The sequence below is a fragment of the Corvus hawaiiensis genome, chromosome 3 (genome assembly GCF_020740725.1).
Source record: "Corvus hawaiiensis isolate bCorHaw1 chromosome 3, bCorHaw1.pri.cur, whole genome shotgun sequence".
In the NCBI taxonomy this organism is placed as follows: Eukaryota; Metazoa; Chordata; class Aves; order Passeriformes; family Corvidae; genus Corvus; species Corvus hawaiiensis.
The window spans coordinates 18,528,679-18,800,245 of NC_063215.1; the positions used below are offsets into that span (position 1 = coordinate 18,528,679).

The window sequence follows — 271,567 nt, forward strand, 5'->3', positions numbered from 1 at the left end:
TCTCTTAGCAGGTTTTTTTAAGCAGTGCGCTCACTTTATAGCAATGACTCAAAGCTATACCCCATTTGGCATGTGAGCATTAAGAATACAACCTCTCACTGCTTTTCTACATCTACCAGTCAAAGAAGCCAAATATATAAAGATGGATTTGACGTGATTTGCTCTTGACAAATCCACAATTATTATCTCCATCACCTTATGATCTACTTGGTGCTTTCACTTATTTGTTTAGACATTTTCTCTGATATCCTAGTTTATATGCCTGATGAGTTACTTTATATTTCTTTTTCTTTAAATACAGGCACTATCTGGAGGCTTCTCTAGGGCTCTGAGACCTCTTGGTCCTCCACAAACATCCGAAGACATTCACTAATAGTTCAGCAATTGCTTTGGCAACCTTCAACCAGATTTCACTTGACCCTGCTGACTAGAACATTCCTAATTCATCTAAATATTTTTTAACCTGCCCTTTCTCTCTTCTGACCTGTGATTCTCTTCCCCTGTTAAAATTAATTGCATCAAATATCTGATTGCAATTAACCTTGAGAGAGTGAATCTTTCAGCCTTTCCTATGTCATCACAGCAGACAAAAGCTTCTTCCGTCAAATTAAAAAGAAATATGTTGTCTATATAATACCAGCACCTCAGTAAAGCATTTTCATGACACATCACCAGACATTTGTCCTCTCAGTAGTTACAATACAGTTGCGCTCCCCAGTGATGCTGCTGGATTTGCAGGCCTGGCCCGCTCTCTGCTGATCAGCACTAACTGTTGTGGCAGGACCACAGGATGTCTCACGCTCTTCCACAATGGCATTTTACCCCAACACACACTTAAAAGGGCAGAGATACCACACACAGTGTATGATCGAGGAGATTCAAATGCTGTTCCCCAGATCAGGAACAATTGTTTGATTTTACATTTACAAGCAGGAAATCAGTGATCTTTTTAAAACATTCAATATGGCAATTCCTATCTGGGCTATGGAACACACACACCGTGCTTCTCTGTTGAGTTTTTGCTACTGAAACTAGTTAAATGAGAACCTCTGTGCATGGAAGTCACTGAAATGGTCTCTGCCATGTCTGTGCCTGTGGTTTCTTCTTTCTGGTGTCCATTGCCTCTCCTGGAGGTGCTATTTATTGCTTTGCAGCACAGACAAGGAAAGGCAAACATCACTGTTGGCAGGGAAGAAAGAAACAATGCCAGGCAACCATTATTGTCTCTGTCTCTCATGCGAAAAAGAGAAGTAAGAACAAATTCAGCTTGCCTCTCACAGTGATCATAACTGCCAGTTTGAGAAGGGAAGAAAGGAGCGTTATTTTCTGCAGGCAGAGCATTGATTTTTTCCTGAGTGTGACTCATGAGTCTGTACCACACTGGGCTGCGTGATAGAAGGGGCATCCAGATCCACTGTGTGACAAAAAGTCACCCATTGCAGGTCATGCTCTTCTAGTAGACGTCACACCTCCTTCAAAAACTCGTACAACCTCTCATAACCTTACATGATAAGCACCACTGGTCAGCAAAAGAAACATCTGAGTGGCAGTTCCACATAATGGGGATTTTGTGGTGGAAGCTCAAGAGATTTGATGGGTAGGATTCATCTGATCAGTCAAAAATGTCTGCATTTTAACTTGTCACCTTGGTCTCACCTCAGGGCAAATGAAAGAAATGAGGAGTCAGAACAAGGAACATTCCCATCCCGATTTAGACATCTAAAATAAGACAGATGACTCATATCCTGAATGCACTTATTTCTCCCTGCAGACTAGAGACAGTGTGACTAGCTCAGATGCATATATCAACAGTGCTGATGTTTAAAACTGGAGGAGACATCTCCCAGCCACCAGACCTCCGCCAAGGGTCCTGGCAATCCCACAAGGCTGAACTCATGATCATGATGGGCTCAATTCAGCTGCCTCATACAGAGGTGCCCAGTGCCCTGTTAGGCACCCTAGGACATCCAAGAAACTCAGCAAATTTATCCACTGGCCTCTGCCCAAGGGATGCAAAATTTGACCTCAGTTAAGCAAACTACCAGGTCAGGTTGCCCACTGCAGTGCTGCTCCCAGTACAGTAAACCCTACACACTGTCACAGCAGGTGAACATCCTCTGTCATGAGACTGGTAATGAAGCAGGGATAGAGATCATGCAAAGCAACCTGTAAGAATAAGCCAAGAAACAAGTACCTAGTTTGAAGAAACATTAAAAAAAAAACAGGTCCGGGTAATTAAAGATAAAATAGGCTCACCAAAATCCTCAATAGTAAGGAACAGCCCAGTTAATTACGCTCCATGATTGCTTCCCTTTAATCCTTTTTTAAATGTAATATTACTTTCTTATTTTCAAGACTAATTTCATACATAATACCTTAGTTAATATTGATGTCCACTGTGGGGTTTTTTGATTTCTTTTCATTTCCACTACATACCTAGCAATAAACCTAGTCTGCATAATCATTATCATATTCCTTACGACCTTCAAAAATTTCATAACAGGTTTAAATATTCCTCTCTGTAATCTTATGACAAATGATGTTTCCCCGCCTGATCACTATTAAAAATGGATTTCTGTGAATGCACTTATCTGTAGTCTCCAGTCACACATATACATTACTTGTTTAAACAGCAGAGAAGGCTTTTTTCCTTCCTATATCCCATCTCCATATAAACAGGTAAAGAGTAAGGGAAGCAAAATACAACCAGTGAGATAAGGCATTAAACATTGTGCAAATGCAAACATAAAGCATGCAGTACCCTTCCAGTGATGCCTTTTCCTGGTTTTAAAATCAAGAGTCAAACAAAGGGGAAAAGGGATTTTACCTTGGTATTTATTTTAAGGATCCTTAGGAGCACATGTCAAGGTCAAATGCACCAAAATGCCCACCGCAATCCCCACCCCCCAAAGATCTGGTATAACATTATAGGTTTTACTAATTAGCATACCTATCAAAAATTCCCCAATGAGAGGCTTGAATGAGCCCTTCCCTCCCCAAGGAGCCTTCCCCTGGATGGTTCTATCTTAGTTTACAGAATGTGTTCTGGAGAGGACCTTGGTGTCTGAGGCACATTGATCCCTAGTTACAAAGCTTCTAAAATGTTTAGTCTCCTAGCTGAACAAACAAGTCCAAGAATGTAGGCAAAAAGCACTAAGAATACAGAAGTTGTAAAAAGGTATAAAAGGGGTATAAAAGAAAAGGCAAAAAATCGTCATGGCATCATTTCCCCCCTTTTAGAGACTAACAGAACTCTACCTTGTCTAGTCTCTACTCTACTCTACATTACCTGCAGAAATGCATCATGGCATCACCAGCAGAAAAAATGGGATGCACAGGACTCTGTTTCCCAGCTCTGTCTTACCCTTTCTTGCTGCCAGAACAGCCAGGAAAATGCTGAGTAGTTTTGAAAATTCTTTCTTTATCCCTGGTTAGTGATCTCAACGAGGGAGGGGAAAGGCATAGGATCAGTGTGGGATTAAGTAAAAATATGATCGAATATCATTTGCACTCAAATCACAGGAAAACTGATTCAAAATGACATGGAGGAAAATGTTTCTTATAGGGTGAGAGGTGATCTAACTGTCCCTTTTCCCTGCAGCCAGCATAACATCAACTGGACATCACAGAGCAGGTGAGTTGTTCTGGGGGCAATCCATCAGAAATGATGGTTTCCTATAGTATCCATCAATATTATTTCAAGTCTTCAGTGCCCAGAAAGGACAATTTCTCATCAAGTCTTTTCCTGTGGTTAGGATTTTGTATAGTCTGTTTCCCAGGTGGCTCTCTAGTGTTTAACAAAGGGTGAGCTCCCACTGCAGCCATCTTCTGAGGAGGAAAACCTTTGGAAACCCATTCACATTTTTACATAAAGTGTTTAAAAATTGCAAATCCCAGAGACCTTATGTCAGACTTGGTTGACAATGGCTAAAAGGTTCAGAAGTTATTTGAAGGAAATACACCATGCAATCACATTAGCTCTGTTCTTCAAAAACCAGGTTAACACAGCTGACCAAAGGAGCAGCCAGCATCTGAGGTGGGCACTGCTTGATAATAATCTGCAAGTGGCACTAAAACCAGAGATTTGGGCCTATGCAAAACTGGCACACAAAGCATCAGACCAGGTGTCTCTGACTTCCCATCTGTTAGAAACCAGCCCATTTCAGTTTCACTTAAAATCATAAAGCAGATTTGTCTCGTAGGTTAGATTTGTGGATATTCTATTTATTCTAAATCAAAAAATATCGAGACTGAAAGGAGATTTGCCTTTTTTAACAATTTAAACCATATTTTCAAAGAATCCATTTTAAGTTTCTTATGACTCAAAACAACTGCACTGGCAAATTAATTCCCAAGAAACTACAGTATGGAATATATAATCAACGTACATAATTAACTTCACTTTGGGTCTGACCAGATGCAAGAGGAAGACAAGCTTTAAGAAGAAAACTGGGGGCACTGGTACAGTAGTCTCAAAGAATATTTTTTTAAGAAAGATGTAACCATTAAGTGTTAAGCACAATATCAACACATCAGCTATAGTGCATTTATACTTTTACAATGCAAGGTTAAGGGATATAGCATTTATCGTCCACTTTCAGAAGCTGTAGACAAGAAACAGGAATTCCTTACATCGACGTTAACTATAAGTTTCCTACTAATCTAGCTGGGGATATTTAGAAAAGGTAGTGAACTTTACCTAAATATGTCACAAGTTACCATATTAGATTTATTTATGTAGAACAGAAGGGTAGTAATGCTGGAGAAGAAGCAGGGAATTGGATCAAGTAAAACAAGATTACATGTATATGTGGAGGCCATTGTGTAATAAGGAAATTAGTATTTTGCACTTTTATACCTTCTTTTATTTCTTTGTTCTACAAACACAGTGGACTTAACATAGTGCGCACTTTCCCTCTTGCAGAATGTCCGTATCATTCCTTTCATACTAAAGAATAAAGCAGGAACAAAGTTGGATTTTCAGTTCTTTAGATATGCAACAAATCTTTTCTTCACTAGATGGCACCCTGTCTTCTATGGATAAATGTTGAACACGACAAAAAGCAAAGGTTTCATTTTCACGGAAGAATATAAAATGATAGAGGACTCATTCTTTGTGTTGAATGTTTTTACTGCTTCTTTTGTGTTCTACATCATACCCCTTGTGTACTTGCAAGGATAAAGTTCTGCACCATAGACCTACTTCAACTATTTTACATTCAATATTTGTCTCAAAACTGATTATTGTCCAGAAATCTTCATGGGAGATGCACCCATTACAGTGGCTCAGACTTTGAATAACATTCAAAGTGCTCAGAATAAATTATAAACATCAAAAATACTTCTCTCTCTTTCTTTCCAAAATAAGCATAGATCTAGAATTGATGATGATACTGTCTCAAATCCTCAGCAGGTATAAATCAATTTGGCTTCACTGGAGTTGATTGATGGCAGGTGAAGATCTGCACCTGCAATTTAGATGCTGGCCTGCAGAGCACTGCTTGATTTGTTTTCTATTTCTTCACTCCAAGGAATGATAATTGAGCTCATTTGGGCATGCTTCTCACTTCTTAGTCAAAACTCCCACTTGAGAATTGGACTTAAAATCAGTGCACGTCTCTTTGCAATAATTCAAAATAATCTTTTCACAAATTAAAAAAAAGAAGAAGAAATCTGACTAAAGACTTCAGAGCTGGGAAGTCAGTTGTTCAATACAGCATCAGTGATCGCAAAACAGCAACTGATGCAAGCAGAAACAAAATACCACTCAGCTCCTTCATTTTGCCTCTTACTGCCACTAGATGATAGTATGGTAACACCTGTATTGTTCAGCTGCACACCAGACCTTCTGTTGCTGAATTCCTGGCAGCATTCACACTTTTATATGTAAAGAATATCCAGAAGCTCATCAATACTACATAGCTAGCCTTTGAATAGCAGTGCTTAATTATATCCCCCGTGATTTCATGCATTAATACACCCAGAGTGTGGTGGATGCTATAATTTGTCCATAGACCCAAACTGGGCTTCATTTAGGCACAGATATTATGCTAAATTGGTCACCTCACTCTATTTTTGTGAGTTACCTATCCAGAGCTATAGTGAGACATTTTGATGGAAAGGGCAAGATAATTACATTTCCCTAGCAGGAAGCAGGAGAAGGGCTGGAGGTAACATTTACATTCCTCCTCATGGGCATCCCACTCACTGCCATTTCTGCACATCCACTTGCTGCTTCTTCCACCTTTTCCATTTCATGCTCACCCTCTTGAGAGGACTCCCCTCCTCATCCAATAGAAAAGCTCTGGGCTAGGAGGAGACTCGCATCCGGAAAAACACCTTGAGCACACAACTGCCGTCCTCTCCACAAACCCTTTCTCTCCCATTTCACACAGCTTTTACTATTCTATCACAGCAAAATTAAAACCAAACTGTTCTTTCTCACAGCTACTCTGTAAAGCAAATAGTCAAACGCCTTCACTGCACGTTTTTTCCCCTAGGTAAATCTTAAAACTCTGATTTGTTTTTACCCACAATAACAAGGTCAGTGTTTCTCTTGGTAGGCTGGACTGACTCTCCCTGACAAGGAATATGCACCCCAAGGAAGGGGTGAGTGGCCAGCTCCAGTTTTGCACAATACCTTTTCCATCACAGCCAGTTTTACAAGCATTTCCAGGTCCCCACTGTGGACAAAATCCCATTTCTTCGTCCATAATCTGTGGCAGACATGTAGAGTGATGAACCTGTTGGCACCACAGGCAAACCAAAAATTGAAAACCAGAATCTCCAGTGAAAGGACACTGACTCTTCGACCAATAAAGGCTAAGGGGAAGCACTTCAGAAAGTATAAAGTGGCACATCATTGCATTGTTGGCTAATTCTCTACTCAAGGATTTGATTCAGCCATGACCATCACAAGTCACTGAGTTTCCCACAAAAACCAGATCTGGATATAGACTAGGGGAAACCCTGTATTTTTGCTGTACTGTAAATTTGGTTACTTTGACAAATTTTTGTTTTAATGCAGGATGAAAGTATATTTGTAAGATTTTCAGGTTTCAAAAGGCTTGTGTTTATTTTATCTAATGATTGGTTTGGACATTTGGAATAGTGCATAAACTACTAGTTATATGGCATAATACTTACATGAATAATTTCCATAATCAGTAAGAATATCTTCTATGTAATATAGGTTGAACTATATATTGTTTTGTATTCAAAGCATTTACAGTGTCATAGCAGGCCCAGGAGGAAAAAACAATTCCAATGTCACACTCTTTCAGCACAGCAAACAGAAGTCTCAAAAAGATAACTTGTTCCCTTTGGAAATAAACACCTAAAGAATAAAGTAAAATATTTCAAGCCTTATACAGATCACTGTTACTGACATGGTGTAAAACATATTGACAATAATATAAAATCAAATCACTTTACGGGCCAAAATAAAGCTTTAGAACTTGGAAATTAAATTCTGAAAAATTCTAAAAGTCAACATCTGAAAAATATCTACTTCAAAAGTCTTCTTCCATTGTGAACCTTCATCATATTTTACAATTAAAATTATTTTAATAACATCTTCTTTCACTTTTCATCAAGAACTGTATCAAAAAAAAGTCCAACCAGCTGCTATTCTGTAAAGCGTATTTGAACTGGCATTTCCCAAGCTTATGAAAAATGAAGCACTCCATTTTACTTACATGAATAAGGATGCTCTATATCCCACATATGAATATTAATTTTTTTACAGTTCTTCTCTGTGATATAAGAATGTTTAAAACTCACAGTCAGGGAGAAGTTCTGCTGCTAACAAACCTGTAATAAACCCATATTTCCAGGGATAATCATGTCATCTGTCAGAGCACAGTGAGGAGCAGCTGGTTCACAAGGGATGGTGAGCCAGGAGCTGAGCAGATTAACAAGGCAAGTGGGGAGCAGCACCCTCTACCAAGGAGTGAGGTTGTGGAGTGGCAAATCTCGATGATGATCAGGATCAGACATTATCCAGTGCTCTCCCAAGATGTCCACAGCAAGTCAGAGCTCTCACAGGCAGTGGAGCTCCCATGGACTCAGCCAGTTACCTTTACCAAGTCCCCCTCCTAGAAGGGGGTGCATGTCTGGCCCTGACATCAAACCTACGACACACAGCCTTAGCAGCTAAAGGTGCAGAGTATAGTTGAATGAAATCCGTATTTTATGTGAAGAAGTCATTTAAGAACATGAATGGGTGACTTCAATAAAAAAAAAACCCTGATATTGTTGCCTTTTTAAATGCCACAAAATGCCCTTTATTAAAGAATGAAATAAATAAGGGCTATGGGTATATATTTATGAGGAAAAATTATCCATCAAAAATAGAGCATATAAGAATAGTCTGAGAAACACCTGTGCTTGCCAGACAGACATGTTCCAAAGGCTTCTGCAGAGCTACACAAAATGAGTAATTATATCACAATTGCAGGTTTTAATGCACATGGAAAACATCCCAAGTAAAACTAACATATCACTAATTCCACTTTTTAAGAAAACAATAGTTCCAAATTCCAGGGAGAGTAAATGGAAACCTTACCAAGCATGTCAGCAGGCTTCATGTAGGCTGAGCACTATGTGCAACATTGATTTCTGCCTCCAGCAAGGGTCTACCTACAGGCATCAGCAACTAGAGAGTGAAAGAAATTACGAAGGGCTCATTCATTTCCAATGCCTCCATCATTTCTCACCCAGTTCCTCGAAGGGGTAAATATCAGATGTGCTGTTGTTGCCTGTTGCAGGACAGCTAGAGACCTTACACACTAGCCTTGCTCCCTTTGCCCAAATGGTGTAATAAGGACTGCTGAAGCCAGTGTACAAGTACCTGACAATTTATTAGAAATTAAAAGAAGAAATTAATTTAGTTTCTACCTCACATATGCATTGAGCATTTGAGCATTGCAAAAAAAATATCCTGAAGAACATGAAACTAGGAACACTAATTTTTTTCCATTGCCTTTACTTTTTATCTTAAATTTTAATAGAAATGGAGACTGTCTATATGCTCCACACAACAAGGCAATCTTTGAAACATGGTGTGACTTCCAGCTAAAACAGGAGCATTTGGCATCTCAAAAAGCTTCCCATCTCCCTAAAAGGCCTCTTTTCATCTTTCTGAGGAAACTGAACAATACAATAGAGACTTTCAAAACCTAGGTGGAAAATAAACATCAACTTCAGCACACATAATGAGGAAGCTTCAGATAGCTGTATCTCAGGTTTGAACTGTTTTAATATAGCTACAATGATTTGACAAAAGTATGTTGGAGACTTAAACGGTTTCTGAGGATTTCTATAGCAGGCAGGAAACAATCATGATATCCAAAAGGAACTATTCTAAACAAATTGCTCTACTGGAATTGTTAGCTCCCTGCAAATTCTGCAGAGTCTTTGAATATTAGTGTAGAAACAGATTCACATTATTTAATATATTTCAATATGCAGTTGGAAGAATGACTACCACACAGGTATCATACCTATCTTTATTAAAAGAAAGTAAAGCCATCAAAGGACCCATTCATTTCGAGCGATTGCTCTGGAGCTGGGCTGATAAACAAATACTATAGGATACTATAGTACTGCTAGCAATCTTCAAAATTAATAGCTAACATATATATATATATATATATATATAAAGGATTGAGATTTACAGAGTAAATATAGCAAGCAAAATGGTTTGTTCTCTTAGGTATATAAATCAAATAATGTCAGAGTCTGTGGATATGAACAGCACTGTATGGCCATTGATTGTTTATATGCCACAGCACAGCAGATGTGATACGAGTTGGTTTTGCCTTGTTGTATGGAAATCTCGGGGACCACATGCCATATCCACTGTGGATATCCTATAGACCAATCTCCCATAATGATCAGATATCCATTTTGATCAGAATGTTACACAAGGATCATTTATCCTTAAAAATCATCTTAAAACACTGTGCAAGTGTGACGGCCTGTTGACCCCCTGATTCTGTATGTTCCCCTTGTTCCCTGCCCTAGCCCTGGCCACTCCCTCGGTTTCTCCCTATTTGCTCCTGTACCCCAACCCCGCCCAGGGACCTCCCCTGGGCCCCTGACAAAACCACCCCACACCCCACGTTGTCTCTCTACCTCTGAACATCGCAGGGACAAGATGTGATTAAAGCCATCTCAAACCCTCGTGAGAGACCCTTCTCTACCTTCTTTACCACCACTGCGTTGTAACGCTGCTGGCTGCCGGAGCCAGGTCGCGGGGCTGTCCAAAATGGACTCCAGGATGCGATCAATCGCATGGCCCTAGGAAATCCTCGCTGAGCTCTCAGGGAGCAGCAGCCTGCTAGGCAGAGTCCAGTGGTTACCACATGCAAGGTATTCCTAAAGAAATGCAGTCAGAGATTTTGCAAATTTTGTCAATTTTGCTATGTCTAACAGTGAGATGAGGTGGCATGCAACTGGCTCCTGTGAAGAGCTGATGTAATGCATCTTTTTTTTTTGTGAAATTATGCTGGGGTTTTTTTTAAATATACATCACATTTTCCATCACATGCAATTGTAAATTTGGTACATAAATTATTTGTGCAAAGTTATTTATTACTGCTATATACATAATCAGAAAAATTTCAGAAACTTTCCTGCTTTTCAGGGGATTACAATCTGTGCAAAACATGTAAGCTGTTTTCTTATCAAAAGGAACTGATAGCTAACATGTTTTCACGAGCTTAATTGCATATATATGAAGTCTGCCTTAAATTGTGGAGGGCTGGTATTTTGCTTGTTTTGTAACAAGATGCACTAAGATTATCTTATAAAAATGTGAAACGTTTACTTTAGGGAATTATTTGCGGTCTGAAATACTTCATGCACTGAATCATTTTCAACTAAGGAATGCAGAAAATCGAATTCTTACTTTTACTTCTAGCCAACCCCAAAACACTATCTGGATGGAAACTCTCTTTATGTACTAAAATATGAGAAATTTCCTATCATAGAATCATGGAATCATAGAGTAGTTTGGGTCGGAAGAGACCTTAAAGATTACTTAGTTCCAACCCCCTGCCATGGGCAGGGACACCTTTCACTCGACTTTGGCCTCCCTCACCATTAAAAATCAGTTTACTTTAATGCTTTTTGTTCATACATCTGTGAACAGTTTAATAAAGAAACATTACAAAATTGGTAGGCATCCTGATTTGTTGGTTTGCTTTGGCCTGTTTGTATTTTTTTTAAAAAAGGTGTAACATTCAAAAAACCTACAGTAATATTTGTACTTATTAACTGGAGTATGCAAAATATTTCTCTTGTTGCCAAAATATCCCTGTAGCACTACAAGTAATTAGCATTTATAACTACAAATTTTACTAAGCTAAAAGAATATCAGGAATCTAATTCTAATCATTCTAACAACAAGAGGCCAAATTCTGTCTTCCCTTACAGTCATGTAATCACATTTGTTAACTGTTGTAAGGGCAAAATTTAGCCCCAAAGCGCATTTTTATCTAAATAGATATATTTTCCTACATTAAAAAACCCCAACCAAGCTATGTCTTATTACTGCTCTTCCCTTCTGAAGGGTAAACACTGATACTTGAAATACCTAAACTGTATTTACAGCTGTACAACACCGATGCCGCATGCTTGCAAAATTCCACTTGTACTCTACAAACATGGAGTAACTTGTACAATTGTCTTAAACATTTTTCTTAAAATAAAGAGCAGAGTAGCTTAGACATTTTCTTTGTCAAATTCGCATACAAAATACATGGTAATGTGACAAGCTACATCATTCCAGCCTCCGGATGCTACCATCTCCACACAGTCCTCCTCGTCGTAAGCATTGTTGGGCTCCCCACTGCGCCATTTGTTGAAGGTCTGCATGGGTGACCGGTCAGAATAGACAAAATTCCCCTCTTTCTCCAGGTCGTTAATCCCAATGAAGACCCTGGTGAGCCCAGCTTGGTTGATGTACGAGGCAATCAGGTTGTTGGCAGTCTCATCCTTGGGCATGCTCAGCGTCCCTCCTCTTCCGTGGCAGTACAGCTGGGCTTCCTTGTACCTCTTCTCCTCCTTCACCAGCAGATAGATCTTATTATCTGTCTCACGCACGCCGGCGACAGCTGCGGGGGAGGGCAGTGCTGAAAAGTGAGCACTCGCATTTCTATAAACCAAGTCACTGCACACCCCAAAATAGCTTCACAAATCAGATCTGGAACGGTGACACTCTCTACGAGTGATTACACCGACAAAATGAGGCAACAAGAAAGGAAAACTGTTATACAAAATTAACCTACCATTTTTTATGAATTTTAGTTCTGTCGTCAGCTGGGCTACTTGAATATCCATTTCTCCAATAGCCTTCCTTAGCTGACTGCACTCACAAGGGATGCCTGTGAAATGATACAGATACACCCAAATCAAAAAGCTACTTAATTTCAACAATTATGTCAACAATTTTATGAAAAAGGTCCAGCATGGCAGCCCTGGAGAAAGCTGTCTTGCAAATAACAGACAGAAAATTAGAGCCTTCTCTATCCTGCACCATTATATGATTCTCAGGGGTGTCTGGGCCTGTGCAGAACAGCTCAGTGCACTTCCCACAAATCTTCAGCCCTGAATAATTAGCACTAACCTAAACAGAGATGGATATTCTCTGCAAAAAAACCACAATATTTTTTAACTAAAAACATTTACCAAAAATTTCCATTTTCAATAAAATTATTTTCTTTAGTTTTCTCAAAGACTTCTTTCACAGCAAAAAACTTGTGAGTTCTTCACAAGGAACATAACACAGCAGATCCAAAATTCCAACCACAAAATTACCTGCAAAATGCAGTTCTCTGTTTTTGAAATGACAGAATTTGCAATACTTCTGACAATAAAATTAAACAATAGAAAATCATCTAGTAACCCAAAATGGTAGAGGTTTGACAAAGATAATCTGAATGTGAATACTAAAAGGGTAATTGTTATATCTTTGACCACAAACCTCAAAATGAGGATCAATTACAGTTTGCATTTATTACAGCTTGCAGTTCTGTATGTAATTACTAAAATCTGCATTGGACTACCCAATTACTCAGCTCAGTTGTCTAAGCCAGTATAAGCACAGGGTACTTGCCCTGCAAAACTGTGCATGCTGGCCAGGTGCATGGCATGCTGGCTCAAGAATGAGAGTGACAAATTATGTTCTCATGAGAAATCTAATCCGTGCACCTCCAATGCACTCTGCCAGGAAAGAATGAATTCAGTCAACTCTGAACCTGCCACTCTTGCAAGGCTTACACTTCTTATGCTAGGCTGTTTCTCTAGAACATCTATATACCCCTGGAAGATCCATATACCTCCATATAAGAACCTAGAGAGAGGGGGTGACAGGAAGCTGGAGCCAGGCTGTGCTTGCTGGTGCCAAGCAACAAGACAGGAGGCAATGGGCAGAAACTGATGTGCAAGAAGTTCCACCTGAACATGAGGAAGAACTTTACTGTGCAGGTGACTGAGAAGTGGAACAAATTACCCAGAGAGGCTGTGGAGTCTTCCTCACTGGAGATATTCAAGAACTGCCAGGACACAATCCTGTGCAGTGTGCTGTAGGATGGCCCTGCTTGAGCAGAGGTTGGACCGGATGACCCACTGTGGTCCCTTCCAACCTGACCCATTCTGTGATTCTGTGATCTGTATTCTTGACAATCTGCTCCTATATCAGTAATTCATGGAGGGGCAGGAGCATCCAGCCTGCTCCTTTGTGTTGACTGGAAGACCGAGCGAGATATGCAGAGATGCTCCTTTGCCTTCAGTTCCCACTAGGCTTCTGGAGAGATTGCTCCTCTGAGAAGGTATGAGGTACTGTTTTAGCACATACACTACAAGTCCAGCAACTACTGCAACTTCAGTGATTTTAAGTCATTTGAAAATATCACAGTGAAATACTACAGTACCTATGCAAAAATAATTCATTATTTCCCCCAGTATGTAAACAGATGTATTTTTAGTGATGAAAAGTCTTTCACATAAACAAGGTGTGTTATGGATTACCTGGATCACCATTAGGACCTGGTGGTCCTATGTCACCATTATCTCCTTTTTCACCTGAAGACATGAAAAATAACATAGTGTTAATGCAGCCTTTTCTGTCAATAGTTCATTTAGCACTTACTTATTTTTTCTCTAGTAAAATTCAAATGTGGAAAGTAGAAATATGCCCAAGCAAAAATAAAGATTTTTCTGTCCTAGTCATTCCACAACAAAGGCTAGTCAAAGCTATGAAACTTGAACCCAAATAATACCTACCAACATCCACTTCTTGACATTCATAAACTTCACAGAACCAGTAAATTCAGATGCTCTAGAGGGAAAAGAGCTGGATATGCCTAAATTTCGAATCCTAATCTAGATGCTTAGGCAAACTGGACCAAACGACTTAACCAAAGTCACGTAGGAAGCCTATGGAGTAATCAACATAAGAAAACACATCTTCTGGCTCTTGAAAGTCTGCCAAAGTACAGCACATCTTCCCATCTGCTTTCTTAACTGTCCACACTTGTGTGACAATGCAAAGTTCTTTATTTACCCACAAACCATGATACTCATGGTGCTTTAAGACTACATATACTGCTGTCACAGCAAAAGGTAGCTGGTTGAGAGATCCCAGTGACCTGGCTGACTACAGCATGAGAAAATTCCTACTAAGGTAAACTCTGAGAGTTGTTAGCCATTTTTCAAGCCCCTAAATTTTTATTCAAACATAAATGATCACACATTTTTCACCTGAAACACAAATGGAGAAACAATTGAATTAAACATACCTTTTGAACCAATAGGACCAATTTTTCCATGCCGTCCTATGCTGCCTTTCTGTCCTTTGTCCCCCATTTCTCCTACACATAACAGAAAGATGAAAGGCACAAGGTAGCAATGTAGCCTGATTCATTCAGATTCTACTGTTTGCAGCATCAGTTTTTACAATGAACAAAACCATGCTAAATCCCAAATATTCATTGAACTCCTGAAGTCCAGCTCAATCCGTGTGAAGAACTTATGTATAGCAACCTAGACAGGGATTTTATCTTTGCTAAACAATTGACATTAACAAGGCATGAAGGTGTAATTGCCAACAGCCCTTGGCTGAAAACCACTGGGAAAGCTTTTGCAAACTTCTTTCAAGTGATCATGACAGAATTATATTGAAAATGCAGAAGAGGGGATGTTGCATTCAAACAAGGATCAGCAGATTAAAACTATCATGGAGTTGAGAAGACTTAAAGGATCCAAACACAATTGACATTTCATCTCAGACAGTGAATCCACTGTAACTGAGGGCCGGCTTTGGCCTAATGACTTACTTATACAATATAAATACTGTCATATGAGATAGGTTTCCCACTCTACCACACTATTAAAGGAGAGTGGGTATGGAGGGACTACAGGGACGAATGCCTTCTGAGGCTCCTGTCCTGCAGAAATCCAAGACCAAGACTGCTTTAGGAAATATTGACAACGTTGTTCTCAATGATTGTTGAAAAGATTGCTTCTTTGCTCAAAGCAACATCTGCCATGCACTGTTCGACTACACAGGTGCAAGGAAACAATGAGACAAGCTAGGAGGAAAATCTACCATAAGGATCCAGCAATTGGTCTTGTGCAAATTGTCATAGCTCAGCCTCAGTTTTGGATCTATGAAAACTGAAGATCTGTTGCCCCCTGTTGCTACTGCATCTGGACAGACGTACGTATTTTTGAAAGCTGGATAATTTCATGACCCATTTTGTCATTACCTTTAACTTAAAAGTGAAATCAACAACAAGTTTCAGGATATAAACCGACCACTGCTAGGCTAAGAGATGTCATCTCTATTACTTCATGAAGTCTCAAGCAACTCTTGTCACTTGATGGCGTGAGCCAGAAAGAAACAATTTCCTCTAAACTGAGAGAAGCCAGATGTGTGTGGTTTGTTGGTCTAATTAATTATTGGCAAATCCTACAACCAATGATTTTCCTTTGTTTCTAATAAGTATCAAATTCAGACACTACTGGACACTGGCTTTCACTAGAAACCAAAAATATTTTTCTCTTACCTACTCCTACTGGAAGTACCAGCGTGTAATCAGTCAATCAAGTTGCTCTGAAAATTATGTCTCTTGCTTTGTATATTAATGAATTGGGATTACCATTACAGATTATCAGGTGTTTGAATGCTTTCTCTTTTCAGGCTGAGACACCTTTCAGATTTCAGGCTGAAATTAAATAAACTCATAGATCTAATGCATAAATAAAATAAAATACAAATTTTTTTTCATTTTCTTTCTCACAAAAACTTCCAGAAAATGAACTGCTTCTCAGTCACAGCCAGTAAAACCTATGTGCTCTGCTCAGAAGTAAAGTGTGTTATCTCAAGCAATGAAGACATACATTAAACCTCCTTTGCTCATTAAAAGAACTGTTCACATTTGGGTTTCTCTTACAGTGACTAACCCCTGCTTCCACTCCAGGAGCTTGCTTATTCTGCTTCTTCTGCAAAATAAATCACAAAGTTCCAAGAGAGACCCATCTGCCTTCAGGGTTTCAGAAGTTTTAATACCTTTTGTAAAGCCCTTTTTAGGGGCCCTATGGTTGTCAAAAATGCAGTCTGAGGAGTCTTAATGAAATCAGGAAGTGATAGCTGGAAAGAAATGGGGATAATAAAAGAAATTAAGTCTCCATAGACCAAAAGTAGGAAATCAAACACAAAGTTTGAATAGAGAACTGAAGAAAGTCATTTGTCATCTCTCAGATGAAGGTGGTATACATTGGAACCAATTAAAGAAGATTTAAAGGATTTGGGAAGGAACTGAAGAGAAGGAAATTCTAAGTGATCTTCTTGGTGGCTTTTTCAGGCCCACAAGCAAGAGAAGAAATAAAATTCCAGAGATGAATGGTGGGCTGCAAAACAAGTGAAAAAATGAGGGGTTTGACTCTGTGCAGTACTATAAATGGAGGTCATACAGTATGGACAATCTCTTCAGGATTAGTTGTAACAGACGAGAAGATATAAAACTACCTAGAAAAAGAAAAAGGCATCAACAGGACAAATCTAGCAGAAACTCAAATTCACCATGTCACAAGACAAATTTAATTGAATCATGTTAAAAAGAAGAGAGTAGTAGTTTTCTTTCCAAACTTAAGGATTTTAAGACAAATCAAATCAAATTCATGATTTGACATAGAGGACATCACAGACACCTACCTAACAAGGAAAGTAGAAGTGTACCAAACCACACCAAAGGCCTCTTGAATCTAGTGCCATCTTTGACAGCAATCTGCAGATACTTAGAAAAAGAACATAAGAGACAGATGAAGATTAAAAAGTCTTTCCCCCTATGTACCTCGATAGTCTTGCAGCAGTCAGCATTCCCAATGCAACTAGCTAGCCTGACTTGAATGAGAATGATCTTTTTAAAGGATATAATGATGCTGTAGTAGTAATTTACATTCAGGACACTTCATTTTTAAAAAACTATTGGCAACTGGAAATCAGAAAATTCCAAATATGTCAACAGGCTACAGAACTGCTTTACTCTGAAAAATCTGAATTATCCACTCCAATGAAGGTCGGCGATTGGTGAGGGAACAGTGGCTACAGTAAGTTACATAGACCCTCTAGTACCAACCCCCTTCCATGGGCAGGGACACCTTCCACTACACAAGGTTATTCAGGGCCCCATCCAACGTGCCCTTGAACACTCTTTGAAGGATGGAGCATGCAAAGCTTCTCTGGGAAACTTGTTCCAGTGTTTCACCATCCTCATAGTAAAGAATTTCTAATATCTAATTTCTTATATCTAATCTAAACCTGACCTCTTTCAGTTTAAAGCCATTCTTCCCTGTCCTATTATTACATGCCCTTGTAAAATATCCCTTTCCAGCTGTCTTGTAGGTCCCTTTACTGGAAGGTGCTCTAAGGTCTCCCTGGAGCCTTCTCTTCTGCATGTTGAAGAAGCCCAACTCTCTCAGCCTGTCTTCAAGGCAGAGGTGCCCCATCCCTCTGATCATCTTTGTGGCCCTCCTCTGGACTTGCCCCAGCAGGTCCATGTCCATTTTATGTTGGGGGTCCCGGAGCTGGATGCAGCACACTAGCTGGGGTTCTCATGAGAGCAGAGTAAAGTGGGAGAATCACTTCCCTCAGTCTGCTATCCACACGGCTGTTGGTGCAGCCCAAGGTGTGGTTGGATTTCTGGGCTGCAAGGGCATATGGCTGGCTCATGTTAAGCTTCTCTTCAACCAACACCCCCAAGTCCTTCACCTCCAGGCTGCTCTCAATCCATTCTCTGCCCAGTCTGTATTTGTGCTTGAGATTGCCCCAACCCAGCTGCAGGACCTTGCACTTGGTCTTCTTGAACTTCATGGGCCCACCTCCAGCCTGTCCAGGTCCCTCTAGGTGGCATTCCTTCCCTCCAGCATGTTGACCATGCCACACAGCTTGGTAGCATTGGCAAACTCACTGAGGGTGTCCTCGATCCCACTGTCCGTGTCACCAACAATGTTAAACAGATATTCTTATATGAATGAACAGTGCATAATCACAGGTGGCATTTTATATAGTTGAGGGAAATCAATTTCACCCAGCATTAGCCATCTTAAAGTTAGGGTTTTTAGTCTAAGATATTTATCTGAACTCCCATGGTAGGCAATGGAAAAATAAGCACCTCTCAGTAGTGATCCATCCCACTCATGTTAGACAGGTATCATAATGACAAAGTGAAACTTTAAAAGCTTTACATAAAAAACAGGAGGAAAAAAAAGAGTAAACTATTATCAATCTATACTGACTAGAAATCAGAATAGTTAGAATATTTGCAAAGGAAACTAAAAATAGTGAGGAAAAAAAACAGTCTAGGAAGGCAGCAGAAAAGTTTAAAGGATTTAAAAGTACATTCAAAACAAAAATCAAAATAGTACGGTACGTTCCTGAATGGAGGCTTCTATTCAGAGGCAAACAAAGAGAAATAACTGCCCTCATGAAACACTGTCTTGCTAGAATTATGTTAACAACATAATACCAAGCTTCTTCAGACCAGTGGTCCCTCCAGGCCAAGACTTTGTTTCCTGTGGTGGCAGCAGAAGGGGCAGTACTGGAAGATCCCACAACCCCAGCCACTATCTGCAGTCCTTTGCAGATAGAATTGCAGGATCTGTCCCCAGCAGCTTCAGAGAGTCCCTCCTAGTTCAGGTGTGATGGGATCTGGTGATTCTGTAACCTTGATTATAACCTCCTCAGACTACTCTCAGAGAGTCTCAGCCTGTCCAGTTTTTCCTTATGAGGCAGCTCCTCTTTCTCACATTTTTGGTGCCCGTCTCTAACCTCTCAAGTCCTTCTTGAGAGACAGAGACCAGAAGCACATTCATTACTTGAGACAGAGCATGTCAGGCTTTTGTACAGAACAAAATCAGCTGCAAAAAGAAGCTTCCTGTTTTGTTCTTTGTTCTTTTGTCATCCTTTTGTGATGACGGGCAGTGTTCTGTTGGCCTTGGGACTCCTGCTAATGACTTCAGAGCAGTTCTTGAGTTTTAAGTGACAGTTTTGGGGTTTGGCATCATTTAAGTATGGATTAAATCATGCATCCCTAATGTCCCTAGGTAATATATTTATTTACACTGAAGCCCATCTGCCATCTTTTTGCCCACTCAGTTTAGCAGGATTTTCTCAAAATCCTATTGAGTTCAGGTGAAACTGAAAGACAGTTTTGAACCAGATACCCACTTTGTGAATTAACAACTGTCAATGTCAGGACTTTTACATGGAATACTGCCTGCAGCACTCCTTAGTGAGCAATAAATTCATGTAGAAATAGACTCAGAAATGCAAAGGATTGATTGATTACATATTAATGAGCAATCAGTAATAATAAAATATAAATTAAGATATTATTACATCTTTTTAGAATTTGATTATACAAATGACTGAGCGCTCTGGCTCCAATCCAATTAAACTAATGAGTCTTCTCTTCTACTTAAGAGGTTGTGCCTGTATTAGTAAACTAAATGCCTGGGACTGTTCCCTGGAACTGGGAACCAGGTGGCCAAGAATGGTACACTGCATGATACTAAATTGTTGTACTCTTCAAGCCAGAATAATCTCGCAAGCTGCTCATTTGTGTTAGCTCCCAAAATATGCCCAGGAATTGCCTGGGAAAGTGTTAGCTGGCAAAAGCCAAAATCACTGTGCTCACACTGCAAAGGTAGAGACAGTTGAGTTCCAAGCTCAAGAACAGTATGTGACTCTGCTTCACATACCATTATAGTTGTACATAAATTAAGTACAATGTATAAAGGCTGAAATTAAAATACTAAAATAATATCTATTTTAAATGGTTATGGCTCTAAGAAAATTGAAATATCTTGAAGAACATATTTTTAATGTTCCTTTGATGTCACATTCCAAGTGTAAATTCACCTTCCCCTCCTTATTTAGATTGCTGTAAAGTACTCTGGGAATATTCACAGGACTGTATTGTTACTGAGCTATCCGTGCAGAATTTGAATACATGGAAGTTACAGCCTCACAGACTGCACCATGACTTAGTTAAATAACTGAGTTTACTCCCAACATGGGAGAGCACAGCACAGCCATCAGAGCAAATGAAGAAAGTTAATTCTGTGAACTTCACACTCCAAAACTTGTGCTGCAGTACACACTGCTTTCATCTGAAACAGCCATTGTACTCGACCCATGCCCCAAACTTTACATAAGGCCAACACAGCTTCATATTCTGCTGACATGCTATGCATCATAATTGACCTATACAATTAATTAAAAGCAATGAGGAAAGTAAGTGGAATTTAACCTTAATCAACACCCAAAGACATCAGTATGTCTGATGTCACCCTGAAGCATCAGGACAGCCAGAATGAGATTTATTTCAGGTAAGCACCAGAAAGTTTTCATGTTTATCTGCTTCTGAATTACCCAAATCTGAAAATATCATGAGGAAAGGATATGATAAAAACATTCGCTGCACTTTCTTATCTTGAGCTGTTCATTTCGGGTCAAATACGCCATAAGAAGATAGTTTCTTTTGCAAGTTACCTTATGGTTATTATGTACCTATGGAATTCAAATAAACTAAACACATTTTCTTAGATGGACTTGCTAGAGAAATGAAACAAAGAAAGAGGAAAGAAAAAGAAGTAAAAGAAAAAAGATTAGTGTGATTCTGTAAAGTAAGACCAAAAGTAGAAAACTCTACAAATGTTGCAGAAGGATTACAGTTTCTCCCTCATGTATACCATCACTTACTCAAAGAGGAGAAAAATAAAATTAAATTTAGCAGCTTGCATCAACAGAAGGAGCCAAGTATTAGACCAGGACAAAAATCATCGGGCTTCAAGAGAAATACAAGTGGTCAAATACATGCTAACACTGACTGAAATTTAACAGACTACTGCATAGAAGCAGGGCTGCTGTGACTATCCATGGGTGTTTTTAGGGGCAAATGCAAAGTGAAGGAACAATGATTTTTGCCAAGCATATTGTTATATTTTATTTTTGCCTCAACATTCCATCTTCTGGATAAGAAATGGGAAAATCCTTGATCTGCTGGAAGAGAATACACTCAGTCTCATGCAGCTTGAGAGTCTAGAAAAGTATTTATGCATGAACTTACCTACAGGTCTGCACACTACATACAGTCTGTGGAGGTTAACCAGAGACTGAAAGGTCAGGAGACTGAAAGGTTTTTCCAGGTCAAAGTTGCATATTCTTCTGTGCCCTTTCTACAGACTAGAAATTACATCTGTGAAGTCTGTTTGCTTATTGAGTCAACACTGTGACATTCAAAGTATACTGAATATAGTACCATGATGAAATATGGTGCCATATAATCCAAATTTGTTTTAAGGTAACTATGTTTTTTTCTTTGATGAAGCATTTGTGGAAAGGAGTTGATGAAGACAAATATCTACAAAATGTACAGCATTAATGAAAAGAGTAGTTAGTTAGAATTTATTTTAAACAAGGTTTTTTGTAGAAATTTCTGGATGCAAAAAAAAAAGCAGAAAAAACATGTTGCTACAGAAGTAGTTAGAAATTTTGCCTGTATTTAGTTGAAAGTACTACCTGGCAAAATACCTATATAGTATGTATTAATATTCAATTTTATTTAATCTCTTTTCTGTTTCATGTATGTTTTCTTGCAGTGTGTTCCACTTCAGTGTTTCTTCTTTCAGTTTCATCAGAATTTTGGATTTTTGGAGGTATGGAAAACTAGAAAATTACCACTGTTATTAGCATTAATCAAGCATACCTTATGATAACTATATTTTAAACAAATGCAATTTTACAGAAAAAAATAAATAAATTAAATGCTACATCATGGATTGGCCTGAATGAAAAAGAGTACTTCCACATCTCACATGGTCCAAAGCATTTTGAAGTGACATGACAAAATGCCAAGATAGAGAAACATGCAAGACAGCGTGATGAGAGAGGTTCTCAAGAAGTTGTCAAGACAACCTCATGCCAAAGGACACAGAGAAGGCTGAGGCACTGAGTGCTCTCTTTGCCTTTGTCTCTGCTGGCAAGGTCTGCTCTCTGGTCTCCCAGTTCTGCATGTCTGGTAGCAAAGATCTGGGGAGGACAAGCTGCTCATGGCAGCAGACGATTGAATGAGGGACTACTTCACCTGGATCTACACAAGCCCTTGGTCCTGCCCACAGGGCATTCAAGGATGCTGAGAGCGCTGGCTGGTGCTGCTGCAAGGCTGCCAAAGTCTAAGCAGCAGCTGCTAATGAGTGACATTCCTCGAGAACCAGTCCTTCACCACCGAAAGGGAGCAAGAAGTAGAAAATGCTCCATGCTGGCAGGAATGGTTGGTGCACTGGAGGACAGCCCTGCCAGTCAGGAGGAGCTCAACAAGCTGCAGAAATGTGTTGACAGGAATATCATGGGTTCAGCCAGATCCTAAGTTCCTCACCTGTGATGCATTGATGAAGTCTGGCCAATGGGTAAAAAAACTCCTTTGCATAAAAGGACCCAGAGATTTTTGGGCCCTCATACATGAAAGGCAAATGGAAGTCCAGCTGAGGAAGATGGTTTTATTTAGCTTGGAATACAGAAAGGTAAGGGAGGAGTTAATTACAGTCTTCCACTACTTACAAGCAGTTTCCAGAAAAGATGCAGCGTTTTCTTGTCAGAGACACACAGAGAAAGGGCAAGATGCAATGATTACAAGCTACAACAGGTCTTTCACGATGACAACAGCGAAACAGACTGATTAAAAAAGTATGTGGAATCTCCATCCTTGGACATTTTCACAAGTCTACTGCACGAGGCCCTGAGCAACCTGCTCTGATATTGAAATCTGCCCTGTTTAAAGCAGAGATTGGACTAGATGAGCTCTTTACAACCTTTTAACCTAAATTATTCTGTCATAATTCACTTCATGCTGCATAGCCTTGCAAGAGCTGAAATTTTAGTTTCCAATTTTTTTTTTCTAAGAGTCGTCCTTGAAAGTATATCTACATAAGGGAAATACACTGACTGACCACACACACCTCATGGAAGTTATAATTTTTTCAATGCATTGTAAGAGGAAGAGCTCTAGCTATGGATTTTGGTCCCAGGATAATCAGTATCACACTTCCATAACTGCCTAAAAGAACAACATAACAGATCATGCATCATCAGAAGGAAGTATAAATTATCTCTATAATTCCTTTGAAAGAAAGACTGTAAACTCAGTTCAGTAAAAACTAACTCCAACCTTCTCATGACAGGAATGTCAATCTTTAATTTCAATATTGAGATTAAAGGGTTTGACTACTCCTAATTTGAACTTTTCAGAACACACACCTCCTGGAAAACTTATGAAGGTCAGATTTCCTCCTTGCTTCAGGAGGAAAACAAATGTGGAAAGACAGAATTTTCTGCAAGACAGAAATGCTACATTTCTCTCAGCTGTATAATTGAACACTGCTGAGCACCATTCCTTCCAAGAGCTCAAAATATTTTTGAACTACAATGCAAACAAATTTATCACCATTTTCACATATCCAAAAAATGTGGGAACACTCATGTTCATCTCTGCCTATTATGGTTTACTGCCTTCCCTCAATGGTTTTAATTAAGATGTTGTGAGTGTTCAAATTCACAGAAAAAAAGAAACAGGAAAATCGAGGCTTGTGATTTTTTTTCCTTTGATCTAATATGAGGTTTTCATTTGCAGAAGGCAAATTATGAAGAAGACATTATGATGCTTTTCTTCACAGAGACCTTTCTGAAAAAGCAAGATTTTTTTTATTTCCAAAATATATCTTTTTGACCAGAAAGTAATACTTAGTCTACAATTGAGTGCATTAAGTTGTACTGGTTTTGGCTAGGGTAAAGTTAATAAAGTTAGTTTTTATCATTGTAGCTCGGGGGGTGCTATATTTGGGATTTGTGACCAAAGCAATGTTGATAACACAGAAATATATTCATTATTGCTGAACAGTGGTTGCACAGGATTAAGGCATTTTCTGCTCATCACCCCACCCCACCAACAAGAATGCTGGGAGTGCACAAGAAGCTGGGAGGGGACACAGCCAGGACAGCTGACCCCAACTGACCCAAGGGAAATTCCCTACCATATGGCATTGTGCTCAGTATGTAAAGCTGGGGGAAGAAGAAGGAACAGAGGGATGTTTGGAGTGATGGCATTTGTCTTCCCAAGTCACTGTTACATATGATGGGGCCCTGCTCTCCTGGGGATGGCTGAACACCTGCCTGTCCATGGGAAGCACTGAATTAATTCCTTGTTATGCTTTGCTTGTGTGCATATGGCCTTTGCTTTACCTATTAAACTGTTTTTATCTCAACCCACTGGTTTTCTCACTTTTACCCTTCTGATTCTCTCCCCCATCCAAACCAGAAGTGAGTGAGTGGCTACATGGGGCTGAGCTGCTAGCTGGGGTTAAACCACAACAATAGTAAACAGAAATGGCCATGGGTGATTTAGTCACCCAGCAAAGGGAGAGAGGACTCCCATCATCATCATCATCTCACAAGAAAAAGCAGGATTTTCTTAGGAATCACTTTCAAAACATCTTCTTTAACAAAGTTACCTTTTTCTCCTGGAGGCCCAACTCTTCCTGGACGACCTGGAGCACCTTTCTCCCCCTTTTCTCCAGCCTCCCCTGTTGATACAAAAAGTAAACAAAAAGAAGAATCATATTAAAACAGGACTGTTTTCTGTTAGCAGCAGTGACAAGAATGCCATTCTCTCTAAGGAAAAAAATAGAAGCAGATGTGATCTGATTTAACAGCTTTACTTGATGGACGGAAAACAGATTTTTCTTCAATCTATGTAGACAATACATTACTGAAGTCTTATACAACAGGTCTAGTTTTGTGGAGGTTACTTACATCATTGACCTCCAAAAAGCCAACAGTACAATTCACTTAAGCAGAAGCTTCAGAGGTAGATCTCAACTTTGCACATAAACTTCTGTGTTCACCAAACTCTTTCTGAGCCTCTGCTGAGGACATGCTTAAGTCTCAAGTGAAAATGGCTTAACTATGACCTCAAATTAAAAGAAAAAAGTGCCATTTTTGAGACCTATAAGAAGGTATTGCTACATCCATCATTAGAGGACCATTTTTAAGCATGAAAGAGCTAACTCTCTACTCCATATCCTCAGTTATATACTGTGCCTTTTAATCTCTGAAGTATGAACCACTATGCAGTGTGCTTACACGCACATAGTTTATTGTGAATCATTATATTCAGCATATTTAAACACCATTTTCTGTAAACATTTGCTTCCCTGGTGCCTTTCATTGAAAATTTGGGGATGCTTAGCTTGTTTTGCCGCCTACTACTGTATTACTACTGTAGTTTGCCATTGACAAAATTAAAATCTCTTTCACAAACAGAAGTTTCAGGAATGATTTATACAGCCGCCTTGACAACACAGGATTTATATGATGAAGGAGAAGAAAGTTCTATGCCTTCCACAGAAAATAAAATGCTGGTATGTAAAATCCAGAGTTAGCACAGCACACGTGTTATCCCAACACTGTATTTCTGTGGAGGAGAGTGAGCATTACCTGCTCTCCAGGAAGCTGACAGGAGCACCACATTAGGAAAGTCAATGGTTATCATGCGCCCCACAAGCCCAGCTCTCTGGCATAGCTGGCAGCTGTGGTTAAGAGAGGCGTCACAGAGATGACATGTAAAAACATTTCAAATATGCAGCCTCCAGCTCTCTTTCCATCTCTCTCGTTATTGTAGACCTAGGTGGCTGTGAGCTGAACTCAGCCCTTCATCTGTTATATTTTCATTCTTCAGGCTGCTCCAGACCATCTTCCCTGCCTTCAGACATGCAAAAATAGGCCATTCTCTGACCTTAATGAGGACAAACTTCACATAATCCCCAGTGAATAATATTGTTAGTATGAAACAGGCTATCATTTGGCACATTTGGGAACGTCACATTTTTATTATCAGGTAACCAATAGGCTTTGTATGATTGCCTTTCACCCCTCAGGGCTGGTTATGAGTTCTTTGCTTCCCAAAGATAAATCCTGACAATGACTTTTCCTTGCTCTCTGGAGGCTGAGAGCAGGCTATTACAGCCTATTGCTTTACCCGTTCTTCAGAGCGAGAGCTGTGCATTAGGGATCAATACAATAGATCACTCTTGCTTCAGGCCATTACACTTGCCTGCATTTATTCCTATAATACGATGACACCGCATTCCTTAGTGTGGGTGTTTTAAAAACTTTCTCTAGGAGGAGATTACTCCATTACAGGCCCAGCTACAGACTAGTCTACGTTTTTTTTCTTATCAGCTGTTTTAAGGAGCAAGACCTTGGCCAAAAGGGACTGATCAGTGCCCCAGCTCAGCTTTGCCTTGTGTAAATCCCTGTTTTTGCTGTTTGTACCCTGAGCATCATGCAAATTGAGGAAGTAAAGCCTGTGCAGGTGTCATGGGCAACAAAACAGTTCTCTGTCAAGAAATTTCAATCAATTTAATTTTTCACCGATTAACAATACTGTTTAACTTCTTGATTAATGAATTAGACACCCCTGTGCCTCCTTTCTGATCTCCAGCCCCTTGGTCTACAACCAAGTTCTTTCAGAGCAGGCGGTTGGGATCTGTGCATCATGGTCCCTATTCGACTGATCTGTTGTGGCCTCTTCCACCAGCCACAGTCCCTTAGCAGTTGTACCTCTTGCTCAGACTCCTCTCCACCCCTTCCTGGATATTTGCTCCGGCCCCACTGCAGGAATTAGTACATTCTTTGTCAGCACCATGCAGCATTGCCTATGCAGCAGAGACAGGGCCAGATGTGGTTCGTAGTTTCTTTCCCAAAAGAAATTTAGCCCTGCCATTAGCCTGAGCTGCAGTAGGATCATGGGTATCAGGCCCTGACACTACTACAAGTTCTTCCTACATCATCTCTGGAAGAGATGTTCCTTAATTCATGTGACATATCTTACAATTGCTGTTGATTTGCCTCCTTTTGGGAGTTCTTTGGGACAGGATTTGTCTATGCTTATGTTTGTGACTTCCTACCATAAACTGTACCATCTACAATATGCAATGAAAATAGCACACCAAATATTAACTACGTGAGCTATTAAGTATTCCTGGCTGGTGATAACTTCCTTCCATTACTCGTATTCCCTGTGTGAGTAGATGCATCAAGTGTGAGTGTAAAAAAAAATTGAGTTTTTTAATGTAGCATCAACTTTTTTATGTATTGAACATCATTGAGAGTATTAAAACAATTCCTGCTTTAGATTCTAGAAGGGTGACAAAACAAGATGGCAAACTGAGAATTTAAGCTTTGAAGGATTGTTCTACATTACTTTTTTCTCCACAATAGTAGTAACTTCAATTTCATGTGCCTATCAAAAGAAACTGGACTTTAGGAAGAATATGAGTGAGCTGTGTAGTGAGGCTTCATCATCCATTACTTTTTCACACACAGCACACTTTCCTTATTATTAATATTGCTGGCTTTCTAAAATGTAGTTCAGTCTGCTTTCTGCATTCTCAGACCCATGGTTTTGTCCTTACACTTTTCATCTTACTCCTTTATACACTTGAGTTAAAAAAATAACCAATCCACCAACCCCGCCCCCCAAAAAACCCCCACCAAAACAACTACCAAAAAAACCAAAACAAACAAACAAAAAAACAAGTAAAAAAAAAAATCCACAAAAAAACAAACCAAACAAAAACAACCCCCAAACATACAGACATAAAAATCCCCCACAAACCACCAAAACCACTCCCTAAGACCTAAACTGCTGGCTTTAATCTCATTTGTGCTTTTTCTATTCTTGGTGTCTTTACTGGCTTTCTTCTTCATCCATTTCCACCTCCATTCTTATTTCATGCCCCTTCTGATTTCCTCTTTTATTCTGTGGGGTCTTAATTGATTTTGTGTCATTTTATGTTTATTTAGTTTCCCATCTCTCCACTCAGTCTCATTCTTTGAGCTCTTCTTTTTTTGTTTTTTCCCTTTTATCTCTTTCTGTTCTTCTAAAATTCCTCCATTACCCTCCCCCACTTTTGGGTACTTTTCCCTGATGAAAATGACTTTGTCCTTCACCGCCCCATTTGGGCTTCACTTTTTGCACCCCCTCTTAAGTGTCTATCCTCTGCCATTCACATATCCCATTGTCTCCCTAGTTTCTTCCATTTCTTCCCTGTGCCTGTTTTTCCCAAATTCTGACAGAGCTATGCCCAGCAGCAGTGTGGGACTCTATTCCTCCACCACTGGCGATGTTGCTGGCAGCTCAGCAGAAGAGGAGATGGTGCAGATCTAACAGCTGCAGTGAGCAAATCCCTCTTTATGGGAGCTGAAGTTTGGCCAGTGTGCTCAGTTTAAAGGAAGCCTTGGCCAGCAAAAAGGGTTGGAGTTGTGCCAGTGGGGGATGGCAGTATCTCATCGCCACTTCTCTGAGCCAGTCCCCCTGACAGCGTAGTTGGAGCATTGAAAGCTTTTTTGGGATTTCATATTAACTACATCTGTATCAGGTCATTTTGCGCTTCACTGAATTTGTACAACAATCTCTCTAAATTTTTCAAGGCTTACATTTTATGAAACAGAGTGAAATCATTAACACACGGTGGTTTTCAGGCCTTTCTCTAGTTTCCAGGCTCAGAATTGTCTTCTGCCAAAGGGTCTTGCACAGTTTACACATTTTAAAAAACCTCTGCTGCATATAATAATAATAGTAATGATCCTTGCATTAAAATAGTAATCAGAGATGCTAATTTTGACTGATTACAAAAATAAGGAAACCAAAGCAAAGAAGTGACAAAACTTGTCCTGTCAACTTCTTTGATATGAAAAGTATTTTCAAAGCTTAGGGCTGTGGAGTCCGACCCTTTGACTAATCTTTCATGCAAATTTGGACAACATATATTTAACTTGATTGTGTTCTCCTCTGTAAGCCACATTAACAGCACTATCTTATGCCTTTTACACAGTAAATATATCAAACGAATTAAACAACTTTACTCAAGCCTTAGTCAAGCCTCAGAAGGCCTAGATAAAATGTTGTTCTTTCTAACTAGAACATCTGCAGAAGGTCTAAACATCATTAAGATCAAAAGCCACTTATTGAGGTAAATAGAAAAAACCAGCTTTTGGTTGACTTCAGGCATCCAAAGCTGCATCTATAAAAATAATAGACAAAACAATAATAAATATTAAAAAAACCCATATTCTTAAAGCCAGTTGGCCATGCACAACCCGTATCCCTGTAGCCCAGTTCTCTTGCCTCAAGCACAGGGCAGCCACACACAAATTGGGCAATGTCTGGAGAGGGCAGTTTGCACCACAGCCAAACCTGTGGCCACACTGGGCTCACCATTTAGCTGTGCAAACAACTGCAGAACAGAACTGAGCTTTACCCTTCCCAATCAGTTAACCAGAACAGACAGTGCCTGCAGTCCATAATATGGCCCTCAGGCAACTGGGGAAAGCCCAGGTTTGTAAAGATAAGATTAATGGCACCGATTCTGGTTAGGTGGGTTTTGTGACACTACAAGGTGTAATTATAAGAAAAATGGAATGGTTTGTTGTTTGTTTCTTAAACAATGGGGTTTTTTTTATTGTTGATGATAAACTGGTGGTTTTCATGGGGGTTTTTTTGGTCCTTTTGTTACCAAGTATTTCCCCATGTTCAAAAGTGTTATATTTCAACAGGAATGTCATAGCCTCCACAAGGGGAATTATTATTGACTAAACAGGGCTGGGATTTCAACAACCGTAATGGATGCTGTTGCTTTAAAATGCTAATTATTCCCAGTGGTTGATTTCTTATGCAAGGTATATTTTTTTTTGCTATGAAAAGATCAATAATTTATTACGCTGTCTTCTTTGGGCAATAGTTTGGGGGCATATTCTGTAAAAATGTTGCCTTTTTCCACAAAAACTATAGAAATGCCAAAAATCTAACCAATGTTTTCTTTCTTCTAAGAGGTATTTGAGCTTTTAAAAAATCAAAACAAGACAAGCAAAAGACAAGAAAACACAAAATAATTCCTATTATATTGCAAAATGGGAATTAAAACCTCTCCAGGTATAAAGTAGGGTCTGATTTTACAGTCTTTGGGTATGTGTACCACTGCTCAGTATAAACACAGAGAGAGCAACCAGGCAATGTATAAGAATAACAAGCACTACTGATCAGGATTAAATCTGGGAAACTGGCATGCATACTCTGAACCATTTAATTTCATCTTATTGACCTTAAAACTCCATTTTTAAGGAGGCTACAAACAGGGGCAAGTAAGAGGACAATTGAGAGGCACCTTCTTTGTCTCTGTTAGAAACTGCCAGTGATGCAAATGAGCCTGATAGAACAAAAAGATTAATATTTGAATAATGGAGTAGGCTTTCACATTACCTTTGAGGCCTGGAACAAGAATCTGAACAGAGCAGGACTCCTCTGCAATGTGTTGAGGATATCCAGATCTTAGCAGTGACAGGAAGGCAAGGCTAATTAGAGTCACCAAGAAAACCAGATCTCTCTTCATAATGAGCCCTTACAGGTCACTGACTCCTAAACAAAAGAATGAATAAACAGTTATAAGAATTCCAAAGGCTTTCATCAGTTTCTGAACACATGCAGCATCCCACCACAAACACAATATATATTTGTGTGCCATAACCCACACAGCATGAGAAGCACATGTGCAGCTCCTCCAAGCAGGTTGTGTGTTCCTCAGACACACATGAAACAGGCAGCAGCATATTTAGCAGGTTTTTTTGCTGTTAAACTGGATGAGATAAAGCTCAGGAGAAATTTAATTAAACAAGAAGGAGATTAGCAAAGCCAATAATAGGCAATTCTGTGTTCATGATTTCTCATTGGAGGCAGCAATCTGGAAAGGTGAAAGGAGAAAACACAACATGCAGGCTTAGAATCACAGAATTCCTTGGGCTGGAAAAAACCTCTAAGATCATCAACCAACCATTAACCCAGGACTACCAAGTCCACCACTAAGCCATGTCCCCAAGTGCCACATCTACATATCTTTGAAATATGTCCAGCGATGGTGACTCAACCACTTCCCTGGACAGTCCGTTCCAGTGCTTGACAACCCTTTCCATGAAGTAATTTTTCCTAATATTCAATCTAAACTCCCTCTGGCACAACTTGAGGCCATTTCCTCTTGTCCTATTTCTTGTAACCTGGGAAAAAAAGACCATCTCTACCCTGGCTACAACCCCCTTTCAAGTAATTGTAAAGAGTGATAAGGTCTCCCCTGTGCCTCCTTTTCTCCAGGCTAAACCCCAGTTCACTCAGCCACTCCTCACAGGACTTGTAGTCCAGACTCTTCACCAACTCTGTTGCCCTTCTCTGGACATGGTTCAGCACCACCATGTCCTTCTTGCAGAGAGGGGCCCAGAACTGGGCACAGTATTTGAGGTGTAACCTTACCAGTGCCGAGTACAGGGGGACAATCACTGCCCTGGTCCTGCTGGCCACACCATTGCTGATACAGGCCAGGATGCCATTGGCCTTCTTGGCCACCTGGCCTTGCACTGGAAGTTGTTAGTACTAATTTTCCACTTAGAAAGAGTGGATACTGCTCTAAAGAGACAATTCAGCAACAGATGAGACCAACTCAAAGGCTTGAAACTTCACTTCCCATCTACCTGAGCGCTTGGAATTGTGCCCAGGCAAATTGTCTGATACAATTGCCCTCATGTAAGTCGAGGGTGGAAGGCAGGTAATATTTCACTGTATCATTCAATAAAGTTGCATCACAGTCTTCAATAACTCCTGAAGAGAATCACCTTTGAAATATATCCTAGTCTAAGCCAACAAGTGAGATGGTTTGCCTGAAATGAGGCTGTGAAGAGATGTCTCAGAAAACAACTGAACAGAAATGGAGTTTGTGTGAAAGGACTGTCAAAATGCAGTATTTAGGGGGCCTGTAAAAATACTTTGACAAAAGTGTTATGTATGTATTTCTGATATGTTTTTCCAGTCCATCTTTAACCAGAGCTCTGTACTACACAAATAAGCTGAAAGTCATAACAGGTTTTTTATCATCTTTTATAGCCATCATAAAGACTTGTATTTTACATCTAGAGCAAGAAGATAGGGCTATATTAATTTCCACTCCCTGAATCCCTTCAAAAATAAGCCAAGTAGGATTAGCCACAGGTGTAGGACCAGTATGTGGGTCGGTATGCCTCAATATATTGGGGATCTAGGAGAGTGGAACTGTTATTTTTGGGATGGCCTGAAGGTGTTAACTGGCATAACAGATGTCTTAGCAGAAAGGCCAAGGAGATGATTTTGGAGTTGGGGGAATAAACTGTCCATCTGAATTACTGTCCAGTTTGTGCTTCCATTATCCCCTAGGAACCACAGCAAGAGAATCGGATGGGAGCAGATTTTGTCTCCTTCCTCATGTGTGGAGGGCATTGCATGAGTTACAGGCCAGGGTGCTCTGCCTCACAACCGCCTTGCCACACCATCTGTTGCTACATCCACACTGCAGGACAGGGGGACCCCACAATCCACCTCTGAGTTCTTACTGATCATCCACATATGGTGCAAAGACTTGTATATGCTATGAGGCCCTTTTGACTCAAATCTTTTCCCCAGGTTTCTTTCCAAAGGAGAGAGACCTGCAGCTGGAGGACCACGCCTTAAAAGGTTGTGTGTATGCTTAGATCTGGGAAGAGTTCTTGGGTCAAGAGATCTCAATACAGTCATAGTCTAATGGGCTACAGTGGGGCAGGAAACCCTAGGGAAAAGGTAATCCTAGGTAATGCTGTGTTATCCTCCCATGGGGCAAGGGAGGAACAGGGATTTGAGGATTTTCACAATCTGCCATGAATTCCTATAATGAGTCAGGCATAAACTTCTTCACAGACAAGCTTTGCCAACCAGAAAGAATACCTAGGAGAATGTGGAACTGCTGCTCAAATATTTAGGCCATGATAAGTTTTGTCACAATTGCAGCAATTATCACTCGAGGCTTCTCAAGGGTACAGGGCAAAATTGACTTTTGTCACCCAAGGATGAGGAACAAGAGCTAGAGAAGGTACATCTAAAGCCATGCATGGACCTATTAGAATGTGTCCAGAGGAGGGTCACAAAGATGATCAGAGGGCTGGACCGCCTCTCCTACAAAGACAGGCTGAGAGTTGTGGCTGTTCAGTATGGAGAAAAGAAGTCTTAGGGGAAACATCATTGGGGCCTTCCGATACTTAAAAAACAGAGGGAGAGCGACTTTTACACAGACAGACAGTGACAGGATAAGGAGAATGGCTTTAAACTGAAAGAGGAGATATTTAGATTAGACAGAACAGGTTGCCCAGAGAAGTTATGGATGACCCACCCCTGGAAGTGTTCAAAGCAGATTACACAGGACCCGTAGCAATCTGGTCTAGTAGAAGACACCCTGTCCAAGGCAGGGGGGTTGGAATTAGAAGATCTTTAAGGTCCCTTCCAACTCAAGCCTTTCTATGATTCTGTGATAAAGGTGGACATCAAGAACTGCAATAGCCAGAGAGGAAAAGGAGAAGTAATGGAAATTTGCCATGGAGAAGCAAAACCAGGCCAGCTCCCCAGGGCTCTGACAGACAAAACCAGCAGGAAAACATTTGCTGTGTTGCTGAACTCTGCTTTTATGAGCTACGGACTCCCTTGCGTATGCACAGGGCCAGCCACAAGTACTAGAAACCAGGTCAAGTCACCGGCCACTTTACAGCTCTTTTCTAAGGTTGTGCAAATTATTTGACCATAGTCTTGAGATAGTTTTGAAGTATCGATCTCTGTGAGAGCACTTTTCTCCAAAATATCCTCTTGTGCATACTAAAATGACTTCAAAAACATTAAGTTTGAATCTGGCTACGTCTCCCCAGAAGGAGATTCCTAACCCCAGGGTACAAGGCTCCTGTCCAGTGGACAGTCCTGCCTCTTTTTCCTGTCTCTGATTCACAACACTCAGCAAGCAAGAGGCAGCAACAAAAACTAGCCAATAAGAAAGGTTGAGTAAAAGGGTGTTTTCCCCGATCTTCCAAGGTTTCTAAGGCCAGTCTTGGCATTCAAATAGTCAATGCTAGTTGACTGCAAAATGAAGGGGTCCCTGGCAGGAACTTGATTTGCAATGCCAAATGAGGGACCGGCGCTCCCTTATGGAGGAAAGCAGTAGGGATTGCCTCAGCCAGCCAGGAGGACTGTCAGATAGTTCATGCCTCAAACATTGATATAAAGTTTTTGCTCATTATAAAGAAGCTACAACCAAAGAAGCCTCCTCGAAGACTGGGACTTTGAACTGCTGATTAGATAAAGGGAAACCCATTGTTCAATCATCCCTGGCTGAGTTTGGGGTGGGGGAGAGCACAGCTCACAGAAGCCAGGTTTACACAGACTCCCCCCAACTGAGGGGGGAGGAGGAGGTTTTGGGTGCATGGTGCAACCTCTGGTGAGAGGCACTGAACACCCATCCTCTGATTACACAAACCGGCCCAGCTGTGGAACCCCCAACCCCACAGGCCACATCCACAGGATTTCCACGTGAGAGGCTCAGCCCCACAGGACTGCACGTGATGGAACAGACCCAGAGTCTGCTGTGAGAGACTGACCCCTACCCCAGGGGGACATGGCCAGACATTGCTACCTGGCTCGAGGCTATATAAACCCATCAGATTCTGTGCTTTTTGGGGGGGACCTGCCCCACCAAGAAGACCAGCTGGAGAGGATCAACAGAGCATTGCTGGAATCCACGGAGTGGTGGTATTTTCCTTATTCTGTCCCTGTCACCCTTTCTGTCCCCCACAACTATTTTCTACTTCTTTCCTTTTTTCCTCTCTCCCTCTCATCAAATAAAACCCTTACTATTGTCACTGGCATATGGTCTCGTTTGCACCCTAATTTGGGCAGAGGCATTTCTAAGAACCTTAATAACAGGATCCCAGCAAGGACATGCCTGGAAATCTCTTTCAGACATCCTCAGCAGCAGCCATCCTTGAGAGACAGGGTTTGCAGGCTGAGCAAAAGAGGATGTGGGTCCTACCTGCCTTTGCTTGCAGGACCTACCCTACAGCCCAGGAGAACACCTGGTCACCAGTCTGCAGGATATCACACCTTTTTTTTGCAGTGGGAACACTTCAGGATTCAGAAGATCAGAAAAAGAGGCTTTCAAGCCAAGTGGTTCAGATACACAGCTGAAAGCCTGGAAATTAGGCAGTTTTCAGCATGAGCACCTGGCAGACTGGTGATAAGAATTCTTGACGGGCAAATTGGAGAGCAGAATGAAATGGCTTGAGATGGAAGAAGAAATGGAAATTAGGAGGGTGCTCCAGTCTCTGCATTAATGAATAAAAGGCAGCATCATCTCCTCTGTCTGCATTTTATGAGGATTCAGATGTATCCAGACTCCAACTGAAAGATCAAAGACTCCAGGTATGTTAAATATTAATCGGCCTTTGCAAACTCCTACACAGCTCAGAGATGAGACAGACATTGAGCAGCAGAGAACTGTCAAGGCTGCTTCTTGGCTCTGCTCAGCAGCCACATATGAAGGATTTTCTGGGGAAAACAAAATCTCCAACAAAGCTTCAGCACATTGCCTGCTGTTGGGCTTACGTCTCAGAGACAGAGGGGATACAACCCCACCCTACTGCACGTTAGCTCAACTCACAGAGAAAATGGACTTGAAAAAGAAGCTTCTTTAATGTCATTCAGGTAACAATACCAGATCCATAAGAATACTCAGGGAAATTACCTTGGTCTGAGAAGAGCCACTAACAGAAGGAACCTCTGAAGAGGTTGCAGATTAAATACTCTATATAATCTGTGTCTGCAGTAAAGGGATACATTAGTAGTAGAAATCAAGCCACAAGCACTTTGGATATCACTTTCTCCATCTTTCCCTGCTTTTAAAAGAAACCTTTTCTGCATCTAAAATTGCTTTCTATGATTTAAAAAAGAATTTGATCTCCAGGTATGTGCTACAGCAGTACCTTTCACTTTAAAACCCTAGAAAACTTCTTGTCTTTCTGACCTACTTTCAAGCCCTTTCAGACCTAGATGCATAACGTCATTTAAGAAAACTAAATCCCACTGAAATTGGTCCGCAGATAAAGGTGCCAGCCTGTTTTTTCAAACACTACTTTGGCCCTGGTATTTGGAGTATCTTCAGCACTGGTGAAACCAATACCAAAGAGAAACCTAGAGATGTCCAGCACTTGTAAAAGTATGAATATCTTCTCACTGTCTGTGCAGGCGTAAAAAGTGAAATTTGTGGCCATTAACAGTGGTCATTAAATCAGTGAAAGCTGAAAGTATTGGAAAAAATGAGGAGAAGGAAAAGGCAGCACTTACTTAAAAAATAAAAATTAAGTGTAACATTTCTATTTCCATTAAAAATGAAAACATATCAATGCAACCAGCACAATAACTTCAAAACAACTTTTGAGACCTCTCAGCTTTAGGAAATCTGCCTCAGTTGCCAAGAGAGAAGAGGTTTCTCAAGCCAAGCTTCCTATGACGAGTCCTTCAGAGATCACTGGAGAATCCCAAAACGCCCCACAGGCTCGCTCAAAACCACTGCAGGATCAGCCAGGCCAGTTGGCACTCATTGAGTTCCCACACTTCCCCCAGCTCTGGATGGAAAGCTTGGAGATCACTTGAGGCAGCTAATGCCTTGTGCGTGAAGTCCCTCTATCTGCCAGTGGCTGTTCCACAAGTGCCAGTGGCTAATTCCATGCTGTTATTTTGGACCTGGAAGAAACAACACAGATGATCTGCCAAGCTGAAACCAAATGGATGAAAAACGCAGAAGACAAATGATACTCACTGGCATTGATGCTCAGGCAGCCAACAGCTACAGAGTAACTGTAATCCTCTGTATAATCCTGTAGGGCTCACCTTTGAGCTATTTTTATTTCACTGAGTAGTTTTCACGCTTACTACAATTTTTTTTTCTGTTATTTTTTTAAACTGTACTTCATTCTCAGGTATCTGAGCTGAATTATCTATATTCTGAACTGAGTAAGCTTCTGGTACAGACACACAAATCTGCAGAGCCACAGCCACATTTGGTGAGTGACTTTCCCAAGCCAGTTTGAGTCAGCACTACAGACACAGAAATAACTTTCAACAGTTTTCACTCCCCTTTCTTTTCAAGTCCTCATCATCCACATCTCAACATCTCCCTGGCACAACTCTCCAGCAGCTCATGTATCCTCAAGCACCCTGCAGGGCCAAAGCCAAATTCTAGGAGATGCAACACATGCCCACAAAATTGTGCGCACAAAACAGCAGGCTGTGACACAGACCTCATGCTATTTCAAATATTTTGAATAGATAAAAGACCAAAAAAAATTAAATTAAGTCCCAGAGTTACCACCAGTGCCCAGCACAGACCAGGGATAGGTTTTTGGGGGAAGCAGGGAGAGGCAGAAGGGACAAGCCTTCAGCACTGTTGACACAAGCTGCTTTTCATCCCTTGGCCCAAGGGATGTGGATTATTCCCTAGGGAAGATGCCTTTCATATTGGAGATGAAACCTGTGTCACTGACCTCATCTTTCTCCATTACAGCCTTACTAATCTTCCTAACCTACAGATGTTTTGTGTAGCTATGCTTTTACTTTATCTAAGCATTTTCTCATTTGTCCTCTCAGCTCCCTTGCACATTACCTTGGGTAATCAAACATTTGCCATTTAGCTAGACTATAAAAATCAGAATCAATTACAAAGCTGCTTAAACATTGGGTGATCATTATCATAACATTGTAATGCTCTCAAGTTAAATTCTATGTGTTGATTTAAAGGTTAAAGCAATGGACTTGAAAAACTGAAAAAAATCCCTCAATATTAATACTGTAGAATTGCAAAAATGAGGACCATAACTGCTGTGGTTACCAAGTCTCTGTGAAATCTATGGAGCATGGAGTAGCATAAAGCAGAGACATAATACATTTCAGCTCCTGATGATGCTGAAAAACAGTGAGGTTTGCTGTAGAGGACAAAAGAGTGAGTCTAAGCTGATGGGAAGCTAGCATTACCTAAAACCCAAACTGATAGGAAGTCCTTGGTTACTCCACAAAGTACACTTAATTATGGCATCAACAGAGCCATTTCCTCAGCCAATGTTTGTGAGGTGTAAGGTACTATTAGTTCATCAACATAGATGCCTTTGTCAGATGTAGGTGTAGTAGTCCCACTTTTCATCAAGAAGAATGTTTTTAAAAATTGGAACAAATTTCTTCCTGTTGTTGTTCTGCTGAAGTCAATGAGTTCATGTTAGAATTAACTTACTGTCACCTGTGCTGAAAATATAAAAACAAGGCTTCAGCAAGAGTGAGATGAAAGTAGTGCCAGAAAGAGACAAGTTTGTTTTTGAAACTTTTAACTAGAGGGAGATGGAAGTGCCAAATCTTTCACAATAGTTCTCCATGGATTTTTAGACAGTAGAAAATAACATTCAAGTAGATTTTTATCTTTATGTAAATTGGTGGTCAGAGGCAACTAGAAATACTAAACAGAATTTCTCGTCCTATGTTTTGATCAAAGTCCCTACTAGATTACAAGATCTCTTCTGCTTTCAGCTATATTTTACAAAAATAGTTTGTGATTTTGGGTGCCATCATTGTTATGACAATGACCATATGTCATATGTTAATGATCATATGTCATATGTCAATGATCTGACATTATATGTCAGACCAAATTTTCAGTGTTCTTAACCACCACCAAAAAAAAAAAAAAAAAAAAAAGAAAGTGTACAGGATTCCAATGTAGGTATCAGTTCTTTTAAAACCTGTGTCTAAAATGTCACAGTTCATTCCCACTCCTATAAAGCATTCACATGAGAGCCTCATGCTATCCCCACACAGCCATCTGTAGGAAATAAAAAACCAAGGATACCAAATAAAAAAGCAAGAATCAGTGAATGATGTGCAGAATGCTGCAGGGAACACTTCTTTACATGAATAAATACATAATATGAACATATGCATTTGTAATTTTATTTATGAACCTTTAAGGCATTGCTTTCAGCCCTTCCCATCCACAGAGGCTTAGGACTAGCTGCAGAAGCTGGGATATCTGTGCAATATTATGCCCACTCAACCAACTTACACTTTGCAACATGTTCTCTCACTCTTCAGGTGTTCGGAAGTTTTCCTAGATGGGCCTGGCAGTTGTCTTCTTGAGGGCACTGGACAGGCTCAAAAGGCAAACCACCCTGGGAGGGGGCTGTCCCAGTCCTGGGGCTACAATCTTAGAGGGGTAGAGAAGAGGCAGAAAAGTCTATCAAGGCCCCATCCAATCATCCCAGCCATGCCAGCAGTGGCACCTGCCTCTTGCACAACAGAAATGCCACTCAAGTATTGATCCAAAACGTGTGAAGTAACAACTATGGAACATCCTTAACTTAAAAGGATTGAAACCCACAGCTCCAGCTCCCCAAGAGAGTGTTTGTTCACATTGGATGGACACAACAGGTGAAATTAGACTACACTCAGGCATGCCACATTAAAGGATTAAAGGAAACAGAGAAGAAGCCTGATGATGAAGCCAGCTCAAGCCTAGTGGTAGGACACTAGACTAAAACTGGGTAAAAGTGTTCTCCCTTCCCTGCTTTCCATTTTTATGTCCCACAATTGAGTCATGTATAAACACAGGGACAGGTCAGGAATATCCAGACAGAAGACAAAAATCTAAGCAAGCAGTTTATGAGGTTAGAAGAAGAAGAAAGACAAGAGACAGGGTGTAGGATGCAGACTACTAGCGGACACAACACGAAAGTGAAAAACCAGAGGTCTGACTAGGGGACAGTAGCAGAGAAAGGACAGAGGAGCAATGGCACCATCCCAGAGGGCAAGTGGACAGGAAAAAGGTTTGCTTTTGGTTGCCACAGTATCCTTCTCCTCACTGAGGAGAAAAAACAAGAAAGAGCACAAACAGCTTTTGACCCCATTTTCTCACACATTAGATAAGTGACAGCTACATTTTAAGGAGGTTCTAAGAAAAAAAGGGAAGCCACTTGACAGATGCCCAGTTCTTCCCAATGCTGCAAATATGACACCTCAAAAAGTGAACCAAAAGACAGAGCACAGCTGCCATTAGTAGATGCCTATTTATCAGGACAACTCTGATTAGATCCAGACCTCAAGCTAGCAGAGGTTAGTCTTAAACAGACCCTTGAGTGGGATTTAACTGTTCTGGCTTAGGTGGTCAGTCTGAGAAAATCACCCTGAGCACCCTGTATAACCAAGTTAGAGAAAGGCACCTTGGCACAGGGATTTATTTCATCCCAATACAGAACAGAACAGGTAATTGACTCTGGAGGTACCTATTCATTGCCCAGTATCACTAGTTCAGCCTTGCAGGTATGTGAAGTTAGGTGAGGGGTGTCTACCATCACTAATTAGTTAAGTCAATCTACAGGAGGGCTAACAGCAGCCTGGCTTCCTGCTGCAGTCACACACTAGCCTCCCCTTCTCTGTACTGTCACCAATGTCCAGCTGATCCCAGCTAGCACAGGCCAGCAGTAAGCTACTCCTCTACTTGTAATGTTATTTTTCAGTTGATTTAGTTCCTTGGTTCCTGGCGAGGCTAAAATGGCCATAATTCCTGTGAAAAATTATGCCAGCCAAGGAAAGAAATGCCCTTGGCAGCAGCTGAGATGGCCTTCAGTGTGTTACAAAACTGTGTCCTTGCATGCCAGCAGCATACAAAAAACAGGAAGATGCATAAATGAAAGAATTCAAGGGACTAAATTCACCAGGGAAAAAAACCAAACCAAACCAAACCCAAACAAACAAAAAAACTCCAAACAAAAACCAACCACCCCCCCAAAAAAACCAAACAAAAAAAACCCAAAGAAAAACAAAAACAAAAGAAACAAAAACCAAATCAATCAAACAAACAAAAAACCCAAAAAACAACCCAGCACATAATTGGAGTGGGAACATTTTAAAAGACAAAAATATATGGCAAAATACCAGGCTGCCATGGAAAATAATAACCAGCAAAAGATACAGAGCATAGGAAATATAATGACATCAGGCACTTTGCAAGAACATGCAAGCCACCAAGAGTTATGGAAAGGATCCAAGAGTGTTATCCTCAAATGACAAGGACCTATTTCTTGGACTGATATCCTCAATACTGCAAAACACTGTGGTACATAAGCATGCATGATCAAAATCTTGCATTTGAACTGGGGCAGTATCAATGCTATTTCAATAAAAGATTATTTTTACTTTCAGGCTGAGAGACCAACTAACACTCTACATGAGATCCTACATGATTCTACATGTGATCCTACATCAGTGGACAAAGGAAGGGCTACAGACATCATTTATCTGGTCTTCTGTAAATCCTTTGACATGGTGCCCCACAACATCCTTTTCTCTAAATTGGAGAGAGATGGATTTGATGGGTGAAGTGTTAGATGGACAAGAAAGTGGTTGGACAATCACATCTTGAGGGTGGTGGTCAATAGCTCAGTGTCCTGATGGACATCAGTGACAAGTGGTGTCCCTCAGGAGTCCATATTGGAATGAGTGTAATTAATATAATCATTAATGATATAGACAAAGGGATCAGGTGCACCCTCAGCAAATTTGCAGATGACACCAAGCTGAGTGGTACAGTGACAGACCTGAAGGACAGGATGCCATCCAGAGGGACCTGGACAAGCTTGAGAAGTGGCTCATGGGAATCTCGTGAGGTTTAACACGATCAAGTGCTGGTGCTGCACCTGGGTCAGGGCAACCCCCAGTATCAATCCAGGCTGGGGGTGAACAGATCCAGAGCAGCCCTGCTGAGAAGGACTTGGGGGTGCTGGTGGGTGAGAAGCTGGACATGACCCAGCCGTGTGCCCTTGCAGCCTGGAGAGCCAAACATGCCCTGGGCTGCATCAAAGGCAGTGTGAGGAGCAGGTGAGGGAGGGGATTCTGCCCCTCTGCTCTGCTCTGGTGAGACCCCCCTGCAGTGCTGCATCCAGCTCTGGGGTTCCCAGCGCAGGAAGGACAGGGACCTGTTAGAGCCAGTCCAGAGGAGGCCACCAAGATGATCAGAGGGATGGAGCACCTCCCTCACAAGGAAAGGCTGAGATGATTGGGATTCCTGGAGAAGAGAAGGCTTCGGAGTCACCTAATTTCAGCCTTCCAGTACCTGAAGGGAACCTAAAAGAAAGATGTAGAAAGATTTTCTACAAGGGCATATAGTGACAGGACTATAGTGAATGGGTTCAAACTGAGAGTAGGTTTAGATTAGATACTGGGAAGAAATTCTTTACTGTGAGGATGGTGAGGCACTGGAACAAGGCTACCCAGAGAAATTGTGGATTGCCCCATCCCTGGAAGTGTCCACGGCCAGGTTGGATGAGGCTTTGAGCAACCTGGTCTAGTGGAAGATGTCCCTACCCATAGCAGGGGGGTTGGAACTAAATGATTGTAAAGATCCCTTCCAATCCAGACCATTCTGTGATTTTATATCTTCACTGAGAAGTGACAGGTGATCTTGATACCAACAGTACTACCCAATGTCCTTTTTTTCTTAGAGCCCTGATGCACCCTTCCAAATGCAGATAAGAGAAAGAAGGCAAAAGAAAGGGGAACTTATCAAAACAGCTGCCCACGTTAATAGAAAATATATGGTTGGTACATAGAAATGGTGTAGAAGCAAAGTGCAGTGGGATAATAAACAGATTTCTATGCGTCTGATGTGACTTAGTTGAAGCACACACACAGACACTCAATTCCTGCAGGTAACTAGACATTAACAAAGTTCTCAGAAGTCAAAGTATTCTTACACTAGTATGCTCCAGCAGACTTTCACTAATCAGTCTATATCACTGGCAATAGTCATGATCCAACCTGAAAGCTATGCCAAAAGGAACCCAGCTGAAAATATCTTTCAGTGGCAAAACCTCCCAGAGCACCTCTTACACATACCACAGCATATGCACTCAAAATCCTTTACCATGTACAATGCACTGGGTGACAAATATATTTAAAATTTGAGAAGGAGTACAAGGGATTTCATGCAGTTTGAGATGCTTTTGACAATCTCATTTTGAAAAAGAAATATCAATTCAGAAAGAAACAGATAGGATGTGTAGAACACAATTTGCAACCAAGGGTGTTTATCTCAATTAATATAAACTGAAAGTGTTACTTCCCTTAACTGTATACCGTGATGCTTCTGCTACCAAAAGATTCTCAAGGATGACAACCCCCTTTGAAATTTTTTCATTAAAGTCCTTCCATCTAACCAACTGCCCTGAGAGATTTCTGTACTTTAATGATGTGCATTTCTAGAGAGTAATATAACAAGCTCTGTTAAGTAAGCAATAACTACTGGCATTTCCACCTGCTTTGGTACTCAGCAAATTCTCTAATAATAGCAGCAAATGTACCTTTCACACAGCTAGAACATGACCAGAGGGCAGCTATGCACCAATTAAGAAGCTGCAGAACAGCTAAGCAGTGATCACTTGAACCTCTACATTTGCCTGCTCAGAATTTATAGGGCACTTACAGGAGCAAAAACTAATGCTACGGTCCTGATTGTGCAGTTACCAGTAAAATAAAAGGCTTCAGTGGTGTTAAAGAGTACACTGACCTGAAATCCCAGTATCTGCCAATTGACTTAAGAAAAGGAACAATGAACAACAAAACCAAGACTTGCTGTGGTTACTCAGTGCTGCCAAAAAATACAGAGGCATCAGTTCTATACATATCAGAAAGTCCTTGTACTCAACACCGTAATTGCAACGTTTAATGTCATCTTCCCTAAAATCAAGGAACAGGGGGAATGTAACCACTTTTACATTAAGTGTAAATAGGCAAATGCACGTTTAAACACAGAGTTGCTTAGGAGACAGTCTGTCAGATGGGGTGGGTTGGCCTTGGCTGGATGTCAACTGCCCACTAAGCCACTCTATGGGTTTTATATACCAGTCATAAAAAGTAGAGAACGACAATAGAGACTTTTTGATGCTCCACAATTACATAAAAGGCAGTTCTGACATATCATATCAAATCAAATCATAGATCATATCATGGCCTGGGTTGTAAGGGACATTAATGATCATCTGGTTACACCCCCTTGGCCGTGGGCAGGGACCTTCCACTAGACCAGGTTGCTCAGAGCTCCAACCTGGCCTTGAACACTTCCAGGGATGGGGCATCCACATCTTCTCTGGGCAGCCTGTTCCAGTGCCTCACAGTAAAGAATATTTTTCTAATATCTAATTTAAACCTGCTTTCTTTCAGTTTGAAACCCTTTCCCCCTGTCCTGTCACTACACACCCTTGTAAAAAGTCCCTCTCCACCTTTCCTGTAAGTTCCCTTCAGGTCCTGGAAGGCTGCAACTAGGTCACCCCAAAGCCTTCTCCTCTGCCTAAACAAACCCAATTCATGAAGATATTAAAAAGCAAGGGAAGATAATCTCCAATAAAGAGTTTTTTCAGCTGCAGCTTATAGCATGGCTCTCATTACATCATCTCACTTCATCTCTACATTAGCTTCAAACTGCAAGTTAATTGCACAGCTAGAGAGAAACACTGCAAATGCATCTATAGGTGCTGCTGACACCAGCAGCACCCTGGAGTCTCCTCAGCATGCACCATCAGTCCTTCTCTTGCTCTGCCACATGTTCTCAGTACCTGTTTCCTTAACATTTCTTGAGCACAACTCCAGTGAGCCATCAGAGACCTGTTTTCTCATTAACACCATTCTGACAAGAAAACTCATTGACACACATTTTTCTTTTCCTATGTAATAAGACTTTTTTTTCTGTTTCCTCTGCTAGGGCTTCATTACATTCTTGTTTGGTGTTTTTAACTTGATTGGCTATTATTACTGTGCCATCTAACAATGCTGGTTCTTTCATATCAATTTTTTAAAGTTCTTTGTTTTAATTCCCAAAAATTAGGTCTCTTGCAAACTTTTCTCTGAGGAAAATAAAAAATTCTACATATAAGTAGAATTAAAATTATACAATCACTTATATAATTTTGACCTTCCAAAGAGCAGACTGACCCTGGCATTCAGACCAGATGGAGATCAAATCAACATGTCATCCATGGGCTCTTGGAGACCCATAGACTATTTCTAAAGAGTCCACTAAAGATGAATAAATGCATAACTATTGTCAGCAAGTTTCAGTATCTGTTAAAATCATCAGCACTATCAGAGGAGATTTTGGGGTGATCCACAACTAAGCCTGAAAATCACTCAAATTGAACTGAAAATCTTAGAGTGCTGTCTGTAAGATTTGTTGTTGTTGTTGTTATTTATGCTTATTCCACAATTAGCAAACAGGACAAAAAGAAAATAATCACAGAGAGAGCCGTGCTTGAGACCAGACAAAGACAGGCACCAGGAACTTAAGTACATCTATGGATACATCTTCATTCTTCAAGGTCCCTATTCAAAAAACAGCCAAAGCTGAAGCAGTTTCTCTTTCCACTCTCCATCCTTTGCCCCCATTCTTCACCCCTAAACCTCCAAGTGAGAGCTGCTTAAGTTCAACACTGGCAACACTACCTCTGAATCTCTGTGACCTCATCCCAGGTTCAAACAAAGCATCCAAAACCATCTCCTAACAATTCAGTCACCTTAAGAGGTTGGAGGTTCCTGTGGTTTTACTGGAAAACTTGAGTGCCTAAGCTTTTCTTACTGCACAGACCAGAGACAGTCAACATCTTGCCAGAGGAGAATAACAAGACACTCTTCTCCCACCTAGCCCATTTCCATCAAGGAAACACATCCAAAATCATTCAGTCTCCTCCAAGCACACCAAATTACTATATTGGTTAGTTACAAGGGCACCTTCCAGCAAATGGGAGGTGGAGGTTGGGAGCAGTGCAATGAGGTGCATTTAGACCTCCTACTTCCCAGATAAGTGGTCCCAGACAGCAGGTTATCATGTGGCAGCTGAGTAGCAGCAATCTATTTTTCAAAGAGAACTTTTAGAGAGAACTTTTTAGAGAGAACTTTCAAAGTAGAAAACACTTTTCTCGGAGCCATTTTTCAAAATCTCCATGCTTGAAGGACAACTCAGCACACACATTCAAGGTAAGCTTCCATCTTTCAGAACTCTAGTTCCTGCAGGCACTTGGCACTAAAGATGGTGCATTGATCCACTTCCACATGCAGCAGAGAGAACTGTGGAGCATCTCTCACAAGCAATTTTCAGATGGCTGCTGTAGCCATCACACACTTGTCTGACTGTGGTGAGTCACTTTCTTCAGCACTCAGCTCTTCACTCGCTCCATGTTGCACATCAACATTGCCTGTTCTTGGTCTGGAGTCTGGTATCCAACTTGTAGCACTGTGAATCTACTTATTCATGTCTATGTTTTGTTCATGTGCTGTTGGACTAGATCTTTAAAAGTCCCTTCCAAACCAAACCATTCTATGATTCAGTGCAGAAAGAAACCAGTGTAAATCCTAAAACTCCTCACCATTTGTCTTACTGCTCTGTCCTGGTCTCCAGGACACCCTACGGACCTCCTAACCAGTCTTCTGATAAAGTTTTGAGGAAGCAGTGTCCAAATAGTCTCAGAAACTAAGTATCCTTGGATCCTAAGGAAAAATTAAGAGAGTGGTGCACTGCTGAAGAGCTCAAGCAGACCAACTTCTGCTCTTCTCTTGCCTACAGACATCTTATAAAACTATAGGCAAATGACGCAGGGGTAGATTTTTCAGAAGAGGCACTTAGATGGGTGAGATGACACATTATTGGATTCAAAACCACCTCTTTCTAAAGCTTCAGGCTCCTAGTAGGTTGTTTTCCTTTTGACTTAAGAGTTCTTAAAAGAGATTAAAATCCAGCCGTACTCCCTTGCATTTTTCATTTCCAAATATCTTAAATGGAACATGTTTAGCACAAAAGTTGGCAGAAGCATTAACAAAGCCTTAGAAATGTTAATAAATGTTCTCTCCCTTGCACAGGTGTTTGCATGGCCAAAAACATCAAAAGGCTTTAAACCTTCTTCTGACACTCTCTTGAAGGGTCCTACTCTCAGGATGGCCTGTGGCACATGTGCAAACCAGAAGGAAGCACTCGAATTTTAAGAAGCTGCCAACTAGTTATCAACCAGCTGATGCCTCATGAGCCCAGTCTGTGCCTCTTTCACGAGACTAACTTTTCCAAAATACATCCTATCACTCCTTTCATCAAGGGAAACTAAAATAGCAAGACCCTGACCACACAGCCTTACGGGAAGCGTGGTTCAGCTGTGAAGTTCAGCCAGTAGTGAAATGCAATGCAAAGCACAAACTACACTTCCCAAGAGACACCATGAGAATATTTTTGGCTAAACTCTCCTGGTTTTCAGCCAAAATAATTTGACAAAAGAACTAAACTATCCCAGAAAACTGACACTTTCTTTTAAAAGCTGCTCTGCCAAAAGTCGTCCTACTTCAAAAGGATTCTGGTTCAAGAATTTTTGGACAGCCCTAGAGATGACTAAAAAGAACTTTAGAAACAGTGTAAAATCACTCAAAATAATCAGAAAAAAATAGCCTTGAACATAACGTACAATTAGAAATTACACAGTAGATGTCTGCTGCTTACACAGTGCAATTCTCTGTTGACTGTAGGACTATGCCACGTTTAAAATGTTATTTTGACTATGAATTTAAGTTACACATTTTCTATGTATTAATTAAAACAATAATTTCATTTTAACAGATACATATAAGAATTTTATGAAACACATTCCAAACGTTTTTAAAAGGAATACTCAACTTGGAAGTCTTACTTCTTGTCTAGAACACTGGCACACCGTATTTATGCTGGATCAGTAGCACACTAAAATTTTAGGGATAGTATCAGTGTTGTAAGTGTGACCTTTAAATCAGTGTTTGTTTTATATTTTCTGATCACGATAATGCCTTAAATGTTCATGATCATGTAAACAATCACATACATATGAAATACAAAGATCTCAGCTACAGAGCAGAAAACATAGGGCAACAGTTTTTACATTTGCCGCATTTTAAAAATCTTTCAATACCCAAGAATCAAAACCATAGTATTTCCAGTCCAGTTGCTCTGTTTCATGTATGGCAAGTAAAGTCAGGTATTTCAGTTCTCCACAGTGATTTGATTTTGCTAGAAAACAATCCTGCTCCAAAATTTCACTCCCTATACTGAACACATATGCATGCACAGAGGTCAGAATGGAGACTTGCAAGTCCCTTATGAATCCTACTTTTCATAGCTCATGACTGAAAAGCAGGCATGTGCCCTTCTGCTTACTGAAGTATGGCTTAACACTCATATTCCTACTCACTTGGATCAAGATTTTGTATCATTATACCTCCTTATAGCTCACTAAGCATTTTTGCATAGTGCTACTCCCGGAATGATTTGGTTTACACTGAGATTGCTCTTAATTATCCAGTGGTGTAATTCCAGCCCTTACTGGTCCTTCTGTCATATGTTTCACTTCTGCAATGCCAGTCTTCATTCTTTGCTTTGCAGCTGTATTAAAAGATCACTTTTAAAAGTGGAAAACAGACAACTGCCTGTATCTGTTACCAGGAATTACAACTCAATAATGAACTAAAATTTCAGTTGTAGGAAAAGTTAAAATTCATATACTGTTTTCTCCTTCCCTGCTAAAAGGAAAGGGAGCTCTTCCAATGGCATTTGTGTATTTTAAATACAACCCCCCTACACTAAACTGGCATTCAGTGATCTAACCCACATGGGTGCTTCTCAACAGAAAGGTCCAATGTTATCCAATAGACTCGAGCAAGCTCTTTTTTCCTTTACCTTCCCCTACTATTTGGGGATTGTCAATCATATTTTGCCATATACAGAGCAGCCCCCTAACAAACCTCCAGACTTTTTCCTCTACATGTTTTTAGAGAGTGAAAGCATAAAAGTTTCTTACCTTATGGCTGCTGAGAGAATGGGAACTGCACAATGCTCTGTGCCTGCAGGGACACTGCACAGATGAACCTCATTGCTGCTGTTTACAGAAGTCTGACAGTTTTTAATTTGAAAAGAGGTTGTCTTTTGCTTTTCGACAGTTCAACAAATCAGACAAAACAGTTGCAAGTGTTATCTGTAAACAGCTTCCTGTTTGAAATAGATCAGCTGTCCTGCAGGACAATAATTAGGGAAGAAGTGTGGGAAAACTGAAGAGGTCCATGATGTAAGCTTTTTATTTTGGGAATGTACTTTTTTGGGAATGCACACTTACTTTCCCCTCCTCCTCTCTAGCAGAGAACCCCTTTTTAACCATTTACATCTATTCAGCTCTAAGCCATGCATGCACACTGCCCTAGCACGACACTTTCCTTGCTTTGCTTCAGCGGATATGAAAACACATGAAACACAGCACTGAATGTGAACATCTTGTGTGGATAATTAACACACTCTCCCCTTACTGAAATCCTCTCCATTCTTCCAGTTGGCTGCAGCATTCTTGACTTGAGTAAAACATGCAACTGTTTCAGAGCCATGTCTGAACACCCCACAACAATGTAAATGCTAAATTTACATATCTGCATGGCAGGCATCTTCACAAAATTTTGGGTTTTTTTTTTTAAAACATCTTTTGATAGGACTTTAGTGCTCTTTCACTATAGCTTCTAAATAGTTGCACAACTCTGGGTTTTACCTTAAACAGCTAAACTAATTTGAGGCCTGGATAAACCACAGTAGTCCACATGCATTTGAGCAGCAAAAAACTGGGGCCAGCTGATTCTGGGAAGTGGGATTTTGAGAACACCCCCCTCAGTCACAGCAGTTTATACTTCAACAGATAGAAACGGTTTCACTCTTAATTTTCAGGCCAAATATAGAGTACCACTTGTGACTATACCAATTAATACCCTCTGATGAAAAGCTGCTATATTTTTAAGACTGTAGCTCTGATAGCTACAAAAAAATCTTGTGAATCCTCTGTCTCCATCCATCTCATGCCACTGTTCCCTCCTCCCAGTTTCTCCAGGTAAGGTTTGAGGGGTTGTGCTATAAGCAAGCAACCTGTGGGCTAGCAGCCTGGGCAACCCCGAATATGCGACCTCTTACTGGAAAACCAGGACAGGAGCTAAGGGCAGTAGTGGGAGGTTCCTTTCCATCTTCCACAGTCCCAAGATCAGGAAAGAATCAGAACACAGAAAAGGTTTTAGACTGAGGGGCTAGAGAAAGCTGCAATAGAATCATCTGTGTGTTCACTTCTTTATCATTTTTCAGATCTCTTTTGATGTGTACGTCCACTCCACTGAGAATTTTGTGCTGTGGTGGGGCTTGCAGTACAAGCTGATGACATGTGTGATGCACTCTCTTCCTGCTTTGCTCTTGACTTTACATATCCTCTCTCCCAGCAAACCTCTCCCTAAGCCTGGGGTGTGCAGCCTTCTTTCCCACAACAGCTTGTATTTTGTTAGCCCACAGCACAGCACACGCTGACCAGCTTTGACGGCAAAGACAAAATCAGATACAATAAGAGGTAGTGATGCCTAATACTCAGGACTCCCTGTGGACTACCTTCATAAATGTTTCCCTGTTGGACTGGAACCTAGCTACCCTCCTCCGCTGCTATGGACTCCTGTATTTTAACACGCACCAAACGGTCATGAAAAGTTAAGAGCCAATGATAACTTCCAGATTACCTCAGTAAAGAAAGGGCAAAATGGTAGAACATGAACGTAACTGTATAAGGACCATGCAACTCTAATTTCAAAGTTCATTTTTTATGCATACAAGCCCCATCAGTTCAGTGGAAGCAGAAGGCAATTAGCAGGACTAGGCCCTTGCAGCACTCTGTTGGCAGCAACTCACCAAGACAAACATTTTATGTAAAGAATGCAGCAAAGTGACTGTAGTCCAAGCCTTTGAAGATCATATTATCATGGCAAAGACAACTCCATTTACATACATATCTACTCTCCCTGTAAACACAGGCAAATAACTTTAAGGCCAGAAACAGAATATAATGGAGAAATAGAGCCATTCAGGGAAAGTCCGTAGAAAAGGTAGGACTCAACACTGGGGGAGCAGAAATGAAAACATAAACATAAATGACCAGAGTTCAAAAGGAAAGGGCAAACACTATAAATGCAGTGAAAGTGTTTTCTCTAGGAAAAGGGAGAATAAGCAAGTTTCCTTTCACATGAGAGAGAGAAAGGCATAGTCCTCATACAGAAGGGCCTAAGTAACCTTTTCCCACTCCAAAAACCGACTGGAAACTGTGTAGCCATACTGGTGCACCATCTAAATCAAGCTATTATGTGCAAACTGGGGTACTGATGCATGGACCATGTGAGAGCAGCTTAGGTCATCACCAGGTCACAACAGCCATTGGTTATTAAGTTCTTTATTATATTAACATGCCTGTCCGGGACACTGTAGCACTTCAAGAGCTGATTCAGTCTTTCTGCCACCCTTTGCTGGATGGAAAGGGACAGCCTTCAGAGGCCATGGTATACCAGTACAGAGGAACAAGGACTGGACAAACTGAAACACAGAAAGGAAGCCTGAAGAGGGTGGAAGCAAGAACATGTAGCCTGGGAGGAATAGAGATTGTCTGAGCAACCAGGGATCATGTTAGGAAAGCTAACATGCCCTGGGAGAATTAAATCTGGCCAGGGACATCAAAGGCAACAAAAAAGGCTTCTTTAGGTACATCACTGATAAAAGGAAGACTAAGGAAAATGTGAGTCCTATCTGCAAGGAAACAGGAGATCTGTTTGACAGGCTTGAGATGGGCCTGTGCAAACCTCATGAAGTTCAACACCACCGAGTGCAATGGGCTGCACCTGGGTTGGGGCAATCCCAAGCATAAACACAGACTGGGCAGAGAATGGATCAGGAACAGCCCTGAGAAGAACAACTTGGGGGTGTTGGTTGATGAGAAGCTCAACATGACCTGGCAATGTGCACCTGCAGCCCAGAAATCCAATCACATCCTGGGCTGCATCAAAAGAAGTGTGGCTAGCAGGTTGAGGGAAGTGATTCTGTCCCTCTACTCCTCTCTCAGGAGAGCCTACCTGCAGTGCTGCATCCAGCTCTGAGACCCCCAACATAAAAAAATGTGGACCTATTGGAATGAGTCCAGAGGAGGGCTAACAAACACAATCAGAGCTGGGCTGGAGGACCTTTCTAATGAACATGGGCTGAAAGAGTCAGGCTTCTTCAGCCTGGAGAAGGCTCCTGAGAGACCTTAGAGCACCTTCCATTACCTAAAGGGGGGTAGGGCTAAAAGAAAGCTGGAGAGGGACTTTTTACAAGACACGTAGTGACAAGGCAGAAAGCCTTCAAATGGAAAGAGGGCAGGTTTATATTGGATACTATGAATTCTTCACAGTGAGGGTGGTGAGACACTGGAAGAGGCTTCCCAGAGTTATGGATGCCCCATCCCTGGAGGTGCTCAAGGCCGGGTTGGATGGAGCTTTAAACAACCTTATCTGGTGGAAGGTGTCCCTGCCCACAGCAGGGGGGACTTAGTAGATCATCCTTAAGGTCCCTTGAAACCCAAACCATTCTATGTTTCAATACAGCAAGACACCACTTAGGCCAGCTACCTCAGCTTGACCCACTACACAACTTTTCCTCAGTCTTTAAAGTCAGGTTAAATACCACATTGACCCAACTACAAGTAGAAGTCTTGGATTCAAACCAAACTAAAGCCAACCCATGCAGAGAAAATCCAACTGGTTGTAAAAGGACAATAAAAAGTTTTTAGAAAACAGGAAAAAATACACTAATACATTTTAGGAGCATCCAGGCAAATTTTTCTACTCTTTGCTTAGTGAGTTGGCATTATCTTTGCATCTGTAGGAGGATTAAACACAATACTTATTTTAAAATCTTAAGATATGATATGGCCCTGATTCTCCCTTTGGTTTAGCAAAGCATCCAATGGTATCAGCATTTCCCAATCAGATTTTTCCAAAGGATGATAATTTCCAATATCCAAACTCTCTAAGAAATCAGTATCTGAGCTCAATTGCTGGAGCTGTTTATTGCAGGCCATCACAAATGCTGTTCCAGCTCTTGAAAGTAAGAGCTGCCTCACTAACCAGCCCACATTAAGCCTCCCAGGGCATTACCAAAAAACTCCTGCAAGTAGCAAGAAGATGCAGCAGATGAGGGACTCCTCCATGGTACAGACATGTACACAAGCATGCCAAGTGCCACCCCTCCTCTGCTCTCAGGGCAGCACAATGATGTGTCCTATTCCCTTTGCTTCATGTAACAGTATCTCTTTAGCCAAGAAAATAGGAAACAACTTTATTAAGCATTAAGACAATCCTGCTAAAGCTCAGCCTGCAGATCTGTCCCTGTGAAGATATCCATCCATCTGCACCCCTTAGCACAGCCCCAGCACCTCTGCCCTCTGTGGACACAGACAGCAGAAGCTCTCCTTAGCACCTCTGCTGTGCAATACATGAGATGTATGGTGGGAAAGATCAGTGTGGCTACAGCAACACAGGATTAACTTTACCTGCAACTGTGTAAAATCTGGCCTTCAACTTCATTAGTGATGCTGCATTAATTTTCTTTTTGTATAAAATTTATAATCAGCATTCACTGCAGCAGTAGCGCTTTTTCTGTTACTCATCTCTAAAACTGGAATAATCTCCTCAGTGCTTGGATTTAATTCTATTTTTGCTGCTCCAGGGGCAGATCACAACTGAGCCACACGTTAACTTGATACGCAATAATTAAAAACATTAGCTATTAATCATTTAGCAACAGCAACTGCATGTTGCTAAGCTTAAGAATTACTTTCCTGGAAGAGTAACTGGAAGGCAGAAGAGGGGATACATGAACTCATAGACTTAACAAATCCAACACACTTTCTTCTCTTGATGGCAATACATAGATAAGGTCCTTTACTCGTATCTCTCTGTGAGGAACAGAGCACTAGTACAAAGACGTTCATGTGTTCATGTCAGCAGTGTTTTCACAGGAGCGCCCTCAAGACAGGCAGCAAGGGGCAGGGCAAAGGGACTTTGTTAAACAGCAGTGAATTACACTGATCAGTGCTGCAGTCAGCCCCTACTGGAGACAAGGAAACTCACACTCCCTCAGCCTGACCACCAGCCTTCATTTTATGAGGCTTCATAATTTTCTGTAATCAACATCTTTTTTTCTGTCTTTCTGATAAACGTCTAGTGGCCTAGATAGCACATCCCACAAACTGGAAAAGGTCTAGCTTTTTAGCATTGCTCTGACCTTCAGATGTAATTGAGAATCAAACTCAGGCCTCCCACTTGGAAAATTTAGGAAAAATGAAGAGGAAATAGATTATTTCAGCCCACAATGCAGGAGTGATAGGATTTCCATTAAATGTTGCTTGGCATCACTACACTGAAACTCACCAGTTGCCCCCACTTACACTCAAAAGGGGCTACTCAGACATGATGTTATCATAGATCGAGTTATCCTATTAATACAAGACAGGTAAAGCACTCACCACCCAAAACTTCAAGCAAGTTCTGCTACACTAGAATTGTGGCACAGCTACAGACCTTTTCGAAGAAAAATCACCAGGGATCAGTCTTACTCACATTCCTCACACAGGCAAAAATATTTGAAGACATAGTGAAAGGATTCATATGAAATAAACAAGTGAAGCTCTAGTATCAGGTGGAAGTCTCATGAGCACTTAACAGATGTAAACCCCTTGCTTCCCATTTGGAGCTACTACAGGAAAGAACTTCAGCATATGACTGTCTCTCTGCATGGATACTACCCAAATACTACTACTGCATAGTCTTGGTACAGAATGCCTCACCACTTTTTCACCCAGAGCAGCTGATGAAACCCGTGGTGAATCCCATGTTCAGAGTTCAACTGTGCCAGCATAGCAAAGGTATAGGAAAAGTCTAGCATGATCTCACATGGAATTTGCTTAGGTTAAGGTAACATTTGACACACCAGCATTCCAGCAGCCTCATTAGCACTTGACCAGATGGTATCAAACTGACTTTCCAGATTGCAGGCATGCACTTGGTATGCTTGTCAAGGGACAGAGGGAGTTGTCTGACTGTATCACTGACACAAACACACAAGGGAGTCTGTAAATAAAGGTAAACTAAGACTATAAAGTCTTTTGCAAACACACAGCCTTGTATTTTTACGCCACAAAAATTCACCTTTCCTTGTAGCTTAGTTTATGTAAAAACCATAAAGAGCTTTGACAGCATTATTCTTTCCCTCAAAGAATTTGCTTATGGGGCCATTGTGAGCCTTTGCATATCATATAGTTCAAGAGGGCTTGCAACAAGATCCAAGAAAAATCTATAGGCAGCTGGCAATGCCTGGGAACATTTGCAATCTTTATGTTCAGTTTACTGGATTTCTCCTCCCCCACTTAACCCCCCCCCCCCAGTGCTTCAAAAGAAACTTAAGTGACATTTTTAGTACTATGAAGAGATGAAACCTGAGTTACATTTCATTATAGAACAGGAAATGCTGTCTAGCAAAGCCTGCTGAGGATCACCTCTCCTTGCAGAGGTTACACAGCCCCAGCAGACTCACCAGCCTCTAACTAAAGGTAGTTAACATCTGGTAAGTCTCCACGTACTCCCCAAGCTGCTTCTTCCAGCCCACACCAGCCAAGGTCTGTTTGCACAGGCTGCCATCTGTGACTGTTTTAGTGGGAAGCTTGGTAACGTGTCTGACTCAAGATTAGATTTTTGGGGGACTAGACGAGGTGGCATTTCCAATCTGAGTAATATTAATTTTTGCAATGAAAACTTGAATTTAAAAGTTATGGCAACCCTACTGTAAGACCTTTTACAATTATCCTCCACAAAAGCAGCCAGGATTTGGGCTTGTTATATACCTACAACTCCTCTCATCTCATTGTAAGGGAAGCTGATGAATTCACTTCTGCTGAATCATCCAAGATGAACAATAGTCAAGGAATAAATAAGGAATTAAGTTATACTCCAGAGACAGAAGTTTGAAAAGGAAATAGGAAAAGGCCTTAAGGTAAACCAACTTCTTCAAAGATACAGCCTGCTTTTTGTGCAAATATTCAAGCCTTGTCAGCAAGTAACAGGAAATCAACTAATTGCAACAGGGCACGTTTTCCCTCTTTGCATTCTCAGCACCAAAAGTAACAGCAAGGGCTATCCATCTCACCCTACTAAGCCATGCTATAACTTTTAAAGTCTTCATTTTTTCAATGCAAAAGCAACGCAGAACTTGTTTTAACCTTTTAGCTCTCCATAGCTGAAGAAGAGGTGTCAAATAGGAAGCAATCAAAACTAAATAGAAAAAGGAAGTAAAGGTACAAAGACCCTTGGTGAGTGGCACTTCTCCATCTATTCTCAGGTAGGAAAATGCAAGTTATTAAGTGCTCCTGCCACACAACTTGTTCCCAACTTAGCTCTCCACTTAATAGTGACTCCAGAATTGTCTTTTACTGTGTTAAACACTCCTAATACTATGTTTAGCACAATTAAGTACTAAATCCATATAATTTGCTCAGAACTTTACATGACCAACTCCATGCTCCCCTCTGTGCTTGTGTAAGATGTTCTTTAACACAGATACTGAAGTAAAAAATGTAATGTTTCTGAGACATTATCAGCCTTCAGATGCTGATACATCTAGTCCTTCCCCACTTCTCCCTATATCACCAAGCATGTACAGAACCATGTTAAAACATCATCTAAAAAAAAATCCTAAACATTTCTGAAAGCAAGATCAATACCTAAAAAACCTGTAGTTTTTGTCCAGTGATGTAGTCAAGCACTCAAGATGTAAAAATTCCTTCCCATTTCAGTCTGATAAAGGTGAGAAACTACAGAGTCTGCTTTTAGGTAAGAACTGGTCAGAAATGCTGCCACTTAGAGCAAGTTACCTCAAAATCAACCTATGCCTCCCCCAACACATTTCCTAAGAATTCAAACCCCTAATTCAGGTGTCATTTCTACATATTTTGTAAGTCACACGCCACCTGCTAGTTGACTTCTTCCCGTGTCAGGAACATGTAGGTCTCCAACCGGTATCTCGTGTGCAAAACTCGGGAGTTCCACTGCTCTACAGTAATTCTCTGTATTTTCCCCAAAAGGTGAGATTTGGAATATTTAGGTTTTTCATTACAAATTCTTTTTGCAGACTCTGGACTCTTTTGTCCAGTTGTGTTGCAACAGTGCCAATAAATACCTAAGAGGGCTACCAATAAAATGCTGGGGACTTAATACTTTGATTCACAGGTGTCACTCTCCAGACAGTGGCAAAGTCCCATGAACCAGTTAATCCCCATCTGTGTTTATGGAATTCAAAATTTATATGAAATTACTCTGTTATATGAACAGTTGTTTATTCAGCCATTTTTTTGCATTTTACAGCTGGAATTCTGGAAATTCAAACACCACATCTTTGCCTGTGAGCTTCTTGTACACACCAGAAAATGTTTCCACCTGTGAAGACAAATAAATCTTGCTTATACATGCTGTGTAAACAAGTAACTCTCAGTTAACATACTTAAGGTACTATACTATTTGCCAGTGTATCTTCACTCTGAGGCCAGTTATTTTCTGCCAGATTAAGGTAGCTGAGGATTTACACAAAAGATACATTTCCTCTAGAGTATTGGACCTTCTTTGATTTGCAATAATATGAGACCCCAAGAGCTCAGCAGGCCCAAACACAAACCCCCCCCATTTCCCCACTCCAGAAAAAAACGAAGCAAAGTGCAGGCTTTACTGAACACATCTGTTCAAGGTTAAAACTAAGTGCTTCAATTGAAAAACAACAAAAAGAAAACCACAAACAAACAAACCAAGCAACCCAACCAACCCCTATACATACAAAAAACCCAATAGAACACTGTCTGGTCCCATGAGGGAACCAATATAGCTACGTTATAATCCAGGGGCTTTGGCAAGTTGAACTCGAGCTTTAGTTCAAAACCGTCTTGCCTCTATTTCAGCACTTACTCCACAAACAAACAGAAGCATCTTCACTGCCACAAGCCAAAAGGCAAGTCTTCTGCTGTATCCCTAAGCAGTCTCTTAGGGATGTCATAATGTCACCCTGACCTGCATGAGAAAGTAAGTTTTTTTATTTACCTTGTGTTCAACATTGTTCTGTTGTGCTTTGTCCAGATGGACTTTTATAAGCCTGCTGCCGTCCAGTTTTACACGGATTCTCTTGCCCACGATTTCACTTGGGAAGACCAGGTCCTCAAGAATAGCATCGTGCACTGCAGTAAGTGTACGGCTGAAATGCCACATTTATATCATTAAAACACATCCTCTTGAAAATTTTCCAGTTTGACAAGGTTTAAATCTTCCATAGCATGCTCTGACTGAAAATTCAGTGTTGCTTTTACTATTTAATGCCACAGTGTGACAATACAACACTATCACAGGTCATGAAAAAAGAAAAGCTAAATTCTACAGAGTGCAGAAACTTAATGACTGCACAACAAGAAAAAGTAGCCAGGCTTTTGATATTTTAGATTACATGTTGTTTTGTGGCAACAGCCCTGAAACATTCTTCTATTTCTACACATTTAATGAATATTTAAATCAAAACCAAACTGCTCCATCTGCCAACTCTGCCAGACACACTGACTGGAAGAGTTTAAGTGTGTGAGTATCCTCAGCTGCACAGAGTACATTCATAGGAGACCCAGTTTTGAAAACACTGGTTTTTTTATCTGCCTAAACCCAAGCAGCTTAGAAGACCAATGTAATACAGAAAAAGACTAGCTGGTAAATTGAGTCCATGCTTAGAAGACTGAAGTCTCCATGCGTGTTCTTGAACTGTCCATTAGTGAGCCAACACAAGAAAAGGTGGCCCAGGTTATTTTACATGAGTCTAAGGACTTCCAGCATCCCAAGCCACAGTTTCAGAGCAGTATCACTAGTAACTAACACCTGTGTCTACAGCAGCACTTCACACCTGACAAGACTGGCATAGCTAAGGGACACAGACATCCAAAGCAACACAGCAGCCTGATCTCATCTCAGGCTGAGACAGGGGCAGTCCCGCACACTTGCCTTCCTCTGTGCACAAAGTGGCAGCATGCTACTCAGACACAAATGCCAATTTCTCTAACCACTGTGCAGTGCTAGTTTTAATAGAACACAGTGGAGTCCTCCAAAGGCAGGACTGCCGCTAGATGAGTACTGTGAAACTGTACTTTTAAAATCCACGCCTGAAAACTACGAAATACAGTAACACATGACACAGGTATAATACTGGGGCAGGGAGGAGCCACAACACATGCCACATGTCATAAAGAAGACCCACTTTTAAGACACAGACTTACATAATGATATAGCAACACATATATGAGGCACTGACATCCAGAGAGATATAGCAGTGTTGCATGTCTAGCAATCCAGTGACTAGATGAGAGCAGGAAGGCCATTTAACACAAATGACTATACTATTGCTATCAAATTCACATCCAGAGGGACTAGTACTCGTACCTACACCCCTCCTCAGCCACTCTCTCCCTCACTGCATCCCGTTCAGTGTGCAAGCCTTGACTTATGCACAGTCTAATATGTGATGTGGAACAGGCTCTTCCTAAAACTTAAAAAAAAAATAGGTCTTGTCAGCACACTGTGGTAACAGAGACAGGAGGTTGGGGTTTATAAGCCAGCACTGCTAGCTAAAAATTTCCTATAGCTGTAGCTGGAAATACAAATCGAGTGCTAAGAAATGCAACACAGTGCCCAAAGGTGAACTTGCTACCACACACTTTAGCAGTCAAATGATGCTATTTCAAGCAGTAGGAGAAAGGACAAGACCACCCAATCACCTGAACAACTTCTCAAAAACTCAGCTAACCATTACTTGACTAAACTACCAGTTACAAAAGAAGGCTGTCATACTGAATCAGTACTATTTACTAACCTCCTTGGACGCTTTTGCTTGTTTTTTGTGCGGCTTTTTCTTGTTGGCTTGGGCAGAATCCTTCTCTGTTAAGGCAAAAGAAAAAAAAAGGCATTTCTCAGTATCTAGTGGTTACAATCAACTCAGAAACACCCCCAGCATGTGCACCTTCTCCCCCACACTAGAAACTGATGCATGAAAAGCCAAAAAGATAGACTTAAGTATCCTTAAAGATACACCAGCATTAGAAACTGGAGAACTAGAGTTGCCTGCAGAAGGTGAGGTGTTGTACAGCTATATTTCTCAATTACTACTGTATTCAGTGTACTGAAATAGAAGATTTGTACTTCATACCCCCTCCCCAGGAATACAACCACAGTAGTTTACTGTGTCTCATTAGCACTGCTAACACACTTCTTTGGGAACAGAAATCCCAGGATATTTTAAACTTCTGTTACACTGAGCCTCTGGTGCAAACTAGAGTAGTGAGCTCAGTTCCACAGTCAGCTTGGAACATCTTATTATTAAAACTAGCATTTAAGATGTATTGCACAATCCAGATCAAACCCTGGCTTAAATATAACCTGTTCCAAAATTAGGATCTAAATGAATTTATACTACTTTAGGTAAGTAAAACTTATTTTCTACTTCCCTGCTGCAAGGGTAGATGTTATAAAACATTCTGGATGCAGTTTTAGCCACCTGCATCACATCACACCACAGCTTCTCCATGACTGTATTCATGATGGGTTTACCATAATCCAAATTGCGTCATGTCATACTCAAAAGCACATATTCCCTTCTGAACTGATAAGGAATTCTCAGGGGATTACAGAATCACAGAATTTTACAGAATCACAGAATATGCTGAGTTGGAAGAGACCAACAAGGATCATTGAGTCCAACTCCCAGCCCTGCACAAAACATCCCCACAAGTCACACATTGTGCCCAAGAGTATTGCCCAAACGTTTCTTGAACCCTGTCAAACCACTTCCCTGGGGAGCCTGTTCCAGTGCCCAATCACCCTCTGGGTGAAGAACCTTTAGGTGAAGTGAGCCAGAGGCACTTTATTAAAATAAATCTTCTTGGCCCCATAAAGATTCAGAGTAAGGTGCTCTGTCTCTTAAATATATCATGAAAAATTTTCAGCTAGCTTCAGTCTAACTAGTTGTCCACTCTGCAGACAGATTCCTAGTTTGTCCAACCCTTAAGTATGGCCCAGAGATCCCTCCAACACCTTTTCAAGCCTTAGCTCCTATCATATATTTAGAACTTGGATGAGGTTTTTCCCTCCTTTCCTATTAACTTATATTTGAAGTGCTTAGTAAGCAATATATTAATATTTGCTCCCTTTTACTTTAAAGCTTTGCATCTCAAACTTCTGAAGGAGTAGAAGAGGCCAGAACAAGAAAGTTATATCCTCCATGAAAAACCTTTGCATCTCACCAAGTTTGCATAGCTGCCAGCTGAAATAGTTTTAGTTAACATCCACCAGACACTCACTACATTTCCTGCTGGTACAATGAATTACTATCACTATTATCTTGAACGGGTAATGCAACACCAGAACATGCATGAGCCTGGACTAGATCACTTCCAGAGATCCCTTCAAATCAACATTTTTGTGATTCTAAGGGGTTTTTTACCTGAGCGATGAACACCACATGTTTTCCACTAAATTTCTTCTCCAGCTCCCGAACTAACCGCACCTGAATCTTCTGGAAGGACTTCAGCTGAGGAACTGGTACGAAGATAATGATGGCTTTTCTGCCACCACCCACTTCAATTTCCTGAAACAGAAGTACAAAGTAAGCATTAGCTGGGGGTCAAGAAGTCATGTTTGGTTTGACCGTGAATCCCCTGAGCACAGGTATTGATAGTCTTGCTTCTGACTCTGTGGGGCGGGGAATGCATCACAGAGCAGTATCTGCCTTAATGCTCTACAGACAAAGCAGTGAATAGAAAAACCTCTATCAGAGCATTTGTTTTGCTGTGGAGGAGTGATTGGGCAGTAAATCCCACCACCCCTTTCAGAATAACATCCTCTGAACAGCAAAGCCCATTCCTTCTGCAGGATCAGACTCGGATGCTAGAATTGTAACTATACTGAATGCTTACTATCGCATCTGCAGTTGTGCTGATACACAGTTTCAAAAATTACTTGCCTCTAGTGCAGACTCCAGACAAACTTCAAGGGAACAAATATCTTACTTTTAATCTACTGCTTCATGGAAACCACGTTCTGTCCACCACTTGGCTAGGCCTGCATCACTACTCATTCAAACCATTTCTCACCCATCCAAATGCCAACAGGATTACAATACACTAAGACAGGCTACTTCTCCCCTGGTTTATCTCTCCAGTAGCTGACCAAACCCAAAGAAGTTTCCATAGCCTTACAAGGCACTTCTCCCATGAAATTGGCTGCAGAGACATCCTCATTCTCCAACAGAACGGAAGGATGGATTGTTTTTCACCAGCTATGCTTTCATATGAGCCAGCTAAGGTGCCCATGGGAGATCTCTCACAATAAAATCAAGCAGCGACAAACACGTTTCTAAAAACCCTTCAGAAAGGACAGCTGGCATTGCTCCACTTCCAGAGATGCTGTTTCTTCTGAAGGCCCCTCAGCTCACACACCAAGCTGCTTTCAGCATTCCCAGATTCTTTAACTGAACTCTAAGCAGTCAGACCCTGTGTCTGTACTGGTGGGCCTGGGCAAGAGCCAAAAGCAGCCCACGTAAGTTTCTGGTTGCAGTAACCAGCTTCATTGCTGCCATCCAGTCTCCCAGGCTGACAAATTCTAACACTAATTTTCTTCCTCCTTTTCCAGTAATTGTCTTCTTCCTTTTCTTTCTTGATGTTTCAGCTGTCTGCATGATCTAAAATTGAAATGTACAAGCAGGCTAAGCTACATGACCAAGTCAGTCTACTGCCTTAATCCACCTACCACCTATTACTTGTACATAAGAGACTCACAAAGAATTTTTTTACAAAGAGTATTAATAACAGTTTATGACAAAGTTTCTGAAACACCTACATTTCCAGCCAATATCTACAGCAAAAAGCCAGCGTCAGACCCTAAACTCAGTCTGCAGACATATAATGTAGATTCTTCGTTTTTAAACACTTTTATTTAACACACTAAACTGCTATTTGGGGTTTTACAGTGACTTTTCAGACTAGTTCCTAAGAAAAACACTATTACAAAATCCTACGTGCTAACAGCAAATACCAGAACAGAAGCCACAACAGCACACAACAAAACCATCACAGGCCGTAAGACATTAACATCCACAAAAATTAAACATACACAGAACAAGTCACCACCCAGTTCTTGATGGGGAAGGTCCAACCTACCTTAGCTGCTGTGATGTTCAACTCGCGCAGCTGAGCCTTTAAGTCGGAGTTCATTTCCAACTCCAGCAGAGCCTAGAAAAGTGAAGTTGTGGAATGATCCATTACATACACTTCAACTCATGAGAACCCTTGAGACCGAAGTGTGTACACAGTGCCAGAGAGCAGCTATACATACTTTTCACCACAGTCAATATCAAAGATTTAACTTCCTGTAATACACACCAACATCTAACAAGTTGGAAACACATGCTAAGTGACTCAGTTCCTAAGTAAAACTAGGAAGGAAAACACGTTTAGACAAGATGAACCTCGAAGTTTACGGTCTGGATAATTGTCTCTGTAAGCTGCAGTGAATTGCCAAAGAGCACAAGGAAAAGCCACCTACCTGGGATATACCAGACTCGAACTCATCTGGCTTCTCGCCATTAGGCTTCACAATCTTGGCGCTAGAGCTGAACATGGCCTTTCTGCAATGCAAAAGAACACTTCGGCTGTCACCACGCATATGTCACCTGTTCTAAACACAGCGAGGACTCCGCAACCCGGCTGCGCAGCCACCCGCTCCAAAACTAAGCCAGAGAACGCCCCACGGGCCAGGCCAGCCCCAGCACGTCGCTCCAGAGCGTGCCCACCAGGAGACAGGAAAAGCGTCCCGGGGAGCGCGGGGCCTGCCCACCTCGGGGCCCACTGCAAGGCCCCGGGAGCCCAGGGAAGGGGGACCGCCACTCACAAAGCCCCACGAGTCGCCCGAAGGGCGAGCGGCGCTCCTGGGCCCTGCTCCCGGTCCCCTTCTCCCGCCTTCCGCGGGGCACCGCCGGACGAGGGAGGAGGGAAACCCCGCCGGCTGGCCACCCCCGGCCCCGGGCGCCCCGGTGGCCATCGGGCGCCGGGCGGGCGGTAATCGGGCGCATCCCCACGCCGCGGTGCCGCGGGGGGCCCCGCTCCGAGCCCGGTCCCGTATCGCGGCGGCCCCAGCGGCGGAACGGCGGCCCCGGCCCGGGCACCCACCTCGCTCCGCGCCGGCCGGGAAAAGGGGGAGCTCTCGCGAGAGCAGGACAGATCGCGGGCTGGGAAGGCGCTCGCCCCGCCCACTGCGGGGTGAAGCCAGAGTAGGAAGAAGGGCAGGGCGGGCACTGCGGACACACAGCGGCTTCGCCACTGCGAGGCCCGAGCGGACATTTACAGTCCTGGAGTGGAGGGTGCGGGCTGCCACATGCGCAGTGTCGGGGAGCGAGGTGGGCGCTGGGAGCTGCCCTCCCGTCCCACTTTAGCCTTTGCCGAGGACGCGCTTCCTGCGGCGGGGAGCGAAGGAGACGGAAGGAGAGGTTGTACCATCCTGTCCCTCGCTGTTACGCCAGGCCTTCGCCGTGGTCCGCCCCCGCCGCTCCCCTCACAGGAGGAGTTCTCGGCCTCTGGTATCGAAATGCCGCTCCTGTGAAGAGCCAGCAGAGTCTCGGCCTTAGCACCGCGGTGCGCTCCGTTTGCGCAGCCCGCGGAGGAAGCGCGGCTCTGGCTGCCCCGCGGAGCTCCCCCCTCCCGCCAGGGCTGTGCAGGATGGCAGCAGCCACCGCTCGAACAGCAGTGGGAGAGTGGATGGTGTTTTTCCTGCCTTATCCGTTTCATCACTCCACGTTAATTTAGTGGTCTGGGAGTTTCACCCTGATGTTCAGCCCTTTCAAGGCGGAAGAGACGTGCTGGAGCAGCGCTGGCACAGTCACCCCAGGCCTGCAGCGAGGCGTTGTGCTGGAGGGACCATGGCCAAAACCATGCCAGGGAGGGTGCTGGCAACCCGGGAGTGAGGGCAATCACCTGCCAGCACAGGGCAGCCTGACTTTGGTTTTTGTTTGCCTCTGTAAACATGACCTCTCAGTTGCTTCTGCTAAGAGAGTGTCACAGTGATCACACTTACCAGAGTGTTACTAGACTAGAAATAACGCGGGAGTCTTCAGCTGTGTTCAGGTACTAACTCAAGATGAGAGTGCTGGGTTCAACGTACTCTGTCATCAGTAGAAGCACTTTTTATTACATACTGTGTTATTGTCTAACAAAGAAGGCTCTAATAACACTTGGGTTGCACACTGATAAATAGAACAGGCTGTACTCTTAATTTCAAAAGAAGTGACTTGCATGTTGATTCAGGTAAAAGTGCCTGGATGTATATATATCTGAAGTGGAGCTAAAACCTTGCCTAGACAAAAAATACCCATCTTGACACTTCCCTGTTGGCTGATTTAGGTTTCCTGCTCAAGGGAAAGTCCCACTTGGAGGCAGGCGTGCAGCTCTTGGCACATACTGTCCAGGGATGTTAGGCCTAGGAATGGGGTTCAGAGCACTGGTTCTGTGCTCAGATTCCCTGGATTACCCTAAGAGCAGCCAGTTTAAGCTTATACAAACACATTTGCTATTATGATGTAACGCTGTGTGTAGTCTGTTACTTTAAAAATGCAGTAGCGGAGTAATAAGCTCTTGTAAACAAAAAACTGACAAAGACACCAACACCCCAACCTAAACAACCGTAGCACCTGCAACAGGCAGGTCATCAAGTTTTCTAACATTTGTGGACTTTTGACTAAATTTATGATAGCCAGAAAAGCAGATTGCTCAGTGTCCATTTTTCTCCCAAGTCACTCCTTGTTCCTAGCATTAATTCAATGAATGGGAAAAACTGCTCAGCTCATACTGATGGCCAGGATTAGTACGTACAGAGATTTGGATTGGCTAAGTGTTACAATCCAGTTTAAATCCAGAAGAGCAAAGAAAATTAAGTCTCTGTGTATAAACTGGAAAGAACTTAGAAGGTTCAAAATATACCCAAAAGATGTGATTAAAACCAAACAACGTTAGATGTTGGTGCCAAAACATGGATATGTTTTATTTAATAGTAAAAGAGGCAAAGAGAAAAGAAAGAAAGAGATAGAGAAAGAAGTGTGTGTGGGGAGTGGGGGGACAGGGAGAGAGTGACAGGGATTAGGTGGAAGCATATCACCCATGCGAAGGTCCCAGTGATGTCTCGTGTCTCCCCTCCATCTGCTCTGCTGGTGGTGAGGGTCCCCCCTTGCTGCCGTGGCCACGCTGCCACACACCGCCACACACCAAAGAGTATAGAATCCCATGGATTAATATACATTTTGGGCAGGTGGGAATGCCCACATACCTCCCTTGCAGGGAGCCAGTGTGACACTGTTCCTTGCAACACTGGGGGTCTGTTGCATCATCTCTGGTGTAGGGTCTGAGCACCCCTTTTGGGGGGGGCATTGACGGGCCATGACACCCTCTCTACTGTCCTTCACATGGATGCGGCTTTTTCCCCGTGTGAAGGGCCTCTCAGCTGAGCTGGTCTGCACAGTGGAGGATGGGCGGTCACTGTGCTTCTGACCAGAGGTTTTTCCAACACACACCCATAGCCTCTCCTCCCTCCACCCTTTTGGTGCAAGGGTCTGTGTGAGCCTGGCAGCTGACAGCCCTGGGGCAGTGGCCTCCACTCCTGAGGTGTTATACTTGTGCTTTGTGAATGTCCCCAGCCCTGAGTTGTTACTTTATCTTATCTTCATCAACCAGCGGTGTTGGGCCTCTGTCATAGGTTAGCAAGCATAGTCCCGGAAGGGACGTCCTTGCTAAGGGGTGCTTACAGTTTCCTCTGGGAACTGATAGAACCTATCAGCTGGCCAGTTTGAATATGGACAATTCTCTAAGCCACTTAAAAGTTGTGATCACCTCTGTTATCCAGATTTAAGAATAGGCAAACTCCCCCTCCAAGCTCTCTCTCGTTTCCGGCGCTGGCACAGGTGGCTGCGGGCCCCGTGTGGGGGCCAGCGGGCCCGGCCAGGCCCTGCTTGGGCCAGGCCGGGCCGGGCCATGGCCATCCTGGAGCCGATGGACCTGTTCCAGCCGTGGAACCCCCCCCACTGCCTTGCCGTGGGCAGCCGGAGCGGCTCGGCTCCCCCCTCTCCACTGTGATAAGAAAAATTCAACATTCCAGCTGCAAAGCTGCAAGGCCGAGGTGAGATTAACCCTTTTTATTGCTGTGAAGAGCTGAAAACCTGAGGGAAGAGAGAGAGGAGATGCTTAAAGCTGGAATTCTGTTGTGAAGCTACGATATATCAGAGTATCCCGTTGTAATTCCATGAAGATATGGGGGGTGGAGTGTTCAACTCGTAAGCAAAAGCACCTGCGCTGAGATAGGCAGATGCTGACGCAGCTGTAATTTCATGAGAAGTTTGGACAGGGAGAGATGAACCAGATGAGGACTTTTGCTCCAAACGGGAAAGGAGAAAACCTCAGTCCCTAGAGATGCTCCCAGAGATAGTCCTAACGATGAAGATGATGAAGACGCTTTGCTCCCAGGGAAGGAGAAGGGCCTCTGTTTTTGTTTCTGAACGGCTCAACCTTAAAATTGTACCCCAAAAAACTTCAAGAGTGGACCCTCGAAAGCAGTTGCGGGAAAAGCTGCAAGTCGGGGGAAAGGACTCACACGCAGGCGGAGAGACTCCTCTTCCTAAATGGACTGAACAATATTTGGAAGTGGGTGGCTGTCTCGTTGTGATAATGTTTTCATAGCATGAGCAAGAAGAGACTTCTCTTTCTAAATGGACTGAACAAGGTTATTATGGAAGTGGTAAACAGACTGAACATCTTAAGGGTTGTCTTTTCACATTGTCAGTGGGAGAAGGGAGGAAGGTGGGGGGAGGAGGAGAGTTCTGAAGGTGGTATAATTTTTTTTTCTTCTTTTAGGTCTGTTAATAAACTTCTTTATATTCTTTCAAGTTTGGTGCCTGTTTTGCATTTCTCCTAATTCTTATCTCACAGCAGATAAACAGTAATGAGTATTTTGGACCAAACCACTACAGCCTCTCAGAGCCCCATTCAGGGTTCGGTAGTCTTCTCTGCAGCTTTTGTAATATAGTTTTAAAAGTCCTTCATGAAAATGTTTAAGTCATAAATGACAATATTTCAGTCTCTGACACTAAGCAACAGTGATCAGGACCTGATTAAAGAGTACCAAAAAGAAAGATAACAAGGAATCATCTCATCAGTCTAGTAGTCTGCACTCAGTTTATACTGTGAAGTCATTCATGAAAGGGAGAAAGAATAGGTGATGTGTGGATGGATCAAAACATGACTGTTAATGAATAAAGATGCAATGTGACTATCTGCAGCTTCCTATCTCCATGCTGTGAGTGCTACTGAACAGACCAGGATGCTGCATAACAGCAATGAGAAAAAAAGGTGTAGAGATATGTTTCCTTTTGGATACTGAATTTATGTTAGGGGAAGGATGCAGAGTGTCAAGATCGATGTGCCTGGTACCTAATAATGCCTGGTACTCAAAGTATCTGACAGGTTTTTAAAAATCACTGTGGACCTGTGATCTTTAAAAGAAGTTATGTCATTACAAAGTAATATAATTAATAAGGATCTTATGCCGTGCAGTCTCAGAATGGGCAGGGTGAAGAAGTGGAAAGAATAAATTAGTCAGATGTGTAACAAAAGTATCCCAGCAGCAATAGAATGCTATGAATGCCATGAATATATGATGTCATGATGTTACGAATATAGTAAGTAATATAATAAGTGGAAGAAACAGAGCAAGATGGCAAGTCTTGTCAGGGTTTTAGCTAACTCTAGAATTGGAAGCAAAACTAAATCTATTACTAGTTCACTTCTCTGAACAAGGCTGATACAACCACCTCACGGGTAGGCTGTTCTTCTAAGTGTAAACTGAAGGTTGTGATGATGCAGAGGGACTACTGCTTTGCAGCTTCACTGACACATAGTTTTACACTGAACGATAGGCAAGTATTTTGTTCTGCAAGATCTCAGTTCTGAGAAGGAAGATAAAAACACGTCCTTTTCATGTCTTATATTTTCAGTTGAGGAGATGAGATGGCAATATACATTTGCAGGGTATGCTAGATAAAGTGCCTACCTAGTGACCTACCCACCTAAAAGTTCAGTTTTAAATAGGAAACACTTGATTCAGGTCGCATCAGATTTTGCTTTAAAACCTTATGTGGGGAAGCACATAATGGTTAAATATGTTTCAAGCTAAAATACATTTATCAAAGAATATTAAAATACTTAGCTAATGTGTATATATTAGTCATTAATGTGGGAAAAGTAATCAGCTAACATTTACAGAGAGTTTAAGTAAAAACATCTTAAAGATGTGCCCTTACTTAAATGATGAGTATAGTTTTGAACACATATAAGTCCTCCTTTTTTTCCTACAGTCTGTTATAAATACAGAAATAGCTGCCACAAAAAAGGCAAATAAATGAATAAATAAGTTTTAGTTCTAATGTGGGGGAGAAATATAGGACCCCTTATAAAGTGTAAAACATGACTGCTGTGCATGGCTCAATGACCACTCATTCAACATGGTGCCACCATGTTTCTACCAAAACAGGGACTTGCTCTTGTCTTTTCTCCCTTAGTCACCCATCCCGAGCACCTCATCTGTGGTAGCACAAGTGCTTGTGCAAGTTTTGATTTGGCAAAAACTGGCTGGATTCGTGTATTTGATCAGTTTATTCTGTAGTGGCTATACAGGATTACCAATCCACATATATATTTACATTAATCTGTATTCAAGTGAGAGGTTTTTTTGACTGAATGCTTCAGCTTTGCATTGGGGGGATTAAATGGTTCACTTCTTGATAAATCTTCACACTCATTTCAAAAAAACTGAGTTACAGAGCCTGAAATGTCCTTTCTGCCCCAGGCTGATTGGAAAACCCCCAACTCCACTAATGCTACAGCAGCCAAAGAGCAAGTACCATGGAGCAAACACAGGTATCACATAGCCTAGCACTGCTAAATGACACCACAGTAAAAATGCCAGCCATCACAGGAGGAAAAGGATCCCTGTCTCCTGCCACTGCAGCACAACAGCATGGAAAAATCAGCAATGGAGATGCAGTGGTAAAAGTAGGGCTGGCATCATATACAGCCTCAGTTGTACCAACTGAGAGAAAAAGCAAAGGGTGTGCAGAGTACCCAGTGGACTTCAAAAATCTTTTTTTTTCTGGTTTGAATCTGAACTCTGCATGTTGGTCATGACAGCAGGAGAGTTATTGCTCAGTCCTTGCATGTAAATTTGATGTGTGAATCTGTTCAACCAGAGAATAGTGAGGGTAACAGAAGGTCTTTTCTTTCCCCATAGCTTACTGCATGTTGTTCCTGTAGTATGTGTTGACCAAAGGAGACTACAAGTAATAAAAATGTGCAAACCTGTAAGGAATAAGAAATCCTTCCACTATAGGAAATTATAATTAAAAGAAAAGTTAATCAAGAGCAATAAAATAAAAATATCACAGGCAGGAAGTAATGAAAAGTCTCAGTGGAAACCTTTAGAGAGATAATCAGTGTAAATAAATAATCTTGATCTGAGAAAAGCACACATAAGCATTTTGTAAGAGTATATGAGGTCTTATGAATATGTTGGAAGAAGCAAGAAAAATGCAGTAATTATATTCTCATATAACCCTCACCAAGTTGTTTCTCTGTTCCACCAAGGCCTGTCAAATACATAAGCTCTTCAGGTTTGGGGTTTTTTTAAAGAGAGGTGTTATCCAAGTGATACACATAGTAATATAAACCAGCCCATTTGCTGGTTTTGCAACAGAAAGCAAAATTAACGCCAGTGTTTTGCATTCTTGGCATTTTACTGGGCCACCCTTGTAAATCTGAACACAACACTGCAGCTCTGGCACCATGTGGTCAGCTTTGTTACAGGGATCTGTATTAGAGCGATCAGGGAAGTCCAACAGCTGAAAACGCAGCAGCTCGGATACCTTGAGCTGTTTCTGGAGGTGGCCACACCAGTGTGTCCATCTTTGCTACTTTGATCTTGTCAGAAGCTGAGGTGCTGAATTTGGCACATATCCAGAGCTCCAAGCTTTGGTCTCCCAGTACATGACAGTCCGGATACGAGGATACATGGCAGCAGCTTGCAGCTGGCAATGGTTTGAACTGCTTGGGCAAGGTATGTCATTAATGCATGTAAATATCTTGGAAGTGGCTGCTAAGAGGATGGTGTCAGACTCTTTTTGGTGGTGCTCAGCGACAGGACAAGGAGTAGTGGCCATAAACTAAAACATGAGCAGTTCCACCTCAACATGAGGAAGAACTTTTTCACAGAGGGTGGCAGCTGTTCAGGGAGATTGTGAAGTCTCCCTATCTCGAGACATTCAAAACCCACCAGGACATGCTCCTGTGTCACCTGCGCCAGGTGACCCTGCCTTGGCAGATGACCTGCAGAGGTCCCTCCCAACCCTAAGGATCCTGCGATTCTGTGAAGGTGTTTCTCCTCACTCCAGAGGCCACCTCGGCACAGGGCTCAGCTAGAACACAAGCACCCTTGATTTGCACAGCAGAATGAGAACCAGCTTAACGACCTCGTTCAGCTCCAGCCTTTTGGACGTGCTAAATGTGTCAACGCACCTGAGAGGTCTCATTTGCCTTTTAACAACTGGGGCTTCCAGAACGAGGTGGTTGATGCCAAACCGCTGCAACCTCACACACCTCGTGCCCCGCCCCCAAAACAACAGCTGATTTAGGTTTTTAAAATACCGTTATTGGCGGGGAGAGGGAACAAAACCAACCACACAAATAAGCCAACCCATACAAAGCCCCGCGCCGCAGGATTTTCCGGTACTTTGGCCTCTCTGGCGGCCTGTTGGACGCCCCGGCGCTCCCGTGAGCGCGGCGGCCGCGCAGGCGCAGCGGTGCCGGGGTGGGCGCAGAGCGGGGCGGGGGCGCGGATGGCGGCGGGGCCGTGCGATGCTACGCTGGCTCGTGGCCGTGCTCAGTCACTCCTGTTTTCTCCCCAGGGCCGGTTCTATGTTCTACGCGGTGCGCAAGGGCCGGCGGACCGGCGTCTACCGCACCTGGTGAGCAAGGGCCGTGGTGGAGAGGGGAACCCGCCCGGCCCGGCCTCACCGCGGCCCGCTCTGTTGCAGGGCGGAGTGCCAGGAGCAGGTGAACAAATTCCCCTTCGCTAGCTTCAAGAAGTTCGCCAGCGAGAAGGACGCCTGGACCTTCGTTCGCGCCGGCCTCCCGGGGCCGCAGCAGCCCGAGCCGGCAGGTAGCGCGTCCCGCCGCCCGGGCGGGAGGAAGGGAAGGAGGGCTGGCGGGCGTCCCGCCGGGGCTCGGGGCAGGCAGGAGGCGGCCCGCCTGCCCTGCACGGTGGCTGTGCCAGCGCTGCGGCCTCTGTCGGAAGGCGGGCACCAGCCCCCGTTCATTCCGCGTCACTGGCGCAGGGCCGTGGCGGCGGCCCCCGGACGCAGCGGTGGATGTGCCAGGGCAATGAGAGCGTTTCTGTGGGTCCTTGGAGAGCGTTGCTTGTTCTGTGTCTGTAATTAGGGTGTAAGGGCCCTTACATGTCTGTTTCTTCTTCGGTTTGATTTAGGATGAAGAATGACTTGTGTATTCTAGTCTTTTTGCGTAATAGTTTGGGGTGGTGTCAGATAAGACTAACATTGCTAATAGTTGATATCAACTGTTGACTTTAGAAGCAGTCATTTCGAATAAAATTTGATTTTGCTGAATTTGTTTTTTTTTTTTTTTAAGGGGCACTTTGTCCTCCAGCTGTAACTCAAGAAAGTGGTAGCCAGAGAGAGGAACCAGAATTCAGTACCGTTTGTTGTAGTACATGTAAAAGGCCATATGAACAGTCTACAAACGAAGAGCAGATTGCAAAGCGTGTAAAACATGATGAAGCACGCTCAGTGTGCTCAACATCAACAGTCAGTGAAGATAAGTTTTCATATATGGGTGAGGTCTTTGATAATTAATTTAATATTCTTTTTTTTACTCTCTGTGAAGTAACAAGTGTAACTATTAGAAAGCTTTTAGAGAGGTTTTTATATGGCAGCATTAGGCCCACTGTTGCTTTTTGAAATGAAAATGTGAGTCGTGATCTATTTGTTCACATTGTCCTTCAGTTTAATTTTGATTGGTTTTAACTGGTACCAACATATAGCTTAATCATATCATTCTAGGTGTGATTTTATGTGTGTCTGGGTTACAGACTATATTTAAGTGTATTGCTGTAGCTGGGAAGTTTTGAAGAAGACATGAAGTATACTGAGATGTATGGGACGTGGGGCAGAAGCTGTTCTTGAGGCTGGCTGGTTTGACAGCGAGCAGTGAGGGTGTCAAGCTGCAGTGGAACTTGTGGTGTTCTGTGCTGCTAATTCATGTGGCTTCTGCAGTTAAACTTTAGGAAGGGCTCTCTGGGGAGGGATGTTTTGGGGATTAAGATGCTGGCAAACATTTCTTTCAGTTTAAAGAGTCCATGTTCTTAAAGTGCTTGAACTTCTGATTTTGGTAATTTTTTTGTAGGTGACTTTGCAGTTGTTTATACAGATGGCTGTTGCACTGGTAATGGACGTAATAGGGCACGAGCTGGAATAGGTGTCTACTGGGGACCAGGCCACCCTTTGTAAGTAGCTGGCTGGAGTTTTTTTTTTATTAATATATTCTATTTGGTTTTTATGTGCTTTACAATACCAGCCTCCTTTTAAATATGAAACTCTGATGTTGAGACTCATAATGACAATGTTATGAGACAGAGGAGATACTGAGGGGAACAAAGAAAGCAGCTTCTCTGGGAAAGACAACTGGAAATATTTTGGAGGGCTGAAGCTAGAATTCAAGTAACCTGGAAAATTTTAAAATAGAAGTTGGTGTGCACAGAAGATGACAAATGGAATGTCATACTGATGTCAGGTCCTGATATGTGGGTTGCTCTATGCCGGTGAAAGCTAGAGCTAGAATATCCATTCATACTTTTTTATAAAAATAAAAGTAACTCTCTTGTCTTTAATTTTTAAATGTGTAGCCATTTTACACCAGTCTCAATACTTGGGATAACTAATCTACTATTTGTTCTTTGGACACAGAAATACCAGTGAAAGACTTCCTGGACGGCAGACTAATCAAAGAGCAGAAATCCATGTAAGTAGTCAATGTCCTGAATTCTCCATGTTAGCCTGTTTCAACTCTGGTTTCCAGAAACCAATATGGAGCTCTAAGGGAAGTATGTAAAATATCCAGAGTTACGACTTCAAACAGTTATCTTCAAGTTTTATTGGTCTTTATTGGCTTTGAAGAAGGTAATTCACCTTGAGAATTCCCAAATGTCACCAAGCACAGCTATTTAAACAGCCTTACATTAGGGAAGTCTGCTCTCAAATCTGCATAGATTCCCTTTCATTTTCAATGTGTATGTTTCAGACCTTGGAGTGAGGGCTGCTGAGTATTGGTTAAGAGGAGAGTCAGCTTCTTAGGATGGCAGAATCAGAGTATTCGTAATCCTTGGGTAAATCTAAGAAACAACTCTAGGCTCCTGACTAACTTCTGTTTGTGATAGCAGGTTTAGTCTTCCCTTTTCATCTCCTCTTAATTATGATACTGCTGCTATGCCATACTCTGTGTTTGGACATGAACTGAAATGGGCACTTGATCTGCTTGAAAACTGCAAAGTTTATTTTAGAGACAAGCAGAGGTGGGGTTGGTGTGCCAGTCGTCAAACTTGTCACTAAAGAGCTTTTCAGTTCTACATCCACAGCCAGCCACTTCTCCATGTTACATTTCAGAACCCGTTAAGGCTTCCAGACTGTTAGAACCGATATGAATCCTTCCTTCTCAAAGTTTTGGAGAAAATGCCTAAAACTTGTTGTGCAGTTGATAGAGGTTTTGGTAGTTAGAAAATGGTTCAGAGAGCTACTCCTTCAGCACAGAGTTGAAACTCAGAATGTTACGAGGTTTTGTTTGCCATTGAAACTTAGGTGCCTGCCTCTGCCTGAATCAAAAAGGCATTGTCTGCATACATAATTTTGGGATCCTCTACACTAAAATGTGTTGATAATCATTGGTGGAGAAGTTACAGTAATACTCTTTGCAGTTCTGTGTTAGCATCAGGTACTTTCTTGGTATTTTAATTCTGTGTGGTCAGAATCCTTTCTGAACTGTGATTGTGTTGAAATGTTCTTAAGGCAGCCTGCAAAGCAATAGAGCAAGCCAAGAGTCAAAACATCAAGAAGTTAATAATCTACACTGATAGCAAGTTTACTATTAATGGTAAGTTAACAATTTTAATTTTCCTGATACTTAAAAACACTGCATGCTATTTCATTATATTAAGACCCACAGAACATTCTGAGTCCTGGAGAGAGGAATGTAAGGAAGACAATGCATAACTCGTCACTCATGACCGCTTGGGGGAAAACTTTGGAGTATCAGACCTTGCCTGCTAACCACAGGAAATAAAAATAGCGTCAAAGTGTCTGTTACAGTAGTTGCTGACAGAAGTAACAACAGGATTTTTGTCTTGAGGTGCTTAGTGTGACGCAAGATCTAGAAAAATTGTTGCTTATGTATAGGCTGTGAACGGTGTACTCAGGAAATGACTTGGAAGTTGATGTGGTAACCTGTAGGTTTTTTGTTGGATTGGAGAGGCTGTCTTAAACACGTGTGAAATACATTCAAGTTTTCTTGCTTCCAAGCTTTTAGGCTACACTGAAAGACTAGCCAGAAATGATATGTGCTCAGAGTATGTATTAAAAGTTTCACCTTCATCCAAAGACTTTGAAAACTTAATTCTATTCTCTATAAATACCATATGAAGCAGCTGATAAGACTTAGTTTCTGAAAAAAACTTTCTTCCTCTTTCCCCAAGATCTTCAGATTTTGTTCCTGTGATAATCTTGAACTGCATAAGTATTTTTTTTTTCTTTCTTTTTTTTCCTCAGTTTTACAAAGGCAGTATATGTTTCCAGATTGCTTTGGAGATTTGATTTTGTGGGGTTTTTTTTGAAATGACCTTAAACAAAAACTTAGTGCTACTTATGGTTGAAAATTAAGTGTTGCTCTTTTACCTTGTTTTTATCTTAATCTCTTTGGTTTTGCTTGCAGTTTCATTTTGCATTTTGGGTCACCAAGATGCAGGTTCCAATTCTTGTTCAACCAAAGTTATTTTGTAGATGTGTCTAGGAGTTATTTAAAAATGCCAGAGAAGGAGGCCTGTAGTTACGTACAAATGGATGTAGTTTGGTTTTAAGGAGGTTTTGTGTGCAAGATTGGTGATTTCCTATTTGGTTCAGGTCATGAAAGCAGTAAGGATGTCTTACATTGTCCACACCAGCTAAGATACTAAAAAAAAAACAAAATCCTTACTTAAGCAGAACATAGACAATTTTCTGGCCAGCAGTAAACTTAGGTTACTAGACCATCAAGCAAATCCTTAGCTTCAGTTTATTGCAGTTAATGAGATCATTTGTGTATAATGCATATATAAGATTGTAGTATTTAAATTAAATATCTCTTTGGGAAAACATGGTTGGGTAATTCAGATAATAATGAAAAAATACAATCCTGAAAGACAGCAGCAGAGAACGAAACAAGAATTATCTTTTGTCTCCAGTGTCTTTGTCTGAGACTTTGTACAGGAGTTAATGTCTTGTTAAAGGCTGTTGGCTCCATCTAGATCCTTGTTGGCTCCTTTAATAGCACTGTTTACTGTTTGCACAGGTATTACGAGCTGGGTTGACAATTGGAAAACAAATGGCTGGAGAACAAGTTCAGGAGGAAGTGTAATAAATAAAGAAGATTTTGAAAGGCTTGATAATCTAGTAAAAGACATAGAAATTCAGTGGGTAAGTTCCTTGTTTCTTATTCTTAATGACATCTTAAACATGTTTCTGGTAGAAACTTACAAGTGTGGTCATAAGTGAGGATTTTGTAGACCATAAGACTCACATCCTTAAATAAAACTGTAAATACAGAGGAGCTGCTTGTTGTGTTTAAAGCAAATTAGCAACATAACAAAGATTCTTGGAACCAGTATTTCATTTAAATGAATATTTGTGTTTGTTTCCTGTCTCTTACTACTACTTAAAAAATGCCTGCAATAATTATTTTTAGTGTGTTAGTAGATGCAATTTCTGTTACTGGAAATCTAACCTTGGAATATAACTGTCTTTTTGTGTCATAGCTGAATTTCCGTATTTGCTTTTCAGAACTCATTAAGATGCTGGTTTGTTGGAGTAAATCACATGAGTGTCTTTAAACTGAAAAAACCGAGTGTGTGTAACCCCAAATAAGCTAACTCTAGTTTTCTATGCCTTAACTGTGTTTCTTCTGAGAAAAATTGGCAAAAAGATCTTTAAAATAACAATTCTTAAGTTGTTTTGCTCTCCAGTAAAGAAGTAACTGGATATATATATGGGTATTTCTGGTAAAATGTATTTTTCTGAAACCTTAATATCAGTGCTTAACACTTTAGGGAATATATTCCTTCCCCTCTTAAATTTTAGCCTGTGTTACAAGAGCACTGGATTGAGAAAATGTGTATACCATTGACTTTGCAGCTGCTAATGGCATGTTTACTCAGCTTCTGTCTTTCCTCTGTAGAAAACGGGGTCATGTAGATGTTTAATGTGCAATTTTTTAATGGGAATTTATTGCAGATACTCTGTTCATGTTGTTCTGTGTTAGAGTTGTTGACTCCAGTTTACAGGCTGACTTGATTTTCTATAGCTGCTCCTATCTTCTGTTGAGGAGAAACTAAAAATTCAAAGACCAACTAAGCTGTTCTTGGGAATATTTTACATAATTAAAAGATACTCCTTTATGCACACTTCTTAAACCTGAATCTCTTTTAAAAATTGGGAAGAATTTTGTTTCAGGAGGAGTGTTGTATGCATACAGAATCTTCCATGGGCTGCAGGTGAATCTCTGCTCCACCATGGACTTCCCTGGGCTGTAAGGAGGACAGGCTGACTGACCATGGTCTGCACCACAGACTGCAGGGGCATCTCTGCTCAGGTGCCTGGAGCACCTGCTCCTTCAGCAGTGACATTGGCATCTGCAGAGCTGTTCCTCTCATGTATTCTCAGTCTTTTCTCTGGCTGTTGTGCAGCATTTTTACCCTTTCTTAAACATGTTATCACAGAAGAGCCATCAGCTTTGCTGGTGGGCTTAGCTGTGTCTAACTGTGGGTCCCTTTTGGAGCTGTCTGTATCTGGTTCTGTCTGATGTAGGGGCACTGCTGGTGTCTTTTCACACCTGCAGCCCTTCACCTGGTACCAAACCCTTGCCATATAAATCTAGTATCATCTCACACACCTTCATGCTTGTCCCCTCTCAGATCTTGTCAAATAGCAAGCTTGATTTTTCTTCCTCACCTGCTTACTCCACCCTTACTTCTGACAAGGATGGGCTTAGAGTTGAAAGATTTTTCCATTCCTGATTGATGGATGGACAATTAAGACATCTAAAAATTGAGAGATTCTTTTAATATCCTGTGTCTGTATCCTAAGCAAGTGCTCTAACTACCAAGGCTTTTAGTGGAATAGAGGTCTTTTGCTTTTGGGGAAAGATTAACTCAGTCTAAGCACTGAATGCAGGGAGGTTTTTCTCTCTTCTCTGTAAGTGGGAATTTTGAGTTAGAGCTGTTGTCTGCATGTCTTAAAGGAGAGGTTAGGTGGTCCTTATGCTATTCACTAATTCCCATAAAGATGATTTTCACAGTTTGGCAAGACTTTCCCTAGAAGAAGAGAGACTATGAAAATCCCTGGGAAGGATGACTAAGGGCTAAATATTAGGTGAGGACCTCTGAGGAGGTGCTCCTGTACTATCAGTGACAGGGTGTTGTTTGATCAAATTTCATGTATCTACTTTCTTCCTGGTTTCTTTCAAATCTAACACTCTTATATTTTGCCCTGACAGATGCATATTCCCGGTCATGCTGGCTTCCGAGGAAATGAAGAAGCTGATAGACTAGCAAGAGAAGGAGCTTGTAAACAGAAGTGCTGATGTCCTGGGATTAGAGGCTGTTGTGCTGGGAGGAAAAGGCCTAACATGACAGCAACAGCTTGAACTGCTGTAATTGTTTTGGAGTTGAACTTTCAGCTGTACTTCTTTCTGGCCTGAAGCACTACATATAAACCAACTTCTGGGAAGGAAAACCCCACATTTTCTTCTATTGCATTTGTTTTATAATTGAGACAATATTTAGTTGATGATACTGAGAATTTGTTTTTTCTGCATCTATTGGAAGGGCTGTGGTCAGTGTTTTTAGCTGTCTTGTGTACTTATGAATTCACCATAAAGACAGGCTTCTGGAGAAGTAATATTAAATTGAAGTGTTCTGTATTTTTCTTAGTGAAATAAATTATTTTTTTTGTACAGAGGTGTATATTGCAGCCCAAAATAGCTGGGGCAGACTTTGGGGTTGGTTGATTTGGTAGGAGGTCATCTAAGACATGTCCATCCACAGATGGGTTTGTAACACTGACCTGTGTGTGCCTCACAGTGTCAGGTACAGCACCAGTAGCTTGCTTTTATCATGGTTTTTTGCAGGGTGGCATAAATAAAGAAGCCAGATCACAAGAAAACCTGAACAATGAATTTTTACTGTTCTGTACCTGCTTCATGTCCAAACTCTTTGTCTCTGGCTTCCTGTTTCCATTAAGTAGGTTTTTTTATGCATACTGGTTCTCATTAGCATTGTTAGTTCCTCTTCAGTGTTGTCCCAAAGGTAGTAATAGACCAGTTCGTCTGAAATGGGACTAGAAGATGATAAGCTTCTTCATATCTTCTGGATGTCAAATGTTTGACTTCATTTTTTCCAGTCAATTATGAGATTAATGGAATGGCTAATGTGCACTTGAATTGGAGAGTAATTACCAGTAATCAACATGGGTTTATTTTCTATGCAAGTATACTGGAAAAGCAAACAGGTTTGTTGTGTTATCTGTGTCATCTTCTCTATATGATACCTTTGTACCACTGAATAGTAGGGCTTAAGCTAGAAGTAACTGAAATGTTTTTGTATTTGTTAATTGCTGTACAGAATGGTTAGAACTGCAGAAGCTTGTTACTTAATAGTTCTCATGCATTATAATATCATATCCTGAGGCCAAGTATGAGGTTTTACATATTTAGTCGCATGGTTCTGGTAGGAGGAGGAAACTGGCTAGCCAATAGTTAATAGATCAGTGAGGGTTGGTTGGTTTTTTTTTTTTTTTCCTCCAAAGCTGTACATTAGAGTTCATCTAGGAGTCATGAGGGCACTGATTGGATTGCCCCCTCTGCTTCTTTTGTATATCTGCACACAGTTATCTGTTTAATTTGGAAGTTTGGCTGCAAGGATAAGATCCACCACCCCAATCAGATTTCTAATTACTTGCCTATGGTACATACTCAGTTAAACAAGTAAATCCTATTTGCTGTATGGAAAACAGTATTTTTTTGGAAGCAGAAGCTTTGGAAAAACTAAGCTAGTGGTGGGTAAATCATAAGAACTGTGTAATACTGAATTTAGGTCACTTGATTACCTGCATCTAATAGGTAGATTATAACAAAATCTAATAGGACAGTTTTATATTAATTTGATACAAATAGTCTGGAAATTTAGGACAGAAGAAAGCAAAGAGGAAGGTTATAAGAATAAGGCTGATTAAAGGATGAAAAAGAAATAGTACTTTTAACAAGGCCTTGAGGGCCTGCAGAGGATGTTGGATGTCCAAGTCCTCTTTTCAGCAAACTGCAAATTTAGGAGAATATTGGCAGTTACCAGCCATGACCTTCAGTGCTGGCTGTCGCAAATCATCTCCTTGTCCTCCATCTGCCTTAACACAGCTTCTGGAGTATCTGTTTGATGACCAGTGCCGCTCAAACATGAATACTATTAAAGATCTGGTACCTTTTTATAAAAATTGGAATAGTAGTGGTTGAGACGCTCTGGTAAGTATAAAGCTCTTTTTAGTAAGAAGAATGCTAAGGAGGGATTGTTTTAGTTGTCTGTCCATTCTTATATCGTGTTTTACTGGCTGTTGGTTTATTTGCCATATAGAATCATATAGACTGAGAAGTGTGGAGGCTGGAGGGGACACACCCCAGTGTGTCGTGTTCACTCCAGCTCGGGGAGGACGCTGAGGCTCCATCTCCATGGATGGAGACCATGCAAGCTTTTCTGCGCAGCATTTCTTACCACTAGGTTTTTTTCCTTCTAATGTCTTCTTTATTTTTCCATATTGTGGGGTTGCAATGCAGGCCTTTAAGCCTGAGACGTACCAGTAAGTTCTGTCAGCGCATTACAGCCAGGGCAGACACGATGCAAAGACCGTGGCCGGTCAGTCGCGTTACCCGAGGGGGCTGGTGCGGGCGAGAAGCCCCAAGCCCCGGCCGCTCTCTCGGGGAGACTCGGCTCTCAGCCTGGAGCTGTTCCCTCAAACGAAAGCGGCGCGCTCCGCACCGCACCCTGTTCAGCGAGTTCGGAGCTGCCCCTGGCGCCCGTAAAGGCTCTCCCCCAGGCCGCGGGGGGGGGCCGGGTCCCCGCTCGCTGCCGGGCGCTGGAGCCCCGCCGGGGCGGGACGCGCTCCAGCCCGGCCCCGCGGACGCTGCGGCGGCGCGATGGTGGAGGCCTGGTACATGGACGAGTCCCAGGAGGACCAGCGGGCCCCGCACCGGCAGCGGCCCAACCGCGCCGTCAGCCTGGAGCAGCTGCGCCGCCTCGGCGTGGTGTACCGCAGGGTACGGCGGGGTGTACGGCGGCGGTACGGCCGCGTACGGCGTGGTGTACCGGGGTGTACGGCGGGAGTACCGCAGCGTACGGCGGCGGTACGGCCGCGTACGGCGTGGTGTACCGGGGTGTACGGCGGGAGTACCGCAGCGTACGGCGGCGGTACGGCCGCGTACGGCGTGGTGTACCGGGGTGTACGGCGGGAGTACCGCAGGGTACGGCGGGGCGCCGCGGCGCCGGGCTGAGCCGCGCGGGGAGCCCGCGCCGGGCCGGGCCGGGCCGGGCCGCGGAGGGCGAGGCAGCCCGGGCAGGGGTCGGTGCACGCACCCCGTGTCCCTGGGGCAGCTCCCCCTGCGGACCGGCCCGCCCCGGCACTTCCGGCACCTCGAGATTCCCACGAGTTGCCTGAGTTCCGCCTTAAGCAATGGCGTACGAATGCTCTTTTCTTTCCCTCTCTGCCTATTTTTTTTTTTTTTTTTAGTTAGATGCTGATAACTATGAGACTGATCCATGCTTGAAAGAGATTCGGAGAGCAGAAAATTATTCTTGGATGGATATAGTGACCATACATAAGGACAAGCTTCCAAATTATGAGGAAAAGGTGCGCGAAACTTTGTTTTCATTGCGGGTTTCCGCTCCGTCTGCCGCTGGAGCGTGCGGCCAGCGTGTGACACCTGCACAGCCAGCAGGACACAGGGATGAGGCTTCCACGTCTAAAATACATCCTGTACCGAAGTCCTTAACATTAAAAAAGACCTTTTGATATTATTTTAAAGATAGCAGAGGTCTTTTGCTTCTGTAGATTGCTTTCAGAGGTTTTGAGGATCATTTCTATCACTGTCATTTCAAAACTAAGATTCCTACCAGGAGAGTTCTGCCAATGCTGACCTGTCCTCAGAGAGCCTCTCTGGCAAGTGGCTGCCAGCTGGGCCTGGGCTTTGAAGGCTAAAACGTCCTAATGGCTGCCTGCGTAATGTGCCTTTTTAAAGTGAGTGTTAACCCTACAGAATTGGAGGGATACATTCCTTGTACAAGAAGATTGTTACCTTGGGGAGTTGGAACCTTGACAATTTCATAACAGCTCAGTGCTGTTCAAGTGAGCCTCCTTGAAGGAGCTTTCTCATCCCAGCCTCCAGGTGCTGCTGGCTTGCTGCTCTGACTTGAGGACAGCAGCCCAATGACACTTTCGTATTTTTATTAAATTTCCATTTACCAGTTTGTTTTAAGCCCATTGTGTTCTAGTTGTTTTATCTTGGTGAAAAGGTGAATTAGGTAGTAACTCATTAGGTAGATATCCTGGGTAGGCTTTATCTGACAGAAACACATTCTTTACAAGATGTAGGGACTTTTGCTCATCCTGCTGTGCCAGATCACTTCTGGCTCAAGGACATTTGCACGAGTGTGGCTGAATATCATCCAGACCTGAGCAGGTAGTGATGGTACCTGGCACCGCACTGCTCACTGTGCACTAACCCTCTCAGTTCTTCGTTAATTGTACTTTTAAAATGTGTTTTATATTCTGTGCATGTAGAAGAAGAATTCACCATTCCAGAAAAAAAGAGAATGGTGCTGCCGCTGCCTTGGACGAGAGAGCCTGGAGCTGGGTCTCACTGTGTGTGGGCAGGCATGGCACACTTTATATCAGATTGCTGTAGATGGGCCATGTTTGGCAGTAACTGCATTTTCACAGACAGTAGTAGTACTCGGTGCAGCTAATTCAGCTCTACATCAGTGTAAAAGGGGGGGATAATCTATAGCTTTGTTTTGGTATTGCACGTTGGGGAAAAAAAAGGCACAAAATGATCAAACTGAGCACATGCAAGGACCAAATCCTGCAGTGGGAAGTTTTACCCATTTCTCTTTCAAATGGGTGTAAGCATTACTGTTATTCAGAGAATGGTTATGTACAGCTAGAGCTGCTTTTCTTGTCAGAGGAGTTCTGTCCTCCAAAGGAAATGTATGAGCCTGCTTAGATGTGTCCTGAGACAGGGACTGCCTGGCTGGCTTGGCCATCTTAACCATGTTGGTCTCCTCTGTTAGTTAAAACACAGTTACCCTTTGAAAGCCTTTCTCTGCTTTGCCACATGTTTCTACCAGATTTCTTTGCAGTTTTCCCATGTTCAGTAGTTTTAAGAAATATTTGCTATTCCTAGATAAAAACATTTTATGAAGAACATTTACACCTTGATGATGAAATTCGCTACATCTTAGAGGGATCTGGCTATTTTGATGTTCGAGACAAGGACGACAAATGGATTCGGATTTCCATGGAAAAAGGAGACATGATAACCCTCCCTGCCGGCATATATCACCGATTTACACTGGATGAGAACGTATGTTGTTGTAGATTACCGTAAATTTTGGTGACAAATCCATGTGAATATATATCACATTAGTAACTACATGCACTGAGACTTGCAGTTCATTAGCAAAATAGATATGAAGGAGGAGAATGAAAAATACTAAATAATTCACAGCATCTGAACCTTTCATCTCCAGGTCACAAATTCAGCTTCTCCTTGTCAGCTGTAAGTCATGGCCACATGATATCTGTGGCATATCAAGCCTTGGGCTGACCCTCCCACAATTGCCCCAGCTGTCGGTTGAGGCGGACAAGGTGTAGATGGATCCTTCTGTGTTGCCTTGTTGTGTATTTTTGTAGGGATAGAAGTGCATGTCTGTGTATAGCAGTGACATTTTTCACAAGTGTTAAATTCACCTTTGGGGAAAGAAGGATTTAAGGGTCCAGAGCCACTACTTGCAACTACTGTGTGCTAAGCTGGATGCTGGCTTCACAGGAGGTGACCTCTTTTGGAATGGTATTTTTGTCAGTGGGAGCATGAGATTTGCACTCAATGTCTTGATCTGTGTTTCTCTTCTTGTAGGCTTTTACAAATGTGTTTGTAACGGAATTACCCCTGCAAAATGGGGAAACGTGCTGTCTCCTGTGTGGCAAAATCACATCTCTGGTGAAGCCTTGAGAATGGTTTTGTTTTGAATCAGCTGTCCAGATAGCAGTGTTCATACATGTGAAAAAAGGAGATGCTGCTTTGGTGAAAAACCTGACTTTTCCCATCTGCATCTTGAGATCCACAGTGAATAAGCTGCATTTACTATTTTAAGACCTTTTCTTTACATAGACAAAGTGTCAGAGGTTATGGTTGAATCCCCAGGAAGTCTTAAATGTTTGTTTACTTCAGGAGCTTTAGTCCAGAAGCATCTTCAAAGTAAAATCTTTAGGTGCTTCTAGACCCTTGCATTTTGCAGCTAAGTTCTGTTGGTACCTAACTTTATTCTTACCATTGCTGAACGCCTGGGTGTAAGATAATAATCTATCTGTGTTTTATAGAATAGGTAGGGTCTAAATCTGTAGTGTAGTGGACAGAAGAGGAGAGTTCCCCATAGCCTCATGGTTTGGAGCACTTCTGCAGGATGTAAAATCCAATTTTCTGCTGCCACAGCTGTACCTTGCACCAGGCATACTTTTGGTTAGCTGGTGTGAGAGGCTGTTGCTTTTCCTGTTGGAATCTGGAGACTTTTCACTTCCTGTAAGCATTATTTTTTGGGCAGTTTATGCACTCCCCATTCAGTTTTTATGGCTCTGACTTCAAAGCTTCTGGTATTCCCCAAAAGCATTGTGTAAACATCTTGGGTACTCTGGTTGCTGCTGTTTAACTAAGCAAATAGGATTTAAATGCTGCACTGCTGATTATTGTGGATCCAGTGCAAAAGATTTGGATAAGACGGGATGGTTTTGGTTTCTTTGAAACAGGGAGAAGTACTGCCTCTGCCTGAACTGGAGGTTCTGATCATGACACAATGTATCACTGCATTATGCCAGAGTCTCCCACGGCAGGCACCAGGAGCAGGAACAGCAGTATAGTGCTATTATTTTCTGGATTGTGTGAAGCTTTCAGTCCATCATGAAATAGTTTCAAAAATTTCTGCAGAAGTGCAAATGAAACCCTAGCTTTGGAATGAAGATCCCTCGAAAAGGAGCTCTTAAATTGCTTGTCACTTCTTGTTCTTTGGCAGAATTACGTGAAGGCAATGAGGCTGTTTGTTGGAGAACCCGTCTGGACTGCGTACAACAGGCCGGCTGATGATTTTCCTGCTCGGAAACAATATATGAAGTTTTTGGCTGATGAAGCACAGTAATGGTGTCTGAGACCTGACCTGACAGGTGGAATGTCCTGAAGCCCCATCAGAATAAATGTGCCTTGTTGCTTTTCACTGATTAAACTTGTATTTACACAGGAAATTGGAATCACAGAATTATGGAAAAATTTAGATTGAAAGGTCATTTGGAGGTCATTTAGTCCAACCCTGTGAATTACTATGCCAGATTTAAAGCTAGACCAAATTGCTCAAGACCCTGAAGTTCGGAAACCTCTGTGGTGGAGGTCCCACAGCCTGTCTGGGTGCTGGTTCCAGCACTTAGCTGCTCCCATGGCCAAGCATTTGTTCTTCATGGCCAACTCCTTGGTTGCAGCTTGCAGTTGTTGTCTCTTGCCCTTTCACTGCATGTCTGAGGAGAGTCTGGCTCTGTCTTCTTCACAGTCCCTGTTCTAGCAGGAAACTGTAGTTGGGTCTCCTCTGAGCTTTCCCCTCTCCAGGCTGCACAAACCAGTGCCCTTGGCTGGGCTCCCTTCTGTTAAGTAAGATGTTCAGTATGTTTTGCCCTGGTTCTGGTGACTGAGGGCTGTCACTTGTAACCACCTGACAGTTAAGCTCAAAGCACTGACTGTTTTGAGCCCAATGGACCCGAAGTTCTTGGCTCCGTAGTTTACATCCTCAGGCTACGAGGCTGCTGTGGGACATGCTAGTGAAAGTCTTGCTGGAGTCAAGGTGAATGGTGCCTATGGTGTCCCCTCTGCCACAGAGCCAGTCCTTGCCCCTGGCAGTCGGCATCAAGCAGAATCTGCCCTTGAATTGGTGAATTGGCATTGACTGGTTGCTCCCCATCACCTGGTATTTCTTGTGCCTGGAACACCTTCCATAATGGCTTATTCTGTAACAGTCCTGGGGACTGAAGCGGGGCTGAGCAGCCTGAAGTTCCCCAGATCTTCTGTCTGCCTTTTTGAAGGTGGCAGTGTTATTTGCTTTTTTATGCTCAAAAAGGTTTTCCTGATCTCTGTGACCTTTCAAAGATGCCAGCAGCCTTGCAGTGACATTAGCTAGTTGCACTTACTGTTGCTCAGGAATCCATTTTCTAACCTTTTTTTCCTTGATATTTCTGGCAGGTGGAATTGGGAGAGGTGGGCTACATTAATATTCATTTTGCTCAGAATCCATGCTAATGAACTACGTAGGATTCTGGTTTTAATTAAAGAAAATAAACCCTGCTTCCTTCTTGTCTAAAAATGTTCATAAGGTAAATTTGCATAATCGGCATTTTAGTATGCAGCTTTCCAAGTTCTGCCCTGGTGCATAAACCTGTGGTTTTCTCAGTAAAATGTAGCAAATTGTTCTTGCAATTTATTAATAAAATTACTTTGACCTAGGTATGTTGATTTTTTTTGTGTGTTTTTTTTTTTTTAATTCCTTGTGCTGCCATTTAGGACACATTGAACAACAGTGTTACTGTAATTGTTAATCAGCTTTTATTCCTTGTGCTGGCACTGATTTGTTCTGTAACATGGGACAAATTACTGACAGTGTGCCTCAGTTTCTTGAGCTGTGAGAGGGAGAAGAGTAGGCTTAGGCACACCAGGCTGCTTTTGAGCAAATGCCTTGTGCTTATACAGGACGTGGAGCTCCCCAGCAAAGGGCACTGGAGCGTTTTGGGATGAATTTGCTCTTCTCGATGATGAATTATGTCAGCTGGGCAGATGTACTGCTTGCTCCAGCTCTCAGTGGATGATGAGCTGACTGCAGCCTGTGTGCTGATTTCAGCCAGATACAAGCTCCTGCCTCACAGTCTCCTAAATAAACAGCTCTAGAAAGAGGTTGAAATGGCCCTACCTGGCTCTTCCTAATGTGGCAGACGATGGATAATTGAACTTCCCACTGTTTTTCCCTATGAGTGTGTACACAGCCCTTCTTTAGTAGGAAACTGTTTTTCTCACTTTGTAGCAGCATTACTGTTAACCATTTCTAGGTGTTTTATTTCTCTAAGCATTTCTGAAAAGTGAAGTTGCAATTTTGAAATGAAATTGTACTAAACTTAAAAGTTGGAAGGGGGAAAGGGGTGAAAAGTCATGTTTCCTGGGGTTTGGGTTGCAAGCTAGATGAGATGTGGGGAGACAGCTGACCCTTCAGTCTGCCAGTGTGGGCTCAGTTTATGGGAGGGGGTGCAGGCACAACCCATGCTTGCCAAATGCAAACCCACCCAGATCTCCGTGCAGCCAGGACTGGCTTTTGTGCTGTGGTCCAAAAGCCTGTCTGAAAAATCAGTGTTATGAGCAAATAGGAAGTTTAGCTTCAGTCAGACTCACATGGGGGAGGCTGTGCTGTGACATGTGCCTTACCAGCTCAGGGATTTGTGTGCCACTTGTCTAGAGGGAGCACTTGAATGTCCTCTTGTACAGCACACTGGGGCTTCCTGCTCTCAGAACAAACTTTGGGGATTTTTCAAGGTACAACTACAGGAATAAATGACAGTTATTGCCTGCAGCAGATTTTATTCCTTTGATTTATATGCCACAGAAAATTGGGTTTCAGAATGTAAAGTAAAATGACTGCTTTCTCCTGGTGCTAGTATCCAATCTAATTCATCCCCCTTCTAAGCTTTTGGTTCCTTTTTTTTTTTTTTAACAGAAGCCAAGGTGAGACCTTTCATTCCTCCTTTGGGCCTTTCTGTTTTGATCTCTCTCTGCAAAAGGAGAGGTGGAGGCAGCAGCGTGCGCCCTCAGGAACCCCCACTTGCAGAACAGCCATCCCCTAACAGGCTGGGGGAGCGCCCAGGAAGACAGAGCAGGTAATGCATTCTCCTCAGGAGAGATTTACAGTTTGGAGTGGTGATGAGGGATGGACAGTAAAGCAGCTGCCCACAGCAATTGCTTTCAGCAGCTCGCTGATGTAGGATGTGACCTGGGAAGCAGGACTGAACCACCTTGTTTTGTTGCCTCTCTGGAGGAATATATACACCCGATACAGCTCCCATCTCCTGGCTGTCAAAATAACACACGATCACCCCACTGCAGATCGTTCATCATTTTCATAGCACGATGCATTCTGCTGCTGAGAGGTGGCAGGGGCTGCGGGGGTCTGACTGTCAACACTTAGGAGTCCATGCCCTTTAGTGCTGTAGGTGTCTTTGAAAGGGTGAAAGCATTGCACTCTGAAAGCGGTTTTTGTCAGCCAGGAAAAAAGCAATTTGGGACTGGTATAAAGATTCCACACCTGCAAAGAGGTTATGTGGGAGATAGCAGTGGGAGGAAACAGCTGGGCAGAAAAAAAATGTTAATATTAATAGAAAACATTCCAGAAAGTGGAGAGAGATGGGAAGGAGAACATGCCATTCCTTCCGATGAAAAATGCATGTTATTTTCATGGTGATTTTTGTAGTTTTTTTTCTTTTTTCTCCCCCACCCCCCTCTCCCCCCCACTCTTCCAAGTGCAAAGTGAAATCGATTTTTGGTCCAAAAACATGGTTCTGTTTTACCACAGATAGTGGAAAATCTTGGTATATTGATGTAGTATGAAAATTCATGTAAGTAGTTCCAGCAACATCGTATTGGCAGCATTAACTCAGGCACAGGAAATATTTCAGCTCCTCCAGGATAAGAGTTTAAAAAAAAAAATAGGAGAAATGGTACCGAATTGAGATGTTTAAATATAGCTTTTTTTGGTACCTATGTATTATTTTCTGCTTTAATCCAAACCTTCCCAAAGTGGCATATACCCCATTTTCTCATGAACATCTTGAGAGAGCTCTTCTGAAGGGGACTCAATGCAAACTGTGGATGGACAGTCTGATTTTTAATAATTTAGGTGGGCAAACTGGTGGCTGCACTCCCTTGTTATATGTCCTGGGGCAAGTTACTTTGGCTGGATTTTTTAACGAAAAGACACTTCACAGCCAGTTGGTCATTAACTAGTAACATCCACTGGGGGGGCCTAAAAATAGGTGAAGGGAAATGCTGTTGGTGGTGGGTGTCTCGCTCTGGGCTGCCTGAGAGTGGGGGCTGTGCTGCTACCTGCTGCTGTGGGAGCTGGTAGCTGCCTGGCCTGGCTGCTGAACTTGACAAGTACAAATCTTCATGTACTCAAAGCATCGGGTCCTACTGGCAGAACAGGCACTCTCCTGCCAGGTTTCTGGTTCCAGGATTTAGCTTGAACTAGGAATTTGTGAGAAGGGACAGTTTCCTGACAAAGGCAGTCATTTAATATCAGCTGGCAAACACCAGCACACATAAAGACTGAGATGAAAGCTGAGCACTGTTTTGAAGACTATTTCTTTGTGGCTAAATTGTGGATTTGGATATTTGGCCAAGCAGTAGACCTGACCTGTGCTATGCTTGAAAATTACATCATCTGTTTGTGAGTCTTTCCTGGGAAAATGATAGAAATTCTCAATTCCCTCCGCTCCCCCCAAAACAGGGGAAGAAGTCTGAGAATAGGGTCACTGCCTGTTGTCTTCTATTTCCTGAAGTCAAATAAACATATCAACTTATTGGGGGATGAATTAGTGTTACAATTTAAATATTCCTGGCTCAAAGATCCAGATTTGATCTGATTTGCTGCACTCATTGTGATTTTACAGCTTGATTCTCAAAACATTTTGTGTGGTGGCAAAAAGGTAATACTCTGCTATACCTGCAATTTGAGAAACCTGGTCTTGTGCAACTGAGTCACTAGCTCTCATTATTTATTAACTGTATAAATAGCCAGATAAGGTAAAGAAGCAAAATTCTACAAACTAAAATGCTTGGGGAAAGATTCAACAGTTAAAGGACTGTGTATCTCTTTCAATTCTGGCCTCCCCTGCTGCAGTTCTCTCTGGGATACCTGTATAAATTTTGTTTCATTCTCTGTGCTGCTTCTCAGGCTACCAATTAAAAACTGTTGTGCCTGTCAATATTGGCTGGTAGAAAATTGGGCTGTGTATGCTCTGGGACTGCCTTTGGTCACGGACACAGCCCAGAGCAGCCAAGCTGAGCTCTGGACTCTGGTTTCCCCTGTGATCACAGGCATTTGAGCTGGGAGAATTTGATTTGGGTCCACCCTCAGGCTTATTTTTTTCCCAAATGATTCAGGCAACTTAAAGCTGACCCGCTATTCATGGGAAAGAGGTGAGCTGTCCTTGGTGATGCTGCAACAAAACAAAGTGGTGGGGCACAAACAAAGTGGTGGCTGGGTTATGCACGAGCCTGCTGCCTGCCACTGGAGTGTGTCCCAGAATTTGAAGTACTTGCTCACATCTTGCATTGCAAAGAATGGGGTTTTTTTGGGGGGGATTGTTGTTGTTGGGGGGGAATTGTTCTAATAAACAGCTCTAGTTCTGCATCTCTTTACTTCAGTTTTTTCAGTTTAGTACTAACTGTTTTGACAGTTTTTCAAAGCCGAAGAGGAACCTTCTCCCCCCTTCCTTCCTTGCCTCAAAAAGTAACATCCAATTTTTTCACCTCTTTGGGGGAAAATTGTAAGCCATTATGGCTGCCTTTCAGGTGGATAATTTTAATGACTCTCATACATAATATACATCTGCAGATGACTGCCCAGATTTAGGTGTTGATCCAGAACACCTTGGAAAGGCAGCATCTTTCCCCATCCACAACTTTCTCTTCCTCCCTAAGACCAGGGTTGTGACCATCTCTCACACCTCTTGAAGATGAGAATCTTTGAATTTCTAATTCCCAAACTGGCTGGGAGAACTAAGTGGGAAAGCAGCTTTCTGCTACCATTTCCTGAAAGTTAGTGCTGGAGCTGGTTTGCATTCAGCACTACAGAACTGCTGTTCAAATGCCAGAAACTCTGTGCAGGTTCCTACATCGTAAGGTACCTCACTGGTAAGATAATTTCTTCCTCAATGTTCTATTAAGTGGGTAGAAAGCAGGGTCGAAGAGGTGGATGGCATCTTCCTTTGAGCTCTTATTATAGGTGTGAGCTACTGGATGAATTCACCTTGTTCTAACATCTTTAGTTTCGCCAGCCTCTGCTCAGGACAGCAGCAATATGGTTGCTACCTGAGCAACCTCAGAGAAGTTGACCCTGCCTGCTGGGTTCTGCCTGTCTGAAATACATTTACATCTGTATTTGATGCTTCAGTCCTGTTTTCCCATGTTGCTCGGTTGCAAGTTGAAGCAGCAAGGGAACGCGTGTTTCTCACTGCAGCCGGTGATGCAGTACCACAGATCCTGCACTTCTCTTTTAGACGGCTCCAGCGCATGTGGTTGATCAAGCACATCAGCTGACATACAAATGAGAGAGACGTAACTTAGCTGGGCACACAGATCACACCCTGCTTATCCCCCTCTCCAACTGGATTTGCAAAACACCTGCAGCAAAGGCTTCACAGAGGGGCTACCTCTTATTAGGCCTAGAGCACAGAAAACCCAGCAGCCTACCCAGGCAGCGCAGTAATTCCCAGCACATGCCTGTGTTGAAAGCCTCCAGATGAAGATGTATCTGAAGATGGTGTTTGCTGCCTGGGTGAGTTCTTCCACCACGTCAGTGAGCTCATCCAGCTTGTGCAGAGTGCTCCTGCTGACATGAAGGATGGGGTAGGTGAAGAAATAACCATCCTTTCCAGTACACTGGCTGAAGTCCATTGTGGAGTTCCAGGCGTGTCTGCACATACCTTTGGGGAACACTTAATGTGTCCAGTCTGAAAACTGAGGCACCAGGAAAACATCAATGACAGCTGGTGAGGGGATGCCATTATCACCGGAACTGCAGTTAGGTATTAGAAATGGCAGATAGGTGCTCAAGTTCTTTTGAGGACCAGAGTCTCTGTGCATAATGTAATTATCTGAATGTCTGAAGTACAGCTTCTTTTCTCCTCTTTTAATAAAAGTGGAAATTTAAATGCAAAACTTCTGTTAAGGTACATTAAGCCTCAAGATTTGAATACAACAATCAGCTCCTTCAGGCTCTGCTTTCCACAGCTTTTCTCACTTAGCCAGATGATATATGCAAGCTGTGTTTTAGAACTGAGCTCTGCCCTCCTTTACACCAGGAACCCTCATTAAATTCAGCTGAATTAATTGAATTTAACAGGATTGCCTGGTATAATTAATGTTTTGAGGACAGAGTTTGTCCTTAGCTTTAATGTTTTAACATCATATAGAGCATTCAGATGTGTAACAGGCAGAATATAGGGAAGTCAAACACTCAACTTGTATATATGCTAAATCCAAACCATAAAGTGACATTGACAGTCTTTCCTTGATTTCATAAACAGTTAACAATTTGCATACATCCAGCAGTGATAATATGCCTTTGCATTTAAATTTTAATTATTCTGCAAGTCTACCAGGATGTCACTTGTTTAATGGCTCACTGAGCTTAGAGGTCACCCAGTCCAAGTCTCCTCTAATGGCATTTTTATCTGAGTAAAAGCTTCTACGGATAAGAACACAGCAAACATGCTGAAGTGAGACCTATGTAGTAATACACATGAATTAGAATGTACAGAAATTTGGAGAACAGGGGATTATTGTTGCTGCCTGTTCCGAGCTTCCCTTCCCCCTCCCCAAGACACTTGCCTCTGCCATGTGCTCTGAACTCCTTTGTTCCAGGCCTGGGCAAAACCAAATGTAACTCAAACTCTTTAGCAGTGTCTGACTGGCTGGTCACCCCGGGTCTGCCCCCAGTCCTCCCCTTTCCCCTTCTCCGAATAAAAGAAAGGGCCCGAGAGGGGGCCCGCCCTCTTTGGCTTGCACCCTTTCTGCGAACATCTTGTCTCTGTCTCTATTTGAAAGCTTCTAATTGTAGGAATTGGCAACCAAAAGCTATATTGCTCCCTCTTTGCTTCTACTGGCGGTATTAGATTTGCAGCTACCATTTTGCTGCTTTTAGAGCTACTGAAATGCTGGATTGCCCGTGCTATCTCTCTAGGCTGCCCAAGGCTTTCTAAGGCATTGAACTACGAGCCTAGCCGGTAAAAGCTGTGAGTATCTCCACAGATTATGTTTTCAGTGTGTTTCTTTTTTAATGGTTATTTGACTCTGACTAGGATAATAAATTTTTATTCTCTGCCAGTCAGAATACAGACTGTCACTGACATGAGCAGTATCAGGCACTACTGAATCAAAAAGGAAGTTTACTCCAGTTGTAAAGAGGCAAGTGGCTTCAGCATGTTGGATGATGATGGATCATGCTACTTTCACTTAGCATTGGAACAGAAAAATGAAGCTTCCTGACACTTCAGCTAAATGTGTGTGAATCTCTCTTGTATTATTTTACATATTACTGTAAAAAATTTTAATGGGAATTACAGATAACTTAGGTTGGAAAGGACCTTTGAAGATCATCTAGTCCAATCCCCTCCCAAGGGCAGGGACACCTCCCACTAGAACAGGTTGCTCAAAACCCATCCAGCCTTTGTCTTGAACACATCCAAGGATGGGGAGTCTCTCTGGGTGAACTATTCCAGTGCTGCACCAAGAAGTAGTATATTTTCCTTATGTCCAATCAAAACCTATTCGCTTTTAATTTAAAACTGTTTCCCCTTGTCCTATCACTACATGTCCTGGTAAGTTGTTCAGTGCTTTCAATGTCTTTGAGAACAATGGTCATCACATACCAGAGTTCTTTTCATCTCCAAAGAAACCCCATGACTAAGAAAAGGGACCTATACTGGAGAAAATATACTACTAGAATATCAAAATGAGTACAGGGAGTAACATACCTGATCAGATTAACAGGTGTAACAAACTGAAAACTACAGTAACTTCAGCTATCAGCGTAAACTGAGAATCTGTCCAATTACTGTTAAACTGTTAATTCTCGTTTCTTTTGCCTCTGATTTGCGAGTTCTTTTACTCGGAGTTTGCATTCAAACACAGGAGGCGCCAGGCTTTTCTTCTAATCGATGTTTATTATTTTTTTATCTATGGTACAGCTGCATGGAATGTGCTTCTTAGTTAACAAGGTGGAAAATGGCCCTGAGTTCTACCTTGCAAGGCCATTTAAAGTCCAATCTATCCAATTACGGAATGCCAATCAATTTATTTTTACTTATAACCCAGTAACTATTCATTTATGATCCGCACTGCACGTTTTTTGACCCAAAAGTAAACCACACAGATTTGTGAAAAAGAAGGGGAAAAGAAGAACAAACCCACACCCAAAATCCTCCATCTTGTTACACACATATATGTATCACTGTATCCCATAAACCTAAATTTTCTACATCTCTACACATTCCACCCAGTGACATAACTTTAATTACACAGCAACAATCTCAGTGTTACCCCATAATTTGGGAAGCCTTTCCCAAGGCCTCAGGTCAAATGCAGTGTGCTTTTGAAGATCATTACCTGTCAGCACTGAAAGACTGAAATTCTCTAAAGCCAGGGGTTCCAACATTAAACCTTGTCTAAAATCCTAGCAGCATTTAAAACAAATGTAAAACCTCATAAAGAATGCTAATGTAACTACTTTTAATTTACTATTTTAATACTCACTAAAGTTACGTAAATGGTGTTTAAGCCCAGCTGAAGCAGGTGGTATGGAGTATTTAATTTTTGAGTTTAGTAGTGGTACCTTAGGACAAGTCTACTCAGGTGCTGCACCAGTTTAATTCAGATCCAGCTGTGCAACCTACAGGTCACGTCAGAAACAGAAATACCAACTGCTTTAATATTTTTTCAGTTGATTGGTACATAACTGTTGTTTCAGTGTACAAGTATGGCCTGTCAAACAGAAATATACTGTAAAAATGGAGCAAATTCTGTTTCTGTAGGCTTATGCCTTTTCAGGTGACTAGCAACTTTGAAGCATCCTTACCTCTTTTCATGTCTAGACTGCAGAAATTTTGAAACAACCTGATTTTTGAGGACAGCTGTTTGGCCCCTGTACAGTATCTCCAGATGGACAAGCATAAAAATGAGTTACTGGTTACCTAAAAATACAGGTGGGGCTATTTAAAGGGAGTGAGAATTAATTGATGGATATGGTATTAAAAAAATGGAACACACAAAATTGTCCCATGGCAGTGATTTATGACAAGAAACAATTGCTAAACATTAAACCTCAAACCAGTAAAACTGCCCTATGAACAGATGTATGTATTATGTTCCTATACGAGTGGGAGTATCTGCATTGAATCTTTACAATACAGATGAAGGGAAAAATGTGGGCAGAGATGTGAAATACACTGATATCACAGTGGTACTGTGATTCCAAAAATCTGTGTTCTGAGGGATGCGAAAATCAGTGTATGCTGATACTGCTGCATCACTGATAATTGCCTTGTGTCCTGAACCCCATTTGGTTCCACTTCATGTGGCCTAACCCTTAGATACCATTTTCCTTGGGAAATACTTCGTGCACAGTGTTTTCACTTGATAATGGGAAAGAAGAGGAACTGAGCTGAAATCCCTTGTGCTTCCACTCCAACTCCCAGTGCTCCTTTCTCTACCCAGCAGAATGCCAGAGTGCAGCAGCTTTTAATCTGAAAGATTTAACAGTAACACAAAATCAAGGAAGTACAGGGAGACCATTTAGTATAGTCCCTCATACTGTGGGAAACTGATACTGTGCAGGACTGTATGACTCCCTCACATGCTCTTGGACATGTCCCTGTGCTACTGGGACTTGGACCAGATGGCCTCCAGCAGTTCCTCCCAATCTTGGCCATGCTGTGATTCTGAATGGTGGTTTAGCAAGCAGCCTCCTCTGACGGCCATGGACACACAAAGGTGTAATACTCAGGAGTCTGACAGGGACAAAATGAGACACACATAGTAGAAGCAAATGAAGAGAGGTGCATTCAGAACTTCCTCTCCATAATACACATACTGATATTCTGTCAATAACTCTTAGCTGATGAAATAAGCTCATGTGGCTTGCTCATAGCTACTGAAAAATTACCAAGACAATATAAGGTTAAATTCAGTTTTTCTCATAAAAGAATCTGAGTAGTTGATTATATATATATATACATATATATATAACATAGTGCACTGTAATGAAGAGTAACTGGACAGTAACAGACCTGTAGGGATGAAGCTGGCTCTAGGTCAGCACAAAGTCTTTGCAATGACAGGCCTGTTAGAGGTGACAGGTTCTGTAATAATACCACTGAATATTCATAATTGAATAAATTTTATTTCACATTTACACATTAGCAAGAGTATATACAATTTAAAAAATCAGCCTTGCTGGGAAAAATTAGTTGGAAATCATCTATCCTAACTTGAGACACTGAGTATTAAAGCTATCACCCTCTTTGATAGCTACAGCCTCTAGAAGTGCCTGCTTCTTCTGCATACTGCGAGATGACTCCAGTTCATACATAGTAGTCAGGTTGAAGAGGACACTCTCGTGTAGGTAGTGTTGAGGGTCCTGCTGAACCATTCCTTCCAACTGCCGGAGGGAATCCTTCAGTTTTCCCAGGTAAAGAAGACAAACAGCAGCATTGTTGTTAGCCTAGTGAAAAACATATTGTAAATAAACAGTGTGCTTATAAATACATATATATATATGTATGTATTTACAAGTGATGAGAGAGAAGGAAAAGAAGTCTATCATCTGCAATTACAACATATTTACTGTATACTAAGAATTACTATTCTGCATGTGTGTGCAAAACTAAAATACATTACCAATTATACAGTGCTATCCTTTTCTTCTTAAAATTCTCAAGATTTACCCTCTGCCATTAAGACCTGCTGACTTCTAAGAGCTGAAACTCTAAAAGACAGAGTCTAAAATGAAATATAAATAGTATAGGACATTAGTCAATTATGAAAGCCAAGTGAAACAAATTTCAGAAACCACATGAGTCTCTACATGCAATCATTTTCATAGATTTTTTTTTTTCGTTACTTCACTATGTTTTCAGAAGTGTTTTTCTCTCTCTCTGGCTTACATGTCCACATAAGCAACAGGATGATATCTTCTTATTCCAAAAGCATTTACAAATGACTTCACGTAAATCCAGCACATAGGGCAGTCTAAATACATCATAAATTATCAAGTCAGGTTCCAGTTTCCTTACCACACAAATCAGGTTTTATGAGTTACTTCAAGATTCCAACAGTACAAAGTGATAGAACATGTTTAGCAGCAGAAACTTTCATATACTCTGAAAGTTGCAGATCAAGGAAGAACATGGCCTTTTAGAAAAAAACATTTTTCTGTCCATTCAGGAAAACTGACTGATCTCATGTGATTATAATACACACTATTTTACAGCCTGCAAAATGATGCCATTCATGTGTTCCTTAAACTCAGTGCCTTCAGTCTGTAAATGGCCTTGGATCAGATTACTAGGGGTAAGCTGTCTGACTTCTCGGGACCACTCTTACATGACCATGCACTGAAAACCAGGTCTAGAAAACCCGAAGGTAAATAAACAACTCTTTGATCTCAGTTTGTGACAGGAACCCAAGGCTCTGATACGCAATGTGTTAAAAATGTCACGTTTAAAACTACAATATCCCTTCAGTGTTGTGTGAAATCAAGTTAATTTTATACATGTTGGCACCTGCCGTTTCTTTTTCTGACATGCAAGTCTATGCTAAAAACAGTGAGTGCAAAAAAAAGTGCTTTTGCAAAGATCCTGTAAAAGAAGAGTGTCTCAGAATTTCTACATGCATGCGTAAGTATTCATGCCCTTCATACAGACTGGTTCTTAATTTCCCATCCCATTTTCCATCTTATCCTTATGTATACTGAAAACCTTTTGGCACACATGCCACATCCCATTTTTCTGTAAAGCTCTGAGCATACTCTGGGTACTAATTAAATCCATGCATGACATATTACAAGAATAATTTAGGTGTTCATTATATATGTAGCAATTTGAAAATTTACCACAGCATTTGATGAGTCGATCCTTAAAATTTCTGTGAAAAATCGATGAGCTTCTGCAAAATTATTCTGACCAAGGTGGAGAAATGCTCTAGAAAGTAAGTGACATGTAAATGAGTTCTCCTCAAAAACCCAAGGTAATACATTTAAAAATGAATGGACACCATTTTTTATTTTTCCTTTTACAGATGTAAGAGTTTCTGACATTTGTTCTTCACAGTGTGAAGGAGACGCTGATTTACAGACAAATGGAATGACAATTTGGATCACTCAGCTATTACATTTTCTGCCTATGGAAGCAACAGTCTTCATTGTGTTTTTATTAATTTAAATGCAAATACTCTCTTCCCAGAATTATTTCTCTTCATAAAATTAGCCATATAATTTTCAGAGCACTTTTGAATAGTATCTTCTAAATATTAAGCCAATGTGCTAACCATTGCAAAGTGAGTCCCCCATCACACAGTTCCATTTACTACAGTGTATTCAAGCATCCTTTGAAGGTACTGGGTGGTACTTTCCTGGCAGATCTGATTATAGGATGACTGCCCAAAATAACTTCTCCTCTCCTAAGAGTTATTTATGCAAACGTGTATTGAAAAAAAGCAGTGAAAATATGCAGTGCCTGAAAGAATGAGAAAAAGCTTTGTAAAATCAACGGAAGGATTGCAGTTTCAATGCAGAATAATATGACTGTACCAAGTTACAGAGATCTCCTGAGTCTGTATGCCATTCAGTCTCACTTATGACAGATGAAGTCAAATAAAAGAGAGAAAGAGAACAGGATTGTCTCAAGCGTAGTTTAAAGATCACATTGCATACTTTGTAAAACTACATTTTAAAAAGTTTTCTTTAGCTATTAAATGATCTACCTGTTCATTAAAACCATAATTTGGCTCTGTAGTCCATCCAATTTGTGAGTCACTTTCTCAACATCTTGAAAATATTTTTCTGCAGTTTTTATGTCTCCAATCTAGACAGAAAAGTCATAAGTAAGTTACGACAATAAGAAGAGATACATCCTGATTTTATCTTGTAACGACACAAAATCATATATAACATATCCATTAGCAATCTTTTTACACGAAGGTGACTGGGTAACACCTGTTGCAAAACAATGTATTTGAAGAGCCACGTTAAGGTCATGAAAAGCACCACAGAAGCATGTGCAGTTTGCCTAAGGCAGCTTCTCAGCTGGGGGCTCAAGAGCACTCACAGACTGTAGGGCAGGGAGGCCCCATATCCTCATTTGGCTCTTTTGTTGTAACTAACTGCACAGTTCAAAAAAGTAGGTGAAAATGAGAAAAGGTCAGAGTTACTTCCAAAGGGATGGGGTGTTACTCCATAGGAAGGGAAGACAGACACCAGTGGCCTTGTAGGTAGCACAGGACCCACACCAGGTTAACCCACAGCCTCTGGGTCATAGTCAGGGGCCACAGGATGACTTCAGTGCATCACACCACATGTCAGAAAACAACTACAGTGCAATGGGCCACTGAGGATATTGGGAAGATGGTCCATTTGCAGATTAAAAAAACACCAATGAGTGGCTCGAGCAGGATGAAGGAATGAGAGATTTTAAAACTGACATAAAGAAGTACAGATTTGATGGAGATGGAATGGCAAAGGGGATTTCTAAAAAGGAAGGGGTATTTCACCTAAAGGAATGTTACATACATTGCTCTTTGAGATGAAAAAAAAAAAATACTTGAAGAACGCCACTTATTTTGAAAATAAGTTAGCAGTGTATTTTTCAGGCTGGAGAGATGGAAGAAGATGAAAACTTACTACTTGGTAAAATAAATCAATCAGAATCAGAATCTATCAAAAGGAATAAAATGAAACCAGTTCAGAAACATAAAGCCATGGAAACCAGGCAGTCCTCAGGTGGGGAGATTCAAGGGGCCCTCAAGAGACCACCTGTTTGTTTAAGGACAGGACAAAATTATGAAAAATGTTTGTCACAAATGTGTTGAAGTCTCCTTAAAGCTCTCAGATGGTGGATATTACACATCTGAGTCTTACTAGGAAACTTAATCCAGAATTCTTAAATTGCCCTAGTATTAGAAAATACATTCTATCTTACTGCACTTTTTACCTCAGTTTTTTGTCCTGTCCATAGTGGTAGGGGAGAATGTGCAACTCCTCTTTTTTTACGGTCTTTTGCATACTCGAAAATTTTTTTCTTCCCCTTCTACAATGAGAATCAATTTGCAGGCAAATCAGTGTTTACCCCTTTCTCATAAGTAAATGCATTCTGGATTCTCTGAACTCTACCCTGTTACTTCACATCCTCCCTGAGTGCCCACGTAAGAGGTCTCAACAATCCAACTGATCTCTCACCAGCAGTGAGAAGAAGGAATCACTTTATATTTCACATGTGAATACGAATTTTGCTTTTATAGCAAATATCTGGAAGTCCAATTTGTTTACTTCTGTGTAGTTTTCTTACCCTCAGCCTATTTCCTTTCTACAGGGAATAGGCTTGTTGTTTCTTCCCATTTTGTATTTGTATATTGCTCCCAGTCTTTGGTAGCATTTTGCCTTTGCTGTTTGAATCACAGCCAATTTAACATTTCAGTTTCTTAACTTGTCAAGATTATTTTGCATTCTGATCCTGCTCTTCATAGTGTCTGTACCATTCCCAGCTTGGCATCATCTGTACATTTTACAAGCATTCTTCATATTTCATCATACAAGTACTACCTAACCAAAAATACGAACACTACAAACCCTAAAGAGATCCTTGTAGACAAGATCATCTAGCAAGTCCTTCTAGTCATCAGCAAATGACTTTCCAATTGCACTTTTCAGAGACAGCAAACATCCATCTGAAGGCTTCATTTAGATTTCTTCCCAATTTGCTTATGGGAGTATCACAGTGGCAGTACCCAAAGCCCTACTCACACCACTAATATAACAGATACTGCTTCACCTCTAACCACAAGACTTAGCCCTTGGCAATATAAAGAAATTATTCTTCTTTACGTTTAGGAGATGATCCAATTGAACACTGCAGTCAAAGATGCAACTGTCCATCTACCAAGCATTTCTGGAATACCCAATACTTTTCTAATGAAACAGATGCATTTCTCCCAGATGTTATGTAACTGGACTCAAAAAACCCGAATATTACTCATTCTAAAATACCATACATTCAGTTATAAAGACAAAGGATACAATTTCTCTCTATAAATACCACTAAAGATGTAAATCACCATGAAAATAATGTCATTTAACTAGAGGATAATGCTGGCAAAGTGTAAATGAATCTGTCCTTGAGTATTTTTAGCCTGGAAATTAGAAGGAATCCCTTAACCATGAGAACAATCAATTTCTAAAGCAAGCTACCAGTCTGCTCTCCTGGGAGCTTGATGCATCCAAATCTAATATGCTTTGATAATAATCAGACATTATTTGTGATCATGAATAGTTCTGATTTCTTAGCAGCATCTTGTATCTTCTCAGCAAACATGCCAAACTCTTAAATCTCATTTTTGCCACAGAGGGGAAACAGTTTACTTTTTAAAATTTTTTCGTGGAGAATACCATTTAAAAGAAATAATTAGTTTTAATTAGTCATTAAAGTAATTTAACCAATTTAAGTGGTCTTTATAACTTAATTTTATTTAACTTAGTTCAGAAAGTATGACTTCAGTATCTAATAATAATTAGCACATCAAACAAAAATGAAGATTCTACTGTTAACCTTAAATAATCCTATCCTCTAACAAGGACCCTCCAATATACTACGTGCTTAACTTTGTTGTTTGTCTGGAAACCAAGATTATTTTTCTTAAGTACTCCTAGAAATTTTTTATTGCTTTTTGACTCAGTTTTGCAGCAATCTATTGCAGAAGGTAAGGTCAGGCAGCTTTTAAAATTCTTTCTTAGTGTACTTACTCAAATGGCAACTTTGGATAGGTCGGCCAGTGAGCACTACACAATATAATCCTAGAGACTAAAATGTATTCACTATTTCTCCATTTCAGGTGAATTTCTGTTTTACACATCAGGTGACTGCTGAAAGAATTACAGTCCTTATGAAAATTTCTTTGTGATAGCCTCTGTCTTTTCCTCCATTCTGCACTTCTCTCATTCTCATTTCCCACTTTTTAAGGCAACAAAGGCCATACATCACATCTAGACCTCCTCATGCTCCATTTACATGTGAAGATAAAGATGCTTTAGACCAGTTAGCTCAATTTAATTAAGAAAAAAAAAAAAATCACCAATAAAGCGAAGTTTTGCATGTTGAAAAAGGTTGAGATTTTTTTCTATTAAACTCCTGAATTACACTTTATTCTACATTATGGCTTTGTTTCATATGTATGATGTCTATTGTCAAACAGTGTCTGTGACTGATAAGCAACTGGAATCAGGCTGCCTTAAAGCCTCTCTTGGTAAATGTTCAAAGTTAGCGGCATAGTCTAAGATTATTTGGGAATTACTACTTGTTTTTGAGAAGTTGTGACATTTGAATATGAGAAAACTGCTTTCCAATTTTACCTGCAAGATATTTTATTTTTTTTTCCAGGGAGTGCCTTGTCAACAGTGCACACATACCACAGAGTTATCTTACCAAAATGATGATGCCCAGGATTGCAACACATTTATCTTTCTTTAATTTGAACGTCTTGGTTTGGATTACCTGCACACTGCCTATTTCTCTTAATATATCAAAATCTTGCATCTGTTGCACCAGTGCCCCCCAGACAGAGCTGAAGATTTTGTCACAGAAAAAGACAACAAGCCAAGCAATAAAACCTTATCTCCTTAAGGTGCTAGAAGAAAGGAAAGCATTTGCATTTAGAAATTATTCCTTTTAACGTCTATCTTCTAGATATCTTCTAATATCAAGGATTCCTCACACCCCCTTTTGCTATGTCCAGATCTGACAATAAGACCCCTAAGAACTGAAGGCCTGTTGTCACATTGTGGAGGGCAGTGATTTCAAATGATTCTGCAAGTTAGGAGATGCTTTCCTCATGGGAGTGAAAATGTCTCCATAGCAAAGGAGTGACAAACAGACTTTGGGTGTGACATCAGGGCAGACACTCTTGTCAGCAAGGCAGTGCCAGTAACGTACCCAGTCATTTTCCCAGTAAGACCAGAACTATTAATAACTTGTATTTCCTTTAGTATTTTGCATATTCACAGTACCATTCTTTAATATGCATAATTACTATGTTCCCTGTTTAGGTAATAATTAATGCATGCAGCCAATATCATAAAATTGCTCCAAAGTGATGGAGATCCCCTTTAAACTAGACTTTCAAAGACAGGCATGTCTACCACACTGTGAAACCATGCTCCTGCTGAGAACTGAAAACCCATAATTGAATTTGAATGACATTCTATGATTTGAAGCAAACAATGTTAATAATTCTCTATTAAGAGTAAATTACTCAATTTCAATATAATTTTATTACAGGAATTCACAAATAAGATAATTCATAGATACTTGACAATCCAAAATTAGATTTATCATTAATAATAAAAGTAAGTAGATAAAAGAGGAAAAGTTTAAAATATCAGTATCAGAAATATGAAACTGCAAGGAACTTGTGAGATACTAAAAATTAAAAAAATCAGATAGCTATGTAGATGCATCTTTTTATGAAAAACAAAAAGACATCTATTTCTACTTATTAAATACAGTTCCATGGACATTTATTATACTTGTACTGTCTTTTTTTTTTTTTTTAAGGTGCCCTTCCCTGTCTTCTCAGGGATATCATCTGGATAACAGAAGGACACTCTTGATTTTTTTTCTAGATGAGTGTGACTGAGAGTTGCATGCAGTCTGAGGCAGTGAGACATGAAATTTTTAGTGAAATTCTGGTTCACTGCTGTCAATGGGAGCTTTACCATTAGTTTTAGGGAAAGCAGAATGTCACATTTTGACCAAAGTACTAGCGTAACTTTCTACAGCATATTCTTTATTTGCTAATGTACTTTTAATACTATAGGTGCTTCGTATTTCCTAATTTTATCTGACATGGTGGAAAGGTTTTTGTTTTGAGCACTGCCTCTGCAATTTGACATGCGCCCTACAAAAACAGCTACAGTTTTAAATGCAACAATTATTCTCTATGTAGCTATCAACAGCAGTATTACCTAACAAATTTAGAACAAAATGCGTACCTGAAGGAAAATCCTTCCAATTCCACTCAGCAACTGAGGTTCTTGCTGTGGGTAATATTTGATGACGGTGTGGTAAGCATCTACAGCCAGCACATAGTCCTAAGGGTGAAAAGCATACAATCAGGTATTTCAGCTCAGAATACTTCAGCCTTTGTCAGCTTCTTTGTAAAGACGTATTCCAATAGAATTAAAGCATTTGCAACTTGTCAGTGGGACAGAATTTCTATCAATCACTGTAGGCACTAGTAGCTGACTTACATTGGTCTTTTCTCAGTTATACTGGAACTGCATACACAGGAGATTTTTTTTTTTTTTAAACTGGATCATGCCACAAACTAAAACTCTAAACATTTACGCCTCAGATTATGATTTAGGATGGAAGTCAAGCACCTTCTGTGTGACTGGGAGTATACATACTTGAGAAATGTCTCATGTTTCAAATATGTATGTAATTTACATGGTTTAACAAACTATATTCCAAAAGCTTTGTGAAGTGCCTGTGCACATGCTCTTGTGAAAAGCATCATGTGACAGAAACTGCAATTCTTGCACATCTTCAGATGACAAACTAGCACTACTACCAAAGGAAACAAGACATTTTCTCTTCCTCCACCCAAACTGTTGGGCTTTTTAGTGCATAAAAGCAGGTAATCTAAATAGAAAATGGATTTGGGCTAAAACTAAGTGAGGGGAGGGCTAGTTGTGATCTCCAGAAAGCTTTGCAAGTGATACATCTGCACAAAGGCCGTGCTGGCAGGAGGCCACTCCGAGATCTGCCTGTTCAAGATGAAGTGCCAGTATACCCTCCAGCTAAGGACCAGTGACAGAAGATTAAACAAAACCATGGTCCCATTTCCCACTGGAAAGAAATGCCCATGTGACTGGTTCCTGCAGTTCAGCTGTTTCATGGTTGAACTGCAGTAATTCAGTGACCTGGGCAGGACATGACTTTCAGAGCCTGGCCACGTGGTTTGGCAGGCAGAGGTAAGAGGCACTGCCTGTGCTCTGTGCTGACTGAGACAGGCTGTAGCTGTAGGAACATCCACTGGCCCAGGACTGTGCCAGCCTCAGTTGCTGCAGCTTGGAGAAACGTGAGCAGAGGCAGAGAGCACCTGCCTTTGCTTACAAGGGGCAGGCCAAACAAAGGCTGAGTGCTGTAACACTTTGGTGCTTCCCAACAGTCCTGCCCTTCAACTTAATACAAGAATTGTGGTGGGCATTAGAAAGCAAAGGACAACAGAGAATAATCGTTCAGAACTACACAGACATCTTGGGATACTCTCTGCCCTTCCATTTTTCTTGGTCAAATTATAGTACTCAGTTAACTTGTCCCTAATGTGATCACAGCTACTAGTAAAGATTGTTTTTCTTCATCTCCTGCTTAGTTTGAGGAAGCAATGTTCCCCAGGTGTAACGAATTCCTTTTCCTGAGGATGCATTTAAAAGGATGTAAACCCTGCACCCAGCTCTGAAGTCCTCAGCACAGGAAACACATGAATGTGTTGGAGCAGGTCCAGATGAGGGCAACAAAAATGGTGAGGGCTGGAACACCTCTCAAGAAGGAAGGCTGAGAGAGCTGGGGTTGTTCAGCCTGGAGAAACCTCACTGCAGCCTTTCAGTACCTGAAATGGGCTTATATATCAGGGCCTATTGTGATAGGACAAGGCATAATGGTTTTAAACTAAAACAGGGTTGACTTAGACTAGATATAAGGAATAACCTGTTTACACTGAGGGCAATGAAACACTGGAACAAGTTGCCCAGAGCTATGGTGGATGCTCCATCCCTGGATGGAAAAATTCCAGGTCAGACTGGTTGGTGCTCTCAGCAACTCAATCCAGTTCAAGATGTCCCAGTGCATGGCAGGGGTAGGTTGGACTACATGACCTTTAAATGTCTGTTCTGACCCAAACCATTCTATTTGAAATATATTAATTGTTTCATACAAACAAAAAGTCAAGACGTATCTTTGGAGTCTGATCTGTATATAAGAGAAATTACATGTCCTGTAATTGTAGGAGGTGAGTTAAACAGCCCAGGAAAGCCCTCTGCAGGACCCTTCTTTTGCAAACAACTTGTATACTGTGGGTATAATGATTAATTCTGAACAATTAATTATTAACATTTAGAGGTTATTCCAATTCTAACATGCCATGACAAGTTCACACTTATTATTGGTAATAAAAAGACTTTAAGGAAAACCAACATGCCATATACACAAGCATATTTATTTAAATTCTGGTGTATTTATAATTCATGACTTAAATGTGATGAAATTAAAACAACCACAATTTTTCATGAATTTATGATTTAGGAAAAACTCAATTTTCATTGTAACAGCTCTCAGTAAAGGACTTAATTGATCATGGAGTACGACTGTCAGGCAGGCATAAAAAACTTGGAATAGGGACCCTTTGATCTAGCTCTTTAGAGGAACCCCAGCCATGCTTGTAGCACCTATTAATTCTTCCAAGAGTATAATCCACTAAATCTGAAGGATTGCCTGTGACTGTGATTTCAATCCCTTCAAGCATCAAATGTGGTCACTAGAGAAATAATTTTCTTGCATCAAATTCTGTGGTCTAAAGCTGCCCCTTACCCAGTGCTCACTCTTGTGCACACTCTAAGGCTCTGGCTACACAACAAAGATGCACAGCACAACCACGAGGGACTGGGGCTCTGCAGTCACATCCCCAAACTGATGCAGAAACAATTCCGAGGAGACCATGCAGCAAGTTGACAGGAAAGTGCTTCTGCCAGCTTAGTTTACAGGTTAGCATGAACTGACAGCAGAAGAGCCTCAGCCACAAGAAGCTGCATGAGTGGGCAGTGTTTGCACAATCACAGCAGCACAGGCTCTCTCGTGTACATAGCAGCCAGCCTTGGTAGGAATAAGCAGCCATGTCTTAGAGGCCCAAGCTGCAGGGGCTCAATGGATTTGGCCTAGTCAGGCAAAGAAACCCCCCTCCTTTTCTGCATTCCTTAATGTTATCTCCAACACCATATGCATTACAACTACGAGTACATAAACACTGACAGCTCCTAAAATGTGAGAGTAGAGGTGAACATTAAGAGTCTATGCACTGTGTTGGTGGACACTGCACCCTCTTTCCATGCAACAGGATAGCACATTGCATCTGTGCTTACCCACCCCATGCCTTGCAGTATGTGTCACAGAAATGGGACCCATTTCTTCCAGGAGATGGAAAGAGACTAAATTATTTATGTCCAAAGGCAAAAGCAAGGATGGCCCCAGGATGAAACTGTGAAACATCGTCATATCTAGGCTCACTTCTAAATACAACCTCATTCTGTAGTCACCTGTGGATCCCACAGTGAGTTTAATATGCATTTATTCTTCTCCCCACTCTATCATGAAAGCATTAGGAGATTTCTTGAATACCCTACATGTGATACAGAACAATACTATTCAGTGGTGAGTTATAGAGGCATCTTATCTGACAGTTCCTTCTGATGGAGCATATAGTAAAATAGATGATATTTGGTCTCACTTACTAAAGACTGTTTCATTCACAGTTTTGCTAATGTGACATAATACAACAAAGATTGTCTGATGGAATAATAAATACACACCACCTCTGAGGAGTGAAGTCTTGACTGATACAAGGTGTGGTTGTGAGGAGTAAAACATATTAAGTACCGCCAGTAAAAACCCCAATGACTACAGCCTGTGATATTAAGACTTAGAGATGGGGCTGACATATTGTCATGGTCTTTAATTTCAAAAGATTAAGAGCCTTCCAGTTTTCCACACCTTCGTAAAAAAATCCCAGAAGGAGGACTTAAGTTACACTATTCAGGATATGAATGAGAATTGGCCTATTGTTTTATAACTCAGTACCTCTTTTATTATGAAAATTTGGGGTTAACATTACAATATACTAATCCAAAATAGTTCTAGTAAGCCACTGGACCTACTCACTGGAGTATATTTTTCCTTTAATGCACCACAGTGTAACTGTACTTCCCTTCATGGTCACTGCATTACACATTTTCATGTTTCCCTCATCACCACCTTAAGTACTTAATTAGAAATAAGCATAAATGACCGTGATGTGTAGAATGCTGAGAATAAGTTCAAGAAACCTTATGACTAAAAATCTTAGTTATAGAAGTGGATAGTTCATAAATACTTTATTTTGGGGAGAAAGGACAGGGATAAGTTATCCTTCCTCTCTATCTAGTGCAGTTGTGGAAAGGTTATGAAAGCAGAGATTCACAGTGCTATGAATCTTGAGAGCTGTACTGCAGCACTCAGGCACAGGACATGATGATTCATGCAGTTTTTCTCCTTTAAATCATAGAGGAACCAAAGTCCTCAAGCATCAGTCTCTTGTGGCACTAGCACAAGCTGTTACCTCCTTTTTGGTACAGTTTTAGTTGTATTATATGTATGTATTAATGTGTGTGTGTACAGTTAGAATATGTTAGTTTGGACATTGAGCCAATGATATTGGATAAGGGGTGGAATGTCTTGGGGTGACTTTATGATGTGTATCCGCTGCCCTATGCCTAGACATGAATCCTGTGCCTTTTCCCTAGCTTTAAGGCAGACTTTTAAGATGGGAGGGAAGCCAGTGGAATTCCTTCGGCACTGTGTTCAAAACCAGAGATAAGCTTGCTGGCTTCTTCTGCCCGGCTGCTCCGCTTCTCCAGCAGAGAAGAGAGTTACATTCCTTTTGCTTTTCAGCTAGTTTCCTGTTCATTAGCTCAAGTACAGAGCCCTGGGACTTTGGCTTCTTCTTCTTCTCTTCCGGACTGTTCAGCAACACCAGAACACACCGGGAGGCAAGGTGCAGACCTTGGCCTGCAGGGGCCCACACCGAACCCCAGCTCCGGAGAGGAGAAAGCCACACCCACAAAGGACTCTGAAATCTACCCAGGTTCTCTCCACAGTGAGAGGTTTTATTATTTAGCATTACTCTTTTCCCATGCCGGCGTGCATTGTGTTTGTTAAAAAAATAACTTTTTGTCCTTCTTCACTTTCCTCTGAGGAATTTTCTTTCCAAACGTGGTGGGGGAGAGGCAGCTGAAACCTGCTTTCTTTGGAGGGGACATTCCTCCCAGAGCATCTCCTTTAATTTGTCTCAAACTGTGACAACCCAGATTAAAATCAATTCTAATGCCTTTGTGTTACGAAGGGCAAGTTCTACAAAAGCTAACACAACACTTAAGAAAACTAAAAAGCACAAAATGTGCCTTTAATTACAGGGCATTTATAATATATATGGAAAATACTTAAGTGTTTATTCCTTAGAGAGATGAAAGTCTGGTAAGATAATGTCAAAAGCGATTTTAGCTCAGATGAAAAGAACTTAAAAAGTTCTTAAGACACTTCCATGGCGATTTAGTAAAGTGATAGGCATTTTGCAGATAAGACTTTTGAAATGAAGCAATGCACATCATCATTTGCATGTTAAATTAATATTCCCCTCATGGAGCTATATTCAGGATATGCTTTCATAGTGACTTAAGCCCACAGTTCTTGTAAATGGAAGTCTACAGTGAGAGGTTACATGGTCTCCCTCTCCCCTTCCCCTCCTGCTGTGTTTCCACATCTTTCCTTAAGTTGCCCCTTGTTCACAGGAAATGGGAAAGCTGTTTGAGATCAGTTAATATGACTGAGATCCACCATTTCTTTGTCATTTGGTTAAGTCCAACAGTGGTGCACAGAAGGAAGGTAGAATCCATTTAAGAAAGGTTATATAAATTAAGGGAGATGAACAGGAAAGAAAGGTATATTAAGACTGCCTTAAACTGCTACCAAATTGTCACTGGTCACACAGATAAAGGGACACAACAGGCAGAATTCAGCACCTAGGAAAGATAGTCCCAGGGTGTAGGAAACATGACTGATTTCCTGTGTCTGGGTGAAACACTTTGCCTTCACTCGCTATCTCCAAATTAATATACCCCCCCCCGTCTCAATAATTTAAGGAGATGTTTAACTATGGAACCAATGAGGCATATTTAAAAAGGCAAAAATCTTTGTACTACATAAGCAGAATCCTTTGATTCAGGTAAGTAATGCTGAAAAGATATGACATGAAATAAACCTAACCAAGAGTTGAGGATTACTAAAGTAGCTTTAAATAGTTATACGGCCAATATATAATCAAAGTGGGTTTTTTTAATTTTCAACTGTCAATCCTGACAAGATTGTTCCCTGTTAGATACTACTGTAGTTTTTTTGGCCAAACAAAGCGGTCGGTAAAAGTGAGATAATAAGTTTGGGGTTTTTATTCAAACCAAAGTCACATTGTTTTACTTTAATAAATTATTATTATTATTATTATCATCTTCATCATCAACTACTTGCACACGTAACACGTAACAGTATCAGATCAAGCATAATGTTACAATACTGTAAATGGTCACTAGATGGCAATAGATGGCTCTGACTTGGAAAATGAAATAGTTTTTTCTTAAATTACACACACGTGAAACACCAGAATAAAAACAAATGCAGTTTTTAAAGTAGATGATACAGCAGCAAAAAAAGGTGGAACCATGTTAAATTAATATAATTGTTCATGGAAGAACTTACAAAAGTGTGTTTAAAACTTATTTGAATAGATTCATAATGAATACTCTGGAAGGTAGAGAAGATGACTACAGTACTGCTGCATGTTCGAATGGTCTGGGGATATTCCTGAAAACTGAAAGACCCACAACTAACCTACAGCCAGTGCACTGAAATGCAAATTTCAGATGGAAGTAATTATGCATTAACATGCAATTGTGGGTAACCTGGAAGCTATTGTGAACCATAAATTTATAAATTAACAGCTGGGAGATAGGTCCTAAATACAACTGGTCTTAAGAAGTATCTGAGCTGCAGAATTTCTGAAATATCATTTCCAAAAACATGGTAATTGGTATTCACAAATATATTTCTATTACTCAAAGAAAATAGCACTAACAAGACCAAACCAGAGGAAGGTGAGAACTGTGCATGGATGTAGATTTGTGTGTACACATGAAAAACAATACTACGTGAGTTAAAAAGAATTCACAGCAAAAAGTAAAGTGAATTTCTTGAAAATATACCAGCATTTTCTTATTTATATATTCTACTTTATTTGGAATGGCAACTCATTCTTTTCTTCACTTGTTTACTGAAAATTATTTAAAAAATGAACCTATATCATGTACCTACTTCAAAAGACAGATGCTTACTAACTCTTAAAAATACCCCATGTTTTAATGAACAATTATTTCTATTCAAGACAGAAATGTTCTTATTGCAATAAAATCATGAAAACAAATGGGTATTTCCCCTAATTCTCATAACAAGGATATTCCATTTTGTGTAAAGCTGTATAGCTGGCTTTTGTATTTAAAAAAAAAAAAAAGGAAGAAATCATACTTTTCTGAGGTATTGTAATATTAAGAATGGAGCCTTGTTTGGGAAGTAGCTCAGTAAACATCAGAGGATCAGGTTTGGCATGACCTTGGGCAATCGAAGCGCAGGGAGCCAGGAGTGCAAATCCTGGCCTGTGAAGATTCTACTGCTGACAGCCCTGCTCCGAGGCTGTTGCTGCTAATTGATTTGTAAAGCACAGCTAAGCTCAGGATAACAGCAGTTTGCTGCAAGAGTGGCAACACCCGTTTCCCTAACCAAAACACCATCAGCAGAAGTTGTTTTATTTCTACTTCCCGAATACAAGGAGAAGCTAAGAGTGTTGCACCAAATGGAGTACAATTGGTTAAAAAATGTAAGGAGGAATCAAGGGAAAAAAACCCTCAGTAGTGAAAGCTAGTCACTTCTGCTTTTATTCCTTTCTCTTCCACCCCTACCCACTAGTGAGGATTTAAACTTGAAAGAAGACATATTACAACTGAGATCGGTTGACAAGGGAGGATGTATTTAGATGTTCTGGATCTCCATCAGATACAAAAGCTACAGTGTTATTAATCCTCACAAACAGAGCAACATTCCTAGTGCACAATTTGTAAAAGGCAGAGCACATAATTACTTTCAATTAGAGCATTTAGTTAAGTGTTTGAAAAATTCAATTTAAAAATGCAAATTCTGTATTGTTATTGCATGTTCTCTAGGATGATTTGGGGAGAAGTAAGTACAGATATATTCTCAAAGAACATTAGTGCAAATAGCTATCTATTAAATAAGACATTATTAAGCCTAATTAATTCTTCACTAAGCAAAACCTTCATGTACTGTCAGGTAGTCTTCCCTTATCTCTGCACCAGTAATTCACTTGCATTTTCTCTGACATTCTATTCTGGAATATACGGTACCTCTGCAGTTCTGCCACCCACGTACCTTCATCATTAGCAGACAGTTTGCCATGGAGTACATCACCCGGCCCAGACGTGACCTCCACAGCTGAACAGAGGCTGCAAAGTAAGAGCAGCTTGTGAATTTGCAAAAATAAATTAGAGGTTCTTTCTTGCCATCAATTATTGGTCCTATGAATTACGATTTTGAAAGGTCTCCCTTGTTAACACCACTGGGTTTTAGCCTAGAATTTTTAATCCTCAGCCTTGCTGCAGCATCAGACAATTCTGCATCTCTCCAAGGGAATTGCTCAAGCAGCTCTGAGTCCCATACACAAGGCAACAACACAGAGCAATAGACAGTCGCTCAGCTCTCGGCTCAGGCCAAATATTAAACACCGAAATAAGCAACACGTTTTCCAACATCAGAACAAAAGGTGCATAAAAGGATTCGAGTGATAATAAGCATCAGTTTAAAAACACATAATCTACAGCATTAAATGTGATAAATTAAAAAATCAAACATAGATGTCATTTCAGAGCCAAAACATGCAGAGTGAGAAATGTCTGAGTCTGGGACTGTTTGTGCTTGCCTCTGGCTGAGAGATATGCTGAAAAAAATCTGCCAAGCTTGTCTGCTTTCCCTATGCTCCCGGAGCTTGCAAGCATTAAAAGCTGCAGCAGATTTCTCCTTCCTGCTTTGCAGACAGACTCCTGATGTTGTAAGAGAACAGTTCATACAGACCCTTATTTTCTCTCGTGTTAGAGTACCATAGATCAATGCTAGAAATATTCCTCTAATCCTCAAAAATAAACATTAGGACTATTCTAGTACATTTGAAAAATACATGTATCTCAGTCAATCAGCTGTCAAGGTCACTGTAATGATTTGAAAGAGAGTGGGGGGAAGGGGGAAGAGGCTATTTCAATAAAATTGTGATAACTGAGACCACTCATTTGTATCATTAATGTAGTCTCTGATGGAAGCACGGCAGATTACACAGATAATTCTTTCAGCACACAGTCATTACAAGTAAGAAGAGCTTGGTGAAATGTCTACTGCTTTTCCTAAAGAGGAAAACCCCAATCCATGAATATTCTCAAATTATCTTTGTCAAAAGAGGGTTATAATGTAGGGTCCAAGACTGAACCCAGTATTTCATCTACTGTACCTTACAATCATTCATTACTCCTAGCTTTTGTTTTAGAAATTCCCCCTTGACCACACATCCCTAGTGCTACCAATGGAGGCGATTCTGTAAACCATGAACAAGTACTTCATGACACATTTCCTTTTTTTCTTTCCTGTAAAATCTGAACATAATTAAATAACTCCCCTCCATTATTTCACTTAAGTAAATATCTCCTTTTTTGCCCGTCCTCATAGTTTGGTCATCACATTCAGTTTTTTAGGACTTAGGTGACAACAAATTAGATGTTGATTCCTACACCAGAGACATCCAGGTTTCATGTTAACAATCAGCACCAGCTGCAGCTCTCAAAAAAGGACTGCAAAGCAGGCAGACCAGATGTCTTCAGCCTGTGCTATAAACTGAACAGGAACCTGGTCTGGAAATTCTGTAGCTCTGTGGGATGAGGCTTCTTAACACTGGCAGAAATGGGTTAAAGAAAACCTGCAAAGCAGTAAACAAAACCAAAAACAAAACAGCAGATCACTGTGTTTTACTGAGATGCCTGAAATGCTCTCTGCAGGTCCATGCAGCCATGCTTCCACTCTAAACATTTGCTTTTTCTTGTTTTCATCAACGGCTCTGTACTCCACACTGCTATTCATTTCAACAGGCATTGTGAAGTTACAAAATTGGCATCTTATAGAACGTATTACCAGGCAAGTGGTGCAATGCTAAATCTCACTGCCTGCTGAAAAACTGGCAAATGAGGTGCTCTGTTCCAGGCTAGAGGAGATGTACATGCTAAATTGATTGGTGTTGCACCTTCTTACATCAGCAGCATGGAAATTACATGCTAAGCATAATCCCCATAATGAATTAGGGCTGCCATCACATAAAGTTAATAAGGTTTGCTTCAGCAAGTCTCAGATGAAAAAAAGCAAACCCATTATCAGCTTCCTGGAGCTCCAAATGCAAAGAAGAAGCAGAGAGGGAGCAGACCTGGCTGACCTCCACAGACAACAGCAGTCAACAGCCTCTACAAAGGTCCCGTGGGCTTTTTGGCAGTCTTAAACCTAGAGGCAGCTGCAGAGTAGACATGTAGAGATCTCTCCAAATTTTCTGCAGCCATGTCCCTTGGTAACTACTAGCTGCTGCTTTTCTAACTATGCCTTCTCCTGAGCCCATGTGAGCTCTGAAGCAGAAGCAGAGAGGAAAAGCAAGGAGCCAGTAACTCTTGAGTGAGGCAGACTGCAGGACGCAGGATTATGATACAGCTAGGAAGAAGTCCTTGTACCTTAAAGGGGGATCAACACTTTGGTTTTAAAAGTTGCAAAAAAGAAAAAGATATGGAGATAAGGATGAAAATTCTGGCAGAAAGTGCTAACAGGGAAAAGCAAGTAGGAGAACAGAGGCAAAAAGTGTATCAGATACAAGAGGAAAGAACATAAACTCATGAAGTGCTGTGTCTAAATCTTCAATGTAAAATTATTTCCCTTTTTCCTAAATCTTTTGTGAAGAGTAGTAAATGTATTCATTTGACTAAATGTGCAAATACCTTTCTGATATATGCTGCTCCCATGTGTTCACATTTTTAGGACATATTTAGATGGTGTATCAAGTCAGGTACACCGACACACTAAAGCAACTTTTACATCCAGTCAAATTGAAGACCAGGTAGAAGAACAGTTCAGATGGGTCTGCACCCTTCCATATAGACACAGTTTTAAGGAATTATTTATAATTTTTTTCTGCTACTAACTCTACCCAGCCTCTTCCTATCTCAGAGCCAGACTTATTTTTTCCACAGTCTCCATGTGAATGGTCTCCTAGAAAGAACTTGGTAACACTCCTTAGACTGGTAGCTAAAGCTGAAAGTTTTTTGTTTTCCTGATGTGTGATTCCTTGCTAGGCGTCATGAGGGGTCCACACAATTCATAGCAATGTCTAAAAAGTCACATCTTGTTCAATTTTCAAGTACACTCAAATGACCTCATTAGTATAAATTCTGTTAAAAAAAAAAAGCTTGTCCTGATCACCCTTTTTTGTGCAGTAAATTGCCCTATACTATTGAAGCAACATAACTAAGATAGAAAGGACAGGATAAAACATAATTGGACATAAAATCATGAAAATGAAAATCATGATAATTGGACATATAATCTAAATATTGTTCTAACGAGTGACTTAGATATTCCAGGAGTCTAAGTACCATGCAGCTACAGTGAGACTCAGCCACCTGTGCAGCAGCACCCTAAGCCAGAGTAGCCATTGTATGGTGGTAGTTCAATCTGAAAAAACTGAGTGATGTCAGACATGAGGTTTGAGGAGTCAGTCAGCCAAGGCTTAAGATGAAACATCTATCTACCTACAATACCAATACACTTATATATTCATTACAAAAAGATAACAGCCACGTTGCTTCTCCTAAGTAGGAAAAAGAATTTATTTATTGCATGAGTTTGATCAAGAGCAAAACTGTGAAATTAATTCCAGCAAAAAGCAGCACAAGGTGTATCATTTCAGGGGCTGAGTAGGCTACCAGACTACAAAACTACTGTTTCAGCCAGTCTGGGGCACTCTTGTGAAAACTTCTGGAATACTTAGGCTAGCAATAAAAACACACCATCTGTGAAAAAAATGTTTAAAGAATACCTACCTTGTCTGTTTTCCTGTGTAATGTTAGTCATACTTCCATCTTCAGCCAAGCCTTGTTCCAAATTTTCTAGTATCTGTAGTAATTTTTTTAAAGTAACCAACATGAGTTTAAACAGCACTATATAGTTAATGCAAATTATCTACAATTGACAGTTTCTATGTAAACCAATTCATGTAGGAATGCTTCACCTAGGTAGAGTTCAAAATTACTGGTTATTACCATAGCTAGATCAATTGCATAAAGTAAGAGAGCCATTGTATTGTAGAAGGATGTTAGAGTTCGGTTTATGATACTTACAGAACATTAAATGTCAGCACACTCTAGGGGTCATACACATTTTGCTAAGTAAAACAGGAAATATGCTTCACCAGAGAACGAACATTAATGACCACAGTGAAAGTCAAACTGATATTTTTCAGAGAAGGCCACGGCCTCCTGACTTCCTCACCCTAAGTATGGGCTTTAGTTTCTTTAGTTTCATGTTTTTGTCTTTAATGAGGTATTCATCTTAGTTCTTACTGCAATTTCCTTCTCAAACTTTGGGGTTTATTGCTTCTTTTTATTTATCATAGTATTAAATCATGTAAATTGTTGAGTGAATGAAACATTTGTTGTTTTGTTGGAAGAATGGAAATGTATACTGAATGAAGCTTGTGTCTCAAGCACTTTTAAAATATGCATGCAAGGCTCTATTTGAACTACACGACAACTTTCCTTTTCCTAATTCCATTACAGTTTCTCCAAGTTCATTTCCCGATTCCCACAGATGACTCCATGTTTCCTGCTACAGATGTGTAACTTTGGTTGTAGAATGCTGCCTGAGATTTCCTTCAAAAAACTATTAGGGCCACTTGCTGTTCTAATCAGCCACTGTGGTTACCCAATGAAGGAAATACGAGGCACTGCCTCTTCTGGGGACTGATTGCACTTCCAAATGAAGAGCTTTCAGTTTCTGACAGTATTGGAAGTAATTGTCTTTTCCTAAACCAACAAAGCATTCCAATTGTGCTCAGTGTTTCATAAAGGAACACTTCAAATCAACACAGGAAATCCTTGAAAAAGAAGACAGATAGAATTAATCCGGCCTTGCAAAGTGTATTGGTGTTTTCTAGAGCCAGTGAAGGTAGTCTGTACCTCCAGAAAGTCATTTCATGCCACCAATTTTACACATGTTAAACTGGAAGAAACTGCCCTGTGAGAAACCAAGCCCTTTTCATGCACTAGAGTGAAGTTTTGAAGTTAAGTTCATAAATTCAGCTACCAAGAACTTTAGAGCAAGGAGAGACATACAATGAATGTAGAACATTTACCACCTGCCAGCTGAGCCAGGCTAATTTTCCTGGTAAGAACTGTTAGGCCATGATAAATATAAGGTAATATGGCTTACTGTAAACTTTGGTCCCAGAGGGCTAGACTGAGCTGCTGTACCTCAGATTTTGAGAGGCTATGAGCATACGCCAGTAGATACTGCAGCTTAGCTGACAGGTGGCAATTTATGAGCTGACAGTGGCACGCCAGCAAGACTGACTCTCAGTCCCACTTTCAAAACCAGCACAGCCACCTAGAAATCACTTAGAAACCAAAGTGCCACCTTTCAATGTTAAATGCCTGGTGCGTAATAGGACAGAAAAAAACCCCCACATTCTTCTCTCTCACAAATCCAAACCACTTTATAATCGACTTTCTCTGGTCTAAAACCCCTGATCTTTCTCTTCCGCTACAAAATATCTAGTGATTTCTTCTCAAATTCAGTAAGGCCCAAAGCTCCTACTCTTGAAATGCTATGAACACAACAAGGGGCCTTCATCAAGGCGACATGCTGTCTTCTTTAAAAAGACAATGTATTTCTCTGAAAACATACTCACTAGCATAATCGAAAAAGGAAGAACTAGATATTAGCATAGAATTAGAGTATTACATTAACCATTCTGTGGCATTACTTGGGGATATCTAGCCATCACCTCAAACTCAACGTAATTAAAACAGAGCTTGGTGATGATTTGAAGCTAATTGTTTTATTCCCTAGGTTTATCTCTCTTTTGCCCTTCTTAAGTACAGAAACACCACCTGCAGGTTTCCAGTATTTGGGCACTTCCCCATTTTCCAAGAATTGTTTAATAGTAACATCAATGATTCTGACAGTTCCTCGGTATAAGTTATAGGGTTCAGTCAGTATGAAATATTTAGCTGGTAAACTGTTTATTCTAGCAATATCATATGACATAGCTCTAACCATCCATGTTCCTAATATGAAGGAAAATATGATTGAACACTTCTACCATTTAATTCATCAGTTTTACATATGACCTATGCTTTTTCTTGTTTTGAACACTTATAAATGCACACTTTCACTGAGTTAGTGAATTAGTTTCACTGGCTAGTATTACTTCACTGAGTCTTCTGTTTCATTCCCTATCTACTGCCTGAATGCTGGAATTACTACTATATGCATACCACAATTTAGCCTTTTCTGGTGCTTCTGGAACTGTGGCTTTTTGGGAACTCAGACTGGTACAGCGCCATCATAGTTTCTATAACTTAACAAACAAGGTGTCAAGACAAATACCTCCCAGACTGAAGTAACACATGAAAACCAGAAAACTTATGTCACCTTACCAACCAGAAGCTTATAATAATCAGACCTAAGAGACTGAAATTTCAAAGAGACTGGGAAGTTCACCAATTTGGAAGTAAAACAGAAGACCAGGAGATATGGAAGAGTGTGTATGAAAGGACCAGGAGGAACATAACTACTCATGAAGGAGAGTGGTGGAACTACAGAAGTTGTGGCTGATGTGCAAATGGCCCAAAAGTATTTTTGACAAGTTTTGCAGAGGTAACACTTGCAGAGGCCTTTTTAGGAAGCAAGACGGTTAACCCACTTGCCCCTGCTCCACCCACCAGGTAGAAGAGCCCAGTACAGCTCGGGCAGTTGAGGAACTGGGGTTTGAAAGTGAAATATACTATGAAATGTGTAAATTTCCAGGAGCTCTCCCTCAAACATCTAGAGAAGCATAGGTACAAAAAAGAGAGGAGTTTAGATTTAGCCTGGAAGTTGTTCTTTTCAGATTTTGGTCTCCAGTTAAGCATTTTATAGCATGTCCTCAGCATTATTAGCACTAAAGTGATCATGCTTATGTTTTTAAATAAACACGTGAAAAGAACAAACACTTGTGATTTAAGTTACTATTGTTACTCTTATTGCCTGGTTGTTCAGACACCATTTCATTAATTTCAAGGCAGACTTAGAGGTACAACAACTCATTGAAGCAGTTCATGTTGGGAAGACCAGCAATAACACAGAGACAGTAACAATTCCACTGGATTCCTCTCCCAGGCTATAAACACCCTTTTGGGACTATAGATAATTACTTTCCCAATGTTGTACATATAGAAATAGATGCAAAATATCTAACCAGATCTTGATTAGACACTTGCAGGAATACTGGAAAAGGGAAAAACATTACTGCAGGAAAAAATATATATGGAAAAATATATACAGGAAAAATGAAAATAACATTTTTGCACCCAACCTCCCATCCTGCTCCAGGTACCAGAAATATCTAAGTAGATGGAGGCTGTACATACCAACTAACCTAAATTAATACAGTTCCATCTTTAAGTGGAATGATTAATCTAAAGTTGACAAATGTCTGTAGAATATATACAACAAAAAGCAATAAAGAATTTAGCAGATTAAAAGCAAGTATTGGATAGGAAAAAAACCCACTGTTACATGAGGGAAGAGAAATGAAACAGAAAGACAAATTTTCTTATGATCAGAACGCATTACCATTAGCCTGGAATAACCTCCCAAGGGATGTGGCCTCAGCACCTTAGGCTGGCTCATTAAGAACTACAAAACAACCTTGCATTGCAGAGAGACAGACTAGGTGAGTTAATAGGTCTTTTCTTTCTTCTAGCTTTTATGACTCCGAGATCATCTAATTTACATAATGATGATTTGCATGCCCTTCTGTAAATACAGATGACCAAAGATTATTTTTCCACTTTTTAAAATAGGGAGGTAAAACACTAGAAGCTTTTGGTTGAAAGCTCCCCAATTAATTCTGTTACAACCCAAATGGTTCCCAAGTGTCACATACAAATATTAAGACTAATGAGTGTACATCCTTTATGTTATCTTCTTGGTTACGCCATGTGTTTTTATATGTATTAGAACCATATTCTTGAACATTCCAGATGTGATCGTTAGACAAACAGCATACAAAAATCAAAACATATGTAAACAATGTTTTTTATCAGCCAGCCCTGACTTCAAATGGTTAAATTACCAACAATTTACAACTGTCTTTTAAAAACAGTTATCTTTACATGCTGTCCTTTTCCACACTCTTGTTTCTACAGTTGTCTTTGAATTGCTCCAAAAATTAAGGTATTTAACTGAATGCAAACAAATGAAGTAATCTGCAAAGAGGTATCTAGAATAACTGATCAGAAATATTTCCAAGAAGGATGTTTTATTTGTAGTTATCTGTGTACTGTACTTTAAAAAGAAGCATCCACCAGCACAGACAATAGCTTGTCCTCACTACCATATCCTGGCTCTAATAGAATCTGTCAGAACAAAAGGGATATTGCTGTCTTTCTTGCTGCAATTGAACACAGTAACCCAGGGGAAGCCTTGCAAACTCAGACACAGGAAGGCAAAGAGGTGACAATCTCTGAACCAAGTGCAGAGAACAGGAGACTCCTCAGAAGAGCTCATGGAAGATGTAGAGCCAGCCTCAAAGCAGCTTTCTCCAAGGGTACAAGGAGTAACACAGAATTTGCAGTGAGCCAGGTCACTAGCAGTTGATGGACTGAGAACACAGGTAAAGAGACCTATTCTTCAAGAACTTAGGCAGGGAAACATGTATATAATAATTTGTGACTCTCCTTTATTTCTATTTCATCTTCTCCACCATATTCAGTTTCCCTTATTTAAACAAATAATTAGCCTAGTTCATGTTCAAACAAAATCTTGTATTATAGTTTAAAAGTGTCCTTGGTACAGCAGGTATGCTCTAAGGATATGCACTTCAGGTAAACAGCAGAGGCAGAGCCACCTCAAGGCTGTAGATGACCTGAAGGTCTTAAAAAGGAGTGTATGTGTGGGGGACAGAGTTAATTTCCTTTTACTTCATTCCTCTACTGACCAACAATCTTTAACTGGCAGAGAATCATGGCTGATCACACTGTAACTGAGATATGGCCATTTCAATCAAGTCTGCCAGATGGCTGATGAATGCCCTGCTCAGCAGTCACTCCCTTGTTCACATTCATGCAGTTTTCTCTCTTTACAAGATAAAGGAATGTAGAAATCAGTTCAGTTTTGGAACCTAGTGGCACCTTCATGACTGAGGGCAGACAGTGCAGCACTTAATACCAGATTGCATAAATCCAAGATATGAAACAGCCAATCTGCTGCAGACTGGGGCAGGCAAATGTCACTAGAAGCACCATGAAATCCTGCAGTAGAAATGTATGGCATTTCCTAGAAGAACAGAATTACTTCAAATTGAGGACTGTTTATAAAGAAGAGGGCCTGAGAGAACAGCTGGCCAGTGATATTATTAGAACAGCAATCATCAAGGGCTAAAAAGTAGCACTTCTTGGCCAAATTCGATACATCTCTCAACCATTTCCAAATCAATTCTTAACAACTTTATAGAAAATGCCACTTTCACATCTTATTACCTAAACCATTCATTTTTTCCCCTCACAATACAAAGAACTGGGCTTTTTACTGTAAACATTTGGTTTTCCTAGACATTACTGTGTTAGAAGAAAGTTGATTTCATACACCTAATGCCATTATAAATATACAATTGGCAATTATCAAAGCCCTCCACGTCCCTTATCCAAGTTATTTTAAGGAGTAAATATAGGAAACTTGCAAGGAATACTGAAAATGAAAAGTAATCACATGTATTTATCTTACGTACAGTTTTGAACTTTCAAGTGTCATAGATAAAGCAATACAGTTGCATTTCTTCTACAATTTACCACACTGTAAAATTCACCGTCACTGGTGCATTAGACTATTTGGGAAAGATTTCTGTAAAAAAAACATTTAAGGACGAATGCTTATGGTCAGGGTTGCTGGTTTTAGTGGAAAAAGTGCTCACAACACCATGACTCCGATTTCAGCACCAACAAATCCCACGTTATAATTTAAGCCATAATTTTATATTATAGTTTTTGATAAAACAAAAACCCCAACCAAACTCAGCAGGTTGTATTTATATTCCTAAATGACTGTTGTTCCTAAAACCAGCTATTTGGACTACTGCTGAAGGATCAAGGTCATTAACAGCTGTTTTCAGCAAGCTGGATGCAGTTGAGTGGAGGGAAGAAATCTTTCCTACTCACCCTTAAACACATCTGCTTACTGTGCTCCACATCTTTGTCTGGCAAAAGCATGAAATGTGTCCTCTGTTCTACTCAGTTGAGCCAGAGCTACCACAGAGGAGAGAAGGGTATCTCTTAAAATGGAAGTGGCACTTCATTACTTTTAATAGGAAATTTCTTATTTGCATCAAGATGGAGTAAAGAATGTCATAATTGAAGCTTAATGTTCTTTGTAAGGACAATAAAGTTTATTTCTTAAACATTAAGAAATGTTAGTGTCTAGAGATGCTGTTACCTTGGCGCAGATTGTCTTCATACTATGCAGTCTGTCAAGTGATTCCTGAGGATTTCCTAGGTACTGAGGAAGTTCAGCATGCAAAATTCGCATGGAGAAAGGAACCATGGAACCTAGAAACATAATTAATTTTGTTAAGTGTGTTTGCTATAATGATCAATTTGTGATTTGCCTACATTAAAAAAGGTATGCCTCACTAGTGTTTATATCACAAAGTCCATTTTGCCTTCATATCTTTTTCTTCTCCTGATGAAAAATGTGAAAGATGAGAAAATACCAAACTTTTTCTCAGCTGTATCATGTGACATGTTTAACATGTTTTAAATAGACAAACACAAGTAAACCATAGTCAAGAAGGTAAGAAGAAGGTGCACCTAACTCAAATATTCAAAAACAAGTTGTACTGGGAAGTACAATGTTTCACTGAAGATTTTTTTACACTAAATAAAATGAAGGATTTAAAGAAATGAAGTTTACTCAAGTTGCAGCTACAACATTACTGCTAGCATTTAAGAATTATGTATATTTTATAACCAGTGCAGAATAAATAAGATGAAATTACTGGCCTTCGAAGTATGCTTGTGAAAGAGATATAACTGGTGTGGGAACCCAGAGTGCCGAGAATATTTCTCTGCCTGTTTTTAAGGGCTCTTACCCCCCTGAACAACACTGTTTTAGCTTCAAACCTTGGAAAAAATTACCAACAGTCAAACAAGAACTAGAAAATACAGTGGTGTGAATTAGGTGATAGACTACTATGTAAGATTGTCACAGGGTGAAAAATTTAGAGGTGTTGGGCTTCTCTTTATAGTAAATAGATAAGAGTAAAAAACATCAAAATGGAGGACTGCTGTTGTTCTCTAAACCTTCTTCTCCTTCTTCTACTACTCCATATTCTGCAGTAAAAGTAGTTTGGATTGATTGGATAGAAAATTCCGCAGTTCCCAGTCGTGTTACTGAATAATTGGTAGGAAAGTGAAAATAATGTACGTTTTTAGTAACTATTGGTTAAAATATCTTTAAAAGCTGTGTAAATCTTGATAAAGAGTCAGAAGACGCTCTCACTCCTACTTTTCTTCCTTCTATGCTGTACCTGGGTCACGCTAGTGGCTCTGTTCCTCTGATAAGACTTAATAAACAACTATGTGGAAGCATTGAAACTAAAGGAAAAGTCTTGGTTTATCTCTCAAACTCCTTGCAAGGACTTTCAGCAAATTCTCTCCCATCCGGAGGGACTTGATTTATGGCATGGTATAGTGTCAGCTGGGGCATGCAAAACCTTTTGACATATTTTTGTGTAATTTCTGGTTCATTCAAAACGTCAAAAGATGGGGAATTTTAAGCAGTATTTCGGGAGAAAAAGAAATGTCTTCCTTTTCATACTAGTTTACTACTACCACTACTACTGTTGTTGTTATTACTATTATTATATTTGCCAAAGACCTCATTGTCTAAGTTTATGGGCATCCTGGCTGACTTCACATGCAGTTTTAGGAGCTTACCCAAACCCTGGTGTGTGCAACGTCTTGCTTTCAGGTAACTGTATAATCCTGATACATAGACACCAATACTGAACAGAAACTAAACACCACTACTGAAACCAAATCAGAGCTGGCATAATGGGGATATAGGCCCTGCAAAATACCATGCCATTTCTACATTTCTGATATTTTAATATGTACATTGGCCATACACATATTCTAAGGGGATTTGCCTCTCAAGTCACCTCTTGCCTCATCTTTTCTCAAAAACAGGACTCAGGAGCTTTCTAAATAGATTTTTGCACCTGTTCTTGACAGGCTTGTACGTCAAAAACGTAAATGCTATACAGAATGAGTCACTGCCTCTAGACACTTTTTTAAAGGTTGACAAAATTTTAATCACAAGACTCACTAATTATGACCTTCACAGCAAGCCACTTATATTGACATAAATTCTCTTTTGCTGATGCTAACTATTTATTCCCCATGGCTTCCCTGACTGCTGTGTTCCTGTAATGGACACACACATGAGTTTCATGCATCATCATATGTGGAAAAAACCATTAAGAAAATAAAACTGCCCTTGAAATTCTGTTAAGAGACACGCAGTAGTTGATTAAACCAGTAACAAAAGATGTGAAATATTTTATGTATGTATTCCGAATAGTGCCTAGCATGACAGAAGATACATGGTCAGTGTAGGTGGTGAACAACAACAAAAAGGAAGTTGAAAATAATTTAAGAGTAAATTCTGTGCCAAAACACCAGAGAAAAATGGCTTTGTAGACATGCTGCAAACTGCACTGCAAACCTATGGAAGCAAATCTGAACTCCGGCTGGTTCTATCTCTACCACCTCTCTGGTGACCAAGTTCTAACTCCACAATCCAATAGTAATCCTGCCAAAAAAATCAGTGTCTAGGACCAGCTAGTTTGGTAATGTTCTTTTGGAGAAAGTAGTCTTAAGTTACCGATGATGCACCTTCTGCTGCACTCAGTGGGATTTCTGAGGCAAAGATAAAAAATGGGAAATTTTGTACAACGGAAAGAGTACAAAGTTTCAGCAACATTTTGATTAATGACTGTGTTGCAGTATTGTCAATTCTGAACAAGTCTGTATCTTTACATCCTCTTGTAAGATGCAACAAGAGGTCAATTCAATAAACACTCATACAAAAAACCAGTACCAGAACATGTCAACATACAGACGTATTTAATGGAACACAGATGAAACAGCTCACATTACCAATTTTTACAAAATGTATATAATGTTTTGTGAAACAGTTTTTTGGAATTCTGTATTTTGTAAAGAACTGATCTTATGTATTGCTGAATGAAACTACTCTACTACAATCCCCGTGAGGGGAAAGAATAACCCACTACCAATCTACACCATTGGAAGTGGTGTCAGAGGACATTAGAATGATGAATATGACTCTAGGTCAACTTAGATTCCATAAGAATCTGATTTATTTCCTATTAAAATTAAGTCCTCAGTTGTAACAGGCATTCAGAACCATATTATTTCAAAATGTACTGTATGGATGTATTATTTCTCAACCACTTCATATTTCCTTCATAGCTTGGGACCAAAAAGCATTCCAGTGAGATCCTCAGTAGTACATCAAGTGTGGTGACAGATCTCTCAAACAAAACCAGAAGAAAGCTGTCCCAGGGTGTAAAGCTAGTTAATGTAAAGAATTTTCAAATCAGAATTTGTATTACAATTTCTCACAGGAGGATCTAAAACTCTAGCATCTGTTTCTTCTCTTTCTTTTGGAAACTCATTACATAAATAGAAGGTATTTTACTGTAAACATCCAGCAAATCCATCCAATGAATGTCTGTTACTTACTGCTTATTAAACAAGCTGCTAACTTTATTTAAAATACCAGAAACACTAGCTCCTTCTGCCCTCCTTTCCTCAGTTTCCTTGTAATCCTTCTGAATAGCAGGATTTTTTTTTTTTTTGGAAGAAAGCACAAAACTTGTACACATGCTCTCATACAAATGTGACAACTGGGGAAAGGAGAAGAGAAATGTCCTTTTACCACTGGTAAGGCTTTCTTACCAGTCCATGTAAACAGTATTGTGTAATTTCAGGTCAAATCAGATGAGCAAACTGCTCATAAAAAACCTGCAGCATTTATTCAAGCCACTCATCCAAATATAGACCTTAAATATGCTGCTTATAAATTATAAACTCTTGAGATTTTTGGCTAAATGCATTTTCCCAGATACGTTCCTGTCTACAAGTAAACTGCTCTTTAGTTAAATTACATGAAGTATGGATAATGTATCTAATTCAGTTCCTACATTAATAAACTGACTTTCTGGTTAAAAAAAAGGCCATAAATTACTTAGATTTGGTAAAGTTTTCAATGAGTGCTACTAATATAAGGTGCTAATACAATTTACATACACTTCTCAAAAAGAAATACATGGCAGTAATAGAAAATGCATGCGAAGAAATCTGTTCACCAATGCAATTCTGTGATTAACAGATGTGTTAGAACTGACAAGAGGTGAGACTTAAAAAAGGCAGAAGAGATTTTCAGAAAACACCGTAATTTTCATTTTACATTGTCTAGTTTAGCAAGAAAATAATTGGGAAGAAGTAAATGATGTCTGCTGATGACTCTGGTAGATCAATAATAATAGCGTTAGGAAGGTCTGAAAGCAGGTTGTAGAATTTGGAGTACAAAATTTAATGAAAAGAAGATTAGCGGGGGAAAAAACCTATACTTCCCTCAATGAACACACATTGGGGGAAAAAAAAAAAACAAAACAAGAAAGTAAGATTGACTGCACTAACACTCAGCTGTAACAGAAATAATACATGTGCTTGTTAGACTAAGGATTACATCATCTTGTCTGAAAAGTTTCACCTACTCACTTACTGTGATGCCACATACTTTAAGCACGCAGGGAGAGACATATTTCTTTGTAACAGGTTTCTATACAAGCATGCATACATATATATTCCTGTGGTATCCCACTAGGGATAAAAAAATTTTATATAAACACTGAATTTATCACAGACTGTCTTTTGCAAAACTACCTGGAGTCAAACCCATGTACTCTATTATATTTAATTCAGTACTGAATTTAACAGGGCAACATGTCAAAGAAGTATTTAAAACAAATAGCATATCCTGTAATTACGTTTAGTTAAGAAAATGATTTTGCTCTCTACTTCATGCTTCTGATTTCTACAGTAATGTCCTCTTACACAGTAAAACTATGCCATCTAAGCTTAATTTCCACAAAAGGCAATACCCTACAATTACTGCTATATATTGAAATTTTATTTTTAAGTTAAATAGGTCTTATTCTAGCTTGATATTTTACAGTTGACCTCTGTTGCTCTTCTTTAGGGGTTTCATAATAATATATAAAAAATTTATAATGGAAAATGGTTTAATTTTAGGACAATTTTCTTAGCAATCACTTTTAAATACACTGGAGATTTTTTTTTCAAAGAATGTGATTTTTGGTTGTTACTTCCACATGAATTAATTTCATTTGTACGTATATATATACGTATTATCAGCATACAAAAGGCAAAACTAAAAAGTAAAAAAAGGTCTGCTGAAAGGAAAATGAATACTCTGAAAGCATGGGAACAGATGGAATAAAGAGTAAGATCAGGTAGAATTTTCTAAGACCACAGATTTCAATTTCTATTTCTTTATGAACAGCTGCACATTTTCATAACTGTCAAAACATAAACATCACCTCATGTCAATCAAATTCGAACTGCAGCCCTCATCTGCAGCCCTTTTGGAGCAGAGAAGAGTATTCCAATGACCAACCATTTTATCTTTGTATTTTCTTGTTGCAAACCAGTAACCGGAAATACTTTCTGATCTGCCTTCTACAGCTTGTTCAACAAATCTTAAATGCCAAAAAAGCAACAGAAGAGCAGATTACCAATTACTAAAAGGATAAAGTAGGATCTTATAACAGTAAAAAAAACCCAAACCAAACCAAACCAATTCCTTCCTTCACTGGGTAAAAGAGAAATACACAAAATCCAGTTTCTGAAAAATATTCTGCTTTACACATATATATTCAAAGAGAGATGTATATCCTTGCCATACTTCTACCAACAGTGTATTTGTAAAAATTATAGGATTTTTCAGAGGGATAATGTAGTAAACTTCAAATCCTAGCTTTGCTGACTAGCAATTAAAAGTACACTTAAAAATCCCAGTTCAACAGACTAGTTTCCAAGTTTTTGTTTATTACCCTCAATCCAGAGAGACTGAAGATGAGATAGGAGCCTAAATGTTTGGAACCATTTAAAGAAAATGTTTTGAAAATTTTATCTGAAATTACATGCTTGCATATACTTCACAATTTAACTGCACATGACCTAGGAGCAGAAACTCTGAATCATGATCTGGTTTTAAAAGGTTTCAAAACTACTTTTTCAGTAATTTGGAGTTACTTGCACTGAAGAAAGGAAAATATAAGACAAAGAATGCAGGAAAACTCTACAACAATTGCCCTGCAGCAAAGAGATCACCCTAAATCTTACCTACTGATAACTGTATTAAGGCAGAATTTAGAAATGAATTACTTGCTCATAGTATTAAGAAATTCTGTGTAAAGCTGGTACTGTCTACAGTGAGACTATGTAGCCTTGGGAAAGAATGCACAATTAAGTATTTTAGCAGTACTCTACCCCCTTAGATTATATATACATTTCTTAACTAAAATATCTGTATCATTTCAGAAAAATTTCTATTTGCATGTCTGAGTAGTCTGAATAACCGAGTGGTATTTATTCAAGTTTTATTACCTGATTTTACAGGTAGAAGGTACCTCTGAAACAACAGAACAGTGAATTTAAAGAGGCAGTAGAGACGTACACAATAATGAAAACAAAATAATGGGCAAACCAGTTCTATGAGACCTTTTAATATGTTTTTTACTGCCAACATGAGCTTGAATGAAGAACCCTCCTGAGCAACTGCCAAGACTGAATCAGTCTGACATGGGAGTGTTAACTTCAGGCAGTATTTGTGGCAACACATGAGAAAAAAACCCAGTACCATGTGTAACAATGGAGTATTTTTTTTCTGCTTTCCTGCAAAATTCATTCATGAAGACAAGCACTCTCTATGACATAATTTCTCTAGCCTGTGCATTTCTTCTCTTATCTTTGTTTTTACATTGATTACTTCCTTTTGTCTCTCTACCTACCACAATCTTTTATTATTAATATTTTTATTATTATTTATTTTTTTTCCCCACACCACTTCATATTCTGCCAGTTATCCCACTAATCAAAATCTGATGAGGGTAAAAAAAAAGGATGTTTTATTTATAGCATCATCAGACCCCATAAATGAAAAAAAAAAAAAAAAAAGCTTCAGCCAGCCTGCCTCATACCAGCATAGACAAGTAGAAGAGGAAAAGAAAGGGAGACAGTAAATTCAAAATGGCCAAACACCACTACAGAGGCATCACATAAAGGAGATAATTTCCCCAATTCAAGTCTGTCCTTACTTATGGCACAGGCCGATATTCAGGACCAAGCTTCAGGTAGACCTTGGAGCTGTACATACTCCTCTGGACTACACACAGTCCAGACGCCTTTAAAATGTCTGTTGTGGGTATTAGAGAAATAGTCTGGATAAGTGTTTTCATAGGATCTCTGTATCAACAGGTACAAAACTAGTTTCTCATTACAAATTTTGCTATTTTATAAGCTTACAAAATGTAGTAACAATTATTACAGTTCACCTTACACATCAGCACTGAAAACTTGTTAGCACCATGAGTTAGAGTGACAGTTCCAGACCATTTATGATACGATTCCTTTACAATGACTGGAATTTCAAAACTGAATAAAAGAAACAAATTAAGACCACTGCTTGAGTAACTAAGGACACATTAAAAATGAAGTCTCACACAATTTTTTTCTATTAATTTTTTCATATATTTCTGATAAAAATTCTAACTGGAGTGAATATTGGTAATGTCATAGAAGTACCACTAGTGAAAAATGCTAGAGCAGTTGTGATAGACTCACACTATTTTGAGAAAAAAAAATATATTTTATATATATATTATTTATATTATTTTTTTAAACTATCACTATCCATCCTAGAGAGCCATCCTATCGCAGAACACACTAGTATATCCCTAGTCACAACACTGCCACACTTTTAAAAACCTTGTGTTGGTATTAAAACTAGAGCTCAAGGGAAGGTGTATAGTATGAAATAAGTTTCTAGAACACATACAACTAGATATTTAATGCCATGTTCCTTATTTAGGCCCTTCCCACCAGAGAACAGAAGATTGGTTTCATTTAGAGGAATACAGATGATGCTGCATCATCGCAAGGAGAATGATAAAAGGAAAAGGGAAAAAAAACCCCACCCCATGTTACATAAGCTTCTGGTCAGGGGAACAAAGTCAAATTTTTACTTATGCACAGCTTATTTTTTCCCCCTTTCTAATACAAAATAAATTATTCACAAGTTTTGTAGCTTTAGAAGACTGATTTTGGTAGCATTAACTTTTCTGTAACTTACTGCTCTATTAACCAGAAACAAGACCAAATTACCTCATAAAAGAATGAAACAGCATTTTAATGTTCCATTTTAACTGCTGGCTCTCACGGGTCCAGAAACACACAGGCACTACCAGTGGAAAGGCTGTCTTAGGTTAGGCAAGCTATCAAATGAGAGTTTATTACATATCACAAGGAACACAGACACAAATGGTATGAATAGAAGTGGGTCAGGCTGTGTAAGTATAAAGTTAAAACCCTTAAAAAAATCCTGAAATCCATCTGTCATGAGAACGATGACAAAAATTCAGCCTTATATATCCCACACAGTACAATAAAGATGTGCAGGAAGCAGTCTGAAACAGAGTTCCTGACCTAAGGACCTACCTATTATGAAAGAAAAAAAATATATATGTAGAAATAGGACTTTTTAGCTTCTTTATGCAGATGAATTTAAAAGAAGTGAATTTATAACTGAGGAATCTTAAGATTTTACTAGAAAATGAGAACAGTTTGTTCTCTGCTCCTTATCAATCAGGAATGACCCAAGAGTACCTTAACCAACTCCACTGGCCAACACAAGGATCCCAGGAGAATCAACGCCCTGTGAGGGAGGCTGCACTCCTACAGGCAATGCAGATGACTGAACAAAGAACCCACAGAAACCAGGAAAGGAAGATTCCAGAAGGACAACATCTTATAGCCATGATAAAGACAACAATAATGAGATCAGTGCATAGCATGGCTGCAAATGCCATACAAAATATGAAGATGAAATTGAGATTAGCAGTGCTACCAAAAGGGAAACAGCTCTAGGCGAGTTTCAGAGGGAAATTAAGAGGACCATGTTTGCCATGTTAAGTTAAATTAGTGGAAGAGCATCTTTCACTTTTCATACACTTACTTGCAACCTAAATTCTTTGAGATAATATTTATCAGAGATTAATGGATGAGGGGCTATTCTCACTCCTGTAAGAAGTTTCGAACTTTTCCTACTTCACGCATAAACCCCAGAAAACTTCCTAATGTATTACATTTTTTATTATGAATATTTTGAATACAAAGAAATTATGCAAAATATTATCTGTAATACAATTAATGGATACATTATTTATATCTATACTCTCATTTCTTAAATTGACTTTTAAGTGCTTACTCCATTTATATAACATGAATCAAAATTAAAATGTTGAAATAAAACCCTTTCTTTTATGCTTGTTACACCACAAAATGATACACAAAGTTGCCAAATAGTAGTGGATTGTGTATTGATACTAATATATTTCAACCAAAACACAGGAATGATTTATCTGTATTTTTCAATATTAAAAATAAGCTGTTTTGTCTAAGAAAAATCCTTACAGGTCAGTATTTGAGGCACTTGAGTCCTCTTGCCACAGGTGATGCAGGGAGCAGCAGTTCTGGACAGTCTGGCCAGGTGCACCTGTCCTGTGACTGAGCTTTGGGTCCTGGAGCAATCACTCAACAACTTGTGGCTATTTCATACAAGTTACACGGATATTGATGGTAAAAAAAGGTGATCTTAAGGAACATAGTCTATTTAATAATTATATGCCTCAGTTCATTTTTAACAGTTGAATTTAGCAACTGGGAGCATAATCTGATCATATGTAAGGAAAATAGGATCAAGGTTGGATGGAGCTGACCTGCTAGTTGTAGATATCTCATACACATACAAGGTGATTATGATGTTGGAACAGCTATCAGACATTCCTTACATAGAGAGAAATGCCATTTGCAGGGATGTAGGAGAACACAGGCAGTTCTTTTTTGTCTACCAATAAACTATGCTGTGCTGGATTACGGATAAGGAAATTTAGTATATGTGCATTGTTAAGCAGCTAATTTAAATAATAAAAGATGTGGAGACATACGTATGGCCTGTGGAAGACTACTATTGCTGTAGCATCATGTGCGCAGCTGCCCTAAGAACACCAGATCCAAAAAGCTGTCCAACCTGATGACCAGGACCTCTTTTCACTCTTCAAACTGACACAGTTCCTTCCCAGGGGATTGCCTGTGATTGCCTGAAGGACAACGAGTAATGTCAGAGGGAGTTTTCTAGGCAGTCTGCATTGGCCTTGCTGGGCTGCAACTGATCTTTTGCATCACTAAGCAAAATAATCTGCAAAAAATCATGAACTTTCTGACACCAACTTCCCTTCCTCAGTAACCTCAAAATCTTCTATCTTTCTAGGTTACCCCATCAAGACTACCAGCACCTCATGTAAAATGGACTGTAATTTTTCAGAGTGGCACTGCCTATAAGAACTGCTTCTTACAAATGTTTTATTACACACTGTGGTTCAAACATGAAAGCCAAAGAACATTAAGAACACTCAACAGTGTACTTGCATCAGAGAGTTATTCTTTTCTATATAACAGATTTAGAAAAAATAAAATTTCAAAATAGCCTGAACAAGAGCAAAATTACTCTTAAAAATAGCAATTTTTCAAACCCAGACTTCTGTAGGACTAGAATACTCTGAGAAATGGAACTATGTGGTTAACCTATGGGCTATCTGGAGCAGAGGGAAGTAGTATGTTTGTAACTTGAGACAAATTGCTTATAAAGAAATGAAGCTGGCGTTGTTTTTATTCTCTTCAATAATGAGATACACAGTAAACCTCTGATTTCTACTTACTTTCAGTTATCAAGAAAATATTATATTTAATCATGTTTCAATGAAGAAGAATTATTAGCTTAGTTCTAAATTTAGTGGTTTTTTTTCCTTTTAATCTAGAAACCAGGAAATAACACCTGCAATAGCCTATGGGCATGTGAGTGTTAAAAATAGCATAGTGGTAGTCCCCAGATGAACTGAAGAGGAAAAGCTTATAGAGTCTGTTTCCACAACCTCTCTCATCATCTGTCAAGCCTGCTTTTGGGTAAAATGAACTATTCAAGTTCGGTAGTTCTTAATTTCAATATCATAGGACTAAACGATTATATTTACTTGTTAAAAACATTCCTCTGCAGCAGCCTCACGAAATACACTGCCTACCTGTATTGCTCTACCAGTTGTTACTTCTTATCGCTACCTCCATAATGCGAGCAATACTTTAATGTACTAATCAATCATGTTTTTCTGGGGAAAAAAACAAACCGAAACCAACATAAGCCAAAGCTCTCCAATGCTTTAGGCTTAAAAACCCCCTGAATCCAACCAGTATTTTAAAATGACTGGTAAAAATGGCAAAAATAAAAAGCGTTTTATAAATCAAGTGTTTTACCTTTACGTCCAGGGTATACGTTAGGGTAATATTCATAATAAAGATCAGGCTGGTCTAAATTTCCAAATGGTTCAAATTCCATTTCTGCATTTTGGAACAGATTCAGTTTTACCAGCAGTGCTAGTCTCACAAACCACAGCTAAAAATTAATATACATAAGAAAAGGGAAAGACAAAGTCTGTTATTAGCTTGAATCAAAAGCCATATTCAATACAATTTCAACTTTTCAACTTTTTCTGATGAAAGCTGAGTAAAGAGTTTCCAAGTTACTGAAAAGAATCAGGATTTATATTAACCTGCTCTTTTACAAAGTACTTTTCATCAAATCATTAATACAAAACACAGAGGACTGATGTTTAATTGTTTGTAAAGGTACTAAGATTTTGAAGATGAAGCTTAAAAACTAGCCTGCTTCAAAATTGAAACATCTCTCTTCAAAATGAGTTAGCATGTACAAATTATCAATTTGGTATTTTAACTGTGTTTCCAACCTTATGGTATTCTTAAAATCTTTTGGTGAAACTCCATGAGCTTTATAATCACTAGGGTCAAAAACATGATTTCTCATCTGGTCACATCTGAATCACTTGCAATATTTTATTAATCTGGATTCTTATTTTCTAAGCAACATGTAATACATTTCTAACATTTGGAATCTTACTACAACATTCACAATCTAGATAGTTACATGAACTTCAGCAGAGTGAGTCTTTCAAAACAGAAAAACATACTCCATTTTACTAGAGTAAAAACCTTTAAAAAAATAGAATCAAGATTGGATTTTACTTAATAAAACTAAGTTTGTTTTAAATGAAGGCCTACTTTACATAAGAAAACAGAAAAAGTGACCTGCTAAAATACTTAAATAACCTCAGTTTCTATGTTACAATTAGGAAAAGGAGTTTGATCATGTTAAAAAAAAAGCCAATATGAATATTGTTGGAAGAAAGTGACAAGGGCATACCTTTAAACATACCTGTAAAGAATCTGTTGTATGGCTAGCAGGCAGCCCACTTTTTTTATAGCCTTGACCATGTGCAGTTAGAAGCCGCCCACACAAATCAACTGCTGCCCTCCAGTTTTTACTGCTCTGGGAAGAAGAAAAGAGTAAGTAGCAAAATCATAAAGTCCCTAAAGTGCACAACCGCTTATGTTGTCTGCAGCAGCGACATGTGCCCATCAGTAATAACAACAAGGTCAGGAGAGCCAGCCTGTAAGAAGCAGAACGTCATTTATCAAATCTGCACATCTAATTAGGCAAAAAGGGAAATCAAGCACTAATATTACCAGATCACTAAAACAAAAGAATACACAAAATCATAAGGAATTCTAAACTTAAAGCTGTATCATGTTTAATTATATAAATGAATATACTGTAATATTCACAACTTTGTTTTCTCCTAAAAAAGGAGAAAAAATTGCCAGCCATGTATTATCAATAATATCCAAATTACTCTACAGTCATGAAATATTCAATTCCCATTCTTATCTCACTGACTTCAGTATGTCAGATTATAACCCCTAGTACAGTTCTCTCAACAAAAATAAAGTTTTCTAACATTGTCCAGATACAAAATTCTTATTAATCAAAAACAAAGAACAAGGAAGAATACAATGCATAAATGATAAATTCAGAACAGTAACAACTGTTTCACCTATAAAATGTAAACATCTGAATTTTCACTGCATGACTAATTTCAAAATACTCTTAAATTTATTTTTTTATTCATAAAACAAAAACGTTCCTAGTTAGACAAATCAAACTGTACTGTCACACTGTTAATCAGTTTTTCAACAGAAATATCCTAAAAATGTCTCTGCCTTGTATAGCCTGATGCAACATACCGAAAACTTAAAACACAGATTAATGCTTCACAGGTTTTAAGCTATCATACTTTTCTATTATACAGAGGTTTTAAAGGGACATGTATCCAGCAGGTCATTCTAAAGAAAATACATCTTATTCCTGAAAGTAATATTTTTTTCAAATAGTTTCTTAATACAAAAAAAATATAAATGTAATAGAAAAGAGTCATGTTGTCTGATGAAATGTAAAGGAATAAAATACATTTATACTGGTGCTTGCAAAGTTCAGACACTAACCTTGAATTGGTATTTTATTAAATTCTCTCCAATATTTTAGAAAACATGTTGATACAGCAGTCAAAAATCAGTAATAACAACTGAAGACTTTCTGACCCCCACTTTGCAGCTACATAGGCTGCAAACAGGTCACTACAGAGACCATGCACTAACCACCTCTCCTCTGCATTGTCAAATGCCAGATAAAGTTGAGTTCCACTGGAAATGCAGAAGTTGGCTGACAGCAAGACCATGAAACAGCATGGCAGACTGAGCCATCTATGCTCTTTGGAAGAGCAGGAATTGATAATGCATTTATAACATCCTTCAACATCTATCTGTATCAACTTAGAGAAGCAGAAAGATACTGACATGGATTACCTGAAATTCATTCAGCTTCTCAAGAGACAAACTAAATTCTTATTATCCTGAGAACAGGAGCAAACACAGACTCTAAAACTGCTAAACTTTTCATCCCAAATGGGAGTTAGGATCCAAAAATAATAACGGATCATTTATGACCAATTTAGTTGTTACAATCTTTTAAATTCTATTTCAAGCATGGACAAAAAGTACTTTATAGAGCAAGACAGTCAAGAGAAGCAAGTCTGACAGTCATTGTGAAAAAAGTCCTTATTGGAAAATGAAACACAATATTTGCAATGATTTCAAAATTGGAGCTGCCTCCTGGTCATGGAGCATAATTCTATGTGGAAGCTTAATAAAAGGCTGCTGGCAGTACAGCTTCATTTCACATTAACTGGACACATTATTGTACCAGACTTAAGAGTTGCCAGTCCACCAGAAATCTTTATCCATTTTAAACATCCCTCAAAACCTTGCAGGTCACTTTCGTGCCTCCTATGGTCTACAATCCCACAGTTCTAAAAATCTGGGTCCCCTGTACCTCAATTTTGTTTGTAAGTTTTAAGTAGAGACCCAAGGCAAATACGGACACTACAGCTTCAGATATAGCATAAAAAATACTGAAGAACGTTCTCAAAGACAAAAATAATTATTCTGTGATGATCAGGACATGGTTGTCTAGATGTAATTGTGTGAAAACACTAATTTCTCTAAGTCAACCAAATATTATTACTAAATAGTTCACTACCACAGCAGCAGCCTGCAGAAGAGAACTTCTCTCCACACAACATTAGTATTATCTTTCCACTCCCCCCAAAAGCATGGAGCTGTTGTTGTTTTAACGAAAGCCAGCAGCTTGGATGATTTCTGTACTTTTTGAACACTATTAGACTAGATGTTTATCTTGTGAAAGGATTTTTTTTATCCATATACATAACCAAAAATTAAAACCCCAAAACATCTCAGTACTGATGACCGTACACACATCAAAGCTAGCCAAGCAGATCAGCCACCCAACACACAATGCATTATTCCTTGCAGAACTTCTCTGTTCTTCAAAAAACCCCGGAAGTCCTGGGGGAGGTTTACATACAGACAGCGAAACTGCATAGCAAAACAGATTTCAAATGTAATTCTTCTGTCAAGCAAAGAGAGGCACATGGACTGGAAATCTACAGAAAATGCGATCAATGATGAAAAGGGAATTCCTCTGATACACAATTTATAACATTATTCAGTGTCTCAGGAAAACCACTGAAATTTTATCCAACAAATAGATGCTTCTTAGTGAAGAAATGCAACGTCTTCCCAAAAGCACACATCTACAATTTGCGCTACTTGTGTCTCCCACCTTCTCTCAACTCAGCTACAAAAATGTAGGAAATTGCTCACTGATTTAGAAACAAAAGAACAATCCCATCCCCTATTTTTAAGAATAATTCATAACTTATTACAGTGAATATGTATGTCATACCACTGTATCCATGTTTGTTATATTTGAAAATACATGCAAAAGCACAACATTAATCATGTGCAAAAATAACAGTATATGACTTTTTTAAAATAGACTCAAAGGGAGTCATTAACTCTACATGTAACACCATTAAAGTGATTAAAATGTCCTCCTCCACTAGCTATGACATGCTTCTCCCCTGTAAATTACATTGGCAGGGCACTTACACATCAGTTAAGAAAATGTAGTTAGTAACCCTTTCCTGGTCTAGCAGCTTGAAGAAATTATTCCGTATTTAGAGCAAACATTACATATTTATAGTGGCAAGATACGGCAGTCTTTTTTCAAGTACAATTTTCAAGTAACCACAAGTGGTGTAAGTAACAAAAAATCCTACAGCTACAGATTGCCTCCTAGCTTTACTGCCTTGGGCCTAAAAGCTTTAGCATTACTCTTCTGAAGCTTAAGAGCATGCCCAAAGCAAAAACAGTATCAGCAGCAGCATTGTAATTAAGGTACAAGATGGTCTGCCACATAAAAGAACATCTTGCATAGACACTGCTAGCGGGCTAAATAGAAAAGCATTTCCCATACATCAAAAATTCTCTTCTGGAAGATGGAAAGTAAGTGTGAAAAAAAAGTTTTTCCTAGTTAAGACACTGGTGGGTACAAGACTTTTTCATAAGATTATTTCCCTCTCTCAAGTCAAGCAAAACTTCGAGATAAACAGAAAACACATGTCTAGGATGGAGATCACAATCTGTTTTTTCATGTTTAGGTTTTGAAATTACCTCTGAACTCCTTAAATAGTGCTTGCAGAGACCTCCTACAGTATTCCTAACATGACAAAAAAGTTGTCTCTTTTGGAGCTTCACATGTAAAGTCACATGATTAAATTAAAAGATGTTAAATACTAAATACAGCCTGTCCTGATAAATCCTCACTACTTTTCCTCAGCAATTTTTCATCCATTTTTTCAAAAATAAAGTAAGTGCAAAATACCTTGTTATGTCATCAGATAAAATAAGGCTCAGTCATGCAAAAGTAATGAGTTTTATACAGGAACACAATGGTTAAAGGAACAAGGCAATGTTTACAATGCTGCTAGATGCAACTATTTCCAGGACAGAAATCTTTACAATAATGAAAGGATTAAGTTAAGCTTTCCTTTGGAAGTAATTTGTTTTGGTTTTCTGCACTGAAGTAAAAAATTAAGCAGTTGAAATTATCGTATCAGTCTGGTTTGACATTTACAACTTTTATGTCTTTTTGTAAAACATTCAGATGAAAACATAAATATATACACAGATAAACAGAAACATTATTAAAATCTGTTTTGCAACCATCTGCATTACATAAAAACTCAGTCACTTAAAATAATTTTTTGTAACTTTTGCATATAAAGAAAGGTTTACGATGTGATTTAAAGGCAATTAATTAAACCCCAGTGTCATTTCCATTAAAAACTACTGTAGTTTGGCTAGTACTATTGAATGATAGTACTATCATGAATAGACTAATATACAGATTTTTTTTTTCCAGTTTCTCCTCAGTCAGTAGCTCCCAATTATCTTGAGAGAAACACAATATTAAATATATATGATGATTGTTACTTACAATTAGCTGTTTCAAGCCTACAAATGACTGCTCTACAGAGTTGGCATTTAAAACTTGTCTCTTCACTGCAGCCTGCTCCCCCAAGAAGCGAAGCATTAAGTCTTTTACCGCATCTCCCTTGGTGTTCATGGAACAGAAAAAGAAAACAGATAACAAGACTATTTAAAACATTATTTTGGAAAAAAAAAAAAAACCAGAATTAAAACTGAGCAAAAGAGTTCTTTCCTCTAAAGAAATACATATTCTCCAGTATGTTAGGTGTGAAATAAACATAACTGCACATGAATATACAGCATTGGAATGAAAACTTCTACATTTACTCCACATAATTTACTATATTTTTTCTCCATGTATAGGTTTCAGTTAGCACTGACACATTCAGGTTAATTTGCTTCTTATACTGCTATCGTTCACAGATCTTATAAAATACTCCTCAAAGATCTTATAAAAACCAGAAAGTTCTACAGGTTTTTGTAATGTATGTTAACATTGAAAGGTGCAATCTACTGATCTAAGATAAACATGCACATGATAAGCTAGCCTTAAATATCCAGAAAATAAACTTTGAGAGATCATAAACCAAAGTAAACAGCAACCCTTCAACAAGTGTTTTAAATTTCAAAAGAACTAGCTGCAGGCATCAGTCACAGAAACTGTGTTATCTGACCTCAATAGCTTTTTGCCCAAAAAGAGGGTGAACTGCATATAGTAACAGTAGAGTTTAGCTATGACAAAGAGAATTGACATTAAGTGTTTCAATTTTCCCCATGGACAGTGATAGGAAACATAGTTGTGTTTTCTGTCTAGTTTCTTAAGCAATGAGATTGCAACTGCTTTTTCACTACATGGAAATTTTTTACCTCTAATGATGTCACTTATTCTATGAATAAACAACATATCTGCCTCTCAGACAGAAGAGCCCGAAGAATTAAGAAACGACAGTGTGTGCAAAATGACATAAATACAGAAGAATTTTTAATCCCCCTGATAGTACTTTGGATCCAACAGTCCTCTGGTGTAGAAAAAAGTACAAATGAATGCAATGAAACAAAGGACAATGACAGAAGACAGCAACTCATGAAAAAAGGCATAATGGAAAGAGCATAAAAAGCAGCACTCAGATTTGTTCTGACACTTGGAGAACACTCGTACAATCTTCACCATACACAACCCAAGATAGTTTAAAAACTAATGGTTTTTAAATGATTGTCAAAAAGTAGCATACAGCTGAAACAAAAATCATTCAGTATTTTTCTTGGTGTGATTTATCCACACAAAACTCGTCTTACAATACATTTTCTGAGCAAGCAAGCCAAAATATAAAGTCCCAAGCTCTTTGACACGTCACATGAAATTTCAGTCCTTCCCTGAAGCACACCTAGAGTTCACTCATTGCAAATGCATTTTTCAACCAACTTCTGTCTCCACTGCATGTAGCTTGGTTTAACATCTTGCATTAACATTCGGGATTAGCAAACTATTCATAACAAAGCTATACAAACCTTGTCGGAAGCTGCTTTAACATTGAAAACATACCTCCCACAATGTTTCAGTTAACATTTCAAGTACTCTACAATTACAGTTTCATTAAATACACAATTTACAATACTATGGAACAATGATACCAAACTAGGGGATGTCAAGTCAGTCATGGCATGCACTCAGGCCACGGAAAAGCAGTAAGTGAAAGTGAAGAAAGTTTTCTAAACACAAAGCACTTCAAAACTTGTTCCTGTGGACATGTCTAGGAGACTCTTATAAATTATAAACAATGAAGAAACCAGTAGGAATGCCCTTTAATTCCACTGATGATTTTACATCAGGTCTTTTGTAGAAATACATCACATAGACATTGCCAAACATCTTCTTTTCAATTATGTACTAAATGGTAGATCTGCATATTTGCACGAGCACAGATTTAGGGAATCATCAGCAGAAACAAGCCTTTAATCCTTGACTGGACTGAGGAAGGTGAAAGAGAACTATTCTATAAAAGGAAGCTTGCAAAAAGGAGACCACCATCCTTGGAGATTGCAGAAGGGATTCATTCTGTCCAACCGATTAGCTGTCAGGAGAGAAAGTGCACACTGGAATAACTCATCAAGGTCTAAGTGATATTTTGGGCAGGACTGGAGGAGGAATAGCTTCCTCTTACAGTGTTTTCTTCCATGCTAATTATTTGGCTCTGCGATAACAAACACATGTTTTAAGATAAAGTTAACCCAAGAAGCAGCAGTAGCATTTCATATGTCTAAACTGGTATTTATTGCTTGTGAACAAAACCCAAGATTTTTCAGATAATGCATCTATAAATCTGGACCTGCTTCACTCCAGAAACTTTTCTGCTAGCTCCTGCAGATTGAGAAGTTACTGCAGACTGCTCTCTGCTTGTATTTGACTATTGACTGATGGTCCTTGTTATGCATAATTAAAGTATCCAAACCCTCAACACCATCTATCTAAACAACAATTCTATTATCCAGAGGCACAGATATCAAAGAGTAGGATTAGCCTGTTTCAAGAAAACCCAAAATATTATGATGGTTAGCCTGGCTGAGCAGCCAGGATAAAACAGCTTCATGAGAAATCCTGAGTAAATCCTGAGATCTGAGTAAAATTTCTCAAATTCTGAAAAAAATGCTTTATGGCTTCTCATCAGTTAGAAATTGATAGAAGACAAAAAATTACTATATTGTTTGCTTTACGATCTCCTCTAGAGTTTTTAATTTTGGGGTTATCCCTTCCCAGCAGCTTGCTGCAGCACTCAATCTTTCTTACAGGTTATACCTTTCCATTGCTTAGGGAAGATAGAAATGATGCAATTTCAGTCAGTGTTAACATTATTTAGACCACTGTGAACATGAGTGAAAAATGTTATTTCCCACTTGACCACAACAGTGAATTCCACAAACAAAGCTGTCTGCTATTAAGACTCTGTAGCACAGCTTAGAGGGTTTGTATATATTCCGAATGTGAGCACTAACTTGGAGAAAACTTGGAGAAAACTTGGAGAAATAAAGTACTTAAAATACAACCAGCTTCGGCTTCTACGGAAACTGTCAACACCGGTTTTCAATGTACCAAACAAACGTCACTATGAATAAACCAGATCTGGTTTTAGCCTCTTCCTGTACAAGGCAGCAGTGACACTGCATTTTCTAATTAGGACTGAAGTAATACACACAAGGTGACCATCAGCAACAACGTGAACCACTAGGATACACAGATTACTGGACAGCTCTTCTACAGTATTTCTAAAAATAATCATAGACAAAGATACAGTAATAGACTCTTACCTGGATATTATCGAATTTTAATCCAGGCATGGTGAGATTCTCTTTATCTATGAACACGGCACTGTACTGTTGTGTGGCAACTGAAATGAGAACATTTCTTGTTTCCTCACTAGGAATCCAAGCATCATTTCTTCTATCTAATTCACTCATATTTAAGGCTGTGGCAAACGGGTCATCACTCCCAGCAAAAACAGCTTGGATTTGTGAGAATGGCTTGGGGGATTGAGTTATTTCTAGAGATGATGGAGGACCATCTGCTTCAGGTCTCCCATTTTGCATGGGGAAGGTAGGGTTGGATGAAGAACCACCTCCACCATTAGAAAGAGAGGACATTTGCTCTGGAACTGAAGAGCTTGCATTGGGATTACTAACAGAAATAAAATTGGATGTGGTAAATGAATCAAAAAAATCAGAAGCTAAAGTATTAGTGTTAACGGTGTCGCCAAAGAACTTGCTTAGACTAGGACTTGGTTGAACCACCTGTGGATTAGACTTCACTGGAGTCTCTATTATACTACTAAAACTAGGAGATTTTACCATCTGAGGCTCAAAACCGTCAGGTAGGAATAACTGTGGCTGGGTACTAGGATTGTTTGCTTGGCTGAAGATTGTGCACACAGGAATGGGCTCAGCCTCAGAAGATGGTGTGGTAGTATTGGGTGACAATATTTGGTCCTCAGGTTTGCTTTCATGAATATTATTTGGTTTTGCTTCAACAGGAACGTTGTTTCCCAACTTTGGATTCTCCTTAACTGCTTCCTGAATTGAGTCTTCCTTTAAAGATGCCTGATCATCTGTTCCAATATCAGAAAAGTCTTTAGGAGTTTCTTCATGTTCAGTTTCACTCTCATTACTTAAAAACTCTTCTTTATCCACTTCTGCTTGTGTTTTTTTATTCTCTTTAGCTTCCATTTGGTCTACAATCTCCTGAAGACAACCCAGTTCACCTGTGTCATCTTCACTGTTGTTTGGAGAATCTGAAATAATGACACTCTCCATCATTTGCTCATTAAGTTTATCTGCAAAATTATTTGAATCCTCTGATACAGTTTCATTCCCTTCAGACTCAAATTCATCTCCAACAAGATCGATGGTTTCCTCATGAAAGAGAATTTCTTCCTGAGTTTTCTGCTGAACTACGTCTCTGCTGTCATCTTCATCTGAGGTGCTCTTCGCATCCTTAGCATTACTTTCATTATGTTCCATAGTAACTAAAGAAGAAGAAGCCCCCACCAGAACAAGAATTAGTTTTATTACTTGTATATCACTCAGGTGTCAAAGTGAAACTCCTAAGTATCATACAAATACCGAAATTTTTGCTTTAGAAACAAAGTAATTTCATTATTTCACATCTTCCCTTTGACATTTTTCATTTAACGTCTAACCGCAGAATTAATTCTGAAAATATTTTCCCTTTATCCTTTCTGCAAGTCATGAAACTATTTAGATTGAAGAGCAAATACCTGCCACTAAACACAGATGAAACAATATCATAGAATCACATCAGACAACGGTTTGGTTTGTAAAGAGACCTTACGAGATCATCTGATTCCAAGCCCCCTACCATGGGCAGGGACACCTTCCACTAGACCAGGTTGCTCAGAGCCCCATCCAACCTGGCTTTGAACTCCTTCAGGGTTGAGAGCTCTCGAACCTCCCCTGGCAACCTGTTCCAGTGACTCAGTATTTGCTCCCCTGGCCGCAAAAACCCGCTAGGTCCCGGTTTCAGCAAAGGGAAGCGTGGGTTCAGGGCTATCTCCAGCGCAAGCTACCGAGCACGGGCCAGCTAAGCAGGAGGAGCGCTCGGCGGCGGCAGCAGCGCCGCTTACGAACCCCCGCAGCCCCGGGCTGGGCTCGGCGCAGCCTCCGGCGCCACCGTGGCCTCCCCAGTCCGGAACACCCGCGGCGGGGGTGGGCCCGGCCCCCGCCGGCGCAGCCCCGAGGCCACCTCAGCGACCACCCACCCACCCGGAGGCCCGTCAGCTGCGCGGCCACGCCACGCCACGCCACGCCACGCCACGCCGTCCCGTCACCTCCGAGCCACCGCCGCTCCCCCCCGCACAGCGCCTGCGCACGGGCCGGACAGGGCGGGGCTGCGCGCGCGCAGCTCCCGGAAGCGGCCGACGACGGGCCGCGCCGAGGGCCAGAAAACATTGGAGGCGACTGGGGGTGTCTGACTGCGCTGGGGGGGTCGTGATGGAGGACGACGCGCCGGTGATTTACGGGCTGGAGTTCCAGGTGAGCGTGAGGCGAGATTAAGGGAGGGTTGGCAGGTGCCGGTCCTGCTTCTGAGAAGGCGGTGGCCGCGGGGTCGGGTGTGTGCAGAGAGGCAGGGGAGAGCCCGCCCGGGGGAGACCGGCGTCCTTCCCCGAGCCGGGACTGGGGGTACCACGGGCACCGCCGGGTTGTGGTGGCTTTTGGCAGCTGCGTTGGGGTGTTTAAGGGTGGCTGGACAGCGGCCGGGAGTCGGTCTCCCCTCCCAAACGCGTTGTTTGCAGGTGCGGGGCCCGGGCAGGGCTCCTTGTCCCCGTTGTGCCGGGGGTCTCCTGCCCGGGCACCGCTCCCTGCTCCGCCTCCGGAAAAGGCTTTGTCTGGCGCTGGAGTGGTACGAAAGTACTGTCAAAGACATCCTTGATTCTGCCTTGTCAGAAAAAAAAAATTAAAAATTGTTTTTCTGACAAGAGAGCATGAAACTGTTCCCAGTAAATTACGAGTTTTAGTTGGATATACCCAACCGTAAATCTGCATGAACTTTGTGGGATCTCCCTGTGAGGTCTATGTATGTGCCTTTGTCCCATGGGACAAATCTGTCCATCATATCAGTATTATGGCTGTAAGGAAATGGAACTGTCTAACTTAGAAACTTACTGATCATCTTCTTAGAGGAACACAGGTGGTGTGTTTAATGAGGTTTCTGTAAGTTCTGAGAAAGCAGAGTCAGAGGGACCCTAGTTCATTCTTCCTCCACTAAGGGCTTTACTCAGCTGTTGTGTGTTCTCTTTGGCAACAGCTGGCTTATCATCACTAGCCTTTATAGCAGTAATACCTGCAGAAGAAAACCAGCACCTCCTAACAAAGCAATTCATTCTACAGTAGATGTAGTAATATAAATATCTACACGTGCACTTTTTTTTTTGGCACCTTTGCTAAAGTGTTCTTGAAAATTAGTGTACAAAGGCTCTTTGTAACAAATGTTCTGCATACTGAGTAGTGTGCTCTGTAGTCCTGACTATACCAGTAGCTTTCATTAGCAAATATTGTACTTGTTTGGTTGTCCTCTTGTATAGGAGCTGCTCCGTAGTATACACCTGCCCTAAATGTTGAATCTGCTGAAGTCTGATAAAGTCTGATAGCATGCTGTCTGTATTGTATGGTAGTATTTTGTGATTGGCTAGACATGGCTGTAGCTCATACTTCAAAATTAATGGAACTTATACTTAAATCTCTTTTGCAGAACAGAATATATATTCTGTACTTAATAAAATTCATAGTGCCTTTCTAGAAGGTCACATATAATTCATCTTGCAAAAATTTGGGGAAGCTACTGTGTGTTGTCTGGGACCTTCATGGACCTGTGTACCCTGTCCCCCCCCCAAACCATATGTCTCCCACAGACTTCTTCTCTCCTTTGAAGTACGTAAGTTGTTGGAGTTGTCTGGCAGTAGGATAAAGCAAAAGGATGAGGTAAAGTAGCTGTAATGAAAGGAAATTACTGTTAATACAGATCACTTAGGGAGAGAGTGAGGAAAGAAGAGATGATTTATGGGTAAGTCAGAAAGGGAGCGTAGAGATGAAGGCTCTGTTTCTGATCTCCATTAACTCCCAGTGTGGCTTTAAAACAAATTGCCTCTCTGTGCTTTTTGAAAGTGGAGAGACACTAATAGAAACTTAAACCGAGAACTTATCTGGTTTTTCCAACTTGCATCTGTACGTCTTATAAGAAAGATTATTATTTTTTTAAGCATCATTTCTTCTGTGTTGCTAGATAAGAATGGTTAGTTGCATCATCACAATTACCTCTTTTTGTCTGAAGGCATCTCTTCAGACTAATTTTTCAGCCAAGTTTTAAAGATTTTGTCTTAGCTTCTTATGTTTGGGCTCCAGCAGTCAGTAAAAGTCCATCTTTGGCCACTGGTGGAAAAAGTATAGTTGTGTGGATGTGCTTTTCATCTGATCTAATGTGACCATATTTGTAGGAACATAAAGCTAATTCCTCCTAGGTGCTATCCACCAGCTACCTTAAAATTATTTCTGCAAGGTTTCTATTCGTTTCTGTGTGCAGAATGTGTTCTGATGTATTGGTATACGTAAGGTCACTCAGAGTAATGAATAAATACATTTTTCTCTTGTTTAATCTCTTAGGTTTGTCTGTGAGCTATATGAACATTGTACAGACAAGCAAATTACGTGTGACTTTTAGGGTGTATGACTCTTTTTGTGACTTTTAAAAAGACAGTCTCACCATAGTTGCTCTGTCTGACTGCACTGAGAAGATTACAGTGGATGGTGAATGAAAATGTGATATACTGCTTGAATTAAGGTACTGAGTGATGTGGCTGTGGCTCATGATGATGAATACAAAGCAACAGCAGCAGCTGCAGAACATTTCAATACCAAGGTGGTTCTTCTAAAGGGAACCTTGGTGGAATTCATCAATATCCTCAATTATAAGAATGCGATGAATGAGGTCCCAGGACTGTTGTTAAGTCCTGGTTTTTGTCAGTGAAATTATGTCTTTCTTGTCCTGTGTAGGGTTGACCTGGGCTTTACTGTCTAACCTGGAGTACCTGGTATGTTTACCCTGTGTTGAATTCAACACAGGCTTTCATTTTCAGGGAGTCACAATTTTCCCCATGTTTTTCTTGAGGGTTTAAACAGTGACATTTTGAGCAGGTGTAAAAGCACCCCTGAACATCTCAAAATACATTATTTGCCTGAGTTTAAGATTGACTGGATAATGTTTATAGCCCTGGAAATGAGCAGTGTGGAGTGGTGCTTTCTGGGATAGGTATTTGGTTCAAGCCTACAGCTTGCTTGTTTAAAAGTATGCAGAAGCCAGCCAACATCATGGGATGAGGGAAGAGGAACATGGCTTATGCCAGAGAGTGATCATTTTAGAGCGTGTGTTTGGCACATTTAATGGCTTTTGGAGATACCACAACACTGAGCTAAATTTCAGCATGCTGGATACTCCTACTAGAAGTTGCGTGTCAAAAGTACGTAGAATTGCGAGGGAAAAGGATAATGAGCAGGAGGCAAGAACAGCAGAAAGCCACCTGGCTGAGCACAGGGCTGTGCTGTGCCTGGGCAGCTCCAGCAGCACCCTGAGATAGGGTCTGGCTGAAGCAGGGTTGAAAAAAGTGCACTAATGCTTTGATAGAGTTAGTGTTCTGCATTGTGGTTGTCGTGCTTCTTGAATAAGCAGTACTTGGCTCATTTTGTGTTGTCTGTTAGTTGTTAACAGGTTTAATTAATCTGAACAGAGACTATTGATTTTTAGGACTTGCCTGCTTGCAAGAGTAAGATGAAACTTAATTTCTCTAAAACCAAATGTGTTTTCTTATAGTAAGAAACTTAAACAGTGCAAAATAGCAACTGAAATAGATTGTAGAAGACCTGTGACCAATGTGTGTATACCTATTGTCATCAGTATGTATTGAGAATAGCTCAACTGACTTACCTGTGATGGAGTAAAAGCCAGGTATAGATTTACTAGAAGTGGTAAAATGGGTCTTCCTAGGAAAATGTGTGTCATCTGTGAGCTACCCAGGGAAACCTGTGCTGACTTTCAGACTCGCTGTGTTCCTGGTATGGGAGTGCAGAGCCTATCGCTCCTATTGGCAGTGGTGTTCTCTTCCCTGGGGGAAGCTCTTGTGGTCTCCTGTGGGTTCAGAGAGACTGGCCTAAGCAGAATGTACATAATAATTTTGGTCCAGCTTTAGCAAAGTCTTTGGAAGATTTACTTTGAAAATTGAATCAGTTTAAGAAACTGCATAATAATGTCATACTAAAATTCCTAGCTTTTGTGTCAGTTCTCTTTCTTCTCTAAGATTACTTGCCTCATGAGTGCCAATCCTGTATATTTTAAACCCTTGTGCTTTAAAGTGTTAGTAGAGGAACAAAAGTTGCTAAGTGGCAAAGCTCTCTTCACTAATCCCCCAAAGATTTTCATAATGCATGAAGTAGAACAGTTGGAAAGTATTTTTTAGGACCCTCAAGCAATTAGTAGGATCTTCCTAATGTTAGGTATGGTACAGAGAAATGACAATATAAAGATACAGCTAGGTGAACTTGAAGGAACTTTTACATGATGATTGTTACCTTCACAACAAATGAATGGGTTTTCTGAGGATTGTGCTATGCAGGTCTTTGTATGCGGGTTACGTTTGTTGTTGTGAGGGTTTACAGAATCTGTCAGTCTTTGGAATAGGGTCAGTGCACTAAATACATCAGTGATGGGAATTCTTGTGCTGTGAGAGACTTGGGGAAAGCAGCTGTCTGAGAGCATTGAAGGTCACCTGGGCATGTGTGCTGCCAACCTTTTCACTGATAGTCACTGCAGCTTATTAGAGTCACTGAGAGGGTCTCCTACTGTGGTGGGAGAAACAAGGCTGTCTTACCTAAGGATAAATCAAAGTGTACTTACTTGAAAATTGAAATTGTGCCAGAAGGCAAAAATAACATTCATGACATTAGCAGCCTGGGGCTTGTCTGGGGAGGGCAGGGAACTTGTATTTTGCCTCCAGAATGAGGCATCAGCAAATCCAGCTCCCCACCGCAAGTTGCAGTACACTAGTTCTGGTTTTCAGCATAAGCAGATGGTCAAATAACTTTAAATTCAGATTTAGGGATTGCAAGCCAAATACTGTGTCCTCACATTTTGCATTGCAAGTTCACGGTTTGTTAGTACAGATTGATTGTATGAATTTCAAATGATCTCTGGTCTGCAGAATATTTTTTGTTTGTATTAAATGTAATACAAATATTCCAATGTTGGAGTCTGTTTGTTTTCTTGTTTGTTAATACCAAACCAGTGCAATGCATCAGCAGGACAACATATGTATTGAACAAGTACTTTTTTGTTTGTCTATTAATGCCATAACTAGTAACAGTCAAATTAACAAAGCAAACAAAAAAAACTCCAAACCAACCAAAAAAAAAAAAAAAACCAACAACAACAAAACAAAACCACCAAACAAACAACCAAAAAAAACCCCAGACAAACAAACAAAAAAAAAAAATCAAAACAAACAGCCCAAAACTCTGTGCATTTGGCTGGTATTTTAGATATTGAGTAGTGAAAGTTTTTCGGAAGAAATTATGAACAAAGTGTAGAGAATCAGTGCATTGCAGTTCCATAATGCCCTTAGTTTAAACCAACCTTCTTTATCCTTTTGAGGTTTGTCATTGTGTTCTTCTGGATCATCTCTTGCTGTTGTCAAGGACGATAGACTCTATTCTATTTCTTTTTCTCAGAGGTTTTTATTATTCTGCAGGTGGCCTAAATTGTCAAGGACACGGTAGAAGGTGATCTTTGCCCAGCATCACACTGAGCATAGTGTAGGCATAGACACAATGCCCAGTCTCCAAGTTCGTCTTACCTGCATCCTGCTACAATGATTGTTGTTTCTTTTGCTTTATCTTGATACTTCTGTCTGTCGCACTTGTGTGCTAGAGTTTTGCATGTCTATTTTTTTTGGTGGATTTGCAGTTCAATTGTTCTGTTTTGTAAAACTGCTTGCTTTAAACTGTGCACGTTCCCTCATAGGGCTGTTAGTAAATATGGAATTTGGACATGTAGCCAAAAAGTTTTGTGGTTCACAATGTTTTAAACTTTGCTTGCTAATATTTTTTTCCTATAGTTAGGCCTTCTTTAAAAACAAAATGATGTGATTTTAAGTTGTTGCATTGTCTAGCACTATCAGGTGGGACATGACTTGTTTTCTTGCTGCTTGTGTGTTTCAGATGTGTATTCTGGGTATTTTCTAAGCATTATGGCAATTTTTTTAGTAAGTAAGTAACTTTAGTAAGTTTAATATCTTGGGTAGAATCATTAAATGATTTGGGTTGGAACAGACTTTACAGATCATCCAGTTCCAACCCCTCCCTGCCATGGGCAGGGACACCTTCCACCGGACCAGGTTATTCAGCCTGGTCTTGAACTCCAGGGATGGGGAGTCCGCGACCTCTCTGGGCAACCTGTTCAGTGCCTCACCACCCTCACAGTAAAGAATTTTTTAAAAATATCCAAACTAAACCTGCCTTCCTTCAGTTTAAGGCCATTCTCCCTTGTCCTGTCACTATGTGCCTTTGTGAAAAGTCCCTTTCCAGGTAAGCCCAGTAGTAAAGTCTTCTTGGGCTATATACAGTTTTGTGTTCTGTGGGTGCAGACATAGAAAAATAATAATTTCCATTTAGATTAATCAATATTCATTTTACTATGCTTTTTTACTTATTTCCTATCTATGAGCTGCATTCATAATGCAGGATGCTTGATGAAAGATTTAATTTGCAACCTGCTCTGACAGGTTACAGTACAAGATGACAAACTTAAGGGATTTTCCATGATCTTGACAGTGCTCCAGTTTCAGTTGTATTGTTTGTTACAAGGATTACTTGGTGTCTTCATCTGTTGAAAGAACTTATTTTTCTCTCAGAGTAACTCAAGAGTAGACAAAATTACACATATCTTTGTGCAAGAGGCGACTGAAAGTCTGTTGTGCTGATACAGATACTATGAATCAGAATCTTCCTGATTTATGAGTGGTTGATGAGTTTGAACTTTGTATCCTAGGTATAGATGTTGCAGGGGTTTTTTGTCAGGGGATAAACAATAGTGTATTTGTTCTTTTGAAATGCGTTAAAATATTTTTTTTATCATGCCTTTGATTTTTTTTTTTTCTGCAAAATGGAAAATTATTTTAAGTAAGAGCTAGAGAAGCTGATGATATAAATGTTACTATGTATTTACACAATTTTATGTTGGGCACCTTGTGTCCAACTTTATGAATTTTTGAAAGCAGCATGATGAGACCTAGTTGAAAAGCTTTAAAAGGGCTGGAAACCCCTTTTATTTATTTATTTTATTAAAGATCCTAGCGATCTCTACTTCTCTTTTTTGTATAGAGACAACAGAAGCTTCTTTGATTGAAGGAGTTATGTAGCTGTGGAGTTATTTCTAGTGTTTTCTCAAAATAATTGAGAGCAGGTCTTTTGAATGGAAAGAAATGCTTGCAAAGATCTGCAAATGTAAATTCTTTTAAAGACAAAAGCTTTTCTCCAATCATCTTGGTGGACTTAAGTTGTGTCTGTCAATCAGGAACACTCTAGGCTTCTTGTAGATGAGTGCTGCATAAATAAGAAAGTAAAGCAGATTGGTATGGATTCACGCTGATCTTTGATCTGCATTTGAGTATTTTGAACACAAACTGTTTGTATGTTCTCTCGTTCTTCTTTTTTCCCTACATAGATATTATAAATGTACGTATAGGATATTAGCCTATACCTTACTAAGCTTGTTGCATCTTTCAACTTTTTATGCTCCATCTTACACAAAACATTACACTGTTTAAATCACACATTTCAGATACCAGAAAAGAAGTATCTGCTCTATACAAGTCCAGAGATGATTCTGAAAAATCAGTTTTTTCTTAGTGCTGTTGCCAGACAATGGCTTGCATGGCTTTGCTTTATTTAAGAAAAGTCAAATATCTTCAAGTTGCTTTTCTGGAATTAAATTGCTCTAAATTTGGGTATTGGGATATAATATATTCCAAATACTCCCTTCCAAGCTTCTAGGCATCTTTTTTATATCAATTTAAAAAGAAGTTTCAAATGGAATGATATTGAAGTGTTCCTGAATCCAGAAGGTAACAAGCTGCATGACAGGATGGCAGTAAGAAGGGCCATTCAGCAGTTACCCGAATCCTATAGGCCTTAGTGCCTGGAGAGAGCTGAGCTATTTTATGCCAAATAGGATGGGAATTGGAAAGATTTATTTTTAGATTTAAAATAGTAATTTTGAACAATATTATTAAGGGTGTCTTTTGCATGGAGAAATAGCAGCTATTCCTCACGATTTATAGTTGCTAAAAATGCCTTTGAATATTAGTTTACCTTCTATTTACTCAAAATTATCTGAGAGTCTCTACTAATGACTAGTGCAAACTAGTGATTGTGGTTTTAGTTCAAGCTGTGCTTTATTTATCCCATGGCCCTTCACTGCTTTGTTTCACTTCTTCCAAGACTGTGGTTGGTACAAGTTGAAGAAGAAAGGCAGAGACTCTCCAATCCCATTAACATAATACAACAAAGAAATAACATTATGACAAAAGTTTTATGGATAAGTAACAAATTGCTTCTCCCACCATTCAGACAATTCTTATCTCTAGTGGACTGCAGTGGAAAAGAAGAGGCTTGGATTTTAATTTGCTTCTAAACTTGGTGGCTAATGGTGAGAAAAAGTTATTTTTTACACAGGCATATTCAACCTGAATGGTGTGAAAACTTCTATAAGAACAGCCTTTCTTGGATATCATATTGTTTTTTAACGATAGTTAAAAATTGTTCACTGTTCTATGGAATAAGATAAAGGAAAATTAGTTTGGAGGAGATGCTGTATTTAATCTTTTCACTGTTATAATGGAGATCAGGTAATGTATTTAGCACCTGTGTGTTCCCCAATCCTCACAAGGTATGACAAATTGCACAAAAAATGTGTTAAGCAAAATGGACATAAAGGACAGGAAAGTTTGCAGTTTGTAAGAATGTAATGCTTAAAATGATAATTGATATATAAGCTTCAAGATTTTTGCTGAAATTAATGTATTTTATTAATTGTACTTTTCTAATGGGTTTCTTCTTCCCTAGGCACGAGCTTTAACACCTCAGACAGCAGAAACAGATGCAATTAGATTTTTGGTTGGAACACAGTCCCTTAGATATGATAATCAGGTAATTTTTCTGTCAAATGTCAGTTGTAATTTTTACCTCTTTTTGTAACATTGTTCCAATATCATCCCTCTTTCTTTCTCCCCCCTGTTGAATGTGAACATTGACTGATAGTTAACGACTTCTGTGGGTAGAATGTAAAGATATTGGTAAGAAATGTAGGTGAATGAAAGCTGTGTGTATTTTCTGAAAATCATACCGCTCCTCCAAATTGTATGACTAAATCAGATTGGCTTAGTAAAGAAACTGCCGTATTTTTGTTAATTTGAATCTATAGATGCTCTGGAACCATGAAGAGAAGTAAAGCAAAACAAAAGTCTTTAAGCCTTAATTGCTTCTAATGGGACTCCTGGTACATGCACAGTATGTGAAGCTTCATAAACTGGATTTTTCAATATTCATTATTGGCAATCATCTGTGTCCTTTCTGATCATGAGTTTAACAATTCAAACTAAAATCTGAGTGACTTTCATGCCTCAATTTCTATTGGGGTGTTTCTTCTGCAGTTAGGAGTATGAGTTGTAATTTAATTTTTGTGATGAAATTTCAGTAAAAGTTATACCGAAGCAAGTTCTTGAGGCTGAAAGGGTTAGAAGGCTGTATTGAGTGCAGGTGGCAAGGCTTGGGTAGCAGGAGAGCTGTAGTGGTGGCCTCTGAGAAGAGGCCAGGGGTTGCCTATGCCAGACATGGCTGGTTCCACTGAGTCCACTCCAGTACACAGGTGAGTCAGTTTCCCATGAAGGCCCTGTGCTGAAGCAGAGGAGAAGAGTGAGATGCAAAGAGCATCAGGGAGAAAACACCCATAACCACCATATCCCCCTGCCCCACTTGAAAGGGTCAGAGGAGTCTGGGGTGAAGTTCAGCCTGGAAAGTAGGGGAGAGAAGGTACTTGTTTATTTTAACTGCCAATAAACTAATTCAGTCACCCAAGTCAAGTCTCTTTTGCCCAGAATATTAGTTAGTAAGTGACCTCCCTGTCTGTAGCTGGGCACATAAACTATCTCATTCCTGTTGTTCCCGGTTTCTCCCCCTGTCTTTTTGGGGAGAGCCAGTGTCTGGGTGGGGTCTCTTAGCCAAGGCTAACACCCACCATGGAAGTCCCTGGGACTGAATAGAGTGACCGACTCTTTTGAAAATGGGCTGCACAAAATGGCTTGGAACCATAGCTTTGGGCATGTGAGCTGTCAATTCCCGGTGAGGTTTTGAGTTCTTTACTCAGTGATAGTGCTGGATGAGACTCAAGAAAAGTTATTCCAAGGCATAAGGGGGACGGAATATTCAGTTTATTTACATTTCAAGTAATACTTGGGGGTAGAGTAACAAAAGAAGTGGCAGACAAACTTAGTTAAAAGTTCAATGCACATGATTATATTTTTGATTGCGCTGTTTCTTGCTCTTCAAATATTTGGTTATAATGTGGGGGGTTTTTGTTGGGTTTTTTTTTGCTTTTTTTTTTTTAAAACTGTGATTTCTGTGATGGCTTTACTACTTGGTCAACTAATTAAATCCTGATACAAAATTGTTGAAGAGTGGTTCTCACTTATCAGTTGATAGCCAACAGATCTTTAATAATTTAGATTTTCTGATTGTGGTAAGTTTTTTTGGGTATATACTATGTATTTTGGAAATGTTTGCATATGCTTCAATTTTGAGTATGCTTTTCTTTTCCCAATGAATAACATTAACAATAGAAATGCAGGACAATTCTTAGTGTATTAACAAATGTTTGGAGGTTATTGGCCTGTAGCTGTGCCTCAGGCCATTATTTCTTCTCAGCTAGTTCCTCAATCCCCAAGAAGTGCCCTAGGCCTCAGCTCATTATAACTTAATTCAGCACTAGGTTCTCTACATTTGCTTAAAAACTTTTTTAGTTACCTGACCAAACTTATGAGCTAGCTTGCAACACTTAGTACTTTACCAAGTCCTGCACATTGACAGGTTTTATCATGTGCAGATTATTTCTTCCCTTCTGGTCATGGGCAGGTGCAGTGCAAATGAAAGAGCAATAATTTTACAGCTGACATGATAACTTTTGCCTCATTGAGGTTTATTGCTGTATGAAACAATTTTAGGTATTCATAGGAGAATATGTTTTAGGTGAAAATATTTTCCTATTAATACTAGTATTTCAAAAGAAAGGAAAGTGTTTATAAGATTTTATATTCTGTTAATATTTGACATATTAATAGTGTATAGTACTTGGCATTTGGTCCTCATAACGTGCTGGGAATGGTTTAAGTAGTAGCACTGTGTTCTACATGGTGTAGTTTTGGAACTTTTGTCCTCAGTACTTTCATTGTTGCTAAACTTAGTGCATTTATTGTACGCATTGGAAATATTCAAGTATGTAATTTATTCTTTTCTCATCTCATTCTCAGAACTCTGCAAGTTAATTTTTAGTCATGTGTCTTAGAACTTAAAATACTAATTTTCATGATTTATGTAATGCACTGCATCCCCTGTACTCAGCATCTCAAACTTTGTGCTCAGTTCTGGGCTCCTCAGTGCAAGGAAGACTTTGAGGTGCTGTGGTGCGTCCAGAGAAGGGTGATGGAGCTGGTGGCAGGTCTGGAGCACAGCTGTTTTGAGGAGGAGCTGAGGGAGCTGAGGTTGTTTAGTCTGGAGGAAAGGAGGCTGGGGGGTGGGGTGTCTTATCACTGTCTACAGCTACCTGGAAGGAGGTTTTAGCCAGGTGGGAATTAGTCTCTTCTCCCAGGCAACCAGTGACAGGACAGGAAATAGAGAGAGGAAATAGCCTTAAGTTACACCAGGAGAAGTTTAAGCTGGATATTAGGAAAAATATTTTCATGGAAAGGGTTGTAAAGGATTGGAAGAGACTGCCCAGAGAAGTGGTGGAGTCATCATCCCCAGAAGAGTTCAAAAAACCCGTGAATATGGCACTTGAGGACATGGTTTAATGGTGGACATGGTGGTGTGCAGTATTTGGTATTAGAGTATTTTTCTATGAAATTTCTGTTGTCCTTAGTATTTAGTGAAGTCACTATTCTATATATCATGTATTCAAATCAAGTTGAGTGGAAAGATCCTTAGCAAAAAACCATTGGGGGAACTTTTGCAGTTCTTTCTGTTATGCTGATTGACTTTTTCTGGTAGATGGTGTTGACTGGCATAGCTGTGAAAGATGTAATTTTTCAACTCACAACATGCAAACAATACTGTTGCATAAGAATTAAATTTCGTATTTCCTAAAGATCTCAGTCTGGGCATTTCAATAGCTACCTGTGTGTTCCGCCAGTTTACAGCTGTCCATGTTGTCAGCTGAATCTGAGACATAACGACAGAGAGAAGTTTGTTACCTGTGCCTTCAAAGGGCTTCACATGGGATAAAGAGTACTCCCTTATGTGCCAAGTGACTCTTTTAACCTGGTTAGTGTGGGAAGAATCTGTGTGGCTGTAGTAAATGGGACTTAGATTTGTGATTCACTTTCTCGGATAAGAGACTTGGCCTGAGCTGCCAAAAGAGACTCCAAACAAAAACAAGGTATGAGGTTAAACTAATCTTTCTTGAAAGGCAGAAGTGTCACTCTTTAAGATGGATATGCAGTTGTTGGGGTAGATGTACAGTGTCCTGATTCCTGAGTAGATTCATAGGTTCAAGGCAGCAAATGACGTCTCAAAAGACAGCTTGATAATCAAGTGCAGAGGTGGTTCTATGCCTTGGATGACAAAATGGAAGAATAATACAAGTGATGAGGTCCAGAATTATATTTCAAGGAGGAGTTGCTGATGACTGTTTGGGCAATAAACAAAAAGGTAACATGTAAGCTCAGCCCCTTAAAAATAATATAGTGTTCAGTTGAAGTTAAGACGTATATTGCAGCCTCTGTATTTTAAGAAAATCTTCTGTATTTCTGCATAACTAAGATTTTTGCAGTGATTCAGTAGTTAATTCAGTAGACTTAATTCAGTCATGATGATAGGATGTCTCTTGGCTTCTTTTTCTTCTTCATTGTTCACCCAACTTTGAAACTTAATTTTTAATCAGGATACAATTGTTTAAAATTTGTGAGTCTTCTAAATTTATTTTTCCACTGTTGAGCTTAGGGGAATTAGTCCCATGAGTAAAGTTCCTTCTGTATGTTATGCCAGACAAGAATCTTGCTAAATTTCTTGTATTTCTGTGGCAAGTATAGAAAAACAACTGACTAAAAGAAGGGGAGGGAAAAATGATAGTAATGTGGGCCTATCAAAAAACCAAACTCATAGCAAAGAAACCTGCAACAAACAAAAATTAAAATAATAAAATGCAAACTTAGTTCTAGCTTTTAAAAATATTATCTATTTAAATACTATTTTTTTTTCTTCATCTTTCAGTATTTTATATTTCGATACAGTATAAAAAGATTTGGTTTGTATCTTGGTAAAGATATGTGACTGCTAAAGTGAACTCTCAAAAAGTTTCTTACTGAGTGTAAAGTATTTGCTTCAAAGAAGAGTCCTTTCCCTCTCTCTTCTTCTTCCTTTGTAGATGGTTTGAATTAGATGATTTGGATACAGAATTGGTGCAGACATTTAGAATAAGGATTGTAATGTTGTTATTTTTGTTTATTGCTGTAAGAAGTGTTGAATTGTAATACGTGGCTTATTTACTATTAGCCATTAAATGAAAAATCACCTTCAAGCTTTAAGTTGAAAATTGAGAATAAGCATGGTATTTCCTCAAACAGGGAAATTGCTTGTGTTTTCCTAGAAAAGTTAATCCTGCATGAAATCAATGATATAGTAAATTGTTAGTATAACAATTAATTAAAGTAGGTATCGGTTATAAAAATCTCATTAAATTGTTCCATGTAGTCATCATGTATAATTAAGACCCACAGGAAAACATCTGAAACTCTAATGTTCTATTTTATTGTATTTGCAGATTCACATCATAGATTTTGATGATGAAAATAACATTATAAACAAAAATGTTCTCCTTCATCAAGTGGGTGAAATTTGGCACATCAGTACCAGTCCTGCAGATAAAGGTGTACTAGCAACCTGCTACAATAAAAGTAAGTCCTTTTTAATGTGCTCAACTTGAACACGTGTTTTGATATTTTGAATGTGCAAAGTTTGAACCTGTAGCTATGCGTAGACACTTTCAGTTAGAATTATCAACACAAGGATTTCTAAAAAAATCTGCTACACTTTTACCTCTACCGCATTTGTGTCATATCCTTAGGTTATCTTGGTTAGAAGTCAACTTCTGCATTCATGTTAAGAAAAGCCACAAAATAAACCTTATGCTTGGCTGATGAATGCAAAGCATGGCAAATAAAATATATTCCTGTTACTTTATGCATCATTTTTATTGGTTTATATGTTTGCTTTTGAAAGTGGAAGTAAATGTCTTTCAAAATATGCCAGCATCAAGCTTTACTTAAAACTGCAGAAAAAGTTTGTGTATAATGTTATTTTTCATATGTGAAATTCAGGTATGCCCACAGAGAGCTATAGCTTCTTATCTAAATATCTCCTGAGTAGGAATGCTCCTCGTCTAACCTTACACTGAGTGCACAACAGTTGAGGTTAAGGATCTCTGTGCAATTCCTGAGTGAGGCAGGTGTGAAGATTTTCTGGCACGAGGCTTGAAAAATCCACTTGCATCACTTGGGGAAGGGGGTGATTTTTCTCTCTGACACATAAGAAATCTGAGGTGTCAATTGAAATAAATATTTCTTCTAATAAGTATTAGTCTGTTCTTTCATGGAAATACGGTCCAAGAGTATAACAAAAAAGGAATGAGTTTCAGGCTCCATACATCCGTGAAGAGTTGTAGAGATGTGTGTTCCTGCTGTTCAGCCTTCTGGTTGTATTAGGGAGAGGATTCCAGGATTGCCTAGTTCTCCTAATTCTTTTGAATTGAAATAAAACTGCTAAAATTTGAATTTCTTTCACAAATCTTAGGGTTTTTTTTAAAACCAATGATAGAAGATAAGTAGATTTTTCCATTGAAATGATTGTGGGCATTTTGATTGAGAGCATTTCTGTGAGATTTCCAATTTCCTTTATTAGACCTATTAAATCATATGAATGTTTTCTATTCTAGATTCTTTGTGTTCTAGATTTAGTTTATCTGATTTCTTAATACTAAGCTCTCTTGTTTATACTTCATGCATCTTACTTCAGAATTCTCATCCATTAACATTCTGCAGAACACAAGATCTCATTCTCAAATGGCAGTTACTGACTCTAAATAGCAGTGTATAGAACTGAAAGCACACAGTGTGGGGTTTTGTAATAAGGAATACAGAGTTCAGCAGACAACTTATTTCAAGTAGTAATGCAACCAAATTAAGCAATTGAAACCTTTACAACAATTTAATGTATTGCATTTCTTTGTTATTTTAAAAAGACTCTTAATGCATTTTCTCATTGAACTACAAGTCAAATGAGATGATGCTGTCAGGAACAGCTGTAAGTATTGTGCCCATCCCTTGTGTCTGAGACCAGCTCTTCTGTCAAGACTTGAATGTTGTTGAAACTGGGAGATTGAGGAAATGTGATGTGTGTCCGTTATTAATAGCTGTTTCTTGAAGTCACTTGAAGAAGTGGTGAAATGTGGCATTGAAGAGAAGTGGAATCATGTACATTTTCTGTTTCGTAGCTCACTGGATAAGCTAATGGAATAGGGTGAAATTTCCTCCTTTATATTGGGAAACATACTGAGTTTTCTTTTACTCTCACACATTTGCAGAGAGTAACCATAACTGAGGTATGAAAAAAAGATGTAGTAGGTGCAAACAGAAGAGCACTTTTTCACAGCTCTCGTGATCTTTGATTTTTGTTAAGAGGAATTTGCCTTTTATATAGGAAGTTTAAGAAATATAAATTTCTTTTTTCAAACGCAGTGAAAAATCTTTCCATAGTGTCCAGTTATCATCCCCATTATGTTATTGAGAACGTTATTTGGGAACTATGTTCTCTGAACAGTCAGTAAAGTTAAATGGTGCTCTGTATTTTTTGTTCAAGATATTTTAATAGAGTATCAATGTACAATTAGGTTTTAAAAAGGAAAATACCTTCCTGACTCTGAAGTCAAAATGAAGGAAACCTCCTGTTATTGTTAGCATCAGTATTTACTACTTTGTCTAATTTTGACATTGAAAAAATACAAGGCTTTGTTAATGATGCATTCTCAACTATGACATTAACTAGAATAATAATGGTTCCAGTATTATTGGAACAACTGTGTCTTTGGATATTAACCAGAAATTCCATTTTCTGGGACATTTTGTCTTAAAGAAAAAATTGTGAAACTCTTTTACCATCCCTCCTCATGCACACACTTTAAAAATACTGGTTTAATCACATAATTACAAAAGGAGAACTTATTAGACTTAGTTCCTGCCCCAATTATAGTGGTCTCCCCCCCCTTCACCAATCATTAATATATCACTTAGGAAATTTTATACTGTTACGACTGATATTATAGGAAGATGATTTTATTCTCAAGTGATAGGCTTACTAGTTGTGTATAATCTTGTCTAACCTCCAGAAAAGATCGGGAATTTACTATGCTCGAGGCACAGCACTTGCCTGTGCTCCACATTTCTAGCTAACTCACCAGTATTGTGTGCTAGAAATGTATTAATGCCTTCCCAGTGTAACTGAAATTGCTAATAGACAAGATGTGTCTTGAGGAGACACTGAGAAGTAGCTTCTCTTTTTGCAAACCTGTTTGGCAATTGTTTGATGTTGTGAGAATTAGGAATGTTGTATTTTATCACAGATTCCCTAACTGAAGAGAGAAAGTGCATAAATATGTGAAAGAAGCTGGGTATAAGAAGAGAAAAGAAGGATTATAGTCTAAATATCTCGGGGACAAGGGAAGAAGGCTTTGTAAAATTAGTATCTGAGGTATCCAGATGAACACATGCACTATTAGTCAGTTTAGTGACATGTTGCTGTATCGTTTTTCTCTTCTACTGCAACAAATCAACTGAATTAAAACAGGGGTATGTGGTGGTTTTTTTTTCCCCTCTTGAAGAGAGCAAGATTGTTACTGACAGCTTTAAAGTAGGTAAAAGTCAAGGGGAGAAATGTTTGGTAGTCTTCTAGCTTTAGAAGTTAAATTAGATTGTTAAAGTTCAGTATGAGATAGATTAGGTTTAAAAAAAACCTAAAAGGTTGGATTCTTGAGAGAACAACACTATTTAGAGATGGTTTGGGGTGATGGTAATAAAAGTGGCAATAAGCTAGAGTGCTACAGTTGCATTTTAATGGTTTAATACCTAATCTCTGAAAATTTACATGTGCTTATTTGCCTGATACTTACTAATATCCTAAACTTATGTTCAGCAAAGTAGAAATCAAATAATTTGCTTTACAGTAGCCCAGAATTAAAATGGAGGATGCTGCATTTAGTGGAAAATCCCTGTGAGAACAATTCTAGGAACTTTACACCTTTTTTCTTTTTTTGCTGTTCTGACTAGCTGTAGTAAGTTGGCTATTCTCTTTTTTATTACTTTTGTTAAATTAAAATGTGACAGCAGTGACACTTCCAAAAAGTGAGTAAGAAAGGTGACAAAATAATTAGGAGATCATAGCATTTCTTAGTAGAAATGCACATTTAAATATCAGAAAAGAGGAATTGTGGGGTGGGTTGAGGGTCAAAAATGTACCCTCCAAATAATGATATGAACCAGTGAGAATAATGGTGCACTAAATATAATAATAAGTTTAAAAATGAAGATAAATTAGCCTTCAAGAAGTTTGTAGCTATCTAAGCACTCTCTTCAACTGCTAAAGGGAAAATCATTTCACATGTGCATTCCTACTGCAAGTTTCAAAAAAGCTTGCTTCATTATTCAGATGAGCATCCTAGCCTACTCTAGGATAATTTTTCATTGTGAAAAAGTGAGATGCCAAAACCCTGTAAATCACACTAAAGGGGAGTCACTTGAGAACTAGAACAGTGGAGACCTGACGAAGTGCTAGCCTCCATTGGAAAATGATCTGTATACAGTCTCAGTATTGCTCAAGTTTCAGGCTATAGGAGGGGAATTCAGAAAACCGTTTGAATGGACTTTTAATTGCATTCTGAGGCAACAAGAAATACTAACAGGCAATGGACTAGGGTGTGTCTAATAATTTTTGTATGTAAAGTAGGTGATGGGAGCCTCAGCTCTAGAAATGGCCAAAAAAATTGGGATCCCTCCATTGATACGATGATTAATATGATGTTGGGTAATACTTGGAAATATGTTGATGATGCCCTTTTTGTCATTCCAGCTTATCATACACTGTTATGTGGTGTTTGAAAAATTTCCGAGTTAGGTGGATGCACAGTGATAGGATAGGTGTAGGCTGTATATGGGTTTGGGGGGGTTGAGTCATGCCTTGCATGTGCTTTGTTTCATACAGAACTTCTTTTTAATCTGTTGCCTTGTTTATACATCCCTCTGCGTCTCTCACCTGCTTTTTTAGGATGCGGTTAAAATGGAGGCAGACTATTTCCTGTGGACTTATAAAGTAAACTTCAGCTACATCATTAAAGAAATGGGGAATTCAGGGGCATTTTTCTGCAAGCTATTTAAATGAGTTCTGCAGTCACTTGCCAGTTTGCCAGCAATGGATGGCTTCTTTCTGAGTGGCTCTTGGGTCTGGTCTCTGTGGACCAGAATAATAAGTAAAGAGGTTGAAATTAATGATCATGGTGATGAATTTGGGAAAAGCTGTCATTCTAAAATAATTATTTTATAAATATAATTATAGTTTATACAGCATTATTTGCAAAACCTGGATATAGCTTTCATTATATCCTATAAGCTAGAATTAACCCCCAGATTTATGCATTGCTCTTAGATACAAATGAATCTATTTAGCATGTCAGCAGAAACTAGTGGTTTGTTTGAATTTTGATACTGTGTAATGGCCAGATGCTTGGGAAGTTACTGTGTTCTGTTACGTGTTCTCCAGATACTTAGAGATGGTGAAAGTCAAGGGTTAAGGCAAACTGCTGGTGGGTTTGCATGATGTGATGGGGAGATAAAGGGGAGGAAATAGAAGAACGATCCAGACTGAAACTGAAAAGTTTGCATAGGTGGAAAATAGTTTGCCTGCTGAACCTCCAGTTGGATCAAGGTAGTGGTATCCATTACTGCAAAGGTGAATTTTCAGGATGTGATTGTATGCAGCTACTTCAGTGTGTCTCCTGGGTGCAGAGGTAAGATATGCTTGGAGGGGCAAAAATAAAGGACCATGTCTCACAACATAATTGTAGACAATTGTGTTGTTGCCTGTCACAGGTCTAAATAGGGGAAATGCTTGCTGAAAGACAAAGTGAGGAAATAAAGGCAATGGTTGAGTGGGAGAAATAAAGAGATCCTGAGGAAGGAGATCCCAGAAACGACTATGGGATATGTCACTTAAGCGGTGACCCTATGGCTGCAACCACTTGTGAGAACACAAGAAGGTATGAGATGGTAAAAAAGCTTTTGGGCAATCAGTTCTGGGGGAGGCTGGAGAAATGTTAGAGATAAGATATAGACCTTAAGTGTTAGCAGATGTTTAGTGTCTGTCAATACACAAGTCTATTATTGTGGTTAAATGTCTGCATGTTTTGGTTTTTGATTAGCATTTTTTGTTTTGCATTTTGTTTCTTCTTTATCTGTGGCAACTTCTGCTATTTTCCTGAGACCTTGTTTTTCTTCCTGTGGCATTTGCTGAAAGGATCAGTGAAATAATTTGCCAAGTCTTAAATTGTTGAATCTAACTTTTAGTTTTGATTTTGCTGTAAGATGAACAGTGGTCTGGAGACTTCAACTTCTCTTTTAGCTGTTTTAAACTGTGCCAGCAAACTAAACAGAATGATTATTCTGATCGTTTATGCAATTGTGAATTGGGTTGCAAGGCTATTTTCACAACCACAAGAGTACCTTTATGTAATTGAAAACCTGAAAATTAGTATGTGACAATGTAGGCGATAAAAATAACAGCGTTAACGTCTGATGTTTGGAGTGATTTACTCTAATGATGTCAGGTAGGGTGGGAGCAGATGTGGAAAGTGTGTGTGTGAGCTGTATCAACACTGCAACAATTTAGGAAGAAAACAACCCTTAACTGCTAGTTTGTGAGGGATAGAACCTGCTGGCTGTGAAAGTCTTGACGTTGAATAATCAGCTTTTGGCATCAGTCAGCTGACTGCTTGTTTGTTGGGGGCTTTTTTTGTTTGTTTGGTTGGTTTTTTACAGCAATATTGCTGTAATGATCATTTTTTTCTGGAAACTGTAACCTGTAGAGTAAAATAAATAGTCTCAGGATATTAGACTATTATTTTAAGGTTATGTATGTATTCTAGTAACTTGAACAGGGCCATGGCATTGACTTAGAAACTGCCTTGCAGTAAAGCCTATTGTTAAACTGTGAGGGTACTCCCTGAGCAGTTTTGGTGTGTGCCAAGTTACACAGTGTACTTTCAGACAATGATGCCCAGTCATAGTCCAAGAAGTTCATGAATAGTTGGAGTGTAGCCTCCTTTTAACTTATCCTGCAAAAAAAAAATCAGCTTGATTGTGCTTTCTGGCCTCAGGGCTAGAGATCTGTACCTGACATGTTTTAAGTAACTTGCCAAAAGAAAAAAATCTGTCATGGTTCTCCGTTGCACATTTCTGTAAAATACACAGGTCGTTTGTTTTGGAGAATTACTGAAGGGAAACATGCAAGTACTTCAGAAATTAGATGAAAGATATTATAAAGATGTATATGAAATAAATTAAGATATGAAGATCTGTTCAAGAATTTCTGTTCTGCTGATCTTAATATGGTGGTTCTGTTGTGTGGCTTATTCGACAAAATTAAGAGTAATCATTTTAGAGATAATTTCATCCTTCTACAGAAGAAGATATTTTGAAACAGTTATCCTTTTTTGTATAGCACTTTTACAATGTCTAATGCTATGGGGTGGTTTTGTTGTGATAAGGATTAGTACGTGTTTGGTTGGTTCGTCTCAAAGAGTCTTGATGAATTAAAGTGAAAACTTCATGCTGCTCAGCTTGAAGAGAATGTTTAATTACTAGGTATTAGGTGCATGCATTCATTGAGGCAAAATTAAGTTTCTAGCAATGATAATTGTCTTAATTCGTACTAGTTCTTGCTTCTGAGGAATGTACTTCTTTCTAGCTGCTTTCAGATACCAAATGCTGAATCAGATCATGAACTGGAGTTGTTTGCCAGGTTGGTGATTTCTGAGTTCATAGAAAGGCTTAGCAGGTTTTCATGGGGCTGTGAAACAATCACTTCTGTTTTATTTTCAGTGCCTTTTGTAAGGATGCCGATGTTTTGCTGACTTCCTCATCTACTGCTGCACATAAGGCACAGAAAACTGTCAGTCTTGATACAAAGAACTGTTCCTGAACTGCAACTACCACGTTATAGTACACCATCATGTTTGGATGGCTTAAACTATTTTTCTCTATGTGCGTTAACTAACTTTTGTAAGGAGAGGAGCTCATCTTTTGAGTCCTTCCATTCTCACTTTTTGCATGGCATGAAATTACCTAAAAGTGTCAGCTCTGCAAGACTAGGTAGTTGACACTGTTACACTAATAATGCTGTTTCAGGAGCTCACAGTGGAATGCCTCCTCTGGTTTTAACTTTAGCCTTTCAGATAAATCATTGTTTTAAATACATGAGATAAAGCTAGATGAATTGCTTTCACTAGGAAGGGGAAAAACTAAATTTAAAAGCAGAATCTTTGTCTAATCTAAATTTAAAAGCATAATTAGTAAGTTTCTATGTTGCTGTCATGTTTTGTATTTGTTCTTGCCCCTGCTTCTCCTAAGAATTCAAATTCTTATTCAAATCCGTGGAAATATATGTGGAAACTCATTTGTTGTCCCAGTTCAAATGTATTTTTAAACTCCTACAAAAATAGGTTCTGCACTTGTTTCATGTAGGGACGTAGGAAGCCACCAGAGGGCAAAAGGAAGTGTGACTGGACAAAGCTGTTACCTGCAATTTTCCACAGGCAGACAGGCATGTGTGTGCACACATCCTGGTTTTCACTTGGATTTTTCCAAACAAGATAGGCGCCCTGGTGCGGTGCTTATGAAGACTTCATACAAATAGCTTGCCTTTGTAGATCCAGAGCATACAAACACAAAACTGGTGTTTAATTTTGTTGAAAATAGTTTGCCTTTAAAATCCATTATTTCAAAACATTAAATCTGCCATAAGTTATGGCTGTCTGGTGCATTGCACTTACCACACAGTGAACTTGTGTGTTAAAAAAACTTTCTGCAGAGAAATTCATCAGTAAGGATACCGGATATAATGCTGCTGGTGATGCTTCATCTGCTTAGTATTGAAGACAGCAGGTGACACTTTTGCTTTCTGTAATGAAAACACTCTGCATAGGGAAATCATTGGTACAGCCAAGGGATATACGACAGTCATTCGTATGGGCACGGAATTGGAATGTGTCTTTAAATATTCCCTCTTCTCAGCAGTAGCGGTGGGATGTACAGAAGAAAATTTATTCCCGTAGTTTGAAGGAAGAAATAAATGTGCTTAGGTGTTCTCCTAATGTTCTTTTCAGTTTGTACCTGTTTTTTTTTTTTCCTAGGAATTCTAGCTCTTGCATGTAATTTGAGTGTTCCTTTAAAAGTACCATGCAAAAAGGGTTTTAAGTGAAATGGTTGACTATCTGATCCATGTGATAAAAAAATACTACACAAGTGTTGAACAGCTTGAGAAATTGTTCCTTGCTTGTTGTTAATTGCTATTCAAATTTGAAGGCCTCTATGCATAGAGGTATATTGAGTTCTGTCCAAACGAGAGGTAACATAGCTGTCATATCATAGTCTGTGCTATAATCTTACTTACGTGTAAGACTGCTGTAGGAGTCAAGCTCTGTTGTGTCTAAGACAGTTTGTAAGAGCAGATACACAGTGAAAAGTCTAAGAACTGGGGGACCATGGACCACGTATAATATAATTAACTTGAAGCACAGGTTCTTGTTATCCCTTGATTTAGGATTTCATCTTTATTTTGACAGTGATTATCAGGATAATTGTAATGTTTTTGGCATGAAGCAAAAGAGAATGAATGTCAGAAGAGGGAGGAGAGAAAATTACTGAAATTCAAGTATTACAGAATGGTCATGATATTGAAAAGAGTGCTTTAAATGCAGAAAGTGGATAAAATGCTTCTGAATTAGTGCTGTCACTGGGGGATAATCTCTTGAATTGTCAGGCTGATCTCTCTTTCACTGTTAGAAGGTTTCATTCTCCTCCACCTTTTTGTTTTGTTTTGTTTTTTAAAGCTTAGAACAGAAGAAGTGTTTTTCTGTCTCTAATACCATGCAGTTTTTTAACTCTTTTCAAATATTTATCTGAACTAATATAAAAAACTGCAAGAGAATGTGTTCTTTTGCCACTTCCAGTCAATGCTATTGTTGTAAATATTGTTTTGCAGAAACACATACATTCTTACAATATGTGTTTAGGCATTCTTGTCCAACCAGTGTGTTAAATAAGTGAAAGGCTTGCTTTTCTCTGTGTTAGATTAGTTTTGTGTTGGACTTCAGAGTTATTCCCAAATAATGCAAGTGAAGCCAAGTATAACTATGCAAGTTCCTTCCAGTAAATGTTAAGACATTTTGCAACCACACTCTCTTGCATTCCATATTTCATGACCTTCTTTCTACCATGGGAAGTAGCCTGCTTTTTTTTTCCATTATCCCATCTTTCTTGAAAAGCTGGGGAGACCAAAGGAATGTCACTTGCTTTCATACTCTTAAGAGAATGATAAAGATTTTTTTTCTTATTTCTTCTTCTTTTTTTTATTCCCTCTTGCTGGCTTATATCAACATCACAATTCAAGTACTAGCCATATCTTAAATATTTTAGCTAAATGATATTTTTTTTATAAAGTAGCAAATCTGGAGTCAATCTGGTTATCTGATGACATCGATTCTGTAGCATATTCTATTGCATGTCCTCATATTGAAACCATGTTAAAATGTTTTGAGGACTGTTATAATTTGAGATTTTTCTCCTAATTCTAGGCAATAGTTTGAAACCTTAATTCTCTTGTGTGAGGTTTTTTTTTATTTCATGTGTCATCAAACAAGCATCAATGTTTCTGACCATTAGACATAAAACTTACGACATTTCTCCTACTGCAGCTATTTAAGTGACAGAGCTACAGGAAATATGAGAGTTTGAAGGTAATGTTCATGTGCCTTTTTTGATATTTTGAAGACTGTTTTGCAGCTCAGCATAGTTTTATGATATCCATTGTGGGTGCATGTGCCATCTAGTAGACTAACAGCATTTCTCCATTGTTTCACATGCTCAAATTGCTGTCACCATGACCTTCAGGGCCCTTTCTGCAGAGCATTGTTAAACTTCAGAGTTCCTGTTGGTCTGTTTCTCCAGCCTGTTTCTGTCCCTCCGATGTTCCCTGAGGTCATTAATGAAGACGCTGAACAGTGCTGGCCACACTGTCAGCCCCTGGGGTACACCAGTAGTGACTGGCTGCAGATGACTTCTATGCCACTGATCACAAGCCTTTGAGAATGGCAGTTCAACCAGTTTTGAACCCAGCCTTCCAATTCTTCAGTTTGTCTGTGAGGATGTTACGGACCAAAGGCTTGTTAAAGGTAAATAACATCAACTACTCTCCCCATTTTTACCAAGCCTATTTTTAATTTGATTTTCACTGCAGAATGCAATCATATTTGTCAGACATGATGTCTCCTTCATAAATCTGTACTGAGTAGTCCCAGTCAGGTTATGTTTGGAAATGTTTTTCAGATTCTCTTAATCTGTCACCTTCCTGGGGACTAAGGGGAGAGTGATTAGTGTGTAGATCCTTCTTGCCCATCTTAAATATAGGAATGTCATTTACTTTCTCAGAGTCCTCAGGAACCTCTCTCCATCACCATGACCTTTTAGAGTTATTTGAAACTGGCCTCATAAATACATTGGCCATTCCTCAGTTCTTGGGGATGCATTACTAGGATCTAATTTCTTTAAATATTCCCTAACTTGATGCTCCTTTGTGAAGGGTAAGTCTGCATTGCACCAGACTTTCCCACTGGTCTTTGCAGCCTGGGATCCCTCAATCCTGAGGATAGCAAAGACCCCTCTGCTAGACACTGAGGTTATTAAAGTCGTACACAAGGACCAAGACTATAAATATGAAACTCCTTCTCATTGTTAGGTGGTTGTGTTATCCTTTCATCTTTCTAGCAGACACCAACTGCATGTTGCAGCATTGGTCTACCTTCTAATCCTAAACCATAATCTCTCATTTGAGCTGAGAGCTCCATGCACTCTAGTTGCTGATGTTTATAAAGGGTGATTCTCCCTTCTCACCTTCCTTTTCCATCCATCCTAAAGATCCATACCTCTAATCCCAGCGAGACTGTACACACCAGTAAGAGTCTGCATTTGAAATAAACGTAAATTGTACTTGGTCAGTACTAGCAAAGGAATTGTATCCCATCTCTGAGCTGAAGATTTGACCACCAAAATGTTTCTATTTGGTTATGTTTTCATAATTTCTTTTCTTGTATTATAAGCCTTTTAGGGAAGAGCTATATATCTTTCTCCACTTGAGTTCAATAAAAAAAAATGTGGTGGGGTTTCTCTCTTGTGAGTGTTTCTGAGGTGTAAACAAGTGAGAACTGCATAGTTATTAGCTGCCAACTAACAACATGATGTATTGTTTGAATGCCCCAATTTGAGAAAACTACTGACTAGCATAGAGCAATATTCAGTCTTTTTCTTTCTTTAGACTGTTTGGATATGCTAGTTGTTGATACCTTGAACTAAGAAAAAGCTCAACCACAACTTATTTTCCTTGTATTAGTAAAAATACCTTTCTTATTGTAGCATTTTGTAATTGGCTGAATGAACAGAAAACTGAGTATATCTCAAAATAGTGTATCTAGCTAGTAGTTGTTTATAATTCTTTTCTTCCATTACTTACTTTTGCGTGATGTGTGAGCACATCTGGAAGTGAGCTACCCAAATTGTCCAGTTAATGTAAAGATACAAGCAGATTATGATTCTGAGATCTAAGCTTTGAATCCCAATTTATTGCTGGAATAAACTTTGTGTGTGTTGGTTGTGGCCACACGTCTGGATTTCTATTGAGGGGAAGTACCAAGTGGAGACCGTGGAAGGCTGCTGTAAGGGGTAGTGAACCTACCTTTTTGAATTGAGCTAGTGGTTAGAACTTGGTTCGTCAAGCTTGAGGCAGCCACGTAAGCTGCTCATGTTGGATGGAGTGGCATTTGTCCTGCTTGAGGTAGATTTCTATGAACTGTAATTATATTTGTCTTTGGAACTCCTGTGGAGTAGAATGGGAATGCTTGAGGTTATTTAGATATACGATTGAATATGCAACTGTCTATTAAGGTGCCTGATTCAATGGGGGGATAAATGGTCTGCAGTTCCCATCAACTTGTTGAGGAACACAATTTTTAATACTTACGAAATATCAAGTGGGAACTTAAGTGCATTGGTTTCATCTCACCTTACTTCATTAACAGCTGCCATGGCTTTGTTGGTGATGAAAGTGAGTTACCTCCATGAGACAACTTCTGTGTGTGTAAAAGCAGCAATGTGGACAATGCTGTTCAGCTCCACTCGCCTTTGTGATGATGGAAGCCAACATGTAAATATGCCTCATTAAGTTTTATTGGTGTACTGTGCAGCTCTCCTCAGCACAGAGTTAAATCTCACAAATTGTTTTTATATGGCAAGCCAATACCTTTCTGCTTGTGTGGCTCTCACTGTTGTTGCAGCTTTTACATTATTGCGGTCAAATTCTGCCTGAAGAGCAGAGTTCAGCTCACCAGTATAGCAATGGTTGCACTTCTTTGCTTGGGCTGTCCCCATATGGCAGACTTCCAGAAGTGCAATCAGTTAATTTTGACCTCCCTCAAACAGATGTATATCTGCAGACTATATAATCAAAAAAAGGTCTGTGCTGAAACATTGTCTGAAATCACCTTGGGATAACGTAAGAAGCATCAGACTATAAAAAAGTGCAATTTATACCTTTTCCAATTTGACTGTCTGCTTTCTGCACAGGCTCCTGTTCTTTGATAGAAAATGATGGGTTTACCTGTCTCTCCATGTCATACCCAACCCCTTTGCACGCTCTTAGATCATTCTAGCTGCATTAGTATGCAGCAGGTGAGGTTTTTAAAACCTCCTTAGACATCTGTATATACAATGCAATCATATACTTCTATTAGGATAAAGAGTGAGATGTTTTGTGGGGATTTTGTTTGTTTTGTTTTGGGTTTTTTTGAAAATCAATGTCTGGTTTTTGGTAGCTAAAAAGTGAATTTAAGTAATGGAAAGAAAAATTTAACTGCCTGTTTATTCCTACATATATCTCACCCTGTGTATTTCAGAAAAAATGTAAAATCAAAAACTACACAGGCTTTTAGGACAAAAGATGAAGTTATTAACCCAGAAAACAAATGATCTGTTTTCCTCCTCTTTTTTTGCCTGTGAAGGGCATGATGTTGAATAAATGGAATACAGTTTATTTTTTTATTGATTTGAAAGACTGAAAGGCATATTCTTTTTTTAAACAAAATATGCGTACCTGTGTAATTTTGTTTTTATTTCTTAATTTTATTAAACTTGAGGAAGGACGTTTGCATTGATTTATAAGGAAGAGTGCTGTTTGTCAGTGGAAGGGAGGAGGGTTCTGAACACTAGCTGCTTGTTCCTGTCATACCGAGAGCACTAATGGGCACCAGCTGGGCTGTAGCTATAGCAGCTTCGCCACTTCAGCCTCGCACAGCACGAGCTGCTGTGGCAATGCTGCAGAAGGGCCTCCTGTGCAGATTTAGGAAGTACACACTTCAGTTGTTGTTCCCTGGGCAACAGAATAACTGCAGGCAGCTGGCTTTGCACCACCTGCGCTGATCAAAGAGCAAACCCTGTCAGGCACTGATACTTCAGCTCCTCCAGCTTCAGTGTGAATGTCTGCAGGCAGTGATGTAGGAAACATGGTCATTCAGGTTTCAAGGTTAAACACAGGGGAATGAGGTAGAATGACAGCAAAAAGTAATATGAAAACATGGTTCCTGTAGATAGTACAGACAGGTGCATATAGCTATTGATGATCAAGAATTAACTTTAAAATACTGAATTACTGAGGTACATATAAAAGGTCTTTTGGTATTGTTCAAAAAGAGACTGGGAGGCTGGCAATAATTGGCTTGAATTTTGGGAGAAGGAAGAACAATCAAGGGTGATATATCATGTGTTTAATTAAGAAAGACCATAAAGAGTGATTGAACACAAAGATTAAAGTGGTATGTAAAATGATATGATTGAGGACTAAGCAGACCTATATCTGGTCTGCTGGAAGCTTCTGACAGATCAGGACTGCAGCAGCATGGTGGGTTTTATTCAGCAAGTGACACCAGAAGCATGAAGGCAGACAATTGAACAATAGTGAACTGTAATGTTGGCTGATGTGGACCTGTATAACTGGGATTAAGATCCACTTGAATATGTTGGATGAGAGTGGAGGGGTGGGAGGGGCAGGTGGTAGTGTTTCATAAATGTCAATTTAACTCTTTTCTTATACTTCTTTTATATTATTGTAATATCTACTTAACACTTTGCTTAAGAGGGGTGCTAACTTCTTAAAATATTGTTTTAAACTTTGTTGTGAAATAATAAAGATTATTTTTAATTGCTCCTCTTAAAATAAGTCTCTGCTTTATTTTTTTCTAATATATCTGAATTTACTTCAAAAGGTAGTAGCTTCCCTTTTGCAGAAGCGGCTCCAGTCAGTGAACATGGGTGAGCAATAATACTGACTTTTCACGAGTCCTAGATGTGCATCATTCCACACCTGAATGACAAAGGCAAACAGAGTTGGTGTGTTTCTGAATGTACTAAGTCCTCATTTTCTGAAATTGCAGAGTATTGATTAGTATCCACACTTCCATTGAGGGTTTGGGTTTTATATTCCATATATTCTTTGGATTTTTTCTATTTCATATTTGGTTTTGAAATATTTGATAAAAGTCTCTCTAAAGTAGTTTCAGGTGAGGTTTTTTGCCTTTTGCTCTATTGGGGATTCTTTTGTTCTGCCATGGGGATTTTTGTTTTGGTTTTTTTTGTTGTTTTTTTTTTTGGTTAAAACTCAAACTGTTAAACTTTTAAGTAGAAGAGTTTCTTTCTCTAGCTGCCTTACAAAAAACATTTGAGGAGCGAGAATTTCAGTAAAGGGATTCAGCATGAGAAAATAATGAAATTACCAGATTGTTTTCAATTGGAGAATCACAGGTCTAACATAGCAAGTATGACATTTTGTTCTTAACAATATAAAAACTAACATAGGTCTAGGTAAGAGCCCTTACTCTCTATGGTGACAAATTAGACTGTATTTCTTGTTTGGATATTCTGATTTACTGCATCAATGGTTCAGATATCAGTTGGTTTCTTAGTATGTTTACTGAGGTTGCATGTTAAGTCCTTTTTAAAGCTGCTGTTTATTAAAGAGAATAAATTAAAGAGATTGTATAAACAGATTTTTATGATATCTGATGTTCAGTTGCATTCTTTGTAGTTTTGCAGCCAGTGGCATTTTCTGAAGGAATCTTTATAATAATTCTGAATTACTTAAAATTTTAGGTTCTTCTGTCTAAGTCTGGAAATGTGACAAAGCTCACTTCTTTCATTTATGAGTCTTCAACTGTAGGCGTTGCTGATGCAAAATCAAAAGCAGGATGAAGTGTATAGGCCATCCCTTCTAGCTTAGAAAACTGCCAATTCATAAAAAAGTAATAATTTTCTACAACAGCAGGAATGACTTTCAGTGTCCTGAACAACTGTGTTGCATCTGGAATCAGCAGTGTTCTTACACCCACAGGATTTTCTTTTTGCATCTAGTCCAGAAATTATTGTGTAGTTCTTAAGGAATGTCTGCTGGCTACTCTGTTCCAGCAGCAGTAGTGCAGTGAATTGATTGGTTGTGCATAGAGGAACTCTATAAAGGAGTAACAGGTACTTGTAGTTAACCTTACAGATGTGTTTCTTTTTGAGCTCCAGTTAGTAACTTCCTGTTACGTTTAAATTTCAGGCAGATATTTTTTTCCCCAGGCTTATTTCTTTCTCTTAATTTAAGTTGGAGCAATGCTCCAAGGGGAACAGTGTTTGGAGGAGGATAAATGGGATGTCCCACCAGTTGGCAGCTTTTACCTTTTTTTCTGTGTTGGAACCAGCTGGTAGTATAAAGCCAAAAATTGTCATGGAAATAGCCGTCATTGAGAGGTCGTTTTGAGTGCTGCAGGGAAAATTGATACTGATTGACCATGTTGTGACCCTTTGCAAATTGTATGGTCTGCATGCAGAGGGCTTTCTCACTTGCTCAGCTTGTAAAGTAGTCACCAAAGATGGCCTCATGTTCTATAGTCATGATTATGTGTTAGACTTTGGCTGAATGCAACAAAGTTTGAACTCACCAAAGTTTGTTTCTACATTTAACTACTGTACCCTTATTGCTACCAGCATCATGTGTAGTTGCTTCCTAATTCAGTGCTGTCAAAGTATGGGATTAGTTGTTTTTTCCTTGAATTCTGTTTTGCTTGTTTGCGAGCCTGGATCATTTCAACAGAACTAGGTAGATTAAACTATGTGCAGTCACTGTAGCAGATATTGTCCTCTGGAGGACAATATTATCCAGGAGATAATATTGGTGGTCTTGGGGAAATGGTGCTTAACCCGTGGTTGTTGCAGTTGGAACAGTACATTTAGTTTTCCATCCTTAGCTATACCTAGGAAAAGATATACTGAAGATGTATGATGAATTAGATGAGGGATGATGAGGAACAAATATTTCCCCCTCTTGAATGAGGAAGAACAAATATGGCAAAAATTCAATAGTTCATTGTCTCATTCCTGGATCATTTTATGTGAACAGTGTGTGAGGAATACACTGGGGCATCCTTCTTCAAACCTTTGACTTATTCTTTATGAAAGTTCAGTAGTGCTTAGTAAACCCTGTAACATTTTTCTTGATACACTCAGTGATAAAACTGCAACACAGCCTTATCTGTTCTCTTCCTCACTGATGCTGTGACATAAATAAAAATTCTTGTTTCAATATGAAGTAGGGATGCAAAAATGTTTTCCAACCATATAAAGAGTTTTAAGGAAGGCATACAAGCACGACATAGACACACTATGTGTTTAGCTTGTTTTTCTTTCTTTTACAGAATAACTGGTATTGTCATTTAAATATTGGTTTCATACTTTTAACATTTTAAAGAGATAATATGAGAGCTGGTAGATAAAAACATTGTCATTTTGTATGCGTATGTGCAGTAATGTGATGTGAAGATAGTAAAAGATGAGAAAACCTGGAGTTTCTCTTTGGCTGTAGGCATTCTAGATAAGCAATGGCACTACAGAGGTGGTAGTGAAATTACCTAGTAACACTGGATTTTTAAATTTTAATATTATCGCTTGGGAAATAAGGCTATATGGGTAATGCCACAAATACGGTATACTGTTAGTGAGCTTTTCATGTGGCCATGGGAAGCTTGTTATGGGATTTTGATTTCTATGTAGTGAGAGTTCCTGTTTGTGTTTATGGATTTCTGTAGGTTTGTAGCTAGTTGTTATTTGATTAAGAAGAATTGTGACCCAGAAAAAGCTCCACTTCATCTATCAGAAGAGTGACACTTTCACTCAGCACTTAGATTTGCCCTCTCTTTTACAAAGGTGAAAATGGTGTCTTTTAAAAAGTTCCTTATATAAAGGGAAATTAAGCCTTCCTTAAGGCCAGACATATCTAAAATTACTTCTATGGCTAGCTGTGGAAATTCTATTTTTGTTTCTCATATCTGGGAATTAACAAAGTGTCAAACTGTCCAAGGAGAAATTAGTAGTGCTCTGAATAAAGTCTTTATTCTACAGATTTCAGCCATGTATCTAATTCCAGAATTTCTCCGAAGTTTAAAATTAGAATCAGAATATTTGCAATGCACATACAGTTGTTCAAGATGGATGGACGTTCAGCAGCTGGAAAGTGATCTCACACTTTCCCTGAGCATCATCAAACCCAACTGAAAGCAGAGGATAATGTCTGTGCTAAGTGTCAAAGTTTTGTGCTTGTTGGCTTTTAGTGTTACCCTTTCTGATGTGCAGTTAATTTTATCCTTCACCACTAGTCCCAGTGAAGTAAAACAGGCGTGAAACTGCATAAAATTCTGCATATGAAATTCTGCACCAACCTGGACTTCAGTTTTCAAACCACCAGTGTTGTAGGAGCCTGGGTCACATCAAGTTTCAGGGGCATTTCTCTCTATGTATACACACATATATATATGCATATGCTTTGGCCTCCTTCAATCTTCAAAATAATGCTGGTTTAATTGTTTTAGGGTTTTCAGTCTGGAAATCTGATTGTGCAAGGAACTAATACTCCAGTTTTAAGAAGTTAAAATGTCATTTCAAGGCTGTCTTAAGATTGTGGTGCTGTAGTAAGAGGAAAGATGTCTTGAGAACGTGTTTCTCCCCACCTCCCCTCATATAAAACCTTTGCTGCACAAAGCAGCAGTACTTGGAATTTCAATCTTTTTATGGAATATAAATTTGATGTTGCACTTCAGTCTTTGGTTTTCAGTCTTCCCTCAACTGATTTGGCCTATGCGGAAGTAATTTATTGTTTGTTAAGGACGAGAATTCATATTATGTGACGCCTGTATAACTACTCATTTCATTTGTTTAAGACAAGCCAAGGAGAGTTCAGTACTGCATAGTTTATTACAGGGATTTGTTTCCTTTTCCTTTCTGGTATTCAGAAGAAAGTTAAATTTGTCCATTGTGTATTTGCAAGTTTGTTGCTTTATGGGTGTGTGTATATGACATGTTCTCACTGCTTCCTGAACAGATGCAGGGCATAGACATGTTAATACACTTGCTCCATGTTTTATCAACCACAGTTTGACATAATTTTGGGACCACCTAACCATCTACTAGCAAGAAAAGTTGAAACCATAAGAATGCAGTCTGCTATAACTTTTCAGAAAAATACAGTGTGGGAGGTGATCATGCAAGTTTTACAGGCTGCTTCACAATTATCAGAGAATTTTAAGAAAAGTGGAATAACAGAGCAGATTGTTGTAAATGAAATGAGAAGTCTGGATTGAAACTGAACCAGGATAATGAAACATCAGTGTTGGATATTGCTGTACATGTCGTACATGAGAGTGGAAAGGGCCTCTTTGGTTTCTGTATTCAGACACCTGCTATGTAAAATAGCCTTCATAATCTCATTATACTTACATATATTCTAATAGGAGTAATTTTAAATTTATCAAAAGTGAACAATACTTAAAATCAGTCTCGATGCTTTTCAAAATCTGGCTGCATAAAAATTTATGTTTGTTAGCTAGTTTGTAAAAAAACCCCAAAATCCCCCCCAAAAACATTAAAAAAAAACCAAAAAAACCCCCCACAAAAAGACAACAACAGCAAAAGAACCCAAGCCAAGCAAACCAAAAATACCCCCCTCCCTCCCAAAAAGACTTCAGAAGTGATAGTTGAGTCTTCATTTTTAATTGTGTCATAGTTTGTATCATAGATTTTAAGAATTTATCTCACCACTGATTACTAGTTGAAGCCTTGTAGGTTAAATTTCAACTAAAAAGAAAAAGGTAATATTTATTAGATAATTCTTGGGGAAGATAGGACTGGTGTCTTGGGGTGACCTTATGATGTGTATCCCATCAGTGCATTGAAAAGTCTTTTGTGTAGGGCACTTTCTCTAAAAATCTGTTTCTTGATTATTACATTTCTTTGTGACATTTTCAAGTTCTCTTAAGACTTGTTGTGCTGTACTGAGAGGAAAGATGGCTTGAGGAACATGTAGTTTGTTTTCTGTGATTTGATGTTGTGGTTCTCTGTCGTGATCTTGATGACAGTGGAAAAGCTAATGCTTTATATGCATAGTACAGACCTTTTAGTAGTTAAAATCTACCAGAAGCTGTTCATTACTGTTCTGTCACATTGAAGTGAAGCGTTTGATAAATCTCCCCTTCTTTAGCTTTATTGCACTTTAAGTTATTTATTACTTGCATGGTATACAATGCACACTGTGTGTGGGTTTGCCCTTTGCTAAGGAAAGGTAGCCATCCCCTTCTCTTTCTTCTCTTCCTCAGTGGCATGTGGATCTAGAGTAAACAATTTGCCTGAAATGATTTGGAAATAGCTTTTTAGTTAGCATGCTCTGCAATTAGCAAAAGTTCAATTAAGTGTTAATAAATAGGGGATTTTCTATCATCTTTAGATGTATGGTCTCTTTTTACTGTATTCAACTTGTATATCCAAATTACTGTAGAACAGTTATGTGCATCATACATATAATTTATACTCAGCGCAATCTATCAAATACCCAGTGATTGTGTGTTCTGAATTCATATAAAGCCCTCTTCCTATCCCTGTTTCCTGTCACAGAAAGGGCCTTTTTTTCCTACAGGTTTGACCTACCTACCTTTTTTTTCCTTTTATTTCATATGACTGCATTTTAAACATGTCTGCATTCTTGTATTCAGGACTTATTACGTATCAGTTACTTTTTGTCCTATTCAGTGTTGTTTGGGTGCCTCTTTTTCCATAAGAGTATCCAGATTAGTGACCTTTATAATGCATGTTTTTTCCCACATTAGTACCATTTTAGCCTGAGAAGGCCTTTTCAGTGTCCTTCCTTCCTCTTGAAAACACTCTAATTACAGTTGCTGCCGTTTTCCTTTCCACTGATGGAAGTTGGTCACATTTGCTCACAGCTCTGTAATCAGATGCCCTTGACTAAAATCAGCTAAAATGTAGTTGGAGATAGAGGCATCTGAAATGACCTCAGAACAGAAAATGTATCACTCATTGCTGCTTATCCTCTGGACTTCTCATTTAGCTCATCCTTCAGCTGGCAGTCACTCCCCCTGCTTTTGCTCAAGGTAGCTGTGGCTGGTTCCTTTGTTCCCGCTGGAGTGGATCACACCAACCTGTTCATCCTCGGTGAACCCCGGACCAGTGGCTGGAACAGCGTGAACATATGCACTGCTGCCCTGGTCTCCTCCCATTCTGCACTGCTACAAATTGCTGTATTGGGTGATGGGCAATGCCATATGTGCACAGACCATATGGTATTTTCTCCTCAATCTACAGTTGCCTTGTTCTTCACACATTGTAATACTTTGCTGTATGTGTGTAAGTTCAGTTTGTCTTTTGGAAGCTGCTTTTATTTGTTGGGGTTAGAGGCACGTACTTACATGGAAAACCTAATTTTGCAATAAACAGTTACTGGTAGTAAAGGATATGAGATAACGTTCTGGATTGAACCGAAGATAGCCCTTAAAAGAGAAGTGTTTGTCCCAGTTTGAGACAAGTTTGGAGGAACGTCCAAAATTAACATCCTCTGATAGAAGGCAGGTTTCAGCTGCCCCTCCACCACCAGGCTCAGGAAAAAATTCCTCCGAGGAAAGTGAAAGAAAAAAGCCTATTTATTTGACAGACAATGGGAAAAGAATAATGCTAAATAATAAAACCTCTCTCTGTGGAGAGAACCTGGTAAATTTCCAGAGTCCTTTGTGAATGTGGCTTTCTCCTCTTCGGAGCTGGGCCAAGGTGTAAGATCTCCCAGTGTGTTCTGGCATTGTTGAACAGTCCAGAAGAGAAGAAGAGGAAGCTGGAGTCTCAGGAAAACAAATGAATTTAACTCTCTGTCTCTCCCTTCCAAGAAAAGGAGCCAAGAACTGGGAAAAGCTGGAAGGTGCTTTTCCTCTGCTCTACAGCGCCAGTAGCAGCTATCTCTGTGTCCTTGGAGCACAAACTGCTTTGAAAAGTTTGTCTGGCTTTTTTTTTTTTTCCTTCTCTTGCCCCCGGTTTTAGAGACACGGGCACAGAGCGGCAATAGGGGATACACATCATAAAGTCACCCCAAGACAGTGTTTAAGTGATGTCTGTATCTTTACTATTAAGGAATCAAGCAAGGTAGCTTGTGGGTCATTTTCATTAACATCAGTATGGGGAATGAAACTTGGAAAACATGCCTCCCGAAGAGTTTTCATGAGCACTTAATTTTGCTTTTGTTCAGGGAGACACATATTAAATGCGTGCTAATTATGAGTTTTGCAGCAACTTGACTGCTAACTTGAGGTCTGTGTCTGTAGCCACGTTCTGCATTCTTTGAATTCATCTTGGTATAATATTTTTAAATATTTCAAACAGCAGATGTGCATTGCTTATAGATTTGTATAAATGTTGGTGCAGTGTATACACAATACGTCTCCCATACAATGATCTGTTGACATTATTCTCTGTTGCTTAGCTTCAGACACTAAAGTCATGACATGTGCTGCTGTTTGGAGGATGCCGAAGGAATTGGAATCAGGCAGTCATGAATCCCCTGATGATTCATCAAGCAACACTCAAACCCTGGAGCTACTCTGTCACCTTGACAACACAGCCCATGGCAATATGGCCTGGTAGGATTCTGCATATTTTATACTCCTAGAAAAAACCTAAAGGATAGACCCATGCTGTTAGTTTTGTGCAGATTTATATTGTAGAAGCTATGCTATGCACTTTAAAACTATTCCATCTTTTAAAAAAAAAAAGTATAAATTGGATTTTTAGTCCCAGATGTTTCATAGATTAAAAACATTTATTATCGTCCTGCAAACACATATGGAGTAACAGCCTGTGTACTGTTTTAATGTGTTTTTCCCCACCTGCCCCCATCTAAAACCTTTGCTGCACAGAGATATAATACTTAGAATTTCAGTCTTTTTATCGAATATAAATTTGATGTTGCACTTATGTTTTTCTTTTTTAGTCTTCCCTCAACTGATTTAGCATGAGTGTGAGTAATTTATTGTTTGATAAGGATAAGAATTCATTATGTTATATGGTGCCTGTGTAACTATTCTTTATCTGTTGTCTAAGTCAAGACAAGGAGAGCTGCAATACTGCAGATGTTATTACAGAAGCTTGTTTCCCTTTCCTTTCTGTTATTTAAAAGAAAGTTAAATTTGTCCGTTGTGTATTTGCAAGTTTGTTGCTTTATGGATGTGTGTATATGACATGTTCCCACTGCTTCCTGACCAGATGCAGGGCATATCATAAGTTTTAAGCATCCATTTCTAGCCACAGATTTCTAGTTTCAGCCTTGCAGGTTAAATTTTAACCAAAAAAAGGGGTAAATTGAAGGTAATATTTATTAGGCGGTTCTTGGACAAGATGGGACATATCAGTGCATTCAAAAACGTATAGATTACTTTTTTCTAAGATACACATTTTCTGAATGTTAAATTTCTTCATGGTAGTATCCTTTAATTCTTTGCTACACATTTTAAAATGAGTGCTCCTCTTTGTAATTCTTTTATTATTTTAATTCAATTTTTATTGTTGAAACCTTTTGATAACTAATATTCCCAATTATATTGGAAAGGTTTTTTTGTTTGTTTTATCTTTACTTTTTACCCTTTTAAGCTTTGTGCCTTTTGTCTTGCAGCTTCCCATAAACAGTTTCTGTCTGATGCTGGAATGCCAGAACTTTGTATGGTAGCTGGATCACGAAAGGAAGAATAGGAGGCGTATCACTGCTTTTTATCAGGATGTGAATTATGCGAATGCCCAGAATAATTCTTTTCCTCTAATAACAGCTTATAACAAGTTCATGTGCAGTTTTCAGTCATCTGCTATCTGATTTTATCCAGTACTTAGTGCTTACAAATTTCTGCTACAATTTAATGCCCATTATCTATGTGCATGTGTATATATATGCACAGAGATTTGAAAATGTCCAGTGTTACAGAGAGATAAAAGATGTAAACAGAGTACTTGGCATTAGTACTCCTCACAGCATCTCAGGCAAGCACAGCTGAGTTAGAGGATCTTGTTCTAGAGCAGGCTTTTCTATTTGTGTCTCAATCATATTGGACACAGCTCATAAATGAGTAAATTAGGCCTTTTGTGCTAAATGTGTCACTTAACATGCCATGCCTCAGTGAGTGGTGTGTTGGCTACAAATAGCAACGTAAATATTCTTTGTATTACACTTCTCAGGTGTTTAGAGAAACATGAAGCTATTTAGACACTAAGGGTTCAATTGTTGTTAGAACCAAACATAAATCAGAAAAGCAATTTTCCTCAATGCGAAGTGTAAACACTTTTCAAACCACAATGTAAGCCAGTGTTCTGGTGTACACAATCACTGAGATCCGTGGTGGTCTGGCACCATACACTTGCAGTAAGAAGGCTCTGTCATTTGCCTTGCCATTAGAGCATACTCTTTACATTTTGCCCAGAAAACCACAGGCTGAGCACTGGACCTGGGTTCAGTGTGACCATGTACACTTCAAGGAGGTTGCTTAATCCACAGTGTGCAGTACAGCAGTGTACCAGAGCCACAAATTGGACACAGGCTTCATTTTTTAAGTTAATTTTGAATATTATTAGTCAAAATGCATGCTAAAAAAAATTAAACAAAAAACGGCATTTCTATCACATCTTTATATGCTGGGCCCGCAAGAGTGTGGCAGAGTTGCCAGCACAGTTTAAAGATGCAGCATGTAATGTTGGTGTCAGCCTTTGTGACACTGACTCCAGATAGCAGCTCATAGGAAGGTATTTTTTGTGTGTCTTGGTATCTGTAGCGCACAGATGCTTCATGATATTCATGAATCTGGTTGCAGATCATAAGTAATTGAGACTTGATTGTAAATCAGGAAAAAAAGCAAAACTATCTTGAACATGCAACTGGTTATGTACTCTGGCATCTATCACCCACCTCAGGGCTTTACTTGTAGTTTTGTTCATGTTTACCTTCCTCTGCTTTATTCCTTTTCATGCCTTTTTTAAGGTTTATTGTCTTATATTGTTTTTCTCTTCTATTAAGAAAGCCTGCTAGTTGAAAAATTACCTCACAGATTTTTCTGTTTCTAGTATCATGCACTAGGAAACACAAGGTGGGATTTTTTCCTGGTCTGATGTGTCAGGTATTGGTTTTGTTCAACTCTGTACTTATGTTAAGAACTGATTCTTCATTTTTTTACTTTTATCTCATCTCCTTTATGGAATGCTGTGCTCACATGTCTCTGAAATTTCTTATTAAAAACCAGCAGAGACATATTTAATACCAGTTCTCTTTTGTGAACCAAAACCAAAAGAGTGTTTTCAGTCGATTGTGACTAAAATCTTAAACTTTGCTGGTGTGTGACTCAACACTGTGCTCCTCCTGCTCAAGATCTATTGAAATAATTTTCTAATCTTGACAAAACCTTTGGCAAAATCGAATCTCCAAGACATTACAGGCAAATGAAAAAGAAGTTTGCTTTTCTACAGTTCCACTTTATCTGGATTGCATGAGTTACTGTGTTTAAAAATTAAGCATAACCATTCATTTTTAGTTACTGAGATTGTTTACTGCTTTGAATTTGGGACTCATCAGCATTTTTACTCAAACTCTTGTATGACATAAAGAGAGTTCAGAAGATTAAACAGATGCTTAAATTAGGCCACCAAATAGGCCTGTTAATTGTTCTGTTTGGTTCTAGCCTAAGATTTTTTTTTTCATCCTCTGCCTGCTGTTCCTCATGTAAGCCAAAATGCAAAGATTTCAAATGCAGAAATACTGAGTGAATTATTACAGAGTGGAAAACCCCAGATACACATGGAAATTTGTGTGTGTGTGTTTTAAAAAAAAAAAGTCTCTTCAATAAATTCAATTGGTAGATAAATATATGTATTCATGCAGAGTGAAACACACATAACAATAAGTATGTTGCTCTATGCAATGTTGTAAGATTCAATTAAAGGAACTTACCATTGGGTATCTTGCAAGAAGCAGTCCAAAGTACTGTCTGCATAGGAGAGGCCAAGGAAACAGGACAGCAGTTAATGAGATTTTGATTATTCCTCTGAATGCAGCTAGGAGGAATCCCCAGAACTCTTGTCTGTTAAACCCCAAAAGACTTACGTTTTAGCAGTAACCTACTGTTCTACTTCCCTCTCAGTTTTGCTGCAGACTTTTTGGTAGTAGACTTGACAAGATAGTCCTCGGAGAAGAAGGATACTACAGGACATAAGAGAAAATACAATCTGTGAGATCTTGAATTTGTAACACAGCAGGGAGTTTCTCTTGCATCTGCTGGAAGCAGGCTCGCCTCTATATACTTAAAATCCTACTTTTTCCCTTCCAAGTGTGGCAGGTATAAAATAGGATAGATCCTGCTTGGTACTAGGCTGTGTACTTTAAAAGAGAGGGGAACAAGTGAAGTAAGTTGGATTGTGGTCTGTGTAGTAAATGGGGAATAAAATGAAAATAAATAAGGGGAAAGTGTTAGATGAACAGTGAAATACAACTGTAAAGGGAAAATGAATGGGGGTTACAGAGACAATGTAAGTGGAAGCTCAATTCTGAGAAGTCTGAAAGGTGAGGAATGAAGAATTTGTATTTTAAATAGAAAACAAGAGCTGCTAAAAATTTTTTGAAAGGGACGAATATATTACAAATAATGATAGATCACTTCATTAGGCTTCTCTACTAGCTCAAGTTGATTTTTTTGTTTTGGTGTATCCCACTCAATCAATCCTAGATATGAACATGCAAATATTACCATATCTAAGAGAACATAGAGAGGGAGACAAATTATAAATTTTTTAGAGTCACAGATGTTTCAAGAACTCCAGGATGTTTATCACTAAAATATTAAATTAGAACTTTGAATTCACAAAGGAGGAAGTTATAAATGAGCTATTCCCACAGATTTTAAGTACTTAGATTTTATTTGGTATTTCATTGAAGGTCTTCAGATAGAGTACAGAGAAGTACCATCTCTTCCATGGCCATACACAGTACAAATCAACCTCATTAAGGTTGGTTTTTTACAGAAGTGCAAATTCTCTCTAACAGTTCTTTCAACTTGAGTAGAGATTTAATTCATTTAAGATAAAGAAGATGCTATACATAACATTGCTTCAGTTTCATCATGTTCATTCCATTAATGCACACAGTCACCTGATCGAAGTTAGGCACACTGATAATTGATGCCCTGAAGACAGATGAATGAAATCCAGTAGGGTTTTACTTATCTTTTTGGCCTTTAAATTTATTAAAAAAAAAAACCAACAAAAAACACAAAAACCAAGCCACCCCAAAACATTTTCAAGTAAAAAAACCAAGAAGTAAGAGAATCTGAAACTCAAAAGAAAAGTGAAAACAGTGTTTATAATAGCTCTAACACTTCCATGTGATATTCAAGTATCACTTCTCTTTCCTGTCATAGTGTTGGTAATGTTACTTCTTCTATAGTACCCCTCTATTAAGCTTCAGGATATGTATGTTAAAGTTCTAGCTTAAGGTTTCATTCAAAAAAAAGTTTAAAATAATTTAATAGTCTATACCTAATGAATATAAACCTGAAAGTAACAATAATTTTAGAAGGATTGTATGGTCTTGAATATGTGGTACAGTTAACTGTTAGATATGTTTTATAGGAAAGACATGTAATAAATGCAGTTTTTAACCTTATTTTAACACTTCATATGTCCCAGTACCAGAAATATAATTGTGAGGACAGAACTCCCTCTGATATTTATATAGAGAGTTTCAGGACTGTCAGTTGCATATTCTGGTGTATAAACTGAACTCTGTATTTTCAGGGGGGAGGTGATTTGTAACAGCTGCCCAGCAGATATTAATTGTATCTTCACACGATACACAAAATTTCAGAGCTATCTGAAATTGTCAGCATTTAAGAATAATTCTTCTGCACTTGATTCATTCCACATATTTGTATTCTCCATCAGCCTCTTCTGATATTACAACAATAAGTATAGAGACAATTTTTTTGGACTAGCTTACTACATGACAAGTGTAGTTTCACTGAGAATGTATCTTAACAGCTGCTTATTGGTACTGATAATGCCCTTTATATTCTGATCCTTTCTAAATTGGTAAAAGTTTAAACTATTTATGTCCCTGCTCTCTTCATAATTCCATGTGATCCTGAATTCTTCACAGGATTTTGCTCTCTTGAATCTTTGATTCTTCTTTACTGTAAATAAAACCATCTATTGTATATAAGTCCAAATATTCAGTGTTCAACCATTAGATGTCTTTCTCACATTTTCTCTCTCCTTTTCCACTTTTTTCATCCTTTAAAATAAATCTGGAACCAGCAGAGTAATTTAGAACTCTCATCTTCTCTTTTTCATTCCCTTGAATGTTTGTGGTAATTTTGAGTGGTTAGTGTTGTGCAATTTTAAAACTTTGAGCTCTTCAATGTAATCACATTTACTAGGCAATAAATGCAATTCATTAATTGGATACTGAACTAATAGAACTTTGTATTGTATGCCCAGTTTATTATGTTAGCTTTTAATCAGCATTTATTTGACTCTACTAATATACAGCAGAGGGAAACTTAGTCAAACTAAAATCTGACACTGAAGCAAATACTGAAGGGGAAAATATTTATTTATTTATTCCTTTATGTGAACTTACTGTATGCATTCAGTTAACTTATCACTTCTGATAAGTTCAATAGATTCCATATGCTTGAATGAAAATTAGTTTTGATGAAGTCTTTGCAGTTTTTTGTGTTTAGTTTGGATTCATAAGTCACGATACAGAAAACAGTGCAGAAATCGTATTACTCTACAGGTAACAAAAAAATGGGTTTGTAGAGTACTTTTTCACTCTCTGTCCCAACTTGAACATAATTTCATTTCATTTCTCACCATGCTGTTATATTCCCCAGTTTTACTGCCAAATTAGTTGAGATTTTTCCCCACTGAAAGAAAATTGAGCTACTTTTCAAAGGGGGTTTCTTCCTTTTTGTGATGTCACTTAAGCTATTCTTACCACTGAAAAAGTGATGGTTGAAGTCTGCCTCAAGTGATTTTGCAGGTGAAATAGATACTTCTGTTTATTATAATACTACTCTATTTATTCTAATAATTTTATTTTCAGTCTTACTGAATTGCTTAAAATAGTGGGAAATGTTAAAGAAAAATGGTGTTGTAGAACTGTGAAAAAAATTAGTTAAGCAGGAGGAATTTAAATATTCATGAGGAACTAACTGAACAGGTGCCCCTGTTTCCTTGGTGTCAGACTCCAGTTTACTCTCCAAAACCCCATTAAGCACTTATTATTTAGAATATTTATCCCTTAGAGTAGAATTCTTTCCTAGCACAATATTCTGGGATGACTGTAGATGTAGCGATGTTGCTGTTGACACTTGCTTACACGGTAGTTAAAAATTCAGGGTTTTGAAATGTCTTTTGGATGTCTATTGGGTGAAAAAAATTGATCCTTGTACATTTTTGGTTAAGTGTATCTATTTGGTAAAATGTTTGTGAGATCTGAAGGTGTGCCCTGCAGCCTCCCACAGTCCATCCATCCCAGTGCTCAGTCTTGGGCAGTGGTGTTGGAGAGGCAGGTTAGGGGGAGACCACATCAGTTACAGTCCCAGCTGCTTCTGGAATTCTCTTCGCCTCAAATTCTCCCAGAATCCACAGTTGCTGGATTAGAGGTGTTAGAGGGTACATCTATGTCTGTGTAAACCTTTAGCATTCTTGCGTTTGCTCTTCTTCTGAACAGAAGGAGCAGTGATTTTCTTCAGCTATCAGTGCAGATCCAGGCAATCATAATTTTCTTCTTACACACACGTTTCAAATCACTGGGGAAATATACTCAGAGGGATATTCTGTTTTGTTAGGTTTTATTCCCCTGACCAACCATGCAGTTTGTTACTAACAGCAATAAATTAGTAAGGATATGCTATATCCCTATTTCCATCTTTGAAAAATCCCATATGAAAATACTCAAATTGTCCCTCTCAAAAGTAGATACGTGTTTCCTCTAAAATGAGTCTGCAGCGATTGCTTTTGCCCACACCAGCTGTTTTGCACAGAAGTTTGTTTCAGCCCTTAATTTTTGCCTTAGTACATGGAAAAAGCTATTGTCATCCTGAGGCCTCCAGAAGCTGGGCAGGAGTTTTACCTGGCAGCACTCTGTGTGCTTTCCTGATAGACACTGATAATACAAAATGTTTTTCTTAGGCTGACCACCTTACTGATCTTTGACAGACAAGCCAGTTATATGTTTCTTTCCTAATGTGTCAAATATCCATAATATTCACTTCGGGGGGTTTTTAAGCCCTGTTCAGGCAACAGAATAGAAATGGTGTCTGGCAATGGCTACTCCATGAGGAGTGTGTTGTAGAGGCCTACACAATGATAATTTAAGGAAAAATAAACATTTTAGAGGTAAGTGATTTTTCTGTGGCACCTCCTTATTGGAATACTTTTGTATTTGTTTGTAAAGCAGTTTAATTTTTCTCAATGTAAAAGTAATGTAAGAGTCAGAATAAAGCCCAGCTGTCTTTGGGGTTCTTGTCCAAAATAATCCTTAACTTCATTTCTTAATTCTCATTTCTCAGGAGCTTTTTAGCTAAAAAGTTCGCCTTACCTTTTAAGTTTTTTTAGGAAGCTGTGATTCTTGTTTTACTGCATCTTGAGGAGTTGGACTCCAAATTAGATCTCACTGTCTGAGAATTTTGAGATTACGTGTAACTTGTGTTCTGTGCAGCAGACTTCAATAAACTGTAAAATGGCCAGAACTGATTTCATTCAGAAATGTGGCTGCTTTGTAGAGCACTTGGGAAGGGAACAAGAATTGTGGGTTCCAGGTTGTACTTGGTCTGATCTCCTTTCTCATATAATTAATGTCCTGATTACCTGGTAAGCAAGAGTCATCTTTAAATTGGAATCATTGTAATGCAAAGAAGGCAGGATATTTGAGTCCTTAATATGTGAATTTTTCGTGGGCTATACTGAAGCTGCAGGATGGTCTGCTGAGTTACCAAATGTATGGATGTATTTTCCATTTTTCAGTGCATGAGAGTTTTCAGTTTAGCAAAATTTTTCCATTTATAGAAATAAATGGTTGTCACTTCTGTAATTACAGTTAATCAGTAGTTAATGCTTGCTTTGTCCAACACTTGTGGCTTAACTGCAGTTCATGTTGATGAAAAGTGTTTGCATGTTGCTTTTTTCTTCCTTAGTCTATAATGGAGGACTTTGAATTGTTCATTTGTAAAAACTCAGTACATTTATTGATAGAGGTGTTAACTATCTTTTCAGCATAGAACAAGATAACAGAGTCCTTTCATGTGTGCATTTGAGTGAATATTTTAAATACTCTTATTTTTTGCTAAGGTAGTGTTCTCTGTAGGATTTAATTTTTTTTTTTTGGTACCAAAAACTACTAGCTACAAGCTTAATTAAAGCATCCTGAGTCAGATGATAACAAAGTAGGGTAAAATGCAACATAAATAATTGCTTGTCTGCTGTTTATAGTTTATTTAAAGAGCAGCCCAGAAATTGACACTCAGTTTCTGAGTGGCAACTGTGAATTTGACTACTGTCTTGTCAATTTCTGAAAACTGTATCAGCAACTGTTGGCACACTCAGGAAAATGGTACTGCCTGGTTTATCTGTTTTCCTTTTTAGACATTATTGCCATCTCTGCTGTGCTGAAAACTGTTCTAAATGAAACTTCAGTTTTTCTAAAATTTGTATCTTACTTTGAAAACAATTCTTTCTTTTCACTCACCAGTATTTCCTGCCCCCCTCTTTCTCCCTAGTATTTCATGTTTAACGTTCAGTCATGAGTACAGAACGTAGCTGAACATGTTACAAAGGGTGACTTGAGTAATTTCTGTTTAAGATTATAAAATCTGAATGAATGATCACTACAACCACACCCATAAATGAAAATTGAAATAGAAGTAAAATGGGCATCTCACAAGGATAGAGTGAATGTGGAGAGACCTCTTCATTGAAAGGCATGTCACCTTGGTTATATTTGGCTCTAATTAGCACACTATATTCAGCTGTAAAAATTCTTTCACCTTGAAGTTCAGTGGCTCTCAAAAATGTGGAATTTCTTCCTACTTTTGAACAATCAAAGAAATTGTTTTCAATCTAGCTTTTACAACTGAAAGTTGAGTGATTAGTGTACGAAAGGTGCAGATACACCAACAAGCATAAAAAATACTGATCTCTGGCTGAAAGGGCTCCTAAAGAATTAAGTGGTCAAACTAGATTTCATTGCCTGTAATTAAAAATATATCTACATAGATCCATATGAAATGCCAGTTATATTTTCAGCAAAATGTAAGTAAAGTGATGGACTTAAATAAATGTTATCAGAATCAACTTGAAGATTTCTTAGTTACCTATTCAGCCATGTGATGGTCCTGATGTTTTTCAGTTTCACTTTGGAAAACTGGATTGTGGAAGGTTAGTTGTGATCACATGCAAGGTTATAGTGCACTAATTTTCTTTATCCTGTTACATGTTTTCATAAAATATTTTCATCTATTTGAAGGATCTAATCGATGTATCCGTGCAGCACAACTACATGAAATTCTGAAATATGCATGGCAGTGCCAGTTGGGTTCTTCACATTATTATGGGCAAAATGTAGTTGAACATGTAATTGAAACTGCGTGCCATCATTTTTATTATCAACACTTATTTTCAATTGCTTGTAAATTTTTTCCAAGTTGTACCATACAACTTTTCAAAAGTGTTTATTGTTAAATTAGATTGGCAATACTACAGACAATACAGCCAAATTTAAAGTAAATCATAGAATCATTCTGATACCATGTTCTTGTTAAAACACATTTAAAAGCATGATGGTAGCTTAATGTGCTAAATGTAGTGATTTTGTCCTAATACAAGAAAGCTCACTACAAATGGACTTTTATAAGTCGGTAATTTCCATGGATTGACAGCACAGTAAGGATGCAGGCCATGCTTCCAGCAGACAATGCAGAAGCTACTCCTTTATTCTGCTGCATTGCCTTAGGGAAAAGCTCAGAGGGTGAGGAGTCAGCCAATGCATGCTTTTAGTTAGAGTTCCAGATTTTTCTTTACAAAACAGCAAACAGGTGCAGTCATCTGCCTTGCCTATCTGATGATTGTTTTACCGAAAGAACAGAGTAAAAACTGATGAAACTGTTCACACAAGGAGCAAGAGTAATTTGAGAGAAAGGTATCAGCTGAGAATAACTGAGTTTTGTTGTATGTATGGAGTAAAAAAAGACACTGTGTCGCTTCTTTCTGTTAGTTGCAACTTCCTATTTTCTTTTCCTTGTGTTCTATAGCATAAGATTAGATGAACTTCCATCACTTGGATCTGGGGCCAGCCAGGTTATATCCAGTGTATTAGGAATATAGGAGTAATGCAAAATCTGGGATAAAATAGAAGCATGCATAGTGCGCAGTGCAGGGTTAGGAAGGTTGCCAGTGTCTGCCTAATGTTGGGCTCACTTGCCCAAGGCTGCATCTATTTGTGCAACCTTCTTTCACTTATTCCATCTAATTACTGAATTGGTTGATGCAAAAGGCAAAACAGACTAGAAAACTTGTGTCTAGTTGTGGATTTCTGGTAAACTTCAGGTGGTGGTAAAAAGTGCCTCAAAAAGGCACTGAAGATGAAAACAGCATATCAAATACTTTTAAATAGCTGAAGTTTCAGTTTTAAAATGGAAAGAAGTTTCTCCATTAACCTATTAATACTAAAGCTGTGATCTCTACCTTCAGGTGTATTGTTGCTGTATGCTTTTTGAGAGGTTGCAAAACTTCGTTACAAAAGTGTTATAAAATTACAAAAATAGTAGCCTATTCTCATAAAATGACAAGTATTATTCTTTCAATCTTACTGTTACCTCCAGCAAGTTTATTAGGTTTAGAGTGCACATACTTAGCTGAGCTGCCCATACTGACTGGCTTAAATATGCTGCTTCTCATAGAATGAGAAGAGGACTGATATTCTCGAGTTCCTTCCTGTATAGCATGATGTGAATCACAGGTTAAAAGTATATGTTGATTAAGTCATGATAACAGCTGCAGAACTGGAAGAAGTTTGCATCAAAACTAAGGCTTATGATTTTTGGTGCACCTTCAGAAAGGATGCATGACACTACATATGAACACCTCTGAGGTTTCAAACTAAAGCCTTCTAAAGTTAGTGTACATCAAGGTCTCTGGTTGTGTTTCTGTGTGTGTATGCAGAATGACTGCTACAAATTGCTAGTTAATGGCAGATTTTGCACTTAAAATATGTGGTGGATTTAATCTAAAGTAAACCAGAAGGAGTATGGTTTAATATGTTTTGGAATAGATTAGATCCACAGAATTAAAATGGCTTTCTAGTTCAAATTCTGATTGATTTTAATGTAGGGTTGTTGGTTTTGTTTTTCTGTTTCTGTTTTGCAGTGTTATGTGGGAACCAATGGGAGATGGTAAAAAAATTATTTCACTGGCTGATAACAACATATTATTGTGGGATTTGCAGGAAAGTTCAGACAAAGCTGTGGTAAGAAATTTTCTTTTAACGAAATATGCTATACTTGAATTTAGTGCAAAAAACAACATTCCCTAGCCTAGAATTTGCTCATCTTTTAACTATCCCTTCAAAGATATCTCATTGCCTTTAATATAGGTGGAGGAAATGAATACTCTACCATTGTCTTGAATATGAGTGTTTAAGTGTAGTATTTCTGTATCTGTTGTTAGTGGGTAAATGTTTTCTTTGTTCCAGAGTTCCCTTTACTGTCCTACAGGTTTATAGTGAATAATCTAGAATAAAGCAGTGCTGATTTGGTGATTGTGTTCAAGTGAAAAATTGATGGTCAGTAAAGGCAAAGGTTACTGAATTCAGATAATGGTGTATGAACTCATGTTGGTTAATGCCATATAGCCTTCTATTTAATTTTCAACTCTTGACTGTATAAGCATATTATAAGTTTCTCTATTTGCTATGTGCTGCTTTGAATTCTCAGTGTTAGTTTAATTTAGTACTATACAGTTCATTCAGATTACTTCAGTTATTGTTAAAAACATCTTATTCAGAAACATATATAAAAAAGTGTCATTGGCATAGATTTTTGTCTGATTAAGCCGTATCATAGATTGTATATAGAAAACTTTGAATGATTCCATATAGTCATTTAGGTCAGTGTCTGTGCTTAAAAATGGAAACTTGTTATGTCAAGGACATTACTATTCAGTTGATCTGTTGTCACTTTTAGATTTAGCTCCTCAGGTCAGGGTTAATTTCTTTTCCTGGATGCTGCAGAATCAGTTTTTTCAACTTAGTAAAGACATTGTGTCCATAAACTCTTCCTTGTTGGTACCGTCTGACTGTGCAAATAGATGATGTCTTGAGTTATTAGTATTTTGCTAGATATCACATAGTATCAATGTAATGTTATATAGTTTAATACTTTACGTTTATAATTAAGCCCTTTGGGTTCCTTGTCTAGATGAGAAAACTTCAGCTTTTTTTTCACCTGCAACTTCAATTGGTGTTATGTTGCCTTCCAAGGCTTCAAATCAGTGTTTGTTTTTATCAAATTGATGTTGAGAATTTCTGACAGCTTGCCTTCAGGAGCTTGTCTGTGGCATTGTAGCCACTGGATTTGCATTATACCTGCATTAGTCAGTATTTCTTTCCTAATGTCTGCATAATACACAAACCTTTCTGCAATATTGAAAAACTGCTTTGGGGTTGGTACTGTTTCCATGCTACTGGTCTTCATGTATCTTTGAAATACTGAGACTGCTAGACAACTTAGCATTTTCCCTTTCTCCTACTTCCACTCTTGGTGCGGTTCTGTCCTCACTTGCTGAAATTCTTTTGAATGTTAATTAGTATTTGCACTGTTCAACCACTTTCTCATAACTCTCTCAAATTTTTTCTAAATCCTAACCTCTCTGAAATGTCTCTGCCCTTGGCAGGGGATTGGCACTAGATGATCTTTGAGGCCCCTTCAAACCCAAACTGTTCTATGATTCTGTGATTTCCTTTAGGATGCTGTCTGGTATATTATCAGTTTCTCTGTGCAGGAATCTTGTAATGAATGCCAAATTTTATGGGGTTTTTATTCCTCATTTTATACTGCTTGGGAATTATTTACTAGAAGTTTATATGTTGTGTCTTCCATATACTATTCCTTTTCTCAAAACTAAACCCCCCCTCCATCACACAAATATTTGTGCAGATAACTATGATTTCCGTTTTCTTTTCCTTCCATGGCTAGAATTATGATCTGCATAATTTTGGAGAGGAGTAGACTCTACCAAATTTTTTGATTTCAGCATGATTTGGCGAATCAGTATTTTTGTCCTCAGTGCAATATTCAGCTTGCTGATCGTTTCAGTATTTCAAGTAGCGCTCCTTATGTAGAACATTTTTTAAATTGATACTTCTAAAATATGCTTGTACTGCATCAAATGTTGATGGCAGAAAAGGACTCTAGAAGTCAAAGTAAGTGATAAAGGAATTAAAGCAATTTAACCTGTGACATTTGTTATATGCTTATATTTGATAAAAGAAAATTAATAAAACCAAATGTGAAATTCTTTATCAAAAATCTGCTTCATCTAATGAAGTAGATATATCAACCCTTGACTGACATCTTCAGATAGGAGCATTTTAAAATGTTTGTTAAAAACCTTTGTTTGCAGAAGTTAAGAATGTTGTTCGTATTTTACAGTCAGGCTCTCAGGAGGCTTGATGTAGAATTTGACTGATCCTCTATATTTCCATCTAAAAGAATGTAGTATCTCATGCAATTACACTGTAAACGAGAATTATTTGTGATTAAAATATTACCTGAGAATAACTGTTTACCATAATCAATCTTCTGCTCCAGCAATTTTGAGTTGTTATTAGATGATACTTACTTCAATACCAAGTCAGGGACTGCTTTTAAAGTGAGGTTTGATAGAGAAAGTTCATTGGAACTTGACTCTCAGAAAAACATATCTCCATGCATCAAAATCTTTAGCCTAGTGAATCTCTTCTGAGATGACTGGAATTCTTGCAATTTTTGAATGTTGAATTTTTGTCGGCAACAAATTTGTCTCAAACAAGTCTGTGGATTCCTGAGCTAACTGGAGTCCAGCTGAACAAGACTGAAGAAAGCATAAACATCTCTTTAAAAGGCCTGCTATAGACTTTCTAGTAATGAAAATTACGACATGCTGAAGTCCAGTATCATAGGCTTTTTCAGGACTAGAATTAACTGTGGTGCATTTCTGAAATCTTTGATGATTACCTCCTTACTAAGAGATTAACTTGCTGTTAAATTCTATATATGGATGAAAAATAATAACTTGGATGAAAAGTAATAACTTATTCGGTAGCAATTTTACATTTGCAAAAAATATGTAGGACTGACAGTTACAAAGAGCAATAAAGAAAAACAAGCAATGTTTTGTTACACAGTTGACTTTCTCTTTAAAAAAAAAAAATACCCAAACAAGTAAAACCCTCCTCCATAAATCAACAGTCTACCCCAAATTTTGCTGCTATAGTATTTAGAATGCGAGAGAAATCTGTGAGAACAGGTTGGTTATAAAACAGATAGCATTGGTAGGGGTAAGCAGCAAATATATTTTCTATTTCGTTATCACCATTTACAAGGAGTGTTTGTAGGCTAATGAGCTGTTGGTGAAACAGTGGTTTCTTTCTGTGAATATCCTGTTTATAAGGGATTGCTGTATGCATAATATATCATAATTCTAAAAAGCACGTGATTTGTATTTTAATGCTTTTTGATCAGAGTGTAAAGAGACGCTTTCCTGAGATATTAATAAAAAGTGCTTTTTTTTGCCTAGAAAACAGATACAGAACAGCCTAAAGCAAAGAAATCAGATCTTGCCACATTAAAAAAAGGGGCATGTTAAATTAAATTTAAAAAAAAACCAAACCACAACATTTACTTTATATACAGATACACAGAGATTATGTGAATGACAAGAAAAGTTGTCTTTATTGTTTGCTAAGGTGAAAGGTTGTCCATTTTTGGAATCTCTTAGCCACTGATGTCTTATCATCTAACATGCTGTTTGGTCCAGGCAGGCGGTGACTAAGCAGGACATAGCTGGTGTTGAGGAAACTTCCCTGTCTGACCATTCAGGAGTCACTCTGGCAGTCCCACTTCCATGGTCAGAGACTTTGAGCAGCTCCAGTGGGCCAGCAGGTCCCTGCTTGACTCCCTGCACGCCACACTCTCACTCAGACAGACCAGATTTCCCATAGCAGAGTCTCAGTCCTCTCCATCCTTCAAGTCATGGTGCAACAGCAAAACAACAGCCTGGGCTGGTTCCTCTTATGAGGGACCCTGAATAAAGAAAACCCTGGGGTTTTACACCCTCCCAGTCTATGCAGCAAAAGTCTGGGGTCTTCCTTCTCAGTCCTCTGCTCCTCCTGTGTCTCTTGAGTGTCCAGTCACCCGGCTGGTGACACAGGTCCCTGTGCCTTTTGTTGAGCAAATGATCAGCACCTCTTCCCAGCCTCTTGCCTCATTTCTCTGCACCACCCGCAGCTCAATCTGCAGCTGGCACTACAGCTGCACACCGAGCTACCTCCACTGAATGTTCTCCTTGACACTAGTAAACTTATATGTTCTGTAGGGATTGCTAAGGGGAGAATGTCTTTACAAAATACACATATTGCTATAGACTTACAAGTAAAATAACCATGTGCTTCTGTGTGTTTATATGCATTATAACTGATTAAATCAAGAGCCTAGGATTAAAGTAATAGAAATGTCAGCGTGTTTGAATTGTTTTCTCTTCTTGTAAAAAACACGTGATGGTGTTCAAGTTGAATAATATCATTATCATTAACGAAAAGTAAGATCAGATCCACTGTATCTGTAGCAGGTAACAGAGGTAAGGAGGTATTCATTACGCTGGTGCATCACTGGTCTTCCTGTTTTTACAACACATTTCAATTGCTTCCTTTTTTTTTCCTCATAGGTCCATATTATAGGCCATTTTAATGGCAAGAGGTAAACCAAATGCTACTCTATGGACTTTTCATGTTTATGAAAATTTTTTTCTAAAATTCAGGTATAATATAGATGAAAACCTGAAAATATCTGTCTTTAAAATTTTGCGTAGGCCAAAATTTCTGCTTTTCTACAGTGATCAAAACTTCAGAGTCTTATCTGGTTCCTTTTCTGTATCTGCCTGCAATTTACAAGCCACATTGTTTCATTAAAAGTAGCCTGAAGAATTTTAGAGTTCCCAATACATTCAGAGCTTCTTGGTAATAAAATTATTGATGTGCTCATTCTCTGAATTATCTGGTCAGCTTGGGATGGGAAACATTTTGTAACTGTAATTTACTGTACAGTTCAGTGGGTTTGTTTGGGTTCATTTTGGTTTTGGTTTGGGGTTTTGTTTTTTATTTTCTCTCAAGGTTTCTTGCTAACTTGTTTCCTCCTTACAGTATTTAATTTGCCTGTATTTACATTAAGGCAAGCTTCTGTCCTTTTGATCACTCCCTTTATTATTGTTTTGAGGACATTACCTTCTGGGGTGAAACTAATCTTATGCTCACTGCATCATTACCTTTTGCAATTAAATTAGCTATTCTTTGCCATTTATAATCATTAGCTGGACCCAAGAGAAGCCCAGACAATCCACCAGGTCTGGGTAGAGTCTGCTGAGAAGATGACAGTTAATATTTCTGTGTACAGATTTGAGGTCAGATGTTGACAAATCGCTAGAACTCTTCCTCGGATTAATGCAGTGGGTTTGGCATGGCAGATGAGTGAACAGAAAGAAATGGAGATATTAAAATCTAGATATTTTTCTGGTTTTCATATGTTTTCACAAAGGGGATAAATAGAGGTGTGGTTTTGATCATTTTAGTCCAAATTATTAATTAGATTCCTTCTAGATTGCTTGTCCCTTCTGGATTATTTAGCAGCATTCATGTGGTCTTGGTTCACAACAACAGATAATACCAGGCAGTGGCATTCCAGGCAAGGCAGAATATATTTTGGGGAAGATTTCACAGGCTATCTGGATAAAAGTGACATATCCAAATATAGAGGATGTTAAGAATAAGCATGAGATGCTTTCTTGGAAAGATAGCTGCTGTTTCTCAAGACAGGAAATACCTTGTGGAATTTAGTGGAGAATTTTTTAGTGCCCCGTTATTACTGCAACTAGAATAAACATAGATTAGCTATAGGAGGGAAGAAAACTGTCTGAAGAAAAATAAAAGGGAAATTACTGGATCAGAATGAGAATAGAAACCAGTTCTTAGAGTTGGAATCAATTTTATTTAATGGCATCCTTAACAATAGAATAGAAGTCGGAATGAAATAATAAAAATTTTTGTTGACAGAACTTGGAATGCATCATCAGCATATAGGAATAACAACATATTTCAGAGGATGAACTTGATGTTTAGTGTAATTTTTGTAAAATAAAGCAGAAAAGTTGTGTTTGAGGAATAAAAATATTTTCTTAGTGTAATGCAGAAACTCAGCACTTAAAAATATGTGGATTCTGTTACTTAGCTATTCTGAGAATAACTGAGGCTATTTGAAAAGGCAAATAGTTTTAAGATGGTTCAGGAGTCAAGAGCAGTTATGAAAGGACTATGTGGCATGGTTGCCTGCAGTTGGAGGAATTCAAGTCAATTTACAATCCTCATCAACATTTCTGTTTCTGTCAATATCAAGTCAGAAAAACACTCATGCCTTTTTAATGTCAATCTCAAAATAGTCTGCTTGGTTTTGTCTACTAAATGTAGCCCTTAATGTATCATTCTTCCAAGTACCTTCCTGTTCTGTTCTTGGTCACATTCAAGCTTTATGTATCCGTGTATTGGTCACATTCAAGCTTTATGTATCCGTGTATCTTTTGTCAAGGAGTTCACTGAGTAAAGAATCACTTTCTTTTGTTTCCTGTTTAATCTTCTGCAGGTTTCCATCGGTGGCCCATAGCTCTTTTCTTGGAGGAGAACGTGAACAGTTGGTTCACTGTCTCCATGCTGCTTGTGGTTTTTCTAGATAATTTCTGTACCCTTTAACATATATTATATATTGGCTTCTGGTGTTTTTTTTTGAAGGATACTGCGTGTCCTTTCCTCTTTCCCAGTCAGCCCTTATATAATCAAATTTTGAAGCAGAAAAATCAACCTCAGTCCTTAATATTTTGACTAAAATAAGTTGGAGTAATTGATATTTTCATTTGAATACACAGAAATCAGTCCTTCCTAGGACTGGTATCTAGGATATCCTAGGACAGACATTTTTTCATGTTTTGTTATTTTGTTTTTGTAAAACCCCTTCCTTCATTGAGGATAACATAAACAGTTCTATTCTGATCATTTTACATTGCTTAATTTTTTTCAGAGCATTTTATTCTTATTTCAAAGTGTTGCTCTTATGCAACTGTACTATAATATCATGCTGCCCTTTTATTTTTGTTCTTGTGTCACTAGATTTAGGCATTGTTCCAGCTAAGCATTTAGGAATAGTGTTAAATCCATCCATACTCTGATAACCATTTTACACTGTTCAAGATTTCATTTTCTCTAGAGTTCTTTTCTGAAATCAGTGTGATCCTCGTGCATTGCAAGAGTAATTCCTAATTTTGTTGTCTAAAAGTAGACTCTATTCCTTTCCTTCTTCCTTAATGTAAGTCCCATTTTGTGTTTATAAAATAATACCATGAATTGTTTACCTTCAGTATCCAGTGTGGCCCTCACACCTTCATGTCTTCATCTTCAGGGCAGCACAGATCCTAATCCTCATGCAAGAATAATGTTTAAAATACACCTATGTAATGTTTTCCTCCCTTTTTGTAGTCAGTTTTCCTGCATTTAAAGAAATGGAGGAAAGAGTTCAAGATAAAGAGTCCTTGCTTACCTGTCCATATATTAGAGTATGAATTAAACTTACAGCTAAGGTTTTTTTGAACCTGCATTTGTGATTCTGAACTACCAACTTTGTTTCCTTTCTTTCTTGGATTTCCAGGGAGGAAACTTGCAGACTTCCTTCTGTTACATAAGGATTCCTTTTTATTCATGAAAATTTCTCTTCTTTATCTCCAAATGGTCCTTTAAATCCTTGCAGTTGCTTTCAGGTTCATAGACAGCATGGAAAAGAAGATTGAGTTGATTAAGAACTTGGCTGCATACATAGCTGGACATCTGTATATAAGGAAAGATGTCATTTAATTTCTGCAAGTATTTATTAATTGCTTGTGAAGGCAAGGATGAATTGGCCCATATATGTGATTTTTTTTTTTTTATATGTTGGTAAGAAATAGCACAATATGTGTGTGCTGGCCTCAACCCTAAACTTTTGACTGCAAAGAAGAAAAATTTGATCATTTTATAGTAGTTTACATTATAAAAGTTGAAATGAGTAAATATATGTCTGGAATGCTGGAGAAAGTATTGTCTACTGCTGACAAAGATCCTCTGCCCTGAGTCATGTTTTGAGTATGTGATGTTTTCCATCTCAAGAGCAGATTTTTGAAATACCTGATAAAATATACTCTCTTTTGGTACTGTCTTACTGTCAGTGTTAACATTTGCTTCCTTCCCCCTCGTCTGAGCTTTGAATGGCCAAGTCTGCTTACTAAAGAAACTTAGTTTAATTTTTGAAGTGACCTACACAAGCTATGAATATTCTTTTGTGCCTGGAATCTAGTATGTGTCAAAAAATAAAAAGTGAATTATATTATCCTGTGTCCAGTGTCCTATGCAGTGTTTTTTAATTTCTATTAATGACCTGCAAGTTGTAGAAAGGCTTTCAGACAGTATTTGTTCTAAAGGAGGAATGGTGTTAGAGGAGTAGGTTTGGCCACAGTGTTACATTATTCATTAACACATGAGCAATATATGATCTTACATGCTGGGAATTCCACGTTCTTTTTTTAAAAAAAATCTGTTTGTAATTTCTAGATTGTTAATCATAATGCTAAAGAAATTTGATATTCTTGGTGGAGTGGTAGTAATAAAAATTCAGCAAAATACATGCATGAACATTTATACAATATACAAATAGATTTAAGCAGTGTTGTGTGAACAGCATATTTTTCTGTTGATGTCAGTTAAAGTTTATGTAAACAGTTTGTATGTTTTAGTCTTTTTCATCTATCAAAGCATAATATTTATACTGAGAAATCTACTATTAAATAGAATATTTATGTTGCATTAGGATCCAATAGGATCCAGTGCAGTAATCTGCTTTTGTGAAATACAAAATGTTTCACAATGAAACATTTTGAAATATGAAAATTGTGTGAAAGATGACCAATACGTCTGCTGTTTGTGTAGCTGCTTGAAATTTGTGTAAATTTTATATCTGATTAAATGCACATATTTTGGTTTCCCTCCTTCTCTTTAGATATTAAGCAGTTTCAGTAAGTGATTGGAAGTAAAAGTAATTTGCAGTGTCCGCAGCTTCGATTTCCCCCATGTTCACGTGAAATTGGGGGACAACTTGCTATACAACTTCAAAGACAAAGTTGATTACTTTGGACCTTCTTTTCATTAACTGTGGAGATGCAGACCTACCTACTCCACGACATGCAAGCCTGGTTTTGGAACTGAAACTTTTATATCTCACAGATTGTAGATTTGTTATCTAGTATCTACTATTATTTTAACAGGCATGTATGTGATAACGTGGGCACCTGGGCCTTGATTTATTTATTTTTAAAAGCTACTATACATTTATGGAAAAGAGTCTTTTGACACCGTAATTGTTACTACAGCTAAAAGCTGGCATTTTGACATGGAAAAAGTCTTGTAAGACTGTTAATGAAGCTAAATGTGTGTGTGTGTGGCAGCTGCAAATCTGTGCAATGTGCCCATATTATCTTTCTACTCTTTCAACAATGATCTGAAACTGTTTTATAGAAAGCACAGTACTTATAATATTTTTGCATACATTACACTACATACACCTTTTTAAAAATTACTGGTGGAAAATCAGCTCTAGCTTTTATTTGTTGGGGGTTTTTTGCCTTTTTTTTTTTCTTTTTTTTATTTCTTTCTTGAATCTTCGGATTTGGTAGTCTGCCTTGGAGCAATAGGCTATTGAACGGCTTTGTCTTCATTGTAACTGGTTTCATTTTAGTGTTACATTTAGAAACATTGCCAGCTTTGTTTCATTATTCTAGCTCTCTAGTTCCACAGCCTTGGAAGGGAAAGGACAATTAAAATTTACTTCGGGAAGATGGAGTCCACACCACAACTGTACCCAGATTGCCACAGCCAATGATACCACTGTCCGAGGGTGGGACACGCGAAGCATGAGGTAATGAGAGCTTGCAGTCATGTTCTCTTATCTCCTTTGGAGAGAGATTTTTGCATTGTTCCTAGCACTTTCTTTTTTTTAAAATGATAAGAAAAATGGCAAACCTTATAAAAAGAATAGAAAAGCTTGCATACCTCATATAGTTACAATTTAGCAAAGAGTTTTCTCTGGTATTCCCCCTCAGCTTCAATTCTAACTTGTATATTGAGTTTTATTGAACTATATACTAGTCTCACAAGGATTTGTTCAATACATAGGGATTGCCTGAATGAAGCTGTTTTGTAATTCAGCCTGAAAATGGTTTAACAACAGTCCTGACTATGCTATGAACTGTCTTCATAGCATTTAAAGATGACTTTAATCTTTGAAGGCAATTCACAGGTCAAGTTTCCTCTTCGCTTCTGATTTTAACAAAGTGTTCTATACTAAAGATTGTAGCTTACTAGTTATAAGAAATCACTGAATCTATCAAAATCATAACCAAATAAAAGCTTTGAATATACCTAATAAGGCGTTTTCCTCCCTGCTTAGTTGTGATTTTGATAAGCAAAGGAGTGATGTTGTGCACATCTGTTGCCATGACTACTAAAGCCTCTGCAAGCTTTTTTAAAATACACTTTATCCCCTTAGCACATAGTAATTTATCACTAAACCGAGAAGACTGATGTCCTGTAATAACTTTCATTGCCTTAAAGGGCGATGACTTTAAATTTAGTTCAGTAGTTCCTGCCAGCTCAGAGTTGTAGCAATAAATCCCTTGTTTGCTAGTCTTGTGTGTTTTTGCCAAAAAGATTTATTTAATTAAGGAAAGCTAAAAATACAATAATTAAAAGTCACTTCCTATATGCTTATCATGAAGTTTGAAGGTCCTGTTCTTTGCCTTGTAAAGTGATACATAAAAATCTAACTTTATGTAGATGTGTATACTTAGATTTATAAAGACACTTTTAAATGAAGTGTACAAGAGTGGAAAGAGAGGACAAAGGAGAATGGGTTTTATTATTTTTGTAATGTTTTTGTAATCCTCCTGTTTCTAACACATAGCATGCAGATCTTGAAACTAAAGCCTGTTTTTTGAAGTGAAAATATTAAATATTGTAAACTCTGCTTCATGCTCTGTCTTATTAGAAAAAGCATCTCTATCTTGCATTAAAGGAATTCTCTGAGTAACTTCTATAGTCTGGGTATTATAGTCTGGATCCACAGTGAAAGGGGTACCTTGGTTAACAGAAACAAACCCCACAATTCTATTTACTTCAAGTGGGGCTCAGAGTAGATAGTCCTTAAACCAGTTTGATTACTAGGCCGTGCCAAAAGGCTGTTTGCAATATACTCAAAAAGTATGTGCAAGAGTAAGTCTCATCTTCCATTACTCTGTAATATGTCTATATGTAAATATTTCATAATAATTAGTTAGGCTAGGAGTTTAAAATCAGGGCAATATAAACTCTGGCAGTATAAGAAGCATGAAATGATGGGGGAGGGAGGAATCAAGGGCAGAAAACTGGTCTACCAGCAAAGTGAAGAGAGATACTCGAAGAAGCTAGAATAGCTGCTCCTGCAGAGTGTGGTTATGATAGCTGCAAGATAGAGGGAGTATATTCTTTTGGACATAGCAAACAAAGAAGGGGAGAAGAAAAAAAAGATTGGTAGGAAGAGTCCTAGACTAGACTAAGAAGCAGTCTTAATCAGAGAAGAGCTTGTGAAGCAGAGGAGACAGACACTAGGCTGATTGGATTTAGAGAGAGAATTTTATCAGGAAAATTCAGACTCCAAGGCTAAACTCTAAATAATATGTAAGAAGAATAATATGAGGAGGTGGAGTCAATAGCTGGAGAAAATGTTCATGTGGTCTGGCATAAATCTTATGATGTAAGTGGGAAATTTAGTGTATGTATTATTGCTGTAGGTAGGGTGAAAAGTGAAGAAATAAATATTCATATTTTGGGAGGAAAGGGATCAAATGGTCGGAATAATAGTTAAGTTGGGATAAAGTCTTTCATGGTGAGTAGTGTTGAATATACAGTGGACAGTGGTATTTTTAAGCCCTTACACACATCTCTATGAGCAATGCAAGAAAAAAGTGAAAGGTGCAATAAAGAAGGAAAGAAGTGTTTTACTGCAGCAAACATGCTTGAGACTTAAAATTTTTGCCATATACATATCCTAAGAAAATAAGTGGAAGTTTGAATTCCACTCCTACAATACCTGGTAGAAAGGCATACCTGAATGATATCCTTAGCCTCTCAAACTCTGAGAAGAGTGTTGATGCTAGATACCTTAGTAATTTCACTGGTGACTGCCACAGCTGTCAGGATAGGGCTTGTTATAGGCCTGATACACTTTGAATCTCTCCTTATGGAGCTATTTCACTTTGTATTAGGAGTTAGGAATTAACAGCAAGAGACTATCTGATTGTGACAGAAGACCATAAAAATATGTAGTCTTCACAAGAAATAGGAAATTTTGGTCAGTATGTTTACTGCAGGGAAACATTTTTCATTTAAAGAAAAACAAAAAGCTCATGAAGTGTTGAAAAGTTCTAGTGAAGATTGTAGGAGACGGTCAAGTCTAAGCAGAACTTTAGATGATGTATTGGTGGCTTTGAGAAAACTGGTGACACAATAGTGGAAACAAGAAAAGCCCAGACAAACCCCAACTTTAAGAGGCAAGGTAGGGAAACAAACTGATGGCGCATGATGTTTTGAATAGATGTGCTAGGCTGTTAGCAGTACTGCAGATGTTTTCTGAAGTGGTCCAGATGGATGAGTATGCGTCTGGCTGAGGAGTTTAAGGGCCACAGGTAAATTAGTGATAAATGCAAGAGCTCAAGAAGGTAAATTCAATACGGAGCAGTAATAAAAAGCTGTTGTTGATATCTGTTGCAACCTTTGCATCTCAGCTTTTTCTGAGGGAGAAGTAGATTTCATATACAGGGAATTAGTATAACTGCTTAGGGGCAGAGAAGTTCTTATCTGAAACTAATGTGGTTTAGTAGCAGACATTTATAACAGTTTTTACAGAGTTGTGCTAGAATCATCTGAAACTACTGTTTCCTTTTAACTCCAGATGATCCTAATGGAAACAAACATGGAAGGAGCAAAGCTTCAAGGCAAGCTGAGAAATCTGTACGAGTCACTATTGTTAGCAGCTGGAATGGGAGCTCTAGGTCTGTGGGTGCTAAGGGGATTATGCAAGTTTCCAGGGAAACAGATTCCTGTAGGTGGAGTGCTTTTTATAGACCACATAATTTTTTTAATGTTTTATAGGCAGATATATTGTATAGAAAATGCACATGGACAGCTGGTACGAGACCTGGACTTTAATCCCAATAAGCAGTACTACCTGGCTAGCTGTGGAGATGACTGCAAGGTGAAATTCTGGGACACAAGAAATGTCACTGAACCAGTGAAGACACTAGAGGAGCATTCCCACTGGTAGAACAAATTATCTGCATGCTGTTTTGCGGGTGGATGGTTTATATAATTTATTCAGCTAATTATTTTATCGTTTAGGAACAATGCAAACTGACTATGTTTGTGCTATTGTACATAATTTTTTTGCACAGAGGAAAAATTTTAACATGCCAATGTTCCTTGTGTAATTGTAAATTAAGAGTTTAGACAACGTTAGTCTAATTGGCAAGAAACTGTTGCTAACGTTGTTGGGAGGTGGGGTAGACCTTTGAGACGCACAGCACAGAATTTGGCCCATGGGCCCCTGCTGGGACACAGGTGTGCCTTCCCAAATGGAGCCTGATGTACTGCACCTGATGTGCAGTAAAGCAGCTGCTATCCATCCTTCTGTTGTCAGATGGTTGAAATGTTCAGTAATGCAGCTCCATTTTTTTGATGCTCTTCACAGTCCTTAACTCAAAAATATGCAAGTGAGTAATTTTATTCTCTGAGATTTAGAGCCTGTATCTACTGCACTGGCCTGTGGCTGGAGTAAAGAGAGAATCTTGTCTGATGGCTGCAAATTTCAGTGCTTAAGAAAAGATGAATTATTTATATTTTATAAAATTTGGATTGGAGTAATTCTTGCAAAATAAATCCAGACCCTAAAGCTATTTTAAGGGGAATGAAGATGGGAATTAACAAAAACATTATTTTTAATTTTTTTCTTCAGAATATTCAAAGAAAAAGAAGAAAACAAGAACAATAAGACATTTGGTATTAACTTAATACGTAAAATGTAAAACTTGAAGAGAAATATAATCCTGCATTTGTTTTAGGATCTATTTTAAACTTCATTGTAAGAATGTTGTGAGATTTTTGCTTAACAGGCTATTTTTAATCCATATTTTGCTTTGGGGAAATTTTTATATTTAGGACTTAAGTCAACAATGAATTGGCATGTACCCTCAAGGAATGATACCACTGAATGGTGTGATTTATTTTATTTTTTTTTAAACTTACTTGTTGAATTTTTAAAGACACCTCATAGAAAACAGATTACATGGAAGCTTAAAAGCCAAATGAAGATGGCAAAAAATGTCTTTGGAATGAGGCATGTTACTTCTGTGCATATTTAAAACATTGAAAAGATGAATTTTTAGTGCTGCCCTTAAAAAAAAAATTGTTTAACAGTGATGTACTACCTACTATGAATAGTTTCTTGTTCTCTCTGCTTTAACGTTTTTAGGGTCTGGAATGTCAGATACAATCATTCTCATGATCAGCTGATCCTTACAGGAAGCAGTGATAGCAGAGTTATCCTGTCTAATATGGTATCAATTTCTTCTGAACCATTTGGGCATATGGTAGATGATGATGAACTCAGTGACCAAGAGGACCAGCATCAAGAAGAGAAGTATGAAGTTTCCTGAGTTTTATGCAGATGCTTATAATTTGTCTTTTCATTGTGATGGTTTACATGTTATTTTTTTTGCTGACTAGGATTTTTGTATACATGCCTTTGAGGTAAGTAGTTTGAATTCCCACTTTATTCAGACTTGGGTAGAATACACTCTTTAAATCTGATTGGCATGGTCACTCCATGTTCACTGGTAGGAAGGGAATGGTGATGCTGAGGATCACTTCTAAAGTCCACTGGATTGGTGAAAAGATTCACTTTAAGGGAGCTTGGGTTCAAGTCAAGCATGTAGAACAATCTGGGTTGAGAATTTGAAAATATGCTTTTGTATTTTCTGTGTATGTGTTGTAACCCTTAGGAAGTGTTACCAGTCTAATGATGAGCTTCTGCACAGGCAGAAGAAAGGAAGTATAAACACTTTTTTTTTTTTTTTTTTTTGCTCTTAATATCTCTGACTGCTCTGGAACCCAGTAACTCATCAGACCTAGTTCAAGCGAACCAGAAGCTTGGTTTCAACACTCTTGGTAGAGAGTAGTGCATGCTATTGGCAAACATTTGTAAACCCATCCATTTGGTTTGTGTGGAATCACATATTTTCCTTGTGAATTTTGAAGGGATGGGGTTTTAGTGAAGAATTAACTGAAATGCTAAAATAATAATTTTTATATTCAATTTTTATGTGCTTTCATCTTTTTTATTGTGCAGTATATTATGCTTGTTTCCCTTTTTACATGTCTTTACAAGTGTATATATGTGTATATAGGGAGTTCTGTAGATTGAGGTTGGGCTGAGGCTTTCTAATTTTGTGACTAGCTTTCATGGTGATCTTCAGCAAACTCTTCCTTTACAAAGTGAACCACAGAATTACAGAATGAATTAGGTTGGAAAAGACCTCTGAGATCAGAGTCCAACCTATGACTGAACATTACCATGTCGACTAGACCATGGCGATGACTGCCACATCCAGTCTTTCCTTGAACACCCCCAGGGATGGTGATTCCATCACTTTTCTGGGCAGCCCATTCCAATTTCTAATCACCCTTTCTGTGAAGAGATCTGTCCAACCTAAACCTACCCTGGCATAGCTTGAGGCTGTGTCATCTCCTGTCACTTGTTGCATGGGAGAAGAGACCAATCCCCAGCTGGCTACAATATCCTGTTAGGCAGTTGTAGAGAGCAGTAGGGTCACCCATGAGCCTCCTCTTCTCCAGACTAAACAACCCCAGCTCCCTCAACCACTCCTTATGTGACTTACTCACTAGACCTTTCACCAGCTCCATTGCCCTTCTCTGGACAGCTCTGCAAAGCTGTCTGCAATGATATAGGCAGATTAATTCCTGAATGAGCTTTTAAAATGAAGAATAGTCGGATGTGATAAGGAACAAGGAAATTACAAAAAACATCCCCTAGTTGCTCAGCTGTGCTGGCTAGATGTTTCAGCTAAAATTTTAAATACAGTTTAGGTTACTTCTCTAATTGCATTTTTAAGGTTGCTCTTGAACCTTATTTTATTATTAAAGATGTAGTTTTGCTCCATATAATTTTGGTGTTTTGGCTTCATTTAAAGGACCTGGGAACTATTCTTTTTTTAATATTAAATAAGAAAGTTATTCCATATATAGAAATGGCTAATTTTAAATGTATAGGATTTCTTGAAAAGATTTTCTCTACATGTTTTAAGTGCCTTAAAAATCAAGGAGTATCAAATTAAGTACCTAAAAATTTGCTCACATCAACAGTATGTACTTACTTTCTAGAACGTAACTGAGTTACAGTGTTTTAAATATAGAATCAGAAAATGGTTTGTGTTGGAAGGGGTCTTAAAGATCACCTAGTTTCAACCCCCCTGCCACAGTCAGGGACATCTTCTGCTTCCTTATCTTTGGCTGGAGATTGCAATTTATTCTGTTCAGGATGGAAGATAAATAGCATTAGTGGAAATGAGAAAGAGACCACATTTGTTTTTTATATGGTGGGAATGCATTAAAAATAACACAAGTAAATAACATTCTGACAGACACTGTGTAGTAGGTTATCTGGAATTCTGAATTTCTGTGGATTGTAGACTGTGTAGGTTGCCTCACTGAAACACAAGTCATTATAGAATGGGAATTTTTGAATCCAAGGTCATCCAATGCAATACAACAAATATAATGCATCTTTTCCTATGGCTATGGGTTGGATGTAAACCCCATCATGAATGACTTGTATAGCAGTGATGTAGAGCCCTTGCCTGTTCCCAGAGGCTACAAGAGTATCAATTCTGCATTTGCGTTTTAAATATGTGCTTTACAGCTACTCATCTGTTTTCTGTAAAACCTGGGAAAGCACATCAGCTTTTGTAACCTCTGCTTGGTACTGTGAAAGTCTTGTTTTAGGCTCCCCCTTCCGCCCTCTTGTTACAAGTTGAGTCCAAAGGATGTTTGCAAGCTGCTCACCAGCCTTGAACTGTTGCCAAATCAATGTCTCTTTAGTTCTGAGTGCACAAATGAAGAGGGCGTAACAGCTGTTGGGAATACTTCTTGTTAGTCAACCACTAGTACCAAATATTTTGACTATGATGCCCTCCTGGAGACCTCTATGAAGAGTCTATTGCACCATTCCATGGGTACTGTCTGTTTTATAAAATACAGGTTTTCACTGTATGGCTTGGTGCAGCAGGGGTGTGGGGTTTTTTGGTTTTTTTTTTTTTTGCTTGGGTATGTTCTAGACTTTCAAGAAGGTGTTATATTCTCACAAGGTTCATTTTTATCTGATTTGTTATTAAACAGCACACAAATACTAATAAAGAGAATGTCTGTTTCAGGTGTATCTTGAAATACACCAGGAAGAGCATGTATTTGGACAACTAGAGTATCTGGCCAGTCACCTTCAGACTGAGTGCCATACCTCTCTCAGAAAGTTGAAATATCAGTTGTAAAGAAAGGAAAAGACTCTTTCTGCATTTTATTTGTCCTGAATACAATAACTTGTAAAAATACTCCTTTGATTAAATATAAAAATGATGAAGGTTTTAAAAGGTTTGTTGTTTGTTCTACTTAGTAAAGTCCCCATATTTTGAAAACATTGACTTCTAATACTGTTTTACACAGTTAAGACTCCTTCCTGAAATCTTTAAGTCTTGTTAATTTTTAATATCTTTCAGAGTAAATTTCCTAATTTTTACTGTATTTCTTGGTTGGGCACAAACCGAAAATAGTATGTCAGTTTAACCCTTCCTTGTTCAACTATGTAGAACTATGCATGAGTCTACCCACTCAATTATTCTTGCCAGATTTGCTGCAGTAGATGTCTAGTTTTTAAGGTTCCCAACTGAAAATAAGTATTTGGAGATAATTTTTTTCAAAAGAAAAGAATTCAACTTCATTGCATAATGAATAGACAAACTAAAAACTGCTGAATTCCATTCTTACTAAGAATTTCTTGTTAGTGGTTTCTTCTTTCAGTGTTTGTCTATGTATGTGTTGACATCTTGGGCCTATGCTGCCATCTTAGAGACCAGAACATGCTTGCGTAAGCAGTGTTCTAGGACTGTTGCATGAGGATCTGTCTCTTGTTGAAATCAAGTGACTGCCAGTTCCTCTTAATTGCTGGTTTAGATCAGAGCAACTAGTTTGCTGTCTTTTCCCTACTTTTTAACTGCTGCTGTTGTTTCTCCCATCCATTATAAAAATGGAAGAGCAGGCAGCTTCCCTGTATCATGTTAGAGGTCTCCCTAGCCTGTGTCATATATCTCATAGTAGTAAGGAGGAAAAAGTATAGCAACAGGAAAAGGAGATGTATTTCCCCTGGGTATATGCTCCTATCCCCTGACTATTCACAGTTCAGGGACATTTACTGCCTTCTGAATAATCTTTGGAGACTTCTGATTCTTCCATGTAGGGTTTTCGTTTGTTATCAGCCATATTCTTGAGTTTATCTGTTCTCACTAACTGTGTTTTTGTTTGTTCCAAAACATGCCAGATGTGCATGCACAGCTTTTGTGAAACGTGTCTAGGAGAAACACGCCAACTGTGTTTGTTTTCTTGCACTGAATTAAGAAAGGCTTCAGTGCTTTCTGCATGGGAAGCTGTAACGATCCGGTTTAAACCCAGAAAAGCAAAGCAGGCTAAGTCTCTGTACATAAACTGGAAAGAACTTAGAAGGTTCAAAATATTCCCAGAAACGAGATTAAAACCAAACGAGGTTAGATGTTGATGCCAAAAAATGGATGTATTTTATTTAATGGTAAAAGAGGCAAAGAGAAGGAAAGAGAAGAGTAGAGGAAAGTTAGAAAAAGCCAAGGTTACTTAAAAAGAAAAGCATAGAATAGGTCACCACCACACTGTGCTACCTTTAGTGCTGCCGAGATGGGGTGGGGGGAGCGAAGCAGTTTGAAGCGTCTGATCTGCCTTCTCTGATCTTGGGAGCAGTTTGGCTGGAAAGCAGCCGCCCGCAGCTGAGCCTTGGTCCACTCACAGTGCTCTCCCCACGGGACACAGGAGCAGGGCAGGGGTTCCACAACTCACTCGTGATTCTGGTCCAGGGGTGCAGGTTTGGGGGGGTCTCCTCAGGAGGCCTCAGAAAGTCTCGCAGCAGGCGATGGTGGTGGTGGGGGGGAAAGGCAAAGGTCAGGGACTCTGCCCCTCACTTTTCCATTCGACTTGCACCAGTTCCACCTTCCTTTTTATGGGCCTCAAGGTGGGCTACCCACGGTCCAAATTGCCTGTATAATGATAAGCAGACAGAATGATGAGGCATTTTCTGGAGTTTTTCAGGTTTAGAGCAGTCATAATGAAAAAGCACTTTTGAAGCCTTTCAGGTGTTGAGCAGTCATAATGATGAAGCACTCTTTGGAGCCTTTCTCTTATTATTAGGCTCTTACAGAAGCCCAAAGCCACTATTGAAAATAGGTAGTCTAAGAAGAGGATGGAGCTGTTCACAGAGAAGAGGTGTAGGCATGTGGCCATATAGCTATGTTGTATTCTGGTCAAGTTCTCAGTCTAGGTTATTTAATGGACAGTTCAAATGTGGAAAAAAAAAACCATCTGAGAAATGGTGAATGAAATGCTCTGCTACTTCTGTTTCAAGCACCTTGATCCAGAGGTAGAAAAAAGTGTACAAAATAAAGGAAAATAGAACAGATGAGGGTGAGTACTTGGGGTTCATTTAGGTTTCATCCCCAGAACAAAGCTAATGTGCATGGATAAGAACATGAGAAGTGCTTTTCAATGCCTAAGTTTGAACAAAACTTTTAAAACATGGGATAATTCCACATCTGTGGATGCAATCACTTGTCAGGCTTCTTGACCTCTTTCTTTAGTGGCTTTGCACCCTGTTGTTGCAAGAACATTCTCCCTGCAACACTGAACTTGCCTGAATACTAAATCTCCTGAAGGTGACTGTCAGCTCCCTGCAAGGTATTAGGAGAGCAATGGGAACTGTCTTCCTCCTAAGGGAGGTGGTGACTGTCTTATATCCTTTCTTTAGTCTTTGGTTATCCAAAATCCTGATGTTAGTGAGTGACTCTAGATGTTACTGTATTAAATTATTCTGGTAGTCATTTTAATTCTACATTTCTCTTTCTAACAATAAAAGAAAGCTACTAGCTTCTTACAGTTTAGTGTGGCCATCTTTACTTGCCAATCAGGATTCCTTTTCTTCTGTCATTCCAATTCATATTGTTTGCCTTATAGGTTTAAATTTTGGACTGTGTAGGTCTCTGTTTGGTATGCTGGTGATACACAGCATGAGAAGACTATTTGCTATCATAGGAGTACCAGCAGCAAGGTACATGCTGCATCTACAGCAATGTTTTCATTCTTCATGACTTCTGTGGCCAGAACTTTGTGACAAGGCTCAACTGATAATGAAGGACTTGTTCTTTAAGAGAAAGAGCCTATTCTGTATCCATAACAATTGAATGATTTATATAGTCAATAACATTTTGAGCTTATACATCGGTCCTGGAAAGGAAGCCATCCTTGAACTTTAATTTTGTAGTATAAGCTCCCAGCTCCCTTAGCTTTCTTTGGGGTTTGTGGGCTTAAGATGTTTGCTGTTTTCACTCACTGGTAGAACTTGTTCCTAAGGTAAGTATGCTGCCTTCTCCCTTATGCTACATTTCTTGGTGATATCTTCAAAGATTATCATTATCTTTGTTTTCCTTTGAAGATTGTACCAGAAATTCCTATTCGAAAATACTGGTTTAGTGTTTTTCCTGAATGCTTAGTTTCCATCTTTTTTGTCATAGATGTTAGCCATAATGTCCTTTGATACAAACAGATGATCTAACACAAGCACTTCTCAACATTTTATATTTAAAGCTGAGAGATGTGATTAGTCCTTCCAGTAGAGAGAATCTCACTTGAGATCGTGAAGTTTTTAATGAGCTGTTTACATGTAGAAACATCTTCAGCCATCAGAATGGACCAGAGAGAAAATGGTGGCTGCCCTCTCTGTAGAAAGACACTTTCTTCAAAATTCTGTCTAAAGAAGTTGGTGGTTTCTACTTTTTGTAGTAGAAATGTTGTTTAGAGTTTTTTGAATAATAAATCATGTGTTTCACAATATTACATATGAACTGTACAATCTAACATAACACCTTTGTATATGCCTCTGTGACTTCAGAGGAGAGATTTGTCAGCGCTGATATTTTGAAAAGTATTTGCCAAACATGCTGAGGCAGGCTTTCAGGATATTTTCACATAGCTGTCACTAGTGTTAATTTTGATGCTATTTTGCTTTTGGTATTAATGTCTTGGAGAAACCTAGGAGTCATAGAATTATGGTATGGAATCAACCAAGAGACCTAATTAATTAAAACAAGTTTAATAGTTACTGTTTTGGGCAATGCCAGGATTCTGGACTTTACTTTTTGGATGTGTAAGAAGCTGGGCAAAATGTAGTACAGCAGAACTTTTCAGTTCCAGGACTATTTTCTTTAAAAGCTTCTGGTTTTCTTGTACTATTTCTTTCTTTAACCCTCATCAGCAAGTATACCTTCCTTAATTTATTTTTCATATTAGGACATCTATGAAACCTGTTATGTAAAAGTATGCCTTTCTTGGTTTCCTGTAGAAGCAGTTCAGAAAGCTCTTTTTTGAATAAAAAATAGTATGTTTGGAATAGTATGAATGGCCAATTATTACGTATAAAAATTGTGTTCAAGAATAAACATACTTGAATTCAGGCTTTTTAAGAGAGTGAAAAAGCAAATAGTATGTTGTCTAATATTACCAGAAACAATTTTCTCTTGAAGTCAAAAGGAAAGTGCATCCATGGGCTATTCCAGAATCCAGTGCTATGGTTTTCAGGATTCATTTTTGGATGCTGCAGTACATGTTGCTGCTTTATTGATTCACTTCTATTTCATAGTGATTTTTAGATTAAAGAGGGTTTAATTTTGACTGTGATAAGGAATTAATTATTTTTGCTGACTGAAAACCATATTTTATTGAACACTGTGGTGACAAAACAGAATTGCAAGCACTGCAAACTTAAGTGGTTGTTAGCATGAGAAGTAATTGGAAATAACAGCTTTCTACATGAAAACAATTATCCAAGGCTGAACAGGCTTCTTTCTCAAATCTGTAACACAATTAACCTCAGTTATCTAGTAAAATAAAAGGTTCTCTCCTTTCTTAGAAGCTGGTTGGGGTCGTGTTATTTGAATAAGACTACAGAGAAAACACAGTCCATTTTCAGCTCAGTGTGGCGCAGGTCTGAAATTTATGCATGATGTTGGTAGAAACGTCACATTTCATACTGTGAATTCTTGGTGGCAAAGGAATGTGATGCATTGTCAGTTGATGCAGTGCAAGAACATGTATAAGAAAAGGTATTTTAGTCTGGTCAGAATAAAATCTTCAAAATAGATAGGAAAGCAAGAAACTAAAGAAGCAAGGGTCAAGAAGATCTGAGGTGAAGAAGAAAAGAGCTTACTAAGCTTGCTAGGCATAACAAGTGATTATCAAGTATGCTATCAAATACAGTCACAGAATCACAGAGTAAGCTGAGTTGGAAGGGACCCAGAAGGATCATGGAGTCCAACTGCTGGGCTTGCACAGCACCATCTCTCTATTATGGGATCAATAGGCCAAGGCATCTGTGGTACACTGAACTAGCTATATAGCATAGCTATTCATGCTATACATAGCTGTTTTGTACACATATGTGCATGCTATATATATAGCTATACATGGCTATTTTTATATACATAACCTGCAGCTTTTATATAAAAAGAGGCATCTCTGTGTTCTGGCAACAACATGAATTATACATACTAATGTACTGTAGAAGAAAGTTTACTTCATATCCAGCTCTGTACAGCTACTCTTCTTGTTAATCTGAGATGGTTCTTTAATAAATAAATATGTGTAAAAGATGTGTAAAATTTCATTGGGACTACATAACTCGTTGTGTGACTCAGGAACAGAACAATCCTAAGTACCCTAGATTGATATAGATTCAAAAACAGTGTCCTCAGCCTATTCTTGGATTACCAAAAAAAGCAAACATGTAGCCAAAACACAGAGAAATCTGAGGTGTTTTCTTGGAAATCTCTTAGCATCGGGTAAGGTAGTCTGCCTCTAAGAGATTACTGTTGTGAGGCAAAAAAACTCATCACAAACACCTCTGCTCCTTATGTTGAATTTTTTTTAATGTTTTAGAACAGTCTTTCACATACATGAAATGAATTCTGCTTTTTATTCCACTAGCAGAATCCTTCTGGGCCCATTACCCATTGCATAATTTAAAGGCTAATCTGTTTTCATTCATCATGTTTGTAAAGGGTGCTCACAGACAGTTTCTTTTGGGTCTTCTGTATTGTTCCTGAGACACATGTCATTTTGAGATGATTTTTTTTCCATCCTGATTGTCTTGTATAGTATCTAGCTCTTCTATACCAAGTGATCACCTCCATAAGGATTTTCTCTGATTCTCAATAACTGTTTCAAGGCTGTGTCGTTCGCCTGAAGAACCAAGTGGAATAGCATGCTTTCTTTTTCTAGGAAGGCACAAAATTTACTTTCATACCTAAGAGGAAATTCAGTGTATAGATAATAATAAAACACAGTTAAAACTGTAGTAATAAATGGGAATGCCAAACAGAAATTCATCTACAGGCTTGTTTCCTGAACACTCATTCCCCTGACTCCTGTAAATTAAATTAGATGAGCTGTGTTATTTAAATGAAACACTGAAACAGCTCTGAGCATACAGAAAATAGTGTAATCTAGAAGCTTATTTGTCCCTGTTTATCCAACCTTCGGTTAACTGAGACTCGTGGTTAACTGGAAGTCAGTCGTGTCCCCTGACAGCCGTGTGCACTGTGCATTACTCCCCTGCCTATCCAGAGAGACATCTCAAACCTTCAGAATAATGGAGTTGTGGGTAAGTGGGTGAGCACTGCATGAAGCACATTGCTGTCTGGGGACATGACCAACTTTCACTTAACCAGGCATGTCATTCAGCAGGAAGTTAGACAAACATGTTACAGGAGATGAAGTACCTGTATGTGTGTGTTAGCTCTCTGCTGTTAGATGGTTTGTATCAAAGTTCATATTCAGGAGAACTGAAAAACAAGCTTGTTCTTTGCAGTTAACCAGTGGCTGGGTGTTGGTTGTGCTGTGCCCTTTTTTTGGTTAGTTAACCTGTAATGTAGCGCAAATAAATGGTAAAAATCCTGGAAAATACATATCTGAAGCTATTCTGCAGTATGAGTCTGCTTTTGGTTTCTTCATTAAACTCAATTTAATTTTAATTGCAGTGTTAGATTCACAGCTGGCTCAGCTGGCTAGGTGGGGCAGCAATACCCTGCAAGATACCCTACTGTGCTTCCATCCAGGCTTTGTGATTGCAGAGCGGCATGCTTTCAGAGAGCAGCAGGAAAGGGCAAAGACAGCCAATAACAACACTTCATTTCTGTAGTAGCAGCATCTGTTTAAATGATTGAGTGGCATTCACAAGGCTCTTTGGCTTTGCTTTCTGTGAGGAGGGTTGCAGCTGTAGTACAAGGCTGTTTCTAGGAGGCGGACGGAAGCCTTTGAAGGGCGGACTGATTCTTGTCAGACAGAGATGATTCTCTGTGGCTGAAGGAGCACTAAGGTCATCCTCTGAAAACTCCCCTACCCTGTAGCTACAAAATAATGTGCTGTACTGGCATTCTGAGAGGAGGGACTATCTTTAGGAATGCAGGGAAGAAGGGCTGTGCTCAGTTAACAGAGTACAACCAATGACTCTTGAGTGGTTTGGACTTCAGAGAATTGCCTGCATCTCTTGAATATTTGCAATGCAGAAGGGAACCTGTGTCTCTCCTATGATGTAGGTGACCAGGAGCTCGGGTGTTGCAGTGAGAGGTGGGGTATGCAATAGATGAGAATCTGGTACTGATACAACTCTAGCAATGGGAGATAAAAATCGCAGTGTTCAGAGGGGCACCATCCCCCTTCCATAACTCTAGAGAGAATGAGTCCAGAATAGCAGCACAGGAGAGACTGATGTTAGGGACTGCCACTTCTTACCCATCTACGTATCTCTAACACTGTATATTATTTTAAGAATTCATTGAACAGTGAGGGGGGAGAGGAAGGGATGTAGCATGATGAGAGAAAAGATGTTGGTAAAAAGTTGTACATTTAGATCATGCCATGTAGTTTACCTAGCTTTAGAGAGTGAGAGAGATGCTTAGTGTAGGTTCTGAGAGACAGAAAATGCACTGAAGTGTAGAGTAAGAGTTACTTTGTCCCTGTAAGTGGGGTCTTTTGCACTGACTTGACTCTACTGTCATCTAAAACATAAGTACATGCAAACATAAGGTATCAAATATTTCCTTAGAACCTACTACTGCATTCTTATACTTTAAATGGGATTTTATGTATCTAGATGTTAGTGACACTTAATACTGTCTTTAAAATTGAGTGTGTTCACAAATCCTTACCCTTTTTCTTGGTGTTTTTTTTCAATTTTAGGATTAAAGAGCCCCTTCAGGACAGTGTAATAGCTACCTATGAAGAACATGAAGATAGCGTATATGCAGTTGAATGGTCCTCAGCAGACCCGTGGCTATTTGCCTCTTTAAGTTATGATGGGAGACTGGTTATTAACAGGGTTCCCAGAGCCCTTAAATATCATATACTGTTATAATTTGTTTATATACTGTTATTATTTGTTTATTGGATTATGTTAGAGTTGTTATCTTGATGTACACAACCGGTAGGTATTGTTACGGGGTTTTTTTCAGGATCTATTTTTTTTAAGTATAAATGTTAAAATTTTGTTAAGAACATCTGTACTGATGTAGACTTGTATTTTGTCTTTAGTATTTGAGAAACTATGATGCATTTTCTGAAGGCTGTGCTACCTAGATGGTTTGGGTTTTTTTAGAGGCTAATCACTTTGTGAGCTATAAAGTTTTTGGAGATAGTGGGTACTTTCCATACTATTGCTTTATTACATCAGCTTTATGCAAATATAATGAATTACAGAAATGTTATGCTGATACGAAACTGGAACAATATAGGGTGCATGTAGCAGAAGTGATCTACTTGTTTTCAAGAATAATATTTTATATTTCTTGCATAAGCAGCCTTCTACTCTTAGCTAGGACCACATTCAGCTAACTGTTCTGGCCACAAATACAGTTGGGAGTGATCTTAAAAGGCTTTCTTAATACTGTCTAACATTTTAAACACTTTTTCTCAAGTTTTTGCATGTCTTCAGAAGAAATGTTTTTTGTGAAAGTGAAAACTTCAAAATATGTTTTTCATTTGAGCCTTATGGTAGAATCAACAAAGTAACATCCCGCAATTTGTGAACTAAATGCAGTTCTCAGCTATGTATTGTTACTGGAAACTATATTAGTCTTTACCAAAATCTCTGATATACTCATGTAATGTGTTATCCCATATTTATAGGTTAAGTTGTGCTGTGAGGGACTCTGGAGCTATACCACTGTTAACCTGAAAAATCTCTTTAATATTTGTCTACTTAGACTTTCTTATCCTTCTGGCTCTGTGCCAATCTGCAGTATGCTGGCACAATGTAAAAAGGCTTGCAGCTAAGCACAAAATATCCTTTGCTATATCCTACTTTTTGCAATAGGTGGCCTAGACATTGGTTACTGTGTTGTTTCAAATGCTGAGAACAGGCAGATGCTGTGCTGTAGGAGAATGCACAGGAAATTTCAAACGTAGGTGGAAGGCATGGTGAAACATTCCTGTACATACTGACATCCTATCTTCCCCTGGCATAGCTTGCACTAAGATGAAGATTTGCTGCTTGCTCTTTGAAAACCCAGGCTCACTGCAGCATTAATTATTCCCTGCTCCCTTTTCAACACTATTATTTCTCTTTTACTTCAGAACTTGGGTACCTGTGATGGTGTTGGTTGTGGTAGCATTGTGTAGAGCACTCTGAAGAAATGGCAATGAAGATGGGATGGAAAGATCAATACCAACCTCTTCCAGTGATGCCTTGTGTTGCTATGGCAACTGTTGGTGTTAGTGTTGAGGGACAGCCTGCTGCTCACCTCTGTTTGTCCTTACCCGCTCTTGGATCGAAACATGTCCAAATGTGATTTGTTGTGTACACACAGCTGCTTCGGTGAGATCACATTTGGAGAGCATGACTGACTGCTGTAGGCCAAAATATCCAGAAAAGATGACAGCTGAATTCCATCTATGGCTTTCTTAAAGAGCTTATTTGGAAAAATTCATAGGAGTGAAGTAATCCAATTAAATCATCCCTACTATTGTTTGTATTTGTGTTAATGATGTTGCCTGTCTGCTCCAGAATGAATACTTAGTTGGAAATTCTAATTACCTGATTTTCTGCATTTATATTTTAAATTTATGCTATTTCAAATTGTTTCAATCTGTAATTAGGCATGAGCTATTCACCTGTATATTGTAAGAAAAACTACATTTTCAAATCAGTAGTGCTTCAGTTGTCTGAACGTCAAAATCCTTGGCTGGGCTGCTGCTTTATATGTGGAGCTTTTCATCTTCAGACACAAAATCTTGTTGGGTATCATGTCTGTCCCACCTGTGCACCACAATCCCCACCCACCCCTCTGGAAAAAAAATGAAAAACCTCTGCAGTATATCTTTGGTATACTCCTTAAAACTTTCTTCACATTAGCAACAAACATCTAATGAAACTTTGTCTGGCAGTGTATCTGGCTGGCAGTGTGAAGGTGATGGGGAAATTGCATAACTGTGTGTGGGACTTGACTTGATTTTTAACATGTAATAAATGCAGGATAGATTTCAGACTAATTTTTATGTGGCTGTATTTCCTTTAATATTTTAAGCTTATATGAGCTGGAAAGCTCTGTAAACAAGTAGTATCAAGAAATGTTTTCTTTTGTTTTAGTCTTGTTAAATGCATGTATCACTCAATAGGAAAGAAGAGAGTGGATTGGTACTGGAAAGGAAGGGATTTGCAGGTCAAATTTGAATGAAAATGCATTACAGTAGAATCAGGAGAGCACAAAGGGTCAAATTTTAATCATTTTTGGCTGGCTGTAAAGTGGGATCTGGGCTACATGTACAGCACCGGCAGCAATGTGGAAATGACCTTCTGAAAGGGAAGACATTTGAAAAGAATTCCTCCCAGGCTGTTGGAGCAAGCAAGCTGCTGTAGGATGAAAGGAAGGGTTCTAAGATGGTTAAATAACTGATTAAAAGGAAATAGGAAGGAAGAATAAAGTGTCACATTTAGTAGCAAAAAAATAAATTACCAGTGAAGTCCACAAGGATCTGTGCTTAGGCATGTGCTTCACAGTATACTCGTGACCTTTTGGAAAAAGGGCTGCAGAAAAATATGGCAAAGTTTGCAGAGAGTGTTCAGAGTAGTAAAGATGACCGAAGAATTATGAAAGGGCCTTATCTCATGCATGATAAAATGGCAGATGAAATTCAGTGCAGGAAATGTTAAGTAACTAATATGGGAGAAAGCAGTTGTTTTACATACAGTGGACCACCAATATGGCTATTACTTGGAAGTAAGATCTTGGGGGTTTTAAAGATCTTTAAAGACATCATCTTAATAGAGATTAAAATTTTAATTAAAACACTGGGAATTACTAGAAAGCAAGTAAAGAAAATAAAGTATTGTTAATCCCCCCAAATAATATATATTTATAAATCACTGGTGTATGTGTATCCTTAGTACTGTGTGTAGCTGTGGTTTCTTCCCTCTCCAGCCCAATGTAGTAAAGCAGAAAGATTTTAGAGGAGTGACAGGAATGGTGAATGGAATTGAGACGGAATGATAAAAGTCCATAAAATCACAAGTGGCAGAGGGAGAGGATGAATACGGAGTGGTTGTTCACTGTCTCTCCTGATACCAGAACTAGAGGTTATTGAATGTGATCTGCATATGGTGGCTCAAAGCATACGAAATAAAGTGGTCTTCACAGGCATGAAGGTGAGCTATGGCACTCCCCTTTAACAATCCCTTCGCCCAGAAAAAAAACCAAAACTGCACAAAGAAAAAAATCTCATTAATGTTAAAATTTACATGACTTGAAAGTAACTGAAACAGTACTTGAACGATGAATCCATTAAAGGTTGCTAAATATAAAGTCAGCATCTCTGGCTTAGAAAAATCCTTTTGAACCATCAATTGGTGGACACTACAAAGAGTACTGGCAGAGAATCCCCATGTGATTGTCCAGTCTCTTTAATTACCTCCCTGGACATGTGCTATTGTGTTGGGTTGACCCTGAGTTGATGGACAGTCTTTAAGACCAATTACGCTTCTCACAATTTACATATTTAAACGGCACGGAAAGGCGGGACTTCCCCTTTTTGGTCGGAGCTCGCCTGCTGGAAGGTGGGGGGGCTCCGAGCCTCCCGGCCCCGCTGGGCCGGGCCGGGGCCACTGCCCCTTTCCCCCTTTCCCATCGCTGCGGCACGGACCCTGGGTCACTGAGAGGGACTGTCCCAGAGCCGCAGGCAGCTAAAACCAGCCATGGACTGCTCACAGCTAAACCCATCCAGCGCGGCTTCTGGGGACAGGCGGGTCCCTCTCCCCTCCATGCGGAGCCGGCGGAGCCAGCGGGAGCCGGCAGAGCCTCCTGTCTGCAGCCAGCACACTCCGTGCTGAACTGAAGAGGACACCACGCAGCCAGCAGCACAGAGGGAGCGAGGCTTTCCCCACCGTAAAGCCTGAACAAGAACACCCTTCAACATGGCGGCTTCAGAGTCAGAGAGAAAGAGAAGTGAGTCCCGTGGGACGGAGCTGAGCATGGCGACAGGAGAAAAGAGGGCGGTGCCGCGATTCTGGCGCGCAGCTTAAAAGAAACCTTCTTGCATGCCGTGGTAAGAAACTGTAATACCACAAACTGTTTGTCTCTTTAATCCATTTGAAGAACATGGGGGGGGGGGGTGGAGAATCAACGTGTGCCTATGAAGTTTGTGAAGAGTGCCTATGCCAGGCTATATAGAAGCAGTGAGAGGCTGTTAGAGACTTGTAGTGAAGAAAAGCCTCTGTGTGCAGGCCAAAATAACTTATCCTTAAAAAGATGAATAACCCCATGTGATGGCCCATGTTCTGTAGTGTGAAAGAACTGTGAAATTCTTCATGGGAGAGATGTTCTACACATAGCAGACTGTTTGTTTCCGGGCGGGTCTGCTATTGGTGGCAGTTTGGGAACCACGTGCAACTGAAGGAAAACCCTTTTTTCCTTAAGCATAAGAGAGAGACTTTTCAAGAACTGCAACACTGACTAACATCCCATGTTCTGTTATCCCTTGTGTGAGCTGGATAAAAGGAGAGAAGTGCTGGAAAGAAGGGGGGGGGGGGGGGGGGAATTTACTTTAATTTTGTTTTGTTGTTTTTCTCTTTACTTTTAATTCTGTTAGTAATAAAGCTCTTTCATTGTACTGCAACTGTTTAAGGTTTGTGCCTGCTTTGCTTTTCTCCTAATTCTTATCTCACAGAAGGAAAATAAGTAAATAATGAATATTTTGAATCAAAACCACTGCATTTAGTTGGTGTTTCTGCCCGGTTTCAAACTCAACCCGCTACAGCTATTTACCAGAAAAGGTAGGAAATGGAAATTTAAAATAATAACTTAGTCTCTAAAGTTTTGTTTCTAGAGCTAAGATAGCACATTGCTGCTGCGTTTTTCTTTGCATGTTTCTCTCTGCATGTTTACTTTTGTTGTGAGCTGTGTTTTAGGGGATTTCAAAAAACTCTCATTTCTCAGGTAAATTTCTAACAGAATCCTCATATTGTGTTTGGAAACAATATTGTTGCAAAATACTACTTTGCAATAAGACTGCAAAGGCAAGTAGATTTCTGTACAGCAAGGAGTCCATCACTGCTTTGGAAGTTCAGATCATGGTCTGACCTCACAGCTCTGGGTGGTTTTCAGTGTCTCAGAGAATTCTCTTTATACAGTCATATAGCAGCATTGGTAAGCACAAAATTGCTCTGTTTTCAAACACCTCTTAAATTATTTTTCTTTCTTTGCAGATTGTGTCCAGGTAAGAAACTTTAGTAGGTTTTGATTTTGAAAAAGTAAGTTACATTATTCCTTTAAAATGTCATATTGTCAGCCTTGCTGTCTAAAAATTTGTTTCTTTCTAGGTTTCGTGCTGAAAATCTTTTTCTTTTCCCAATTATGTATTAATATGTCTCTGGTGTGGAGCTACAAAAATGTTATGTGGTATTTTTACTCCACAGAAAATGAATTATTGAAGAAGAAAGGAATTTATAATATTTTATAATGGTTTTGAGCATGATCTAAGTGAAACTGATCAAAGTCAATACAAATCTTGGCCATTTAATGAGAAGCTTGAAATAACAATCTGTTTAACTTGAACTAAAATGGTGCTAACTTAGTATTAAGAAAAGACCAAAAACCCAACCCACCACCAAACACCAAAAAGCAAAACCTCTCAGTACTGACCTGGACTTTTCCTGTGGTGTTAGTGCTGAAATTAGCTTGATCTATCATGAAGCCCACAAAGTTAATGAATAGCTTGTCAACATCAGAATGAATGAAGAACATACATCAGATGGCTTAGGTAGACTGTGTGTTTGCTCTAGGCCTATAGTCCATACCCTGTACCTTTTCAGTTCTTGAAGTTGAGTTGAAAGAAGAAGCTATATGATCTGGATTATGTGCAGCACTAAAATTAGTTTAAAACAGTGCTTTGTAAAGAATTAAGCTTTCAGAACACAGAATTTTCCAGCAGGGAACAGAAAACATTAATTCTGGATTTGCCTCTGCATTTGGATTTTCTTAATCTTTCAGCCTGGTACCTTTGGCAGTATTTGAGACTGAAATTCTGCAGCTGATGTAAGATGGACTTCAACAATGTCATCTGACTGTAGTCTGCTATGGTAGGACACCATGTGGTATCTTACATGCTTTTGATTTAATTGGAGCAGTGAAAAGTAGGTAATCATCATTAAGATCAGCATTTGGATGCAAGTTTGTAGTGCTACAGAGCTTCCATTTGGCTTCACAGAGGATGTCCAGGGTATTTTTTCTTTTTCTAGAGGATACAAATAAAGTGCTTAAAATTCTTGTGATGCCTGCGATATGAATGTTGTTCTGAAGCTGAAGAAAGCCTATGATTTCTGGAATAGTATGTGAAGTGACTGAGAGAAAACTGCAAATCAGTTTTTCATGAAGCCTGGCCTTCCCATAAAGGGAGCTGCAAGGTGTGAAGCCATGGATACTTCCCAGAACAGTTTGCACATTGCTTCTGCTCGTTCCACCTGCCACTTTGGTCAGTGAGAATCTAGCAAAGTGAGAAGAAAATGACATAAACAGGTTTGGAGTAAGAGACATGGGAAGAAAAAGTGAAAAGGAAGACTGGCAAATGCAGAATGAAAAGTGAATTGAAAAGGACAAGATCAGGGAAATTTGGATCACTTGGAAAAGAGAAATAGGAAAGATGAAAGAAATTGACAGTAAGTGAAGAAAAGGATACAGGCGTAAGGAGTAGAAAAACCCCAACAATATTATTTGCTTCTTTTGGCCATGATATTAAAGGTCGCTAAATTTCTACCATGTTAATCTTCCTGTGTTAACTGATTTTAGTGTTAGAGAATTGCCATTTATGTTGCAGCATTTTAGTTCTGATGTTGAAGATGGTTCATGTACGTTAGTTACCGATCCATAAGTTATTAGTCCAAACGTACATTCTAGGGGTGTGGGATTTTTAGCTGTTCGTTATTCTTTCCCTTTCAGTGCAAAATGATCAGATGGGGTAATTAACCCAAGCCAGCAGTAACCAGAGAGGCAGGAAGAAAATTTCAAGTGGGCTGTTAATCTTGAGTCACACTAGTTAAATCTGCAGAAATACCTGTTTATGACAGACACTGTTAATACCCCTGTTAATGACTTCAAGGGAGTGCCAGAGTCAGAACATCTCAAGATACTAGAGGTGAAAGTATCTGAGTCCCACTCTTCCACACTAACTTGCCTTGCAGCAAAAGAATTCTGAGCTATTCTTGAGAAAACTTGTTTGATGCTACAGTTTTTGGTGCTATGGCAGCTCCAGCTTCCTAAGGGAGTCCTACTGCCCCAGCACAGAAGATAGCTTTGGGGAAAAAGAGATGAATGAGTCTTATTAAATCTGGGAGTCAAGCTCCCAGTGTGAAGATGCCTGGCAAACGGTTGCCATTGTCCTGGAGCTAAAGCACAGCTGCCAAGCAGCTGGGCTGAGCAGGGAAGACCCTCTAATGTACCTTCTCAGCAAATTGTACATTTATTTTGATGCTGCGCTGAGTTCAGGATTTTGGCAAGAGGGACTGTAGAAAAGCTCCTAAACAGAATGAATTGAGGAGAATATGGGAAACCTTGGAAAACCCAAAGATACCACATACTAATCGGCAAGTCTAGATGAGCTGAATCCTGGGGTGGCAATAGACTTGGCAGACAAACTCACTGAGCCACTGCCAGCTTCTAAAAATTTGTAGAGGACTGAGAAGACAAGAAAGACTGGCAAATAGCAGAAATGGTATCGATATTTGAGCTATGTGGAACAGCAGTGCACAGAGGTGGATAAGGAAATGTGTTTCAAAATGAGGAAGTTTTAGCCAAATTATCAATGTTTGTTTTTAACTGAGGTTTTTCTTACAAATGCCAGTCAAAATACTGGCAAATATCAGAACTTAAGAGATCGCTTTCATGCAACAAAGTGGGGATTATGCATTTTGTTACAGAGAAGAGCCAGAATTCTAGCCTGACAGCTTATATTATTTCCTTACATCACTCTGTTTTCCAAGGAGGATGGGTGAAACATAGTATATAATGGAAAATTGAATTTGTCTTCAAACACACTTGAAGGGAAAAAAACCCTGCAAGTGTTAGTTTTTCATCATTGGAAAGAGTTTCTGCTAAGGCAAGTAATGAACCAATTTTAACTCTGCCTGGAAAGTAGTGGGTGGGGAGAATGCCTGAAACTTGAATTTGCAAAGGTCATGAATAGGAATGGTCTGTTTTCCAGCATGCAGTTTGTGGGGTGAACCACTCACTTGAGGACTTCAGCCATGTCTCAATATACACATACAATATTTTGAGAAGTTCCCTCAAAGCTGCTTCCAAACAAAGGATTATGCTACTCAGGATAATGATATGCACAAACAGGAAAGCATCTTCTTAAGAACATTTCTTTATCATCATGAGAGTGGCCGCATTACACATTTATTTTCAGAGTTAGGCTTGGGTGGATACATGCCTGCCAATGGCAGCTGGTAGGTGGATAGAGCCATAGATGCTTTGATATTGCTTTTTTTTTCTGGAAGTCAGTCTGGGTGACGTGGAAGAAATCTGGTGCATATTAATATTGGAAAGTCTGTTAGGGAAGGCACAAATGAAAGCTTCATCACAATGGAAGCTGTTTAATCCATCACAAAGCAAATGCCAATGAACTTCAACAACTTCTGACCATCCTGTCAGTTGTGAGGGACGGTTACTTGAAATCACTTTCCTGGATGGATGCATATTTCTGGTCTATGTTTTAATCATGTTTTTCCAGCATTAATACAACTTGAATATCTTCCATCTGTTTTTTGAATGACTAAGAAAAATGCTCTCTGTTTTTTCTATTGCAGTTCACAGGCACTTCTCATAAGGCAGAGGAAAAAGCTTTTAAGTCTTCATGCTACTTTATTGAGAGGTAGTCTGGTTTCTGTTTCTGTGTCCTACACCTCAAGGCTCAAATCACAATTCTGCAGGTTTTGGACTGGTCATTGCTGAGGGCTGAGAAGGGATGAAGGCTGAGTATGACTGACATGTTCATATTCATCAGAAAACAGAGTCAGCTGGAGAGAACGAGGGAGTAATTGTTGCAGTGCTCCCTCCCTCGCTGCTTGCGCAGAAAGGCTGTGGGGAGGAAGCTACCTGAGGTTATTAAGATTAATACTGCTAGAAATTTCAATCAACTCACACAAGGCTGCTCCTCAAGGCTGTCAGATGCCTACCGCCTCCTCTGATTCAGGCGGGGCCACATCAATTTTGAATTTCCCAACAGAGATTGCTATGATTTATGACTTCAGGAGGCTGATAAATATGGTTAGTTGAAATAATTGAATCAGAATAATTTCAGTCAGCTATGCTCCATTTATTTTGTGTGATAACCACAGGAGGGTGCAATTTTGGATAGGGAGTTTCATTTCAAAGACTCCTGTCACAGGAAAGACATTGTTGAACCTGGAATAAGAGCAACTTAATTCTGCTGCCAGACCTGTATGACAGCCTTATGACCTGACTTAAGACCTGTCAGAACTGAAGAGTAAGTACCTAGAGTTCTTCTGGTATTGCCCGTGACAGAGGTTGAGCCAGGTCTACTTTATGCATTGTGGGATAATTTCTGCTGGGAAGGGTAGTGAGAGTTTTACTACTTAGTGTTCGAAAACCACTTTAGTATTCAGTTGAGAGTGTGTTGTTCTTTACACTTGTTTTTAAAAAATTACTTTCATTTTTATTAAATGTTTCACTTCTGGGTTTTGTGAATTTTTCTGGAGTAGTGATGAGCATCAATTTTATCCTTTTAGTGAAGAGAGCACTCATGCATCCCTGAAAAGTGCTTTATGAAACTTTCAAAAATAAATTTGTCCCTACAAGTTTATTACTTGTATGTTGTAACTTTCCCATATAGGTGAAAAAAAAATGGCCTTTTAGGTGGATTGTCCTAGGAAGAGTATTGAATATAAAGGGCACTGTAAAATCAGAAGGTGGGCAGTGTTGTGATGACTGAGGTCAGCAGAGAGTGGGCAAACCTAGCAAGCAGAGCAAGGGAACAGGTGAAGTGTGTTGCAGACAGGTATTTTCTTGTTGCCATGGACAAGATATTGATGATAATCTGGGAGCTGCTGGCAGGGTGTGTAGGAAAAGGCAGTGGCTTGTGCCTGTCTCAGCCAAAAATCTAACAGGCTTCTGGGTCTAGCACTAGTTTATTCCTCACGTCTGGAATACACCTGAAGTGAATTTTCCTTGCTAGGAAGGTGTTGTCCTCTCTGCTGCTTGGAACAGAGTCGTAGAGTGGCCATCTTCCAGCTCTGTTTGTCCCATTAGGATTTTAGACCTTTGCATTTTGGTGTCTTTTCCCTATTGAACCCCGCAGCTGCTAATGTTTCCCACTACAAAGAGGATTACCTCTGTCTGCAGTTTCATGTTTGTCTTGTGTGGCTTTTCCCCACAGACTTTCATACTGCCTTTTCTAACAACCCGTCAGCTTTCTCAGAAGTCATAACCATAGCCAGGTAGCACGCCAGAGCTGACAGATTTCTGAGGGAGCAGCTTTCCCAAGAGTTATAATCTGTGTAAGATAAAAATGGACAGGTGTATTCTATGGTTAGCCAGGAACGTAGGCGGCTGCTAGATATAAGTGTTACCCCAGATGGTTTGTATCAGCATGGATATACCAATGGCCATGTGACATAACCTGGCCTGCACATCAACTACTCTCTGGTCACCCATGGCTGAAGAGCTCTAGGATAGGTCCCTTAACAGTGTGGTGAGGAAAAGCCGCAATTGCACAGGAAGAAATATCTCTCTTGCCTTAGTTCCCTTGCCTTAGAATTTAAACATTTTTGGATTTTTCATAAAATTAAACTTTATTATCTTTTTTTTTTTTCTGGACATGGTCATCAGTTTGGGGGACGGGGGTGTCCAAATATTGGGGAACCAGTAGGAGTTGGAGGTGAGGTATTCTGATCGTATAGAAAGATTTGTGACCCTAGAGGTAGTACATGCTTTAGGGTCCATTTTGGCAATTGAAATCTGTCAACATCAGACTTCAGTGTTTCAGATACACTGAGCTGCTGTATTGAAGAAGAAGCTGTTGCAGTCAGTTTGCATTGGAAAACGGTAACAAAGAAATTTTTTTAATAACAAAGTCCTCGTAAAATTCAGCTACCCAACTTTGGTGTATGTCTTAATTCCTGCAATTCATTCATGGTGGTTCTTTTGACTCACATGATTGTTTCTTTTGTCTCCAACTAATTTGGTACCATCCCTACATGTTGTAACTTATTTCTGTAGATCCTATAAAGTCCTGTTGTGTCTAAAAAGTGTGCTATGAGGTGCAGGATCTCTTAGTGACATGTGCTCTATTGTGGCAGCACTTCTATCCAGGAGTACAGCAGAAGTAAGTTAACTTAAGAGAAAAACATTTGCCAAGGTTTTACCTACTTCCATTTTTCACTGCTCAGCACTTAGGAAGATGTTTCAATGAATAACTCTTACTGCATCTCCTTGCTGAGATCTCCTTACCATGAAGTGCATGTTGTGTCAGAGGAGGGGGAAGGATATTGTGAAAAATCTGCTGCTTAGTCAGGATATGGATATAAACCACAGAACGTTTTCCAAATCAAATTTGGATTTGGGGCTTAGTATAAAATGAGGGCACGAAATAACTACAACCTGTGCAAAAAATGTTAATAGAAAAAGTCAGGATTACAGTAATGCATTCTGTGTGGTCTTCGGTGAATAGAGAACAGCAGAACAGCATGTGGCAGGACTGTCTCACTTGTGTCTTTGCTTCTGCTGCTGTGAAAAGCATTTTCAATATTTGCATAATTTAGAGCATGACATTATGATTTTCAAAGCTTCAAATTGGAGTAAAGCATTTACATAATCTAATTAAATCATGTAAATGTTTTATGATAATATTCAAGTAAGTGCGAAACTTGTTCCACAGATGCATCCCTTTCTTAGGCCATTGGGGAAACTGAATTTAGGCATGCAGATGTATGTTTCTAGCCCTGCATGCTCTGGGAGGTCAACAGAATACTTACTGAATGCTCTGTTCTTAGTATAACCTCCAAAGCCTGCTTTGCAGAGCATCATCCTTCCAAGAAGCTGGAAGGTAAGCTGAGACCGGAGGGAAAAGCAGAGCAGATTTAAAAGGCTGCTTGCAACCTCTTATAATTTGAATGAAAGCGATGCTACTGCAGCATGTAATAAATTGCTTCCATTTCAGTGCACATTAAAATAATCCCATGGTGACCCTCTTAGCCGCAGCCCTGCCACATTTGGTATCAGATCTCAGAAAGCATGCATCGTACTTGGATGGGAAGCTACCAGGGGAAGCCCCACAAATCCTCCTGGTGACTACTGGGTTTGTTTTTGCCTCTGGCTGCACTAACTCACAAAATATTGGAAACACTTGGCCAGCATCCATGATGAGAGATGCTGTCTTGTAGTGAGATTATTTAAATAATATTTTTTATCAGCACACTCTCACTAAGCTGTCTTCAAAAGTAGGTCTTAGTGAATCCTGTCTTTGCCAGGGTATACCACTGCAATAAGCAAATGAATTGAATCATGATTTTCCAAATGTAGCCAAGCTAATGCTAAGCCAGTACTAATGAGATTCTTTTAGAAAGTACAGCACTGCTTTGCTAAAATGAGTTTGTGTAATTGGCTAAAAGGTGGGCTCTTCAAGACAAGGCCCCTGTCTGTTCTAAATAAGCTTATTGCCATTGATTTTTATCAATGCCACACTGATCTTCTCTAACTGGTGACAGAAATGCATGTGTGTATACACTGCCACTGTTCTGTGCTCTCACAGTAATTGCAATGTTTAGGTTAGGATGTTACCTGTGCCAGGCTGTTGATGAAGCCTGTGTGCTGTTAGAAATATAGGACTGTCTGCAGACGCGATGTGGAGCTGGTTTGTGCCTACACCATGACTGTGCTGAGCCCAGCAGCTCTGATTTTTATCTGAAAAGGTGGCTGTTGTAAGAGGCGCCTGGATGTAACATAGTGCAAAATCTGGGGATTCTGTTATTTATTGTCACAGCACATAACAATATCCAAAGGTTGTAAATTAGTTTGGAGCTCAGTGGTATGGAAAACTCTGAATATGTGAAAAGTCATTGCTAAACTAGCTGACAGAAGGGTGAAATATATCAGTAGTGAATTAAGTCTTCTCTAATTAGACATAGAAATCTAATTACTTTGCAAATTTTTCCTCTATTTTTAAGGGAGTGGAGCTAGTGTAAATTTAAAAAGGAAGCAGAGATGTTCAGCGCGTAGTGTTAACTGCCAAGGAGAAAACACAGTGACCTTTTTTGCAGCTGCACATGCATCATGTGTAGGAACGCCTGTCATAGCCATAATGATTTAACATCAGGGCAGGCCAATATTTCTTGGTTCTTCCTCCGCAGTGTAGGCAGTTTCCTTTATAGGTGGAATGGGAAGCTGTAGGTGTTTCTGGTGAAAAATGGTAATGCTAGAGAGGTGCCCTTTACTACAAATCCAGCCCTATTTGCTTTAGTTCACCTCCCAGAAAAGAATTTGCAAAGTCACAGCCTGGGGAATGAAGTCACAGGTGGGTGAATATTTACGTTTTAGCATGCTTGGATTCTGTTTATTTGATTGCTCAGCTGTTGATTATACAATGTTAAAGCATAGTAGGTGACACTGGGAATGTTTAAAGCTGCTGAATTTTATTTTAAGGTGCCAAGATGTCTCGGTTTTGGAGACAAAACGTCAGGAGGAAACACTCTGGAATGAGTGTCTCCTCCGTAGGGAAAAGGGACCCCCCCTTTTCCTTCACCAATAAGACAAGTGGGTCACAGAAAGTGAAAGTGGAAAAAACAAACTGTTTATTAACACACAAACAAAACAGGGTAGAACAGGATAAGAAAACCCCTCAAAATACAACAAATTCCCAGAGAGGGAACAGACACCGGGGCTTGGACCAGCCAGAGCCACCCCGCAGGCCCGTCAGGGCCACCCCTGCAGGCTCCCCAGACCGGCAAGGAGGGAAGGGAGGCAGTGAGGTGCAGGGGGAGGGAAGGGAAAAAAGAACAAGAAATAAACCCAACAGAACCTTTTCCCAGCTAGCTGGAACACAAGGGAAACCCAAAAAACAACACAGCGCTCCCGGCGCACTCCCTCCCGAGCCTCCCCGAGCCCCTGCCCAGGCCCTGGAGCCCCTGAGCCTTTGGGCTGAGCCGTTCAACCGCCCCCTCGGGTCCGTGGCTCCGGCCCCGCCCCCGGGTCCATCGTAGAGGCACAGCGTCCTTGGGCATTGAGCGGGCGGTTAAGGAATAAAGCGGCTTCATAACATCACCCCAGCTGTTGATCATACAATGTTAAAGCATAGTAGGTGACACTGGGAATGTTGAAAGCTGCTGAATTTTATTTTAAGGTGCCAAGACTATTTCATTGCAGGAAAGAATCTTTTTAGTTTAAAACCTGCAAAATTTTGGGCATAGTAGATATTTCACATTTGGACATGAAAACACACAGAGCTGTTTAACTCCAGACATGAAGACATTTTCCTTAGAACAGCTTTTCATACGTTAAACATTTTGTAAGAGTACAAATATGAAATGCCACTAAACATCCTGTGTGAATTGCTGGTAATAGTTCTATAATAAAATCCCTTTTAACACTATGTTAATTAGGCTACAGTTGAAGCATTTGGGCGTTGAACACTTTCTGTGTTCAAAGAGGAAGGACTTGGACAATCAAGTATAAAATATGAAAGGCCTGACAGTATTCAGATCAACTCTAAAAGGATAATAAATTGATTTTAAGAAAATATATGCTAACCCAGCCTCATGGCCCCATCTGATGTCTACCTGTATAGATTCAGTAATTTTGAATGAGTTGCCCTGTTTCTTTTAATTCTTTGTTTTGTTTTGCTCTTAACCTGTTCCAGTCCACCACTGCAAATAACTCACATGGATGTGGCCCGTGTTGCAAGGGAACAAATTTGGGATTTAATTTAATTTCCTAGTCTTTGTCCTTAATATTTATGCATAATCTTGCAAATGAGACCAACATTTCAATGGAGGAAGAAGAATTCAGCTGAGCCTTACCCAAAAAATTACATATCCAGCTCTAGTGTCTCTGGCTGTGTCCCTGCATGTACTTAAGAGAGGGAAGAAGCCACGTGTAAATACTGCAGGAAAGTTGAATATCATAGCAATACCTGACAGCCCTCAAAAATTTCTGAAGGAGAGCATAAATCGGGTTGTATTGAGAAGAATTCTGTAATTCTTCAGCCCTGTTTTCTGGCCAACAATAATTTTTAACCATCAATATTCCAAAATATAAAAAGAACTGAGTTGATCACATTACCTGTATTTGCCTTTGTATGTTGTTCCAGCATAAGAGAGCCTGATTACAAAGGAAAATCTGTCTTGCTAGAGACTGGTATATGTTCATTCAGTATTTTTTCTGAAGGTTTTGGTGTTCGTTAATGCAACCTTAGTGTGTTCACTACAGCTTTTTAGCAAGTTCACTACTTTGCCTGGTCTTTCAAAATGGTTTTATAAATGCTATAGTTAGTGTCACTGCCAACATGTTTAACATGAATGAAACAAGGGGCCATAGTCTAAGTTTCAAAAAATCTCTAGTCTAACATGACTCCTCTCTTGTCCTTGATCAAACCGATTGGCATGTTATTCCAGTTGGCTGTAGCTTAAAATAATAACTGTATATTTTTCTTGTGTCTTGGGAACACTCTGGGTCCTATTAATCTCAGTATTCTGAATATAGAATCAGTTTTATCCTCTACAACTGCAGTGTCTACACACATAACACAATTAATTTTGTTTACATAGTATCTAACTTTAACAGAGAGAAAGAAGGATCCCTACTGTAATTATAAGAAACAAAGGAACAAGATGGTTTAAGTTATTTATTTGAGTAAATTGAAGAGATGTCTGTGGATGTGCCTGAAAATGTGTGCCAGGATCTTGAGGTACTGTCCAGAAATTCACTTTTTAGGTCATCCTTTTTAGCATTATTGAAACATTGCATTCATGATTAAGGGGAACACCTGTTGGCACAGTTTTATGTTAGATAGATGTATAATTGGAAGAGAGTAGTTTGACAGTACCCAGATCTTACTTTTAAATGCCTGAGTCTGCTCAGTAGCCAAGATCACATCCATAAGAATGTCCTTACCAAAGCACAGTGTCTAGTTAGAGATGAAAACAAGCTGTCTTATGTGCACCACATCTAGTTGTAGGTAATGGAGCTGTTTGCCATGTTCTGTTGTCACAGTCCCATCAGTTTTTCTTTCACCCTTGGAGAACGCAAAGATTAGCTGAACTGAACAGAACAGAAACAGTGCATTATAAGAATAGCACCTCTGCACTGTAATTCAGGATTAAATAGTCTTTCATGGTCTACTCTTGCCAAGTATAGTGAGTTACTGCTCCACTATGATAGCATGTGATCCTAAGTGTTGGGGAGGGAGTTTAATTTTTAAAAAAAAAATTAAAAACCCACAAACCTTCAATGCATCTGGCAATGGAAAAAAGTTAATTTTGTTTAATTTTTAATCAGACAGCCTGAGACAACCACTGAGCACTACTTGACAATTAGAATACTAATGAAGTACACACTGGGTTAGTCTGTTTTTAAAGGACAGCAGACAATGCACTCAAAGTTGAGAGATTCTATTTCATTCCAGTCAAGTCTTCACATATTTACCTTCTTACTTTGTAAGAATCCAGGAAACGTTTGCCCTGTTTTCTTCTTTAAAAATCCCACCCCATGGTTAAGTATTTTTCAAATACAGAAAGCACAGAAAGTGATAAGTGGCTTTCTTGTAAAACATTAATCTTCTGTTTGAGGCACCTTCGATGCCTTAAGTATTTTCTTTTTGTTTGTTTGTTTTTATTCTTCCTCTAATGTATTTGCTTCTGTCTACCATTCTGCAACGGTTTGAAGTCTTTGGTTTTCATGCTTTTTATAAATTAGATACTGTAAGTATTTGACTGTAGTGTGCAATTTCACAAAAGATAGTCAGATTGCAGGAAAAAATAAATTGCCCATGCCTGAAGTGTTTATTTCTTATAAAATTTATAAGCAGCTATCTATAGTAAGGTTGAATATAGTCGACAATGCTCAATGAATTCAAATGAGTTCTGAGACATAAATTAAGTAGCCTAACCATCCATAGTAGCCATGTCATTTTGGCCTCACTGTGAAATGGATATTTCATTGCCCCTGCTATGTGACATTGTCAAGCAGAACCATATAATTATACCCTAGCTGGAATGAAGGATTCGCACTAGCTGCTGTGCGAATGTTCCAACTTTAAAAGTTTGCAGAGGCTGTAGGTGACTTATCAGGGATATAATCCTTTTGGTGTAATTCTTCCATGCTGAAATCTGAACTCCAGTGCTTCCCTGTGGCCTTGAGTCATGGCTCAGCTCTAGGCACATTTAGTGTTGAGGCAGCAACACTGAGCCTGGGGCAGATGTTTGCCAGACTTGCTGCATCTCCACTGTTAACAGAAGAGAGTTGAGGAAAGGCCATTACCACTATGAGGAGGGAGACCAATGTTACCCAGAGTACAGCTGCTGGCTTTTGGTCCTGTCCTGATATGTTAGAGCTCTTGGTCCTCTTTTCAATTTGCTCTTTGTTCTCCTGTCCTCGCCTCGCATCAGGAGCTGTCAGTAACCAGCACCTCAGGATTGAGAGGCAAAACCCAGCTCACTGATGAGCTCTGCAGAACCCTGTTTTACCCCATTCCTTGCTGATTGCTCTCTGCCCTGCATTTGCAGTATCAGTTTGTTCCTGTTCTAGCTGATTCTACTCCAGATCTGGAAGTTGCTGTGGGAGGCAGAGCCAAATCTGCAGTAGGGAATACCATTTCCCGATCTGTTTCATCCCACTAGTGATGGAAATATATTTAACGTGGGACATGTCAGCTTCTTTCATGAGTTGTTCAATGACTGTTGAGGAAGAGGCATGCCTGAAATTCTAATGACATGAATAAACTTTTGTTGCAATGCTTAGCAAAGAAATTGAAACCCAAATCATCCAGGTTGAACTGGGATATACCAAGCCAACAGCTGGTGGTCTGCTAGGAAAGGGTTGCTCACCAGTTGTGAATTTACTTATGAGACAATTCATAGGGAAGTCTTCAGTTAAAAAGGCTGCTTAAATTTGTTTTCTTTGTCACATTGTTTAAATACTGTCTCTACTTTGCAAAAAGAGCATGTGGGAAGTTCTGTTCCATATCATCATTCTCATATTTTTTTTCCATAATACTGTGCTGAACTAAAAAATTCTAGTAAGTGAAGAATTTTGATTTTTTTCCCCCCAGGTTTTCTGTAAAACAAAATTTAGAGCTTTCAAAATTGAATGAAAGAGTTGAAATCAAACCTCAAAACTAGATCTGTTAAAACAACACAGGTCAATTTCTATCATGCCAGTATTTAAAAACAATCTGGTGTATATTCTTCTGCATTTTTTTCTGTTTTAAATACATCCCCTTTATATAAGGGCTTACAATGTCTCTTTTATGCATTCCTGATGTCAGGGGGTTGATTTATTAGGATTTCTCCTTGCATAATTCCCATTTCTCAGGGCTGTAATTGGTTTTACTGTTTCTTTCAAATGCACAGAAAAGTCTGTCATTGTGGACTGGGAGAATTAGTAGGGAGTACTTTTGCTGTAGATAGTGGTTTTATATTTAAAGAAATAGATGCATTTTTAGCAGTTGGTTTGATAGGGAATCCAGGCTGTGTGATAAAACACACAAGTATCAGTGAAGCCCTTCTTCTTGGGATTGCCATAAAAACTTATTTTCTTTGATAAGATAAATGATGTTACTGTTGTTTTTTCATTTTTTAATTTTTTTTTCCCCAAATGACATTACTTCAGGAATAGGAGGTTGTCTGAGCAGTTACTCTATGGTAAAAGTATTATTGTGCAGTGAGGTAAGTTCTCATGCAATGACGAATACCTGTACTTTTCTTTTATATACGAAACAATTCTTGTATATACTAAATAATTAAAAGAAAAAAAAATTAACAGAGGAGAGACAGAATTTGTTACCATCTTTTGGAATATAGAAGCACTTGGCCATACATTGGAAATAAAGCTCTGCCCCACTTAAACTGCCAGCACAGGTAAATTAAGACCACTGTGTTCAAAGAAATATTCAATATCTAAGAGAAAATATGAAACTAAAATGTGTAAGTTAAGAACCTTTCTGAGATCTTGCTGGGGAAGTGAACAATCACATGTTGAAGGTGGAGTGTAAAGAGTACAGAAGAAGAAATTCTGAGGAGAATCTGCAGGCCACCTAGAAAGTGGGGCAGTCCATGGATGACTGTAGAGGTTTTAATTGTAAACTGGGGCCAGATGAGCAAGAAGCCATGCATCTGAATAAAAGATTTTAAACAGAAACTCACTGGAATAAGTTCTTCATATTCTGTTCAGTGTCTGCAAGTTTTGCTCCTCTGAAAGTTAGTATGTGTGATCTGTTACATGGTAAAGATGGAACCAGTGTGGAAGAGATGTGGTGTCAGGTTAAGGAGGATTTTCTCATGCCATGTTCCAGCTCACTCTGCTAAGACGTGGCAGCTCCTTCTGGATAGGGACGTGGAATGGGAGCTGTTGTTCGTTTGGAATCAGCTGAGCAGTTGGGTTTTGCTTTGTGTCAGGAAGTGGCTCCTGCTAATCTTAAGAGTGCAACTGTTTTGTTTTGCCAGAGATGGTGAAAGAGTAACATTGGTAGTAAAGATCAGGTCATGTGGCATATTGGCACGTGCTGCTTTCCTGAGAGGCACAGAGCCCCTGCCTCTAGAGAGCACTCAGGCTTCAGAGCACTGCCAATATGTAATTCTCACTAGTAAATGAGTAGACACTGAATTTATGTTAGAAAGTGGGGGAGTTGGGAATGATCTCCCTGGCTGCTGGTAGTCTGAGCAGGCTTCATTTGTTTCTTTAGAGAAGATGTAGTAATATATTGAGGTGCTGTTCTGGGCAAAGCAAACCAAAATAACATTTCCTTGTGTACCTAAGACTGAAGCTAAGACTGTCTTCAGATAGATAATAGAGACTTTTCCTCTTTTCCTTCCCAACCTCTGCTGTCTTGGCCATTAAAGTTACCGTGAAAGCAGTTGCACATTTATTACTACTCTGACAACTGTGCTTCTCTATGTGGATTCGTACTACTCTGTCATTGTAATCTATTTTTCAGCCTTGCTGCACTGTATGTGTGTGAATGTATGTGTGTGAAAGCTACCTGGGATGTCCGACAGTTCAGAAGCCAAATGTCTTGTGGTTTACAGGTGACACTTTGTATGGCTTCTGTATAGTGAGTACTTACTCAACTGAGGTTTGTTAAACCAGGAATACTGGTGAGGCAGCATTATTACTGTTATTATTACTACTACTATTACTATTATTATTAAAATAAATGTCTTGAGATTAATGAAAAAAAACATTTAACTTCCGTTCTAAATCACCATAGATCAATCTTGTTGCCAAGATGAGTTGTTTAATTGAAGCATCCGTTTTAAACAGGAAGGCAAGGCACTGGTTGCCATTCACAACTCTTTCTTAATGCATTCAGGTCTCTTAGCAAACAGTACATCTTGCTAAAGACTACAGCTTTTCATAGGAAGGTATGTATCTCAAGTGGTCATCAGAAGATACTGGGGAGCAGAATGAAGCCCCCATAATGCACGAGACTATGTGGCTGGATGGGATTCAGACAAGGGTACTGAGGGAGCTGCTGAAGTGCTCACTGAGCCACTTACCATCATTTATCATCAGCCCTGGTTAACTGTGGAGGTCCCAGATGCCTGGAAGGCAGCAAATGTGATGCCCACTTACAAGAAGGCAGAAGGAGAATTACAGGCCTGTGAATCTGAACTTGGCCATCTTAAAGGTCTTCTCCAACCTTAATAATTCTATGATTCTATAAAACCATTATCTCTTGTTAAAATTGTGTAGGCATCTTTTGCTTGGAAAAAAAATTGTTATTTAAAAGAACAAGCTTAAGTGATTCATATCCATACATGAAAGTAAAGGTTTCTCTGGAAGTCCCAAGCAGACATTGACTGAAATATGACTGATTTTATCCAAGAGAAAATGAACAAAATGAGAGGGAGACTTTTTTATATCCCAGGTCCCTCTAATACCCACCTTCAGGCATCACTCAGGTTATCTTCTAAACTGAATAAACAAAGTTGCTCTACTAACCAGAGCAGCACAATACACTCAAAAGCGCATTCAAATGCATCCAGGTAAGGAAGGGGAAGAAATTATAAATATTTATTTGTATAAATATTATACAAATAATATAAACATAAGCATGATATCACGTCTCCTAATCACATCTCTAATGTGCTGTTGATTAAAGTTACAGACAGTAGTTTGAACACTGAGCCAATATTCTTTGGATGTTTTGTTGGTATAATTTACTTTGCTTACTCCACAGATAAGTTTTAACATGCAGATTAGGAATGACTGTTCTAGGAGAATGATGAACATGTAAATAACATCTCAAAAATGCACTTAGATGTCACTGTCCTGAGCAAATAAGAATTTCTGGCTAGACATGAAAGATCAGGTTAGCGAACTCAAAAGTTCCACCTCTTTTTGAGAGAAATTCCATCAGGCTGTTGGGAAATGAGAGAAGGTAATTATTTATTATTTGGAAAAATGGGCCAGGTTCCTTCACTGGGTAGAGTGAAACTGCAAGTTTTGGGCAAGTTGAGCATAGTTTCAATGCAATCAGGTCTTGCATCCACAGACAGATGCACAGAAATGTAGCCACTATGTTTTGAGTGTCTGAGGCCACTGTTAATAGGTGCCAAGCAGAGGCAAGCACTATCTGTTTCCAGGAAAAGAAGTGCAGTAATTGAAAACAATTAGGAGAGTGTACACTGAATACAAAATAAGTTGAATAGTTAGACACCTTCTGCTGTTTGATCAGTTTAATATTGCTGTGAGACCTGGAGAGAGCATATTCAGCCCAGCAAAATTCTCCTTGGGTGCTTGGGAGTTAGAGCTACATTATATGGTATCTTTAGTTTGCTTCCTCCTTCTGACCCTACATGCAGCCAGGAGTAAATATGGGGAAATTTGGAAGCTAGCTTCTTTCCTGTTACTCCAGTGTAGATAAATAATATTTTTCCCTCATGGCCCTGTTTTTCACCAGACATAGGATGAGTGAGGAGCTGAGGCTACTTCTGTCCTGCGGTCAGAATCCAGTAAACTAACTGAACTTGAAGACATCCATTCCTTGGCCTCAGAGGGAAGCTCAGAGAAGACCTCAACTGAGTGCAGTGTTAACAATTTCAACTAACAGCATTTAAGTAAAAAAATAAATTCAAATAGGAGATAGGGATTTAAAAGAAAATCTTGAGTTCTGTAAACAAGCATGCTTAGTAAAAAAAGTAGATGTGTAAAAGCTGTATAGCTACATTTTTGGAATTACTCAACACTTTGGACTACATCTCTTGATCAAAAAGACATCATACAGCACCATTTATAGATTTGTTCCTCTTGTTTGTTGTGGTTTTAGGTTTACAATTCTTTGGCTCAATAGGTATATTTTTTTCCATTTTCAATTGTGCCAGATTTATATAACTATGGGAAAGAGCTGGACTCTTTCTAATGTATGTTGTTATTTCATTACAATTCTGGTAGCAGTTATTTGTCAATCTTACTCTGAAAAATTACCAGGATAAATAGTTTCCCGGTCATTTATTAACTGTTTATAAACTACTCTATAATCACATATATTTGTTATTCCTAACACATCTTTATCAAAGACTGATTTCCACATTACTGTCTACGGATAATTTGCAGTATGAAGACACAGCCTGTTGGATGCGGTGTTTGGTTTGGTTGGTTGAGTTTTGGTTTGGTCTGGTTTTTTAAGTTGTTTGGTTATTTGATGAAGTGAATCACAGAGTGGGTCAGGTTGGAAGGGACTACAGTGGCTCATCTGGTCCAATCTCCCTGCTCAAGAAGGGTTATCCTACAGCACATGGCATAGGATTGCAACCAGATGGTTCTTGAATATATCCAGTGAGGCAGTTGTTTCCAGTGCTCAGTCACCCACAGAGTAAAGAAATTTCTTCATTGTATTCAGGTGGAACTTCCTGTGCATCAGTTTCTGTCCATTGCCTCTTGTCCTATGGATTCACACCACTGGGGAGAGCCTGGCTCCAGCCTCCTGACACCCTCCCTAAAGTGAAACTTTATCTGAATATGTTTCAGGATTGTCAATTATACATAACATTCACTGAAGCCAACAGTTACTGTGAATGAAAAGCTTTTTGTGAACAAAGGCATGTTATAACCGCTTCTCTATTTAAATAAGTTGAATAAGAGATTTCATGATTGTGACTTTGGCAAGAGATTATATAATTTTGCCTTTGACAAGAGACTTTATGATAATAATTTTATATATGACTTAGACTATGGAAAAAAAAATCCAGTTGTCCTATTTTTTAAACCAAAATGGAGAACAACCTGAAAAAATTCAGTTGTCATCAGCAAAACATAAGGCAAAAAACTTGGTATCTAATGACACAGTTTTCAGAATGAGGCTTGGTACTCAGACCAGTCATGGGAGGGAAAAGCCAGTATGAGAGTAAGTGTGTTTGTGACAGGGCATGTTCTAGTTTGATACATTATAAGCAATGTAAGCAATTATAAGTAATAGCAATTCTTTTACCTTAGGATTCTTCTGCTGTTCAGCAGGTGCTTTTGGTGGTGGATGAATAATTGAGTGTAATTGTTTTGAGAATCTGTGTCTGGAGACTCCACCTGTTATGCCTTCTCTGTAATTCATTTTCCCTTTTCCTTTCTATTCTTATCTTGCATTATTTTGAACTGCCATGGTATTGGTTGCTTGTGATGTACTCAGCATGGGTACCACAATGCAGAATGGTGTACTGAACTTCAACATAGATATATATGTGTGTGTGTGTGTATGTGTATATATATATATTATTTATGCCACAAATTTAATTGGATATATACCACAAATATTCTGTGACAGAAGTCTTGAGGCTTAACAGGGAATGGTATTGTATCTCCCTGATACTTGGAAATAATTTCAGAACAATTTTAATGAAGTAAGGAAGCTTTGCTGGAGCATCTCATCATTGTCTCCAAATTACTTTGTCTTTGATACATTCCAAGGATTGAAGTTAGCAGTTTTTCTATTGAGTCTGTTCAGTTCTTATTTTGTGTTTTCACTTGTAAAGTGAATAAAGCACCTATATATTTATAAACTATACTACTATGGCCTTCAGCAAACATTGCAGTTGATTAAAACATTGGTCAGAGCAGGTTTATCTGATTCCATCAGCATCCAGAGGACATGAACCTCAGTTTATTAGGGCTGTATTAGCGATGTGATTAATGATACAATACTTCTTCCTTCCAGTTTTGCTCTGGAGGTTGACTTCCATAGCAACATGTCATCATCAGGGAAAATTCTGGGGTAAAGTCTATTAATCATCCCATCTTATGGTTGGAAACTTCGAATTGTGTTGGAGATCACACTTAGCAGTTAGAACCAAACCCTTACTAGAAAACATATTATTAGAAAGGGAAAAATGGATGGGAAATAAGTTTAATTTTGCTAAAAGATCAAAACTGAAATGCGTCTCCTGGTTTGTTTTATTTTTAGGGTTGGGGTTTTTTTCCCCTACTTTTGCTTTCAAAGATGCCGACAGTGCTTTCTCATATTTCGGACTACCACATCTGTAAACTCATTTAGAACAAGAAATGTTGCATCAGTGTCTGTTGTACAACAAATTGTGTTTATACGAAGGAAATTCACATGTGTGATAGGATGTCCTTAAGAGAGGAGATAGTCATTTATTGTTTTGGAAAACTGCCTTGGAAGAGACTTGGAGAAGCCATCCTTGTGTCCCAGGCAAAATCAGATTGTCAGTTCTGTTTTGTAGATCATCAGTGATGGAAAACCCGTACCTACCCTTGACAATCTATTCCAGTATTTCATTATTATTCTCAACTGAGTGATTTTCCTAAAATCTATCTTTCTGGTTGGTATTTAAGGCCATTATTGCTTGTTCTATCCATCACTGGTATGGAGAAGAGATTATTTTCTTCCTGTTTTTTCCTCTTTTGTGCCTTAGGTTTTCTACATCTGATAGTTCTTGTTAATCTTCTTTTGAACATCTCATGTTTGTGCATTTCTTAAATATCCAAAATCATTGTGCAGTGTTACGATTGTGATTCACAGTTCAGAAATAGCCCCCAGGTGCTGCCCCCCCACTTCTTTTAGTTAATAACAGAACTTTTACTAACTAGCTTTTTTTAATCTTATCTTGAGTAAACACTGTTTCTTCAGCTTGTTAAAACCTATTTGAATCTTTCACCAGTCCTCCAACATACTTGCAATCCCTATTACTGTCAGAAATGTTTTCTTCTATCATCTAGATTGTTAAGAGAAATGCTGAAAAAAAGACTAGACCCTGGACAGACCCTCTGAAGCACCATACAGTACATCTTTCTATTTGACAGTGAAACATTGGTCCTCTGCGGGTACAGTTATCTAATTTCTGTGTTCAGATTTCATTGTGACTTACTGAAGTCAAGATGAATGACAATCACTCTTCTTCTTCTAAAAAGACCTTTTAGCCACAACACAGGAAGAAATTGGATTGTTTTGTCAGTTTGTTCTTAACAAATTCATATTGATTGCCACTTATGTCTGTGTTACCATATAGCTGCACACAATTGTTTCATCCAGAAATGTTCTTGAATGTGAGGTTCAGTTTGACTTGTCTGTGATTTCTCAGCTTCTCTTTCCTGCTGTTCTAAGCACGGGCATGAGACATCACAGAGCTGCTATCAGTTCTCATGTCAGCTCAACTATTTTTTTATGTATCTTCACTGATACTTGTCAGGCCAATTAAATTTGAAAAATATAATTTGTAATCTGTGTTCTCATTTGACCTCTGACTGATGTTGCTATTAATTCAGCTAGATACCAATAGATCTTGTTCATACAGACTAATGCAAGAAGAGCTCTCTGGCTCTCTCTGCATCTTCTCTGCATTCTCTCTCAACAGTTGGTTAATGTAGTCTTTCTAGTTGTAGAACCTGATTTATGTGTTCACAGCTTACTGCCTAGATAATCTGCGTTTAATAGCTTGCATAGTTCTTGGGGTTGCTTGAACTAGGAATTACATGGAAATTTCTGGAGAGGGATATTGGTCCTTTCCTAAGAGCACACTTAGGAGGGACATGTTTCTGGAAGGTAGGCTGTGGCGTCTTGGTTTTGAAACAGGTCAAATGAGGAGAGAGAGAAGCTTACGAGACAGGCAGGTGATAGGCACAGGGTTCAGAAGGAGGCTGGAGTATTCATACACTTAGGAAGGGCAAAGTGGCTGCTGGATTAGAACAAGACTGAAGAGGAATAATGTAAAGATGTGGTAGGGAGAATGGAACTTCATTTTCAAAGCTTTTTTGTATCTATCTTATTTGACCAGTCTGAGACTTTCCTCTTAAAAAAAAAAACAACTTTTCTACTTCATGTTTAGATACTGTAAGTTCTTTGGTGTTTTGAAGCACTCGCTTTAAGGGCAGACTATTGGCAGATCAGCTTCAGAAGTTTGCCTGACCTGATCTCTGCTCAGCTGTTATCATAGGGTTCCTTTGTTTCTTATTGTCATGTTCTGTGTCTTGACCTCTTTGCTTGTGCTCCAGCTGCTTGTGCCATTCTTTTATGCTCTTCTTTAGTGATCTGACCTAGTTGGTAAGCTCCTTTCCTGTGTTTGAGGTCAATAAGGAAGTCATGATTTTAGCAAGACTAATCTCTTATAACACTTCTGTCCTTTTACATGGAAATGGGCAGAATTTTTGTCCTCAGTTATTAGTTCTTTCTCATGCTGTCAACTCTATTTTACTTTTTTTTTTGTGCATTGAGAAAGGCATTAATGCCTGATTTCAAGGATGAAAGGTCAGATGTCCATGGGGTTCAGTCCCAACTTTCTGTAGGATAGAGTACTTGCTCTTAAACTCATGGCTTCTGGTTGTAACATTGTCTGGCCTTCACATAATGGTAGCAACCAGCTTCTTCCCTGTGAATTGTTGGGTTAATCTTTGTGGCTGGGCGCTGTTCTGTATAGCTGTTCAAGTGATTTGTTATAGTGACCTTTGTGTCCTTTGGCATCCTCCTTATTACAAATACATCCCTGACTTATTTTTGAGCTCTCCTTCCTGCTTTATACCGAAGGTATCATCAAATCAAATGTCTCCTTCCCAGCCTTTACTGGAGCACAAATGTAGATGTCTCTTCTTTCAAGTAGAGCTCAGGACTATGGGGAGGGTATTGATATTCCTACCTGAGCGTGGCTCACAGCTGCAGGTAGACACAGAACAAACAGATGGCTAGAGTGGTCACTGCTCCTCTGTCTATTATAACATTTAATGACTGCTCCTTATATTCCCTCTAGGCATTCTTCCATTTATTGCTCAAACACATCACACTATGGAAACTATTAATAAGTTAGTGTTAGTTGCAAACTAATGAATTTCCCATCTTCTCCTCCTCCAAACACGTAGTGAGTTATACTGAACCCTACCTGTGTGTATTTTCAAGAAGAATTTGGAAAAGAAGATCTGACTGTATCAGTGAAGAACATAGAAGACTTCTACTTAAAATGATGTATAATTAGGCTATTATCTTCTAAATGTTCATGTATGATCTTGGAGGAGAACTTCGAAGAATAAAAGAACATATTTACACCTAGAACTGGATAATGTGATAAGGAACTTTACCTTAATTACTACGAGAACTCTCAAGCAACACTTAAAAGACTTTTACTGTGCAAACTCTTCTTTTTGAAAATACTTTGGCTTCACTGTTGTGATGAAGATTATTTGGTAAATTACCAGGAATTTAGAGAGTACTCAAGGTAATCTGGAGCAAATTTAGAAAAAGAAGGTAAAATATTCTACTGCTGTGATTTAATTTCTTGTAATATATTTATTTCAGTAATGTAACTCATTGCAGGAGGATATTGAAACAGGGGTCAGAAGTGTATTACCTTTTTGTACGAATACTGGGAACATTTTCACTGGATAAATTCTTTAAATTCTGATAAATTCTCAACTAAAACATATATTTATAGGGTATAGATTTGTTCTGTTGTTCTCTGAATGTCTGATGTGATGCCAGCTCATGTCCAGAACAAAATATTCAATTAGATGAACATTGTTTGTTGTCTGGAATGACAGTCTGTATATTTGGGTTGATATTTCCATGAATATGTAGAGGAATTGGAAATTATAAAAGTTTTGTCCCAAGGTAAAATTTTTCACAAATTTGTTTTTCTGGCTTCTTTTTTTCCTTTTATAAAATATAGCAGTTCATATGAAATCCAAAGTAGGAAATTAGCAGAGGTGAACAGAAGTCACAAAAGTTGAACATTTCCCTGATAAAATTTTATGTGGCCATTAAAATGATGGATTTCCTGATTTTTTTTTTTCCAGGGTAGTAACAGTACTAATTGTAGTTTGCCGTCAGTGTTAAGCTAGGATTTTGAATTTAGCCTGTGGCAGTATAACAAGAAATTATGCTAGAACAAGAAATTATGCTAGCTTGCAGAGCTGTGCAGCTGATGAAAATCCCCACTTTAAGAACAGCCTTTAAAATGTGTGAATGCAGAACACCAGCTCTGTCGATCTTTGAAAAACATTGGAGCAGTTTCTACTCTGATGTGTGCCAGTATAAACCTCAAATTATTTCGGTGATGACTGTTGAGTAGTTTTCATCAATGCACATGAAATAGTGGTTTTTCTTCATTTAAATGGGCCTGGATTTATGGGCAGGGAGGGGCTGAGAAAGCTAAAATGTCCTTTTAACATCAGGTAGCCTGGCATACTGCTTTTACCTTGGGGCTAGATCTGTCCTTGTGTGGCAGTAACCGGTGTAACCAGTGTAACAGGACTGTAGTAAAGCAGATGCTGTAACATCACTGAAATAAGAGGTTCTTCATTTGTGTTGGTAGATGCAGAAATCTGTGCAACACCTACACTGCCTTTGTTGTTTTTTAAAAGCACAAAAGTAAATTAAGAAACAAGACTAACTAATTTTTTTTTCCTGGCGCTTCAATCTATAAATTGCTTAGGAACATTTTCAAAGTCTATTCTAAGCCACTGTAATTCAGTTTTCCATTAAATTGTTGGGATAAAACAATTCAGTGCTAATATAATTGATAAACATAATGCAACTAGCATATCTCTGATGTAATTCTTCTGAAGAAAACTGAAATTAAGTAAAACAAGGACTAATAGTCTAAGGAGATATTAAAGGTCCACGTGGGGGTGCCTCTATTAGAATCTTTGGTGAATTTGACCCTGAAGATTATTTTCAGGGCAGATAAGAAAGATGCACATGTTGTACCTATGAATAGTTTGGCCTTGTAATGTACTCATTGTTAACACTTCATGAGTTAAACCCACAGCAGCCATGTTTCTTTCTTCTACCTCTAAATAATGAATAGTTATGGCTCTTGGGTGGGGCTTATGTTTCTCTGCCACCTTCAGATCTGTGTAAAGGAGAGGGATGGAGACCTTATTCCAGTGATTCCTCCCTGGCTCCTCCCTGGCCAGTAACTTATGGGATTTCTGTCATTGAGTTTGGTCTGTCTAGAAGAACACTAGGTCTGTCCAGACTTCTGGACTGAAGTAGTTATCTCTGCCTTCTGTAGTCGCTGGCGAGGAAGGGCCAGCTGGACAGTCATCCCATCTATCACAGGATGTTGCTGAATTGCGCTGTGAAAGTACTTGTTTGTAGAGGAAATTTAGGCAATGATCTCAGCCCATTAAAAAGAGATGAAAAGATTCTTACTGTAATGGGAAGCTGTTAATAATCAAGGAATAGTCCCACCTGTCTATATGCATTGCATCCAGTATTTTTATGCCTATTTCTCATAAATTATTTTAAATGGTGCATGACTCTAGATCTAAAGCAGCACTTTGATAAGACTTAAGTCTTAGTTTTTTGTAGGAATACTGGGAACAAGAACTACTTTCCTGTTTGGAGGCCTCAGTCTTTGGTACCTGTTACAATATGCTCCCCAGAAGAAAGCTCTAGAGATCATCTAGCCTAACCTGCCCAGAGCAGATCTGACTTTAAAGGTAGATGAGATTGTTTAGGTCCAGTGGCATGTAGAACATCTCTAAAGCAAGCCAGAAAAGTTGTCATGTGTGGGATGTACAAGTCAGCAATCCCAGTCTTCATTATTTTTTCATCTTTTTTCTTCCCATCCCATGACAGTAAATCAGCTTCTTCAGAGTTTCCATTTTGGAATTACCATCTGAGCTCATTGCACACTCCCAAAGGATATAATTCCAGTAGCCTAATCAGGTGCTACACCTTTGGGGTATCATATAGCAGTGTTTGAGGGCTGGGCTCCAAAGGCACTTCCAGCCAATATGTTTTACTTTCTTTTCATTTGTTTTTAATTTCATTTTGGATTTAAGCAGTTCTGTAAAATGTATAAAGGTGCAGAGTGTAAGTTTTCCCTATTTAGTTTCTGTTTCCAAGGAAGGTCATTATATTGGAGACCAATGTCAGGAATTTGGATAAAGCCAAAAGCAGTATTTCGTATGTGTCCATTGGACAAGACAGATGGCAAATAACAGAGAACTTAAATTTTGAATGTATCCTTCAACCTATGCCATTTTAGTCTTTAAAAGGCAATGCTTTAGTTTCAGATACTCACCTAAATCTGGGGATACAAATATGTGATGAGAAAATACACAGAACCATTCTTTTGTCATCTCCAGGTGAAAGTGAAAGGCTGTTTCTTCCTATATGGTCTTACGGTTTACAGGTATTGTAGGTAACTCCATGGCATTCCATGGCTCACCTTGCAATTTTGGCAAATTTGGTTCAAGGAGACTTTGTTGTATTAACTTCAGTCAATTCCAAACCCAGACATTAGGTTTTTTGATAGTAGGAAAATTCCTGATTTTCATTCTGATTTTGAGAACTGTTGATTCTCAAACATTACAGACTCTTCTAAGAGTCCTGAGCACTTTATATTTCTCAGGACTAAACTTTGGAAAGGTGTCTACTGTGATGATTTTTTTTCCCCCCTTGATATTAAAGCTACTCTATTCTGCCTCTGCTGTGGAACATTATAAATTGCTTTCATATGACCTGTGTTTCCCACTGAGTTGCAGATACTTTAGATTTAAGAACAGCCCTGTAGAGATGAAGCTTTCCTAAGAATTTTCATTTCTATTAAAGCTTACATTGTTAATATTTTTAGCAAGGCTTTTCAACTTCTGTTACAGAAGGTATGCTTTCCTAAGTAGATGAGGCATGTTACCTCTCTGTGGGAATCCTTCTCATGTCATAGCCAAAAAATGGCAGTTTAAAAATCTTCTATTTGGACTTTATTACTTTCAGCAGAACCTTTCAGTGCAAAAACCCAGATGTTTTAATGCATAAAAAAAAGACACTCTGTTGCATACACCTCGCCAAATCAATTATTCGGTAAAATGTTTGTGGTGAAGCAGCAGTTAATGGAAGAGTGGCAGATGTCAGACACAGAAGTGTCCATTTCACTATGGTGCTCCATGGTCTGTTGTGACAGCTAAATGAAGCAGCTCAACAGCTGTCAGCATGTTAATGTTTTGGATCAAATAAACACGCTTGGAAGAACTTTCCTCTGATTTTTAAGACTTAATGACTTTGAAGGCAGCCGTGCTTCTTTGCAGATGAAGTTTGAAGTGTTTTGTAAGTGAAGCCAGATGCAATGAGGAATAATATTGGACTGCAAGCTAGACTAGTGTATTTTGATTTCATTGGAGCTGTGTAACTGAACCACAGTGGGGCTTAGAAATTCCTACTCAGGCTAAACATCAGAATTAAATCAAGGTTGCAGTGAGGTAGATAGTTTCTTCCTTTGCTTCAGTAACCATGGAGAAATCATAGAGGAAAAAAGCATGAGAGAAGCTTTTAACTTGTGAAGAGTGAGGAGACAAATCAATCAAAAAAGATGGACACATATAAACATAAATCCAATGCAACATCTGTCCGTTTCGGTCAAATACGATGCAGAAAGCTCAGGGATGAATGTATGATCATTTAAAAATATTTGTTTGGGGATTTTTTAGTTGGTCAGTGATTGCTTTATAACATAGCTGATTCTCCATGAAAGCTTCTGTTGTGCCTGAGGGTTTTCTTGATTGCCTTTCTGACTTCAATTGTTTTGAAGTTGCAGTGCCTGATAGAGGTGTAATACAGGGTCAGATTCTGCTGCATGTAGCTGGCCTGTTCTTTTTCATTTCAAGATTTTTTTTCAAGTAGCTTTTCCATTTCATAGGATCTGAGAGGGCATCTGTTATTGTTATACAAAAATACAGCTGGTGGGATCCTCTTTGCCATGATACTTTTCATGGTTGACTGTCAGACTAAGTAGGGGCATATCTTTCAGCACCAAGGCTGCTGAAGAACTATGATGGTAATTTATTGATTTCTCCTCTTTATCTTGAGTTCTGCTGCTTTTTTTTTCTCCAAGTGTCTGCTTCTGACTGTGGCTGACTGGCTTATGGAACAAAACAAGAAACACACAGGAAACCAAAGTTTTCTAGATTATTCATCCAGGCTTGAAGGAATGAGTGAAGATTTAGCATCATCAGACTATCTTAAAAAATAGAAAGAAGTATTTTTGATGGCATCTGAGGTAACCACAAGGGTGCTATATCTTTAACTGTTTCTATGGATGGAGCAACGATCACTTATTCCCTGCCATTCCCAGAATCTAACATTTAAAGTGTGCAAGTATGAGCAATTATTGAATATCATATCCTTCTGCTCTGTCACTTGTCCAGCAAATGAGAGTGGAAGCTTAGTGAGCTCACTTGAGGAATGCACCAGGACTATGGAAGATGAGAGAAGAGGTTTGCCTGGGAGCTCTACCAAAAAATAACTTTTTCTCCATTAACCCTAGCAGCTTTATTACATAGCTTTCATTGCGAAAAGTGAAACCAGCAACAGTTAGATAATAATTCACTCTTCTAATATTTCTTTTTTTTTTAATGCCAATGTGTGCATGACAAGCAATTATTAATGATCATGTAATGATAAATATTACAAACATTTGTATGAAGTAAGTGAAAGTAAAATGTAATGCTGTTGAAAAATGAGGGTTGTTGCAATTTAAGCATAGAAATTTGCAGACTTTTGTTGCTTGGGTTTTTCATTTGGTCACTGTTTCAGGAATGTTGGGGTTGAAATTTTGTGGCAGTCACCCCACAGACCAGAGGGATCAGAAGGGAGGTCTTAATAGCCATTGCTTCAGAGCCCCATGGGAATGGGTCTGGCAGACTTTTTTTATTAAGTCTTCTTCAGGGGAAAGGTCTTTTCATTTCTCTATATTCACTTCTTTTCTCTCTGCAATTATTGCAGTACCATCAGTTAGCAGACAGGCCACCATGTCTTGCTCAGTGAGCTTCCAGTATACCTTTCTCTTCTCTTTTGTTTCTCAGGTCAGAGATGCCCCTTCCAGTTCTCACAAATCTGTCCTTTCTTCTTTGTCTGACCAAGTGTGGCTGTGGTGTTTTGGTGGAGTTTGGTTTGTGGATTTTATTACATTTTCTTAGCAAGCTTGGACAATTGTAGCCATAAGTATATTTGTAAAATATGTGGAGAACTAGAACATCTGAAAATCAGATCCTTAATTCATGGTTATAACTGTCAAATTCTGAACTGTTTTTCATGCCATAATAGAGTAAGTATGTGCCATTAGTTAGTTTTGGTCTTGGAAGCAGCTCTAATCACGGTAATTTTTTACTAGCTTCTCTTTCCTGCTCACCCTCAAATTCTCATATAAGAGCCTTGGCACATAGAAATGATAATTTCCATTATTGAAACCTCTAAAAATTTACAGCTGCTTTTTTCAACTCAAATAGGAAGTTTTCCCCTAGAAAATATTTTCTTACCTTTGCTTTTCACCCATATGACAAATGAATGAGTTTTAATCACTGTTTTTGTAGGGATTGAGTCTCTTTCAGGTTTTGATTTCTAAGTTGAAATTGGGTAAATAAAATAAGTGCAATCTCCATGTCAATAGAAAGCAAGGAGAGTTATAAAGTAAGACTCTACATGTGTAGCTTTGCAACAATAGAATAAAAAGTGGAATAATGAACTGTAAATGTATCTAATTACATAAATAATGCATTTGTGTAATTGTCTAGTAGGGGTGTGCTAATGAATCAATTACTTTTAATTGTAGGATGCTTGATTGTTTCAGAAATGTAATTGATTGTAATCAAGAACCAATTAAATGCTGGTAGTAATTGTATTTATCAAATTTAATATATTATTGTCGTTTAGAAGCATTTTCAAAAAAGGAAGTATTAAAGGACTATATTGGTGTTACATGTTCATACCATTGGGTTGATGCGGTGGTGCTTGCTATAATAGTGCACAACAAAAAAGAAACATGTATTTTCTTCTCATCTTTGTTTCTGATCTCATCTGATCTGTGAGGATAAACAAGGGTTTAGACTTGCTCAGTATTCATGACTCTTAGCTTGCTGTGTGAAGTGGGCTTTTATAGAAACCAAGTGCCCCCATGTGAGACTCCTTCAGTGGTGTGGTGCTTTGCAGTCCTGACCAGATGAAAGTAGTGCTCTGCACAGCAGGGTGGTGATGCACAGGGAATCCAGACCTGCCTGCCTTCTCCAGGTGCCCTTGTGAGCAGTCAGCCCTAGATACGCTTTCTCTTCTGGGTTGTAATGTGTCTCGTGGAACTGTTAGCTTTTACCTCAAACTAGTTTATTATTCTTTTTGTAAATAAGACTTTATCTAGTTGTTTCAGTTTGAAGGATCTTTATGTACATGAGATGCACAGAAGAGGCGTTAGGTCTGCCTTCCCATGGCTCTGCTGGCTTTACAAATATGAAAGACAATTAAATGAAGTTATTATGACTCTAAATGGATAGTGACCTGACCAGGTAAATGAAGAGGGCTCTGTTTTAACATAGACCTCATTTTGCTGTCGTGTGCAGGTGCTTTGTTAATGCTGAACCATTCTTGGCCTTTGTAGAAAGGGCCAATTTTGAGGCCCATTACACTGCAGATGGGAGAATGGATTGTCCTTTAACTGCATAAAGTACAGACCATATGTGCAATTCATGTTTCCATGGGTTTACAGGTCCTAATCAACAAACTTGACCAGATTGTGTGCCATGGGAAAACTGAAGTCTGCACTAAGGAGTAGGTAAAGCACAGAGCTCCCTTCTAAAGGAAGCTGTCTAAGGACCTGTGATCTACTACTGCAGTTCCAGGAGAAGCAGCATTTCTTTGACAAGTGTACAAAACACGTAGATAGTAAATATAGAGAGTGCCATCTACTGACCTGTAAGGGAGAATATATATATATGCAGCATTGTCCAGAATGGGTCAATAAAGTTGTTGTTGTTTTGCTCCAAGTGGCTTCTTGACTGTAGATGCATGAGTCTAGTTTGGGCTTGTCTTTCTCCTTTAGCATCATAAAGGGATCAGTCAAGCTGCCTGATGTAATCTTGGTGTTTCTAAAAAACTTGTCCTTGTAACCAAAACCCTGAGACTGATGTGCAAAACTTCAGTGGGGGGGAGGGGTTGTTTTTTTTTTTTTTAATTATTATTTTTAAATTAGTTTGGGAAGTATCTAAACTGGGTATTTTCTGAAGTTTTTACACCTGGTGTCACTGGAAATGTGATGGAAGCTGTATCTTGTCCTTGGATCTTTTGTTGAATGAGCTGTAGAGTAGCTGCAGAAGTAGGAGCTGGGTCACCTCCCCATGGGTTTTTTTCCTCAGAAAATTGAATGTTGAGTATTCATTTTACTACAGAAAAGTACTCTATCAGATAATATCTGACTATCACTATAAATCACTCCTTAGTTTGACAAAGAGAAACTATCAGAATTACTTGCTTTCCTGCCTGTGTGGGCTATTATTTGAGTAGTGAGTTTTTGAATTTGAGGATGAAGAGAGTATTCAACCTTTTGATTTTTCTTTTGTTCTAGCACTGTTTTCTGAAGATAAAGGGAGAGGAGGGGTGTGGAAAAGAGTACAGAAAAGGGAATTTTTGGCTTCCCCCTTCGCACCAAGAACTGAGCTTACTGCTCAGAAAAGGTTAAAAAGAAGCTTAAAAAGACAAATGTTAGGAAATACTCATCTGTGAATGAAGAGCAAAACAAAAAACTTTATTGTTTCACTGTATAAATCTGCAGTGCATCATATCTGGAATTCTGCAGTCAGCTTTGGTCTCCCTGCTTCAACAGAGTTGTTACATAAACTAGGGAAGGGTAATAGAGAGGATCAAGAGTTAAGGAGACACTACTGCGCTCAAGAGGGTCCTAAAAAAAAACATGGAAGGGAGGAAATGGTTACTCTCCACTACTCACACTTGAAGAATTGAGAGCCAACCAAATTTAAAAAAGTGTTACTGTGCACAGATGAAATTGTGAAACTTGGTCATATATTATGGTCTGAGAGCCAAAATAATTGAATTAATGAATTCATGGAGAGTACTTTGGCTGTTAAAAGTTGCTGTGGTTGCAGCCTTTGACTTAGAAGGCCCTTTCCCTTCTAACTTGGGACAATCAACACTATATGGCCGGGAAGTATCAGTTTATTCTCATCCCATTTCATATATTCTCCTCAAATTATGGCCTATGGAACATAGCAGGAAATAGATTATTAAACCAGGTGGATTTTTATTCTAACCCAAAGCAGCAGGAGCCAGAAGATAAGACCTTGCCCCCTACTCTGTGCTTGCAGAGTCATGCCCTGTTTTCTGACTGCTCTGTTTGTGACCCGAAGAGAGGAATAATTTTTGCACAGGTACCACTGGGTATCATTTGGGATGACTGATAGGCTCTGCTCAGGGTATCCTTCAAGAAGGGAGAGAGGTGTGCCCAGAGTGAGGTTCCCAACTCTACTGTGTAACACAGGTGCCTAAAATAACTCAGGACTGTGGTGTCAATCTTTCAAACTCCAAAGGCACTTACTGGCTCTATCCCTTAATTACAAACCAAAGGCAATATTCTTCAGTTCATCTGTACATAGATCTTCAGGTTACTTGTCAAGAGTATTTCTTCTGGCTTTTCAAGTTCAAGTGAACTATTTTGATTATAAGATAATGTAACATAAGCACATCACTAATCAAGTGAATATGTTTGTATGTAAATACACCAAATCATTCCTATTAGCTGTTTTAAGAGAAAAATAATGTACAAAAATGGCAAATTTCTACAACTGAAACTCCTCTATGTGTCCTCAGTTTCTTCCCAGGTACATGCCTGCCTTTCAGGCATGGTATGCCAGTTTCTGCTTTTCCATAAAAGCTTTGGTTATCAAAGCAATTTTCCTTGTTTATAATTTTACCCATGTAATTTTCCTCACATTGAATGTCACCCTTGGTCCATATCAACAAAAGACTTTCAAGGATTAAGTAACTCTTTCTTTCTGTCTCCTTTATTTCTTGGTTTTTTTTAAGTAATTCTTTACCACTGAGGTGGTGACAAAGTGCCCTGACTAAGGAACAGTATGTGTCATCTTCAAGTATACAAAAAAACCCCAACAAAATGACAAAACCAGAGAAAGATGTTCATATACAGTTGGTTGGCAAACCATACAAGCTTCCCAAATCAGTTGTCAGTTATGTTCTGTAATCTCTTTGCTTCCTGTAATATAAAAATTCTTGTCACTCACTTTGTTAATAGGGTCTCTTCTCTGGTTTTAACACTCACGTTTAATTTCTGGGTTTTTTCTTCCAAAATTTTATCCTGCTGGCATGCAAGCTAGTGTGAGAATGTCTGTAGAGGATGTTTTCATGGAAGGAGGCTATCTGGAAGGTCATTAATATCCTGATGGAGGTGAGTCTTGTGAGCCTACACCTGAAGATGGGAATGTTTCACTGATATCCTTTTGGATTTAATTTTTAAGTCACAGTGCATGTTTAGTGTGGAAAAATGTTATTAAGCAAAAGTTAATTCTGTGTGATTGAAATAATTTGTGTGAGAGTGATAGCTGGATTAAAAATCTCAGTCCGTGCAGTGCTACACCACTAGTCCAGGAGGTCACACTTCGGCAAACACAGAGTTCATGCATTTCTTCCAGTGATAATACTGTCAACTCCAATTTACAACAGCCTGGTTTAATGCAGAGCTTACCAATAATTTGTAGTGATCAGAAGATCAATGAGATTTAGTGTTCACGTTCTGAATGAACAAGTAAGGGTTGAGTGGCCTCCTGGGGGTTTCTTTCTTGTCTTTGGCTGCGATAGCTCAGAGTCTTCAAAGTCGAAGCTGTAATTAATTGATGTAATTTTAATTTTAGAATGTAAAAACGTGAACACTTGATGTTTTTTACAGTTAGAAACTCGTGAAAGTTAAATTAGGGTGCTGTGTCAGTGGTTGAATTTTATCCCCTTGGTTTTTAGCCATACTAATGTAAGCAAACCCTGGCTCACGGCCTCTGTTAGCAGCAGCGTGCTCTGACACAGCAGTGTGGTTCTGTAGCAATCTTTCTTAAGGGCTTTCTTTCCCCTGTGAGGTGACCTCTTTCCTGTCTCATTGAGGTAAATTCTCCAAGATTCTTGACCTGATCTGATGGAGGTAGAAAACTGAATGGCAGTTTCAAAATCACTAGTCTCCGCATAAACAATGTCTAGCACATATTGCACCTTTAAGAACCAAAATAAATAAATGCTCTCCCTGCACCCAAAACCCAGCCATGGCTTTAGCATCTTCAGGCAGAGGCATTTCATACAATCTGCTGAATTAAAGGGATTTTTCCTTCACTCCTCATATGTAATTTTTATGTATACAACACTGAACTTGTGGAAAAAAACTTAAAGCAGTAAAGCAATAAGAATAAATTGCTGAGAGCTGCAGTGAGAAATGTGCCATGTGAAATCATGGAGGAAAGAACCAGCAGCTGTTACTGTGTTCCTGGGAGAAATAAGCCCTTCACAGTGAAACACAAGGATAAGACAGAGGAAAACATATTTTAGCTCTCCTAAGCTCTAGCACTTGATGTAAAGCCAGTTCTGATTTAGAGGAGGTAAAAGAGGGTATTGGCTTTCTGGCAAGAAATGCAAGTTACTTGTCATACTTGTTGCTAGTTGTAGTCCTGTAGATTGGTCAGTGTATATAATTTTTTTCCACTAATTACAAGATCAGTTTGGATTTTGGCTTATTTGCAAATAATCATTATGTTTATTTTTGATGCACATCAAATACATGTATGTTAATATTCATACTTTTAAAAGAAATCATACATCAACTACAATTTCTAGTCTAAGAGTGATACAAGGACATTCTTATCCTTAAGTTTTTGTGCTCAAGACTAGTTAAGAAAGCCAAAACAAATTCACAGTTTAAAATAGCGTATTTCTAAGATTTAGGGGTTTGTCAAGAGTTGACAAGTTATTTTTGCCCCGCATGAATGACACTAGGTACAGAATAGTTATGGTAAATTTGGGAAGTTATTGCTCAGAATCCAGTATCTCCTAAACTCTAATCAGTTCAGGCTCTGGATGTGTGGATTTTATTAATATTCCTGAACTGAGTCATATAGACGTGAGTTATTTGAGGTGGCATTGCAGTTTTTCCCTAGCTACTCAATAATTGCTTTGGAAAAACTGTTCAGATTCTGTTCGTGCTGCTGGAGGAAGCTGGTATGTTAACACACTTTGCTTACTTTGCAGTTATTTAAATTTATCACTCTGGGGAGGTTTTTTTCAGAATCTTGTCCTCAAATTGCTAAAAGCTCAGCTCTGGAGGAACTTTTATCATTGTTTCATCTGCAAAGGAAGGGGTAGTGCAAAGGATTCTTCTGCTTCCAGGTTGCGTTTTAAGATTCCCATAGCAAGTGGTGTGAGTGGAGCAGGATTGTCTCAGACACTGCAACCAGAATTCACAGCTTACCATTGAGGACTCTGCATTCAGCATTTCTGAGTCCTTCCCTGTCTCTGCCATTTGTTGTGCTGACTGTTTTCAAGTGCCTAACTGTTCCCCATAGCCTGTAATTACAAAGTCAGTCTAAGGTGAAGCTGTTCCTTGTTTAGGAGAAGACATGAACAGTCTGTTTAGGCCATATGTTGTTGCCTTGTCCTTTTCTCGAAGCCTTTGGATAGCTCAGGATGCTATGTATGATGATTAGGAACACCAAAATCTTTCAGAGTGTACAACTGGGGCCGGCTTAGCTCCAGTATGCTCAGCAGGTTTGTGGGGTCCCTGCTTGAGTCTTAGATGGTAGAGTAAGAAAGTTGTTCTGGTCTGCTATTTGATTTTGAGGATTAGGCACTACATGTCCCCTGGCTTTTCTTGCTATGTTCTCTGTTTTTATTGCAGACAACAAAGCCCATCAGGTATCTATTTTTCCCTTTTTTTTTTTCAAAAGCATAATTTTCCCCACACCCATGGGCGTGACTGCTCTGTATCATCCAGCAGCCAGTGTCTGAAGGAAATACTTTTCAAATAATTTTGTGGGGTTTTTTTTTCTTAAGAACCGAGACTTTCTTTGCCATGATTGCAAAAATGAGGAAAGGGTCAAACTATGTAAGGATGCTTCTTTGACAAGTAGCTTGCTTGCAGCCTTCCTCTGATGTTCAGTCTAGGTGTTTGCTCTAGCTATTAATTTGGTAAGAAGCACGTAAGGACAGAGATCTATTAGTTCCTTGCTGAAAAAAAAAAACCCCACAGGCTACAGCTTTGTTTTAAAACAGATTATGGTTGCTAAGTAACAGTCCCCTAAATTGAGTGTCTTCCCCGAAAACTAATCCCAAAGTCTTAAAAAGTGAGAAATTAAGGACGCGATAAATCTTACTCTGTCCTTGTGATTAACAGATGTTCTGAGTTAAACCTTGGTCCCACTGTTGTTGGTGAAGAAAGCTTCCACAGGCTCAAGGATATGAGTATTTCTGCACTGATTCTCATCCAGAGTAGTGAAATTTGTAGTATAACATACTTATTTGACTGATTTTGGTTTTGGTAATGAACTAATTACTAGATTTTTCCACATTGCCTCCACCTTCTCACATCTGCAGTGTTGGGGTTTTTTTGTTTGTTTGTTTGTTTTTTGACAAATCAAGAAAAATACAGGAATGAAACTGGACATTGTCATTAATTCAAAATGAAGAGTATTTCAGATGCAGCTAATCATGGCTGCTTCCATCAGTGCATGTGTTTTGTTTCCCAGTGGATTATGTTATTTACGTGGGTGTGGCACAGCTCTGCTTTTTCTTGCAATGCTCACAAAAAGACAGGAAAGCAGATCTAGGCTTTAGGTTGAAACTAGAAGCACATCCTTCTCCTTCACAGCCGGTGCTTAATAGTGAAAGTCACAACACCTCTTGATCAAGTCATTAAATCTCCTGCAGTGCAGAGACACCCCAGGTAACGTCTGAGATAGTCCCAAGGATGGAAGTGAAATAGGCGTGGAAGTGGGCTCTGCACCTGAGCTACTGAGCTCTGCCAGAGTAGGTTTATTAGCTGAAGAGAAGTGCTGCACTGACACTTTTGGACCAGGGTTAGTTCACCTGGGTGTTGCTGTGCTGTGCAAAGTAAATAAATGAGCGTGGTCAGGCACTTGCTTAGATGTTTAAGCCCTATCCACCCATATTGTACACATGTCTTCTGTGGAATACTCATGGCTTTTTACTGGCTAGCACTCGTAGTTCAATGCCTTAGAAAGCCTTGGGCAGCCTAGAGAGGTAGCACAGGCAATCCAGCATTTCAGTGGCTCTAAAAGCGGCGAATAGTAGCTGCAAATCTAATACCACCAGTAGAAGCAAAGAGGGAGAAATATAGCTCTCAGCTTAAACTATAGTCCTGCTTTCAATAAGACACAGAGACACACAGATGTTTGCAGAAAGATTTGCAAAGCCAAAGAGGGCGGGCCCCCTCTCGGGCCCTTTCTTTTATTCGGAGAAGGAGAAAGGGGATGACTGGGGGCAGACCCGGGGTGACCGGCCAGTCAGACACTGCTGAAGAGTTTGAGTTACATTTGGTTTTGCCCAGGCCTGGAACAAAGGAGTTCAGAGCACATGGCAGGGACAAGTCCTGGCTTGTTTGACCAAGGAGGGGGAAGGGCGACCTCAGAGCAGGCAGCAACAGTCTTCCAGTAATTTTATTTGTGAACTTGGTTATGTTGTATGGTTTCTGTCTATTTCTTACTCTTTTGAAGATTTCAAACTGTTGACAGCTTACAAAAGTTGCCAAATATTATTTCAGTTAATACTACTACTTTTATGTTTGCCAAATTTAGGGACCTTGTAAACTGACTTAGAATGTGAATTTCTCATTAAAATATGTAGAAAACCACTTTTTCAAGTCTCTCGGCACAAACTTCTCTGTTTTGCATATGCATTTGTAAGAGCAGTACTGATGCCAGCATGCACAAGATGACTCTTTTATGTCTTTGCAATTAACTAGACAATACAATAAAGTGAAATTTTAAGTATATTCTTTCCCAGTCACTTGGTACTTTGGGTGTCTGGGCCTAGTGCACTGCGGGGTGGGGGGTTGCCTTTGACACTGAGCATCCCTGCCAATGGCAGGGGCGTTGGAACCGTACGATTTTAATGTCCCTTCCAAACCAGGACAGTTCTATGATTCTATGACTGAGCTTTTGTGTTGGGCCTCCACACATTGATCGTCCTGCCTTTGCTGTGACGTGCTTTCAGTGGTGGTGGGCTCTTGTGCACTCACCTTGAACTGCTCTGAACTTGTGTCTCAGGCTGAGCACTGGCTGGTTGGAGCACGAGTCATTGAACGGGATGTCTGTGCAGACCTGTGTTCTCAGCTGAACATCTCCTGGCTCCTCTGTGGCTGACAAAAACACAGGAATAGGTAGCCAAAGTTTTAGGAGAAAAATCCCCATTTACCTTCTCTTCCCCCTCCAAGAAAAAGGCATCCAGATGTCCCAAAATGAATGTCCTCTGATAGAGGGCAGGTTACAGCCGTCCCTCCCCCACTGGGTCTGGGGTAAAAGAAAGAGTTTTCCTTGGAGGAAAGTGAAAGGGAAAAACTATTTATTTAACAGACACAATGCACAATTGGAAAAGAATAATGCTAAAGAATAAAACCTCTTGCTGTGGAAAGAAACCTGGGAAGATTTCGGTCATTTCTGTGGGTGCGGTCTCTCTCTCTTTCTCTTCTCTGGACCTGGGTTCAGTGTAGGCCCCTCCGGGCCTCGGTGGAAAGCTCTCCCAGTGAGTTCTAGGTGTTCTGAACAGTTCCAGAAGAGAAGAAGAGGCCAAAGTCCCAGTGAAAAAAAAGTTTAAGTCTCCGTCTCTCTCTGGAGAAACAGAGCCGAAAGCTGAGTGAAAAGCAGCAAAGGGTGCTTCCTCTGCTCCTGCCACCGCAGAAGCACGCAGAGGAGTAGTGTGACCTTGGAGCATAAACTGCTTTGAAAAGTTCATCTGGCTTTTTTCCTTCTCTCTCACCCAGTTTTAAAGGCACAGAAAGGCACAGGAATCATGTCTGGGCATAGAGCGGTGATAGGGGATACACATCATAAAGTCACCCTAAGACACCAGAACATCACCAGACTCAAGGAAAATGGGAAGCTCAGGAAACTGCACTGTGGAACAGGGACTACTAAGTTATTCTTCCTCTCCCTTCAGATTTAAGTCACTGAGGGTGGTTTCGTTCTTGTCTGTCTAAATGTAATCTCCTTGCAAGCAGCTTGGTTTTTAAAATGAGGAAAAAATCCACCCTGTAAAACCAGATCCTTTTTCTCTTCTCCTCAGTAAAAGGAGTGAACTGAGAAAATCCCACCCATTAACTGTAACCTGTGTTGTTTCTTCACAGAGCAATTTTGTGTGTGTGTTGGGATCTATTTAAAGCATTTTCATGAATTGTGTTCATTTAAGCAAGTGATTCAGATTGTTTGTAGCAGTAAGCAGCTCCCTCACTACTTACCACTCCATGAATCTCTGTCAACTATTGTATTTAACTGCCAAAGATTTTCTATTCTCATTCATCAAAAATATCCTCAAATCATTGATTAAAAATATTGATGAGAATTAGACCCAAAAAGATCTTTGAGGAGCCTCACCCTTTGGTTGTCCAATTAATCAATGTTTTCCCAGTCACTTTATTTTCAGATGTGCCAGTAAAGGAGTTTTTGATACCCTCAGTTCACATTGGATATTGCTACTTCTGTATACTGTCATTCTTAAAACAGTAAGATTTGAAAATCAAGATGTCATGTAGTACTAAGTAACTTTATTTTTTTTAATCTTAAGCATTTTATCAATAGAAATGTTATTAATATCTAAACTCATATCCTGTCAGAAAAGGTTAGTGATTCAATTGCGAAGACTTAGTTACCATGGAACTTGTTGACTGTAAGTTTTATTTTTTAACATCTATTTTTTTTTTGTTGATACTGTCTATTTTTGAATTATCTATTTAAGTATCTTAGTAGCCGTATCAGCACCACCTTCCTACCTTTTTTTTTTTTTTACTTTTTACAGACTTCTAACAATGAAACCAATTTTTACATTTTTGTAATCATGTACAAATCACCTTATTTTTCCAAGAGATTTGTCAATAATTAACAACATTTTGGAAAGCCCTGTATCCTTTAGAAAATAGCAGATTCTACTGTCATTATCTTTACTTTCTCATTATTTATATATTTGTGGCTTTCATCAGTCCTTTCAAAGCAATTTTAATAATAATAATAATAATTGTTATTTAAATATCATGATCATAGTCATGACTGAAACATTACCTTTTACAAGTTCTTGCTGTATTCTTTAGTATTTTCTGTACCACATGCTGCTTGAAGGAAATAAACACAACATAATAACAGTTTTTCAAACCAGCCACTAACTTTTAAAGTCAGTTTTTAACTCCTTTGTCAGTGGAACTCAGTATTGCATTACTTCTGTGGCTGCTGCATATGCTCACTAAAAAATTATGTGCTTTTTTAAAAATCTAAGTGTAAACTGTTTACCAGAATGACATTCAATATAAGAATATTTTTATCCAATCTTTCACAATATGGGCAGCCATTAAAGAAAGATTTTACTGGTTGTTCTGGTGATAGCTGCTACTCGAAAGGAGTGGATGACCTGCAGTATCCCATGTTTGGGTTTATGTGCTGTAGTTCTTAAATTCCACATTATCTGCTGAAAGGCACACGTAGCTGCAGTGATGTACCATGTCTCTGGTAAACTTGAATTCCGTTGTCTTAATATTACAATCCATTCCACTGAGTTTCAGTTATATTTCCAGTACATTGGGATTTTTTCCTCTAAATATGAATATCTTCAATTTGTTGAAGGTATTAATTGTTGCTAGGCAAATACTGTTCATTTTCAGTTCATATGTTCTTTGAAAAGTTCAGTGGAGTGGATTCGTGTTGTGAGACTAGCTTACATAGCACAGTGTTTGTGCCGTAATTATTCTGTTGAATGAAAAACCTTTCTGGCTACCCAGTCAAGTTTATGACTTTAGAGGGTGAGGTTTGACAATGATGGGGCCAACTGCTGAAGCATGAAACTGCCTCTATTACAGTAGACTTTTCACTACTTCTCTGCCCAAATGCTCCCTCTCAGTCCCCTGGTGACATTTTAGGTCACCAACAGCTAGCCTTACAGATTTAGCAAATTCCTTGTTCTTGAGAAAAAAGGGACATTTATCACACACCTTTCCAGATATCCCCCTCCAGCATCCTAAGGTCTTCCAGGATCAGTGGAACATGGGTTAGTAAGGTGTTAGAGGCTACCAAAGGAAGCTACTGCTAGAGGAGCCCCTTTTTATCACCTTTTTCAGTACTGGAAGGAAGAAAACTGTCCTGCCTGTGAAATGTCCTGCCTGTTTAGCTGCTCTGTAGCCTCCTCCAAGCAAACTTTCATGACCTTGTGGTAGGTCAGTGTATTTGGAGCTGGACAGTAGCTCAGTTCTGTCTTCCAGCTGCTTTTTATTCTCTTCAGATGACTCATTCTGCATATTGATGTACCTTAGGTCCATCTGAGAAGATAAACTGTCAGTCAGACAGCTTGCAAATTGATGTTGCAACTTGGTACATTAGTGAAATACATAACTTTAAGATGTGTATTCAGTCTTTGGCAGGTGACAATTGCACTGATGTCTACGCTGTCACCAAAATATGAACATTAGAACACCTTGACCAATTTTTAAAATTATTGACGTAATAAATACCTTCATTATATCTTTTCAAAATCATTTCTCACAAATGAATGATTTGTCTTTACAAGTAAAATTGCATTGCACTTATTTCTGCATGAATTCCAGAATTACCCTGAGAAGATATAATTTTATAAGATTGACAAGAACAAAAGAAGTTTACAAGAATTAAATAGTCCATCAGATACAAATTATATCATGTTCTGCTACCTTAGACTTGCAATCTAGATATCTGATGAATTTAAAATAAAATGCTAAGTAATTTCAATTGGGCTTTTCCCATTATTTTCTCGGATTTTTGCTTTCCTTTCTTTTCTACTGTCACTTACCTTTAAACATCCACTTTTTATGTCTTGATCAAAGCCAGAAAGAACACTGTTTTTATTTGAAAAGAACTAGTACAACATGAATCTCTTCTCTCTTTTTATGATATGCTTATTTGTGATCTACTGTAATAATTTACTGAGATGCTTATGAGAACCTGTACTCATGAGGATAAAGTGGCTAAACAGAAATCCCTGGTAATGTGAGAAATAACTTCCACTTAATTTAAGTGCAGTGTTGAAATGAAACATTAGTACAGAGATATTTGTATTTTAGAGATCAAGTTATTGTGCTATTATGGTAATTATAAAACATTTTCATAGATTATCAAACTTATGAAGAAAAGAATTGATCAAGTTAGGGAATCTATACAGAAAACTAAGGCTATTTAAAGTATTCATGATAGACCCCTGAAAATAACAAGTGCCTTATTAAGAAGAAGTTCTGTTGCTAGGAGACCGTAAGCGCAGTGTCAGAATAACATGTTTTTAATTCATATAAGAAATGCTGGTTAACACACCTAGTTAGATAATGAGCAAGGATAGCTAGGTGGTGCAAAAGACTGGATTAAATACTTAGTTGGTGAGATATGAAGCCAATAAAAACTGCAGGTCTCTAAAGGCTGCCTTAGAGTAGTGTCCCCAAGACCAGACTAGTGACCAAGACCTGATTGAAGCTTGACTGATTTCACATTGTATCAAAACTTACCAGGACATCTGTGACAAATTATGCTTGGTTGCCATAAGTGGCTGACACAATGGCTCCTTCCCTTGTAAATAAGGAAATGTGGGTGAACAGCATGAAAATGCCTTCAGATATTTACTTGCATTCCTTGTTTGTGTGCCTCCATCTACTTGGGACATTCTTTTGTGAAAAGCTTTGCTGGCAGAATTTTTCATACATTTAAATTTTTGTACATTTAAAGACATGTAAGTTAGTATTTGTGGAGATAGTTGGGGGGGGTTATCTCTTTCAAATGTAAAATTATCCTACTATGTTTAACCATTCAGATAACAGAGAAAAAAACCCCAGTAAGTGAATTTTTGAACTTGCTCAAAATCAGATGATATGTTTGATTTGTGATTTATAGGAAAACATAAAAATTTTAATTTGCTCCTAATTAGTTCACAGAGGAAGGGAAATATAACAAAATAAAAAGCTTAATTAATTTGAAAAAATTATTATAAAAGTACACAAAGTCAACCATTCAACTTGAGATGTATTTTCATCCTATTCCTCAGAGGATACAGGAGCAGCCAGAGAGGGGGGCATGTTTTGCACAGAATCACATTATCTTGGGAAAAATTATAGTTTGACTGGATTCTTATCTGAAGACTATACTGAGCACGTTCTGCACTTTTTCTCTGGACATGCTAGCAGCAGAAACTGAGGAAAATGCCTGTTGTTCAGTGAATCCTTTGGAGACATTTTTTATGATTTTAGTATGCTTCAGATAATTCCTCAGAATGGATTCTTGCTACAATGATATTACAATATATAATAATATTATATTTTAAAAATCCAACTTTTCACCTAATTTAAATGAATCTCTAGAGCTGTTTATAGGCCTAGCAGTAGCAGACAACTGCACCAGATAAGAAAAATGCCCTTAATTTTTATACATGTTCCTAGATAAGCTCTTGTCCATCTAGAAGTCCATAAGTTTTCCCAATCCTTCATAAAATTCATGTGCATATATAATTCACACTGAAACAAGGAAATAGTTATGAATTGTAAATTCAGATGTTTTCTTACATAGTCTGAAATTATGCCTCGGCATAATTATGCCTGTTGCCTCGGCCTGTTCCCAGAAGGCTTATCTCATGTACAGTTATCATTTTAGTCCTCTTTGCAGAGAATACATAGATGTTTCCTATCTGAGTCTGATTTTCTGACCCTCCTTTGCTTGTGTGCTTTCTGCTTTTTTCAGATATTCCCTTGTTAATCTCCATGTTTTCTTCTATGCTCCAATTGCTGCAATGTGAGGAATGTCTCAGGCTTTCTATTTGCAGACTGTTTTCATGGTGACAGCTTCTGCTCAGACCATCTTGCCATGGCTGTATGTTCCTGAAGCCATCAGTTCAGGTTCACATCCTCCTTCAGATTCTTCCAAAACTAGATGGGAAGATTTGTTTTTTTCCATTGTTTCAGATATCGTTAAGTATGAGGGAGTGTAGTTATGACCCTTCACAGGTGCCTTTGATGGCTGAATTGGGGGTGGTTAGGGGTGTTTCAAAAACATCCCTCCATTCTTAGCTGTTCCAGGGCAAGAATGGCATGGAGGGGATTTATGTTTTCCCTAACATGTGTATAGGATTTTCAATCAATACTAAAACTATATTGTACAGAATGAGCAGTTATATTCAGTGAATAATCTAAGTCAGGTTTGGGAAATGAATCTGATGCATCAAACAATATGTTTTTATTTCACTAAGGTTTCAAAAAAATCGATGCGTTGACTCTGCCTTTCACCAAAAGCATAGGTTCATAATGCAGGAAACAAGAGTGGATTAGCTAGGAGACCAGACATACTACATCTAAGTGGAATAGATAAACAATGAAAACATAGTTCGAAAAGCAACAACTAACTGAAAAAGCAGATATATAGATGTTGCTGGTTTTTGCAAAATGTTTTCTTTGTTATAATTAACAATTTTAATTAAATTTTGGTATTTGCTGTTGCTTCATCTAGATTTATGATTACAAAAAATACAATGACCCAAATGTGTTGTCTTATGATTCTCTTTTCTGCTAAGGTTAAGTTCACTTTGTATGATAGTGCCTGTTTTTCATAATACCACTGCCAAATGACGTTGCAATCTTAATGATATTCTCTTAATATAGGTCTGCATTTTTAATTTCAAAGTCAGGAAAAGTCATACTTAAGGTTGTGTGTGCAGTTCTAACTTGGCTCCTGTGTGTATGTCCATCCTGATGAGAGTGTTTAATTACACAGGCATGGCCATTTTTTTCCCAGTCTGTGAGCACCCCCAGTCCTGAATGCATATGAGGTAGCTAATGAAAACTTTTCCTGTAAGATGCTCTTATGTCTCACTCATTGCTAGCCAAGTCTTGTTACGGAGAGAGAATTATTAATTCCATTGGGTCTCTCCAGTGGTGTTTATCACTGTTGTTTCACGTGTCTTTCAAATAAGAATTAATGTCTTTTCACATGCGAGAGGTTGGTACTCTTATCTTTCTGTAAAGAGAAATAGAGAGAAATTGTTGTCATTGGAGTTTGCTGATTCTGAGCATCCAATCTGAATTGTCTACAACTTGGTTTTTGGGTCAACGACAATACCACTAAATCCACCAACTTCTGTGCAATTCTGCCTTTGGACAGCTTCTCCTTGTTGGCTGGAGTCAGCAAGGAGCGCACAGAGAAACAAGGTCTCTCTGCTCTGTGACCTGTACTTGAGATGTCTGATAATGGCCCAGAACTGCAATTAGTGGGAAACATAAACCCAGTATGGACTTCTGTTATTCTGAACCTTGAATTCTCTCCTGAAAACAGGTAGAGTGTACACCTTCTGCAGGTGACAGATACCACCTTTCCAATGGGAGGAATCCTCTTTACTTCTGTCCAGTATACTATAGGTTACAATTCCCACCTAGGCTGAGACATGGGCTTCTATTTTTGTTCATTCCCCATGTGATGTATTGGGGATATATCAGCAGATTATGTTGGAGATTGGACATTTTACTAACTCTCATTAAAATGGTTACATTTTTATGGATAAGTGTGGTTTTTTGATTTGGGTTCTTTTTTGAGGGATGGGAGTTAAGCTAATTTGAGAGTAGGAGAGGATGGCATGTGGGTCTTTCACTTAAAAATCAGAACAGTCATGTGCTCACATTAATATTTCACTGTATTGTGGGTCCTGTCTAAAAGAACTTCTTTAACTGGAACAAAATGTCTGACCAATGCTCTTGACTGAATCTCCCCATGCCCTGTCTTCTCCAACACCATAGAAGAATTCAGTTTCAAGTCCAAATACCCAAGTATGGACAGATAAAAGCAACATGAAGCAGAAATAAAACAGTGAAACTTCAAATGGTTTTACGAAAGCCCCAAACATGTGAAAACATAATTTTATGATGCAACCTTTTGGTGATCATTTGTCTACTGTTTTAACTTATTTAAATTGCTGCAACAAAACTGAGAAGTAAAGGGGAAAGTTTCTGAATGTTTGTTTTTCTTATAATGAAATAATTTAAATATCTCCAGTAAGAGCCACAATATTTTTGGTATTGCTTTTTTTTGTGTTCAGGTAATTGGCTCGTACTTATTCTTCCCCCTTTAAATAGGAATTTTAGCATAAGGTCACCATAGCTGTGAACAAGTTTGTAAATAAGGAAATGGTTTTGTTTGAAATACAGCTTTGGACTAACAGGTCCTCGAGTCTCATTTTAAAGGGTTTTTTTCAGAATTTAACCGAATTAAGAATTTATAATTTAAATTAATTATGAAAAATGAAAGAGCATGCAACATTAGCAAGAGCTTAACCAGAAGGAAGGAATAAAGAAAATGTGTACTGGTCTTCCTGAGTTAGGGTTTTTTGTGAAACTTTCGTTGATCTTATAGATGGGAACCTTTTGAAGCTCAATCAGGACAAAAGCAAAGCCCTGTATGTACCTGGAAAGGAAGAACAACTCCAGCACAGGGTGGGGAACAGCTCTGGCCAAGAGACCTAAGGGTCTTGGTGGACCATGAGCTGAACAAGCTTGAATAAAAGCAGAGTTGCAAGATTAAAAGTTTAGCACACTTGTGTATCGGGCAGCATTTATGACTTACTTATGCAAGGAAGGAAACATGCAAAGGAAGTACTAAGTGTTGACCATTGTTTTAAAACATGCCCTG

General features: G+C 39.1%; 6 protein-coding genes across 16 annotated transcripts; 3 read left to right on the forward strand and 3 right to left on the reverse strand.

Moving 5' to 3' along the window:
* Window positions 1-10,575: 10,575 nt before the first annotated feature.
* On the reverse strand, window positions 10,576-57,752 carry COLEC11 (collectin subfamily member 11). 6 transcript variants are annotated; one of them, XM_048296848.1, is made up of 7 exons: window positions 57,413-57,752; window positions 30,885-31,040; window positions 25,075-25,146; window positions 14,805-14,876; window positions 14,035-14,088; window positions 12,294-12,389; window positions 10,576-12,137 (listed from the first exon to the last, which is right to left on the reverse strand). In XM_048296848.1, the coding sequence occupies exons 2-7, from the start codon at window positions 31,012-31,014 to the stop codon at window positions 11,728-11,730; spliced, it is 834 nt and encodes a 277-aa protein (XP_048152805.1). In that variant the 5' UTR covers window positions 31,015-31,040; window positions 57,413-57,752; the 3' UTR covers window positions 10,576-11,727. The 6 variants fall into 6 exon arrangements, with proteins under 6 accessions (XP_048152805.1, XP_048152802.1, XP_048152807.1 ...); XM_048296845.1 differs by lacking the exon at window positions 57,413-57,752 and adding an exon at window positions 49,379-52,866; XM_048296850.1 differs by lacking the exon at window positions 57,413-57,752 and adding an exon at window positions 49,379-52,863 and having other exon boundaries at window positions 10,576-12,119.
* A 9-nt stretch (window positions 57,753-57,761) lies between these two features.
* On the reverse strand, window positions 57,762-64,706 carry RPS7 (ribosomal protein S7). The gene is made up of 7 exons (XM_048296851.1): window positions 64,679-64,706; window positions 64,056-64,137; window positions 63,671-63,742; window positions 61,957-62,100; window positions 60,331-60,395; window positions 58,530-58,680; window positions 57,762-57,878 (listed from the first exon to the last, which is right to left on the reverse strand). The coding sequence occupies exons 2-7, from the start codon at window positions 64,128-64,130 to the stop codon at window positions 57,801-57,803; spliced, it is 585 nt and encodes a 194-aa protein (XP_048152808.1). The 5' UTR covers window positions 64,131-64,137; window positions 64,679-64,706; the 3' UTR covers window positions 57,762-57,800.
* Window positions 64,707-72,407: 7,701 nt separating this feature from the next.
* RNASEH1 (ribonuclease H1) lies at window positions 72,408-79,861 on the forward strand. Its single transcript, XM_048297904.1, has 8 exons — window positions 72,408-72,561; window positions 72,631-72,755; window positions 73,241-73,444; window positions 74,015-74,114; window positions 74,575-74,629; window positions 75,670-75,754; window positions 77,204-77,328; window positions 79,403-79,861. Exons 1-8 carry the CDS (start codon window positions 72,452-72,454, stop codon window positions 79,487-79,489), a joined length of 891 nt encoding a protein of 296 aa, XP_048153861.1. The 5' UTR covers window positions 72,408-72,451; the 3' UTR covers window positions 79,490-79,861.
* A 2,179-nt stretch (window positions 79,862-82,040) lies between these two features.
* Window positions 82,041-87,712, forward strand: ADI1 (acireductone dioxygenase 1). The gene is made up of 4 exons (XM_048297905.1): window positions 82,041-82,210; window positions 82,681-82,800; window positions 84,353-84,532; window positions 86,235-87,712. The coding sequence occupies exons 1-4, from the start codon at window positions 82,091-82,093 to the stop codon at window positions 86,355-86,357; spliced, it is 543 nt and encodes a 180-aa protein (XP_048153862.1). The 5' UTR covers window positions 82,041-82,090; the 3' UTR covers window positions 86,358-87,712.
* Window positions 87,713-97,398: 9,686 nt separating this feature from the next.
* Window positions 97,399-146,214, reverse strand: TRAPPC12 (trafficking protein particle complex subunit 12). 5 transcript variants are annotated; one of them, XM_048298622.1, is made up of 12 exons: window positions 146,084-146,214; window positions 144,051-145,261; window positions 140,755-140,871; window positions 136,213-136,326; window positions 135,237-135,375; window positions 123,973-124,085; window positions 117,324-117,396; window positions 113,581-113,654; window positions 105,273-105,371; window positions 99,998-100,098; window positions 99,129-99,216; window positions 97,399-97,739 (listed from the first exon to the last, which is right to left on the reverse strand). In XM_048298622.1, the coding sequence occupies exons 1-12, from the start codon at window positions 146,202-146,204 to the stop codon at window positions 97,497-97,499; spliced, it is 2,493 nt and encodes an 830-aa protein (XP_048154579.1). In that variant the 5' UTR covers window positions 146,205-146,214; the 3' UTR covers window positions 97,399-97,496. The 5 variants fall into 5 exon arrangements, with proteins under 5 accessions (XP_048154579.1, XP_048154577.1, XP_048154582.1 ...); XM_048298620.1 differs by having other exon boundaries at window positions 136,201-136,326; XM_048298625.1 differs by lacking the exon at window positions 146,084-146,214 and adding an exon at window positions 145,884-146,006 and having other exon boundaries at window positions 136,201-136,326.
* Window positions 146,149-222,242, forward strand: EIPR1 (EARP complex and GARP complex interacting protein 1). Of its 2 annotated transcripts, none has more exons than XM_048298626.1 (9): window positions 146,149-146,288; window positions 154,920-155,003; window positions 159,886-160,018; window positions 182,331-182,487; window positions 194,300-194,399; window positions 204,032-204,168; window positions 207,438-207,605; window positions 208,813-208,980; window positions 209,067-209,109. In XM_048298626.1, the coding sequence occupies exons 1-9, from the start codon at window positions 146,247-146,249 to the stop codon at window positions 209,092-209,094; spliced, it is 1,017 nt and encodes a 338-aa protein (XP_048154583.1). In that variant the 5' UTR covers window positions 146,149-146,246; the 3' UTR covers window positions 209,095-209,109. The 2 variants fall into 2 exon arrangements, with proteins under 2 accessions (XP_048154583.1, XP_048154584.1); XM_048298627.1 differs by lacking the exon at window positions 209,067-209,109 and adding an exon at window positions 219,936-222,242 and having other exon boundaries at window positions 146,150-146,288.
* The last annotated feature ends 49,325 nt before the right edge of the window (window positions 222,243-271,567 follow it).

What these genes read in the sequence shown, in the direction of transcription:
- COLEC11 (XM_048296848.1), bottom strand. Translation starts at nt 31,014, where the DNA reads ATGAAGAGAGATCTGGTTTTCTTGGTGACTCTAATTAGCCTTGCCTTC. An exon ending in TCTTGTTCCAGGCCTCAAAG is followed by an intron (nt 25,147 to 30,884) that starts GTAATGTGAAAG and finishes TTGTATCAACAG; the next exon opens with GGGAGGCTGGAGAAAAGGGG. An exon ending in ACTAAAATTCATAAAAAATG is followed by an intron (nt 12,138 to 12,293) that starts GTAGGTTAATTT and finishes CTCACTTTTCAG; the next exon opens with CACTGCCCTCCCCCGCAGCT.
- RPS7 (XM_048296851.1), bottom strand. Translation starts at nt 64,130, where the DNA reads ATGTTCAGCTCTAGCGCCAAGATTGTGAAGCCTAATGGCGAGAAGCCA. An exon ending in ATGTGGTGTTCATCGCTCAG is followed by an intron (nt 60,396 to 61,956) that starts GTAAAAAACCCC and finishes TTGCCTTAACAG; the next exon opens with AGAAGGATTCTGCCCAAGCC. An exon ending in AGAACAATGTTGAACACAAG is followed by an intron (nt 57,879 to 58,529) that starts GTAAATAAAAAA and finishes TTGTCTTCACAG; the next exon opens with GTGGAAACATTTTCTGGTGT.
- RNASEH1 (XM_048297904.1), top strand. Translation starts at nt 72,452, where the DNA reads ATGCTACGCTGGCTCGTGGCCGTGCTCAGTCACTCCTGTTTTCTCCCC. An exon ending in TGGGGACCAGGCCACCCTTT is followed by an intron (nt 74,115 to 74,574) that starts GTAAGTAGCTGG and finishes CTTTGGACACAG; the next exon opens with AAATACCAGTGAAAGACTTC. An exon ending in ATCAAAGAGCAGAAATCCAT is followed by an intron (nt 74,630 to 75,669) that starts GTAAGTAGTCAA and finishes AATGTTCTTAAG; the next exon opens with GCAGCCTGCAAAGCAATAGA.
- ADI1 (XM_048297905.1), top strand. Translation starts at nt 82,091, where the DNA reads ATGGTGGAGGCCTGGTACATGGACGAGTCCCAGGAGGACCAGCGGGCC. An exon ending in TCGGCGTGGTGTACCGCAGG is followed by an intron (nt 82,211 to 82,680) that starts GTACGGCGGGGT and finishes TTTTTTTTTTAG; the next exon opens with TTAGATGCTGATAACTATGA. An exon ending in TTCCAAATTATGAGGAAAAG is followed by an intron (nt 82,801 to 84,352) that starts GTGCGCGAAACT and finishes TGCTATTCCTAG; the next exon opens with ATAAAAACATTTTATGAAGA.
- TRAPPC12 (XM_048298620.1), bottom strand. Translation starts at nt 146,204, where the DNA reads ATGTTTTCTGGCCCTCGGCGCGGCCCGTCGTCGGCCGCTTCCGGGAGC. An exon ending in GGAGCGGCGGTGGCTCGGAG is followed by an intron (nt 145,262 to 146,083) that starts GTGACGGGACGG and finishes CTTCTTCTTTAG; the next exon opens with TTACTATGGAACATAATGAA. An exon ending in ACTGTCTGCTAATGATGAAG is followed by an intron (nt 105,372 to 113,580) that starts GTACGTGGGTGG and finishes TTTCACCCTTAG; the next exon opens with GACTATGTGCTGGCTGTAGA.
- EIPR1 (XM_048298627.1), top strand. Translation starts at nt 146,247, where the DNA reads ATGGAGGACGACGCGCCGGTGATTTACGGGCTGGAGTTCCAG. An exon ending in TGGGACACGCGAAGCATGAG is followed by an intron (nt 204,169 to 207,437) that starts GTAATGAGAGCT and finishes AATGTTTTATAG; the next exon opens with GCAGATATATTGTATAGAAA. An exon ending in CTAGAGGAGCATTCCCACTG is followed by an intron (nt 207,606 to 208,812) that starts GTAGAACAAATT and finishes TAACGTTTTTAG; the next exon opens with GGTCTGGAATGTCAGATACA.